Source organism: Saccoglossus kowalevskii, chromosome 2 (assembly GCF_978046115.1).
Source record: "Saccoglossus kowalevskii chromosome 2, keSacKowa6.1, whole genome shotgun sequence".
NCBI lineage: Eukaryota > Metazoa > Hemichordata > Enteropneusta > Harrimaniidae > Saccoglossus > Saccoglossus kowalevskii.
Genome location: NC_140642.1, coordinates 27,923,403 through 28,196,130, shown reverse-complemented (window position 1 = coordinate 28,196,130; position 272,728 = coordinate 27,923,403). Strand labels below are relative to the sequence as shown.

The following is a 272,728-nucleotide window of genomic DNA, read 5'->3' as shown; positions in this document are numbered from 1 at the left end:
CTCAAGTGGTCTGGAAGCAACTAGGGAACCCATTGTTGGATGTAATCGCTTCCCTGCTTTGGCTATTGTACATCTCCGACAAGCTTTACAGTAGGCAGCGACTTCAGTTAGCATACTTGGCCAATAACATCGACTTCTAACTAGCGCAGTAGTTTTCCCGGCACCTTGATGAATGACCCACTTGGTCATGTACGGCATTCAAGACTTTCTCTTTCAACATACTTGGAAGGATCAGTTGCTTAATTTTATTTCCTGCATCATAAACGACACAATACAGGACACCATCTTCTTCATGGATCCGTTTCCAATTGCGAAGTAGTTTGCGCACCGACTTAGTTTCTTTCATCAGTTGACGATTAGTGGGCGAGTGAGTAGAATACCAGTAGTACCAAAGCCTTCCTACAGTTTCGTCAGCCTGTTTTTGAAATAAATGTTGAAATTGCTTGTGGTTCGATTTTACTTGATTTTGCCCGTATCTCATTTAATAACACTTTTGCAGTTGCTTGTTGTGCTTGGATGCAAGTTGGTTTAGGTAACGAAGTAGAGAGTTTTTGAATTGGAAATTTGTGAGTAAGAATGTCTACTGAGTTCTCCTCAAGTCTAGCATACTTTGCCTTGTCACTGTGACTCTCCTTTCTACTCAACGCATCTGCATTTTGGTTACTTTTACCAGACCTATATTTTATAGAAAAGTTAAACTGGGATAAATCGACTGCCCACCTAGTTTCTATGGCTCCTAACTTAGCAGTTGTTAACAAATAACTTAAATGGTTGTTGTCTGTGAAAACAGTAAATTCAGCACCTATTAGAATGTCACAGTATTTCTGAGTAATTCCCCAATACAATGCTAACAATTCTAATTTTATACTAGAGTAATTTTGCATATTTCGCTCATTCGGTTTAAGACCTCTGCTAGCATAACCCAGGACTACTACTTTGTCACCCTGTTTCTGTGATAATACTGCCCCTAACCTTTTATAACTGCTGGCATCAGTCTCCAAAATAAAAGGTGATTTAAAATCTGGATAACCTAACACAGGCAGCGATACAAGAGCTTGTTTTAAACAGAGAAAAGAATCCTCACACGACTGACGTAATGTTTCTACTTTCCTTTTTTCTGACTGGATATGTTGTCAGGTTGTCTGAGTAGGATCTGCAAGGATGCAGCTAGTTTAGCGTAATTCGGTATAAACCTTCTGTAATATCCGGGAAGACCTAGGAAACCACGTAGTTCACGCTCAGTTTGTGGTCTTGGCTAATTCTGTACTGCTTGTACTTTCTCAGATAAAGGAGAAGTGCCATCAGCACTAACGATGTGAGCAAGATAACGAACAGAAGAGCGAAATAGTTGACACTTGCTAGGTTTTAATATCAAGTTGAGTTTTGTCAGGCGTGAAAGAACCATTTCTAATCATTGCAGTGTTTCTTCAAATGTCGACCCAAACACCAGAATATCATCCAAATAAACAAGTAGAGTCTGAAATTTCTGATCACCAAACACCTTATCCATTAATTTCATGAAAGTTGCTGGAGCTCCTGATAAGCCCATAGGCATCTTTACATACTCGTAATGACCACCCGTGCCTGAGAGAAAAGCCGTTTTTTTTATATCTTTCTCCGCGACTGGTAACTGATGAAAACCATGAGCCAGATCAAGGCTGCAAAAGTACCTAGCACCACTCAATACGTCTTACGCTTCATCAATTCTGGGCAGAGGATATGCATCTTTATGGGTTTTAGTAATGCACGATAGTCAACACACAAGCGCAAACTTCCATTTTTTTTTCTTCACAAAATCCACAGGAGAGGCGTAAGGACTGCATGACTCTCTTATTATACCAAGTTCCAAAGACTTGCGTAGGTACTCTCTCATCTCGTCCCACTGATGTGGTGGTACCCTACGGTAAGGTATCTTTACTGGCGCATCATCTACTGTGGAAATTCTATGTTCAACCAAATCACATGACCCAATATCGTTTTCATGCTTACTAAACACATGGCTATATCTCCCTATCACATCATACAAGTCTCGCTGTTCTGAATCATTGTGTTCACCGATATCTATCTTTGATACTATGTCTTTTACTATAGAGGGATTTGTATCACTTTCAGGCACCATTTGCACATGCACAGAATTTTCACTGATTGTATGAAATTCAACTGTAGGCTCTATGGCAGCAGTCTGAACTATGCCAACTGGTGTATGAGGTTGTAAGTAAATATCAACGTCACTGAAGTTAGCAACTTGCATGGGAACTCTGCCTTTATGGTCTACCGACACATATGTCGCTCCGAGTGTGACTCCCGATTGCAACTCAGCGACATTAGCCTGATGTCTCTCTAGTAAAGCATGGTATACTTGCCCTTTGGCAGCAGGATGAACAGAACCTTCAACAACATTAAGTGAGCGAGCTGGTATCAAAATAAATTTTCTACCAGCAACACGTACACACCTAACCTCAGGAATAGTAGCAAATGCTTCTTGATTTATCAATACTGGTCGATACAACTCAACAGCATGCAGGAGTCTAACATCACTAACACTTAAAGACTTTGACAATTTCTCTCTGTAACTATCACCATACTGACAAACAAGTTTTTCCCTAATGTCTCTAAATACATTTGATCCAAGAACACCAGGAATTCTCTTTTTTCTATCTTCAACTGGGGTATTGACAGGATCTTTCACAACCAGAAAACCAAGGCCATTGAACCTCATGTTAAATGCTGTCACTGAAAGCTCAACATAACCAATGTAGGGGATTCCTAATCCCTGTGAAGCAGAAATGCGGATAAACGAAGATACGTCAACAAGGCCTCCATCACGAGCGAAATGCTTGTTGAAAAATCTCTCAGTAATGGTTGAAACTTCAGCCCCAGTGTCAATCAAACACACTATATCTTTATCCCCCAATTTCACAACAGCTTCCGGACAATCTCCTACAATCGTTCTGAATTATTGAGCCTCCATTATTCATGGTCTTGCCTACCACATGGCTCTCTGCAGCAAGCCATTCTAGTTTAAATTTTCAGTCTTCGTCTTCTCAGATGTTTTGTTAGCGTCACCATAATTTCTTTTAGAACAGTCATGTCTGAAGTGTCCCACTGCATCACAATTCCAGCATCGGTTTTTACCATCTTTGGATATCGTGGGTTTTCTTTCTCTAGGCCGAGTCTGCATCATTGATGTCAGTAATTCCAACTGCTTTTGTTGTGCTGCTACCTGCTCACTCTGTTTAGAAATCAATTCATGCAAGTCCTTATTAACTGCTACTTCACATACTGTGGCAGCATGTTTAGGTTTTGGTCGCCTTTCACCTGACCTCATCAGTAGTCTCTAGCATCAAAAAATGACAGCCCAGGCTGATCAGCATTTAGTCGTCTGAACTCTGTTCTTAAGTTGTCATCGATGATTGCCTCAGCTAAGTGGCTTTTTAACTGGACCTCTCTTCCTGCTTTGAGTGATGAATCCAGGCGAATAATACAGTCATACAAACTCACCAACTCCAACGAGCATGATATTAAATCTTCATTTTCCTTTTGACGGTATGCGAAAAAACATTGTTGCAATTGTAGCAACCCATCACCATCACCAAACACTTTGGTTAATACAGTGAATATCTGACTGGCATCAGTACTCACACTTTCACTTCTACCAAGTATCTCACGTCAAGCTTTACCAGACAGATATATATGCTCTTGAGAACTAAGACCTCTTGACGCCATGACTGCTTTCGCATCTTCTATCCAATCTACAATCAAAGGTTCAGAACTATCAAGCTTACCGGTGAATCTGTCAAGTTTTCTATTCTATTATTCTACACATACGACCATACGACCAGGTGGACTGATTGAAGGGGGTTCAGCCTTGGACAACCTCTGCTCTGATATCAATCTCTTTATCTCCTTCTCTGCTTCCCTAGTGTTGGCCAATGCTGTTTCAGTCTCCTCTTCTTTCCTAGCTACTGTTGCTTTTAGAATAGCCATAGCCTGACGCATCTCTTCCACTTCCTGTTCAGTGACAACTGCATTTCCTTCAGTGTCAGACATGTTGGATACCAGTGTGACCTAAAAAGTACACTAAGGTGGCAATATATATCAAAACAGTAGACAGATACAACCTAAAGTAGCATACAAAACTATACAAGGCTACAAATGTATACAACTAGAGCTAAAAAAATGCCTAATACCACCACTAAAAAGATATTAATTATTGCATAAATACTGGAAAAATGTTCAAAGGAAAAGTCTCAGCAATTCAATTCTGACTTCAATCTTTGTCTGCATACAAGAAGACACATCACAACTTCGAGAATTCTGTCCACAGAAATTCATCCAGATCAGCATCCAGGAACAGTCAGGGTTTCAATGGAGAACTTTGATGAGGAAATCCTGCAAACTACACCATGTGTAACGCTGGGATATAAGACACATAGACAACATATAGAGTCCAATCACATATCCGGTTCTTTTTATTTCCTAATTCTGTGTGTATATAACAAAGATATACTACAGAAACCCCGACAACAAAGACAATTTCTGTTCTCAATTCACAATTTCTAGCTTCAAAATATCAGAACATATCAGATCTTAACACCAGATACAAATTCAACATTAATACGGCTGGATGGCAAAGATGACAATCAGATTGCAGCGGATAAAGTTGGTAAAATCTTTTGGTAAACAAATATGGTGGAAAACGAAAGAAGTGCGCATGCGCAGAAACTAATGGTTTATAACACAGAATTGCGCCCTCACATAAGAATAGAAAAGAAACCCTGGTAAAATAAACTTAGAGGCCATAAATCGAAGTTTGTTCAAATATTGTGATATGATTACTCAGTACATTAACCAGGAAGGTTATAAGCAAATTCCGAAAGTTCGTTTTTTCCCCTAGAACCTTCCCTGGATGTGTTCGCGTTGATTTTCAATTTACAATGATGTTTTGGACACTAACTAAAGCCCGAGCTAAGCGTTCGCCAGTTCGCACACTTCGTTAGCCCATGCTAAGGGTTATACCCGGTCTTAAAAACCTATCAGATTTACCTTGTACTTACTGTTACTTAGCCCGGGCTAAGCTTTCATGCATGTTTTCTAAGCACAGACTAGCGTATTTTCCTGCTTATCCCGTTGTATTCAATGATATCACGTACCCGGCACATTTGGTTCACACAAGTTTGCAGTATTGTTTAGGAACAACAACCAGCATGTTTAGGGTAGACATTATAAACATATATTCACAGTCCCGACCTTTTATAAATAGATTGTTTACTAATTGTATTTTTTAGTTTTTTACTGCTATATGTTACTCGACGTACTTTATTATCTTTTAAATTCATCGATATATATATTGGGAAGAAAAAGTAATATTTTTATCGATTTTTTTATGCGGCGACTTAACAACAATACATGTTCTCGTCCCTATACATATACATGTATAGCATCATTTTTAATCAGTTTGTCGGTAATGTCTATATTTAAGTCATACTATTGACTACTGGTAAGATTGAACAAAATACACAGTAAACACGTTCCGAGGTTCAGTTCATTTGAGCAAACCATCGGTATTAGCATGCAACTTAGCTAATCAATATGCACATATTAATTAGAAACTGATTAATGTATGATGATAAACGAGTGACAGAGGCCCAGCTCAAAGCGCAAGCATGCGTATCAAAGTAATTGCTTTTGTTTATAAAGAAGTCAACAATATCATTTTTGTTATCAAAATTATTCGCTAAAAATAGAGAATTTATGACATCATCACAAATTTAAAAAAAATGAAAGAGATCCACCAATAGTACATGCATACCAACTGTCAAAATAATCGACCTGGTAGAAGAAGAAAAGAACTCAAGTGGAAAATGTAATTTTTTCCTGAAAAGTGAAAAAAATATTCACTGAAAATAATGACTTGAAAATATCGTCACAAAATACAGAAAACTGCAAAAATCAAGTTCACCGACAACAGTACAGAAATGAATGACGGATCTAATTTGGTTTACAAAGAACTTGGGTCAGAAAAAAATACGATTTCTAAATTCTTTGCTGCTAGAAAGTGACAGAGTTTTGTATAATTTGTTGCACGCGATTTGCAGGACGTTTCTGTCTCCTCAAAAGTGAATTACGACTTATAATTCACTGCAAATCCTGGATTCTGGATTCACTAATTCTAGCCTCTTGAAAAATAAGTGTACCCCCCCCCCCTGTTTGTCCTTCTGTACAATATCAAATACCGTTGAGGGCAGTGTGCCAAATAGTGACGAACACTGCATACGTTGACAGCAAACAGAATCAAGTCCATGAACTCAATCTACTAGTCAGAGCTGGTAGTCTATGATTTAAAAACATATTAAGCTGTTGATTTCATTGCTGTTCTTTAATTACAAACAAAAACAATTATTGTACGCAAGACAAAAGTAATTAAAGTTTGGATGGCGGGTCAACTCTGCAGGGGCCTGTACACAAAGATAAACAAATTCTGCTACAGTAGTGTAAAAAAATAAGCAATTGTTGAATTTCCTCTAGCCCCACCCTCAGATTTCAAAATGGTCCTATTTATGCAATTTGATATCAATCTCTTACGTGGTTCTTGAGATAACATTTTGATTTTGTTAAAATTGTAAAATTATTAAGCAAATTAAAAAGACCTGTGTACCAAGTGTCATTGACATGCTAACACCAGGGGTAACCAGGACATACCCCCCACAGTATGTTCTCCACACAGAAGTAAACAAAAATAGGACCATCTGATGTTCATTTTGGGATACCTTACAAAAATAGGTGTCTTATAAGAATCTTATAAGATTCATATAATAGTTTGTTGTATGCAAATGAGCAAGATAATAAAATAAGCACCTGATTTCTTTTATAATTCTTATTAAAAATATTTACATTTGTGTAAACATAATGAATTAAATTGTATAGGAAAACAATATTATACTTATTTTCCTGAGAAAATTGGCTTTCTGTGACTCAAGAGTCAACAATATTTTATAATGTCGGTTTGTTGTAAATGCATAACTACAGTTTATTGCTGTGAATATGATACATGTCATAGTTAATGAGGTCACATGACCATATATGGTCATCTGATATGTTAGTTATGCTTCTTATCCGATGCCTTTATTATAGCATGTCCTCATCTGCGAGTGTTTGAGATGTACATGACAATATATGGTATATGGTACTTCCTTTTCCTGATTTATTAGTCATGTACTTTGTCCAATGAATTCATTAATAGCTTGGTATTTGCAAAAATTTTCTAGGTATTAAAATTATGCATAATAATATTAATAAGTCACATGACCATGTGATATTTTAGTTGTATTTTGTATGTTTACAACTGTAAACAAATCAATTCAGTGTATTACGCCAGATCATGCATCAAATATCTTTGAAACCTGATGACAAAAACAAATTAAATTCCAATTAGTATGTACAGACTCATTTGCGATGATTAGTTTTTGTGATATCAGTAGAAAAGCTGAAAATTACAAGGCATGATGATTATTGTCCCCAAAACAAAGCATATCGTATTCAATAATACCAGTATTCATGGGCTGAGCTAATATTATTCAAATTTGATATGAGCACAACAAAGTTTGTTTTGTGATTTAATTCAAAGGGGTCAATTGCCAGTGTTTTCTTAGCAGTTTCTCGGACATGCTTTATTTAGCACTTTTATGTGTTTAGACAGACTAGTGGCCATTTCATCTTGTATGTTTCTCATGAAATCTAGGTACACACATTTTGTTTTGTGAAATGACCAACTAGTTCATGTGTGGATAGTCCTATTTTGTAAGATCTTATTCCTAGGTGTCACTGGATAAGGTGCCATTAGAAATACATGTAACACCATATTTTTAACAAAGTGAATATTCCCAGAACATTTATAATTATATTCTATGTACATCTTTCATTGTTTATGATTAATATAGTAACTGAAAACGGGATGGGAACTATGACTAGGAGTGGAACCAAGTAAGACATACATACGTAGGCACACAAAGACTTGCTTTACGTTTTGCACACATCCAACAATTCAGGAATGAAAGCAGTAATCAATGTATTATGTTTATTTATAAAAATGTCAATCTTTTACAAAAAGATTCAATATTTATAGGAAATGGCCTAAAAGGAATAATTTAAAAAATATATGATATAATCAAGACTATCTCATGGTTAACATACAATCAGCATCATAATTATTTCATTTTTGCTATTAATAACATTATGTATATAAGTAGCTGACAATGTAATCCCCATTGATATTACACCAATAATTCCTTATGTCAAATCATAGAGGCATTTTTAATGCAGATATCTTTAATTACACATCGAATATTAATGAAATAATTTCTATTATGACGATTATTTACAAGATTGTCATCAAAATAAAAGTATACTTAGTATTTCAGTATATTCAGCACAATTCAAATTTATAAATTAATATTAAATATTTGATCATGATTATATACAACAAACTTGATTGACTATAACGAAAAAAAAAAAAAACAGACCCCTTGTTGCAAAAATTCATTACATAAAACAAATAACCCCCAACCAGACTAAAAAACAAAACAAATTACAACTAAAAAAAATAATTATAACTCCTTATTGAAACAATATTTATACTAGTCATGCAAAAAACGTTTATGATATTATGCCAGTACCATTCTACTAGACTCTCTAGACTGGTTGTCATTATGCAAGTACCATTTTACTAGACTATCTAGACTGTTTGACATTATGCCAGTACCATTCTACTAGACTCCCTAGACTGGTTGACATTATGCAAGTACCATTCTACTAGACTCCCTAGACTGGTTGACATTATGCCAGTACCATTCTACTAGACTCCTTAGACTGGTTGACATTATGCCAGTACCATTCTACTAGACTCCCTAGACTGGTTGACATTATGCAAGTACCATTCTACTAGACTCCCTAGACTGGTTGACATTATGCCAGTACCATTCTACTAGACTCCCTAGACTGGTTGACATTATGCAAGTACCATTCTACTAGACTCCCTAGACTGGTTGACATTATGCCAGTACCATTCTACTAGACTCCTTAGACTGGTTGACATTATACTAGTGGCATTCTACTAGACTCCCTAGACTGGTTGACATTATACTAGTGGCATTCTACTAGACTCCCTAGACTGGTTGACATTATACTAGTGGCATTCTACTAGACTCCCTAGACTGGTTGACATTATGCCAGTACCATTCTACTAGACTCCTTAGACTGGTTGACATTATACTAGTGGCATTCTACGAGACTCTCTTGTGTTCATTAGTATTCTGGGTTAGGTAAGTGTTCAATTGACACAGTTTTCACAAACTGGTCACACATGCTGCATCATTTATCTCACTCATAGTGGGCAGGAGAAATGTTCTAATTAGATCCCTAAATAAAATTGTATAATCATGATATAATTGCTAATGATAATTTGAAAGAAAGTCAAAGGTCAACTCTTTGGTATCAAATGGTTCATGAATCACATCGGATGACAATAGCTGTGCCAACACACCTCCTTTGTCATGGTTTCTTTTCAAAAAGCCAGCAATCTCTTCCCACCTTGCCTGTTAAAAATATATGTAAATATAAATATTATTATGCATACTGAATATTCAGTAAATATATCATCATCAATATAAAACAGAATCAAGTCATCGATTGCGAAGGGAATCAGGTACAAGGCATTTTTAAAGAACAGTATTAGATTAAGACCATCTGCAGCGACAAACACACAATATTGGGGAATACAATTAATTGATAATAGGTATAATCTTTAATCATTTTTTCTAATATCCAGATGTACTTCATTAAGTTTAATACTTACATTATCAACAGCTGGGTTGGACCATTGCGGTGTAGGTAGGGTTGGATAATGTAGTAGTGGATAGCAAGTCTCGAGGTACACTTGACAAAATGCTTCCTTCATGTACTCATTGTCTCTCTGTTGAAACACAAGTACTTGGTATAAGCATGCTTTACATTATATCATATGGCACGAAAACAGAACAACATTGTGTGTTTTTATGAAAAATCATTCTGTGGTGTCACTGTCACGCCAATGTAACATCATTACCTTGTCAGCTTTTTTAATATTCTTCATTCTTTCTGCCCATGTACTCTAAAAATCAAAAAGAATCACATGTCATAAAAAAAATAATTGTTTTGATTATATCTCACAGACATTTGGATACTGATGTGTACCTGCTTTGGGAAATTCTATGGTACAAGCTAACCCTCAATGATCCATTATATCGAACTATCTAACACATGTAGACATTTTGGCAAGTATGAGGTTATCACTTGATATCACTTGTTGGTAGAACATGAGCTACCGTAGTACTGGTCAGCAGAAATATTATCCTTCATAGCGATTATGCATTTAGCATGCATCTCTACTTTTAGTGATATTTCACACTCAACATGACTACTGTGAATGATATGCACCATTGTGTTTCCACTTTGGGATACTGTAGTACAAGCTTACCCTTAATGCATCCATTATATCGGAATATCTTATAGCAGTAGGGAATGACGATATCACAGGATGGTGAATAAATTCTGAAAAAAAATCAGAGTTGTCATATTAAACTACCCTGTTACATAACAGTCCAAACGAGAATATCTCACGAGTGACCCTACAATATTAAATACTCCCGGTATATTAAACAAGTACAGAAATTTTGATTTGTTTCAAGTCGCTGACAAAGAACAAACTAAAATTACTTTAGTTTAATGAATCTGATATTGTAAGATCATAAATTTGACATCCTTTTTATCCTTTTATAATTATTCTGAAAGTTAAAAACTCAAACAGTGTCTGTAATTTGTGAGCATGTATTCAGAACATCATAGTGCATTCTGGCTCATTTGGCTAAACTATCAAAATTCATCAACATCGTTTGCCTTTTTGCGGTTATGAATTATTGAAGTAAACTTATTTTTCAGACCATCACTGTATTTACGGCTTGGGGATGCATTGGTAACATAATTATTAATTTTGTAGTCAATTCAAGCCAAGACCTTTTCATAATTCATCAATTCAAGCCAAGACCTTTTCATAATTCATCCATTCAAGCCAAGACCTTTTCATAATTCATCCATTCAAGCCAAGACCTTTTCATAATTCATCAATTCAAGCCAAGACCTTTTCATAAGTCCTCAATTCAAGCCAAGACCTTTTCATAATTTATCAATTCAAGCCAAGACCTTTTCATAATTCATCCATTCATGCCAAGACCTTTTCATAATTCATCAATTCAAGCCAAGACCTTTTCGTAATTCATCAATTCAAGCCAAGACCTTTTCATAATTTATCAATTCAAGCCAAGACCTCTTCATAATTCATCCATTCAAGCCAAGACTTTTTCATAATTTATCAATTCAAGCCAAGACCTTTTCATAAGTCCTCAATTCAAGCCAAGACCTTTTCATAATTCATCCATTCAAGCCAAGACCTTTTCATAATTCATCCATTCAAGCCAAGACCTTTTCATAATTCATCAATTCAAGCCAAGACCTTTTTATAATTCATTCATTCAAGCCAAGACCTTTTCATAATTCATCAATTCAAGCCAAGACCTTTTCATAATTCATCAATTCAAGCCAAGACCTTTTCATAATTCATCAATTCAAGCCAAGACCTTTTCATAATTCATCAATTCAAGCCAAGACCTTTTCATAATTTATCAATTCAAGCCAAGACCTTTTCATAATTCATCCATTCATGCCAAGACCTTTTCATAATTCATCAATTCAAGCCAAGACCTTTTCGTAATTCATCAATTCAAGCCAAGACCTTTTCATAATTTATCAATTCAAGCCAAGACCTTTTCATAATTCATCAATTCAAGCCAAGACCTTTTCATAATTCATCCATTCAAGCCAAGACCTTTTCATAATTCATCAATTCAAGCCAAGACCTTTTCATAATTCATCCATTCAAGCCAAGACCTTTTCATAATTTATCCATTCAAGCCAAGACCTTTTCATAAGTCCTCAATTCAAGCCAAGACCTTTTCATAACTCATCCATTCAAGCCAAGACCTTTTCATAATTCATCCATTCAAGCCAAGACCTTTTCATAATTCATCAATTCAAGCCAAGACCTTTTCATAATTCATTCATTCAAGCCAAGACCTTTTCATAATTCATCAATTCAAGCCAAGACCTTTTCATAATTCATCAATTCAAGCCAAGACCTTTTCATAATTCATCAATTCAAGCCAAGACCTTTTCATAATTCATCAATTCAAGCCAAGACCTTTTCATAATTCATCAATTCAAGCCAGGACATTTTCATAATTCATCAATTCAAGCCAAGACATTTTCATAATTCATCAATTCAAGCCAAGACCTTTTCATAATTCATCAATTCAAGCCAAGACCTTTTCATAATTCATCAATTCAAGCCAAGACATTTTCATAATTCATCAATTCAAGCCAAGACATTTTCATAATTCATCAATTCAAGCCAAGACCTTTTCATAATTCATCAATTCAAGCCAAGACCTTTTCATAATTCATCAATTCAAGCCAAGACCTTTTCATAATTCATCAATTCAAGCCAAGACATTTTCATAATTCATCAATTCAAGCCAAGACCTTTTCATAATTCATCAATTCAAGCCAAGACCTTTTCATAATTTATCAATTCAAGCCAAGACCTTTTCATAATTCATCCATTCATGCCAAGACCTTTTCATAATTCATCAATTCAAGCCAAGACCTTTTCGTAATTCATCAATTCAAGCCAAGACCTTTTCATAATTCATCAATTCAAGCCAAGACCTTTTCATAATTCATCCATTCAAGCCAAGACCTTTTCATAATTCATCCATTCAAGCCAAGACCTTTTCATAATTTATCAATTCAAGCCAAGACCTTTTCATAATTCATCAATTCAAGCCAAGACCTTTTCATAATTCATCCATTCAAGCCAAGACCTTTTCATAATTTATCAATTCAAGCCAAGACCTTTTCATAAGTCATCAATTCAAGCCAAGACCTTTTCATAATTCATCCATTCAAGCCAAGACCTTTTCATAATTCATCCATTCAAGCCAAGACCTTTTCATAATTCATCAATTCAAGCCAAGACCTTTTTATAATTCATCCATTCAAGCCAAAACCTTTTCATAATTCATCAATTCAAGCCAAGACCTTTTCATAATTCATCAATTCAAGCCAAGACCTTTTCATAATTCATCAATTCAAGCCAAGACCTTTTCATAATTCATCAATTCAAGCCAAGACCTTTTCATAATTCATCAATTCAAGCCAAGACCTTTTCATAATTCATCCATTCAAGCCAAGACCTTTTCATAATTTATCAATTCAAGCCAAGACCTTTTCATAATTCATCAATTCAAGCCAAGACATTTTCATAATTCATCCATTCAAGCCAAGACATTTTCATAATTCATCAATTCAAGCCAGGACATTTTCATAATTCATCAATTCAAGCCAAGACATTTTCATAATTCATCAATTCAAGCCAAGACCTTTTCATAATTCATCAATTCAAGCCAAGACCTTTTCATAATTCATCAATTCAAGCCAAGACATTTTCATAATTCATCAATTCAAGCCAAGACATTTTCATAATTCATCAATTCAAGCCAAGACCTTTTCATAATTCATCAATTCAAGCCAAGACCTTTTCATAATTCATCAATTCAAGCCAAGACCTTTTCATAATTCATCCATTCAAGCCAAGACCTTTTCATAATTTATCAATTCAAGCCAAGACCTTTTCATAATTCATCAATTCAAGCCAAGACATTTTCATAATTCATCCATTCAAGCCAAGACATTTTCATAATTCATCAATTCAAGCCAGGACATTTTCATAATTCATCAATTCAAGCCAAGACATTTTCATAATTCATCAATTCAAGCCAAGACCTTTTCATAATTCATCAATTCAAGCCAAGACCTTTTCATAATTCATCAATTCAAGCCAAGACATTTTCATAATTCATCAATTCAAGCCAAGACATTTTCATAATTCATCAATTCAAGCCAAGACCTTTTCATAATTCATCAATTCAAGCCAAGACCTTTTCATAATTCATCAATTCAAGCCAAGACCTTTTCATAATTCATCAATTCAAGCCAAGACATTTTCATAATTCATCAATTCAAGCCAAGACATTTTCATAATTCATCAATTCAAGCCAAGACCTTTTCATAATTCATCAATTCAAGCCAAGACCTTTTCATAATTCATCAATTCAAGCCAAGACCTTTTCATAATTCATCGAAAATCACCACTTGTCATAGGTTAAACAATTTTCTCTGCATAGAGAAGTTGGGTTGGGAGAATTTGAAATGACGCAAATAATGTGGCTGGATATCACAACTAAAACAACCCAGAATATCCAAATTATAATTACTAATAATAATTCATGAAATATTGTGTCAAACGTGTTGAGATATTGGTGTATTTTATAATAATCAGCCATGATGTCAAAAGTTCAACATGCTTACATGGACCAATCAGATTACCAGGAATTTACACAATATGGAAAAATAGAACTTTTAAATTATTACATTGCTTTAATACACTGGTATGAATTGATATATCATTGAAGTACTATGTGATAAAGTAATGTGATTACCTGTAGTTTCCATGTTAATTCTGTCTCTTAGAAGCAGATCTGCACATATTTTACGATAATAAGAAATAAACGGTAGATATGATGCACTAGAAACTAAAGCATCTGGGAGAGTGCTGCAAACAAACAATATATAAAGTTTGAACATGAACAGTCAGAGAATGTCAGAGACATGGCTCCAACACTGCATTCACTAAAACAAAATGGCCACCAGTCAGCCTTTTTGAATACAATTTGACGAAGTGACATCTATGCATGTCCCAGATCAAGACTCGGAATTGCAGAAATAAATGATTTTGACATTAAAACAATTGCAATTCGACCATCTTTAATCAAATGCAGCCCTGAAAACAGAAGTGCATTGAAATCACATATTGTCCAATGTTTTACCAAGTTTGAATGAAACATCCAGTTCCGGAATGGCAGAAATGATTGCCATTCAGCCATTTTGAATCTGATAATACAGGTAGAGATGCACACACACACACACACACACAAAGCATTCAAAAATTAATCTCAATTTTCAGGCTTCATCAGAACCAGGACTAACAATTACCCACCTACAGTACACACTCCTTGACAACAAAGATGGAATAATCTCAATGATAAAATAACAGTGATAAACAAGCTTTACTTACTCCAATAGTTGTTTCTGATCTTTGTTTGGGGCTAATATCCGAACAATAAGTTTAGGTTGTTTATTTGCTGACATCATGGCTCGAATTTTGCTAGTTGACGCTGTTAATATGGACAATAAAGATTTATTTTAATGAGTAATGTATACACATCGATTGTAAACTATTGCCCAGTGTAACATTAACACTGTACATGAATTTACCCACAGAGACAATACAGGGGTCTAAGATAAGCTACTGTATCTAGCGATTCTATTTCCATGAAAGAGACAACTCCACATTCATGCATGGATATGGAAACAGCACTACGGTACAATCAGTTCACTGTAAAAGACTTATTTCCACAAAATTGCTGAATAAGTTTAAGTTTTGTGAGGCTACATTGTCATCAAGTGGAAAACTAACTTTCTTTTAGATTAGCTCAGTAATAATACATGTTTGTTAAGTACCTTTTCTGCTTATTGAAGGATCAACTTCAACATCTTGTTCATATGGTGTACCTCCTTTAACAGTCAATTCATAACTCCTGTAAGTAATATGTTCATCAAAATGTAACATGGCAACTTTAAAATCATTAACATATGTGAAATGATTTCTTTAAAGTCATTAACATGTGGCATAAAACCTTAAAAAGACTTACTTGCTTATAATTGGTCCACCAGTATCTTCATCAAACAGTGGCAAGTGATACCAGCCACAACCAAACTCACCTTTCTCACCAGTTTTCTGAAAGAGACATTTTAATACAATAAATAATAAGAGATAACATCCAGCACAATATGCCAGATTGCCCATAATGCACCAGATTGCCCACAATGCACCGGATTGCCCACAATGCACCGGATTGCCCACAATGCACCGGATTGCCCACAATGCACCGGTTTGCCCACAATGCACCGGATTGCCCACAATGCACCGGATTGCCCACAATGCACCAGATTTCCCACAATGCACTAGATTTCCTTTTGGATTAAAAATGGTTTACAAAATACATGTACTTACTGTTCTAACATATGAGAGACATATTTCGAAGAGAATACCTAGATAGAATAAATAAATGAACAGCATGTTAATTGATGACTTTGTGATTGTACCCAAGAAAGCCAACAATAAACTCTTACTACATAAACTTACTCAATACAATTAGAACACCACTTTCAATCAGAAAACATTTATAGTATTTGCTATATTAGAAATGCATCTTCAATTGAAATCTACCAAGTGCTGCTTATATGCGATTCAATTAAATATGAAAGAGGAAAGAAAGGAAAGAAGCAGAATATAATAGTATGAACTACAGAATTCAGAGACATGTAAGGTATGTGTAAGTGATATTGAAAGGAGCACCCAGTTATAAAAGAAATCTGATTAAAACATCAGATTTGGTACAAAAACAGACATAATGAGGCGCTGTAAGTAGCCAAGGCATATCACCTTGGGATGCATGATAACAATAGTTTTATATACTCGTACCAAGTTTCTGTTCTGTGCTATTTGATCTAACAAAGCATTCACCATCCAACAGACTTGGTAAGATACCATTCACCTAAAATGGAAAACATGAGAGCTGAATTTAATATTGATTTTAATATTTATTTATATTAATCTGCATTTGTTATACAATTCATGTACTATTCCATACATACAGGGAGAACATAATTTGGACCCATTAAATATTGCATTTAACTATCGAATGCATAGTTTCATTCATCATAAACCAGTGAATTTAAACCTAGTGAATATGTCTGCAACATCCAAACTGCTTTAATTAAAGACAGTTAATATGTCTGCAACATCCAAACTGCTTTAATTAAAGACAGCTAATATGTCTCCTTTTCTAGTATTTAGTTCTACAGAAATATCTCAAGATAAAAATGCACATACAAACAGGGTAAACTGAAAAGCTCACATGACAGAATATTAATATTAATAACAGAAACCTCTTACATTATTATTACATTAATTTGATTTTATATTACTGGAAGACTCGCAAATTAGCTAATTATAATGCCAATTAGGTAATTAATATGCAGAGTTCAACCCAAACTTATGAAGTGTAAGGATTATTGCAGAACACCTGAATATCAATTGGCAAATTATTATGCAAATATTTTAATTATGAATTAGTTAGAATATGCATGTATGTAAATGTGTTGAGATGGGCGTAGTGCGAGTGGTTAGTGCTAGTAGCACTAATTCGAAAAAGTACTAGATCTAGTGGTAAAAATGGCACTAGATCTAGTGCAAAAATGGCACTAGATCTAGTGCAAAAAAGGCACTAGATCTAGTGCTAAAATGTGCACAGTGCGAGTGGCATTGTTATCGCATTGTCAACGACGTCGAATAATAGGAGGGGCATCAACAACCACTTCATATGCAAACTACAAACAGTATAAAACATCGGCAATATATCTGTGAGATGTCCATAATAATACTTTCTTTATATAATACCGGATTCTGCTGTAAATTCGCTCATCAGAAAAATCGTCCTGGGGATTTCACGGCTGGTGGGCGCTTATTTGGGGTGCAAAATTTAAAAAAATAATCATCAAATATTTTTGGGGGACTTATTTTCATTGAAATATCCTACTATGTAGACTTTCAACGCCGTTAGTTGGGCCACCCAAGACGAGAGAAACTATTGCAGAATTAACAATAATTAATAATTCTTGCTGAATTAAAAAGTAGACTGCCTGAAATGTCATTACAGTGTCGCCCAGTGTCATTTTTCAAATACATTTGTTTTTATTTTATTGGTAACGAAAGAATATTTTAAACGAAGTTTCATATAAAAACAAACACAACTGCATTGCGTAGTAGCAAACGATCACAGTTGCGTAATCCGATCATGCTGCGTTTGACAATTGTTGATTATTACTCAGTAGTGATTATAATAACGCACAAAAAATAAATTCGTTGAATTGTTATGAAATTCAAATAAAATTCAATTTAGTTTCATCGTAAGCAAATGATTCCGATCGCATACAAACGCCCGATGCTGTAGGGTATCCGCCATGTTTCTCTTGCATGAGTTGAGGTTAAATCGCTAATTAACCAATCAAAATGATGCCAACGTGTTCAAATCACCATAGCTCATTTAAATATGTTAATGTTATTGAACGCAACGCGGAAGAGATTTACCGATGTTGCGTGTTGTAGTACGATCTTTTGGTTTGGATTTTGATAGGGAAATGGCATGATTTTTTTTTTCAAATCTAAAAATAGTTATTTTCAAAAGATGAACTGAGCATTAGAAGAATAATTTAACATTGTTTACAGTGATAACTGCTCTTTGTCCAAACGAAGCTTATCCATTCACACTCCAAACACGCTCTTGAATAAAGCTGTGAAGTGTTTAATAAAATACGCATTTCACAACCGGAAATTCAACAGACGAACTTGTTACTTCACAGATTTTACATGTTTTAATTATTAGCAACTGTAACAAGTACACGATTTCGAGAGTCTACAACAAAAAATCCTAAGGACTCCTAACAAATATCATTGCAGAGAAAGTGTCTAGACATATATTATATGGTCACGTTAAAAAATCGGCGAGGTATATCATATTCCGCTAACTGGTTACTTGTGTAAGCAATCGCAAACTATCATCGACATCAAAGATGAGCTACACAATGTCCATATCAGGATTAACTTGGGTTGAAAAAAAAAGGAAATAAGCCAGGCTTAAATGGTCACTTGAGATGCGTTGTGGACCCTTCCGTTAGTACCTCCATGCTCCGAATATTACTGAATGCTTGAGATTAGCGTAATCCATTGTAAAAAGGGGCTAAGAGCTAACGTGACCAATGTTTGTGAACGAATATTGACAAACGATCACAGGGTAAAGCTAAAACAATAGCGTCGTGGCTTTTTCCCGTTAGTACCGCCGTGGTACAATGTAACAAAAGAATTGCGTGAATCCACTTTTACCATTGGTTGATTATGTCTGCAAAGGTCAATGTCATGACAACCAGACAACGATTCATTTTCTGTCTGGTTCCCAGCGGTACTGAGCAACATGCCCATTCACAGGTCGCCGTACACACAAAATCCGCCGAGCTTTACAGGGACCCGGGACTTAGACTAGCAGTATACACATTTTTTATTTAGTTCATATATGCCATCATAATTTCATTTACGAAGATCTATTTTCATTGAGTGTGGCGCCGACCAGAAATAAAACGGCACGTCAGCGATTTAAAAAAAAAATCAACGCTTTATTCCACCATTTACATACAAGTTACAAGTTTACAAACGCCGAAGTTGAAAACACAAACTTCCACACAATACCATTTCATACAGTGTATCTATTCACAATTTGTAAAAATTGCGAAGTTCGACCTGCAGTTTCACTGACCATGGAGCTAGTTTCCCGGCCGATCGCGTTGTTTCAAAGGTCTATTAGTTACGATTCACGTGGACAATGACATTCATGTACATACTCAGTTTTCCCACTGTAGCACATTTCCAATAAATGAAAGATACAACAACTTTACGTAAATATTAATTTATTTTCAGACAATTACGAGATGTCTCGACGTCGTTGACAACGCGATATCAATGCCACTCGCACTATGTACATTTTAGTACTAGATCTAGTATCGTTTTAGCACTAGATCTAGTGCCATTTTAGTACTAGATCTAGTGCCATTTTAGCACTAGATCTAGTACTTTTTCGGATTAGTGCTACTAGCACTAACCACTCGCACTATGTCCATTTCGACACATTTACATACCTCGAATATGGGTTATTTGCAAGAAACTATCCCAGTATGTTTTAAGTTTCATTGAGATCCGTAGTGCAAATTATGAAATTATTGTGCATAGATTTCAATCATAAACTAATCAGGTATGTGGAGTGCCTACACAGAAAGTTTCATTGTAAAACATTAAGTGTTTCTTGAGAAATCAATGAAAAAAACAAATAAATGACATTTATTTGAATAAAGAACTATCACAGAGCACCTATGTATCAAGTTTTATTGAAATCTGTTCTTTAAATGTCAGAGGAACCACTAAAAAATTGTTAGTTATAATGCAAATTAGGTAATGAATATGCACAGATTTTTACCAAAACTAATAAAGTTTGCGCATTATCCCAGAGCATCTATGTATAAAGTGTCATTGGAATCCTATGATTGGTTCTTACGATATTTATTTATTTAGCCATATTATCTACTCATGCTATCATTTCTGGTTAATAGGTTTGGGCCCAATTACAGACTTGAAAATGAGGGGCCAGCACAACTGTAGCATAACCATGTACTGATAAGGATATGTCAGTTGTTACGCAAATAACGCTACTCTTTGTGCCAAGAATAACTGTGTTTTTTTTGTTCACTGGGAATAGAAACAGAAGACATGGCCGAAAGCTTTACGTTCCCTCCGAATAGATTTCATTCTCTCAAATATGAATGCAGCAAACCTGGCAAGTGTACAGAATGTACTCTTTTTCACACTGCTTAGCTTGCAACCAACCATGGTAGTGAAACAGACATACACGTAAACACACAAACACAGACAGGATGACTCCAATGAATCCTATGGCGTGCTTCCCACATGGGAGTCATACACTGCAGAAATGTTCAGTCAGATCTACATGGTGATGGTACATAAGTGTCAAAATACAATACTGATTTGTGTCCTGCCCAGTTGTCAATACGGCATACAAAACCTACCTTGGGTGAAAATCTCCATTCTCTTCCATCAGCACTTGTTGTGGCTCTAACTGTGTGAATATTACTAAGAATCTGATAAGATAATAAAATGTTATCTCCTCATATCACTTGTTGAGTATGAAGTTATCTTCTGATATCACTTGTTTGTACAAATGGGTTATACAAGAGATGCATTATCCATGAACCACTGGATAATGCAGAACAAGTCACATGATACTACAAGTCACATAATGCATACATTTGTATCGACATAGTGGTATCATTTGTGTCCATCGAATTGGTCTCAGTTTGATGTTACTGATATTGTTCTCGAAAACAGTTTATAGGAGTAAATCTCAGTAATTTCTTATTAAATTACATAGCATTACAACAGAAATAAAAAAATTAACATTGACAACAAAGGCAATTTTCAAGTTCTCTTTTCACTTGCATGTCTTGACAGCATGAAAATGAATTTTTGTTCACTCTCAGTCTGTCTGAAATTGTTAAACTTGATTTTATTCAACATCTGAACGATTGCACTCCTAATTGTAACTTGCTCTATACTTGTGGACTGAAGACTAAATGAACACTCACCTTATCACCATCAAACATACACATTCTGACATGCCTACTCAGTATATCAAGACCTGAAAGTTAAAAAACATTTTTATTTAATGCTCATGAATACTTATTTAGTCAGCATTAACAACTGTATTTAATATGAGAATAATTAATTGAATTACTACAATTATACATGTGCACAGAATTATTCAATAATAGGCTCCAATCAAAATTAAAGTTGTTGAAATTAAACATTTTTGGAAAACCTTAAAATACTTTTTTTTTTATTTAATGTGTGATTTTGAAAAAGACTAAACAAATATTGGTGAATAGTGAAATAGTGAACTGTGAAATAGTGGACAAAATATTTCTGTCCCTTCAATAAACCTTAATAGCGTAATAGAATTGACATTTTCAACCCTAATTGCGTTACTTTGCGTTATTTTAGTGATTTGCCAGGAATCCTAAAAAAATGTATTGCCTGCATGAACAAAGCCTTGAGAACATATTTGAATGCTACAACAGCTATAATTATGTCTGTCGTTATTTCAGTAATTAATTAATCACATTGTTGACATGGGTCAGGAAGACTCCCTAACTCACGGTTCGTAATAGCCGTAGTTTTGCAGTGTTTTGGGTCCGGGAAGGTATTTTGCTTCGTCTGTCAATTATATACACATCGTCGTCATGAAACTATGGCTATGTTCGTAAATAAGCAGCAAAAATAAAAAAAAAACAGTAACTCACCTACTCCAATTTTTGGCATATTACGAACAGCCCATAATGTAACCATTCTCTGTATTCTCACGTACCTTGCTCGTATCTAAAAAATGAACATATATGTACAATATAAACCCAAACAAAATATTCTATAAATACACCCATAAACGCCATGTTTAGTTCAATACACCCATAAACACCATGTTTAGTTCAATAAACCCATAAACCCCCATGTTTAGTTCAATACACCTATAAACCCCCATGTTTAGTTCAATAAACCCATAAACCCCCTTATTTAGTTCAATAAACCCATAAATCCCCATGTTTAGTTCAATAAACCCATAAACCCCCTTATTTAGTTCAATACATCCATAAATCCCCATGTTTAATTCAATACACCCATAAACTCTGATGTTTAGTTAAATACACCATAAACCCCCATGTTTGATTCAATACACCCACAAACCTGAATGTTTAGTTAATACACTCACAAACCTGAATGTTTAGTTAATACACCCATAAACCTGAATGTTTAGTTAATACACCCATAAACCTGAATGTTTAGTTAATACACCCACAAACCTGAATGTTTAATTAATACACCCACAAACCTGAATGTTTAGTTAATACACCCACAAACCTGTATGTTTAGTTAATACACCCACAAACCTGAATGTTTAGTTAATACACTCACAAACCTGAATGTTTAGTTAATACACCCACAAACCTGAATGTTTAGTTAATACAACCACAAACCTGAATGTTTAGTTAATACACCCACAAACCTGAATGTTTAGTTAATACACTCACAAACCTGAATGTTTAGTTAATACACCCACAAACCTGAATGTTTAGTTAATACACCCACAAACCTGAATGTTTAGTTAATACACCCACAAACCTGAATGTTTAGTTAATACACCCACAAACCTGAATGTTTAGTTAATACACCCACAAACCTGAATGTTTAGTTTATACACCCACACCCCTGAATGTTTAGTTAATACACCCACAAACCTGAATGTTTAGTTAATACACCCACAAACCTGAATGTTTAGTTAACACACCCACAAACCTGTATGTTTAGTTAATACACCCACAAACCTGAATGTTTAGTTAATACACTCACAAACCTGAATGTTTAGTTAATACACCCACAAACCTGAATGTTTAGTTAATACACCCACAAACCTGAATGTTTAGTTAATACACCCATAAACCTGAATGTTTAGTTAATACACCCACAAACCTGAATGTTTAGTTAATACACCCACAAACCTGAATGTTTAGTTAATACACCCACAAACCTGAATGTTTAGTTTATACACCCACACCCCTGAATGTTTAGTTAATACACCCACAAACCTGAATGTTTAGTTAATACACCCACAAACCTGAATGTTTAGTTAATACACCCATAAATCCGTATGTTTAGTTAATACACCCACAAACCTGAATGTTTAGTTAATACACCCACAAACCTGAATGTTTAGTTAATACACCCACAAACCTGAATGTTTAGTTAATACACCCACAAACCTGAATGTTTAGTTTATACACCCACACCCCTGAATGTTTAGTTAATACACCCACAAACCTGAATGTTTAGTTAATACACCCACAAACCTGAATGTTTAGTTAATACACCCATAAATCTGTATGTTTAGTTAATACACCCACAAACCTGAATGTTTAGTTAATACACCCACAAACCTAAATGTTTAGTTAATACACCCACAAACATGAATGTTTAGTTCCATACACCCATAAACCACATGTTCAGTTCAATACATCCCACACAAACTATTTAGTTCAATACATCTCACACCATATACAGTTTCAATTCTACACTCGTCCAACTTAACGCCTAGGATACTCACTTAAAAAAATCATGTTTTTTAGGGTGGGACCCCTTAGTCGAGCACCCCACTCAAAAAAACAATTTTTGTTCAAATGTGCCAGATTAGGCAGAATAATAATTTTTTTGTTTGGAAAATAAAAATGTGAAATGAGTTGTGTTTTATGATTTGATCTGAACAATGCCCTCTGACCTGATAGGTCAACTTCGTTATTAACTACTGAATCAGAAAATGCTGTGTTGCACTGATGCCAAGTCAGATGTGTTTGGTATTTTCAAAATATCATACACATATATAATCAAATACACCCCCAAACACCATATATACCGGGTAGTTCAATATATCCTGCACAACATATGAACCAATACATTATAAAGACCAATTGACCATAATCTCACCTGGTTTTTGTTTGGAGCCCAATGTAAATCTGCAAACCACATCTTAGATTTACTCAACTTAGGTAAAAGGTAATGACTAGTACTGTACTTAGCTGATAACAAAATAACATTTTTTGATATAAATAAGATATAAAAGAAGAATATATAGATAGACCTGTGATGTCACATTCTTTCACAGCGTAGTGTTACAGTTATTAACTTGCACTTGTTCACAGATATCAAGTATAGTTTGGGGGAAATAAACTTGAAGGCATAAGGCACTGTTTGGTATTACATGTACTTGTATTGGATATCAATGTTCAGTACAATTCATATGTAGATATCCATGTCTACTGAAGGTCTCCATGCATCATCTGTATTTCAATTTAAAAGCAGTATGACTGAAAGTGCATAGACTGATAAAATGTTGTGATTATAATCTTACAATCAGACAGAGAAAGAGGGTGTATACACTATAAAAAAAACAAATGGCCACCAGTTAGCCATTTTTGTTTGAATCTGAAAAAACAATACGACTTGCAAATGCAACTCAGTATGCATGATCATGCAAAAAATGATTGATTGAAATCACCATCACCTAACCATCTTCAAGTAATGATACTGAAAAGGTTTACACATTTTTGACAAAATGGTTGTCAATTCGACACCAGTCGCTGATGGTATTGCAACAATATCACTTACGTTTATCTTACCTTCTTTGACATATCTTGCAGATGTTGATGGCCTAAACCCAGCAGGTATTGCACCCATAGCACTTAAAACATCAGTTACACTTGTCTATAAATATAAATATCATGTAAAATTTGAGTTTGGCACTTAAACACATGAATTTTGAGGCCAATGTTTTATTAGTTTCAATTGTCGCATGTAATTTGCAGAAACAGTGTAGAGTGACTCTGATTATCAAAATAGGTGGAGACCTTGTCTGTGGAACTTTAAATACTGATGAATAATAATGTAGTATGGAATTGAGTGTTAAAAAAACAATTGACCACAAGCAAGAAACCTCAAAATTACACTGTGGGTATTACCAATTCAAAAAAAACCTGAATGATTGTGTGATTCTATGTAATAAATAGTAACACTGCATCGTCAGAATAACATATTGTACACTCACCTCAGTAGTAACAACAGATTTCAACCCTTTCCATAACATTTTACCACTGAAATATAGAATGCCATAGTGATTACAAAGAGTTTTATTCTATAAAATTTTAAAGACAAAGGAAATAACATTGACTATAAAAATTACGAATAACAGAATTAGATAGAGAATCAAACACAATGAATATTGTTAATTCAAAGCTCAACTGAAAAACTAATGGGACACTACAGACTACATCTATATTTTTAGGTTAAGGTTTCATTACCAAACTAGCTAAGAGGTCTATTGGTTTGGCTAAGGTTGCACCACTGCATACCAATTTATATGTCTGTCATAACTAGCTAAGAGGTCTATTGGTTTGGCTAAGGTTGTACCATTGCATACCAATTCATATGTCTGTCATAACTAGCTAAGAGGTCTATTGGTTTGGCTAAGGTTGTACCATTGCATACCAATTCATATGTCTGTCATAACTAGCTAAGAGGTCTATTGGTTTGGCTAAGGTTGCACCACTACATACCAATTCATATGTCTGTCATAACTAGCTAAGAGGTCTATTGGTTTGGCTAAGGTTGTACCACTGCAGACCAATTCATGTGTCTGTCATAACTAGCTAAGAGGTCTATTGGTTTGGCTAAGGTTGCACCACTACATACCAATTCATATGTCTGTCATAACTAGCTAAGAGGTCTATTGGTTTGGCTAGGGTTGCACCACTACATACCAATTCATATGTCTGTCATAACTAGCTAAAAGATCTATTGGTTTGGCTAAGGTTGCACCACTGCAGACCAATTCATGCGTCTGTCATAACTAGCTAAGAGGTCTATTGGTTTGGCTAGGGTTGCACCACTACATACCAATTCATATGTCTGTCATAACTAGCTAAAAGATCTATTGGTTTGGCTAAGGTTGCACCACTGCAGACCAATTCATGCGTCTGTCATAACTAGCTAAGAGGTCTATTGGTTTGGCTAAGGTTGCACCACTGCAGATCAATTCATATGTCTGTCATAACTAGCTAAAAGATCTATTGGTTTGGCTAAGGTTGCACCACTGCAGACCAATTCATGTGTCTGTCATAACTAGCTAAGAGGTCTATTGGTTTGGCTAAGGTTGCACCACTGCATACCAATTCATATGTCTGTCATAACTAGCTAAAAGGTCTATTGGTTTGGCTAAGGTTGTACCACTGCAGACCAATTCATGTGTCTGTCATAACTAGCTAAGAGGTCTATTGGTTTGGCTAAGGTTGCACCACTGCATACCAATTCATGTGTCTGTCATAACTAGCTAAGAGGTCTATTGGTTTGGCTAAGGTTGCACCACTGCATACCAATTCATGTGTCTGTCATAACTAGCTAAAAGGTCTATTGGTTTGGCTAAGGTTGCACCACTGCATACCAATTCATGTGTCTGTCATAACTAGCTAAGAGGTCTATTGGTTTGGCTAAGGTTGCACCACTGCATACCAATTCATGTGTCTGTCATAACTAGCTAAAAGGTCTATTGGTTTGGCTAAGGTTGTACCACTGCAGACCAATTCATGCGTCTGTCATAACTAGCTAAGAGGTCTATTGGTTTGGCTAAGGTTGTACCACTACATACCAATTCATGCGTCTGTCATAACTAGCTAAGAGGTCTATTGGTTTGGCTAAGGTTGCACCACTGCATACCAATTCATGTGTCTGTCATAACTAGCTAAAAGGTCTATTGGTTTGGCTAAGGTTGTACCACTGCAGACCAATTCATGCGTCTGTCATAACTAGCTAAGAGGTCTATTGGTTTGGCTAAGGTTGCACCACTACATACCAATTCATGTGTCTGTCATAACTAGCTAAGAGGTCTATTGGTTTGGCTAAAGGTTGCACCACTGCAGACCAATTCATGTGTCTGTCATAACTAGCTAAGAGGTCTATTGGTTTGGCTAAGGTTGCACCACTGCATACCAATTCATATGTCTGTCATAACTAGCTAAAAGGTCTATTGGTTTGGCTAAGGTTGTACCACTGCAGACCAATTCATATGTCTGTCATAACTAGCTAAAAGGTATATTGGTTTGGCTAAGGTTGCACCACTGCATACCAATTCATGTGTCTGTCATAACTAGCTAAGAGGTCTATTGGTTTGGCTAAGGTTGTACCACTGCAGACCAATTCATGTGTCTGTCATAACTATCTAAGAGGTATATTAGTTTGGCTAAGGTTGCACCACTGCAGACCAATTCATATGTCTGTCATAACTAGCTAAGAGGTCTATTGGTTTGGCTAAGGTTGTACCACTGCAGACCAATTCATGCGTCTGTCATAACTAGCTAAGAGGTCTATTGGTTTGGCTAAGGTTGTACCACTGCAGACCAATTCATATGTCTGTCATAACTAGCTAAGAGGTCTATTGGTTTGGCTAAGGTTGCACCACTGCAGACCAATTCATGCGTCTGTCATAACTAGCTAAAAGGTCTATTGGTTTGGCTAAGGTTGCACCACTGCAGACCAATTCATATGTCTGTCATAACTAGCTAAGAGGTCTATTGGTTTGGCTAAGGTTGCACCACTGCAGACCAATTCATGCGTCTGTCATAACTAGCTAAGAGGTCTATTGGTTTGGCTAAGGTTGTACCACTGCATACCAATTCATATGTCTGTCATAACTAGCTAAAAGATCTATTGGTTTGGCTAAGGTTGCACCACTGCAAACCAATTCATATGTCTGTCATAACTAGCTAAGAGGTCTATTGGTTTGGCTAAGGTTGTACCACTGCATACAATGTACCAATTCATGCGTCTGTCATAACTAGCTAAAAGATTTATTGGTTTGGCTAAGGTTGCACCACTGCAGACCAATTTATATGTCTGTCATAACTAGCTAAGAGGTCTATTGGTTTGGCTAAGGTTGTACCACTGCAGACCAATTCATGCGTCTGTCATAACTAGCTAAAAGGTCTATTGGTTTGGCTAAGGTTGCACCACTGCATACCAATTCATGCGTCTGTCATAACTAGCTAAAAGATCTATTGGTTTGGCTAAGGTTGCACCACTGCAGACCAATTTATATGTCTGTCATAACTAGCTAAGAGGTATATTAGTTTGGCTAAGGTTGCACCACTGCATACCAATTCATATGTCTGTCATAACTAGCTAAAAGATCTATTGGTTTGGCTAAAGGTTGCACCACTGCATACCAATTCATGCGTCTGTCATAACTAGCTAAGAGGTCTATTGTTTTGGCTAAGGTTGCACCACTGCAGATCAATTCATATGTCTGTCATAACTAGCTAAGAGGTCTATTGGTTTGGCTAAGGTTGCACCACTGCAGACCAATTCATGCGTCTGTCATAACTAGCTAAAAGGTCTATTGGTTTGGCTAAGGTTGCACCACTGCAGACCAATTCATATGTCTGTCATAACTAGCTAAGAGGTCTATTGGTTTGGCTAAGGTTGCACCACTGCAGACCAATTCATGCGTCTGTCATAACTAGCTAAGAGGTCTATTGGTTTGGCTAAGGTTGTACCACTGCATACCAATTCATATGTCTGTCATAACTAGCTAAAAGATCTATTGGTTTGGCTAAGGTTGCACCACTGCAAACCAATTCATATGTCTGTCATAACTAGCTAAGAGGTCTATTGGTTTGGCTAAGGTTGTACCACTGCATACAATGTACCAATTCATGCGTCTGTCATAACTAGCTAAAAGATTTATTGGTTTGGCTAAGGTTGCACCACTGCAGACCAATTTATATGTCTGTCATAACTAGCTAAGAGGTCTATTGGTTTGGCTAAGGTTGTACCACTGCAGACCAATTCATGCGTCTGTCATAACTAGCTAAAAGGTCTATTGGTTTGGCTAAGGTTGCACCACTGCATACCAATTCATGCGTCTGTCATAACTAGCTAAAAGATCTATTGGTTTGGCTAAGGTTGCACCACTGCAGACCAATTTATATGTCTGTCATAACTAGCTAAGAGGTATATTAGTTTGGCTAAGGTTGCACCACTGCATACCAATTCATATGTCTGTCATAACTAGCAAAAAGATCTATTGGTTTGGCTAAAGGTTGCACCACTGCATACCAATTCATGCGTCTGTCATAACTAGCTAAGAGGTCTATTGTTTTGGCTAAGGTTGCACCACTGCAGATCAATTCATATGTCTGTCATAACTAGCTAAGAGGTCTATTGGTTTGGCTAAGGTTGCACCACTGCAGACCAATTCATATGTCTGTCATAACTAGCTAAGAGGTCTATTGGTTTGGCTAAGGTTGCACCACTGCAGACCAATTCATGCGTCTGTCATAACTAGCTAAGAGGTCTATTGGTTTGGCTAAGGTTGTACCACTGCATACCAATTCATATGTCTGTCATAACTAGCTAAAAGATCTATTGGTTTGGCTAAGGTTGCACCACTGCAAACCAATTCATATGTCTGTCATAACTAGCTAAGAGGTCTATTGGTTTGGCTAAGGTTGTACCACTGCATACAATGTACCAATTCATGCGTCTGTCATAACTAGCTAAAAGATTTATTGGTTTGGCTAAGGTTGCACCACTGCAGACCAATTTATATGTCTGTCATAACTAGCTAAGAGGTCTATTGGTTTGGCTAAAGGTTGCACCACTGCTTACCAATTCATGCGTCTGTCATAACTAGCTAAGAGGTCTATTGGTTTGGCTAAGGTTGCACCACTGCAGACCAATTCATATGTCTGTCATAACTAGCTAAGAGGTCTATTGGTTTGGCTAAGGTTGTACCACTGCAGACCAATTCATGCGTCTGTCATAACTAGCTAAGAGGTCTATTGGTTTGGCTAAGGTTGTACCACTGCATACCAATTCATGCGTCTGTCATAACTAGCTAAAAGGTCTATTGGTTTGGCTAAGGTTGCACCACTGCAGACCAATTCATGCGTCTGTCATAACTAGCTAAGAGGTCTATTGGTTTGGCTAAGGTTGCACCACTGCAGATCAATTCATATGTCTGTCATAACTAGCTAAAAGGTCTATTGGTTTGGCTAAGGTTGCACCACTGCAGATCAATTCATATGTCTGTCATAACTAGCTAAAAGGTCTATTGGTTTGGCTAAGGTTGCACCACTGCATACCAATTCATGCGTCTGTCATAACTAGCTAAAAGATCTATTGGTTTGGCTAAGGTTGCACCACTGCAGACCAATTTATATGTCTGTCATAACTAGCTAAGAGGTATATTAGTTTGGCTAAGGTTGCACCACTGCATACCAATTCATATGTCTGTCATAACTAGCTAAAAGATCTATTGGTTTGGCTAAGGTTGCACCACTGCAGACCAATTCATGTGTCTGTCATAACTAGCTAAGAGGTCTATTGTTTTGGCTAAGGTTGCACCACTGCAGATCAATTCATATGTCTGTCATAACTAGCTAAGAGGTCTATTGGTTTGGCTAAGGTTGTACCACTGCATACCAATTCATGCGTCTGTCATAAATAGCTAAGAGGTCTATTGTTTTGGCTAAGGTTGCACCACTGCAGATCAATTCATATGTCTGTCATAACTAGCTAAGAGGTCTATTGGTTTGGCTAAGGTTGTACCACTGCATACCAATTCATGCGTCTGTCATAACTAGCTAAAAGATCTATTGGTTTGGCTAAGGTTGCACCACTGCAGACCAATTTATATGTCTGTCATAACTAGCTAAGAGGTCTATTGGTTTGGCTAAGGTTGTACCACTGCAGACCAATTCATGCGTCTGTCATAACTAGCTAAAAGGTATATTGGTTTGGCTAAGGTTGCACCACTGCAGACCAATTCATATGTCTGTCATAACTAGCTAAGAGGTCTATTGGTTTGGCTAAGGTTGCACCACTGCAGACCAATTCATGCGTCTGTCATAACTAGCTAAGAGGTCTATTGGTTTGGCTAAGGTTGCACCACTGCATACCAATTCATGCGTCTGTCATAACTAGCTAAGAGGTCTATTGGTTTGGCTAAGGTTGTACCACTGCATACCAATTCATGCGTTTGTCATAACTAGCTAAGAGGTCTATTGGTTTGGCTAAGGTTGCACCACTGCATACCAATTCATGCGTCTGTCATAACTAGCTAAGAGGTCTATTGGTTTGGCTAAGGTTGCACCACTGCAGAACAATTTATATGTCTGTCATAACTAGCTAAGAGGTCTATTGGTTTGGCTAAGGTTGCACCACTGCAGACCAATTTATATGTCTGTCATAACTAGCTAAGAGGTCTATTGGTTTGGCTAAGGTTGCACCACTGCAGACCAATTCATATGTCTGTCATAACTAGCTAAAAGGTCTATTGGTTTGGCTAAGGTTGCACCACTGCATACCAATTTATGTGTCTGTCATAACTAGCTAAGAGGTCTATTGGTTTGGCTAAGGTTGTACCACTGCAGACCAATTCATGTGTCTGTCATAACTAGCTAAAAGGTCTATCTAGTGAGGTTTATTCAGGAGAACAGAGAATGTTAAATCCTATTCTACAAACAATTATTGAAATTAATACTTGAAAGTGAAAAAAATATTTGTAGAAAATATAAATCATAGTTATAAGAAGAGACAGTGTGCATGCTGAAAATATATAATAAACTCTTACAGAAAAATATCATTTGAAAACAGTGGTGAGATCCAGTGAAGGGAAAGGTGGTGGTAGTAGTAGTAGTAGTAGTAGTAGACAGGGAAAAAAATAAAAAATACAAATTGTTATTCAAGTTCAAGAACATACAATGTAGTGATAAAGGTGTAAAATACATGCAAAACATGTGAAACTTGGAATCATCCATTTTACTGAAGGGACAACTGTGAGCACACAAATGCTATTTATTTCTCATAAATAAGCATTATTAGCATTTAGAGTTTTGTTATGAACCCAACTAGCAAATCACACTGCCCAAACATTCAGCAAAGCATGAAAGAATGAATGGAAGCAATCACATCCCCACAGAATGAATGGAAGCAATCACATCCCCACAGAATGAATGGAAGCAATCACATCCCCACAGAATGAATGGATGATTCTATAATTCTAATAACTCTGAAGGTTCTGACCTTCTTGGAGATTCTGGACCAGGTGATGGAGGAGCTGATAAAAAAACATGCAGGTTGTTATATGCATTATCACCAAATCTACAAACCTTGGAGTACCCAAACATTCAAAATACTTCCCACAGAAACATGCTAGTTTGGCAAACTTAGAAAAATATCATTTTCCAGAAAAAAAATGGTAAGGTGCATTAAGTGAATGTCTTGACAACTTTGGTCATCCAATTTTTGAGATTATCAGTTTTTAGATTGCCCTAAATTGTTTGCTTTGTTTTGACTTTTTGTAATACCAAAATGCTAACAAGAATGCCAATAGTCAAATGAAGTGCGGTCCATTTGATATCATACATGCATGTAAATGGATTAAAACTCTTCCTCTATCTGCATCTAGGTTGTAACTCACATAACACTGGACTGGATATAATACAGCCTACCCAGTATGAGAAAAGAGTCTAAATTGAGCATAAACTGAAATAGAAAAACTGTGATAAATACAACTTTCAATGTTTATTAGTTGCTGCCAATTACTAATTTGTATCATTTAGATATTGTCTAAATCAGACAAATATGGGTTTACCATGTGCAATAAATGTATTTCTGAAAGATCTGCCCAAATGATGCCATCTAGTGGCCAGCATCACTGGGAACCCAGCGAAATCTCCATTAGTCATTAGCTTGATCCCTTTCTCTGGGTGGAGTGAAACTAACAAGTGACAGACATAAATGCTGCCTGAAGTGGATGGGTGGGCAGCAACTAATAAACAATAGCGGTAGTAATTAACTAGCTATAATAAAATGTTTATTCATTAAACAATGCAAACCAAAGATTTTACCCTTTGTTATTTTACAGTTGACTAAATAGACAGACCATGCATATATGACCTATTGAATTAGCTATGATGGCAGTGAGAGAAGCCTGTTATACACCAACATTATCACTCCCAAGTTACTAATACATAAAGAATGATGAAAACAATACTGTCGTCTTTACCTTCTGGCGACTGTAAATCTGTGTGATCACTGTAATCTTTGCGCAACTGAAACACAAAATTGAAATACCACAATTAAATGAAAGGTCATTTCTGGTAATATAAATATACCGGTATAAATAAACTTTATTGCCATACTAGGCCACCGGCCCATCACAATCTCAAGTTTACATTTCTTGAAAACAATAATAATACATAAATACATAAATTTATTGTAATATAAGAATACTGCCCATCAAGAGATTAATTTTAGTGTCTCTGACCTTAACTTAAAAGCTTGACACAGGAATTTTGACAAATTACAAAGTGTAATGGGTCGAAAATTAGGTGTAATTCATCTTCAATTATTCCGCTATTGCATAATACACATTTCTTTTCAAAATGATCTACATTATGCATACTGTCAAATTCTATTGCTAATTGGTGACTCAAGCAACAAAGCCTTGATAACGATTTCCTATGTTTGTTCACACTTACACTGATAATATATTATGGTATAAAGAAAACCTAGCAGAGTAAACTGACCTTTAGATATGTACTTGGTACCAAACCCTTTTTTCCTTCTTCATCTTCAGCTTGCCACCATCCATCCTCTCTGTGGAATTAACAACCGTGCTATTGTTATAAGTTGCACAAAACCTTGGTGTATATACAGTATTGCTCACAATAATAGGAGACGAATTTTCAATTGCAAACAGAAAAAAGAAAGAAAAAAATCCTACAAAAATAAAATGCAGATGCAACTCACATCAAAATCCAACAAAAAATGAATATTACATGACCTGTATAAAAGTTCCTGAACCATGTAATAATTTTCATAGTGTTGATTATTTTGATAACTGAGCATACTCAATAGATGAACAATACGTTCTATTGTTCTTTTAACATGTTCATGTCAACTAAATTTAGCGGATTTCACTTATCCTAGAAAATAAATTAACCCTACAAATAATTATTAATTCATTTAAATAAGCCACATTGGAGGAAAATTTCAGAAACAATGGATACCAATGTCTCGGAACCATGTAATAATACTTATAATGTAATGAGTATGATGTCATCGCAGGCCGGAAAATTATATATTAATTATATATATCCATAGACACAGTCCCTGAAGCATAGACAAATTTCTAGTAGGTATTATTTGATTTTTAACAAATAAATCTGGGCCAAAATGTTATGAGGTAGGTCCAAGCGCAGGCAGTCGCCACCCACTGTGTAATGAACACTAACGTTGTGAATCTCCTGGTTAGCTTAGATTTTATCATTTATCGGATTTGATGGAGATTTATTAATCCTTTACACAATTCAACAGAAATGTGCTGCACATTTAATCTGAATCTGTTATTTACAAGGCATTGTAATACATCGAGCAAATATTTTAAATTTATCACAGTTCTGTGTACTAACAACACAACAAATGTGGTAGTGCATGTCTGTTCATCTAAAAAACACAAATGCTTTGGGTTGTAAATAATTTAGCTGTCTAAGGTTCAATAAAATAGTTATCATTTCCAATAATACATCATCATGTACGGTACTCCTGCTTATGTCCGATTTAAAGTTATTATTATTTCTGTTGGTGATTCCAATTCTACGTATGATCATACAATTTTCCAAACAATAATGTATTTAAGCTAAATTAGGTGGGGGAGAAAATGACCAACATGTACTACTGTGTGCATTTTGAAAACAAGTATTTATTGATATCTCTAAAAATATATGTGCCTGCTTATACCAGGAAAGACAAAAAAATAGGAAGAAAAAAAGAAAGATTGTATTATGTGTTTGTAGACCTACCTGGTCTGTATAACTGTTAGGACATCTCCAACTTTAAAACTAAGATCATCAGCCTGTTCTCCTACAAAGTCACACACAGCTTCAAACTGTCGCATCTAAAGGATGGAAACAAGAATTATGGTAAAACCGGGCACAAAAGTAAAAAATAATGTCATTTTGATATGTCATGTTACAAAGATGAAGAAAACAAATTAAAAATCAGGGGTCATCATATTAAGTTTTTTTTTTAAACCCATCAATAAAATACAGTGAAAATAGCATGTTTTGTCTTTTTTATGGCTTTTTACCATTGTTTCCTATATATTAAATATTAAAAAAATTACAATATTTTTTGTGGGTTTTTATCAAAGAATTGTGTTTTCATTGTGGTCCATGGAAACCACTGCTAAAATATTTTTTAATGCATATTGTTCTACAGTTTTTTTGAAACAATTAAATATTCTGACAAGAAATATATATGAGCTAAAATATGCGCATATATAACAATTCATGAACATTCTACCTTGTATAAAACTGGTCCAGTGATAGAAATGAGAAAAAGACAATTGAAAAATAAACCAAACTAGAATTTCATTGAAGCTCAAAAACAAGGAAATTATGCAAAGCATTATGTTTGTATAGCTTTATGACATTTCACATTTCAGACTAAAATGTTTAAATAGTACATTATTTAGAACAAGGGTACAAGATAAAAGCAGATAACTATAATATTCAGATAAAGCATTTCATTCATTTTTTGGTACCAAGCACAGAAAATAACTCACTCCTTCATCCAAAATATCAGATTCTGACGACAGTTCATCCAATCGGGTTTCTTCTTCCTCAGACTCATCTTCATCAGACTCGTCTTCTTCCTCTTCCTCATCAGTCTCGTCTGATGCATCACTACAATAAGCAATAAATAAGTGATTTACACATGATTACTGATGTCAATGCATGCTTTCATAACCTATGCCACCTTTAGCTGTGGTTGAATACAGCTGATATCAACTCATGGTTGTGGCTGGGAGATCACAGGTATAACTGATGGTTGAATACAGCTGATATCAACTCATGGTTGTGGCTGGGAGATCACAGGTATAACTGATGGTTGAATACAGCTGATATCAACTCATGGTTGTGACTGGGAGATTACAGGTATAACTGATGGTTGAATACAGCTGATATCAACTCATGGTTGTGGCTGGGAGATCACAGGTATAACTGATGTGGAATACAGTTGATATCAACTCATGGTTGTGGCTGGGAGATCACAAGTATAACTGATGGTTGAATACAGCTGATATCAACTTATGGTTGTGGCTGGGAGATCACAGGTATATCTGAAATCGGTCATCAGTGCAAGACACAAAAACACCACTTACACACACGGAGTATAAAGCATATTAAGGGAGGTGATCATAATCAAACCAGTGGTTTCCGGCCCGGGGAGCTACGCACAATATGCAAATTTATGCAAGAACATTCATGAGCTGACAATTCAGTGCAGCGCCTCCTTTTCAGGAGCGGAACCGTAGTTGAACTTTAAAAGAACATTACTTGTAGTATAAAAAAACAAGAAAAATAAATGAACGCTCGTATGTTTGTACATTTTTAAGGACATCGTAGTATGAAGATTTCTGCTGACCTATTTTCTAGCGTGTTTGTGTGTTTGCTTAATTATCAAGGCGTCTATTTCGCAAAATTGCTGGCCATAAATACTTGCTTTACGCCATAAATACTTGCTTTACGTCACGTCACTTTACCACTGCGTTATAGCTAGCTCTGTTATTTCCCAATAATAATAAAAGATAATTATAGTGGATCACACTGAAATAAAAACATGTGCTTCGCTGACAAAACAAAACTATGCGTCCATGCAAATTCGGGGTCAGAAGACAAAATACGTGTCTGCGATTTTCTCTTAGACTATTAAATTCACGTAATAATCCTGTCTCCATGAATGCATTTGCGTGAATTTCATAAAATTACGGGCCGTAAATATTTGCTGTGTCCTGTTGCATTGTTGACGTAGAGCATCGGAAGACTTTTATTATAATATCTTAAAATCTTATAATATATAAAATCAGTTATTTCCAAATTAAAATGAACTTTAGTGGATCACACTGAAATAAAAACTCGCCCTTTGATGACAAGACAAAACAGAACTATGCAATCCTGCCAAATCTAGGTCAGAATTCAAATACCTGTCAACTACTTTCTCTAGGTCACGTAATAATACTGTTTCCATGACCACATTTGTCGATTTCAAAACATTACCGGATGTACAAGTTTCTTATACATACAAATATGAAAGAACAGACAACTAAATTTGCAGACAACTAGAAACTGTTTGCATAGATATTTCACTGAGAGCAAGTTCAATAATTCTCAACATTTACTGAGATTTCATTCATATTAATCTCACATTTTAATACACACTTCAGCAGACCAAACCGGAATAATATTATGTAGATTAACAGTCTATGTTATTCATAACATCGTAACTACACTTTGATAAAATACTGGATCGGCGGTACACAGTTTCCAAAGTAAAATACCATTGCGTCCGCATTCTACAAATATGACGGCGTAATTCATAGTATCGTGACTATGTTTTCTGGAGATAATTATAGTAACAATGGGATTATATAAGGCCGTAATTCACAAAATTGTAACTACGCAACTTTGATAAAACGATGGATCTGCGGTACACAGTTTCCAAAGTAAAAACTAAACCATTACACCTGCATTCTACAAATATTCACAGCTATGTTTATAGTAACAATAGGATTATATGACGGCGTAATTCATAACATCCTGACTATGTTTTCTGGAGATAACCGTCAAATCATCAAGGTTTAACTGCATGAATATAATTACCAGTAATACGTGTTCGCTGAGTTGGATGCACTAAAACAAATTGGAATTCTAAACACTGGCACTAAAAAAGAACAGGAATTTCGGCTCCTTGAACTTTGAATCAATTTCTACCGGTATTAATTTTTCAAACACAGACGTTTGGCACTTACATTTACTAGTTGAACCTGCTCGTATTCAGACAGAAAAAATGGAATTTCTAGGTGACCTAATTAAAAGCTAATTAGTGAAATCGACGGAGCACCATAGAGCTCCTTGGAACCAGGATGGAAACCAGTGGTTTGATTTTAATCACCTCCATAAAGCTCCTTTGTTTATGAGATACATAAAACTTACCTTTGCTGATCAGTAGGTCTTTTTACTTTACTTTTCACTTTTACAGGAGTCTCACTTTCCTCCTCCTCCTCCTCTTCCTCTTCCTCCTCCTCCTCCTCCTCTTCTTCTTCTTCCTCCTCCTCCTCCTCTTCTTCTTCTTCTTCTTCTTCATCATCCCCATCATCATCGCTTTCTTTCACAACCTTCTTTCTAGTGCTTGGTTTTACTTCCTCTGTGACCGTCTCATCTTCTTCTTCCTCCTCCTCATCATCATAACTCTCTTCATCATCTTCATCATCATCTTTTGTTTCTTTACTTTTACGTTTATCACTTTCTTTCCTGCTCAGATAGAAAAGTAAATGTCAAATATAGAAATACATAATATGTTACTCGTAAATGGAATAGAACTTATGTTTCCTTTGAAGATGTACAATGTATACAAGCAGTGAACATGGTAAAACTTAGTTTCACTAGTTCCAAATGTAGCTAAATTGAAGCACAATTCTAAAAATGAGGGTGGCATACCTTAAACTAATTTGAAAGATGAATTCAAATGGCATGTAGTCTTATTGAACAATTTTATTAGCCTACTTTTGTAAGCAACAGTGTCACTAAAAACCATGACATGGTCCTTATAAAAGAAATGGATAATCAGACTGCTACAAGATGAGAGATCATGATGTGTGTACAAGTATAGAAATGGAATTGAGAGAATGATGTTAGCTAAATGATCCAATGGCATGTTAGTAATTAGATATTGATCAAAGTACACATGTGGGAAAATAGGTGGCATAATTGAACATTATATCATATTAGCCATGGTACAAGCAAGTAAATATGATAAATGAGCCTTCAATAGATAGAAACACCACATTGGTTACACTGCTGATATAGAGAGAAGGTAGGTAGTCAATAAACAATAAATGAAATAGATGATCTTAACAAATAGCTGAAACATAAAAGTATAATACACATTCACAAATAAAGCCATCATCGATGAACTGACACGGCTTGGCATGAGAAACACAACATATAACTAACAATACAGGAAAGAACACAGTTACAAACAATATATAAATTACTGTAATAAAAACGAAGGCGAGATAATGAGAAAGCAATGTAATGTATGGATGGGAAATTATACCACAAAATGAAGTACATAATGGAGAGTGGGTAGCACAGTATACTACAGTGTTTTGTGATGTATAATAACAAGGTAGGACGTATACACGCATGGAATAAGCACATGGCATATGTACATGTAAGATAACGATGTAAATGAATAATTGACGCACCATGGTATGACATATTATTGAAAATAATTAATATGAGGTACGTATACCAGGGTATGATGTATTCAAAGGTGATGATATAAATGAGTGGTATATATACAAAGGCATGATGTATTCAAAGATGATGATATAAATGAGTGGTGTGTATACAAGGGTATGATGTATTCAAAGATGATGATATAAATGAGTGGTATGCATACAAGGGTATGATGTATTCAAAGGTGATGATATAAATGAGTGGTGTGTATACAAGGGTATGATGTATTCAAAGATGATGATATAAATGAGTGGTGTGTATACAAGGGTATGATGTATTCAAAGATGATGATATAAATGAGTGGTATGCATACAAGGGTATGATGTATTCAAAGGTGATGATATAAATGAGTGGTGTGTATACAAGGGTATGATGTATTCAAAGATGATGATATAAATGAGTGGTGTGTATACAAGAGTATGATGTATTCAAAGGTGATGATATAAATGAGTGGTGTGTATACAAGGGTATGATGTATTCAAAGATGATGATATAAATGAGTGGTATGTACACAAGGGCATGATGTATTCAAAGATGATGATATAAATGAGTGGTATGTATACAAGGGTATGATGTATTCAAAGGTGATGATATAAATGAGTGGTATGTATACAAGGGTATGATGTATTCAAAGATGATGATATAAATGAGTGGTATATATACAAAGGCATGATGTATTCAAAGGTGATGATATAAATGAGTGGTATGTATACAAGGGGTATGATGCACTGTAAATGCATTAATTGTTCACTGGTTTTTAATTAATTCAGAATAACAATAGAACTTAGGCAGAGGGTTGATTCTCTGCCAAGTTCATAAACTTAACCTGGTGAAATTGCTGAAACATCAAAACCATGAAATTAAATGCCAGTGAAAATAAATGGTTTTACAGTATTCAAACATAACTATGTACATTAATGGCGTGTTAAACCAAAAAATGATATATTCACAAATAAGGATATAAATCAATGGTATGCATATCATGGTATAATGTATTCAAAGATAACTATGTAAATGAGTGGTATAAACACATACACTACTGTATACACAGATATTTTATCTCCAGAATAATTGAATGATATTGTTATCATGAAGTGTACGTTCATCATTTATGGACATGAGCATGACTATGTTTATTATTATAATACATACATACAATGCAATCTATTTATAGCCAGAGTTTCAAAGTGACAATAACAGAGATACAAATATGTCATTCATTTATCCTGAATTAGGAACACCACCATCACCACAGCAAACAATGCTAAACTTAAATATCAACAGTCGACAGAGATTGACTATTGGTATATAAGTTTAGGCTCCACCATCACCTGCCAGACTTTTGCCTGAACAATGACCAGCGCCCACTTCTGCGTTCTCTTGGTTGATCCTTTGGTTGATGTTTCCCACTCTTTTCAGTTACCACAACATCAGCATTTTCCTCATCACTTTCATCTGTATTATTTATTTCTCTATTATCATCTTCACTGGGTTTGTCATTCTTCACTTTCTTTTTCTTTTTCTCCTCATCTCTAATTTCTTTTTCCCTAATTTTCAATTGTTTTGCTCGCTCTTTTTCTTGTTCCCTTTTTTTTTGCTTTTCTTTTTTTTCCTCCTTTTTTGATTTTTTTTGAGCCTTTTTTTCAGGAGATTTAGACCTTCCAAACATACTAAAAGATTTCTTTTTTTCACTACTTCTTCCCTCCCTTTCCTCTCCTCCCTCAACTGTATCTAATTTGCTTTCAGTGTTTTCATTTTGTTCTTCAAGGTCAGAAAGATCCTCAAGTTGACTGTCATCATCATTATCATCACTGTTCAACCTATTAGCAGTTGTATCATTATTTTTATCAATGTGTTCAACATCATTCTCATCGTTGTCAGCCTTGGAATGATTCCTAAAGAATACATGGAGGATGAAAAAATACTATCACGTGTTATTGTTTGTTGACACTTTCTTTCCTCATGCAGTGAACTCCACACAAGCAACAAGACTGGCAAGAGCTGACCTTCTGTTAGTCTGCAAAAGCATTAGTCACAATTCACCCAAATCAAGAGTGGTTAGTATATAGAAGATGTGTATTCAATACAGATACAAACAAGTATGTATAGAGGACAGAGGAAAGATGCAGGGACAATGCAGGTTATGGCATGCATTCAGTAATGTATATCTACTTAAGGTACACAGTGACAAAGCAGAGTATAGCATGCATTCAATAATGTACACCTACTTAAGGTAATCTTTTTCAACTTTGTCTGGATCCAGTTTTTCAGTGATTTTAAACAGCTGATCCTAAAATGAAGAACAAAACAGTAGTAGACAGATGTTGTTGAGAATGGCTTGAAAAAGTCAACATGGGTTGAACTGATTTTAATTCTAGTTTATTTTATAGCATATGGAAGTGTATAAATTGGAGGAGTACGACTCTACAAACACTGTATATTATATACAAATTGCTGTGTATCTGACATTGTAATTGTTAACATTTGTGGGGTCATAGTTTTTATGACTATTTAAACAAGCAGCCTATTGGCTGAGATAGCTCTGCTGTTAGCAATGCACATTTCAATTAAAAAACTGAAGACATCATTAGAAAATGAACAATATGTATAGTATCAAAGCAATCAGACTTGAAGATATCATCACAAAATGAACAAATCTGAGAGAGGTCCACATGTAGTACCTATATATGTAATAATATCAAAGCAATTGGACTTGCGGTTTTTAACAAGAAGTCGAAAATATAACTTTCTACCAAAAATGACAAAAACATTCACTGAAATTAGAGAATTGGAGATATCATCACGAAATGAACAAATCTGAGAAAGGTCTACATGTAGTATCTATATATGTAATATCAAAGCAATTGAACTTTTGGTTTTTAACAAGAAGTCGAAAATATCACTTTTTACCAAAAATTACAAAAATATTCACCAAAATTAGAGAATTGAAGATATCATCACAAAATGAACAAATCTGAGAGAGGCCCACATGTAGTACTTATATATGTACAGTACTCATTTCACCCAACCTCCCGCCCGCTTCCAGGTTTGGATCGCTTTTTTTTCGCTCGCTTTTTTCAATTCGACCGCGCAATTTCCGCTTTTTTTTCAACCGTGCAAATCCGGAGGTATCCGCTCGTGCAATCGGTCGTTCGCTCGCTCGCCTGACAGCGCAACCGCCCACATTTACAGTTCATTACCTACTGTTTCATGTACAAGTGTATAATTTTTGTTTTTATGATGTTAAAATAAGAATAAATACAATCAGAAATTTATAGAACGACCGTTGAAAAAATACGGTGGATCACACTGCCATATAAAATTGGTAATAATACATACACGCAGTAATAATGTCCACCATAAACAAGATCGAACCAAACATGTGAAATCAAATACGACACAGACACAACTAATATGAAATAAAACCATTCTATTTTTGGTGGAGAGCGAAAAATGTCTTCTGTAGAGTACGGTATTCGTTGAGTAACCGTGTGTAGGGTGACGGTTGTCATGCACGCATGGTTTGGGTTTAACACGCACGGGTCAAGTTGTAGTTATGTTAAAATCCGTGGCACCTACAACAATTGAAGAATATCTGCAGGAATAGTAAGACTGTGAAAAAACAACTGATCGATAGTTATAGAATGACGGTAGTGTACAATTTGTCAAACAAATACAATACTTGCAAATGTAATGTCGGCCAGCGCCCATTTTACTTGTCCAAAGTTGTCGAAGCCGACATCAATGGAGATCGCATTTTTTAACTAGCTGGCTGGCAAGCAGACTAACACGTTACATAAACTTGTTGAATTACAATTATGGTTTTTATTTTTGCGCCCAATGTCTCGTTATAAAATAAAGGATTCAAATTTTGCAGGGTATTCCGTTTTTTGCGAACTCTGGGCGAAATACTTTCACGAGCTGTACGTAGTTCACTTACAGCCAAAACAAAGTCAGCTTGGACATTAAGTTGTGAGACGCGACAAAACAAACGCTGCCAGCGATAGATTACGTGAATAAAAGAACAAAATAAACGCAATCAAAGGCGCCGACCACACGCTTTGGAAATAAATAGAACACGTTGCTAAGAGGAATCGCACCTGCATCTCAACGACGTCTCCGGTTATGAGCGGGGTTTGCCGCGTCTTAGAAAAATTGAAAGTTAAAAAGGAATCAGTGTCGGGGAACCATTCACAATGTTTGCATGAAAAATCCCACGCGAAAGCGTTTTTTTTCCTGTTACAAACACTATGGTACCTGAATCCCGGTAAGGGTCAATTTCCTGCAATCCTTCAAGATTAAATTTGCCTCCGAAAATCTTTCTAATGATGACCTGGAAGATTGTCATGATTGAGTGCCACCATTTCTGTTCTAAGATTTATTCAGTATAATAATACAAATGTTCACCCCAACAAAGGTGGACATACAGTTTTAGCGACCCGAAGAGCTCATTGTCAACCGAGGCGAAGCACTACGATAAAGACTTTTCGTTCCCAATAAATAATAATAAAAAAACAAGCAGCGTCTCGGCTGAGATACATGTAGCTCCGCTGTTAGCGATGCACATTTCAATTAAAGAACAGAAGATATCATTAGAAAATGAACAATATGTATAGTATCAAAGCAATGGGACTTGCTGTTTTCAACAAGAATTCAAAAATATCAGTTTTCACCATAAATGATTGTGGTTTTTAACAAGAAGAAAATATCACTTTTTACGAAAAATGACAAAAATATTCACCAAAATTAGATAATTAAAGATATCATCACAAAATGAAAAAATCTGAGAGAGGTCCACATGTAGTACCTACATATGTAATATCAAAGCAATCGGACTTACAGTTTTTAACAAGAAGTCGAAAATATCACTTTTTACCAAAAATTACAAAAATATTCACCAAAAATAAAGAATCGAAGATATCATCACGAAATGAACAAATCTGAGAGAGTTCCACATGTAGTACCTATATATGTAATATCAAAGCAATTGGACTTGCGGTTTTTAACAAGAAGTCGAAAATATCACTTTTTACCAAAAATGACAATCAAAGAAAGCTTAGAAAGAACTCCCGTGTGCTGAGAGTATTGGAGACACATTAAAAATTAAATCAAAATTACTTGAACTTGAGATGTTGGTGGAAACGCAGAAAACTAATTATGCAAATAAGGTAACTAATGTGAACAGATTTAAGTGTAAAACTAATAAGGTCTGCACAATGTACAAAGTTTCATTGAAATGTGATTAGAACCAACAAAATATTAATTATTATGCTAATTAGAAAATTAATATGAACAGATTTTAACCCAAAATTAATCAGGCTGTCTATTGTCCTAGAGCATTTATGTACCAAGTTTTATTCAAATGTGATGATCAATACTTGAGATATCAGTATTAATTAATTATGTTAATTAGGTGATTAAGAAGCATAAATATTTACCCAAAACTAATATGGTGTATAGTCCTAGGTTCATTGAAATGTGATGGTACTCTTTAAAAGTTTCATTGAAATCCAATGAGTGGTTTTTAGACATCAGTGCAACAGCCATAGAACAGCAAAAAATTAACTAATTATGCAAATTAGGTAATTAATAGGCACAATTATTTATCCCAAAATTAATGAGGTCTCTGCATAGTCCTAGAATAACTATGTCGCAAGTCTCATTGAAATGTGATGATTAGTACTTGAGATATCAGGTGAAAAGCTGAAAATTAATTAATTATGCAAATTAGGTAATTAATATGTACTGATATTACCCTAAAAACTATCAGGTCTGTGCAGTGTCATATGACACATATCTATGTACCAAGTTTTATTGAAATGTTATGATTAGTACTTGAGATATCAGTGGAAAAGCCGAAAATTGATTAATCATTATGTAAATTAGGTAATTAATAATATTAACAGATTTTTACCCAAAACTAATCAAATTTGTGCATTAGTTCGAAGCATCCATGTGCCAAGTTTCATTGAAATCCAATGAGTGGTTCTTCAAAAATCAGTGGAACAGTCATAGAACAGCTTAAAATCAGTTAATTATCATGTAAATTAGGTAATTTATATTCATAGATTTTTACCCAAAACTAATCAAATCTGCGTATTGGTTCAGAGCATCCTAGTGCCAAGTTTCATCAAAATCCAATGAGTGGTTCTTCAAATATCAGTGTAACAGTCATGGAACAGCTTGAAATCAGTTAATTATCATTCAAATTAGGTAATTTATATTCATAGATTTTTACCCAAAACTAATCAAATCTGCGCACTAATTCCAAGCATCCATGTGCCAAGTTTCATCAAAATCTAATGAGTGGTTCTTCAGATATCAGTGGAACAGTCTTGGAACAGCTAAAAATCAGCTAATTATCATGCAAATTAGGTAATTAATATTCATAGATTTTTACCAAAACCTAATCAACTCTGCGCATTATCCCAGAGCATCTATGTACCAAGTTTCACCAAAATTTGATTAGTGGTTCTTGAGATAACGCTGGAACAAAAAAAGTGACATACATACATACATACATACATACATACATACAGACAGACAGACAGACAGACAGACATACAGGATAACTGCAAAGACTCCCTTTTGTGCTTCGCACAAAATTAGAGAATTGAAGATATCATCACAAAATGAACAAATCTGAGAGAGGTCTACATGTAACATGTAGTATCTATATATGTAATATCAAAGCAATCGGACCTACAGTTTTTAACAAGAAGTCGAAAATATCACTTTCTACCAAAAATGACAAAATATTCACTGAAATTAGAGAATTGGAGATATCATCACGAAATGAACAAATCTGAGAAAGGTCTACATGTAGTATCTATATATGTAATATCAAAGCAATCGGACTTGCGGTTTTTAACAAGAAGTTGAAAATATCACTTTTTATCAAAAATTACAAAAATATTCACCAAAAATAAAGAATTGAAGATATCATCACAAAATGAACAAATCTGAGAGAGGTCCACATGTAGTACCTATATATGTAATATCAAAGCAATTGAATTTTTGGTTTTTAACAAAAAGTAGAAAATATCACTTTTTTACCAAAAATTACAAAAATATTCACCAAAATTAGAGAATTGAAGATATCATCACAAAATGAACAAATCTGAGAGAGGTCCACATGTAGTACCTATATATGTAATATCAAAGCAATCAGACTTACAGTTTTTAACAAGAAGTCGAAAATATCACTTTTTACCAAAAATTTCAAAAATATTCACCAACATTAGAGAATTGAAGATATCACCACAAAATGAACAAATCTGAGAAAGGTCTACATGTAGTATCTATATATGTAATATCAAAGCAATTGAACTATTGGTTTTTAACAAGAAGTCGTAAATATCACTTTTTATCAAAAATTACAACAAGCAGCCTCTCGGCTGAGATAGCTCCGCTGTTAGCAATGCACATTTCAATTAAAGAACAGAAGATATCATTAGAAAATGAACAATATGTATAGTATCAAAGCAATGGGACTTGCTGTTTTCAACAAGAATTCAAAAATATCATTTTTCACCATAAATGATTGTAGGTTTTAACAAGTCGAAAATATCACTTTTTACCGAAAATGATAAAAATATTCATCAAAATTAGAGAATTAAAGATATCATTACAAAATGAACAAATCTGAGAGAGGTCCACATGTACTGTAAAATCTGTATTAGAAGCCGCGGCTTCTATTAAAATGGTACAATGCAACAGAGGGGATGCGGCTTCTATTAGAGTATCTACACATATGAGAAATGATGAATTTTTGGTTCTCAATTATTCAAATAGAATGGATGCGACTTCTATTAGGGATGCGGCTTCTAATACAGATTTTACGGTAGTACCTATATATGTGATATCAAAGCAATTGGACTTGCGTTTTTTAACATGAAGTCGAAAGTATCATTTTTTACCAAAAATGACAAAAATGTTCACCAAAATTAGAGAATTGAAGATATCATTACAAAATGAACAAATCTGAGAGAGGTCCACATGTCGTACCTATATATGTAATACCAAAGCAATTGGACTTGTGGTTTTTAACAAGAAGTTGAAAATATCACTTTTTACCAAAAATATTCACCAAAATTAGAGAATTAAAGATATCATTACAAAATGAACAAATCTGAGAGAGGTCCACATGTAGTACCTATATATGTAATATCAAAGCAATTGGACTTGCGCTTTTTAACAAGAAGTCGAAAATATCACTTTTTACCAAAAATGACAAAAATATTCACCCAAATTAAAAAATTGAAGATATCATTACAAAATGAACAAATCTGAGAGAGATCCACATGTAGTACCTATATATGTAATATCAAAGCAATTGGACTTGCGCTTTTTAACAAGAAGTTGAAAATATCACTTTTTACCAAAAATGACAAAAATATTCACCAAAATTAGAGAATTGAAGATATCATCATGAAATGAACAAATCTGAGAGAGGTCTACCCAAGGTACATATACACCAAGTATCAAAACATTCAGGCTTGTAGTTTTCAAGAAGAAGTCGAAAAAGTAAAACATTGACACGGACGCCGACGGACAATCACTCATATGATAAGCTCCGCTCGACAAAGTCGACAGCGGAGCTAATAAAGGCCACTATCCTACAACATTGAGTCTTCTTGGTGGGACTCATTCAATTATGTGATTTTTGTTGTTTCAAATCCAAATCAGTGTTCTTCATCTTTTATTTATAAAGTACTGCTTTCATTTCTTTTGTAACTAGTTCATTCTTTTTGTCTATTGCTGTTAACAGGATGTGTTGAAGAGCTAGGGACTTGTGACCAAAATATTGAAATATGAGTATGATCAATGGCATAAAAATCACATTGATTGTTTTCAAAATCTCAACACCAGGAAAAAAAAATAAACGCACACAAACAAAACTTTTGCTGGTTATGACATGCTTTAGCTTTATCATTCCACAAAAACAATTAACGTAAATTTCAAGTGAACACTGGCAAAATATTAATTTCAATATGGTCATATCAAGAATTTTTGAATGGTTATATTAAGAGATTGGAATACAATCAAGTCATGACAAAAAATAGTGTCTAACACAGCACTAAAATTCCAAATATGGAATGATTACGCGCATAAACGTCCTCTAATAATAAAAACAAACATGGCTGCCATCAGGGTTTGACTCCACAAAAAACGTTCGCTGATTCTGTCCTAAACTTTTTGGATTTCAGCATTCCCACGGCGTATCCTTGGATGGAAAAGATGTATAACAATAAGGTTATTACAAGGATACCTTAAAGTATGCATTCAGACAGTACATCGTGCAACGACCTCTGCTACAGCTGTACTGACTTTTTGCATTCTTTGAGGTATCTCATAATATTGTCAACACTGTCACACCCATATGTTGGACATTGACAGTGAGTTGACGTTAACTTCATGAAAGAAATGGCAATACATGTAGTAATGGTAATTTATGTTTGTGTCATCTCACCTGAAAACGTTCAAGCCTTTTCATCTCTTGTGTTTTCTTCTCTTCAAATTTATCCACTTTCACAGGTTCATTAGCCTAAAACCGAAATAATGAATCAATGAATTATAAAAATTAATGGGAATTAGTGATACAATGATGAATGAATTAATGATGCAATGATAAGCAAGTCATTGTCAATGACATAATTCCTGATTTTCTTATTGGAATGAGATATATGACAAAAATGCACATATATTGGTCTGATATGATATCTGATGAATGTGTTTAGTTTGAACTTGATCAGTTCAGGCATGTTGGAGATGTGGATCTGGAACTGCATTCTTTGATGCAAAATTACCACTAGTCGGCTATTTTGAACGACTGAGATCTGGATCCAGAATGATAAAACTGTGACTGTGGTACATTTTTGGTCTTAAAAAAGTTGTCATTGGGCCATCTTTTGGATATCGAAATAAATGTATGTGCATATATTTGTTATAATAACTGATGTGAGCGTAAGTGAAGTTTGAACTTTATGTGAACTAATAAATAAGTGGTTAATGAATGACATAGTGGTGCAAATAGTGATGCAATGATGAATGAATAAGTGTTACAAAGATTAATTGAATTGTTAGCAAGTGACAACTAAGTGTATGATATTTAAGAGTAACAATGTTACAGAATGTTACACATAATGCATCACCTATGCTAGTCTTGTTGTATAATCAACTTTACCTTGTCTAATTTACCAACTTTTCTATGCTGTTTTTTAACTTTCTTTTCCAAGTCTCTGCATCTGAAAGATAGAAAAAACATTTTGACTATGAGAGCCATTGATGTTAGAAGTGTCTAGCAGTAAATCATGGCTCCACAATTCCGGCTTCATGTTATGTAATTTGAATGATCAGCCCACTGTTTATCATATACACAAATATTCCCAGATGTGTTAACCATAATTAATTAAAAACGCATATTGTCACTTGACAGTTTGAATTAACATTTTTATTTGAAAAAACCTGTGATTGACAGACACTTTCAAGACTTGTATAGCTGTTTGAAACATACTTTCTCGTACCTTAGGCGAGAATATTGTGCTTAAATCTTGCCCTTCTGGTAAACTAATATAAAAATTATATTCTATTAATACTCATGGTTATACATGACAGAAAAAAAAGGTACTCCATGCTTTAGGACTTAAGGAGCCATTAGTGTCAGAATTGTCTGTTTTAAAGGCACAATATCGATGCTTTAAGAAATTATTGTTTTAAAGGCATATCAGAGTAGACCTTTTTTTTTAAGGCACAAAATTGGTGCAATGAGTCATTATTGTTTTTAAGGCACAATGTCAGTGCCATGCAACATTATTCTGGGTTTAAAGGCACAACCATCAGTGCCATGGGACATTATTCTTGTTTTAATGGCACAACATCAGAGTCAAGATATTTCCACTTTTTATTTCAGAGATTACCAACTATGATAATTACTACAAAATATAAGACTGTAGTTTGAAGGATTCAGAGTGACAAACGACTTTAAGTGGAAGCGTTAATTGTTCATTACTGCAGCAGATTCTGTCAGTTTTCACCTAATAGAATTACACCAAAACTTAAATGTAGTTTCAAAGCTGATATGTTTGCAAACAAGGCTACATGTTTGTGTATTTCACAGTGCGTCTGCGACCATAAGAACCAAGAATATAATCTTCACTACATTCCAGTCTACAAGCTTCTGAGGGAATACCCAAAATGCTCATTATATTAGGGTACCCGGTAATTGTTTGTGGAACACACTTGAAAAAAACCCTGAAATAGTTATATCCACTGAATGATATATTTTTGAAAGTATATATACATTACTTTTTATGCAAGCTGTCCATTTTCTTTTGGCTGCCCGTGACTGTGGTATCTTCCAGTACAGACATACATTCTTTCACTAACAGATCAACCTGTTAACACCACAAAGTTACATTAAAAAAGTGCATCAATTTAAAATACAAAAAACAGCAGAGCTTTTATTATCTTTAGAACTTGTGATAGGTTACCAGAACTGAGAATTGAGAATTAATGTTCTGCACCAAACTTAACAATCATACTTTTAATATAAATATTTTTGTTTGAAATTTAATTGAGTCATCAAGAACCCATACAACTGTAGCTGCAGAGCTCAGAAACATGAAATCATTAATAATGATGTTATCTTAGTTCTTATATGTGTTTTGATCTTTATAGACAGGTGGTTTTTATGTGGACATTTGGTTATTTTTTATGGTTGCCAACTCATACATTTGAAATAATATTTATTCACAAAATGAGATGGTACTGTTGCAACAAAAACATATTGATCGAAATCAAATGAATTTGAATTCAGGAAAGTGAAAACGGTTAAATGCTATTACTTTGATCTCTAAGTAAAGATGAATCTGCAGATATATTGCTGAAAGGTTGCGGACATATGACAGGTGGTCTTGTAATGTTTGTAAATACATTACGGTTACCCCTTGGCTAGTCAGTGAATATTATAGCACTGTAATGTTTGTAAATACATTATCCCTTTGGCTAGTCAGTGAATATTATAGCACTCTTGGTTAATAGTCAGTGTAAACTGCATTTAGCACTCAATACATTACCTCTAATGTTGTATTTACAGAAAAATTTTGTGTAGCACCTTATTTATTTTACACTATCAGTGGTAAATTTGTTTCCTCATTTTTGGTGTACTTTGTTGTAATAATACAAATCTATTTTGCCTAGTTGACAACATAATTTTATTTATGTTTCTTTGAATAACGCATGTAGCATCTACCTGTCAAGTTTATCCAACCATATTTACAGACGACTCAGAATAAATAATTTGCCACATACGGTAACCCACAATTTTTTTGCACAATTGAGATTTCATGAATGTCTATTTTCACAAATTGTCTATCATATGAAACACTTATATATGACCACACAGTTTGTTACAACATCTTATTTATAGCTCCATGTTTCAAACATATTCCTCTATATCAAAGATTATGCTGCACAGAAGGCCTTGAATGAGACAAGAGACAGAATTATTTATTCGAAAACATTGTAACAATGCACTAGTACTAGCAATCCAGCCATATCATGTGCCTTCTCTCTCAGTGAGAGCCCAGAACAAAAAAGATGGAACGTGCTATTTTATGTTTGTTGGATTCTATAATCAATCTGGCAAAAACAGAACCTATCACCCCTCTAAAAAACAACAACACGATCATTCATGGAGTGTTCTGGGTGTTGAACACCTCGATACAGAAAAATCACAACCCCACGTTCGCGGTCAGGACATTACAACCAACACAAATACAAATTAAATAAAACATGGACTCGATGGAGAATTTTTACACTGAATCAAACCACCAGCGAACACAAACAAAGTTAAGCCATAGAATATTCTGACACTGAATTAAACCCTATAGTTGTCTTGTGGCATTCATGGAGATAACGTCTCCCGGTTGTTATGAACGCCTCAGCTGGATTGTTGCCAGATCACACAGCGGTTATAACTAAACTTGTCAACAAAAACTAAAAGTTAACTCTACCTCTTTCTTGAGATCGTCGCATTCTCTCTGCGAAGTATTCAATGGTCCTTTATGCTTTGCCATTATGTTTTCTGGAGAAAAATTGGTTAACAAATGTTGTATACAAATATTTCAGATCGTTGGTGCGGCCATTTTATGTATGGTCGTTTGTTGATAATTTCCTCAGTGTGAACCATAAAAAAACGAAGACTGAATAGTTGCCAACATTGATGGCGCTGTAAGACAAAACAGCTCAGTCGCAGCGGACGTCGAGTCGGAGCGCACGATTTAATGAAACTATTGGCTGTGACGTCATTTTTATGGAGTCTGGAAGTTCGAAAGTCTTATTACAAACAGTATTATCCTGCATTTTGTTTTGAGCTAGACTTTTTATTTCCGGGATTTGGGGTTTCATCTATCACATGACAGTGAGATTTGTATTATTTTAGTTTTTTGTCCTTTTATGGTTAAAGGGCGACGGTCGTCGCGCTGCGCATGTGCGACATTTGTGTTGATAAACACTGATTTACCATAATTCAATGCGTTTTTCTAATGAAATCACGAGTACCAGTTTTGCCATGGGCGTCAATTTCACTAATTACCAAGGGCGACTCGTTGTCTACCTCCCAAACACCAAAGTAAAAATCTACCGGTAATTAAAGCTTGGTAACCTTTCAGTTTGTACTAGTTGGTGTGTGCGACAGTCAAAATCGCCATCTTTGTTTTTATGAGACCCATATCTCGCACATGCGTGACAACTGCCGCCCTTTAATCCATCCCAGAAATGTATGTAATGTGTGCATGTCCAAATACAAGTTATTGGCCAAGTTTCACATTTCAGACAGTGCTCATAGTGCTTTTTTTAAGGTATCGCAGTTTTTATCAGTATGTTTATGTAATTTTTTACTGAATATTCTTTGTTTGGAATGCTTGATCTTGGTTATAGACCATCTTCTTCAATCAATTCTTCAACTTGAAATAGTCAAAATCACTTGACTGCTCTTTTACTGTACCGTAATACCAGGTGTACATGTTTGTGTAATGCAAATACATGTAGTAATACCACCTGTAAATCACCATGATCGTATTTCCCAATATTTCAGCTTTCCGAAAACATACACCCCTGGTACACACTAGTATATTGTCATAGTTGCATGCTTAGTAACTTCTGGGTTTTGACCTAATACTAGTAGCTAATTAAATTATCTATTTTTTTCCCATTGATTCCTTAATGTCAAATGAATTTTGGGGCTATAGTTAATTTCTCTTAAATACTTTTAAATCTTCTTCAGGATTTTATATCACATTGTTCTGAAATTGTGTATGTAGCATGTACAAAAAAAATGTAACATGCATGTAGAGAACGTTAAAGCGCAGTAGTCGTCACGCTGCGCATGTGCGAGATATATGGGTCTCATATAAACAAAGATGGCGACTTTGACTGTTGTGCAGATTAATGAGTACGAACTGAGACGTTTCCAAGCTTTAATTAAGCAATTTTCATGTTATATATAATGTATCGAAGGAGTCACCGGCGATAATCAGTGCAAGTCGGGCCCAGGTCAAACCTCATACTTGTGATTTCCATTTGAAATGTCGCACATGCGCAGCGCGACGACTACCGCGCTTTAATCTTAAGTTAGGGTGCTGAAATTTTCCATTTTTGATGTTCATAATTTATAGTCTGTCATTACGCACATACTTACATGTCTAATTCCATGAAAATTTGATGTAAAAGTTGACGTGTATGAATGATATCTATAATGTGTCATTATTTGATGCTAGCCGAGTGCTATGTACATGAGAGATCCATATTGGTGACAGGAGCAACAGTGACACATGACCTACCAATATCAATGCAACTTGTGCTATGGAATATTCATCGATGCACTGACATGTGACCTCATTAATTATGCACATATCTAATTCCCAATGATACCATTGCTTTGTTAAAATGTGAACTGTGTAGGTTAAACACTGAATCTGTTTCATTGTATTTGTACACTGCATTCCATAGCTGAGAAATAATCACAGTACTACACAATCAACTTTAACAGGAATTTATTCTGCAGCTCCACTTAAAAACTCAAAAATTACAAACCCCATTTGATTTTAAAGAGGGAGAGAAACTTAAACTACTGAAATTAATATTATGTGCCTTATGTTTACACATCAGTCTTTAAATCCATCAAAATCTCCTTGAAGATCAGTAAGAATATAATAACCACAACAGTGAGTGAGTGAGTGAGTTACACACTGATGTGTATGTAGCACAACGTCATCATTACATACAATCATGTTATCAGACACAAAGAAACTGGGCCACTTGAACCTGTTTATATTTTTTGACGGGACCCATTTTATTATCAAATAACCAACTGAGATTTAGATATAATTGTATAAAGCATTATAGACAGAAAGCTCTTCTAACAAAATGGTAGATCACTGAGACATGTATGCATGGCATATAATTTCACACGTCTAGGTAAAACTAGAGCAAAATGACCATGTGCTTATGAAATAGTCCCCTTCATCTTCTTACAAGTGACCATGGAATGTCTAATTCACTAGATTGTATAACCAAACTGTGAATATAATACCGGTAATCATAGCAAGATGTTTTCTTAACCAAGTGGCTGCTAGTCGGCCATGTTAGATAAAATTACAAAACAATATGTCTAACAGAATTGGTCAATATACGAAACATATTGTAAAATAACATCTTTCCCCCTCTTCCCAATTCTACATTGGGTCACCAAACTAGATAAGGTACATATGCAAATCATTATGTATTGTCTTCGTACCAACTCTACAAAATCATGATCGAATAAAGATGTCAAATGAACTAACAGACTGACTACTGACCAAAACTACATGATTTTGCAAGTAGGTCATATGATTATTTTCTGTGTAGGAGAAGATGGCAGTGAGTTTGAGGGCTTGAAGTTCATAAAGGCATTGAATGCCTGGATATCTAATGAGTTTCCCCTTTACCATGAAAATGGGCACCCTCAACTCCAAAGTTTAAATCCTGCATCTATGAATAATTTACAAGTATAAACATTGCTTGTTGTATTACAAAGTTAATTTTGCATCAGTTTAATTTGCTTTATTGATATCTTAGAATCTTGTCACTTCATCTCTATATGTAATTGGGGAAGATATTCAAAATGGATGACCATTAGAAAGCTTAGTTTATATTTTGTTCATGACAATAAAGATTGAGTGAAATAACAATAACAAATCTATTGTTATATAATTTATGTGCTGTACTTTGTCAGCATAAACTTTTAGAGTTATTCCCACAGTTAAACACCTGGAAGGAGAAGACAGTTTATTCCACTCCAACAAGCTCAACTTCAAAAACCAGTGTTGAGTTAGGTGGAATTCTGTTCAATGAAATTAAGGGAAATACACTACATGTATTAGAATATGTGTTTGTGATTCAGTGTAGTAAAATTTTGCAGAGTTAGGCAGCAGCTTCTGCTAACATTTTCATGGTTTTACCATTTTCAAGTTGTGATATGTATTTGTATCACACATATTATTGATATTAAATCTTATAGAAAAGTGGATAAAGAAACACCTCAATTGTTGAACATTTACTGCATGGAGAATGTACTATCTACAACCCAGGGGTCTCAACAATTACTGGGCTCTCCATACCCACTGGGGTCTATGAACTATTGAGGCCTTAATGCTCGTATTGGATTCTAATCCCCAGACCCATACAACAGGCACATTTAAACCCATTCAGGACACTATAACCCTGTAGCTCAACACCTTTTGCCTATACACCCACTGGACCCTGATGTGAGCACAGGAGGTTCAGCATCTACAACATAGGGTGTGGGTTGAACCCCTTAGATCCTCTACATCCCCAGGAACTCCTGCAATAGGGGTAGATCACCCTTTCATACTGATTGGTAATAACAACAATAAGATAACAAAATTTGACATGGTAGCTGCTTTTAAAAGGATACTTTCCCTCTAAGCCTTTCTTGCCATAAGCCCATATTGGTTCTATGGTGACTTCAGCTTTCTCACCTACAGCCATGGTTTGGAGAGCTTCATCCCACTACCATGGACAAAAAAAATCAGAGTCAGTGCAGCCAAGTTTGGTTGCAAACCACCTATTATCCAAAAAATGGTTGCAGACATGATCCAACAATTTATGCTGAGCAAATGCAACTGAATATACAACACCAAAATATATCCATTAAATATGGTGTTTACTAGACTCACCCCACGAATAACCTTACCAGCTCCAACCTTGAATGATAATGGCATGGCCGACTTTTTCTTTTTACCTAATGGTAGCAAAAAATACAGTGAAACTTTCTGAGGTACTTAGTTATATATTTTATAACAGGCAAGCATCTCACATAAGGTATACATGTAGGCATTACTATAATCTGGTAATTAAATACTACCATTCATCACCAGATTCAGGTCAATATAACCATTGTATCTAACACCAGAAAAACACAACCATGGTTTCCTAATGTCAATACAAGTAGAACACTGTCAGGGACAACTACACCATTATGACCAGTTAACACAATATCCATCTCTCTTACCTGTAAGTATATTAGTATCAAATACAGTCCCACTTTCTAATTTACCAGTATACCATACTCTTGCTATGTCACCTTTCTTGCAGAAATTCACTTTATCACCTTTCTTCAGTATTCTCTTGGTAAACCTTGGTACTTCCTGTTTTTGAATACAATAATGCGAGTTAATGAAAATGTCAGCTCATTATCGCTCCACATCTGACAATGTGACTAGAATGTCATCACAGCTGACAATGTGACTAGAATGTCATCACAGCTGACAATGTCACTTGAATGTCATTACAGCTGACAATGTCACTTGAATGTCATTACAGCTGACAATGTCACTTGAATGTCATTACAGCTGACAATGTCACCTGAAGATCTCTCCACAGCTGACAATGTCACTTGAATGTCATTACAGCTGACAGTGTCACTTGAATGTCATTACAGCTGACAGTGTCACTTGAATGTCATTACAGCTGACAGTGTCACTTGAATGCCATTACAGCTGACAATGTCACTTGAATGTCATTACAGCTGACAATGTCACTTGAATGTCATTACAGCTGACAATGTCACTTGAATGTCATTACAGCTGACAATGTCACCTGAAGATCTCTCCACAGCTGACAATGTCACTTGAATGTCATTACAGCTAACAATGTCACCTGAAGATCTCTCCACAGCTGACAATGTCACTTGAATGTCATCACAGCTGACAATGTCACCTGAATGTCATTACAGATGATAATGTCACCTGAATGTCATTACAGCTAACAATGTCACCTGAAGATCTCTCCACAGCTGACGTCACTTGAATGTCATCACCGCTGACAATGTCACTTGAATGTCATTACAGCTGACAATGTCACCTGAATGTCATCACAGCTGACAATGTCACCTGAATGTCATCACAGCTGACAATGTCACCTGAATGTCATCACAGCTGACAATGTCACCTGAAGGTCATCACCGCTGACAATGTCACCTGAAGGTCATCACCGCTGACAATGTCACCTGAATGTCATTACAGCTGACAATGTCACCTGAATGTCATCACAGCTGACAATGTCACTTGAATGTCATTGCAGCTGACAATGTCACTTGAATGTCATTACAGCTGACAATGTCACCTGAATGTCATTACAGCTGACAATGTCACCTGAATGTCCCCAAAGATGACAATGTCACCTGAAGATCTCTCCACAGCTAAAAATGACACCTGATCGAAGGTCTCCACAGCTGACATTGGAACCTGAAGATCTCTCCACAGCTAACAATGTCACCTGAGGGTCACGTACAACAGATAATATGTCACCTGAATCTCTCCACAAAAATACACAGAATAAAATAGTTTTATCTTTAAACTTCACCATTAAAACTATTTCAATCACAAAAGATACAGTGTATAATGGCACTACAAGCCTTGATGTTGTGAACGAAATGAAAATGACACTGAAGCAACGCTAAAGTGATCCCTGCTTTTTGTTTATGTGAAACAGGAGCAAAAATGACATCTGTTAAGAAAAACTTGGCATGCACGACAGAGCATCAGAACACAGTGAAAATCATAGTGTTGAATTTATACTTACTTGGGATCCATCTTTGGCAGCGTGTTCTAATTTCAAAGCCGCTGCCTTGTCTGAGATCATTTCGGCAGTAGCAGCAGCATTTGCAGCATTATAAACATCATCAGCTTTGCCTTTGAAAGCTTTAGTTTCAAACATCTGATTATAATAGTTTATCAGGGCATCTTTCTTGCTGGTTTTGGCAACATTCTTACTTTGTCCTTTCAGTTTATGTTCATGTAAAAACTGCAATACATAACACATTCATGTTTAACACATTGAAGGCTTCCACAGACACATCAAAATCAGTGGAAAGACGAGTCAGATCATGTATGAAATGACATAGTCCCTGTTCTACAGTAAACAAGTAGTTGCATTGCATCACAGTTAGATATGGCTCCTGAAATGCATTCATTAATTTAAAACAAACTGGCCTCTAGTTAGCAATTTTGAATCAGATCTGAAAAACTAAATGACGTGCATCAAGGCCCCATAAAGTCCAATGTATGTAACAAGCTTTACCAAAATACTTGGCATCTTGAAAATGTGCATATGTTGCCCAACATGTGTGTCAGAATAGGGATGTCAGAATAGGGACTAACAAAACTGAAATGAGACAGCTATTTTGAGTTAGAACATGAAACAAATGACATGATGTCTAAATGTAGTTGTAAAGTTTGACTGTGATCAATGTATCTCAAAGACATGGCCTTAGAACAGCATTTGCAGTTTGCAATTTTGAAAAAAACATTATGATCCATTATGATTATTATGTTTTAACGATGTTCATGTATGTTCATGTTCATGTATGTACCAAAATGTCTAATAGCTGTATAACTAAGTTCTGGGTTTGAAACCACAGAAATGCATGATTTTGCTGAATTTTTGAATCTCGAATCTGATCAACAAACAAATACTTGTATGAGGTACATATTAAGTTGAACATGATCAGCCACGGCATGTTCGAGATACAGGCCTGAAACCACAGTTTGGCATTTTGAGTGTTATCTGAACATGACGTGATGAAACGCTTAATTTTGATGAATTTTTAACATTAAAATGGCTGCCATTCAGCCATCTTGAATCAGATATGAAACAAACAAATGTGCATATTAAACATGTAGTTGACATTGTGTGAGGTTTGAATGTGATCAGTCAAGACATCTCCGGGAAACTGGTTCCAACGGACTGACGCATGGCCAACAGCGGCACACATGCATGGTCAATCCACCAGTGCTCGTTTTCACACTTCAGGCAATGTGTTAAAATGTTGCACTTCTATTCTGTGTTCAAGTTCCATCATGCATCCACATGTCTGGAAGTGATTCACATGTCTGGAAGTGATCTCCAGTTCTGGTCCAAATTGTCCCTGTCAATAAAATGAACAATTAGTTGTCACTTCTAAGGTCACACCCCTCGACATGAAATTTAGCTGTGATTTTAAACATTTTTCTATTCAAATATAACCACATAAAGATGGCCGAATCTTACCAAAACATTGTTTTAGACACAATTGTATGGGCAAAGTGACCCACCCAACACACGGCTAATAACACATAAAATGTGTTGTGGAAACCAATCCACCATCCCAACTATCAAAAGAGATTTTGCAAAGGGTGGCCCATTTGAGTCCTGGTATAAATAACATCCAAGTAGCTAAATGATTAACTAAATGATTAACAATGAACTGTAGGTGGCAGCAGAGTATTGTTTAAAGAAAAAAACTCCATAGCAACAAATGATGTCAATACAAGAAAGTATGTGTGATGTAGTATACCAGCATCTGCTCATGTTTAATGTTTAATTAACAATGAATTCAGTTCACATGCACTTTCCTCTATAAGACTGAAGAACAAAGCACAGTTCTGTCATTCTGCACCAGTTGAGCTATGCTCAGAATACTTGCTTTTCAATTTTTTTGTTATTGTTGTGTGAAAGTTGATATATCATTCCGACTGATAATCTGTATCTGTATTGAATATAACCACCTGTTCAGAACAATAACTTTTGGAACCAGGGGTGTAAACGTTTATGATTCACACATTCCTCTTGTCCCTGTTTTTGGACTACTAGTATGCCTGATGGTGGCTTACTTCGTTTATGAAATTATGGACACAGGATACACCACATCACTACTGAAAATAACTTTGAAACCAAACAAACAAACGTCAGGGCCATAGGGTTCTATCATATTATTAAAGGCTATGTTAATTATTAACACGTTTAAATGCAGGGAAATTTATCTGCTGCCTGCCTCCCCAAAAGGTCAATTGTGGGCATTTAGCCAATCACAAGCCAGCTTAATGTTGATTTGCCTTAGTAAATGACCAGTCGGTCTGTAGCACTTAATTCCTATTTCTAAGTAGTTGCATCTTTGCCTTGAAGCCAGCAACACATTCAAACTTTGGTAGCAGCCCATTCGTCCACCGAACCCACACTTTGGCAAAGTGAGTGGTGCAATTTTAATTTTGCTGTCTGAAATGTATTGATTGCTATTCTGTTTGTTTTACTTAGCTTTTTTTGCCTTTGAATTTTGTCTTTTATATTTTTGAGCATTTTGCTTTCTTCATGTAGTGTATTTTTGCAATGTATTTCTTTTTATCTTGCCTGTTTCTTACAGAAGACTTTTGTTTCATAGTCATTTCATAGTTTTGTAGTTGTAGTTTGCCAGAACATTTGCATATTATGTAACACTATTTTCATATCAATGGAGGGCCAAGGACTTAGATTTGGTAGTAATAAATACTACCCCCTCCTGGTTCCAAGACATCTGTGTGTTCTGTTGTGTATTTATTGTGGTATAGTTGTTACCTTATGACGCTCTCTAAGTTTGACCTGTTTACATTTAATCAAATTGTTGGTGATGTTTATACTCTCAGCGCAACAAAGACATTCCTTTCATCTTTATAAATTTTACTGCCATTGTAATATTAATAAAGATGAAGGGATCGCCTTTGCTGCGCTGAGAATATATGATGCCACATTTGTGAACCACATTTGTGAACCTATTAATTTATCCAAAAGGTTGCAATAAATATAAATAAAATAAATAAATGGTGCCGTAGAGAATTACCTGGAGCTACTCAAATTATCGCCAGATGATCACATTTTTTTGCACAAATTCCTTCGTTAATCGAAGCATATGGAATCGTATACACAAAGCGTGGACAAACTGAGGTCGACCATAGAACGAACCACATGTGATGATATGTGGGTCATTCACAGTTCAGCAATGTACCAGTAAATTACACAGTGACAGGCGAATATCCTACTGTTGGAATATTTAAATAAACTAACTTGGGAAGATGCATTTTCCTGCAGAAACTGTACAATTTCTTTCTTGCCAACGTCTTCAGATGATATGGCCTCTGCGGTCCACGGGCGGTTGAGTTGATCGTCAGACATTTTGTTCACATACATGCACGCATTTAAGGGGTCACTAGATTAATATGCAAGTACGACTATTCGCTTTGCCTCTTTGTTTAATGGAAACAATTTTGATATTTTTAAATAATTTAGTATTTTTTTTAATACTGGAACAATGAGACGTATTAAGAGAGAAAAAATATTTCAATAACTTTAGTTTATTAACCTAAAAGAATCTTCATTGATTTCTGCTACTTCCGTTTCCGTCATGTGTGTCAAAGGTTTATACTTCCGGGGCAAGCTTCAAAACGGACCCACCCAAACACAGAATTGTTGAGGATTTTCTGCTGCATTGTGTGGTTTTCGAGCGAACAGACTGTTGCAAAGTGAAAACAATATAATTCACTGTGAGTCGACACCATTTTGCCTGCCATCGCCGGTGACAAAACAGGATACATCATCGACAGCGGAGCAACACAACCTGTCTGTTGCAAGGGAGCAACAGCAACACAAACTACGGTTGAATCATAAATCGGTCTGAAGTGCTATCCACAATACTATACACATTGTTATCCGAGTAAAAAGTACGCTCCCCTGATCTAAATAGAATTTGCTGACAATCACATCATGAGTGAAAAAAGCAAGTTAATTTCCCGATGGCGAGGAACGTTCACAAAAGGGACCGATTTTGACTCGTGGGGGCAGCTGGTGGAAGCAGTCGACGAATACCGAATGTAAGCAAGCCATATATTGTCATTGTTATACATTAAATTATTTAAAATGGTTTACATAGTCACATTTAAACTTCACTGTTAGAATATAACGTAACATATTATATTTTGGATATTATTGTTTATAACCACCCTTACATTTTTCGGAGATATTATTTTTAACGTTCTTCAGTGCAATTGTTCCATTCAAGTAGTGTAGAAATTAAATAAAAATATAATCCAATCAGAAGAATTTTCACCTACCATAGACCATTTATTAAATTAATTGTGCATGTCCCTCCTAAGGACACCTATTTGAATTGGGGGCAGTGAGCTCATTGTTATGGTCCATACATGTCCCAGGGTCTTTAAGGTCAACCATTCAATTCACCTTAGCCCTTGAGGAATATGTTTGGTACTTTATTTTTGACTTCTTTAGGAAAACTGCATGTTGATATTTAGTACATAGGCACAACAGGTGGATGTCTCTCAGATTTGATAATTCTGTGATAATAACTCTAATTAAATAATTTATGGTTAAACATTCTAGATAACTGTAAGTCTGATTTTCTTTGATATTTAATGTACACTTTTTTTAGGTGGAGAAGAATATTTTTTGTCATTTTGGGCTTCCGCTTTGTGTATCTCAAAAGATTTTTGTTCACCGTCTTGTTTAAATACGCTATTCTTAATTATGTTAATTATAAATATCTCCTACATCCATGCCTTCAATTCACTGTGCACATAGCACTTGTTTATTATGCTGTGGTACAGATAGCCTGAAAAATGTGCATCACTAACAGCGGAGCTATATCAGTCAACAGGTATAGGTATATCAGTGAATTCTCAACAGATGCCCTCGATGTACAAACTTGCTTCACATTATTCTTCTGTGCAAAATGTTATAGTATACATGTACCATGCATACTGTGCAATGGTTTTTTATTGCTATTATACTGAGATGGTTGAGGGATAAACTTACTTTGACCGGAAAAAGCGACCCAACCAGCAGTGTTTTACTAACAAATTAAAATAGCAAATAACTGCTACATTTGAGCTATCATTATTGCTATTTTGTTTGCATAAATATTAGAAACAGCATATTCTATAAAGTTTGTGACCATGTGATTATAGATTTTCAATTCAAAACATTTTAATTAATGAACTGTGAATGCATTAATTATTCACTTGGTTTTAATTTCGCTATTTTTCCTGATAAGTAAAACCAGTTAAATTAAATCTACATGAACATGTAAAACAACAATAAAACTCATTTCTTTTCTGAAAAATTCGTGAAATTAAACACAGTAAATTTGCTTAAAACATCAAAATAGTGAAATTAAATGTCATTGAAAATAAATAGTTTTACAGAATCTAACTTTTGTTAAAACTAAACGAGCCTATTATTCACTCTCAAACTGAGTATTAATCATACATGTACACTATAAATTAATTCAGAAACTATTTACCTGGTCACATGACCAATAATTTACCTATCAAATTTCATTGCATAACAGATTATTCAAATAAGTCTGCAATAGTTATGACCAATTATAGCTTGTTGGTTTGATTTGAATAAAATGATTTATAAATATAATGTTTAAAATTTGTTGGCCAAGTTTTGTAGGAATCATATGTTACCTTATTGCCATAGCAATTGTAGATTGTTAATCAAAAGGAAGTGTGTCACCATATTCTCTATTTTATTCAGGGTGTCTAGGCAGTTGCACAAAGAAGCAGCATCAAGTACAAGTCCCTTTACAGATGACCAAAAGGTGAGTTTTTCTTTAGATTGTGTTAACCATATTCTGCATTGAAGTTGACTTGACCAGATAAAAGTTGAAGTAGCTGTACATTACAATGCTTATTCTATTTTTTTCATCAACAAAGTTAAACAATCTGTTAATTACATTTAGTTTCACAAAGGCATGGATGTTTTATATATATGTAGAATAATTATAAATGTTTTATGAATTTCAAATGATTGAAAACAACTTGCTCAATCACAAAGCTTTAGCGGGTACATACCGACCATATAGAATATATTTTTTAAATGCATAGCAATAAATTTCCCAAAGATTGAAGGAAACTCACAAAGACTGATGGATAATGAGAGTTACTAAACTAAGGCTAAGCCAAGGAAAACATCTTCTTAAAAAATTTGAATGAAGCTGATGAGGGTTTTCATGGTAAATGTTTTATAAATATTTTATTAATTTTTTTAAAAGTTATTCATGCATTCATGAAACAGAGCATATGTATGGAAACAGGTTTCTCTTATTTAGGAAGGTTATTAATCTGTTTTATTTGTAGTTGTAATAATTTGTGTGCATCATATGAATCTCATACTCGGTTTGTTTTCTAGTTGTATTTTTGGTAGTTTTTCATGTCTGCCTTCTTTTTTTAATAGCTCAGTTATGATTCACATTAAATCTGATTAAAATAAGATCCTAGTTGGCTTAATTTTTTAAATTTTTATTTTAATATGTTTTTATTATTAATTTCAATTATTATTTGTATGATTATATGATTTGCATATTAATTAATTAGCCAATTTTATGCTTTTTTACCTGTATCTCAAGAACCACCCAAAAATTTTTAATGAACCTTGATACGTAGATGATCTGAGATAATCCATATGCCTGGTTAGTTTTTGTTTCAATCTGTGCATATCAATCAACTAATATGCATAAATTAGCCGGTTTTTATTTTTATACACATATATCTCAAAACTATTTTTGATTTCACAATTTGATACATTGGTGCTCTGGGGTAATCCACAGAGGTGATTAGTTCAGGGTTAAAATCCATGCATATTAATAATTTTTTTAATTTGCAAAATTCCCAGGTATCTCAATAATTATTTGTATACAATTATAAACTTCAATATTGTGAAACAGATTGCTTTCACATTGTGTATCTCAAAAATCAGATCTTTATTAGTTTCCAGGTTTTTTGTTCAAAAGACTAAACCGACATTTTTGATTAATTAAAATATTTTCAAATTATCATTAAATTATATTAATTCAATTATTTCTGCTACATATGCCTCAAATACACATGGGAGTTTTTTCTAATCATTTTTAGCTCTGCTGTCGACTTTGTTGAGCGGAGCTTATCATATGAGTGATTGTCCGGCGGCGTCCGTGTCAGTGTTTTACTTTTTCGACTTCTTCTTGAAAACTACAAGCCTGAATGCTTTGATACTATATGTATGTATATGTACCTTGGGTAGACCTCTCTCAGATTTGTTCATTTCATGATCATATCTTCAATTCTCTAATTTTGGTGAATATTTTTGTCATTTTTGGTAAAAAGTGATATTTTCGACTTCTCGTTAAAAACCGCAAGTCCAATTACTTTGATATTTACATATATAGGTACTACATGTGGATCTCTCTCAGATTTGTTCATTTTGTAATGATATCTTTAGTTCTCTAATTTTGGTGAATATTTTTGTCATTTTTGGTAAAAAGTGATATTTTTGACTTCTTGTTAAAAACCACAAGTCTAATTGCTTTGATATTACATATATAGGTACTACATGTGGACCTCTTTCAGATTTGTTCATTTTGTAATGATATCTTTAATTCTCTAATTTTGGTGAATATTTTTGTCATTTTTGGTAAAAAGTGATATTTTCGACCTCTTGTTAAAAACCACAAGTCTAATTGCTTTGATATTACATATATAGGTACTACGGTACATGTGGACCACTCTCAAATTTGTTCATTTTGTAATGATATCGTCAATTCTCTAATTTTGGTGAATATTTTTGTCATTTTTGGTAAAAAGTGATATTTTCGACTTCTTGTTAAAAACGACAAGTCGAATTGCTTTGATATTATTACATATATAGGTACTACATGTGGACCTCTCTCAGATTTGTTCATTTTGTAATGATATCTTTAATTATCTAATTTTGGTGAATATTTTTGTAATTTTTGGTAAAAAGTGATATTTTCGACTTCTTGTTAAAAACCACAAGTCGAATTGCTTTGATATTATTACATATATAGGTACTACATGTGGACCGCTCTCAGATTTGTTCATTTTGTAATGATATCTTTAATTATCTAATTTTGGTGAATATTTTTGTCATTTTTGGTAAAAAGTGATATTTTCTTCTTGTTGAATACCATTGATACTATATGTATTGTTCATTTTCTAATGATATCTTCTGTTGTTTAATTGAAATGTGCATTGCTGGAGCTATCTCAGCCGAGAGGCTGCTTGTTTGTTTATTCCATGCATTAAGCGACTCCTTTGTAATTTCCACATTTTTAGCTAGTAAATAAATCCAGTATGGAGAAAATTGTCACATGTAATTTGTAAGCACAGGTTTTGATTGATGCTTTGGTGCAATAATGTTTTTAAAAAAAATTAATTTTTGTTCATAAAAATTTCAAATATGATGGTACAATTTACTAATGTCAATTCACTAAATTTTAATAAATATTTATAAATGTAAATTCAAAGTGTACTGACTTATGTTTGATGATTGACATTTTACTGCATTTCAATATTCGTCTTAAGGTATCCTGGACGAGTGTTATTAAATTATGATCAATAAAATGGGTTTCAATTGTTATTGAGTTAGATGTTTTATAAATTAACTGCAAACCTCATCCACAAAGTTAATCTCAAAAACGATTGTAACTTTAATAATGATTTGATGTATTTGTTGATTCAGAAAAACTTATCCAAGATTGCTACATGCTTAGAACTGAGAAGTAGAGCATTACAGGTAAGTGTATATGGGTTGGATGGGCATGCAGCATCAGTGCATGTACATGTGGGTTGTGCATCCTGTATGCATAGATTGTTTGGATAATGCAGTATGAACTTATATAGGGTTGTAAGATTCATGAAGTACCGTAGTAGTCAGAGTATATACCCCTGCTCAAGTATAAGCCCCCCCCCCCCCTCTCAAATTTACAGCATTTTAGAACAGATCATTTATCCGAGCGTGTTTATTGTGACTAGCGTGAATGGGTAAGCTCGTTTCGACAATGAGCTGTAATCACTGTAAACAATGTTAAATTATTCTTCTAATGCTCAGCGCCATCCCTCAACACCTGAGGGGCGATGTGCTCAGTTTATTTTTTGAAAACAACTATTTTGTTATTTGAAAAAAAAACATGTACCGGTAGTTTTCCCATCGGAATCCAAGCCAAAAGATCATACTACAACATCGGCAAATCTCTTCTGCGTTGCATTCAATAACATTAACATATTTAGCTATGGTAATTTGAACATGTTGGCATCATCCAGCATTTTGTTTGGTTAATTAGCGTTTTGACCTATTAGGTCAACATGTGCAAGATAAAGAACATGGCGGATACCTGACAGCATCGAGCGTTTATATGCGACCGGAATCATTTGCTTATGATGAAACTAAGTTGAATTTTATTTGCATTTCATAACAATTCAACAAATTAATTTTTTTTTATGATATTATAATCACTACTATTATATTATAGCATTGTCAATACCAGCAAATTTTATGACGTCATTGCCACAGATTATTCGCGATAATGTTTTGCATTATTGAGCATCAAGGCCCCTTACCATGCATAGGGCTAGAATGTTGAGTTCAGAAAACAATAAAGAGACAGGCATTAAATAATAAGGGAAATTATGGGGTGAAAAGGATTAAAATAAAAACTGAAAATGAATAACTCTGAGCTATATGAAAAAATAATTCTTTGTTTTTAGTTTACATGAAAAATGTCATTCTCGCCATAAAGACAAACACAAATTGTCTTCTGGGCAATCCCAACTTTGCACAAAAACACCAATGTCCAATGCATAAATAAACGTAGCTCACCAAAGGCATACACAATGGCCCGTTTTATCGATGTCGACGAATCCCACTTAAATGTGCTCAAAAATGCAAGAAATGAAAAAAAATACTTCACAGCAGACTAAATGGGGAGTACATGTTTTCTTCCTAGAATGGCTTGAAAACAAGGGGCATGCGCCACCAATTTTGAAGACATTCCTGTTGTTGAGCTCGCCGATTTGCTGCAGGAATTTTACACTTCAGCTCGCAAGCAAGATTGGGTGCAGTACAACAAGCCGTTGCTGTCAGGTTTACGAGCTTCAATCAATCGACACACCTCTGGTCCTCTCGATCATCGCAAAATTAACATCATGTAGATTAGGGAGTTCCAAGTTTGTCTATCTTTTGTATATGTGTTATGTTGAAATGGCCGTTGCACACTGTATTGTGCTTGTGTTTGTGAATGGGAATCGTTGCGGGAACCCGTTGATGTTATATAGTGTATACAGATGACAAAGCCCATATATTAAATGTAGACGCGATTCTGTTGAATTTTTTCGGTCGTTTCATACAAATTATCTTTATTTTTAACGTGTGATAATTCACTGGAATTGCCAATGCAACAAAATAATAACAATAATGTACTCTCTGGTGGCTCATAATGAACTCAAGCACACTTTGCACTCCATAATGTCGTGCAAAGTGTGCTTTCGTTCAACAATTGTGAAATGCAGCATGACTGGATTGCGCAACTGTGATCATTTGCTGCTACGCAATACAGTTGTGTTATTTTTTTTTTTTAACTTTGTTTAGAATATACTTTCGTTACCCCAAAACGTACAGACAAATATTCATGTGAAACGCAGGGTCTAATGCTGTTCCACTTAGTAAACAAACCCAAGAGTGATTAGTGACCCCGGGGCGTAATGGCCGATCCTCAAGTTAATTTGGACGATGCTAGTCGACGAAGACACTTTAGTATCGTATACACAACGATTTGTTTATGAATAAATTAGCATAAATTATTGCTCGGGAGAAGTTTTAACTTTTATTCGTTTATAAGCCCCTCCCCCCTAATTTTTTGTCAATTTGCTGTTTTTCCGGAGGGGTTTATACTCGGACAACTACGGTATGTATACATGGGTTGGATGGGTTTTGTATACATATAGTAGATGAATACTCGCTTTGGATACATTATTCATACATGTGTAGATGTTCTATGCGGTATGCATACATGGGTTGGATGGGTTATCCAGCAATCATACATGGGTTGGATGGGTTATCCAGCAATCATACATGGGTTAGATGGGATATACAGCAATCATACATGGGTTGGATGGGTTATGCAGCAATCATACATGGGTTGGATGGGTTATCCAGCAATCATACATGGGTTAGATGGGTTATGCAGCAATCATACATGGGTTGGATGGGTTATGCAGTGATCATACATAGGTTGGATGGGTTATGCAGCAATCATACATGGGTGGGGTGGGTTATGCAGCAATCATTCATGGGTTGGATGGGTTATGCAGCGATCATACATAGGTTGGATGGGTTATGCAGCGATCATACATAGGTTGGATGGGTTATGCAGCAATCATACATGGGTTGGATGGGTTATGCAGCAATCATACATGGGTGGGGTGGGTTGTGCAGCAATTATACATGGGTTGGATGGATTATGCAGCAATCATACATGGTTGGATGGGTTGTGCAGCAATCATACATGGGTTGGATGGGTTGTGCAGCAATCATACATGGGTTGGATGGGTTATGCAGCAATCATACATGGGTTGGATGGATTATGCAGCAATCATACATGAGTTGGATGGGTTGTGCAGCAATCATACATGGGTTGGATGGGTTGTTCATCCTGTATGCATTGGTTGGGTTATGCAAACATGATTAGATTGGTTGAATGGGTTATATGCCTACATTGGATGCTTTTTAAAAAGAAAAACATTATGCATCATTTCTGTAATGAACTGTGACTGAATAATAAATAGTGCTAATAAAAGTTTGGAAAAGTCTACACCTTATGGTCTAGATGATTGTTTTACGCGATGTTTCGAAACTGCATACCATGGTTTTTGTGTTTGTTGGTATATAAAGCCTAAATTAGTGTTAAACCATAGGTCCAGGACCAAAAATATAAGATGGCCAACATTTTGAAGAACCAAAAACAGCATAATTTAATGATTGGTCAAAAATTTCAGAAGCTAATAAATTATTAAAATCTGTTGAATAATTGTGCGGTTGAATTTTTAGTTGGCCACAAGTTTTTACAGGACGGTTTATGAGAACTGGAATACAATCCAATGTAGAAATTAAATTACAATTTATTGCATTTGCAGTCGCCTCATTCAGTTGATGGATTTACTTTGGAACAATTGAAGAGAGTAGAACCAGGTATTGTAATTGTTTATACTTTTGTTACATTCACTAATCAAACTATCAGTGCATCTAGCATCGTTGCTATTCAACTATTACAAACTGCTGCCCAAATCACTATTCAAATTATTACAAACTGCTGCCCAAATCACTATTCAAATTATTACAAACTACTACCCAAACTGCTATTCAAATTATTACAAACTGCTGCCCAAATTGCTATTCAGATTATTACAAACTGCCGCCCAAGTTACTATTCAAATTATTACAAGCTACTGCCCAAATCACTATTCAAATTATTACAAACTGCTGCCCAAATCGCTATTCAAATTATTACAAACTGCTGCCTAAATTGCTATTCAAATTATTACAAACTGCTGCCCTAATCACTATTCAAACTATTACAAACGGCTTAGTCTTTTCCACGAAACGAAATGAAACGAAACGAAACCCAAACCCTAACCCTAACCCTAACCCTAACTCGCATTTTTTTTTCATTGGCCCAATAATATCTGAGAAAATTTCACACTGAAATACGGACGTGACGATGTTTGAGGTCGTTCAAAATCTAAGGTTAGGGTTAGGGTTTCGTTTCGTTTCGTTTTATTTTGTTTCATTTCATTTCGTGGAAAAGACTAAGCCATTACAAACTGCTGCCCAAATAATTATTCAAACTATTACAAACTGCTGCCCCAATCACTATTCAAACTATTACAAACTGCTGCCCAAATCATTATTAAAACTATTACAAACTGCTGCCCAAATCACTATTCAAACTATTACAAAATGCTGCCCAAATCACTATTCAAACTATTACAAACTACTGCCCAAGTTGCTATTCAAATTATTACAAACTGCTGCCCAACCTACCGGTACTATTCAAACTATTGCAAACTGATGCCCCAATCACTATTCAAACTATTGCAAACTGATGCCCCAATCACTATTCAAACTATTACAAACTGCTGCCCAAATCATTATTAAAACTATTACAAACTGCTGCCCAAATCACTATTCAAACTATTACAAATTGCTGCCCAAATCACTATTCAAACTATTACAAACTGTTGCCCAAATCGCTATTCAAACTATTACAAACTGATGCCCTAATCACTATTCAAATTATTACAAACTGCTGCCCTAATCACTAGTCAAACTATTACAAACTGCTGCCCAAATCATTATTCAAACTATTACAAACCATTGCCCTAGTCACTATTCAAATTATTACAAACTGCTGCCCAATCTACCGGTACTATTCAAACTATTGCAAACTGATGCCATAATAACTATTCAAATTATTACAAACTGCTGTCCAAATTGCTATTCAAATTATTACAAACTGCCGCCCAAGTTACTATTCAAATTATTACAAGCTACTGCCCAAATCACTATTCAAATTATTACAAACTGCTGCCCAAATCGCTATTCAAATTATTACAAACTGCTGCCCAAATTGCTATTCAAATTATTACAAACTACTGCCCAAGTTGCTATTCAAATTATTACAAACTGCTGCCCAACCTACCGGTACTATTCAAATTATTACAAACTGCTGCCCAAATCATTATTCAAACTATTACAAACTGCTGCCCAAATCACTATTTCAAACTATTACAAATTGCTGCCCAAATCGCTATTCAAACTATTACAAACTGTTGCCCAAATTACTATTCAAACTATTACAAACTGTTGCCCAAATCACTATTCAAACTATTACAAACTGTTTCCCAAGTCACTACTCAAATTATGGTTTTACAAACTGATGCCCTAATCACTATTCAAATCATTACAAACCATTGCCCTAATCACTATTCAAATTATTACAAACTGCTGCCCAAATCATTATTCAAAATATTACAAACTGCTGCCCAAATCACTACTCAAATTACGGTATTACAAACTGATGCCCTAATAACTATTCAAACCATTACAAACCATTGCCCTAATCACTATTCAAACTATTACAAATATATGTCCAAATTCCAAATGCCCAAATTCAAACTTACTATCAGTTAAAGCTTACGTTGACATACTATGACACAAAATATGTTTTTTTTTCTGCAGTATTCACAACCCTTGCAAGGCAAGGTGCATATGAGTTTCCAGTTTCAGTACCATCAACTCCGCTAAGGTAAACTATCTTATTAGTCCCCGTTCGGACGTAGTCCGAAAACGGGGACTTATGTTTTGCCCTGTGTGCGTCCGTGCGTTCATCTGTGATCACCTGTATCTCGAACATGCATGGACCGATTAAGTTCAAACTTCACTCGTACATCACGCATTATATGGGACATGTGCACATGCATTTTTTTCATGATCCGCTTAACAATAGCTGAATGATGGCCATTTTAAGGCCGAAAATGCATCAAAATCATGTATTTTCACAATTCCGGAACCTGATCTCAGTCATGCATGGATGGATTTTGTTCAAATTTAGAACAATGTGTTGTACATATGCAGGTGCATTTTGGTCATGGTCTGCTTTGAATGTATATGTCACTCAAATATGAACGGAACGGGGACGTGTCATTGACAATGACTTGTTATTATAGTACTAGTTATTAATTGTATTTGAAATTTGAGCTTTTGAAGAAGAAAAATAAACTTGGCAGATATCAGTATTCCTTTAGTAAAATGTAGGAATTTCAAAGACAGTATTGTAATAACAACTTTTGTTACAGGCCACCTCCACTTTTAGAAAGTGGACAAATAAATGATTTAGATGTAGATGATGAAGAGGATGAAGATGATGAGAGATTAGCAATGTCTGCTAGCGGTGGCAGCAGTTGTGAACCTTTTACTACGAGTACCAGTATCAAAACAACTACTATACAAAGCAGTGCTACATCTACTTATAGATGTGAGTATACAACACACTGTGAGTCATAACAGTCCTTACAGTATACACCACAATGAGTCATAACAGTCCTTGCAATATACATCACAATGAGTCATAACAGTCCTTGCAGTATACACCACAATGAGTCATAACAGTCCTTGCAATATACACCACAATGAGTCATAACAGTCCTTGCAGTATACACCACAATGAGTCATAACAGTCCTTGCAGTATACACCACAATGAGTCATAACAGTCCTTGCAATATACATCACAATGAGTCATAACAGTCCTTGCAATATACACCACAATGAGTCATAACAGTCCTTGCAATATACACCACAATGAGTCATAACAGTCCTTGCAATATACATCACAATGAGTCATAACAGTCCTTGCAATATACACCGCAATGAGTCATAACAGTCCTTGCAATATACATCACAATGAGTCATAACAGTCCTTGCAATATACACCACAATGAGTCATAACAGTCCTTGCAATATACACCACAATGAGTCATAACAGTCCTTGCAATATACACCACATTGAGTCATAACAGTCCTTGCAGTATACATCACAATGAGTCATAACAGTCCTTGCAGTATACATCACAATGAGTCATAACAGTCCTTGCAGTATACACCACAATGAGTCATAACAGTCCTTGCAGTATGCACCACAATGAGTCATAACAGTCCTTGCAATATACATCACAATGAGTCATAACAGTCCTTGCAATATACACCACAATGAGTCATAACAGTCCTTGCAGTATACACCACAATGAGTCATAACAGTCCTTGCAATATACACCACAATGAGTCATAACAGTCCTTGCAGTATACACCACAATGAGTCATAACAGTCCTTGCAATATACACCACAATGAGTCATAACAGTCCTTGCAGTATACACCACAATGAGTCATAACAGTCCTTGCAATATACATCACAATGAGTCATAACAGTCCTTGCAATATACACCACAATGAGTCATAACAGTCCTTGCAATATACACCACAATGAGTCATAACAGTCCTTGCAATATACATCACAATGAGTCATAACAGTCCTTGCAATATACACCGCAATGAGTCATAACAGTCCTTGCAATATACATCACAATGAGTCATAACAGTCCTTGCAATATACATCACAATGAGTCATAACAGTCCTTGCAATATACACCACAATGAGTCATAACAGTCCTTGCAATATACACCACATTGAGTCATAACAGTCCTTGCAATATACACCACAATGAGTCATAACAGTCCTTGCAATATACACCACAATGAGTCATAACAGTCCTTGCAATATACACCACAATGAGTCATAACAGTCCTTGCAATATACATAAAACAGTGTTTCTAATTTAGTGTCAATATTTGCTTATTCATATTCTGGGGCCTCATTTAAAAAACTATAACCAGTAACAACATTATCGAAAGTACCATTATGCTCTATACAACCTCACAACTTAAATTAAACCTGGGTCTCATCCAATCACAATTCATGTATACACTGGTAGATAATTTGTAACCAATCATTGTAAAGCTCATGTTTTTATCAATTAAATTTCAGCGGGTAACCTTCTACCAAGAATTCCTCATGAGCCCAAAATGACATTGGTAACATTGAGAGTTGAAAAACTTGGGTTAAAAAGTGCAAGTTCGCATATTGATCCATATATAACAATATCAGTCAAAGGTCAGTAGTATTCACATGTCTGCAGCATCGCCGTATGGCTGCCTTTAGTAGGGAGATTTTATTTTGGGTTGAAAAGTGCAAGTTCGTATATTGATCCATATATAACAATATCAGTCAAAATTCAGTAGTATTCACATGTCTGTAGCATTGTCGTATGGCTGCCTTTAGTAGGGAGATTTTATTTTATGCTAATTGATTTTGCCTGGCACCAGAACATCATTTACCTTGGGAAGGTAATAGACGTGGTAAAATTTACCACATATCACTTTAATTCATGTGGTGACTGTCATGACTTCTCTGGCGCATCTGCTTCTATGTACAGCACTAAAACTTGGGTGGCTCAATGTCTAGCTGTTCAGTATCATTGAGACTGTGGGTTTGATTCCTTTAGTCGGATAACTAACCACAGACAGTGATACATCATTACTTCTTATTTTCATGGCTGATACAACTAACCACGAAATATATTGTACATTTCTTTTCTCATAGACGTAAGTGGTGTTGATTTAACACCTATTCAAGAAACACCAGTAGCTGTAAGAAAAGAAGATTTATATATTCATTTTGATGCAGATATAGAACTACAGAAACCATTAGAAAAACTACCAAAAGGTTAGTACTGTATGTAATGATTATCTGTGCCAATGAATGTAATGATAACTAATAATTTCCTCCATTTGTTTTGTAAGCTTTCCGTAACTTACTAAATTTATAATGTTTGCATTTTCAGGTACAGCAATCTTTTTTGAATTCAAGCATTATAAACCTAAAAAGAAGTTCACAAGCACAAAGTGTTTTGCTTTCATGGAACTTGATGAAATCAAAAGTGGTGGTTGTGTCATTGAATTGTAAGTCTATAACATTTACTTCATGGTCCTCAATCTACATATTGTTTACATTGCAATGGGGCATGGTGGGCTTGCTTTGTGATGTGATTGTTTGTACAGGATGTTAGTGGGTATATTGATGAATTGACACAATAGTGTAAGATTTAAGCTGATTTAGGCTTATCTAGCATATTTGCATTTTGGCTAGACCCAATTGCGTCCACGCAAAGGGAGGGCCAGTCGTTAGCACGGGCTAAGGGGCGCCATCAGTCGGTGACCTTTGGCAAGCCGCTATTTACGAACGAAAAATGGATGACACGCACAAGGTTCTATTTCTGCTGCTGAAATGTTTCGTTATAATTTTGAAGCGACATGCACAGGAACGCGAGAGAAGACGAGCCCAACTTATTTGGATGCACAGAAACAGTATACAACGGCGTAACAGAATACAGAGTTTTATTAATGCATGTCTAGACAGTGAACCAAATTTATTTTGTCTATAATTGGAGCTGCTGTACGCTCTACTACAGCGACCCGATCACTGTGGAAGCGTGTACACTGAGCTCGGTTGCCATTTTGGGAATGAGAAAGTTGGATATATTTGATCACGTGCATAATGTTTACACCCAAAGGTCGCTGCAGAGGGTGCTTAGCCCTGGGCTAAGCGTTTGCTCACACTTCGTTAGCCCGTGCTTAGGGTCTAGACCGCGTCTTAAATTCGGATCAGATTTAACCAGTACTTAGCATTCCTTAGCCCGTGCTAAGCATTCATGCACGTTTGCTTAGCACAGGCTAAGGAATTTGACCTCTTAGCCCGTGCTAAGGAGCTGTGCGTGAACGCAACTAATGTAACGTTGCATGCAGGTCCTTTTTTTCTGTGATCTGATTTAATATGGCTGACTAGCGGCCATTTGTTAGCTTCCATACAGACAAAGTCTGAAAACAGGGACTTATGAATTTTTCTCTGTGCATTCATGCACCCACTTGTGTGTTCTCACCCGTATTTCTTTATACTTACATCATTATTATGTCACACATAAGTTCATCTGTTTGATGATCTGGAGTCATATCTTTTACATGCCCTGACTGTATATACTTCTTGAACTTGATAATTCACAGGGACTATGTAATACAATTATACAGTAACACAATGTAGTACAGAATATATACACAAATATATTTGTATTAAAGTCATTATTGCTGGCTTTCAGTGCAGAGAAATTCATTTCGGAGAATTCATTTTAGTGTGTTGTTTTGGCTGTGAAAATTATGCATGTCAATAATGTTACATAATTAAGCATGATATTCCCATTGAAATGGTAATATATGATTACGTGTGAAGTTATTCCAGCCTTATTAAGTCTAATCTTTTGCCAACAGATATAAGAAACCAACAGACTTCAAAAGAAAGAAACTAAATCTTCTGACTTCAAAGCCCCTTTACCTTCACCTTCTACTCACACTTCATCGAGAATAATTTGATACGGTTCCTGTAACATTGAAGGATGGATCAACCACAACCTCATGAATTCAGGACAACTTGATATGTTACCAGACAGATTGATGCACTGATCATCCACAACTTGGATTCTAGACAATCTGTTATGTTACCAGAAAAATTGATGTATGCATCATCCACAACCTGGATTCTAGACAATCTGATAATTTTCAGAAAGACTATGAATGAATCCACAACCTGGATTCTGCTGGATATTGCAGTGAATACAACATGTCATTGAACTAAGGCATTGTTCATTCTTTTCTGAACCCGAGTTTAGAATAACTACAACTAACCTGCCTGGAAAAATTTATGGGAAATCTCCTGAATTGAGTTAGACACATTTCTGCACTTTTTGAGTAGCTGTGGTGATAAAGCCATTTTAACTGCATTAAAATATATATAACTTCTCTAACACTAATTTTATCTTGATCGAACAATACCATCATAGATGGGTGAACATTTTCTCTTGTAAAAAGCAATACAAACTTCTTCCCTGGGATGTTGTTTAGAAATTCTAGTTACTTACATGTACATGTATTTTTGACATTGTTTGCATCTCTGAAATTCTGAAATTGTTTTTATTACATGCCTCTGAAGGTAGTTATGATTGTAATATCAGATAAAATGCGTAAGTATGTAGTACTGAGTGGTTTATGAACAATTATGTTTATATTATATAAGTAAATAAACAATGTCAAGATCATGATGGTATGTGTGGATCATTTCCATAAATGTTTTTATAGACATGATACAATGGTTTCAGTATTGGTTTTTTCACTCTGGAATGTGTTTGGTAGTTAGTGGGTATGGAGTGCCTGGAAATGAACTGCTATGCATGTCCAAACTATAGATGCTATATGCATGCCATTAAGTGACTAAATCCAGACAGTACAGGATGGAGTATCTGGAAAGCATTTTCTGCCTAAATCAACGATTCTTGATGAATCCATTTTCTGAGCCATAGATTCTGTAGAGTGGTCTGATTTTTCAGTCTTCAGCATCTGTCACTGAAAATAACGTCCTGGCATCAATAAAAATTGTTTTTCAAGCACAACAATTTGTGATGAGAAACTGCTAATGTACAAAACAAATGAAAGAAAGTAATCTGGTCTGTAATGTGTACACACATATTTTGCAAAATTGTATGAAAGGAGGGGGTCCATGTTGTCATTGGCAAGTTGTTTCTTAAGGAAAGGTGCCTTGAGGCTCACCCATGTCATGTATCAATGTTTTAAAAACCCTGGATCATGACAGAATGATTCATTTTTGATGGGTCAACATAAACCTGGATTCTGGACAATCTGATATGTTTAAAGTTAGATTGACATATGCATCAACTACTACCTGCATTTGATGTATTACCTGAAAGAGTTTAGACGATTCAATACAGTCCTAGATAGATTGATGAATGGAACATTTACAACCTGGATTCTAGACAACCCAATACATTCCCAGAAAGATTGATGAATGGAACATACACAACTTGGAGTCTAAACAACCCAATACATTCCCAGAAAGATTGATAAATGAAACGTACACAACCTGGAATTTAGACAACCCAATACATTCCCAGAAAGATTGATAAATGGAACATACACAACTTGGATTCTAGACAACCCAATACATTCCCAAAAAGATTGATGAACGGAACATACACAACCTGGACTCTAGACAACCCAATACATTCCCAGAACGTTTGGTGAATGGAACATAGCGAACCTGGAGTCTAGACAACCCAATACATTCCCAGAAAGATTGGTGAATGGAACATACACAACCTGGAGTCTAGACAACCCAATACATTCCCAGAAAGATTGATGAATGGAACATAAAGAACCTGGAGTATGGACAACCCAATACATTCCCAGAAAGATTGATGAATGGGACATAAAGAACTTGGAGTCTAGACAACCCAATACATTCCGAAAAAGATTGATGAACAGAACATACACAACCTGGAGTCTAGACAACCCAATACATTCCCAGAAAGATTGATAAATGGAACATAAAGAACCTGGAGTCTAGACAACCCAATGCATTCCCAGAAAGATTGATAAATGGAACATAAAGAACCTGGACTCTAGACAACCCAATGCATTCCCAGAAAGATTGATAAATGGAACATGCACAACCTGGACTCTAGACAACCCAGTGCATTCCCAGAAATATCGATGAATGGAACATAAAGAACCTGGAGTCTGGACAACCCAATACATTCCCAGAAAGATTGATGAATGGAACATCCACAACCTGGATTCTAGACAATCCAATCCGTTCCCAGAAAGATTGATGAATGGAACATCCACAATCTGGATTCTAGACAACCCAATCCGTTCCCAGAAAGATTGATGAATGGAACATCCACAACCAGGATTCTGGACAACCCAACACATTTCCAAAAAGATTGATGAATGAAACATCCACAACCTGGATTCTGGACTGTCTGATGAATGACCAGAAAGATTGATCATTTACATGCGGAATTCTAGACAATCTGATGTGCAGTAGGGAAGATGAGTAGGTCATCCACAACCTAAATCATAGATAATCTAATACACTTACAGAATGGCCAATGGATGAGTAACCATACTATTTGTTTGAAAAAAATATGCATGCAACGCAGATTCTACACAATTTGATACATTGTTAGCAAGATTAATAAATGCATCTACCTGAATTCTAGACAATTGTATGCATTGTTAGAAAGATTGGTGGATGCATTTACTACAACCTGGATTCAAGAAAATTTGATATGTTGCCAGAAAGAATGATGGATGCATCTACCTGAAGACCACAAACACATAGATTAAAATTACTTATTAACAGCTTTAGTGGTGTTTAGAATCTGATACAGGTCCAGAAACTTGTTGCAAAAGAGTCTAGCTCATACACACATGTTTTTACCATTCTTCAATGCTTGTAGATAATGCTCTTAACCCAGTGCTGATTTCTAAATGTGCAGAATAGTGTCTTAAATGCATATATCAGGAATATAAATATGTTCCATATCATGTGGTAAGTTCATTTACATTTACCCTGCATTTTTGTTTTGTGTAATGTAAACATAAATTTTTAACTCCTGTGTGCAAAGCACACAATGGGAGTCTTTGCAGTTTAACCCTGTCTGTATGTGTGTTTGTCCGTTCGTTCCACTGATATCTCAAGAACCGTATGTTGTTTTTTTATGAAACTTGGTACATAGATGCTTTGGACTAATGCGCAGATTTGATTAGGTTTTGATTGAAATTTATGCATATTAAAGGGCGCCAGTCATCTCTCCGCGTCCTGTTCGATATGGGACTCATAGCGACGTATACAACGCGTGTAAAATACATTGTTTATTCACATGAAATTCGAACACGTGCTGTGCAACGACCACCGCGCTTTAATCACCTAATTGGCATGATAATTAGCTAATTTTTAGCTGTTCCATGATTGTGCCACTGATATCTAAAGAGCCATTCATTCGATTTTGGTGAAACTTGGTGCATCGATGCTCTGAACTAATGCACAAATTTATTAGCTGTGCTTAAAAATCCATTCATATAATTAACCTAATTTGCATAATGATTATGCGTGAAATATTAATTACCTAATTTGCATAATTAATCAATTTTCAGCTTTTGATATTTCAAGTACTATCACTTCATTATTTTCATTATTAATTTTGGGTAAAAATGTTTGCATATTAATCAACTATTTTGCATAATTAGTTAATTTTCAGCTATGAGACTGATACCGCAAGTACATTTCAATGAATCCTGGTACATGGATGTTCTAGGACAATGCACAGACCTGATTAGTTTTGGGTTAAAATCAGTGCACATTAATTACCTAATTTGCATAATTAGCCAATTTTCAACTACATATACACTCTAACATAATGTCATCTAATTAGTTTTAGGTTTATCTATAATAATCATCTATAATAATTACCTAATTTGCATGATAATTTACTTTTCAGCTTTCCACTAATTTAGTTAGGATTGATCATCACATTGTAATGAAACTGTACATGTGTGCCCTGAAACCATATACAGACCTAAATCTATGCATAATAATTGCTTAATTTGTATAACGATTCATTTGGTTCATTCAGGTAGTCCACAGACGTGATTACTGGTAGTTTAATGTTGATAAACATACATATTGTTTATCTATTATTACCTATTCCTGATATCTTAAAAAATCAGATTTAAATTAAATTCATCACAGAGGAACTCTAATTAATTAATTAAATAATTAATTAGACAAAAAACCTTGGATGAAAAATCTAATGTATTTTCTGTATGTATTATAAATTTTGATAATGTGAATCACATTGTTTTCATGTTGTGCATCGCAAATAGACAAATATTAGTTGCTAAGCTTCTCGTTTGAAATGCAAATCTTAAATTTCCAATACTCTTGGCACACAGGAGTTCTTTCTAGCTTTCTTTGATTGTTTGCTGTTTTACAGTTTACATACATGGAGATATTCCTGACCCAATTTAAAGAGTTATAAAGTACTGTATGTAAAAAAAATACATGTACACATATCCCTATAGTCTTTAAAGCTATCATGTTGGAAAACAGGAAATATAAATCCTGTGTTTCAGATACAAAGCATATCCTATCATCTATGACATTGTCTTTTTTCAATAAAATCAAATGTCTTTAATATGTGAATGATTTGTTTGTACTGTAAGGGCAGCATCCTAGAATCCATTTAGACAGTTATTTTACTTTTGTTTGCTATAATAAGTTTTGTATAACACTTGACATTTGAGTTCTTTGTATTGAAGATGTGTGATTGTGTTTTTCTTATTCTCGTCATACTCAAATCAATTAAGCTATTGGTGACATGATTCTTTCAATCCACACATTATGTACAGTTTCCCAGTATTTTATCCATTCTGGGCCAAAATCATTTATTTAATGTTTAAATCACTTGATTTGTATTTATTTATTGATAGGGGTATAAATAAAATTGCTTTGTTGAGTCCCCTCATCAGTTTTGACAAGTTTACACAACTATTACAAGTTTTAAATGTGTTTTGTAAGGAGTTTTACATAGTCCTCTAAAACCCCAACAATTGTACTAGTATTCTTTTAGGTGGTTACAATAACATTTATCAACCAGACTTGTATAAATCTTGTATGTATCAAGAAATCAATTGGTTTACCTGGTATTTGTTGCATCACTCTACTATTCTGATTTAAGGGCTTTTATCAGATCATCAAGTCTTATGTAGATTATCAATAATATCAGTTACCTATTCATGTGGTGTTTTGTTTAGAAGATCCAACACCATTTTTGCATCTGTTAAAACACATGCTCCATTTCATTTGTCAATTTTCTCCTGCCCTGGAAATGTCGCTGCTTATTGTATCAATAGCTGCTTGTGGTTCTTGATTATGTATGTTTGTGGGTAATAAAAAAGCTCAACAACGGGCAGATTTAACTTATGTTTTATCCAAGATTATTATATTACAAACAGCAGAATATCCATAGTTCACCACAAGAGGGCAGCTAACTAACACATGACAGGATATTTTGTATCAAATGGCCGAAACTACAAGCAGGTATTATCATGTGATTACAACTCAATAGAATATATTGTGATTGATTCATTTAATGTTGCATCGCAGCAAGAGACATGACTTTTCTGATTTTTTGTGATGGTGCGACCATTGATCATGTGCCAACACCATACTAGAAATCACATTTTGTTTTTGACTAAGTGTTGGTATTCACATATTAAAAAGCGGTGGTCCTCGCACCACACATGCATGCACAAGATATGGGACTCGTATGAACAAAGATGGAGACATTGACTGTACAAACTGAGGCGTTACTAAGCTTTAACTATGTAATTCCTTCAAGTCATTTGAAGGTATCGAAAGAGTCACCAGTAGGTGAGGTCAAAACTTATACTCACAAGTTCCGTCAGAAGAACACATGGGATTGTGGGGGAAAAAATCATTGTTTATCGGCACAACAGCGTGGTACTCACAGACTGAACTCTGATGCAATAGGACAGAGAAAATGAACTCATAACATGAACACTAACTGATTTGAATGCCCTGATGCTACCTATCCAGATTATTGTTTAGCTATTCATGAATTCACAAGGTATAATTCCTCTGCTATAGTTTCAAACTCTACATAAATAATTTGGCTACGAATTTGAATAAGTTTGTACGTGGTTATTTATGCCACACTAATTATGAATTAGAGTTTTGTAAAATTGTTGCAAATAGCAGTGCTGTGCTGTACTATTACACAATACTGCAATGGGGGTATGGACCAGATGTGTATGTGTGAAAGCATTATGGTCAATTTGCCTTGCAATTACTCGTATGACAAGTGAAAATGTGCTGATCTGGCATTCTCTACTGGACACAAGAAAAAAACATGACTTAATTTTTTCGATGTTTATTACCGATCATGATAGTAAAATAAAAAAACATGCAGACATAATGAATCAATGGTTAGTAATATTTCAGTATTTGATCTAGAGATTAAATTATTAACTATTATATTAACTAATAAATATCCTTTTAAATTAAAAATATTATGAGATTATACTATTATAAATTTGTATGTTCTGGTGGGAATAATTTAAAGGATAAAAGCACATGGAAATAACTACATTGTGATTTGCGCAGGCAGACAATTCTAAAACATTTCTAAGACATAATTTCATTCCTTTAATTTCTTAAGATCATATTTAAAATTTACTTGTACATGAATTTTTATTATAATTGACAACTGGTTTGTTTCCATGGCAAACAACATTCCTGTGAACTCATTAAATCACATTACAATGAGTGGGAGGGCATGTCAAGTCTTCTGTTCAATACAATCTGTAACTTGTATTCTTTTAAAAGAACTATTGCACATTGCTAACTAACTACACTATTCTAACTTTATAAATATGGGCTACACTGCAATCATAGTCAGCTGAAATACACCAACAGACTAATTGCAATCTAGTCATCACTACCTTAACCTTAACAATATGGGCTACACTGAAATGAATTCTATAAATCATTTGCATGTACAATTCTTGAAATAATATCATTTGATCTTAGATTCTTCAGTCAGCTTATACTTAGGAGTACATGGTTACGTGCATGAACTGAAAAAAACAAAAAACAAGCAATTGTTAATGTCATTGTCCCCATTTAGTTTTTAGTGACTGTGACAATTAATTATAAACAATGAAAGATGTAGATAGATTATAATCAAATGTTGGGAGAGTAATCATCATGTTCATCAATATCTTGCTCAATTTTTTTTATATAAAAATGGCCTCCTGTCAGTCAGAGGTCAACTAGATGATGTACATATGTGTCCCATTGTAATTTGTATTTGTACCAAATTTTTGAACAGTCCAGTCATATGTGAGAAATGAGCCCCCATTAAATTAACTTTTAATGCAAACATACACAAATCATTTGTGTGGTACTCCAGTGAAATTAGATACCGCTAAATCAGAGTTAGACCCGAATCATAATCAGAGTTAAACCCGAATCATAATCAGAGTTAGACCCGAATCATAATCAGAGTTAGACCCGAATCATAATCAGAGCTAGACCTGAATCATAATCAGAGCTAGACCCGAATCATATGGTATATGACTGTAGTTCACTAAAAGGTAATTCCTACATTGCGACAGTCATTATGCATAAGACTTACTTCATCAACAGCCATTCTCGTTTGCCCACCAGATTCATGTTCATTGAAAGCCCCTGAAAAGACAATAAAATATTTTCATTACAGGATGTTAACAGCATTTTCTTGACTGTTAATATGTCACTGAATTTCCTCTACGACAAGCACATCAATTACAGCGGCGCGTGCAACGATTGAATTACAAATTTAGTTTTTGGTACACGTGCACAAGATGTGGTGCGACGTACACCCTTATAAACAGGTGAACCTTGATACTTTTTTATACATGTGGTTGAATTGATCGATTTAGCCAAGGCCTACTTACTGAACATTCCTTTCATTTTCACAGAGCAGTGTATGAAACTGTTGAAATCAATTAGACCACTCTTGTTGCCATAACGAAGAACTAAAGCACCAAACGCTTTGTGGCTCAGTCGGAAACCTGGGTTAAACAAAATAAATTATGAAGTTCATGTCAGAGAATGAAGTGTAGTCAATATGTATGATATTAATGGAACAATACGGTCATGATAGACCATGTGACGATCATGTCCGGCACATTGTGAATGAAATACTCACCCACACTGCGAAGAGCTGCACGTAGTTCATGGGTGTTGAAAGAACCAGAATTATCCCTGTCAAACTCCCTGAATATCAACTAAAAAAATAAACAATATAACCACTATAAACTTAAAGACACAAGGAAATGCATAGAATAATGAAAAAATATTGATTACCACTTTTTACAGTAGGATAAATATATCATACACTCAGCTAGCAGTACTTGAAGACATACCAGTTAAGCATGCTCAGTTTGGAAGTATTACATCACAAGAAAAATGGTACAAAGATGCTTGATAAGATATTTAGTGAACATTTCAGAAAATATATATCTAATTGAGTTGGCTATAAAACATGCCCCATTAAGTGACGACAAACACTCATGATGCCTACCTTCCAAGCTCTTATATTTTTCCATAACTCCTTAAACTCATCAAATCCTAGTTTGCCTGACATATCATCCTACAAAATGAATTAAGGGTTATAACACAAGATATGTACCATACAGTATATTTACATACAAGACACATGTTTATCATTTTCCAGTAAGAGTGACTGTTTATCAAATCAAATGAGGGTCTTGGAATGGGCCGATATTTCATGGATAAAAGGATTCTGTAATATATCGACATCTGATGATACCAAGATTGTATGATAGACTGATATTTTGATGGGTAAAATCCTGGAATGGGCTGTCATCTGTAGGACGAGAGAATCCTGGAATGAGCGGTTATCTGCAGATAAAGAGGACCCTGGAATGGGTGGTCATCTTTAGGCTAACAGGACCCTGGAATGGGCAGTCATCTGTAGGCTAAAAGGACCCTGGAATGGGCGGTCATCTGTAGGCTAAGAGGACCCTGGAATGGATGGTCATCTGATGGGTAAGAGGACCCTGGAATAGGCCGTCATCTGATGGGTAAGAGGACCCTGGAATGGGCTGTCATCTGATGGGTAAGAGGACCCTGGAATGGGCCGTCATCTGTAGGCTAAGTGGACCCTAGAATGGGTGGTCATCTGTAGGCTAAGTGGACCCTAGAATAGGTGGTCATCTGTAGGCTAAGAGGATCCTGGAATGGGCTGTCATCTGATGGGTAAGAGGACCCTGGAATTGGCAGGCATCTGTAGGCTAAGAAGACCCTAGAATGGGCGGTCATCTGTAGGCTAAGAGGACCCTAGAATGGGCGGTCATCTGTAGGCTAAGAGGACCCTAGAATTGGCAGTCATCTGTAGGCTAAGAGGACCCTAGAATTGGCCGTCATCTGTAGGCTAAGAGGACCCTAGAATGGGCGGTCTTCTGTAGGCTAAGGGGATCCTGGAATGGGCGGTCATCTGTAAGCTAAGAGGATCCTGGAATGGGTGGTCATCTGTAGGCTAAGGGGATCCTGGAATGGGCGGTCATCTGTAGGCTAAGAGGACCCTAGATTGGGCAGTCATCAGTAAGCTAAGAGGATCCTGGAATGGGCATTCATCTGTAGGCTAAGAGGATCCTGGAATGGGCATTCATCTGTAGGCTAAGAGGATCCTGGAATGGGCATTCATCTGTAGGCTAAGAGGATCCTGGAATGGGGAGTCATCTGTAGGCTAAGAGGATCCTGCAATGGGCGGTCATCTGTAGGCTATGAGGACCCTGGAATAGGTCGTCATCTGATGAGTAAGAGGGCCCTGGAATGGGCGGTTATCTGATGGGTGAGAGGGCTCTGGAATGGGCGGTCATCTGTAGGCTAAGAAGGCCCTGGAATGGGCAGTCATCTGATGGGTAACATGGTCCAGACAACTGCTGTCAGCTTATGGGCAACAGGGTTCAGACAACTGCTGTCAGCTTATGGGTAACATGGTCGAGACAACTGCTGTCAGCTTATGGGTAACATGGTCCAGATAACTGCTGTCAGCTTATGGGTAACAGGGTCCAGATAACTGCTGTCAGCTTATGGGCAACAGGGTCCAGACAACTGCTGTCAGCTTATGGGTAACATGGTCGAGACAACTGCTGTCAGCTTATGGGTAACATGGTCCAGATAACTGCTGTCAGCTTATGGGTAACATGGTCCAGATAACTGCTATCAGCTTATGGGCAACAGGGTCCAGACAACTGCTGTCAGCTTATGGGTAACAGGGTCCAGACAACTGCTCTCAGCTTATGGGTAACAGGGTCCAGACAACTGCTGTCAGCTTATGGGCAACAGGGTCCAGATAACTGCTGTCAGCTTATGGGTAACAGGGTCCAGATAACTGCTGTCAGCTTATGGGTAACAGGGTCCAGACAACTGCTGTCAGCTTATGGGTAACAGGGTCCAGACAACTGCTGTCAGCTTATGGGCAACAGGGTTCAGACAACTGCTGTCAGCTTATGGGTAACAGGGTCCAGACAACTGCTGTCAGCTTATGGGCAACAGGGTCCAGACAACTGCTGTCAGCTTATGGGTAACAGGGTCCACACAACTGCTGCCAGCTTATGGGTAACAGGGTCCACATATAGGTGCTGTCACCTGATGGGTTAGATGCATTCACATATTAAGAATATGCACTTCTAAGAGAGAGTAAATGTGAATAGACAATCTGATGGTGAGTTAAACTGCATTGGATGTCTTTCAACTTTGTTGATGCATGACTGAAAGATAACTCTAAATAGATAAAACACATTCATGAATTCACACAGATAAATAATCACTTATTTCCCAGACTTTGTCTGAGTAGGGAATAATAAAAGGATACATCAAAGAGAGCCACCATACTCTTACATGATTCAATACTGAATCCTTCAGATTTCAATTCTGTGAAGATAAAATAAATTAAATAAATCTACTATACGTTCATTATGTAATTCAAATGATACTCACACGACATACATTGCTAATTCTACTATCCACACAACATACGTTGCTAATTCTACTATCCACACGACATACATTGCTAATTCTACTATCCACACGACATACATTGCTAATTCTACGATCCACACGACATACATTGCTAATTCTACTATCGATCCACACAACATACATTGCTAATTCTACTATTGATCCACACGACATACATTGCTAATTCTACTATCCACACGACATTGCTAATTCTACTATCCACATGACATACACTGTAATTCTACTATTCACACGACATACATTGCTAATTCTACTATCCACACAAAATACATTGCTAATTCTACTATCCACGCGACATACATTGCTAATTCTACTATCCACGCGACATATATTGCTAAATCTACTATCCACATGACATATATTGCTAAATCTACTATCCACATGACATATATTGCTAATTCTACTATCCACATGACATATATTGCTAATTCTACTATCCACATGACATATATTGCTAATTCTACTATCCACATGACATATATTGCTAATTCTACTATCCACATGACATATATTGCTAATTCTACTATCCACATGACATATATTGCTAATTCTACTATCCACATGACATATATTGCTAATTCTACTATCCACATGACATATATTGCTAATTCTACTATCCACATGACATACATTGCTAATTCTACTATCCACACGACATACATTGCTAATTCTACTATCCACACGACATACATTGTTAATTCTACTATCCACACGAAATACATTGTTAATTCTACTATCCACACGAAATACGTTGCTAATTCTACTATCCACACGACATACATTGCTAATTCTACTATCCACACGACATACATTGCTAATTCTACTATCCACACGACATACATTGCTAATTCTACTATCCACACGACATACATTGCTAATTCTACTATCCACACGACATACATTGCTAATTCTACTGACATAAAATAACATCAATTATATGGTAATGGCAAAAAAAATCAAAATGTTGCATCAATTTGAAAAAAAAAATATTGCCAACATTTGTCAACACACATCAAACCAACAGATTACAAAATGATAACCAATGATACGGATTAAGACATAAGAATACTTTGAAAACCACATCTGAGCTACATTTTTGTAGCTGTGGTGCATCTGTGATAGCACTGTGTGCAACATGGAGTACATTACTGCACTATCAGGTGTGGCGTTTGCGGTAAAAATCTACACAACAATACAGTAGCTGCCAAATTAATATATTCATAACAGAACTATAAATATTGTTTCAAACTACTTGTGTAATGTGCTACACTATCATATACCATGCAATTAGCATAAAATAGCATAAATTACCATACATGTATCATACATCAAAGAGTCTCACCAAAATCTTCCACAGGTATAAGAATGAAGCATGCCATCAAGAGAGATTGAGTGAGATGAGAAAACGTGCATAAGTTCAAATCTTAGAGTTAATCAGGTTAATACCATTATCCTATAGGGGTGGAAGGTGAGGATTCACTAATGGGGAGTGAATTTTACAGCAGAGGATCCAGTACTAGTTGACTTACGATCAATCTGGGGATTGTTACTTTCAAAAACGGGATAAGACGAAACTTAATAAATAAAGATAGCAACACAAGTTATTGTAATCCACACACAATTTGTTGTATTAGTGAATTTGCCAGCAATAATGTTTTTATATAACAGTTTAAAGAGTAAAGGGATGACCATTAAAATCTTACTAAAAAATTATTATTTTTCTTTCTTTTTTTCAGGATGATGTTGTCATACAATTTTAGGTAATTGTGCACGCTTTATTTTATGTTTTAATCCTGAAATTTGTTTACCATTTTCTCTGTGCAGATTAGTTTTTTTCCAAATTCACCCTTAACAAAGTCTTTAATGGTCAACCCCTAAAGTTGTAAAAAAAGAGGCTGCAACCCCAAAGCTGAGCTATGTTTCGGTAGGCATTGTATTTATATGCTTTATTTATGAAAGTAATTATTGTGCTTATAAAAAAAAATATTCTAAGCACTCATTTCAAATATTGTGAAAATCATGAACAAATTGAAATAGTGAACAAAGAGGGCTATAGTTCCACAGCTGTATACAATAACATCAATTTTGTACCAGACCTATAATGATTTCAACGTGGTCAGCTGCCAGATTACCTTTGAAAATCAGTGTTCTCCATAGCAAAATAACATTTTATATAAAATATACATAACACAAAAATATTACCTATGTATATTGTGTTTATTGTTATACTATGCTTTATCGTTTATCTAAAATTGTAAATTAGAAAGCCCCTGAAAATGTTCTTAAAATACAAGAAATGTATTTTTTATGCTTTCATCTGGATGACAAAATATAATAATTCATAACATCTTGGTATCCATACAAGACATATCTTAAGGAAACTGGTGAAAGGAATCTATTAAACCGTAAACAGCCTTCTGAATGACGAGCCCAGGATAACCCAATAGAGAAATCAGAAAAGTATATGCACACTCAGAAAAGTAGCAGCCAAAGAAATTGTTCTATTGATGCTAAAGTATAAATGTAATAAAAAGGTAATGTTCGATTGTAAATGCTTGAGTATGAACAGTGTTTCTATAAATTATGACGGGAAGGTTAGTTATATATTTCTATTCATACCTCGTTTCAATGCAGCATTTAGGATATCCTGAAGTTCCCAGGCATCTACTTCCATATCCTAAAATATGAATTTCAATTGGCATGTTAACATGGAAAAGTCATTCATAACAATACCACCCTTGGCCACCCATTTGTATTCATAATCACATTGTAAACTGCTATTGGGGAATTTCAAATATTTAGTAAACAACAGACATTGCATCTTTGTTGTACAGCCTTTAACAAGGTGTGAGATCTTGAGTTGGTGAGGAGAAAGGGTTTATTCAATGGTGTTTATGAGCAAATTGTTAGCCAATATAAAAGTCATTCATAGCAATACTTACATCGCCAGTTAGTCTAAAGAAAAATTCCTTGAATTTCTTTTCTTGGGCCTCTTCAGCTGGAGTCATAGGACGATCCGGCTGTCATAGAAAAGACAATAAATGATTAACACAAGTACTGCACAATGCTACAAGGTTAGTCTCAATTCAAGACAAGACTTTTGAGTAGAAATTACTGACATACAGTAATACGGTAATTTTTCTTCAGAACTCAAATTTATAATAAATAACATACATGTAATTGACAAACACTAGCTTTCTGTGCAGAAAAGTAAAAATTTTAGTCTTTTTTTTTTTCTACCCAGAAATAATGTCATAGATGTAACAATAGTAACCTTCAGGATGCATTGTAAAACATGCATAAAATCACAATACAGCTCATTTGCATAATGATTCATCAAATGTGGAAATGTGATGTGAAAAAAAATCTAGCATGAGTCCATGTCATGTGAATGTCTGACCTATAATTGTGTTAGTGTAGAACAGCAAATAAAGCAAAATTGTTGAGAAAAAACTGATAAAACCATTAGTATACATGCATCTGAAATATAAAGATATTTTTTTAATTACTCTCTACCCCCTAAAGTGGTAACAAAACTTTATAACAAATATATAACATCCCTTTGTGGTAATAAACCACCCTCGGAAATAACAACAAGTTGCCTCTCGGCTGAGATAGCTCTGCTGTTAGCATTGCACATTTCAATTAAAGAATTGCAGATGTCATCACAAAATGCACAAATCTGAGAGAGGTCCAGCTGAGGTACCTATATGTATAATATCATAGCAATCAAACTTGCAATTTGCAACAGGAAGTCAAAAATGTCACTTTTTACCAAAAATATTCGTCAAAATTAAAAAATTTAAGATATCATGAAATGAATAAATTTGAGGAAGGTCTACCTGAGTACCTACTGGTATATGTAACATAAAAGCAATCGGACTTCCGGTTTTTAACAAGAAGTCAAAAATATCACTTTTTACCAAAAATTACAAAAATATTCAACAAAAGTAGAAAATTGAAGTTACCATCAAGAAATGAACAAAACTGAGAGAGATCCACCTGGGGTACATATATACTTGTAGTTTTCAAAAAGAAGTCAACAAAATAAAAAGTTGACGCTAACGATGACAGATAATCACTCATATGATAAGCTTCACTCGACAAAGTCAACAGCGGAGAAAAAATTTGATGTGGACAGTTATAATAACAGAATTGTGATATCCACTATCTCAGACATAAGAACATGCAGAATGAGATGAGTGTACAAAGCTCCTGCATAGATTTATAACACATAAATATGTACATAAATTATAATAGTTGACATTTTCTTCATCCAGCTTTCCAACAATGTCACATGACTAACTCACTGTACAGTGTGAAATTGTTGTCTAGATAAACTAAGAAAATGTTAACCAATAGTATTAATCATAAGTAGGCCAGGTTTAAAAAAAACACTCATTTCAAAACCATTTTTAAAAGTGTTACCATAACAACATGTCAATTACGTTAAATCAAACAAACAGAGTTGCATCAACAGATGTTTGTTTGGTTTACCTTGCCTCCAAGAGGCATAGAAAACATATCATCTTCTTGATCTGGTTTGGAATCAGCAGCAGAAGGTACAGGCAACTAGTGGGATGGAAAGTGAAAATGAAACCAGCAGTGGTTTGGAGTGAGCAATGGCAATGAAACAGAGCAGTGATTTAAAGTCAGCAGCAATAGTGGTATAGAAAATAAGAGAAAATAAAGCAAGCATTTGATTTGAACCGGCAGTGAAAATGAAACGAAGTAGTGAACTTGAGTCAATAGTGAAAATGAAACAAAATCGTGGACTCGAGTCAACAGTGAAAATGAAACGAAGTAGTGAACTCGAGTCAACAGTGAAAATAAAACTAAGTAGTGGACTTGGGTCAACAGTGAAAATGAAACAAAGTTGTGGACTCGAGTCAATAGTGAAAATAAAACTAAGTAGTGAACTCGAGTCAACAGTGAAAATGAAACGAAGTAGTGAACTTGAGTCAACAGTGAAAATAAAACTAAGTAGTGGACTCGAGTCAATAGTGAAAATAAAACTAAGTAGTGGACTCGAGTCAACAGTGAAAATAAAACTAAGTAGTGGACTCGAGTCAATAGTGAAAATAAAACTAAGTAGTGGACTCGAGTCAACAGTGAAAATAAAACTAAGTAGTGGACTCGAGTCAACAGTGAAAATAAAACTAAGTAGTGGACTCGAGTCAACAGTGAAAATAAAACTAAGTAGTGGACTTGAGTCAACAGTGAAAATAAAACTAAGTAGTGGACTCGAGTCAATAGTGAAAATAAAACTAAGTAGTGGACTCGAGTCAATAGTGAAAATAAAACTAAGTAGTGGACTCGAGTCAACAGTGAAAATAAAACTAAGTAGTGGACTCGAGTCAACAGTGAAAATAAAACTAAGTAGTGGACTTGGGTCAACAGTGAAAATGAAACAAGTAGTGGATTGTAGGAAATGATATTCTCATAGTATTAGTAACATACATGTGGCTTACGAGGATTTAGCACAGCTATACGGTCACATTTTCTCTGTAAGTAAATAGTTCATCAAGGCATGGTTATTATGTTATTTTTACAGTTGCTATGCACCTAGGTGACAAAGTGATTATGAACAGTTTTAGTTGATACAAAAATGGTATGTAGTACTGTGGCTTTAGTTGGTTGACATGAAAATGGTTTTATGTGCTGTGGGGTAGTTGGATGATAAAAACATGGTTATCTATGGTAAAAATCGGTTGACACAAAAATGGTGCTGGATGCGGTTGATACAAAAATGATTATAGATTGGTAATTTGTTGATACAACCACATTGCTATCTATGGTAGATGCTGGTGGATAGAAAGATGGTTATGTTATACTGTGGTGGAAGTTGGTCAATACAAAAATGGTTATATAATGTGGTAGTTGGATGATAAAAACATGGTTATCCATGGTAAACACTGGTTGATACAAAAATTGTGCTGGATGCTGTTGATACAATGGACTGCGATATATTGTTGATACAACCATTGCTATCTATAGTAGGTTGCTGGTGGATAGAAAGGTGGTTGTGTAGTTGCAGTGGTACTGTAAAATACTTTATTTTAGTTGCAATTAATTTTTTAGACATTTTGTAAAAGCAAAATACAGAAAATAAGATATTTTTGCTGAACATTATTTGTACTACTGAAATCGAATCCTTCCAAAAATAGCAAAAAATAAGGAAATTTACAGTAGTTGGTTGATAGATACAAAAAACTGTGTCTGGATTACTTTTAGAAATTCAAGCACGTTTGAGTTTTTCCCACTTTTGAATTTTTATTTGTACTTGTAGGTTAGTGAGAAGGTTATAATAATATCAGTACTCAAGACTTTTAACTGATCACATATTTTTAAAAAGTCACTTCTGGCCATATAATGGCCATTACCAGTATTTTTATTTTAATTGCCAAAATATTGGCCTATATTTTCGAAAAGGTGATTGTAATGACGACTATTGATGCACTGGTCAGAATAATTGCAATTTATTTTTTTGTTGGTTGATATATTTTTTTCATGTCACTAATACGATAGCTCAGCAAAAAGTCTGTTACTCCTTATTATACATGTGTGTGAGAATTTTTTTTAATGTTATAAATGAATTTTTGCGCATGTCCTTTGACTTTCAGTAAAACACTGATGTTGGTGATGGTGCTTATGAACTAAACACAGCCTGTAAAGTTTTCACATGCCAACTGCAATCAGTACATTAAGATATGAATTTGTTACATTTTACCATTTCAGAACTTCAAATTGTATTATCTGATATATTTAGTTTGCAGCCCTGGAAGTATAATAGTTTGTGCTATCTACCAACTGCAACAATTATGATATTCACAAAATATCCAGGTCAGGAGCTGCAGCAAATACCTGAACATTTTTGTTCATTTAGTTATAATTAAAGATTAAAGGGTAAATGCATGTTGTTTTTTTTCACTTTAGATTATATCAGTAAATAAGATCAGAGGTGCATTACTTGGGGTTTGCAATGCGCATAGTACTGTATGGTGATATCATGCCAAGATCCCATTCAAGTCTCATCTCATAGATAGCGAGACCTTCTGACATGACATTGGCGATTTGTAATAAAACATGTATTACCACATTCATAGTGAACAAATGTAATACATCATATCCTGAGCAGCTATTTTGATCCACCTGGACATCCCAGTATCCTAGTTACCTCGGGCATGTGCATTCGCATGTTTCTGAGCTGGAACGCTTATGCGAGAGCGAGATTGTAACGGTATCATGTCATCGTAGTTGCAAACCCCAAGTAATGTACCTCTGATAAGATATATTTGTTGGTCAATGCCAGGTGGAAAAAAATATATTATAACTATTAAAATTTAAAGGGCAGCAGACTCCTGGGTACAATAATTATAGAAACAGAATTATGCATGGACCAAGTTGAACATTCCTATACCACTAAGTATATGTAATTGTAATTCATTTGTGAGATCTCATGTAACATGTATCAATTTAGACAGAAAAGAACTATTATGAGTGTCCATCAAACAACTCATCAGACTTACTTCTCATCAAATTTAAAAATAAATTAAGTAGGCCACACTAGAGCCATCAATTTCACATGCATTTTGGTGGAAAGGTTGACTCCCTAAGATGCTGAAAACTCAATCACAGCTGAATCTACATAAATGCATGACAAGGTGTCAGGGCCACCTCACACTTCAAAAATACAACTATCATACAAATCATGATTTTTAGACAATGAACACTTTTTAATATATACTTTTAGTATATTTTAATAAATGTTACCCATTGTGGTTACTCGGTAAAACAACCTTGGGCTATAACTGGGAATGCATTCTAAAAATAGAGGCGTGGGCTTACACGGGAAGGGGTTTATGACTGGGGAAGTACTGTATATATATTAGCACTTACTTTTACTGGTCTGTTCAAAGAAGAGCATACTTATTTTTATTTATTTATTTACTCGTTCATTTGTTCATTCATTTATTAATTTTTTTATTTATTTATTTCTATAACTTGTTAGCATAATGGAATTTCAGAAGTTACCCAGACACTGATAAAAGTGGTTACTTAAATTAAGCAGATGTTGATTCCATAATGGTTATTTCTTTATATCAAATATCTTATCAAACTGTCAAACTGGATACAATGAGTTGTATCAGATACATATGTATAGCTACCGTAAATTGTCAGTGATTGAAATGTAACAATAAACAATATCCATGCTTATGATACATGTAAGAGATGTTAGATGAATATTTGGTAATAAATGAGGTGCTCTGTGGGAATATAAAGAATCTTGTAGTATAAATTTGACTTTCGCCATGCGTTGACAACAGGTCAACTGATAACAATGCAGATAGCATTTCTCTAAATATGAAGTGTTAAAACAAAAATAATAATGTGCTAAAAAAGTAAAAATAAATGCCTGTACAAATATAAATCTAACAGAATTTACAAACTCAATACAATGAGATGGCAAATATAGAATAAAATATAATTCACTGTAAAAGACCTGATAAATGTTCATTGTATGGGTTAGTCAGAGTCAGTGACCTAATCAACAATTGGGGTCAATACAAATAGGTTTAAAAATAGAGCTCTCGGGATATATCCGAAATATCTGCTTGATAAAGAGTAAATTCTACCTTACCTCTGGTTTCACATCAATTTGTCCAGTCTCTTCGTCACATTGTCTGTAATAAAAACAAACAAACAGATTACTAAAAGTGACTCACACCCCCCCCCCCCTCAAATTATAGTTTTCAAAACCTCAATTGTTGGAAACAAATAGGGTTAACTCTGCACACCACAGAATCCTAGATAATCGACTAAAAATATAGTAAAGCAGTTACTGGTTAACCATTTCTGTGCCAATTCAATCAGGTGACTTGAATGAGGAACTACAAAATGTATTTACACTGGTTAGGGTCACCAACTGTCACCTAGGACAATATAGCATAGCATTAGCAATGGTATTGCATAGTGAATACCGGCGTTGTCCGAGTATAAACCCCTGCTCAAGTATAAGCCCCCCTCCAAATTTACAGCATTTTTACAACAAGTTAATTTGGATGATGCTAGTCGATGAAGATTCTCTAGTATCGATGATTTAATTATGATTAAATTAGCATAAATTATTGCTCAGGAGAAGTTTTAACTTTTACCTGTTTATAAGCCCCCCCCCCCCCCCATTTTTCCTCATTTTGCTGTTTTCCCGGAGGGGTTTATACTCTGACAACTACGATAACAACACTGGACAATGATTTATACATTTAGCACATGTACAAACACACTACATGAGAAAGCTGTTAAAATATTGATTCATTCAACACTATGTCGGCTAAATTTATTTTGTTTGGTAATTCTATGAATGCTTTTAGAAGGCAATGTGTTAAATAAAATAAATTATATAATATTTAAGTTAAAGGGCCATTATGTTGTTTTTTTTCAATTTTATTCATATTAGTCATACTTTTTAAATGTGAGGAACACCAAAATGACATTTGTGGTATCTAATGAAAACACAGTTAGGGGTAGATGCAAGGCTACTTACTCTGCAGAGCTTGCTTTGACAGAAAACACTCTCACAAGAAAGTCACCTTCTTCATTTGGATCAAATGTTGATGGTACAATAGCATAATGTCCAACTGGTAACTTGAAGCGCCCACTGACCTCCCGTGAATTAACAAATGTGTTTGATCTTGCAGTAGAAGCATGGTAGAGAAAGTAGTCTTTTTCTAGCATGCTAACATTTGGGTCATCAAGCTGTAATGACCAAAGAAGATCTGTGTGTTAATTATCAAATGATGACTTGTACAGACAACTGGGTTAATGATCAAATGGTGATTGGAAAAGACACCTGGGTTAATGATCAAATGATGACTGGTACAGACATCTGGGTTAATGATCAAATGATGACTGGTACAGACATCTGGGTTAATGATCAAATGATGACTTGTACAGACAACTGGGTTAATGATCAAATGATGACTTGTGCAGACACCTGGGTTATTAATAATCAAATGATGACTGGTACAGACACCTGGGTTAATGATCAAATGATGACTGGTACAGACATCTGGGTTAATGATCAAATGATGACTTGTACAGACATCTGGGTTAATGATCAAATGATGACTTGTACAGACATCTGGGTTAATGATCAAATGATGACTTGTGCAGACACCTGGGTTATTAATAATCAAATGATGACTGGTACAGACACCTGGGTTAATGATCAAATGATGACTGGTACAGACATCTGGGTTAATGATCAAATGATGACTTGTACAGACAACTGGGTTAATGATCAAATGATGACTGGTACAGACATCTGGGTTAATGATCAAATGATGACTTGTGCAGACACCTGGGTTATTAATAATCAAATGATGACTTGTACAGACATCTGGGTTAATGATCAAATGATGACTGGTACAGACATCTAGGTTAATGATCAAATGATGACTTGTGCAGACACCTGGGTTATTAATAATCAAATGATGACTTGTACAGACATCTGGGTTAATGATCAAATGATGACTGGTACAGACATCTGGGTTAATGATCAAATGATGACTTGTACAGACATCTGGGTTAATGATCAAATGATGACTTGTACAGACATCTGGGTTAATGATCAAATGATAACTTGTACAGACATCTGGGTTAATGATATTATGATGACTTGTACAGACAACTGGGTTAATGATCAAATGATGACTTGTGCAGACACCTGGGTTATTAATAATCAAATGATGACTTGTACAGACATCTGGGTTAATGATCAAATGATGACTTGTGCAGACACCTGGGTTATTAATAATCAAATGATGACTTGTACAGACATCTGGGTTAATGATCAAATGATGACTGGTACAGACATCTGGGTTAATGATCAAATGATGACTTGTACAGACAACTGGGTTAATGATCAAATGATGATTGGTACAGACATCTGGGTTAATGATCAAATGATGACTGGTACAGACATCTGGGTTAATGATCAAATGATGACTTGTGCAGACACCTGGGTTATTAATAATCAAATGATGACTTGTACAGATATCTGGGTTAATGATCAAATGATGACTGGTACAGACATCTGGGTTAATGATCAAATGATGACTTGTACAGACAACTGGGTTAATGATCAAATGATGACTTGTATAGACATCTGGGTAAATGATCAAATGATGACTGGTACGTTGTCTCTCTGAGTGAAATGTTACTCACTTTATAAATAGCAAAGCCGATGGTCAGCATCTCTTTTCCCAGTTTTCTCTGTCTTCGTCTGTCTTTCTGCATCACTGCAATAATGCAACTACATCCTTCATCATCATCATCTGGATCATCATCATCTTCTTCTGTTAACGCCATCTTTATTTGAGGATTAATCCAGAATGTTTCTAGAAAAAAGTAAGAAAGTGACAGATAACCATGTAATAAAAGATGCGCAAATGAATATGTTGTAAATGTTCAAACTGTACCAAGTGTATAAAAAGACAAGATACATGTACAATGCATAGAGTATGGTATTTTTGTGTCGCATACAATCATGTTGGGCAAAAACTATCAGAGACAAGAAGTTGTTAATGAAAACCTCACTATATTAAATCACTGTAACCACTATACCTAGCCTTCATTTTCATTACAGGCATGGTAAAAGTGATTGCAATGTTAGTTTATAAGTTCAGTACGATTCACTGAAACTAAAAGTTGACAAGAAAGCAAATTTGAAGCACACGTTTTAGTACAAAAATCTCCAGGTCTGTTTATGTACATGTAAGTTGTAAACTCTAAACTGTTTGCTCATTCACTTGACTATGTGTTAACATTGAGAGTCATAACAATACTCAGGCCATAAATTAATCATTTCAGATAATGAAGTCATCCCTGTCTCTGCATGTGACTGTGAGAGCTAATTCCCTTAATCGTAATATTGTATGTTAGCAAGACAGGGCTGACTGTACTCGGATATAAACTGCTACATTATAAAGAGCTGGTTCACTGATGAGAACATGCTAACACTGAATTATCACAGTAGTCACATCTATTTATCATTTCAAGCATCATATCATGACCACAATATCATCTACTGTTACAGTAGACAATAATACAATCACCAGGGATTTTTTTTAAACAAGGGAACAGGGGTGCAGCGCCACCATGCCATGGCCATGTGCCCCCTTACCCTGGGGAGCAGATCCTCTGGCAACCATAAAGTTCCGATTGACCATGTGGCTAGTCTTCAACTGTGATCTGTCTGATAGTAATTTTGGCCCCAAGGAAGCCATAGAATGCTCCATTTTTGAATTATCAAAAACTCCACACCCTGGTAGGGAGAACCCTATCTTCCCCACTTTGTGGCGTTGCTGAATTGCAGTGCTCCCTCACTGTACATTTATTGTTTCAGTTGAGCCAATCACAACAAAATTGTCGTTGCAAATTTAAAGATAATAAAAACATAAATTTTATTATACCTGGAAAATTACGACATCCACCAGCAGTGGCATTCCTCTGCCAACGTGCATCATTCATCGATACATTCCACTGTTTAGCAGATCCCTCCGTCAATTCATCTGGAGTTAAATTACAGATCTCAACACGTTCATATTCCTTTACAAAATCAAAGTAACTCATCCTACAGAACCAAAAGCAAACAATTCTAAGTAAGATTTCAGAGAAAGAAATTTATATTTTGTGAAAAAATAAATAAATAAATGCATCCTCTCACCAGAATTCTCCATCATCACTGAATGTGAGTCCAAGTCTGTTTCTTTCATCTTGAGGTATGTACTTCCATTCATCTGACCTGAAAAAAATTACTCATTTTAGCCATCCTGGTTTGCCTATATTATATCAATTACTAACTCATTTATTTATCAACAGAAAGTAATACTAGTAATACTACTTGAGAGTTTACGAACATACCCGTCACTCCAAGCTCCATTCCATTCAACTTGTCCCCAGGGATTACGAATACGAATCAATGGAATATCAGCTTTACCATTTCTTGTACTCACATTTACCTGCAATTATACCAGTGATATAAATACACTATTGTGATTGGACGAGAACTTTTTTTTTATCGTTAAACTACAGCTAAGGGTGTGCAAGAGGAAAGATATGCAAATATTGAGCATACAAAAATTGATCTTACATATTGCATTTGATGGTGACACATTCGCTTGCAGTACTCTGTGAAACTGCTCTTTTTGATAATCCGAATGCACAAGATAAAATGTTAGTACATGTATGTATAATTGACACATCAAGTAATGTTCATATACATAGTAAAGAATGGGCACACCATTCAAATTATGGTTCTCATGATGCACTTATATGCAATCCATGGTAACATTACTTTGTAACTCCTGTAATACTGTACACATGGTAACATTACCTTTTTAACTCCTGTAATACTGTACACATGGTAACATTACCTTCTTAACTCCTGTAATACTGTACACATGGTAACATTACCTTCTTAACCCCTGTAATACTGTACACATGGTAACATTACCTTCTTAACCCCTGTAATACTGTGCACATGATAACATTACCTTCTTAACTCCTGTAATACTGTACACATGGTAACATTACCTTCTTAACTCCTGTAATACTGTACACATGGTAACATTACCTTCTTAACCCCTGTAATACTGTACACATGGTAACATTACCTTCTTAACTCCTGTGATACTGTACAAATGGTAACATTACCTTCTTAACTCCTGTAATACTGTACACATGGTAACATTACCTTCTTAACTCCTGTAATACTGTATGCATGGTAATATTACCTTCTTAACTCCTGTAATACTGTACACATGGTAACATTACCTTCTTAACCCCTGTAATACTGTGCACATGATAACATTACCTTCTTAACTCCTGTAATACTGTACACATGGTAACATTACCTTCTTAACTCCTGTAATACTGTACACATGGTAACATTACTTTGTAACCCCTGTAATACTGTACACATGGTAACATTACCTTCTTAACCCCTATAATACTGTGCACATGATAACATTACCTTCTTAACTCCTGTAATACTGTACACATGGTAACATTACCTTCTTAACTCCTGTAATACTGTACACATGGTAACATTACCTTCTTAACTCCTGTAATACTGTACACATGGTAACATTACCTTCTTAACTCCTGTAATACTGTACACATGGTAACATTACCTTTGTAACTCCTGTAATACTGTACACATGGTAACATTACCTTCTTAACCCCTGTAATACTGTACACATGATAACATTACCTTCTTAACTCCTGTGATACTGTACAAATGGTAACATTACCTTCTTAACTCCTGTAACTGTACACATGGTAACATTACCTTCTTAACCCCTGTAATACTGTGCACATGATAACATTACCTTCTTAACTTCTGTAATACTGTACACATGGTAACATTACCTTCTTAACTCCTGTAATACTGTACACATGGTAACATTACTTTGTAACCCCTGTAATACTGTACACATGGTAACATTACCTTCTTAACCCCTATAATACTGTGCACATGATAACATTACCTTCTTAACTCCTGTAATACTGTACACATGGTAACATTACCTTCTTAACTCCTGTGTAATACTGTACACATGGTAACATTACCTTTGTAACTCCTGTAATACTGTACACATGGTAACATTACCTTCTTAACTCCTGTAATACTGTACACATGGTAACATTACCTTCTTAATCCCTGTAATACCGTACACATGGTAACATTACCTTCTTAACCCCTGTAATACTGTACACATGGTAACATTACCTTCTTAACTCCTGTAATACTGTACACATGGTAACATTACCTTCTTAACTCCTGTAATACTGTACACATGGTAACATTACCTTCTTAACTCCTGTAATACTGTACACATGGTAACATTACCTTCTTAATCCCTGTAATACCGTACACATGGTAACATTACCTTCTTAACCTCTGTAATACTGTACACATGGTAACATTACCTTCTTAACTCCTGTAATACTGTACACATGGTAACATTACCTTCTTAACTCCTGTAATACTGTATGCATGGTAACATTACCTTCTTAACTCCTGTAATACTGTACACATGGAAACATTACCTTCTTAACCCCTGTAATACTGTACACATGGTAACATTACCTTCTTAACTCCTGTAATACTGTACACATGGTAACATTACCTTCTTAACTCCTGTAATACTGTATGCATGTCCCATAATTAAACCATTGTCTTGTTTTGCCTCCAGTTGATGAGGATTGGCATTGATAGAACATCCCATCAACGAGGACCTCTCAAATGCAGTTTTCATGATGTAGAAGAGATTCTTTGGCTCTTTGCCTCTTAGATCAAAAACTTCTGCCACACCTCCAGTGAAGTCTTCCATGGCCTCAATTGTAGTACCACCTTTCAATGCTTCATACGAACCGTGCATTCTATGAAAGAAACATTTCAAACCGCACACTGAGTATTGAGTATCCCACATAAACAAAATCACTTTGCTTTGGAAGACCCCTACATTTCAATCTTTCATCATGATTGGTCAAAATGTGTTCAATCATCACAACTGATTGTGCTTAATTTGCCATTTCAAATTTATAGAACTTTCATGTTGATTTTACATGTATATTCAAAACATTTACAGCTTTGTGAAAACAAATGTAATTCCTTTATCAATAAATATATAAACTTGCCCTCATTCATAGATTCTGGCTATAGTTTGTGAAAAATACATTGGAATGTGTAATAGATGTTTATTACATAAACTAAATTAATCTCAAAGTCCCTATATAAATGTCACCAAACAATACAATAATATATCTAAGCCAAATTTGGTTGGCACAAATTGGTCAAAAGTGAGAACTGTAAATGCAGTGTTCAAGAAAGATATTTTTTATTAATTGTATAACTTACTTGGCATAGGCCTTTTCAATTAAGGCACTCCAAAATTCATTTTTTTCAGTAGAATGTAGAAAAACCAGTCTACCATGATAACACGGAAGTCTGTCATCGACACAGACAGTTGTCCATACTCCATATCTCCAGAACTGGAAACGTACAATTCCAGCATCAAATGACTGATCTTGTGGAATAACTCTATACAGAAGCTTAGAGTCCATAGACAAAGACGCAATGGCTGCTAAGAACCAACAGTCACCTAGTAGAAATCAGACAATATTTGACACAAAATTTAAAATAATTTGTTCAGGAAAAGCAGCACAATGAGATTGCTTGCCATGCAACCTGAACCATGATCAGCTTTATCATACACATTTTCAAACCTGAGAAGTTTTGAACTAATTGATTACACTTACAAGATGGTGTACAATATGGTCTGAGCACAACTTTACATTTAGCTGGCCTAAAGCTGTAGAATATTTCATTTTCTCTTGGAAATAATTTTCATTATTTTTGCTGAAGGGATGATTCAGTAAATACAAGCCATGCATGGCACAGTCCCCGTTAGTTATCGAATTTAAGATATATAGTTTTGTTTGTAGTAATATAGCTGGAATATAAACATGTCAGGAATATGATTATGATGATTGTTTAACATTAAAATGATTGACATTTGTATCTGATCGTCAAACTAGTATTGAGAGATATTGCTCTTGAATAGCATTAATTAAAACAAAATCAGCCATTTTGAATACATGTATAATGAATATATAAAATTTGAACATAATCAGTCAAAGCATGTCAGAGATATGGCACTACAGCTGCATTCATGAATACAAAATGGCCACGAGTCGGCCATTTTAAATCTGATCTGAAAAATAAAATGACGTGCATCAGGAACCCATAATGTCTAATGTATGTACCAAGTTTGAACGAGATCCATCCATAAATGCCAGAAATGCTTAATATTTGATGTTTTTCAGCACAAAAATGACCACCATTCGGCCATTTTGATTAGGATCGTCAAACCAATATATCCGTCTATCTATGACATGATGTATAAAGAATATTTAAAATTTGAACATAATCAGTAAAAACAAGTCAGAGATGTGGGTCTAGAAGCTGCCAGTCGGCCATTTTGAATCTTACATGTATCCGAAAAAACAATATGATGTGCATCAAGGTCCTATAATGTCTAACCTATATACCAATTTTGAACAAAATCAAGCATTTTTCGGCTGTTTACAGATGGATTTTGCACAAAAATGGACGCCGTTCAGCCATCTTGAATCAGATCTTGAAACGAATTGACATGCATATGTATAATATCATGTATGATGTATGTGTGCAGTTTGACTGATTGGTTCAGGTATTTCTAAGATACAGGTCCGGATGGACGCACGGAGGTCAAAACATAAGTCCGAACGGGGACTAAAAGTCCAGCGAATATACCTTTTTTTCTATATTTTTCATTCACCTCATCAAAAATCAGTGAAACTAAATTCCATACAAAAGTCTTTTCAGCAAACAAAAATTAATTACAGCTAAAATAAAAGTATTTTACAGTAGCTTGTTTAAAAACTGCAACATATCTAAAATGTACAAAGGAATCTGCCTAAATATTAGAAACGTTGGTAATAATATCAGTCGATTATTCATGACAATGATACTCTGTTTAAAAAATTTTATGAAAATACAAGTCTTGCAGATTGCCAGCGTGGACTGTACTGCATACAGTGTATCTCTCCATCAAAATCTACGTCTTCAGCAGGCTTATGATTTTACACATGGTCACAAATTTTTTGAATTGATTTTATCAGTTTTCCAAATTTGTCAACCTACAGATGATTCCACAGCACTGGTTGGCCATTAAGGTTCGAAACTGATGTATGAAGCATTTTTTTGTCCTCAGGTAAAAGCTGTAGCAAGCCACACACCCACACATATCAAAGGTGGTGTCATCAATCATGGGCCTCATGGTGAGTAATGGTTAACTATAAGTGATGGCAAGACGGTAAGCCTTAGTCTGGCTAAAGTACGGAGTACGAGTAGCATGTATATGTCGGTGTGGTGAATGTAAAAAAATTCTTGTGAACAACCCTAGGAACATTTCAGTCATCAATTTTTTGAATACAAGAAAAACGATTAATGAAATATTCATTTTAAAGGCCGGCTTACACTAGGCAATTCTTTAGAGGCAACATGCTGAGCACTTGCGTAACAATTCAGAGACAGAGACAAAATAACAAATACATGAGGCACCTAACTCTGGTGGCAAAGATTAGACTGATGAAACACCGTCATAATGATTACTCAAACGATGTTGCCTGACCCATCTTGTTGACACAATTGTATCAGATACACAATGCTACTTACGAGGCAATGCACGTGTTACTTGACACATTACTTTGGGAATTGCCTCAAGTATGACTATTTCATGATCTGGTGTTTTTCATGTGATCAGTTGCATGCATATCTTGTTCACACTATGGCGAGATTTAAAATATTTTGAGCATTCCAGATTTGAATAGAAAGCTCTATAAAAGGTGCATCCTTTTGAACTTTCACTTTGCAGATTAGAATGCTGCCTTTATTTAAATATGTATTTCATTAGAATGCATACTATACCTAGTTCACCCTGTGCGATGTCAAATCGACTTGCCCCGCCAACAAACAACTGTGGATTGTCACATATTTCCTGTAACCAAAAAAAAAAAAATTGTAAAAAATAATTTAAATGTTTTTGATATTTTAAAGTCATATAAAACTTGCTAAGATAAGGCTTAATATAAAGCTAACATTCATTAAGCAAGATTTATTCAGTTAAAGTAAGACCATGGCACATGTGTTTGTTTTTAATAATTTTAAACCTAGTTTATTAGGTGTTCTACTCACAATAGAATTTTGAAATTTTCACTCAAGAACAAAGAGGTTTTTTGCTATGCAAGTTAAAAAAGTGAAATTCCACCTCTAAACTGCCATTTACATGTACTATAATGACATTGACATAATATGTACTTTATTTACTTTATTACGAACACGTTTCTATGATTTCAATTGTTGTATTGAATCATTAAAGTATGACTTATGACAATATATACATCTCTGTAAATTACATAATCCAGGCAAGCACATGCATTACTAACAGAGGAAATTGGGGAAATACAGGCATTACTATGGTGACCTATTGGCCAATGTTGAGTTGGTGAAATGTGATGATTGAAGTAAGCAACATCCCATTCTGTTGGGCGCAATGAACTATACATAGGCCAACTGTGAACTTCAATTGTTTACATTTTTGCCAATAAGCATGCACATATCTGACAACAAATGTAATTTACTGATCAGTACTAGTCATTGCTATGACAACATTGTTTAAACAAGCAGCCTGTAGGCTGAGATAGCTCCGCTGTTAGCAATGCATATTGCAATTAAAGAACAGAAGATATCATTAGAAAATGAACATTATGTATAGTATCAAAGCAATCAGACTTGCTGTTTTCAACAAGAATTCAAAAATATCACTTTTTAGCAAAAATTACAAAAATATTCACCAAAATTAGAGAATTACGGATATCATCACAAAATGAACAACTCTGAGAGAGGTCCACATGTAGTACCTATATTCATCAAATTTAAGGAATTGAAGATATCATCATGAAATGAACAAATCTAAATGAAGTCTACATGAGGTACATATACACCAAGTATCAAAGAATTCAGGCTTGTAGTTTTCAAGAAATCAAAATCGACAGACACTAGATGACGACAGTCACTCAGTCACTCGACAAAAACAGCAGAGCTAAAAATAAACAAATCTTGACAGAGGTTCACTCAAGCTATCTAAAAGTTATCCCAAAATGAACTCTAGATGGCGCCTCACCTAAGGGAAACCTGAACATAGCAAAGGTCCAAAGCCAATAAAAAAAAAAAAAAAGCAGCCTATCGGCTGAGATAGCTCCGCTGTTAGCAATGCACATTTCAATTAAAGAACTGAAGACATGATTAGAAAATGAACAATATGAATAGTATCAAAGCAATCAGACTTGAAGAATTGAAGATATCATCACAAAATGAACAAATCTGAGAGAGGTCCACATGTAGTACCTATATATGTAATATCAAAACAATCGTTCTTACAGTTTTCAACAAGAAGTCGAAAATATCACTTTTTACCAAAAATGACAAAAATATTCACCAAAATTAGAGAACTGAAGATATCATCACAAAATGAACAAATCTGAGAAAGGTCTACATGTAGTATCTATATATGTAATATCAAAGCAATTGAACTATTGGTTTTTAACAAGAAGTCGAAAATATCACTTTTTACCAAAAATTACAAAAATATTCACCAAAATTAGAGAATTGAAGATATCATCACAAAATGAACAAATCTGAGAGAGGTTCACATGTAGTACATATATAGGTAATATCAAAGCAATTGGACTTGCGGTTTTTAACAAGAAGTCGAAAATATCACTTTTTACCAAAAAATTACAAAAATATTCACCAAAATAAATTAATTAGAGAATTGAAGATATCATCACAAAACGAACAAATCTGAGAGAGGTCCACATGTAGTACCTATATATGTAATATCAAAACAATCGTTCTTACAGTTTTCAACAAGAAGTCGAAAATATCACTTTTTACCAAAAATGACAAAAATATTCACCAAAATTAGAGAACTGAAGATATCATCACAAAATGAACAAATCTGAGAAAGGTCTACATGTAGTATCTATATATGTAATATCAAAGCAATTGAACTATTGGTTTTTAACAAGAAGTCGAAAATATCACTTTTTACCAAAAATTACAAAAATATTCACCAAAATTAGAGAATTGAAGATATCATCACAAAATGAACAAATCTGAGAGAGGTTCACATGTAGTACATATATAGGTAATATCAAAGCAATTGGACTTGCGGTTTTTAACAAGAAGTCGAAAATATCACTTTTTACCAAAAATGACAAAAATATTCACCAAAATTAGAGAATTGAAGATATCAACATGAAATGAACAAACCTAAGAGAGGTCTACCCAAGGTACATATACACCAAGTATCAAAGCATTCAGGCTTGTAGTTTTCAAGAAGAAGTCGAAAAAGTAAAACATTGACACGGACGACGACGACGGACGACGACGACGGACAATCACTCATATGATAAGCTCCGCTCGACAAAGTCGACAACGGAGCTAAAAATTCAGTAATATGTTTACATGCAATGTCAACACTCAATTAAATGAAACTGACATAGACATGCCTGAGAGGTAGTCAATGGCATGATGCAAATTAAGTTTTTTTCACTATGGGATGATAATTAGAGGTCAATATGTAGTTGGAAAGAGCAGTAAGTGATGGGGATGGCCACGATAAAGTGAAAGGAACCACTACGAAGAGGAATAGACAACTATGTTTATAGAAAGGTCATTACGAGGTGGGAGGGGCTACTCTGAGGTGGAGGGACCACTATATTTGGTAACTGATGAAAAGTACATGTATATTGGGGAAGAAAAATATAAATAGCTTGATGGCTTCAGATACAAGTAATCAATCAGTAGTGACAGTATTGTGCACCCAGGAGTCAATCAGTAGTGACAGTATTGTGGACCCAGGAGGGAGAAACTGCAAGTGTTATTAATGTATTAATTATTAGTGTTAATTTAGCTACAGGTGTGGAATGAATTTCACTAAAATAAAGAAAATGCTGTACTAATAAAGCAACTAGTATGTATTTTGACCCAACAAACTTCTGTCATTTATGTAGTGAAATACGTTACTACGGTAATAGAGTGAATACAGTATTTTGATTATCGATTATTTGTATACAGATATGGTGCAATTATCAACATTTTAATTTCTAAATTTAATTTTAATTTTTTTTTGCAAGAATTGAAACTACATGTATGTATTTGTGTCCACAAACTATTCAGGATATACTGACCTCGTATAACATTACTACTATTGGTGTTACATAATAATAAATGACACAGAAACTAATTCTCACGCTGGGATAGATTCAAACTAAATAAGATAGGAATGATACAACATGGCATCACATATTGTGGACTGTATGACAAGGAGTCACACTGACATGTGATAACATAACTCAAAGTGAATCATTTCGCTGGTATTTCTGGCTATATGCAGGCACCATAAAAACATGATATATTGACCTCATACTGTAGATCACAGCAAGACTCTCGCAAGCCTAATAATAAAATTTATCAAATGCCGTAATGCATTTGTGAAATGTTCAAGGTATTTCAAGTCAGGGCCATAAGACTGTTATAAGTTGCTGTGCCATCTTTTCCATTGTAGATAAATTGACAACGTGACTGACAAGTTGAATGATGTCATGAAATTGCTAACAAATTGTAAGTCATGCTGAGCACAGTCAATAGAAAGTCAACAGCACAGAGCACAAATCAGCATCTTCGAGGCAGGGTACAATATTTACTCGCGACTCAAGAGTTTTTCATAGCGCAAAAATGTTGTACATCACTAGAATAGACTGACTGACATGCACTGTGTTTGAGGTAAAAATGGACAATGAGTGGAATGTGAAGATAGTTTTGAAGAACTAAATGCAGATCAGTATTACTTTGATAACAAATATTAAAATTTTCAAAATTACAAAACTGAAAATTAAGTTCTGCAAAGTCAAAATGATTAGATATTTTATATACTAATTATGACCTAAAGGGTAGGGGATACAAATATCTAAATTGTGTACATTCTGTGGAAGTGAGAGTGAGACATTTGAACATTTTCATGTGATGCAACAAAATTATTCTGGTTAAAGTTCTTCCAGTGTTTCAGAGATGAATTAGTAATGAGGGAAGTGCCAACTCTTGGTGAAATATTATTTGGGGAAGTGACTTAGTCTAGGTTGCAAAACCACTTACTGCTTCTGGCTATTAAAACACACATTTATCTTAGGAGAATGAGAAACCTAAAACCCCACTTCCCAACTTATATAAAGTATAACTATCATCTTGAATACAACAATGCTGTGAATAAAGACAAAATTGAAACACACAGTAATAAGTGGATTAAAATCCACCAAATTGTTATGTCTTGAATGCACTTGTATATTAGTCTGTATATGTACGCAGTGTACTCTGCTTACTGTATGTATTACGAATGATTACCAATAAAAACTTATAAATATAAAAAAACAAGCAGCCTATCGGCTGAGATAGCTCCGCTGTTAGCAATGCACATTTCAATTAAAGAACTGAAGACATCATTAGAAAATGAACAATATGAATAGTATCAAAGCAATCGGACTTACAGTTTTTAACAAAAAGTCGAAAATATCACTTTTTACCAAAAATTACAAAAATATTCACCAAAATAAATTAATTAGAGAATTGAAGATATCATCACAAAACGAACAAATCTGAGAGAGGTCCACATGTAGTACCTATATATGTAATATCAAAGCAATCGGACTTACAGTTTTCAACAAGAAGTCGAAAATATCAGTTTTTACCAAAAATGACAAAAATATTCACCAAAATTAGAGAATTGAAGATATCATCACAAAATGAACAAATCTGAGAGAGGTCCACATGCAGTACCTATATATGTAGTATCAAAGCAATTGGACTTGCGGTTTTTAACAAGAAGTCGAAAATATCAGTTTTTACCAAAAATGACAAAAATATTCACCAAAATTAGAGAATTAAAGATATCATTACAAAATGAACAAATCTGAGAGAGGTCCACATGTAGTACCTATATATGTAATATCAAAGCATTTGCACTTGCGGTTTTTAACAAGAAGTCGAAAATATCAGTTTTTACCAAAAATGACAAAAATATTCACCAAAATTAGAGAATTAAAGATATCATTACAAAATGAACAAATCTGAGAGAGGTCCACATGTAGTACCTATAGATGTAATATCAAAGCAATTGGACTTGCGGTTTTTAACAAGAAGTCGAAAATATCAGTTTTTACCAAAAATGACAAAAATATTCACCAAAATTAGAGAATTAAAGATATCAACATGAAATGAACAAACCTAAGAGAGGTCTACCCAAGGTACATATACACCAAGTATCAAAGCATTTAGGCTTGTAGTTTTCAAGAAGAAGTCGAAAAAGTAAAACATTGACATGGACGACGACGACGACGGACAATCACTCATATGATAAGCTCCGCTCGACAAAGTCGACAGCGGAGCTAAAAAATGTACAATGAGCTTGACAAATTTGTAGTTGTGAAAACAACAAGGCAAGACAGTCAAATATCTAAAAACTGGGGATTTTGACCTCTCCAAGCTGATGAAATCTGCCTATATGCAAATTTTACTACGTGGCAGTGGCATGCATTAATACTATCAAGCCTTATAGCCCTCAGATGAAATGCTTTCAGTTTGCAAACACATTTAGAGCACTTGATTTATTCATTTTAATTAAAAAAAAAAAAGAATATTTGGCCAGAGGGACAGTTTAGATTCTAGGTCAGTCTTATGCATAAAAATTATGGAAGCTGACGCTGACAAGCAATCGACAATAACAGAAGTTTATAAATAAATAAACGCTGCTCGGACTAATAAATAATGATATATAGAAGATAATATTTGGTAATCATAGTCATCATAGTCCTAAATAACTATTAAAAATAGCTAGACGTTTCGAGCAATGGCTCTTTATCGATAGCATAGAAGAAAGTGTAATAACTTACAGGTAAAACATAACGTAACGTAAGAACGCGCATGAACTGTAAGTAGAATCACAAAAAATTCCACAATAGAACAAATAACGCGCCTTAGGTAGTGAGCTCAACAAATGAGTTGAACTGTTTGTTAATACCATGGGGTTCTTTAGTTCCAAGGCGGAATATAGTTTCCTCCTCGACACGCCTGAGCTGATTTTCGTTGCCATTGACAACACATACACCAGAAATAGACATATCTGTAATATTATGTCCACTAGAATTAAAATGAAGTGAAACCGGATAATAATGATTTTTCTGTCTAGTTTGCCGTAGATGCTCAGCAAACCGATCACCCGGTCGACGAACTGTAGAACCAATGTAAAGTTTCCCGCATTTAATACATGAAATGCAATATACAACATTTATAGTGATACAACTGAACAGATATTTGACCTCAACATCTCCCTTGGGACCAAATATACGATTAGAGTCTGTAATAAAAGGACAAGTATTACACCTAGGACGATTACACAGGACAGAACCATATTTCTCAGGGTCCCCCCTTTCTCCCGTATGCACCAATAACCTCCTTAAATTAGTGTCACGGCGCCAGGCAGTACTAGGCATTAGTGGAAACGTAGAACTTGTCTCCTCGCTGGTCTGTAAAATGTGAAAATGTTTGTACATAATGTTTTTAATCCTGACATTTAAAGGATGGTACGTAAGTGCCAAAATTACACGATCCTGATTGTCACGGGAAACCGTAGATCCAATACAATCCGTTCTTGACATTGACACAACCTTGGCCAATGCTTTCCCAGTGACATTACGAGGATAACCCAGTTTTGTGAAAAAATTACATAAATTCCTCGCCTGGTTACGGAAATCAGTATCATCGCTGCAAATACGACGTACCCGGAGTAACTGTGAGTAAGGTATGGAGTCCTTCATTCTAGTAGGATGTGATGATTTATACTGTAAATAACAATGTGAATCAGTAGGTTTTGTGTAAATTGATGTAGAAATGCGATCACCATCTACCTTAGTAGAAATATCGAGAAATGGTAGTGTTATTTCTGATATCTCATGTGTGTATTGTATGGCAGGATTAAAGTTGTTAACAAAGTCAATGAACTGTAATAACTCATCCCGACTGCTTGACATGGCACCAAAGCCATCATCAATGTACCTGACATAAAATTCAGGTTTAGTGCCTTGAAAGGATGAAAAAATTAACTCCTCTTGATATGACATGAATAAACATGCATAGCTCGGACCAAAACAACTGCCCATAGCCACACCTCGTTTCTGTATATAATGTTTACCATTAAAAGAAAAACAATTCCCGTTCAAAACTAATTCCGCTAAGCGCACCAACACAAACGTAGCAGGATCCTTAACTGCCCTTTTATTCAGAAAATGCTGTAAAGCCAACAGTCCATCAGTGTGCGGGATAGATGTATAAAGTGATTTTACATCCATAGAAAACAAAAATCTGGGTTTATCCGGTGTGAAACGAAATAACTCTAGTTTCCTAAGTGCATCATTAGTATCCTGAACATACGTAGGCTGTGACGCAACAATTGGTCTCAACATTAAACTATATTCCGCCTTGTTGAGCTCACTACCTAAGGCGCGTTATTTGTTCTATTGTGGAATTTTTTGTGATTCTAACTTATAGTTCATGCGCGTTCTTACGTTCCTATGTTCTACCTGTACGTTATTACACTTTCTTCTATGCTATCGATAAAGAGCCATTGCTCGAAACGTCTAGCTATTTTTAATAGTTATTTAGGACTACGATTACCAAATATTATCTTCTATATGACAATAACAGAATGTGTGCACTGACGCTAAGTATATTAAAAATTACGCCAATGCCCATGTTTAGATATTGTATTACAATATAGTACATTATGCTATTGTGACCAAAAATAAAAGCATATTAATACGAACACAATTCAACAAATTTGAAGAACAAAATGACAAAATGGCAGCAGAATAAACGGTACAGTAAATCAATATGCATAATTATGTACATCTTTATGTTTAGTTGGAATGAAATCAATCAGTCATTCCTCTGACAAACCAAATGCAGTAGTTCATTCTATAACTCATTTAAAATGACAAAACAACCAATAATATATTGCCTAATATACTGTGATCTCACAATATAAAGAATTATATATTTAAGCTATACAATACAAATTATGAATTTTAAAATTTTGACAGATACAATTTTGATTACCAAGACATTTTGTACTTTATTATCAGACGTGTCTGCATAATAATTTTTGAACTGTCACTCTGTAACCTTATCACTACCTTATTAATTATAGACACGTACCATGGGAATAACGTACATGTGTTTTATGACTTGATTTACAACTACCGCACACTGTACAAGCCATTCTAATAATAATATATATTGCTGTGGATGCGAAAGGCTACTACAATACTTTGAACAATTTCTATAAATGTCCTTTTCATGGCAATGAGGAGACATGACAAAGTCCCTGTTGGTTCAATAGTTAACACAGCTAAAATGAGACTTGAAAAACATGAAAGAAAAAAAAATTAATATGCATGACCCGAGTGTATAATCAAATGTAGTTAAGAATACAATCTAGTCAAGGCATATGTCAGTCATTCGGACAATATAACTAATCTGCAAAACATTATGGTCCCATTATCGGAATGGCAGAAACGCTTGATTATGATGAATTGTCAGCATAAATATGGCCGCTATTCGGCCATCTTGAATCTGATCATCAAACAAATATATGAACATAATGATGTATTTACATTATTGGTCAAGGGATGTCAGAAAAAATGGCTCCTGAACAAGGTTGACTCGTGTGGCTCACCTAGCAATGAAATTCAATGCTACTAGGGGTTTATATTAACAGAATGTAATTTCCAAGCATGGTGGCTTACTATGATTGATACCTGACAATATGTTACATTACAAGACCTAAAGGCACACATGCACTTACCAACAACAGTCAAGCATATAAACACATCTCCACATCATATCAATGTTCAATGTGTCTGATTGCATAATTAACAGTGCAATTAAAAATTCATCGAAGAACCATGGACATTTAAATGCATAGTGCATGTGACAGTAAATGTTTCACATTACACAATCTGAAATTCACAGGATGTATTCGGATGACCTGCATAAGATATTTTAACTATGGATATTCACTTGCAGTGTAACTTAGTCGTATTCGTAATCTTGTTTTTTTTTGTGGCATGAAACATCAGAAATGTAAAGACAGGATTGATGCACCTTGTATGCTTTCTTTTGTAATCATAATAGTTTTGGAAAACTAAATATTTAAAAGTGATAACAAGTTTAGGGTTTTTACAGTACCCTCCTAATTTTATAGCATTATATCAGTAACAGCATCAGAAGCCAAAGCCACACAAATACCTACAAAGGGATTATAATAGTCATGCATCATAGGAGAATTGCAGCTGACAGCTATAAAACCACAACTTATGGCATTGTCAAATTTTCCAACATAAATTGTATCTGTAAGTAATTTCACCCATACAATTAGCGCGACAGCTGTGAAATTCTTGTTTCTGCTAAAGTCATTTTGTCCGTGATTATCTATAGAAAGAAAAAGTCAAATGACATTACCATAATTTCAAATCCAGGATTATAATTCTTATGTAACTTTTGAAACAAATGTTCAAGCATCAGTAATGTGTCATACATGTAGGTTATACCAATGCAAAGTTTGAATAAAATTGGAAAAGCAAGCCACAGAAATGGGTACGCACAGATTTTTACCCAAAACTGATCATGTCCGCACATTGTCCTTATAGCATCTATGTACAAAGTTTCATTGAAATTTTATAATAAGTAAAAAAATACTCATCATGCAAATTAGGTAATCAATATGCATTAGTGGAACAAACACATGCACACAATATAACTGAAAAAACTCCTATTATGTTCTTCACAAACAAGTAAAAAATGGCATTGTATAGACACATAGAACACAAGACCTGTCTCAGAATATATCGTTAATTTTTAAAATAGGCTCCTGTATTCATGATATGCTGCTTGCTAACCAGTGAAGCCATAATTGGATGTTACATGCCTTGTTGTGATGTTGCATGCCTTGTTGTGATGTTGCATGCCAATAATGGGATGTTGCATGCCAATAATAGGATGTTGCATGCCTTGTTGTGATGCTGCATACCAAAATGGGATGTTGCATGCCAAAATAGGATGTTGCATGCCAAAATAGGATGTTGCATGCCATAATTGGATTTTGCATGCCTTGTTGTAATGTTGCATGCCTTGTTGTGATGTTGCATGCCATAATGGATGCAGCATGCAAAAACGCGACTGAGACCCACAGTCATTAGTGATCTGTACACACTATATTGATATGCTAATTAAATGTACACCTGGTTATGCCAGTACAGTATGCATTGTTATAAAAGAAATGTAATTCAATAAAATGTTGTCAGTATTCTATAAGCCTTGGTCATGTTTGTGTCTTGTCATTGTACGGGTCCACCCCAGAATACCACAATTAGAAGATATAGTTTTCTAATATACATATATGGTAATTGGCGTACATAACCTATCAAACCTGACAAAATAACTATTAGAGTCACGCTCAGGATCAGCAACCAATCACCATTATAGAAAAGCTCGAAATACATTGTAAAGTGAACAATTTGAACACGCAACATAAAATTCAAATAATTAAATGGTAGATATATAGAGCAGGTCTCTATATCCTATTCAAGTTCAAATCAAGTTCATGACCTATGTGGTATTCAATGCCTGTAGACAGACACATTACTTGAGACTCTTGATTTTAATACAAGTATGTAGGTCAAGTTATATTGTACCCCCCCCCCTAACTACTATGGAAATTGACATGCCTGAGCTAAGACATGTAATAGACAGACTAACAGTGCTGTTCTTTTCATCTACATGTAATGCATGTAATGTTAAGCTTGAACACACACAAATGATCGAAATAATGACCATAATGACCTTGAATGTTTACACTGAAGTTCTACACTACACAATACATACAAGAGGCACACTTTCTTTGCACTGTAAATGTATTTCATGTTTGGGTGAAATATCCACAGAAATGAAAAATGCCACTCAAATGGACACTTTGAAACGTTCCACAATGTTTTTGTTTTTTCAAAATATTTTTGTGCCAGACGACGATTCTGGACATTGAGTGTCACTGTTGTCTCTCCTGACTTTTTCTTTTTTGTCCACAGAAGTCATATTCATGTTCGGGACTACATGACAGGGCTGTGTGGCCATCTCTCTGTCAAATGGCAATTTTAATGTGCTATCCTGACGTCAACCAGGCTCGGTCGCACCTGCGGACCTTTATCAAGGTCCCCCCAAAGTCGCATTCGTTAGTGAATGAATCTCGGCCAGTGGAATTGGCCTTCCCATTGAGTCTCTGGCACACTCACCCAGGGTAGGGGTCGACCCTTTGATATTCAGCCTAAGGTAGGATTTGAACTTGGGTCTACCGATCATAAATCTGAAGCGACAACCACTATGCTACCAGTGACCGGTTTTTAAATGTTTAACAAAAGTAGAATTCATGATAAATTACTACTTTGCTTTAGCTAATTATATATTCATATCCGTTGAGCATGAACAGTGACAGCATTCAAAGAAGCGTAACTCAAACAAACCATGGACCATCTTCATCTAAGCTTCAAACAATGAAAAGAATGACAGAACAAGCAAAGTATACAGAATCCAGACAGTGCCTCCGCCATGTGCTATGGTGTTTCCAAGGCTATGGCCTTGTCATAAATACTCAGTACTACAGTCATCACATAGCATGTGTTATGAAAAATGTATTTTATATGCATTGCTTATGTCACTATTGGTCTCATATTGAGCACAACCCAGCATGATGACTATAGCCCTTTAACAAGTCAAATCATAGACCTGGTTTCTAGCCTGTGACCCAATTTCTGCACTGGTACAGTTACATGTACATGTACACTGCTCTCAATGGTACTCGTTATTATATACAGAAACACAGACTAGAGACACTGGGTAGCAATAGTAATTACGGTAACAGAATTTTGTGTCTTCATTGTGTGCCACCAGCCAATCAATCATAGTCAATTTAGTTATCATTTATAGGGAGTTTTGTATTGCTAAATCACACAGTCATGTTGACGAATGCTGTTTCCCAATTGCATAAGGATCGAGACAAACATCAAATGAATGAACAGACAGAAAAGGATTTTATAAAGAGAAGTAGGATTAATTCCTGTTTCTTTTCTGTTTCTTTTCAATTGAACTTTAATAGTTGGAGACTGTAAAAGTAGAGTAGTATGAAAATAAATCAATCTAAATTTGTTAATGTTGTCTTTACTAAAAATTACATAAATATTAAAAATATTGTCATGAAACAAACACATCTGAGAGAGGTCCACCCAAGGTACATACCGGTATATACAAAGTATCAAAGCAATTGAACTTGCAGTTTTCGAGCAGTCAAAAATGTAAAAATTTTACACTGACACAAAATGACTGACAATCACTGCTATGATCAACTCGACCTGATTTCGTCAACAGCAGAGTTAAAAAAAAATGTCTATAATCACAGCTCTATTAAGTCGTGTTCAGGCTACACTAAGATTTAAGCTAATCTCATATGATTGCACAATTGCGTTCCCGGAGGCCTAAGGAACGCCCAAACCTGTTAAGAATATGGAAATATTTTTAACTATGATTACTCAGTACAGTAACTAGGAAGGAATACATGTTAGTTCAATGGTTATAAAACAATGCTAATTCAGAAAGTGCAGATTACAGAATAACAAAAAGTCATCATCTTCAGTCAATTTTTCCCCCCAAGAATAATGTCTTTGGATGTGCTCACATTGAGTGTCATGTTGGAAATGGCATACCGAAATGAATAGTTATGAATATAGTAGTAAATCTTTCAAATAGACATTGAATACAATGGTGTTTTAGTTGCTTAGCGCAAGCTAAGCGCTCGCATACATGCTTCATTAGCCTATATACAGTGTTAGGGATCTGAAAAATGGATCAGAATTAACCTGTTCTTAGTATTTCATAGCCCATTCATGGGCTAATGTTTTTTCCTTTTAGCCCTGTTTTAAGGAGCAGTGCGTGAACACAACAATTGCTGCTTTAATAAGAGAATTGTGAAGAACAAACACACATTTCTCTATGCCTGTGGCCAAGTTATCAATGTAAACAAGTGTCAACATAAAAGGTCAAGTACCCTATGCAACTAGAAAATACAAGTGCTTTAAGGCTTGTCATTATTACCACTGAACAAACAGGAAAGAGTTCTTGAGACCCCTTTACGTCTCATCCATTACCTGAACCCTAACTCTCAATAATTACAAGTAACCTGTAGAATACTGTGTGGGTAATATTTTTTATATTGATTTTTGTTGCATTTGCAGCAAATAGTTACCAAACAATGAGAAATCTATAGGATTGAATATACCCCACAGCTGGCTTCACATACATTGTTCATAGTTCATATGGTGCTTACACCAGGATTTAATTACAGCACCTAGGCGGTATGTGGTTACAGCTTAATGTTCGAGTAATCGCAAGAAATTGACATGACAATAGAAATTCATTAAAGACTGCCACTCCCATGCAATTAACAGCGAGTGAAATTCCTGGGATTGAAACATATATTTTGAAGTCACTGGTGTAGGCAACGAATAACTGCAAGTTGACATAAAGACGAGGTAGTTTATTTAATCAGTGGTCAACTAGAGGCTGAAATTATAATTAATTTGTTTATTTCAATTTCTCCTGACGTCAAATAGAATACACTGGTGAAACACGGTAGTAACTGTGGGTGAAAGGATGTTTTGGGGTGTAGTTTACATTGTATATAGAGTGGTAGGGTCGGGTGTAATGTGTTCATTTCCAACTATTATGAAGTCACGTAGAATTTCACTTAATTTATTTTTTCTGACATGTTTTCAAGCATTACATGTGAATCCAATTTTCACTGCGCTGTGTCTCAATAGAGTATGAGGGAAATGGCATATTCACTGGAATTTATTTCAGGGGAAAAATGTTTTCAGTGATAATGAAGTATTATGACAGATACCCTCCCCGTGGCTTTCATTGCGTATGGAAGTTATTTTCACGAGTGATGCGGTGTATCCTGCTGCCGTACTTTCACGAGCGAAGCCACGGGGAGGGTGTGGGGTTCTGTTATTATACACATGTCCCATATTTGATTATTTCATATTAAAAAAAGAACGTGCAACAAACCGGGATAGAAATTTAGATCGGGGAACCCAATTGCCCATTAATATGCTCCAAGACAGTGCTGCGACCTAGCAACGCTTGTCAGTGTAGAACGCGTGTCGCTGTACGTGTGAAAATAAAATAATCAGACGTCTAATTTAAGTCATTGTCCGAATAAATAACTCGTGGATGTTTAAGCGCGGTGGTCGTAGCGCAGCGCGTGTTCGAATTTCATGTAAATAAACAATGTATTTTACACGCGTTGTATACGTCGCTATGAGTCCCATATTGAACAGGACGCGACACGACGACTGTCGCCCTTTAGTTGGGACCACGACAGAACCAGAACTTAAACTGGGCGACTACGATACACGGTTGATGTTGAAGTTAAAAGTTCCTCCACAGATCTGTGCATTGGCAAACATGCCGTGCAACTGCAGTACTCCACTGACGGAATGACTTTCGTTGAAATCGGTCGTCGCTGACTCGTGAGCTGCACACTACAACCTCGTTTGTGATGTTGCTTGCTTGTCGTGGATGGACTGAGTCTTGGTTACCGGTTAAATTTTGCTAATTTGGCGTTGGTAATCTTTATTTGGAACCGAGTAACGCCGCAACGTCGCCAACAGAAACCTCATGGTATATCGATGTTGATGGTTGCGGCTCCATATTAATCGGAGATTTCACTGCGGGTCCAGACAGCGGGTGGATCTTCCGAGAGCCCTTCAAGATTTATAAAACTCAGATTCCAGGTGGTCAACAAACATTAAGTTCTCCCAATCCTAGTATTCTATGTGATGTACATCTAACATGCCAAAAATGCTGGTGAACGATTTGAACCTGACAAAAATACTTGAAATAGATACCAGGAAGGGGAGGGGGGTAAAAGAAAAGTTATATAACATTTTATTATTCAATAATTTATTAAAATACATAAGTTTGTCCAACTCCCTGTGATACAACACCTAAGACATAGCTCATTGTACTCGGCTTGAGTGTGGGCAAAAAGTTACTATTTGAATTTTTGATATCTGTTTTCATTAATGAGAAAGTTGACCCCGAAGTTAGAGTAACTGTTCAGCAAGAATGGCTTTTTAACTCTTCTGTGATTTTTTTTGGCTTGGCTGATTTTGTCACGGTTCATACTTGACAGGCAGGTCGTACCATCACTAATTGGAAAAACAATCCTGACCCACCGCTACCATGGCAACAGCCAAAGTCTTGTAATAGCAGTGCCCAAATGATCATGCCTTTTATTGTGGCTACGTTGCGCACTGGTAAGAGATCACCGGCGCCGACATTGTTACCACTGTCAACGGAATCCCAACGCAGCTTTGAACTTTGAATAAAATGTAAATGCTGCCTCCAATCTAGAAAATACTATCGCAAAACGGTTGGAAATAATACATTTAACGGCTGAATACGTCCTAACAATAAAATAAAGTGACTTCTAATGACTGCCATGTTATTTTGCGAACCTCGTATAAGGTGCCCGGTTTTAGTTATAAACAGACGTTAGCTTCACGTTCATGTCCCTTCCATGATAACAGCCGAAAACATATTGCTTGTTTTTTACCGGTTTTCATTGGCAACCGAAGTATTTTTATTTTGTAAACAAATTTTCGTCTGCTATTTTTATTCAGTTCAAATCGTTCAGCAACATTTTTGGCATATTAGGTGTACATCACATGGAATACTACGATTGAGAGAACTTGATGTATGTTGACTGATTTTTATCATAGTACGAAGTACCAGGAAGTTACTCAGTTCCAAATAAAGATTACCAACGTCAAATGAGCAACATTTGACTGGTAATCAAGATTCATGTAATCCATGGCTAACAAGCAACATCACAAGCGAAGTTGTAGCATGCGGTACTAGTAAGTCATTCCGTCAGTGGAGTACCGCAGTACTGTAAAATGACTAATTTTCACTGGGTTTAAATTTCACTGATTTACCATTTCAGGCATATTCAGTGGGTTTTAAATTCACGGTTTCGTCATTTAGATAATGTGTTCTATGCTAAATTTTACATATTCACTGTGTTTTAATTTAGCGCATTTTTCCAGTCAGCGAAATAAGCTAAATTAAAACACAGTGAATAATTACCCCCTTTACAGTAACACGGCATGTTTGCCATCAGCATTGTATTCAAACGAATCACGTGGTGTGCCGATCTCGTTCAAACCCGGGATTCGATCAATAGGGGAGTCCCAATTAGAAAAACACATTGCAAATCATGCAAGTTCAACATTTTCAAACCAATATACTAAAACAGAAATGCTCAGAGATGCAAATGAAGGATAGATATTACTTTTCACTATACACATCTCTGTTGATACTATCCCTCACATTTTCTACTCCCAATTACTCCTGCGTAAAATGGACTAGCCTCTTCATGTTGACATTCAGACTAAAATCACGTGACAGGCTGTTAAAATTGGCTGTTGTATACTCTTTCGCCGGTCTGGAAAAGGTGTTTAATTAACTCACATTCAAGCAACAATGCAGATTTCCCAGTGGGAGTGAGACTATTCGACTCTGCCACTAAAAAAATAGGGGTGTTTTTAGCAAAAAACGAATAACCCTGGAATACACACAATATACTGAATTTCGGAACAAATCGTGCATTACTTACAGCAGCAGAATACCACAGAAATATCAGACGAAACATGAAAACACTATATATTGTATTTCAGCTTGAACCCTCTATATTGCAATTCAAAGAATTAACCCCATATGTGCATCCATTTCCCACCTTGGTATCACCCACCCCTGAAAACAAACTCTTAATACCACGTTGAAGCGTTTGGTAAAAAGTGACCCAAAGTGAGGGGGGGCACTGAAGAGGTTTAGTTAATATTAGAGTTACATTGTATGGGTGAGGGGGCCCTAAGGAACTCTTAACTTACAAAGATGGGCAGCTACATTAGATACCATTGCCAATATTAGAACATATTTGCCATATATTTTGGGGGTACGTTCACACACAAGTCAACAATATTGAATAATAAGCAAGCTATCAGAGATGTTATATCCCCTGGCATCATTATTACAAGAACTGATTTCATCTTTACATCTGCAAAAGTGTTTCAGATGCAATAGGTCACATGAAAATACACAGTAATTAAACATGATGATCAGATCTAGAGTGTTCAATGTCTTCAATAAAGCTCTGGTTGAATGTCTCTATCTGCAATAGTTATCCACATATGATAATCATGGAATATTAGGGATGGTACTCAGGATGCTGAAGAGCTACCTTGTCACAGGCAGAGCTCTTGACATTTCACAAATTACCTTTTAATGAGGTCACTCTGAAAAGAACATTTGTCCTGTCAGAATAAAAACAGGTTCAACTAGTAAATTTATAGAAAGTTTAACTACCAGACATTCTGTGTTAAAAAAAAAAAAGCATTAAAAATAATTGATCAACGTTTAGGGAGCGGATCAAGTCCTGTCAGAGACTTGCCAGTGCGTTCAAGTCTTACAAACTTCTGTGACTATAATTATATTCATGCTGTTTTACCTCAATAATTTGAAAAACGTACTTTTCTATGGTTTAACATTGTTAGATTAAAATATGGAAATTTACATCCCAAACTATGCATTGCAAATGCAGAAAAATTATGTAGTCACGTTGTTATGAATTATTAATTATTTTATTTTATAAGTGTATATAATGTGAATGCAGCCATGGAAAAAGTATTACCGTATTACGTGACTCTGAAAAAGTCACTGACACCGACTAGAATTTCTGACCTAGATTTAACAGAGACAAGTTCTTTAATATTGGCAAATAAGTGTTTTTATTCAAATTGGAGCAAGATATTATAATGCAAATCAGCGATTTACATACTTTTTGCATAAAATGGGTTTTCAGTTAGTCTTGTCTGCTGGCAAAAACAAGACTGTACATAACTTTCAGCTCATGAATATTCGGGTTTAAATTAGCAAAGAATACCAGGACAGAAACTGCTGGTTTGATTTTGATCACCTTAATTAGGACAAATGACCATATATGGTCATTAAATATAATCAATGATAATTATGCGAGGAAAACAAAAATTTGAATAATCCAAAGTGACTGGTAAGTTACCTTTAGTGGAAGTATTAATAAATTATCAGTGCTACCACAGTTTGTCTACTTTCTCCTAATAGTAGTTGCATTGCCTGTATTATAAATAAAACTAACAAGCAGCCTGTCGGCTGAGATAGCTCCGCTGTTAGCAATGCACATGGCAATTAAAGAACAGAAGATATCATTAGAAAATGAACAAATCTGAGAGAGGTCCACATGTAGTACCTATATGTATAATATATCAAAGCAATTGGACTTGCGGTTTTCAACAAGAAGTCGAAAATATCACTTTTTACCAAAAATTACAAAAATATTCACCGAAATTAGAGAATTAAAGATATCATTAGAAAATGAACAAATCTGAGAGAGGTCCACATGTAGTACCTATATGTATAATATATCAAAGCAATTGGACTTGCGGTTTTCAACAAGAAGTCGAAAATATCACTTTTTACCAAAAATTACAAAAATATTCATCAAAATTAGAGAATTAAAGATATCATTATGAAATGAACAAATCTGAGAGAGGTCCACATGTAGTACCTATATATGTAATATCAAAGCAATTGGACTTGCGGTTTTCAACAAGAAGTCGAAAATATCACTTTTTACCAAAAATTACAAAAATATTCACCGAAATTAGAGAATTAAAGATATCATTAGAAAATGAACAAATCTGAGAGAGGTCCACATGTAGTACCTATATGTATAATATATCAAAGCAATTGGACTTGCGGTTTTCAACAAGAAGTCGAAAATATCACTTTTTACCAAAAATTACAAAAATATTCATCAAAATTAGAGAATTAAAGATATCATTATGAAATGAACAAATCTGAGAGAGGTCCACATGTAGTACCTATATATGTAATATCAAAGCAATTGGACTTGCGGTTTTCAACAAGAAGTCGAAAATATCACTTTTTACCAAAAATTACAAAAATATTCATCAAAATTAGAGAATTAAAGATATCATTATGAAATGAACAAATCTGAGAGAGGTCCACATGTAGTACCTATATATGTAATATCAAAGCAATTGGACTTGCGGTTTTCAACAAGAAGTCGAAAATATCACTTTTTACCAAAAATTACAAAAATATTCACCGAAATTAGAGAATTAAAGATATCATTACAAAATGAACAAATCTGAGAGAGGTCCACATGTAGTACCTATATATGTAATATCAAAGCAATTGGACTTGCGGTTTTCAACAAGAAGTCGAAAATATCACTTTTTACCAAAAATTACAAAAATATTCACCGAAATTAGAGAATTGAAGATATCATTACAAAATGAACAAATCTGAGAGAGGTCCACATGTAGTACCTATATATGTAATATCAAAGCAATTGGACTTGCGGTTTTCAACAAGAAGTCGAAAATATCACTTTTTACCAAAAATGACAAAAATATTCACCAAAATTAGAAAATTAAAGATATCATTACAAAATGAACAAATCTGAGAGAGGTCCACATGTAGTACCTATATATGTAATATCAAAGCAATTGCACTTGCGGTTTTCAACAAGAAGTCGAAAATATCACTTTTTACTAAAAATGACAAAAATATTCACCAAAATTAGAGAATTGAAGATATCATCATGAAATGAACAAATCTGAGAGAGGTCTACCCAAGGTACATATACACCAAGTATCAAAGCATTCAGGCTTGTAGTTTTCAAGAAGAAGTCGAAAAAGTAAAACATTGACACGGACGACGACGACAGACGACAACGGACAATCACTCATATGATTAGCTCCGCTCGACAAAGTCGACAGCGGAGCTAAAAATGAGCTTAGAGAAATTACAGAAGTATTTCCATGGTCAGTATAAAAAAAATAATTGATTTTTGGTATATATTTATTTATATTCAAGAAAATAGGTATGTATATTTTACATTGTGAATTAGGGAAAACATAAGAAGCTATCAAACACAGGGAGAGATTACCTAAAATGTTCACTATATAGAGCCAAATTGTTTAAATTCTCGATGCAGTCCCTGATAAGTCATGTCGGTTTTTCTCAGTAAATACATTCAATGAGACTATAATTGTTATTTATCTACTGACATCATTACAAAGTCAATCATCATAATAATTTAAACAGAAGATTAGCTGGTTGGGACAGAGCATTATTCTAACAGTATATAGAAGTTTAAAGCACGAAAACTCATAATCACTAAATTTCTAAGTTGTCATACACCAGGTATCTGATTCATGAACGTGACTTGATTTTCCTTGACCTTTTCACATCTGACATAAATAACTGAGAAATTCCTCCGCAGTAAAAGTTGTTTTACATATCCCAACAAACCAGATGATCTTTTCCATTGGATAATTGGTACCTCATTCAATACATGTACCTATATGTGTGTAATTAATAATTAATGTAACACTAACATTGTTTGAGTAATTAGTAATAAGTAGTGAGTTGAAATGTAATTTATTATTTTTATTGTAATGCTGACATATTATGCATGTAATTAGTAATTAAAGCAATGCCATATTGTGTTTAATTAGCAATTACTGGTACTGCAAGGATAACAATCTAATCAGTAATTACTGGAACACGATACTGCACATCTGATTACTAACTGCTGTAATGTTACCATTGTATAATTAGTAATTACTGTAAGCTAACATTTGTATGTAATTAAATATTACTATAACACTTTAATATTGTGTGTGTAATTACTGTAGTAATTGGCATGAAACACACATTCTGGATGAGGGAGTGCCCTTATTTTACAAACTTTTAACAACTTTGTTCCAAGTGATGAGAGAATTTCCCTCTCTTTTATCAAAACTTGGATGAAACACTGTGCCCAGAACACATCCATATGGATTCCATTGTAGTTTGTATATACAACTTATGTGACGGTGCTGTGTGTATGATATAGTGTTGGTTGATGCATAAACCCTGGAGAGAAGGATCGAAAATTGTGGCAAAGATGAAAAGAAATCCAATACTATAACATAGATCCTTGGTTTGAATACACATAGCCGTAAAAATATACTACTGTAATAATCTGTTCAACATCCGGTATACAGAAAATGTAACTCACTGTGACGTCCTGTTGCTTATTTTGTTTCTACTTAGAATGATGATTTAATATGAATAGTAAATACTGAAGACAATTTAGTGAGCAAAGATTGTTTTACAAATATTACAAGTAGAATCTGTTTAAATTATCCAATGAAAAACAATGAATTCATTAAATAATGTTGACAACTACATGTTTTTAAACCTCAACAATATGGAAGTGAATGATTTTGTTTGGAGAATATACCTTACTGTAGGTAGCTGTGAACACACCTCCACCACAAATATCTGATTGGTTATTGGCAATCATGTGATTATTAATATTAAAACACCTGTGATTGGCTATCAATGGTAGAAATTATGGGATAGGAATATTATGGGACAGACATAATACTTGATCATGATCAAACACTGATAAATACAAGACTCTCACATGGACATGCACAATCAAGGGTGAACAAGCATTTTTATACAATCTAAGGAACCCCTAGTTGACAATCTTTTTTTGTCATAAATCTTAGGACCTATGACAGGACTCCAAAAAAAAATTTATTTCAACAGGAACAGACTTTATACTAGGTGATATACACATGTACTGTACTTTTATTCACAAAACAAATTACAGTGAAAATTGCAAAATGATATACAGTGAAGATTTCTTTGTTGATGTCTTGCCACAAAATGTTGTCCTCACTTATGCCATAAAAATCACGAAAATTTAGATAAACAGTTTACAGTAAATATACCCAGTACACATCAGGACATACAATAATATAATGTAAGCTGTCCATGCACAAACAGAATCAAGTATCAGAATTGACAAAAATGGTCGATTCTGATGAATTTTCAACGTTAAATATGCCATTTTTAATTAAGCAAACATATTTTTAATACCATTTATCTCTGCTATTCATCCTAGGGTTTGTAGGTCCCTGACTTGGTTCCAAGGCTAGTTAATAACAACAAATTGACCATTTCGTACAAAATGCAGCCTCTACATTAGGATTTGGCATGTGTATAAAGACTACCAGTCATATGTGCCCACCATTAGAGCAATATTTTAGCAACTTTGCCAATGTATAAAGACCAAATTAATAATTAACATTTTTATGAAAAAGCCAAATTTTGAAAAATGTGTTTTTGTTGAAACAGAACCATCAAATTATTTTTTTGACAATTATGTCAATTGTCTGAGTTGATGAACCTTAAAAAAAATATTCTGACCAATTTTAACTAAGTCTTTGGGTAGTTCCTAACACAAGTTATACTGTATACTGTAAAATATTTAGCTAATTTAGCTAAATTGTTATTTCACTCATTCAAGATTTAATAGCCAATTTAAAAGAAAGTATATTCTCAATATTCTCATATTGAGATTGTTGATGCTTTAGCTAAATCAAAATTTTGGCAAAATCATGCATCCAGTCAAATAGGATAAAATGGCATGTATCTATTTGTCAAGTGTTTTACAGTATGTAAACATAAGACTCCATAATGTAGTGAAACTATTGAATACATTTTACTACTTAAACATGCAGGACAACATACAATAATGGTGTTGTCAAAAGCCATCCCCCTTAGAAAAATAATGAATAGAGAGCCCAAAGAAGGGACGTGACACGATTATTAAATTGAGATATTCTTGGAATGTTATAATTAAACTAACTGTCTATATCAAACAGTTATTTCAATTTCCAATAATATTAACAACAGTGATCTTTTGATAAATAATTAGAAGCATTAAAATTCTCTTATACACTATTCTAGAAATGCAAAACCTGAAATACCTTTTTCTAAACGCTAATCTAAATTTTTACTACCTTATACTAAAATATGTTTGGATATTTAGAGTACTAACAAATTCCTACTTCCGGTCCAGTTCGACTTAAAAAACACAACGAATATTCACTTGTGAGATATAATTTTTGGTATGTGTTGGTTTTTGGATATTTCATCTTCGTCGTCCTGTACCGTACTTCATTTAGTAATTCGAACTTCCCAGTTCAATAACAATCGTAAAACGCTAACATAAAATAAATGTGTTTGATGGTAAGGCATAGAGGTTGCTTCATGGTCATTTGTTGTTTTTGCATTTTGTACATGTAGAAAGTCTTGGCTTCATACCGTGCAATATAAATTACTTTAAAAAGTGCAAAAAGGCATTTTTGTTTGTCTGAACATAAAAACGAAAAGCATAATTTGGCCACGAAACGTGATGTCAGTATCTCCATATAATTTACTATTAATAACAATACATAACAGTAATCGTTAAGTTTAAGTTATTGCCACTTTATTGTTTGGTTCTCTTGTCACAATGTGACAAACGGGGTAACCACATATTTAAGTCTACTCAAGTATTTAACAATTCTGCCAGCCTCGTGTACTTTTAAATTGACTGGACCAGATAGGGGTTAACGTAGATGTTCATTTCGTGAGAAACATAGCACGAAATTTTCAACTTAAACACTAATAGTAATTTATATTTAAAACTCCCTTCCCAACTAAAGAACCAAAACACAAATAATGCCATTTTAATTAAACCACAAACAATCACACATACCTAAAGTGTTTTGATATATATGTATTTAATATATTCTCTGTAGTAAAGCTCCAAAAATTCAATTGTATGCAGCCAACACAGTCTATCTTGGTAAATATAAAAAAGCAAAAACAACATAATTGCACCTATACCTTAAAAGTATGGTAACATTTTATTTGTCTGAAATCTAAGCAATTCGTCGAGCACGAAGTACCAGCTCGAAAAAAGCTAACTACACAGCAAGAGAAAGATACTATATTTAGAATCGAGGGGTTTCTAAAGTACTACATTTTGTAGCATAAGAGATACATTTGTATGTCAGACTGCAGTCAATTTACAACAACTGCAAGATAATGGACTGTAGTATTTTCCTAAATACAAAGCATGAATACTTGTAGTTGACATTTGTGTGACCTGTCATATTTCATGTCACACACAGGTCATGTTTGGACATGTCAATGCATTTCATGTAGTCATGTGAAAATACAATTGACAAGCGTTTCAATTGAAGGTTTCCATGATGTATTGGAGTGCCTATTGACCTTTTCACTAACAGACTTTCTTGCCCAAATCTGTCTGAAATTTTTTTCTTATATTTGCCAATTTAAGTAAATTTTCAGTTTTTACTTAAAAATTTTGCATTTTTGTTCCAATCTTTTGAAGGAAAGTGCAAACTAAACAGGACTATTCTGTGAATTCATGATGAAAAGAGGGAACTGGTGGTGAAAAGGTTGCCCCCCCCCCCTTTTTTTTTTTTACTATATAATGGACCACAGACCTGAGGGGAATATGAAATGTGATCATAGTGTGATCAGAATCAGTGTACGGCAACACACCTTATGATCAAAAGATCAAAAGCATATCATTTTTCAATAATTTACAACTATGAATAGCATAGTACTGATTGTATGCCAAGACTGGAATATTATTAATCCAGAGTGAAAACAAAGTTGACTTCCAGTGCTTCAACATATCCCGTTTTCTTCTTCTTCAAAAAAAAAAAACACCATTTACAACACGATTAGAACACAGTTACATTGCCCATATGTTTATAAATAGACTATTCACATTTCCCTTGGCTTCACAGAAAAATCTCAATAGAAACTCAACAGGCATCTGAGGGGATTAGTAAAAATGGCTGACCAGATATAAGTATGCAAATCACATTTTATCTGGTGGTCAGAAAATTAAAATACGCGAAGTACTTAATTTTCCTTTCACATACAACCATCAATATCAGTAAGAACATAAATTCGATGTTAGTTTAATAGTTGGACAAGTTTTAAGCATAATAGTCATCTAAAAGAAGACATTTTTTAAACAGCCATGGGAGTCACCCAAGCGACTGTCAATCACAAGTTTATTCAAATCTAGTGTTTATCCAAACTGCTAGTGACAATAACATCATGGCAAACAATGGTGTATGCAAGATATTAGCATACTCTGCTAACAAGGGTCTCCCATTACATTTCCCATGATGCACTGATATGAGTTTCATTCCAAGGTTCCCCTAACCAATATATACACAATCAAATGTTGAGATTGTGGATGAGTAAAAAGAAATAACAGCAGGACATGAATTTAAATGAGCCTCTTAAAATATACTGAGTTTTGTAACCATAAACACTCAATGAGTTTAAAGGCTGTGTTTATCCTTGAAGTCAGTTACATTGTAGGTATGTTGTCCAAAGAATTAGACACTCCAGTACTTTCAACAGAGAGTTGAAAAGTCAGGAAAGGATACCGAATTATAATATACCCTTTTTTAACTAAAACAGCATCCTTTTAACACATTTTATTTTTTTAGCTCATTGTTTATAAAGCAAGAATGAAACTTTTATTTTAAGGTATTTCATTAAAAATCATTTAAAATTGTTCTGTGATGATTCAGATACAAATGTACATGCAAGTCATTCATATTTAACGTTTTTATAAAGAAAGGATTTTCCACAAATCATATGCAAAATATGCCAAAAAGTGCCTAATATTTAACTTTTCCCATAGGAATCCATGTAAACACAATATTTCATGGATAACTAATACTAATATTCAAAACTCCACACATGATTTTTTTACGAAAAGTCACCAGACAAAATTGTGAGATATGTCATAGAAACCAATTGTAAACTACTCTAAACATGCATTTTTAATCAATTTTAAGATCGTTTTGTGAAAAACTTAGTGACCGTATTATTTTATTTTATAATTTTGAACAATACAGTAACCCAATCCCACTTGCCTTAGTTCAAGAATTTTTGAGTATTTTTTTTAATGGTAGAAAACTCTATTAACACAAAACACTGAGACAATGCATGTCTCATACTGTAATTAAACTTTACAAAATTGTACTCACAAATGATTTTTGTGGTATCCTATTAAATAACACAGTTGTGCATAAAGTCACAACATCCCTTGCATTTTCATGTCATCCCTTTTTGTTTGGTTTAAAACAAAGGAATTTATATTACGTGTGACCACGCCCTGAGATACATTATAATTGTACCACAGCATAAATACCATTAACCTCACCTTTAATGAAATCATTAATATTTTCAGTTTTCATTAATAATCAACTCAGTGGCTTTGACAAGGCTGTATGGGTGTCCGGGATGGGTGTGACAATGCTACATCACAACTCAACTGCACCCAACTGTAATGAGCAACTAAATTTTAATGGGACACACCATGTACGTTGGTGAACCATGTCTGACATTCATATATTTGTTTTTATTTAGAAAGATTTACGATTGATTTAGTTTACTCACAAAGAATGTAGGTATAACATTCACCAATACATGAACAATGTGCCAGTGTATACTATAGAGTTCCAGCTGCTATTTGAAGATGACATGCTGGGCAAAATCTCAAATTACGAAGGACATGGTCCGTGGTGTTTAATCATGGTTACTGTGGTTTAATCCTCACACAAGGATACACTCCATGATGTCACACATACCTTAGGGGTGAACAACTTGATAATCACGACAGAATAATTTTTAGCTAAAAGAATTTGTACTGGGTAATTATTTACAACAACACATGATACTGGTGATAGGAATCAGTACCAGTGACATGTGTTGTGACGTGGGTGTAAAATCAAAAGAGGTCAAGCAATTTTAGCGAACGAATCTAATTGTAACATTCCAAATGCATTACTGTAGACGATGAAATGCAGGCTTTATATAAAAATAGCATTTTCTGTAAAATGTGAAATCACAAGTTATACTCACACTAGGTCGCTTCCATTCAAATGGTTTAGGTGGTCTCTGGCTGTAAAACAGGGATGCATCATTGGCTGGGAATTCGGGATCTTCCCACAGTTCACCCTTGGCTAAACACTGTTTCCTTATCTTCTCGTAGTCTTGGGTGCATTTGTACACTCCTCTTTTAGGTGCCATGATGAGGTGGAATGATACACAACGAGTATCTGTTGAACAGAGAGCGTCGGTCAACGGAAAATTAACATAGGATGGGCGGGGTGTGGCAATTAAATTACGACGGGTTATGAAAAAAAAACAATGCTGGGAATGCACAAAACGACGCCTTGAACATCAACTTGGCGTCCCCATCCTGGGGTTTTGAATCATAGATCGTCAGTGTTTGACGCGAATACAAATAATACACACGCTTACCAAAGGTGTTAAACCTGTATATCAAAAAGCTTGCAGAGCAGGATGGACCGTAATGTCTCTGTTATCAATGATGATGACCACTGAAAAGGGCCAGGAGGGGGGCAAGCAGGAAGTAGGGTAAACTCGGCATGTTAAACCGAAAACGAGGTTTATCAAGTTTAATGACCTTTGGGCAATTCTATTTATCAAAGAGGGGTGATCATACAATTATTGAAAGGTATTTTCAGTGTCTATAAACACTGCAGTTCAGTTCAAATACGTTTTTAAATTCACCAAAATACAAATAGTCTAATTTATTTGGATTATGAACAACTGAAAAAAAGTATTATATTATTCGTCACAAATTTCATTCGACAACTACTAGTATGTGGGTGCAGTCTGTGTCTCTATAGAGCAGAACCACTCCTTTGGGTTCATTATAAATGTATCGTATACATCTGTACAATAATCTCAATAATAATTTTAACGATTTTTGTTTTCTGTCATTTAGTTTTGTGATAATTTTCTTTTTAATTTTCCACGATTTTTGTGTGTGCATTATGTTCCTAATTCTGCCAACGTCCCCCACAGTTCACCCCTTATGTATCAATTTTAGTTCATCCCGGGCGTACGTGTTTGACTAAAACTAAAGCTACTTTATGTACATAACACGGAGCTTTTACCATAGCCGACGACATGATAACATTGTAAATCAGTGTATATTTCAACTTTGAATATCTTTTATTATAAAATTATATAACATGACCACGAGCCAAAGAGATGTTATTTGTTAGAATTACACAAGGATTGTTGACCCAAGACTTATCTAATTTAGAATGAATAATAATAAATATTTTGAATAAATAAATTATCAGCCACTTGAGTTGTCTTTCGTTACCCCTCCCCCATTGTAGTTTTCGACTAAATGCCGAGGAGTACTATTGCAGTCTGTGGGCGCGATGTCTTTATTCATTCTGTGTGAGCATTCTTGTCTCATACCATGGAACTATAAACTCCGAACAAGACTTTCGATAATCCAACAGACGTCGTGTCTGACCATGGAACTATAGTGTTTTTATAATTTCATGGTCTGACGAACAGCAGAAAATTTATTGAAAAAAATTGCAAGCTAGACACGGCGAGAAAAAAATACATGCAAAATGTTGCATGGTAAAAATGTTGACGCATTCAAGAAACAAAAAAGTTGCACTGGTCACAAATGGTCAGCCATGCCGTGATTTTAAATGGTTGACCCATGAAGTGGGTCACTAAACCGTGAACTGAAAATACTTGGTATGTTTCCAATATAAAAGTGAGTTCTTTCACTGACATTGGCGTACATGTATGTAATGGACCTTCACAAAGTGGCTGACGTCAGCAAAAAGTAGTCACGTGCACGATTCACACATACGGCAACGAGCCTACAACTTAGTATAGTATATTTTATTTGACACTAAATAATATATTTTGTTACATTATCTGTGGTCAAAAGACATTAAATATAATAAAACAAAAGTACACACACGAGACAAAAGAAAACTTATGATGATGCGTACCACATTCCCCTCCCTCTTCTGTCTGAACATGGGTATGTTATTTTACCCTGTCTGTCCGAAAAGGCGGATTCTTTTTTCATTATTGCTGTCGAAAAAGGGGTCCATATTTTCCAAAGACTGTCTCTAGAGCTTCAGTAATCCAACAATCAGGAGAATGAAGCCGATTTTTTTCTTTCTGTAACTTCATTTCGATCGTCAAAGTCCATCCCCGGGAGTTCACCTGCCTTTCCTTTCGTACCATTTATACTTAGTGTCTGGAAAGGGGTGTCAAATATCCACATTTTGTCTGAAAAGGGGTAGGCAATTCTAGTTTATTTTTATTTAGTTTATTAAGGGGTGGGGGTTTAAAACAACCAGCTACACACCCCTGTCAGTATTTTTTGCAACTACCCCCCCCCCGAATCTGATCTGATCGTTCAACCATATAACCAATGTAAACAGAATTATACACTAGTATAACATTCATAAAAGAAAGTGATATTGTATAATCACCGCCATACCATATTTTATTACGTGCTATTTCTTTCCAGCGACAATATAAATAACTAACTTTATATTATTAGAATAGTAGAACGAATTATTGGTTATTTTCACTAAATTCGTGCTCCGAGCTAGCTTTAGGTTCGCGATTCTGTGGTTCTATTTTTAATCCGGGTATTACGTGAATGCGTGACGAATTCCGATGTAGTCGTTGGCATTTGAACGATGTGAAATGTATTCACTTTTGCTATATCGTTGAATGGTGCCTGGATTGGCACTCGTGACAACTTCTTATATGGACACTACCATTCTGTACGAGGGGTGTTAGTCTTTGTTTTATTTATATATTAATTTACTATACACTGTAGACCCTATGTAAGAACGTTAGTACCTTCCAGGGTAAGAACAAACTAAAATATAGTAGTAGTTGTTTATTGTGTATACATCGTATGTGACGAAATAAGAAAAGAAAATATTATTAAAAACATTGGAAAACACAAGTATTATTTATTTATGGATCGAACGGAACGTGTCACTACCAATGTGATTACAATCTGGTGCATTGTGCTGCGCGGATTTTTTTTTTATTTCATATATTTAATTTTTTACTATATTTGTTTTTAATTTGGGTTATTTTCCTTACATACTTTTTATATTTATTATTATAACTCGGAGAATAATCACTATGTGTAACCAAGGATAAAAGTTAAATTACATGATTGTGGAGGAGTAGAAAGAGTTGGAAAGTATAGTTTGATTTTTTTATTAAATTTTAACATAAGATATTCCATGTCACTGTGTAACAATCGTTCGATATAAAAGAGACAGGTTAGTGCGGGTGTTAGTGTAATCTCTTCATATGCAACACTTATGGGTGGGTAACGGTTTCAACTAAATCCGATTTCAGTTTTTAACTAGCGGCGACGCATAAAAAGATAAAATATTAGTACACCACTTTGTACAAAATCCTCACAAGACTGTTTGTCCTATCCGTTTATCTGTTCCTGCAAACCACCAAAAACCTCAATATGCACATTGGTCCCACGCCCTTTCGTTGTTCCATGGACTTGTTAGTACGTCCATGGTTGGTCTGATGGTCCTCTATTACGGACAGTAGGAAACAATAGGAAGTTACTATGATACCAGGTTCACACCGCACGTTACACGCTTAAAAATAGGTTGTATGCACGAAGTTCGAACACGGACTTGACGACGACCATAGTGCAACCGAGGCCAACTGTAAGTTAACCCAATTTAGTACAGTTTCCGTAAAAACTAGAAGTATGGCTCCCATTCCTAATATTATTCTAATAATGCAATGTCATGGAGGGCACTACAAATATGTCGGCTCACAAGCAAAATTCAACTCACGTACTGAAGAATTTGACAAACGATAACTAAAGTACGCAATATATGTTACGTAATCCGAGACTCTTTGAAAAATGTATTTGTTTCTCGATTCCCATGTGAATAACTCAAACTTAACATAGTCACACAAGCCATTTACATCACCCCTAGCTGAAAGACTGTATAATCGTTCATACTTAATAAAGGCAAATTTATTTTGCTGTTAACTTAAACAGGCTAACTGGTTTTCGAAATTAAACAATACCTCAACCCATAAAATACATGCAAGATCGTACAGACCGAAATTATTATGTTAAATAGCAGAATTCGCTGCCACGATAGTGACGAAACGCATGTTTCAGGGGGCTTATCGAAACCACCGTGCCTGGACCATACAAAAAGAGCCGATTGTAGTACAGCGCCGCCACACGCCAAACCACAGACATAGTCGATAAATGTACGAATGCAACTGCGGTGGAAAGTCAGCAAAAGATACTAGTATGTTCAGGAAATTTAATAATATATAGTTATTATCATGAACGATAATATTTCTTTTCATTAAATTAATTAATAACAATATCACACCCTAAATTCGAATAACGACCACACTGCAACATGAACACACTACCACGGTACTGTTAGTACATTCAGGACCACACAAAAGCGAGCCTTGTACTGTTTACTTCATCCTGGGTTTGAAATATGACTCGCACGCACATAGCCATCCATCTATCCGAGACTATAGGGTGTTGATTAGTATTTGGACATTATTATTCAGTCGATTTTTTTGACAATGTTATGTGAACAGAACACACTATAACAGGGATGATAGAGTTAGAACTATACGTGGCCATTTTTTTCAAATTGTTAAGCTCAAATTCTGGAAAAAAATTGTGCAGGGCCGAATGCAAAACACAAAACTGAAATAAGGCCATTGTTGTTATTATTAAGGAAAAATTGTAGTAATTGAAAAAAGCAATGATCATACATATTTTGTGAAAATACAATTAAACAATTAAGGTATAACTTTTAGATTTTATCCAGTTCATTACCAAACATTCTGATATCAGAAACGATGCAGTTCAAAAAGAAATGGCCACTGAACACATACAAGTTGTTACACCTTTTCGTTGGTCTAATAGCTAGCTTTTGTGTTATCGGTTTCATCAGGCTATGACTGTTTACCGGCACGACTTCTTGTAGATGGAGCTGATATCATTTGTAAACCACTTTGTTTCATTTTTAATTTATCATTTTTACAGGGACATTTTCCAAATGCATTAAAAATGGCAAAGGTAACGCCCATCTACAAAAAAGGCCCAAACAATATCCCCGGAAACTATAGGCCAATCTCAGTGTTACCCCTTATTAGCAAGGTTCTAGAAAAAATAGTTAACAAACAACTACTGCATTATTTGGAGAAAGAGAAAATTCTTTACAAGCATCAATACGGGTTTTGTAATAAATTCAGCACTAAGCTTTCCCTAATCAATTTAATAAACACACTACTCCTTCAAATTGACGAGGGCAAGCCAACTATTGGAATATTTATCGATTTCACAAAAGCTTTTGATACTATTAATCATACAATTTTGCTGGAAAAAATGGGTCATTATGGTATACGCGGGCTTCCAAATAAGTGGCTTAAAAGTTATCTAGAAGATAGATCACAATTCATTTTTTCAAATGGTGTTTCATCTGGGCAACTTCTTATATCATGTGGTGTACAACAAAGTTCAGTACTTGGCCCGACCTTATTTCTTTTATACATTAATGATTTCCCAAACTCTACAAATTGTTCTAACTTTAGACTCTTTGCTGACGACTTTTTTTCATTCTTTTTCACCAGGGTCAGATATTGATTTGTGTATTATTAACAAACATTTAAACAGTGTTGTACACTGGTGTGATGCAAATAAGTTGACTATCAATTGTTCAAAAACAAAATATATGATCATCAGTGATAGGCGTATGTGTGTGACAGTAAGAGGTGCCCTGTCCATAAAAAAACAACGTAGTATATGAGACTGAATCAGCAACTTTCGTAGGGGTGGAAATTGATAAATATCTGACCTGGGATAATCACATTTCAAAGATCAATAAAACTATTAGGAAAAAGACGGGTATTCTTTTAAAATTAAGACATTATGTCCCACGGCATATTCTCCTTTTGTTATACAAAACGTTGATTCAGCCTCATATCACCTGTGGTTTAGAAGTTTGGAGAAATACATACCCGTCAAATCTTAAAGTTATACATACAGCACAAAAAATGATAGCCAGAATTATAACGTTTTCCGACTTTACTGCGCATGCTCCACCAAGGCCAAGGTTTGTTCATGTCAAAACAATTTAATTGTAAATTTTGTCCTCAAATGGGCTTTCAGTTAATTATACGAAAGTTTAAACTCACATAACTGAAGAATCGAACAATGAATCTTGCCAATTTTTGATGAAAGAGTACACTGGAGAGCAACGGTCCCAACTTATTTATATATTAAACTTTCCTAAAAATATGGAAATTATATATTCAATACGTGTTGTCTTTTCTCGCCATGTGACTCAAAAGCCAGTTGGCGAATACTACAAAAAGAACCCCTAAATCAAGCCAACATTAGGGAGTCCATTTTCCCGCGATTGAATCATGATGCGGTAACACATTGAAAACGTTTTCAAAGGTGCACGCCCTCAACGGTAGAAAGAATTACTAGTATAAAGTAGCTCGTGGATTACCGGTAAAAAGCTTGTCTTTTTCTGAACGGGTCATGGGACGCATTTCTGTCGGGGGGGGGGGGGCGAGGGGAGTTGTCGATACATACTATTCGAGCCAATAGGATGCTGCAATTACTAGTGCCTGGATAAAAACATTACTAGAGCTTATCACAAGTACAAGTAAATACAGATAGCAGATGAAGGACGACTTCTTTACTGTCACTGATACATAAAAATGATTGACAATTTATTTACAGGGAACTTTTACTTTTTATTCACTGTTACGAATATCTAACAAGGTTATAAGGGAAAGTCTCTGTTAGTTATCAAATTTAAGATATATATAGTTTTGTTTATAGTTGAAACATAAACATGTCAGAGATCCAGAAGCTGATGCTTGATTAAGAATTTTTAACATCAAAATGATTGACATTCAGTCAACTTGTATCAGATCATCAAACAAGTACTTGTCCAGATATATTTTATTCCATATTTTGAATCCGATCTGAAAAACAAAATGACGTGCATCCAATGTATGAGCAAAATCCATCTGTAAACAGGCAAGAGCCAAGATCCGGTTGTGAAATGCCCAGAATGATTGATTTCAGTGCAAAAATGCCGCCATTCAGCCATCTTGAATCAGATCGTAAAACAAATTGATGTGCAGATGTATAATATTATGTATGTGTGAAGTTTGAATGTAATTGGTCCAGGCATGTCTAAGACATAGTCCGAACGCACACATGCACAACAGTCAATCCACAAGTCCCTGTTTTTGGACTGTTTCGAAGAGGGACTACCCGGGTAATTAGTACTATGATATTGATATTTGTAAATTGACTAAAAGTGGACAGGTTCTTGATTTTATAAGGTAATATGCGTATATACTGGATCTCTCATAGGAGGTGTTCCCTGTACGCTGATTGGAGACATTATGATCATCGTTGTTCTAGGTTCATTATGTACCGGGGGTACTAGTCAGAATGGATGTTTAACCATATTTTACAATAAATACGAAGGTAACATTTCACGTTGGTCCCATTTATTGCTTCCTTTATTTTCAAATGCCTCACAATGTCAATATACTTTGCATGGTTTGTGCAGGAATAACCACAATCACTGACCTTGTATAAAAACACAGACACATGGATCAATTCATGACATGATACAAAAGCTTGAGGTTAAGATTAAATTTTCATTGTTAGAATAAAGAAGTAAAAGCAAAATTGTGAATATTAAATAATGCTACAGTGCTATTGTTCTGAATGTATTCATAAATTTGGTATCACTTCAATTTTACTAAATGATAAAGTAGACTGCAATAAAGAGAATATGGATAATATTCATTATTTCCCAATAAACCCTTCATAACCCATGTACTACACTAAAATAACTAAACTATGAAAAAATTAAACAATGAAGTCAAATTCGAAATTACAATTTGCTTGGGTTTCAAAAACAAGACTCTCTCATTGCCCCATCATAACAATATGTACAGAAGTACCAGTCATACGAATAATTATTTGCAGCAAGATAACGAAATAGAAACTCAGTAAAGCCATACCCTCATACATTGAATGCAATTATTTATGGTATTAAAAGGGTTTATATCATATTAATCTTTTTATTTCTTAGTACAAACAAAATGTTATTGAAATGAAGACATGTAAAATAAAATCACAGCTGCAATACGGTGACAATGAACAACATCCTATAACAAGCTGGGTGCTTAGCTTAGAGTAATAGTCCATTGTTTTGCCATGTTAACACCAGGCTTTCTGACTATAGCCGTTTGTGTAGTGTAATCAAGACTTACACTTAAATCTTCCATCACACCTAGAAATGAAAAAAAAAGAATTGTGAGATATCAAGGTTTGTAGACATCTATCATACTAACACTATGTATTGTGATATCAAGGTTTGTAGGCATCTATCATACTAACACTGTGTATGGTGATATCAAGGTTTGTAGGCATCTATCATACTAACACTATGTATGGTGATATCAAGGTTTGTAGGCATCTATCATACTAACACTATGTATGGTGATATCAAGGTTTGTAGGCATCTATCATACTAACACTATGTATGGTGATATCAAGGTTTGTAGGCATCTATCATACTAACACTATGTATGGTGATATCAAGGTTTGTATGCATCTATCATACTAACACTATGTATGGTGATATCAAGGTTTGTAGGCATCTATCATACTAACACTATGTATGGTGATATCAAGGTTTGTAGGCATCTATCATACTAACACTGTGTATGGTGATATCAAGGTTTGTAGGCATCTATCATACTAACACTGTGTATGGTGATATCAAGGTTTGTAGGCATCTATCATACTAACACTGTGTATGGTGATATCAAGGTTTGTAGGCATCTATCATACTAACACTATGTATGGTGATATCAAGGTTTGTAAGCATCTATCATACTAACACTGTGTATGGTGATATCAAGGTTTGGAGGCATCTGTCATACTAACACTATGTATGGTGATATCAAGGTTTGTAGGCATCTATCATACTAACACTGTGTATGGTGATATCAAGGTTTGTAGGCATCTGTCATACTAACACTGTGTATGGTGATATCAAGGTTTGTAGGCATCTATCATACTAACACTGTGTATGGTGATATCAAGGTTTGTAGGCATCTATCATACTAACACTGTGTATGGTGATATCAAGGTTTGTAGGCATCTATCATACTAACACTGTGTATGGTGATATCAAGGTTTGTAGGCATCTATCATACTAACACTGTGTATGGTGATATCAAGGTTTGTAGGCATCTATCATACTAACACTATGTATGGTGATATCAAGGTTTGTAGGCATCTATCATACTAACACTATGTATGGTGATATCAAGGTTTGTAGGCATCTATCATACTAACACTATGTATGGTGATATCAAGGTTTGTAGGCATCTATCATACTAACACTATGTATGGTGATATCAAGGTTTGTATGCATCTATCATACTAACACTATGTATGGTGATATCAAGGTTTGTAGGCATCTATCATACTAACACTATGTATGGTGATATCAAGGTTTGTAGGCATCTATCATACTAACACTGTGTATGGTGATATCAAGGTTTGTAGGCATCTATCATACTAACACTGTGTATGGTGATATCAAGGTTTGTAGGCATCTGTCATACTAACACTATGTATGGTGATATCAAGGTTTGTAGGCATCTATCATACTAACACTGTGTATGGTGATATCAAGGTTTGTAGGCATCTGTCATACTAACACTATGTATGGTGATATCAAGGTTTGTAGGCATCTATCATACTAACACTATGTATGGTGATATCAAGGTTTGTAGGCATCTATCATACTAACACTATGTATGGTGATATCAAGGTTTGTAGGCATCTATCATACTAACACTATGTATGGTGATATCAAGGTTTGTAGGCATCTATCATACTAACACTATGTATGGTGATATCAAGGTTTGTAGGCATCTATCATACTAACACTATGTATGGTGATATCAAGGTTTGTAGGCATCTATCATACTAACACGATGTATGGTGATATCAAGGTTTGTAGGCATCTATCATACTAACACGATGTATGGTGATATCAAGGTTTGTAGGCATCTATCATACTAACACTATGTATGGTGATATCAAGGTTTGTAGGCATCTATCATACTAACACTGTGTATGGTGATATCAAGGTTTGTAGGCATCTATCATACTAACACTGTGTATGGTGATATCAAGGTTTGTAGGCATCTGTCATACTAACACTATGTATGGTGATATCAAGGTTTGTAGGCATCTATCATACTAACACTATGTATGGTGATATCAAGGTTTGTAGGCATCTATCATACTAACACTATGTATGGTGATATCAAGGTTTGTAGGCATCTATCATACTAACACTATGTATGGTGATATCAAGGTTTGTAGGCATCTATCATACTAACACTATGTATGGTGATATCAAGGTTTGTAGGCATCTATCATACTAACACGATGTATGGTGATATCAAGGTTTGTAGGCATCTATCATACTAACACGATGTATGGTGATATCAAGGTTTGTAGGCATCTATCATACTAACACTATGTATGGTGATATCAAGGTTTGTAGGCATCTATCATACTAACACTATGTATGGTGATATCAAGGTTTGTAGGCATCTATCATACTAACACTATGTATGGTGATATCAAGGTTTGTATGCATCTATCATACTAACACTATGTATGGTGATATCAAGGTTTGTAGGCATCTATCATACTAACACTATGTATGGTGATATCAAGGTTTGTAGGCATCTATCATACTAACACTGTGTATGGTGATATCAAGGTTTGTAGGCATCTATCATACTAACACTGTGTATGGTGATATCAAGGTTTGTAGGCATCTGTCATACTAACACTATGTATGGTGATATCAAGGTTTGTAGGCATCTATCATACTAACACTGTGTATGGTGATATCAAGGTTTGTAGGCATCTGTCATACTAACACTATGTATGGTGATATCAAGGTTTGTAGGCATCTATCATACTAACACTATGTATGGTGATATCAAGGTTTGTAGGCATCTATCATACTAACACTATGTATGGTGATATCAAGGTTTGTAGGCATCTATCATACTAACACTATGTATGGTGATATCAAGGTTTGTAGGCATCTATCATACTAACACTATGTATGGTGATATCAAGGTTTGTAGGCATCTATCATACTAACACTATGTATGGTGATATCAATGTTTGTAGGCATCTATCATACTAACACTGTATGGTGATATCAATGTTTGTAGGCATCTATCATACTAACACGATGTATGGTGATATCAAGGTTTGTAGGCATCTATCATACTAACACTATGTATGGTGATATCAAGGTTTGTAGACATCTATCATACTAACACTATGTATGGTGATATCAAGGTTTGTAAACATCTATCATACTAACACTATGTATGGTGATATCAAGGTTTGTAGGCATCTATCATACTAACAATATGTATGGTGATATCAAGGTTTGTAGGCATCTATCATACTAACACTGTGTATGGTGATATCAAGGTTTGTAGGCATCTATCATACTAACACTACGTATGGTGATATCAAGGTTTGTGTATGCATCTATCATACTAACACTACGTATGGTGATATCAAGGTTTGTAGGCATCTATCATACTAACACTACGTATGGTGATATCAAGGTTTGTATGCATCTATCATACTAACACTATGTATGGTGATATCAAGGTTTGTATGCATCTATCATACTAACACTATGTATGGTGATATCAAGGTTTGTAAGCATCTATCATACTAACACTGTGTATGGTGATATCAAGGTTTGTAGGCATCTATCATACTAACACTATGTATGGTGATATCAAGGTTTGTAGGCATCTATCATACTAACACTATGTATGGTGATATCAAGGTTTGTAGGCATCTATCATACTAACACTATGTATGGTGATATCAAGGTTTGTAAGCATCTATCATACTAACACTATGTATGGTGATATCAAGGTTTGTAAGCATCTATCATACTAACACTACGTATGGTGATATCAAGGTTTGTAGGCATCTATCATACTAACACTATGTATGGTGATATCAAGGTTTGTAGGCATCTATCATACTAACACTGTGTATGGTGATATCAAGGTTTGTAGGCATCTATCATACTAACACTATGTATGGTGATATCAAGGTTTGTAGGCATCTATCATACTAACACTATGTATGGTGATATCAAGGTTTGTAGGCATCTATCATACTAACACTATGTATGGTGATATCAAGGTTTGTATGCATCTATCATACTAACACTATGTATGGTGATATCAAGGTTTGTATGCATCTATCATACTAACACTATGTATGGTGATATCAAGGTTTGTATGCATCTATCATACTAACACTATGTATGGTGATATCAAGGTTTGTAGGCATCTATCATACTAACACTATGTATGGTGATATCAAGGTTTGTATGCATCTATCATACTAACACTATGTATGGTGATATCAAGGTTTGTAAGCATATATCATACTAACACTATGTATGGTGATATCAAGGTTTGTAGGCATCTATCATACTAACACTATGTATGGTGATATCAAGGTTTGTATGCATCTATCATACTAACACTATGTATGGTGATATCAAGGTTTGTAAGCATCTATCATACTAACACTATGTATGGTGATATCAAGGTTTGTAGGCATCTATCATACTAACACTGTGTATGGCGATATCAAGGTTTGTAGCCATCTATCATACTAACACTATGTATGGTGATATCAAGGTTTGTAGGCATCTATCATACTAACACTATGTATGGTGATATCAAGGTTTGTAGGCATCTATCATACTAACACTATGTATGGTGATATCAAGGTTTGTAGGCATCTATCATACTAACACTGTATGGTGATATCAAGGTTTGTAGGCATCTATCATACTAACACTGTGTATGGTGATATCAAGGTTTGTAGCCATCTATCATACTAACACTATGTATGGTGATACCAAGGTTTGTAGGCATCTATCATACTAACACTATGTATGGTGATATCAAGGTTTGTAGGCATCTATCATGCTAACACTACGTATGGTGATATCAAGGTTTGTAGCCATCTATCATACTAACACTATGTAAGGTGATATCAAGGTTTGTAGGCATCTATCATACTAACACTATGTATGGTGATATCAAGGTTTGTATGCATCTATCATACTAACACTATGTATGGTGATATCAAGGTTTGTAGGCATCTATCATACTAACACTGTGTATGGTGATATCAAGGTTTGTAAGCATCTATCATACTAACACTATGTATGGTGATATCAAGGTTTGTAGGCATCTATCATACTAACACTATGTATGGTGATATCAAGGTTTGTAGGCATCTATCATACTAACACTATGTATGGTGATATCAAGGTTTGTATGCATCTATCATACTAACACTATGTATGGTGATATCAAGGTTTGTATGCATCTATCATACTAACACTATGTATGGTGATATCAAAGTTTGTAGGCATCTATCATACTAACACTATGTATGGTGATATCAAGGTTTGTATGCAACTATCATACTAACACTGTGTATGGTGATATCAATGTTTGTAGGCATCTATCATACTAACACTGTATGGTGATATAAAGGTTTGTAGGCATCTATCATACTAACACTACGTATGGTGATATCAAGGTTTGTAGCCATCTATCATACTAACACTGTATGGTGATATCAAGGTTTGTAGGCATCTATCATACTAACACTACGTATGGTGATATCAAGGTTTGTATGCATCTATCATACTAACACTATGTATGGTGATATCAAGGTTTGTAGGCATCTATCATACTAACACTGTGTATGGTGATATCAAGGTTTGTAGGCATCTATCATACTAACACTATGTATGGTGATATCAAAGTTTGTATGCATCTATCATACTAACACTGTGTATGGTGATATCAATGTTTGTAGGCATCTATCATACTAACACTGTATGGTGATATCAAGGTTTGTAGGCATCTATCATACTAACACTACGTATGGTGATATCAAGGTTTGTAGCCATCTATCATACTAACACTGTATGGTGATATCAAGGTTTGTAGGCATCTATCATACTAACACTACGTATGGTGATATCAAGGTTTGTAGGCATCTATCATACTAACACTGTGTATGGTGATATCAAGGTTTGTAGGCATCTATCATACTAACACTGTGTATGGTGATATCAAGGTTTGTAGGCATCTATCATACTAACACTGTGTATGGTGATATCAAGGTTTGTAGGCATCTATCATACTAACACTGTGTATGGTGATATCAAGGTTTGTAGGCATCTATCATACTAACACTATGTATGGTGATATCAAGGTTTGTAGGCATCTATCATACTAACACTATGTATGGTGATATCAAGGTTTGTAGGCATCTATCATACTAACACTATGTATGGTGATATCAAGGTTTGTAGGCATCTATCATACTAACACTATGTATGGTGATATCAAGGTTTGTAGGCATCTATCATACTAACACTATGTATGGTGATATCAAGGTTTGTATGCATCTATCATACTAACACTATGTATGGTGATATCAAGGTTTGTAGGCATCTATCATACTAACACTATGTATGGTGATATCAAGGTTTGTAGGCATCTATCATACTAACACTGTGTATGGTGATATCAAGGTTTGTAGGCATCTATCATACTAACACTGTATGGTGATATCAAGGTTTGTAGGCATCTGTCATACTAACACTATGTATGGTGATATCAAGGTTTGTAGGCATCTATCATACTAACACTGTGTATGGTGATATCAAGGTTTGTAGGCATCTGTCATACTAACACTATGTATGGTGATATCAAGGTTTGTAGGCATCTATCATACTAACACTATGTATGGTGATATCAAGGTTTGTAGGCATCTATCATACTAACACTATGTATGGTGATATCAAGGTTTGTAGGCATCTATCATACTAACACTATGTATGGTGATATCAAGGTTTGTAGGCATCTATCATACTAACACTATGTATGGTGATATCAAGGTTTGTAGGCATCTATCATACTAACACTATGTATGGTGATATCAAGGTTTGTAGGCATCTATCATACTAACACGATGTATGGTGATATCAAGGTTTGTAGGCATCTATCATACTAACACGATGTATGGTGATATCAAGGTTTGTAGGCATCTATCATACTAACACTATGTATGGTGATATCAAGGTTTGTAGGCATCTATCATACTAACACTGTATGGTGATATCAATGTTTGTAGGCATCTATCATACTAACACTGTATGGTGATATCAATGTTTGTAGGCATCTATCATACTAACACGATGTATGGTGATATCAAGGTTTGTAGGCATCTATCATACTAACACTATGTATGGTGATATCAAGGTTTGTAGACATCTATCATACTAACACTATGTATGGTGATATCAAGGTTTGTAAACATCTATCATACTAACACTATGTATGGTGATATCAAGGTTTGTAGGCATCTATCATACTAACAATATGTATGGTGATATCAAGGTTTGTAGGCATCTATCGTACTAACACTGTGTATGGTGATATCAAGGTTTGTAGGCATCTATCATACTAACACTACGTATGGTGATATCAAGGTTTGTGTATGCATCTATCATACTAACACTACGTATGGTGATATCAAGGTTTGTAGGCATCTATCATACTAACACTACGTATGGTGATATCAAGGTTTGTATGCATCTATCATACTAACACTATGTATGGTGATATCAAGGTTTGTATGCATCTATCATACTAACACTATGTATGGTGATATCAAGGTTTGTAAGCATCTATCATACTAACACTGTGTATGGTGATATCAAGGTTTGTAGGCATCTATCATACTAACACTATGTATGGTGATATCAAGGTTTGTAGGCATCTATCATACTAACACTATGTATGGTGATATCAAGGTTTGTAGGCATCTATCATACTAACACTATGTATGGTGATATCAAGGTTTGTAAGCATCTATCATACTAACACTATGTATGGTGATATCAAGGTTTGTAAGCATCTATCATACTAACACTACGTATGGTGATATCAAGGTTTGTAGGCATCTATCATACTAACACTATGTATGGTGATATCAAGGTTTGTAGGCATCTATCATACTAACACTGTGTATGGTGATATCAAGGTTTGTAGGCATCTATCATACTAACACTATGTATGGTGATATCAAGGTTTGTAGGCATCTATCATACTAACACTATGTATGGTGATATCAAGGTTTGTAGGCATCTATCATACTAACACTATGTATGGTGATATCAAGGTTTGTATGCATCTATCATACTAACACTATGTATGGTGATATCAAGGTTTGTATGCATCTATCATACTAACACTATGTATGGTGATATCAAGGTTTGTATGCATCTATCATACTAACACTATGTATGGTGATATCAAGGTTTGTAGGCATCTATCATACTAACACTATGTATGGTGATATCAAGGTTTGTAGGCATCTATCATACTAACACTATGTATGGTGATATCAAGGTTTGTATGCATCTATCATACTAACACTATGTATGGTGATATCAAGGTTTGTAAGCATATATCATACTAACACTATGTATGGTGATATCAAGGTTTGTAGGCATCTATCATACTAACACTATGTATGGTGATATCAAGGTTTGTATGCATCTATCATACTAACACTATGTATGGTGATATCAAGGTTTGTAAGCATCTATCATACTAACACTATGTATGGTGATATCAAGGTTTGTAGGCATCTATCATACTAACACTGTGTATGGCGATATCAAGGTTTGTAGCCATCTATCATACTAACACTATGTATGGTGATATCAAGGTTTGTAGGCATCTATCATACTAACACTATGTATGGTGATATCAAGGTTTGTAGGCATCTATCATACTAACACTATGTATGGTGATATCAAGGTTTGTAGGCATCTATCATACTAACACTGTATGGTGATATCAAGGTTTGTAGGCATCTATCATACTAACACTGTGTATGGTGATATCAAGGTTTGTAGCCATCTATCATACTAACACTATGTATGGTGATATCAAGGTTTGTAGGCATCTATCATACTAACACTATGTATGGTGATATCAAGGTTTGTAGGCATCTATCATACTAACACTACGTATGGTGATATCAAGGTTTGTAGCCATCTATCATACTAACACTATGTAAGGTGATATCAAGGTTTGTAGGCATCTATCATACTAACACTATGTATGGTGATATCAAGGTTTGTATGCATCTATCATACTAACACTATGTATGGTGATATCAAGGTTTGTAGGCATCTATCATACTAACACTGTGTATGGTGATATCAAGGTTTGTAAGCATCTATCATACTAACACTATGTATGGTGATATCAAGGTTTGTAGGCATCTATCATACTAACACTATGTATGGTGATATCAAGGTTTGTAGGCATCTATCATACTAACACTATGTATGGTGATATCAAGGTTTGTATGCATCTATCATACTAACACTATGTATGGTGATATCAAGGTTTGTATGCATCTATCATACTAACACTATGTATGGTGATATCAAAGTTTGTAGGCATCTATCATACTAACACTATGTATGGTGATATCAAGGTTTGTATGCAACTATCATACTAACACTGTGTATGGTGATATCAATGTTTGTAGGCATCTATCATACTAACACTGTATGGTGATATAAAGGTTTGTAGGCATCTATCATACTAACACTACGTATGGTGATATCAAGGTTTGTAGCCATCTATCATACTAACACTGTATGGTGATATCAAGGTTTGTAGGCATCTATCATACTAACACTACGTATGGTGATATCAAGGTTTGTATGCATCTATCATACTAACACTATGTATGGTGATATCAAGGTTTGTAGGCATCTATCATACTAACACTGTGTATGGTGATATCAAGGTTTGTAGGCATCTATCATACTAACACTATGTATGGTGATATCAAAGTTTGTATGCATCTATCATACTAACACTGTGTATGGTGATATCAATGTTTGTAGGCATCTATCATACTAACACTGTATGGTGATATCAAGGTTTGTAGGCATCTATCATACTAACACTACGTATGGTGATATCAAGGTTTGTAGCCATCTATCATACTAACACTGTATGGTGATATCAAGGTTTGTAGGCATCTATCATACTAACACTACGTATGGTGATATCAAGGTTTGTAGGCATCTATCATACTAACACTATGTATGGTGATATCAAGGTTTGTATGCATCTATCATACTAACACTATGTATGGTGATATCAAGGTTTGTAGGCATCTATCATACTAACACTGTGTATGGTGATATCAAGGTTTGTATGCATCTATCATACTAACACTATGTATGGTGATATCAAGGTTTGTAGGCATCTATCATACTAACACTATGTATGGTGATATCAAGGTTTGTAGGCATCTATCATACTAACACTGTGTATGGTGATATCAAGGTTTGTAGGCATCTGTCATACTAACACTATGTATGGTGATATCAAGGTTTGTAAGCATCTATCATACTAACACTATGTATGGTGATATCAAGGTTTGTAGGCATCTATCATACTAACATTGTATGGTAATAGGTCTGAGCTGCAGTCATTACAATGACATGTATAAATGTACTCACCGTCACAGTGGATCTGAGCTGTAGATGGCTGCTGCTGTAATCCCATAATAACTACTCTTTCTAACCACGACTTGGTCGTAAATTCATTACTAACAGGCCTGCAGAATAAATATTGTCATATGATGACTAAAGTACATACACTACTTCAATTAGTTTAACACAGGACAGTAAACACAGATGCAAAATAGGTTGACAGCAATAACTGAATGATTGAACCCCAACTAACAACCCCCCCCCCCCCCCGTTTTGTCTGTCGAAAATTGACAATATTGACAATATACCACTTTCTTGCGTCTTCAAGGCATGACCGAGAAATAGTACACTCAATTAAAAGCAACATAGCTGCCAGAAAACAAACTGACTTTTACCAGTAACCCATCCAGTGTGAAGTTTGTAGCAAATTTCAAATAAATCAGTGTTTTTTTTAAATTAATTTGCATATGTATAATATTATGTTTTGTTTTTCTTCAACAAATGCATGCATGGAACTCAAAACATAACTATGTTCTACACTATGTCTGATGGCTACTAATGAAATTCAAGTAATTGACATTAAAACTGATACTCACTGAGCAATTAATTTATTCTCGGAAAACTGTAGCTCAATAAAGAGATATTTTCCTGCTTTGTAATCAAATGTATGACCATCATCAATATATAATTCACCATGAGCTGTACCCTATATAACAATAGAATTTGGAATAAACATATCATCTGTACTATCACAGGTAAGAGATATTAGAAAGAATATACAGGTAATGAAGGATCTCCAACTGACTGTGATATTGAATTTATTGTGTGTAGTAATTTTTGCCATGAAATACATCAGAATCGGAATCAAGGATTCATAGGGTGTTATATTTTCATTTGCATATTGAAATGCTGTTCCCTTGAGTATAGTTTATCTTCATTTCTCAGTCACCGCTAAACAATACAACAATTGGAGATCAATATACATTTATGGTTTTTATAAACACTTTGGAGGCAGATCTATCGACAATTTTAAAAGAATTCAGCAACTGATAACATTAAGGAAGCTAATCCTATGCGTTACTAAGTTGAGGTTTGAAGAATTAGAAAAAATCAAGAAATGACGTAACAATTTCAAATTTTGAGTGCATCATCCTATTAGATCAATAGCCTATTAGATAACGGGAGTGAGACATCAACAATATTCTATTGGCTGTATCACATAAAACATGCATGATATATGGGTTAAAATGACATACAGGCATGATACATGGGTTAAAATGACATACAGGCATGATACATGGGTTAAAATGACATATAGGCATGATACATGGGTTAAAATGACATATAGGCATGATACGTGGGTTAAAATGACATATAGGCATGATACATGGGTTAAAATGACATATAGGCATGATACATGGGTTAAAATGACATATAGGCATGATACATGGGTTAAAATGACATATAGGCATGATACATGGGTTAAAATGACATACAGGCATGATACATGGGTTAAAATGACATACAGGCATGATACATGGGTTAAAATGACATACAGGCATGATACATGGGTTAAAATGACATACAGGCATGATACATGGGTTAAAATGACATATAGGCATGATACATGGGTTAAAATGACATATAGGCATGATACATGGGTTAAAATGACATATAGGCATGATACATGGGTTAAAATGACATATAGGCATGATACATGGGTTAAAATGACATACAGGCATGATACATGGGTTAAAATGACATACAGGCATGATACATGGGTTAAAATGACATATAGGCATGATACATGGGTTAAAATGACATACAGGCATGATACATGGGTTAAAATGACATATAGGCATGATACATGGGTTAAAATGACATACAGGCATGATACATGGGTTAAAATGACATACAGGCATGATACATGGGTTAAAATGACATACAGGCATGATACATGGGTTAAAATGACATACAGGCATGATACATGGGTTAAAATGACATATAGGCATGATACATGGGTTAAAATGACATACAGGCATGATACATGGGTTAAAATGACATACAGGCATGATACATGGGTTAAAATGACATACAGGCATGATGCATGGGTTAAAATGACATACAGGCATGATACATGGGATAAAATGACATACAGGCATGATACATGGGTTAAAATGACATACAGGCATGATACATGGGTTAAAATGACATACAGGCATGATACATGGGTTAAAATGACATACAGGCATGATACATGGGATAAAATGACATACAGGCATGATACATGGGTTAAAATGACATACAGGCATGATACATGGGTTAAAATGACATACAGGCATGATACATGGGATAAAATGACATACAGGCATGATACATGGGTTAAAATGACATACAGGCATGATACATGGGTTAAAATGACATACAGGCATGATACATGGGTTAAAATGACATACAGGCATGATACATGGGTTAAAATGACATACAGGCATGATACATGGGTTAAAATGACATATAGGCATGATACATGGGTTAAAATGACATATAGGCATGATACATGGGTTAAAATGACATATAGGCATGATACATGGGTTAAAATGACATACAGGCATGATACATGGGTTAAAATGACATACAGGCATGATACATGGGTTAAAATGACATACAGGCATGATGCATGGGTTAAAATGACATACAGGCATGATACATGGGATAAAATGACATACAGGCATGATACATGGGTTAAAATGACATACAGGCATGATACATGGGATAAAATGACATACAGGCATGATACATGGGTTAAAATGACATACAGGCATGATACATGGGATAAAATGACATACAGGCATGATACATGGGTTAAAATGACATACAGGCATGATACATGGGTTAAAATGACATACAGGCATGATACATGGGTTAAAATGACATACAGGCATGATACATGGGTTAAAATGACATACAGGCATGATACATGGGTTAAAATGACATACAGGCATGATACATGGGTTAAAATGACATACATACATCTTTGTTTACAGCAACAACTAGAGTGTATGGATCATCTTGCATCAATGTTGAACTGCGACGAACTCTCTCTTTACGAGGAATAATACTACCACCACGCTGAAATACTGGAATCTAAATAAACATAATTTTACATATTGATGGTACATTATAATACAAATGTCATTGTGGATTCTTCAGTTGATTGTCTGTCTGTGTGTCTGTGTGTGTGTGACGACTCACAATATAGAAACTATCATACACATATAGGAATACTACCGTATAAATAAATCCTTTTCCAGGATCTATGGGGTCCTTACTGGTCATTGTTTGTGTTTTTTTTCAATGTAGTACTATAAAATCTACTTTTGAGGCCACGACCAAAACTTACCTTATTGAGAGGTGCACTTATACTGATTAAACCTTTGCCAGTATAAACTTTATGGTTGTCAACATCATACCATACCTGGTAATGAAAAACAATACACTTTAGAACCATACAGAGACAACTGTACCTCCTTTACTTTATTGACAGACAGACATACAGACAGGCAGGTAGGTAGGTGGGTAGGTCAACTTACAGACTTACACCCCCTTCCTTGATGACCACTTTGTGCTGGCCTTTCCTACTTACAAAATACAATTTACTAGAAAAATGGAAAATCTGTCTGAATTGCATCTTTGTACTTGATTCAGTGAAAAGAACTATTTAATTCAAATCTGAGGTGGCTAGATACTCTGGTCGCTTTGAAGATATGATTCTCAGTTTATGGCTGCTGGAGGACATGTCACTAATTACATACGGGTATGAACAATTGTCTATACAAATTTCATTCTCAATCAGAACCTTGGTTACAGGCAGCTTCCATGTACAGCATTAGCCTGTTTCAGTAAGGCATGCTCTAATCAGTTGACAAATTCCATCAGATAAAAATGGAACATGATTGGTTAATTAGATGTAGCAGCCATAAACCATTGACATCAGAGGCAATCAGAACCTCTACCTACATCACATGTAAATCAGATTGAAGAATGTGTATAGAGTTTAACATTTAGTTAACTGATGTAAAAAAAAAAAAAAAAGTACAGATTAGATTACCTGTCCCTGTCCTGGGAAATAAACATTTACTGAATATGTGGCTGCATCAGTAACTGGATGAACCAACAAACTACTCCCTGAAACAAACAATATAAAGAACATTTGACTCATTGTCTATCTATCAATAATAGTTAAAGCTGGGAGACAATTTTCAATTTTTGCAAAAAGTAAAAAAAAAAATACAAAATTAGCAAATTACTAAAACACTGGATAAATGATTAGTAGAAAATAACCAAAGAGACCTACAAATTTGGCTAAAAGTTTAGTAGAAGATAATCGAAGGGACATATAAATTTGGCTAAAAGATTAGCAGAAGAATTTCCCAGGTCACTTACATGTACAAGTTGACAGATGAGAGAAGCATTCAGATTGGAGCAAAATAGATTATAAATATGTATGGGCAAATATGGGCCTGTATTTTAATGTAGGTATTCTCACCAATTAAATATTCATCTTCAATAGAAAAAGTGTCAACATCATCAGGAAAATCAATCCATAGAGGTCTGAAAAAAGGCAAAAATATTAGATCCAATTATTCATGGTCGGATAAATCAAATATTCAATGAAGATGCCAAATTATGTGAATTGTGACAAATGTACATTTCTTAGAATCACAAACAACCTGTCGCACAATGTGATGTGGGAATTACACAGTACATTACACAATGTCTCAGGACCTGTGAAAATTCATACATTTTGAAAACGCTTTTGTAATTTACATGTGGCAGTTAATCATCGATTGGTTGCACTGTGTTTAATGCCATTAACTTTCATGGTAGTAGTCTGTGTGTCAGTGGTGCAATTTACCTCATAACTGGTTTACCATCCAAAGATGACTTGTAAAACTCTGTATACCAGAACGATAACAGTGAATATCGGGCCCTGATAACATCACGAATTATCTTTACATTCTCTTCTGGATGTAACCATGGTTCCCGTCTCCTGGTGTCTAAATGAGCATGGGCTCTGAAAAATGGTTGGTAGGCACCAGCCTATAAGAAATTAAACATTATTCAGAGTTGTCAATTCAGGTGGTAAGAAGGACAATATGTAATGGGAATTTTGGTTCATAATACTAAATTAAGACCTATATTCGAATCAAAGAAAGATTAGAAAGAACTATCGTGTGCTGGAGGGTATTGAGGGCAATGACTACAGGCCTAAAATAGATACAAGAAACAATTATGAGTTAATATTAGAAATAGCGATTTCATAATCTACATAATCAAAGTTGATTAAAACTTAAAAACAAAAGTACACATGATTGAAAATTAGGTAATAATATTTTGCAAAAAAGATATTGATATGCACTTAATAGTTCAACACCAAATGTCTATAGATATATAATTTTTTTTGAAATCCATATAATGATAATTTATGCAAATTAGGCAATAATATGCATATACTCAATTTCAAAATCAATCAGGTCTGTGGAGTATTGCAGAGTATCTATGCAGCAACTGTCATTAAAATCTATTGCGATATTTCTTGAGATGTCAATGGAAAAGCATACAATTGGTAAATTTTTAAATAAATATTTAATATGTAAACATTTTAATCAATAACTATTAAGGTCTGTAGATAATTTCAGCGCCAAGAAGAATAATTTTTATAATTAGTAACCCATTTTGAATTTTAGTGACTAAATCCATAAGCTTGCAGTGTATAGTAGTTTTATACTAGTACTGACCTGATACCATCTGGTCAACAGTTCTAACTCAGGATTTTTGAAGAAGCCACCAACATCAGCTGTTCAGAATGAAAATAAATATAAATTACTGTAGAATGGCTTACTTGTTTCAGATTTACTAACCAACACCAAGTACATATTTGTTACAGATCAAAAGATTTCAAATTAGGAAAATTTTCTCAGATGCTTACCACCAATAAATGTGACACCAGTTATGCTTATGGATAGTAACATAGGTATTGAAATCTTTAGATGCCCCCATTCAGCTGAATTATCACCAGTCCACACAGCACCTAATCAATAAAATTGGAGAAACATCAATAGACAGTAACAAAACATTGAAATATTTAGAAACTCTTTACTATTTAGCAAATATTTAAAAAGCTTTTCTATAATGTTATTAATTTCTGGAGTCTCAAACGCATAAAAATGCTGAACATTCACTTGTTTCTAAAGTTTTGATATTTAATGCTTGTCATCTAACTCACCAGATCTCTGAGATCCTGCGAAGAATGCTCTGGATAACACAAATGGCCTTTCATTTCCACCGCTTCTTCTGATCTGGCCTTCAGCAGTTGCCATGGGCTGCAAAAAAATAATCGAATGTTTGAGTTGAAATATTCACTCACTGCGAGATCTTGGGTATTGTAAGACAGGCATGAACTGAATGTTCAATAATTAGATTTTCAACCTCCATTCCTTTTTTTTCATAGCTCAATGCACCGATCTTTCTGAGGGGAATATGACATTGAGATACTGAGCCCTAATATCAACCAAATAGACCAAAACACTTGTTGAATCTTGCACAATGCCCTGACGCTACTACATCGCTATGACCTTTGCTAGTCCCGTTGTTACGTTTGATTACATGCATAACACACGATCTTGCAGTGATAAGAAAATGGTCTATTAACCTGGTACATTTCATAAGTATTATATAGGTTTCTATGTTTCCATCCACCATAATGTATTACATCTTTATGCATGGTAACTTCAGCAGATTTAACTTACCTCGTACATTCCATAAATATTATGTACATCTCTATGTTCCCATCCACCATAATGTATTGCATCTTTATGCATGGTAACTTCAGCAGATTTAACTTACCTGGTACATTCCATAAATATTATGTACATCTCTATGTTCCCACCCACCATAATGTATTACATCTTTATGCATAGTAACTTCAGCAGATTTAACTTACCTGGTACATTCCATAAATATTATGTACATCTCTATGTTCCCATCCACCATAATGTATTGCATCTTTATGCATAGTAACTTCAGCAGATTTAACTTACCTGGTACATTCCATAAATATTATGAACATCTCCATGTTCCCATCCACCATAATGTATTGCATCTTTATGCATAGTAACTTCAGCAGATTTAATTTACCTGGTACATTCCATAAATATTATGTACATCTCTATGTTCCCACCCACCATAATGTATTGCATCTTTATGCATGGTAACTTCAGCAGATTTAACTTACCTGGTACATTCCATAAATATTATGTACATCTCTATGTTCCCACCCACCATAATGTATTGCATCTTTATGCATGGTAACTTCAGCAGATTTAACTTACCTGGTACATTCCATAAATATTATGTACATCTCTATGTTCCCACCCACCATAATGTATTGCATCTTTATGCATGGTAACTTCAGCAGATTTAACTTACCTGGTACATTCCATAAATATTATGAACATCTCCATGTTCCCATCCACCATAATGTATTGCATCTTTATGCATAGTAACTTCAGCAGATTTAACTTACCTGGTACATTCCATAAATATTATGTACATCTCTATGTTCCCATCCACCATAATGTATTGCATCTTTATGCATGGTAACTTCAGCAGATTTAACTTACCTGGTACATTCCGTAAATATTATGTACATCTCTATGTTCCCATCCACCATAATGTATTACATCTTTATGCATGGTAACTTCAGCAGATTTAACTTACCTGGTACATTCCATAAATATTATGTACATCTCTATGTTCCCATCCACCATAATGTATTACATCTTTATGCATGGTAACTTCAGCAGATTTAACTTACCTGGTACATTCCATAAATATTATGTACATCTCTATGTTCCCATCCACCATAATGTATTACATCTTTATGCATGGTAACTTCAGCAGATTTAACTTACCTGGTACATTCCATAAATATTATGTACATCTCTATGTTCCCATCCACCATAATGTATTACATCTTTATGCATGGTAACTTCAGCAGATTTAACTTACCTGATACATTCCATAAATATTATGTACATCTCTATGTTCCCACCCACCATAATGTATTGCATCTTTATGCATGGTAACTTCAGCAGATTTAACTTACCTGGTACATTCCATAAATATTATGTATATCTCTATGTTTCCATCCACCATAATGTATTACATCTTTATGCATGGTAACTTCAGCAGATTTAACTTACCTGGTACATTCCATAAATATTATGTACATCTCTATGTTCCCATCCACCATAATGTATTGCATCTTTATGCATAGTAACTTCAGCAGATTTAACTTACCTGGTACATTCCATAAATATTATGTACATCTCTATGTTCCCACCCACCATAATGTATTACATCTTTATGCATGGTAACTTCAGCAGATTTAACTTACCTGGTACATTCCATAAATATTATGTACATCTCTATGTTCCCATCCACCATAATGTATTGCATCTTTATGCATGGAAACTTCAGCAGATTTAACTTACCTGGTACATTCCATAAATATTATGTACATCTCTATGTTCCCATCCACCATAATGTATTACATCTTTATGCATGGTAACTTCAGCAGATTTAACTTACCTGATACATTCCATAAATATTATGTACATCTCTATGTTCCCACCCACCATAATGTATTGCATCTTTATGCATGGTAACTTCAGCAGATTTAACTTACCTGGTACATTCCATAAATATTATGTATATCTCTATGTTTCCATCCACCATAATGTATTGCATCTTTATGCATGGTAACTTCAGCAGATTTAACTTACCTGGTACATTCCATAAATATTATGTACATCTCTATGTTCCCATCCACCATAATGTATTGCATCTTTATGCATGGTAACTTCAGCAGATTTAACTTACCTGGTACATTCCATAAATATTATGTACATCTCCATGTTCCCATCCACCATAATGTATTGCATCTTTATGCATGGTAACTTCAGCAGATTTAACTTACCTGGTACATTCCATAAATATTATGTACATCTCTATGTTCCCATCCACCATAATGTATTGCATCTTTATGCATGGTAACTTCAGCAGATTTAACTTACCTGGTACATTCCATAAATATTACGTACATCTCTATGTTCCCATCCACCATAATGTATTACATCTTTATGCATGGTAACTTCAGCAGATTTAACTTACCTGATACATTCCATAAATATTATGTACATCTCTATGTTCCCATCCACCATAATGTATTACATCTTTATGCATGGTAACTTCAGCAGATTTAACTTACCTGGTACATTCCATAAATATTATGTACATCTCTATGTTCCCATCCACCATAATGTATTACATCTTTATGCATAGTAACTTCAGCAGATTTAACTTACCTGATACATTCCATAAATATTATGTACATCTCTATGTTCCCATCCACCATAATGTATTACATCTTTATGCATAGTAACTTCAGCAGATTTAACTTACCTGATACATTCCATAAATATTATGTACATCTCTATGTTCCCATCCACCATAATGTATTACATCTTTATGCATGGTAACTTCAGCAGATTTAACTTACCTGATACATTCCATAAATATTATGTACATCTCTATGTTCCCATCCACCATAATGTATTGCATCTTTATGCATAGTAACTTCAGGTCCATTAAATACAGAAGGTTCATTCATATCATTCCATGTAAATAAAGATAATGTTGAACCCTCATAAGATGACAAGTCCATTTTATCAGCCCACCAATCACGTATCACTAGATCAGTAAAATCCAACCAGAATGATGTACCTAATGACAATCAATAAAGATAGATAGAAACCATCATGACATTGGTAGCACATTACTCTAATGGTATTAATGCCGGAGTTGAAGAGCATTGACTGCGTATTACTTTCATCATGGTCTAAGTGCCTGATAAGCTTATAATATTATTTGAGACTAAGTATGCAAATAATCTTGATTTGTAGTACTTACCTGGCCAACACCATCCTTCATAGTCATTACCATCTTTATTTTTCACAAAGTATCCTAAATTCTTAGCTTCTTTGTAAATATGATAACTATCATGCATTTTGATATGCGGATCAATGATTGTAACCATCTTTAAAATAAATAAAAATAAAATAATCAAACCATGCATTAGTTATCAATTCTAAGAAATATAGTTTTGTTTTGTTGTAAAAGAGTTGGAACATAAACATGTCAGTGATATGGATTTTGTAGCTAATGCTTGATTATGATGACTTTTTAACATTAAAATTATTGACATTCATTCATCTTGTAGCTAACGACTACTTGTCCATATTGAGAGATATTGCTCTGGAACAAAACAAAATGGCCACCGATAGACCATTTTGTATATCTATAACATGATGTATATTGCCATTTTAAATCCCATAATGTCTAATGTATGTACCAATGACTGAGATCCAGTTCCGGAATGCCAGAAATGCTTGATTTTGATGATTTTTTTTAGCACAAAAAAGGCATATGTATAATATTATGTATGATGTATGTGTAAAGTTTGAATGTAATCGGTCCAGGCATGTCTAAAATATAGGTACGCACATACGCACGCACAGAGGTCAACTCCCGGTTTTCGAATGAGGACTAAAAATGGTGATATATACAATGTGATGGCTAATATATACAATTCGTGGCCTACCTAGTGCAGCCAATACAATTCGTGGCCTACCTAGTGCAGCTGATACAATTCTCGACCTACCTAGTGTAGCCGATACAATTCTTGGCCTACATAGTGTAGCCGATACAATTCTCGGCCTACCTAGGGTAGCCAGTACAATTTACAGCATACCTAGGGTAGCCAATACAAATCTGAGCCTACCTAGGGTAGCCAATACAAATCTGAGCCTACCTAGGGTAGCCAATACAAATCTGAGCCTACCTAGGGTAGCCGATACAATACTAAGCCTAAAACTTACTTACCTTTCTACTCTTAGCAGCTAAGTTATTCTGCATGTCAATTGGGGTGGGAAATTTAGTACTGTCCCATGTGAAGTATCTGAAAATCAAATTTATCACTGTCAATGAAAGTCATGCAGTGTGAACAGAAAATATGGAGATTATTCTGTATCAGCAACAGCTTCCAAAGAATTGCTAGTCCGTACATTATGGGCAGTATGTGGTGTGATGGTATAGAATGAATACAGGACATTATGGAGGCAGTGATAAACATGTGCTGATCATTTGTGACTTGGAATAGTCATTACCTTTTTCCATCTGTGTGTTCTATATCTAACCATAGTACATCATACGGAATATCATAAACATCAAAATTAGTGTCTACACTGTAAATATAAAAGCATGAGAGTAAATCATGTGATTAATAAATTATACAAATTAATATATGTATATGTAGATTTTAGGTCAAAATAATTCAGTACTGAATACTATACTCGTACAAAATCATGTGCAGTTTGTCAAATATACTAGAGAAAGATTTATGCAAGCTTTGAATAAGGCTGATTGATTACATCATACAATAACAGCAGAGATTACTAATTACTGAAAGTTGGTTGCTACATGCAATAATACGTTCTGCAGCTATTCATAAAAATGGCAGCACAAACATATAGTCTGCATGCTGTGCTAGAAAGTGCATGCTGTGCTACAACAGCATGGAGACTTTGTAGCATACATGTAGCATGCAGACTTTGTAGCACAGCATGCAGACCTTGTAGCACAGCATGCAGACTTTGTAGCACAGCATGCAGACTTTGTAGCACAGCATGCAGACTTTGTATCACAGCATGCAAACTTTGAAGCACAGAATGCAGACTTTGAAGCACAGAATGCAGACTTTGTAGCACAGCATCCAGACTTTGTAGCATAGCATCCAGACTTTGTAGCATAGCATCCAGACTTTCTAGCATAGCATCCAGACTTTCTAGCATAGCATCCAGACTTTCTAGCATAGCATCCAGACTTTCTAGCATAGCATGAATAGTCAAAAGTTATTAAGGTGTGTATATGGTGCTTTCAATCAAACAAATTTTTCTCTATGACAATGAAAGCGACTGGTGGTAAAAAAAGGTTAACTGAACTTTTCGTTGCAGGTTCTGGTTAAAACGCTGCTCTTGTATATTTTGCTATTAATCTTGGACAATAACCTACATAAACAATGAACTTGAACATAAATGTTGCTTGACTTACGATTTGACATCCTCTTCATCATTATAGTTCCATCTGCATTGGTGATATGCTATGGAAAACATCTGAAACATTTACATTGATAAAACACATGTAAATAATACCTAGCTCAGGTCAAAGGTCAAAGGTCAAACCTGCATATACCGGTAGTGCATATAGGACATATAATACTTAAGTTTGTTATTTCCTTAACTAATATATTCAACTCACTTGTGGTAGCTGAGTTGTTGGTTATTCCGTTAAAGAGAGGGTGTCATCACCTGCACATGTGGCAAAAGGTCATAGAATGTTGTTGTTTACAAACAAGCATCTACCCATGAGCCTTTGCATTTTAAGCATGCGTTGTTATCATTGCTTGGGACTCAGTTCACATGTGCAGGTGATGAACCCTCCCCTTTATCTAATATATTTAACTCACCGGTGGTAGCTGTGTTGTTCCAGTCAGACTTGCATATTGTTTGAATAAATCATCATTAGTAGGTCCAAGAAGAACAAAGACATCAATAATGCCGCTCTCTGACATCCAATGTGTGTCGGTCTGTGGAACATCGCCCTCACCCTTCACATAATCCATCAGTTTACCAATGACAGTCTGCAAACAACAAATTTAACATTGGTCACTGTATATGATTTGGGGGCTGTCACAAAACCAGTGACTCCGGTCAGTCAAAATGACTATTTTGAACTGTAGGCAGAGTCAGACACCGATAGATTGCGGGTTTGAGGGCAGCATGCTTTCGAAATAAAGACTGAAACAGTTCTACATGAGACCTGGAAACTTCCAAGGACTGCTGATTGTAGAGAAATCTGTCCACAAAAATGCAGAGACCGACTTACCACCTATGCGCAAGGATCCTTGTGGTCGTTCAGGCTGGGTCAGCAACCAGAATCTGACCCGCTACGACGGGACCCAACCTAAAAGAGGTCCTCCTCAATGGATTGGGTGTCTTTTAGGTAGGAGTTGATAAGACGTTCACGTTCCCCAGAAGCCTGCCCTCAGAAAATGTTGGAGGGGGGCATCTGACGCTAGCGCTAGTGAGTTAGCAATCGCACAGACCTCATGCGCTTGTACTTGGTGTCTCTACAAGCTCTGTGTCGAGAAAGTTAAAGTATTATATACCTCTGATACAGTGGCAGTAATCCACCTGCCGATGGAAGCCGGGGAGACCGGCCTATCCAGCCTGCCTGGGCCGTAAACAAAGACATGTGCTTGGCACCCCATCTTGAATCCCCAGTACGGTTTTGGTAGCAACTCAGTGCTCAAACCGGGTAGAGAAGCAATTCCTCCTGACCCTCAGGGGGATGGCAATCGGGTGAGGATCATGTCCTGGGATTTGGTTCTTGGCGAGAAACCCGATTCGTGTCTTTAGCACAACTTGATTGTCCCTAAAGGCGGTACATTGTCCGAGAAGGACAATGCCCCCAGTTCTGACCGACGCCTACCTGAGGCGAGAACCAGTAGGAAGACTATTTTTCACGTAAAAAATGAGTAGTGTTGATCGGAGAGGCTCAAAGGGCAGTCTGCTTAGAGCGGACAACGCAACCGACAAATCCCAATTGGGCGGTTCCCTTGTACAGGGTCTCAGCCTCTGATATGGAAAGCAGTAAATAGTCTCCTAATAATAGGAAATAAAAGTCTTGTTCCCAAAGCGTTCTCAATGGTGGGGGACAAGGCCGACCTGTAGCCAACAATTGATGCGAAGGACAAGCCCACTTTGTCAAACAGGTGGAGGAAGGAGTCTGCTACCTGGCCAATAGAGGGATGGTATGGATCAATCTACCTTCCGCTACACCAATCAGTGTATGCTTACCACCTAGAATTGTAGGCAGTGTTGGTGGAATCCCTGTTGGCAGCCACCTCAGATAAACCTTTCATCTGTGCGAATCTACTGAGAGCCTCTATGCGTGTAAGTGATACACGTTGGTTGGCTCGTTGGTAGCGTGCTGTCCGGTTGGGACGGCAGGTCCAGTAAGTCTGGAAGCACTGCTGGTGTTTCGACTAACATTTCTAACAGAAGTGGAAACTAGGCTTTGGTTGGCCAATTTGGTGCGACCAATGACAATATGCAGGTGAGCAACAAGCTTGAAATAGCTATACCAAGCCTACCTCTGTGTCAAACTCCATGCCCAGGAACACCAACTGTTGCGTTGGGTAGGGATGGGACTTGGCTGATTTACTAAAGAGCCCAACTGGTGAAGTAAATCTTGTGTTAGCCTTACTTGCTCGGCTAATAACCCCTTGTTAGAGTTATGTAATAACCAGTCGTCTAGGTACGGATTGATGTGTACCGACGTTTGGTGGAGCAGCAGCACCACCTGTTCCATCCATTTAGAAGGCTGTGCATAACCCGAAAGGGGACACTCGAGATTCGACTACTTGGCCCAGCTGGGTGATTCGAAGAAGATGGCAACTCGCCGGGTGCATCGGTATGTGCAGGTAGGCCCCGCTTAAGTCTAGTCTGAGGCTAGCAAGTTGAAACGGTGGATGGAGAGAAGAACGCTGAATGGAGTCTCCATGCCGACCGATCAAGGAGCATGTACTGATTCAGTCTGCCTCGGTCCAGAACTGGATGCCCGCCACCTGTAGATTTGGTACTATGAACACATTTGAGTATAAGCCTGGACTTAACGCCGGCTGATCTACCTTGTGTATGGTGCCTTTTTTCAGCAACTGTCTACTTCCTGTCTGATTGCTTCCGCCTTGCGGGAGTCCCCTGGCAGTAAACTGATGGGGAAGATGGAGATTTCAGCGGTATCCTGTAACCATATGTCACCACCTGGAAAATCCAGGGATCAGTCACCCGCTGCCTCCAAACCGGACTATACCAGTGCAATCTGTGTGCGACAGGGATATGTGGCCATGGGTTGGCAGTTGCAAGGTGTGGGTGCTCTCTTCTCCCATGAGGTGAGTTTCTCCAAGGCCTGCGGTAGTCACGAAGTTGTGACCTGGCCACTCACCGAACACATGCCTGCTCCCCCGGTCGCAGAGGTAAGCATCAAGCGTCAGAGCCACCACCTGGTCACTTCTTTCTTGGGGGCGCGCCGCTACTCTTCCCTTCCGTGGAAGGGTATGAGCGCTTGCATAAGATTTACGGATGGAAGACTCCGAGGAGCCGCCCGAGGTACCGGTTGTATCCAACGCTAGCGAACTGTCTCCTTTCACCTTAAATATGCGAGCGAGAGCGTGTTTAACTGTGCGTTTTATGACAGGGTCGGTTCCCTCTGGGGACGCCCGTGGGTTGTTAAGAAGGAGTCAAAACCCACAGTGGAGCCCGGACTCAAGTGTAAATTCCTGGCTGGCTGAAAGTAGGGGGAATCGCAACGTGTGCCCTGACCCGAAAGCCCTGTCCTGAAATCAAAGGCTTGGCTGCCAGCATCCCTGCTGGCATTCAGTGCCCGAGGTCTCAGAGGAGACCCGGTGCAACTTGCCTGAGCCTCGGCCTCACCCAAATCAGCGGAAGAGTCGCAGCTGGGAACGGGGGGTCCCCGGAAGAGACATGTTTTGAATGCGAGCGATGCTTTTGTGTTTCTTCCTGCTTGCCGACTGAGGGACCGCAGTGGAGACAGCTCGCTTCGACTGCATCTGATCTACCCGAGCTGCCAGGGACGCAATTTGCCCTCATCTCGGAGGCAAACTCGGCACCGTGCGAGGACAAATCCACAAAGATACATGCAACGGGCCCCATAGAAGGAAAGACCTCCAGGGGCACAGCTGTAGCCGGTAAAATCAGGTAAACCATCACCTGAAAACACAGACTGTGAGGATACCCTCAAATCAGCGGGGGAGACCGAGAAATATCTGTACATCCACCATCGGGCCTCCTACTCGACACTCATGTGACACACATACAAAGTAGAGCCCGTTTATTTTTGTGATTTCTTCCTTTATTCTGCCCATGACATTCATTATTCATTTCTATCACAAAAATGATGATCAGCCATCTTAAATCAGATTCTAAAACAGATGCATGTGCAAATGTGTTACATGATGTATGTGTGAAGAAACATTATCAGTCATGTCATGTTAGCAATATGGCTTAAAAAACGGCATTCAGTAAAAACAACTTCACCAAACAAATCTGGAAAAAAAATGATGTACATCAAGTATACCAAGTTTGAATGTCCATGAACGGCCGAGATCCAGCTTCAGAATGACAGGCATACATGATTTAAGTAAATGTTAGCACTAAAAATGACCACAATTTAGGCATATAATGTGCTTAAGTATGATAGGATGTCAGCTTTGAATGTGATCAATCAATTAGTTGGCCATTTTCAATCCAATATAAATATATATAAAAATGATTGACAGAGATCCGGTTCTGGAATGGCAGAAACAATCGGTTTTGATGAATTTTTAGCACTAAAATGGCTGCCATCTTGAATAGGATCATAAAAAATTGTATATATACTTAATATGATATGTGATGTCTGTGTAAAGTTTGAATGTTATCTGTCAAACCATGTCTGAGATACAGGCACAGATGGGTGCACGGAAGTAAAATTATAAGTCCCTCAGAAATTACTTTGAACAAAATCAGTCAACGCATTTCTGAGAAATAATTATGTACACATGAAAATATAACCAACATGACCACCAATTCGCCATTTTGTGTCAAACCACAAAAAAATTAACATGCATCAGTTAGTGATCATGTGTAAATGCTCATACTATGTTGAAAAAAAATCAGCCAAGGCATATCTGAGAAACAGTTGATATGCTAAAATTTGTTATATTGTTATTTAATTTTTATGAAAAAAAAAACAATTGTAAAAAAAAAAAAATGGTCACCAATCTTTTTGAACCAGATAAGTCAGACACAGGTCACTCGAAAAAGAACAAAAGAGTCTCCCATTATATGACTTGCCTTCGTGCCAAATTTGAACAAAAACAGTTCAGGCATATCCAAGAAATTATGTTGGACAGACATACAAGGACTAAGAAGCATAAAATATTCAATATAATAATGAAAAGCATTCTTGTGCAGTGACTTTAAAAAGAAATGAAAGACTTACATGTGACTTCTATGTAAAATAAAAAATATATATATTATTAATAAAAAAATATATATTTATAATCGCATTTGTTTACAATTATTACCGGGTATAAAAAAAAAGATAAATTGCATTAAAAGAGAATGACCAAACAAACTTTAATATGCAAAGCTGAATGAAAAGTTGCAAATTTGAGAAGCCATTACCCACAATACATTTTTATTGAAACTTTGGTTTTCAATAGTGACAAATACAACAATTCTTTAGAGTATCGGTATGCATCATTGATGACCACACCCATCTATGAGTACCAATAATCATGCCAATGTGCTCAATTACCATAGCTATTAGAAGTACCTTAAACACAAGTCTAACTTCTGCATCTCATTTACATGCCAACCATTCCTACTTTTCTCAGAAGAGAACCAAAATCAAAATCAGAAAGTTGCATTAATTATGCACACACTCACATACAGCGTTGATGTCGATGCCCGATTGATATTTTTGTTTACATCACCATTTTGAGTATGACACTGGTAAAGAATGATGATTTTAAAAATTCAAATCCCAAACCATGGCGGCATTTAACTGAAAACCTTGAAATATACAAACACCTACCTACCACAACCCTAACCCTAATTTCTCCCCAGAAAGTGTATAATAATAAACTATTGCCCTCCTGACTTGCACAATTAAAAATGTTGTTCCTATGACAGGACTATTACACACCCTTTATACTACACCAATTCCGCACATTACATTACATATTATTATACATCTGTCACCATAACGCCATAAGTTACAGCATGCCATAATTTTGCGGGAAATGTGAATTTCAAATATGGAATGATTACGCACATAAGCGTCCTCTAATAATAAAAACAAACATGGCTGCCATCAGGGTATGACCAGATTCCACACAAAGAAGTTCACTGATTCTGTTTTAAACTTTTTGGATTTCGGCATTCTCATGATGTATCCTTGGAAGGAAAAGATGTATAATAATAAGGTTATTACGAGAATACCTCAAAGTATGCACTCAGACAGGAACCAGCGCATCGACCTCCGCTGCGCATCGATCGATACTACCACTGTACTGTCTTTGTGCATACTTTAAGGTATCCTTGTAATAACCTCATATTCATGCATAAACTAACTACATGGCATAAGAAGGTTACCTTTCCAGCAGTGTTGGAGCTGATATCTATCCATGTCTCAGCAGAGTTTAACCAAAATAAACCAAGTGATCTTTTGGTACTGAAAAAAAAATATGATTTCGTATTTTAAAGACGTATAATGGAAAAGGAATTTCATATATAAGTTATTATTTGTGCACTATCGTATATGGTATGGATCCATATGAAGATGTTGGAATGTGAAGGTAAGTCATATGGATCCATATAAAGATGTTGGAATGTGAAGGTAAGTCACATATAAACAAAGTACTTACTTATGTGCTATCATATATGGTATAGATCCATATAAAGCCATTGGGTTGTGCAGCTCATATTCAAATACATCTAAATTATATAAACGATAGGGATCAGTATCTCTGTAAAACAAATGGAAAAACATTAATCCTCGGGATTGTGCAATAGAATCAAGGAATCTTTTCGTTAGCATTATTGATTTGCACAAACTATCTCAGTGCACATAAACCTGTGTTGATTGAAAAAGAGAACAGACATCACAATGCAATGTCAAAATCTGTATACCAAGTCCAAAACAGTGACTGCAATCGTGTAACATTGACATGCAGTAGCAGACAAGTGTACTCACGTAGTTGTCTTGAGTGCGAAAGTGTCAGCATGTTCTGGAATTCCGTAAACATGATCAAATCCAACAAAGGAGAAGTCCAGGCTGATAGACTCCGGACCTGTGTATGAATCAATTCATTATTACCAAATGATGATAAAATTATATTAATAAACTGATTAAAGCAATTGATTGCTAGTTGCAATTATCTTTTTACCATTTGGTTTGGAATCGTGATGAGTTTTGAATTTCTCCTCCCATAAATCAGATTCTTCTCGAGGTATTGGCGGTTTATTTTTTAATTGTTTATCTTCTTCCTCTTTTTTCTTCAATAGTTCTTCCTCATTATCATCATTATCAACATTTTCCTCTTCATCATGTTCTTCATCCTCCTCATTTTTTTCTTCTACCTGAGTTTCGTCCCTGTAAGGATAAACCAAAATACAAGTTTTGCAAATAAAATGTTAGAAAGTTATGATACATGTGATTTAGGGTTTGATTAAGGTTGATAGTTTGGGCTGTCATCATCTTCATTACGATAAAATTAACAATGTACCCTGTAATTTAATTGAGATGGAGTGTGACAGTTAACTGCTATTGACCTCATGGAAATTTTAAGGATTACTTAAGGTAAGGTGGCACATGAATGTTTTAAATTAGTGGTATCTGACTACTGAACACTGGCATCATATAAGTTGTTGTATCGGATTTATTTCATCCCACCAAAATAATTTAACTCCTACCCTGAATGAGTGAGAAACACCCTGAATGGGAATGCTAAGTCCTCTGGCAAAGATTTATTTACTAACATGTGCAATTTTAGAGGGAACCTTGGTTTAGGTCCACAGGTGATTGTGTTCGTCCAAGCCTGGTTGCTGCTGGTATAAGGAGGGCAACTTGACACAGTATATTATTTTCAATCCTGGCTGCTCGACCAAAAGATTGAACATATTAATACAATTATACTTTGCTAGAATAAGTGTAATTGAGTTAGGGTTTGTACGATTCTAAAGAGTGGAACAGCCTCAACATATAGTGCTGGATTCCACTCACCTGGCAGGTAAAAATGTTTGAACTATGGAAGAGACAGCAGATTGCAACATGTTACCAGCTCGTGTCAACAATCTGAGAGAAGTAAAAATGTGATTTGAGGTTGTAAAAAGGCATAAAAACAAAACCCGATATCAGAGATAAATTGAAACATACAATTTTTTGCAATCACAATATTAAAAGCAAAAATGTAATAAAGACGTCTACATGTATGTATTATATTTATGTAATCTAGGATATCAGCCTGTCATTGTTTTAAGATAGAGAAATGGTTATTTTCATTTTGCATTACGCAAATGTATTTATTAATTTTACAAATGTGCTATAATCTTCAGCTTAGAATGTATAGTAAATAGTTTCCAAGAAGCCAATTTTACTAGTTACTAGTAAAAACCAACAACTCAGACAATACTCTCAATGTTGATATTTGCAACCATGCAGACATTAAATATTTACATCTCATTATGCTCTTCACAAGACCACACCACTCTCATCTCGGAAAACCACCATTTTAGAATTTTTAGCGGCAAATTTTACTGAATTTTAGCTCACCAACTCCCTAAATTAATATGGTTATAGACATGTATTTACAGACCCCTCTGCAAATGTTATACTATAATAAGTATTCAGGTAATAAAAAAATATTTCTCAATATAAAAAAAAAATCTGTTGCGGCGTTGATTGCCGTCAGCATTTTGTAGCAGCTCATATTTTTATGAACCTGTGGTCTTAGACAAAAAACAATGGGGTGTGGTGAGTTAAATGGACAAATTGAGACTAATACTGTATTTTGAAATTTGGTACATTTCTGTTCAAATCAGAAGATGAGAAAATAATTATGCAAATAATAATCCTATCTTTTTAATAGATTTTATGTTAAATTATTCAACACATGCTGTTAACATAAGCGCACACCCGTACAATACAAGAAATATGGTATGGCATTTTGTGCTGTGAAGAAGTCAGTGTATATACCATGTACAAACAATGAGATTGGATATGTCAGTATAACTATTCAGTGTATATACCATATACCAACAATGAGATGGGATATATCAGTATAACTATTCAGTGCATATACCATGTACCAACAATGAGATGGGATATGTCAGTACAACTATTCAGTGCATATACCATGTACCAACAATGAGATGGAATATATCAGTATAACTATTCAGTGTATATACCATGTACAAACAATGAGATGGGATATGTCAGTATAACTATTCAGTGCATATACCATATACCAACAATGAGATGGGATATGTCAGTATAACTATTCAGTGTATATACCATATACAAACAATGAGATGGGATATGTCAGTATAACTATTCAGTGTATATACCATGTACCAACAATGAGATTGGATATGTCAGTATAACTATTCAGTGCATATACCATGTACCAACAATGAGATGGGATATGTCAGTATAACTATTCAGTGTATATACCATGTACCAACAATGAGATGGGATATGTCAGTACAACTATTCAGTGTATATACCATGTACAAACAATGAGATGGGATATGTCAGTATAACATTCAGTGCATATACCATGTACCAACAATGAGATGGGATATGTCAGTATAACTATTCAGTGTATATACCATGTACCAACAATGAGATTGGATATGTCAGTATAACTATTCAGTGCATATACCATGTACCAACAATGAGATGGGATATGTCAGTATAACTATTCAGTGTATATACCATGTACCAACAATGAGATGGGATATCAATTAACAAATTGCCTGCTGTAGTTTCTTTTATACAATATATATCAGCAATCCATGAAAGCTTTCAGCAGTTGATAAACCAGATAGATTACAGTTACATGATTACTACTTGATAGTAATGTGTCAGATACTCACTTCGGTGTTTTTTCCTGAAGATGCTCAAACGATAATAATCCTCTGGAATTGACACTTAACACTAATTCCTGATTCTCCATGAAATCTACTCTAAATGGATTAGCTGTCAATACCAATGTAGATTTACCACTATCACCCAGAGATATTTCGATGGAGTTATAATCCTGTTTCTCTATCTTCAATCTGTGTATTTAAAGTGAATAGATTCAAATATTGTTGGTTGTCGTGGCAATTCCAAGTCGAGTGGTGATTAAGAAGCATAACAGAATATTGTTTATCAAAATAAATTCAAAGTGTATAATAAATAAGATATGCTTACTTTGTCAAGTGTGGTTCATCCACCAATACATCAGGTACTTCATATCTTGGATTTATTGGATCAGCTTCATTTATTTTCAACCTTGCTATATTGTTTTCTATTGATATTAGTTCTAAAAGTAATTCTTTGTTGTCTATAGTGTTCAATAGTTTAAGACTAATAGATGAGCTGTCTATTTGCAAGGTATTTAGTTGTGCAATATACATGGTGTCACCTGTCTGTAACTTTCTGTTTCGCCTGAAATAAACAATTGAAAAGATTAACAATAACTAATAAGTTTCACACAGATACAAGATTTAGGCAGAGGGTTCGAGGCAGAGAAAAAGCTGAGTGAATATCCAGTCATAATGGCATCGCCATATGGCCTCGGTCATGTGGTTCGTGACGTAAGGGAAATGAATCTTGGGGTCATGGGGCTTCCCCTGACCTAGATTCTATCTCTCCATCATTGGCAGAACCACTGATTAATGCCTACAGTTCAAAATAGTCATTTTGACTGACCGGAGTCTATGGTGGGTAACTGAACGTAGTGAATTTGCATGTGTTCTGTGCATCAAATCACTAACTAAGAGAGCATTTCATTTTTTGTTTTGCTCTTAATAATTTTGTATGCTATTACATGTACACAAGCTTGAACACATATGCCATTGTGCAAATATTTTCTGACTATCCAAGCGACATGTAGCCATACATTTTGTACACCCTTTTAAAAGAGATAACTGGTAAACCTTCATTACTTACCTACAAAAACTACTTTGCTGACATGTCTTAAAATTATTTTTGTCCACTGTTTGGACTGTATACCATAGTACCATAAATAAAAGTAGAAATCTCATTATATATCTGCAATAAATAATAATAATCATATTTCCACAAAACTGAATTACATATTGGACATTCCACTGTTAAAAATAATACCTTGTACTAAGGATTTATAAGAAAAGGATATGCAACTCATGTGATGTGCCAAACATTCCCTGTTATAGCAAGCGCAGTGAAAGCAGCTGAAGGCTGCTTGTCATAGAGCTTGTTACAAAACAGAAGAAAATATGGAAGAAATCTATAGGAGATGTAATTTTGTTCGAGACAGTCATTCATGATAAAATATCTTCAGAATTTTATGACAATGGCTTGAAAACGGTTCAAATCATGTATTTGACCAAAGTCATACACTTGCAGCAACGTCTTGAATCCCGCTCAACTCGCATGTGGACTGCTGGATATTATTATAGCAAGTGCAGGAGGAGCAGCCTTTGTGATAAAACATCTTCAGAAATGTTGTTAAATGATTAGACAATATTTTTTGGGGAAAAGAAGTGAAAATAGTTTAACATTGAATGGTATCATTTTGGGCAGCAGCGACACACACGTCGTGTGTGCCACCATCTTGAACCCCACAGTTGAAATAATAACTTCATGCCTACAGATTATGCTCTTCAACGTTTTATGGTTACGTCAGTTTTATAGTAAATAACTTATCGACTGCACTAAGTCGTCAGGCATTAACTGCTATGATTTTTTTATTATAAATGAGGGTCATACCACTATCACCTTCCCCTAATCAACGCATTTTTTTTTCCAATTTAGAGTAGTCTAAGAGGTCACCTGGCCCCGGTCAAGCATTATTTGTGCCCTGGCAATAATCCAAACAGTTCAGACCATGAACACTTTAGTTCGATAGTCGGAGATAACATGGGATTCCATGCATGGGTCGGGCAACGTTTTTAACAAAGGATTTTCTGTTCGGAATAGTCAAGCTTCTTTCATTGTGCGATGTGTGCTAACGTTGCTTAAATTAACCAAGTGGCCAATAAGACTCGTCTCTTTTCATTGAAACAAGGAATGTCATCTGTATGTGTACTACAAGAGAAAAAAACTGAAATAATAAAATACACGTCAACCTGTTATTCGTGGGCGCCGCCATCTTGAATTAAACCCTGGATGTGAAGTTAGCTCCCGTATCGGATTCGTGTTCGGATGCGCAATAAAATGAATTGAGGTTTTGAATATTCTTGATTACGGAGGGAAATGCGGTGTCAAACAATCGTACAATTTGAATATCATGTAAAATATGTTTTATGTTTTGTGTTCATCAGTTCTCATAATTTGTTATACTTTTATTGCTATTGTGCTGATAGAAATACTGTATTTCTAAATAAGCAATAAATTATTATTATTATTTTAGGATGAAAGTATAATAGTTCTTACCTGGGTGTTGGTACGTGGGTGAGGTGCCGCCGGTGGGGCACTAAATAAGGTAACATTTTGGTCACAACGTTGAAAACACAATTTAGAGGTTAATTTACAGAAACGTTGTATTTCTAAAGCTGGAACGAAATAATCATGATCATAAATATGCACAACGTTTCAGTACGAGCACCGGACCCAGAACTTAAAACGAATTTGAATCTGAAACCGGGATTCTAACCGGCCAAATCTTTTTAAAAAAATGTTGATGGCGCCCCCATGGCTTCAAGAAGTTACATGTATTTCGAAGTTTCTGTAATGGTCATCAATGATATATTTGTGTTAATAGTCAAGCATTACCCTAAATAGGATACAGGATTAGACATGTTTTGTGGTCATTTTCCTTTTATTACACAATTTACATCAGTTTCAGCTTCAGTTTAGTTTATTGAGTGCACATACAATTTACCAGGAGAAGTTAACTTGAAAATGGTCACATACTAGTCGCAATAATCCAAAAACAGAATGTACGATATAAAATATATCTACGATTTCATGTGTTACTGTCTTGTATCAGTATTTATTTATTTATTTTTTTATAAAGGGCAATGTTTATGTTAATATTTTCGTTACTCATTAGAAAAATAAATTTGTCATTTGCGGAAATGGTCGTTAAAACGGTAAAAATTGGCGTGCATATATTTTCTTTTATCATTGTAAATAGGCATAGCATGATGAAGTGATGTGATGTTTTTTTTGAGGGGGTGTTTGTGTGTGTGTGTTTGGTCTTGAGTGCCGTTCTGATTCGATCTTTATGTAAATCATTATTGAAATACTAGTACTAGTTTTCCAGTTTAAAAAGCTGTTTGAATTTCTGTAAGTTTATTTTCATTAATCTCGTTTAATTTATCGTTTAAATGGTCAATGAATTGTTGTTTTAATTTGTAATTTTCTTTGCTCAGTGATTGTGAGTATTTTGTTTGTATTTATATATCATCTGTGTTTCTTTGATGTTGTCCAATTATGTCTTTATAACACCGAACCGAACTATTTATTCTTTTACTGCGTGTTGCTTCTTCCTTTACTAATTCGTTAGACGAGTTCATCTCCCTATTGTATTTTATTTGTTGTTTCTGTGTGAAAACGTGGATGTTCCCCCTAAATCTCTATATATGCCCGTTGTGTGGGTGTTACTTCTTACTTCCAGAACGAATCTGCAAAAATGTAAACGAATATCTTCGACCGTAGAATTGTACGCACTTTCTTATTCCCCAAACCTCACTGCCGTAAACAATTATTGCGCTACTTGTGTATGCTTAGATTTGATAAACAACGTGACCCAGTATCTTATACTTATACTTTATTAAACACATAAAATTCCCCAGGAGGAATTAAAATGGTTACATTTACACTAAACAAAACTAGACTAATAATATAAAACATTAAGACTAAAGTAATGATTAAATAATAATAATAATAATAATAATAATAATAATAATAATAATAATAATAATAATAATAATAATAATAATAATAATAATAATAATAATAATAATAATAATAATAATAATAATAATAATCGAAATAAAAAGAAATAAAAAACATGAATAGTAATATATTCCACGAACAGCAATAATAAAGGTAGAAGAAACCATTGTTAAAGACTAATAATATAAAACATTAAGACTAAAGTAATGATTAAATAATAATAATAATAATAATAATAATAATAATAATCGAAATAAAAAGAAATAAAAAACATGAATAGTAATATATTCCACGAACAGCAATAATAAAGGTAGAAGAAACCATTGTTAAAAAGTAATAACAATAATAATGCGTTAATGCATTAAGGGTTAAAAATCTTGGAGGTGTTGCTGTCTTAAGTCGAGGTCAGTTTTAATGAATTGTCCGAGTGTGATATGAAATGAGGTAAAATTATAACTCATTGTCAGTTAAAATTGTTCATTAATTGTAAAATTATCAAAATTATTAATTTGTTTCTTACATTTCTCAAATATTAATTTTCTTTGGTCATTGTAAAATGGACAAGTCATGATGAAAGGAGCTACATGTATACTAATCAAATATAGTATTATATTATTATGTATTGCACATGGACTTTGGATTTCGTATAAGACGATTTTTTGGGGTTTAGGGAATTTCATAAATACTGGTCGAAACTAAAACTGAACGAAAGAAAGAGAGGACGGAACATACAAACTTGGTTTCAATCTGAGTGACATCAATAATGACAACTGGTTACAGGCCTGGACATAATAATAATCATCATCTGGTCAGGAAAATCGCTAAATTGACAACATAGAAACAACATCATACATTGAAACAACCTGCTTCACAAACTAAAATTGGCTAATTTATAACAAAAGAATGTTTGCTTTGGGGGATATTGTTGTTGTTTACAACAAAACCAACAAAATATATCTATACTCAGACTAGTATTAAATACAATGTAATGTATTACTAGTCTGAGATCTATAATTGCTTCAGTGCCTGGAAGATCATTTCAAATAAATAAATAAATAAATAAATAAATAAATAAATAAATAAATAAATAAATAAATAAATAAATAAATTATTATTATTACAATTAATAATTAAACTTGAACAGTTTCGGTCAGGTTTCGGTGATACCTCTATGCCGCCCCTTTAATAGCTCACCTTAGAAGTAATGGAAATACCCGGATGTACCAGAGGAAAGTAAAAGCAACACCCAAACACATTCTCGGTTTCATTGATTGTCAGTTGCGAAGGGAGTGTGTATATATTTTTTTTTATACACACTCTGGTGTGTATTTATTTAAACAAATGTAGCTGAGTAGATACAATAAGCGAACTGATCTTTGGTCACAACTTGGAAGAGAAGGCATGTCGCTCTGCGGAGGTTCTAACTCAGTGGAAATATCAAGTGAGTTGTTATCGGGTGTTGACGGAAGCTATGCTCGGTGCTGTGCTCTTTGCGCTTGCCGAGCGTAGCTTGTTTATTTTATCGCTCTCGGTGACACATGCGGTCACTTCTTGGGTGACTGTGGTTTGGTGGGTGTTGTTAGGTCCGGTGGCGGCGTCCCATATGTGACGGTGACAGAGTTTGTAAGACGCTGGGTAAGACGTATGCTGGATGATATAACGCGTGATGATTTCGTAGTTTGTATTCTGCGAATAACACTTCCGGATGGGATCGCATGTAATCATAACTGGCTTGCTAGAAGTAACCGAGTTGGAAAGATATCTACTCCTAGAAACTAGCTAAAAATTTACGACGTATTGAATGCGAATAAAATAAAATAAATAAAATCTGAATATGATAGTCTTACAAAGCCGACAAACTAGGAATACATCTTCACAAAATGGGAAAGAAAATTATAATAATAAATAAACTACGTAATTAACTACGACAAGACTATGAAATAGATAGCATGGAAATGACAATAAACGTGCAAATTATGAAAATAGTTTATGTGGCTGTACATAACTCAGAATATTGTCTAATATGTCTTTGACACTGGAAGAGGCAGGTATAACATAAATGCTGAAAACATAATATGACCAGTCAAACAGAAAATTGAAAACATTTTCTTGAAAAGACACATCTCAAAACCCCAACCCTCCAGCACCCTAATTTAATTGTTATATTCCCCTCTAGATAATTATCGATGTCCTCAAAATGGGACATATACAATTAATTTAGAGGGTTGGAGGGTAGAGATATAGGTTAGGATTAGGAGTGGGGGTACAAAAAATTCACGTCTTTCCATTTTCTTCTCAATTGCAACTTGTAGGAAGATTTGGTAAACATGAGTATAAAACATTTATCAATTGCTTCCTGGCAAATGAAATGAAGTATGTCTAGCAAAACCAAATAATCATTAATAATCTTATAAAACATACTTTTTATTAACAGTTATTTTCAAGCTAACCATATTTTAAAGAAACCTGTTCAATTTGAATTCTGAAGGGTACCTCTGGGTACAGTGATCTTAAGGGGGCATATCAAGGGGTTGGGGTTTGATTTTGTTTACAACTACATATTTTTAGGCTAATTCATGATAATTTATAGAATCAATTTATAACAAATCAAGAGATGGATGTAAAGTCTTGATAAACTAATATTTACACAACTTGAAAATTAAGTGAGAAAATTGACAAAAAAGATAAGACTGTAATGAATTTTCTGGAGACTCTGTACCTTTAATAATGAATGAATAAATCACTTTTCATTTCTTGTAGACATGTCTGGTGACCTCAAGAAAGGCTACCTTAGACGATATGGTAAGTAATTACTAAATCTGTGTGTTTTGACTTTTGTCTGGACCAATTACATTCAAACTTGCATGCATCTTGGGATACATATGCATATCCATTGGTTTTGCCATTCAAAGTGGCCAAATGGCAGCCATTTTTGTGCTAAAAATTCATTCAAATTTAGTACACATATTGAGCATTTTTTTCCTCATCAGAGACCCACACTACTATTTACAAAAATACAAACCATTCTAGCAGCATTCTTGATACTATTATACTATCACATGGAAAAACATGAAGTGTCAATCTGACCTGATCAGCAAAATGAATAAATGCAAAACACAATTATAGTGAATAGTGAGGGATGGACCATTAGAGACTCTGGGAGAGGCGTTGGCAGCTAAATTGTGCAAAATATTTGTTTTTCTTTATTTAGTTTTGTGCTAATTTTTTAATTTTTAATTATTCCACGATGATTTTTTGTATGTTGAATATTTCGTTTTCTGTTATTGATTTTTATTCAGGATTTTTTTCTATGCAAATTATTTTTTCCAATTCTGCCCCCAGAGTTTCTAATGGTCAAAAATAACAATTTTATAGTATAGTAAAATTTCATTGACTTAACTGCCAAGTGTCACATTTTCTATTTGATATTTATTCTTGTTTCATAGGAGGTTTTTTATTTAAAAGTTGGAAGAAAAGATACTTTGTTTTATATCAAGATGGTCATCTTGCATGGTACGAAGGACCAGGTGGATCTAGAGAAGGCCTAGTCAATATCAAACGTGAAGTATCCATGTTACGAATTGGACAACAGTGTTCACACGATGCACCTAAATTACCAAGTGTACATGATAATATTGGTAATATGATTGCTCTATCTACTACTGGTAAAAAGACGCACTATGTGCTGTCTGCAGACCAGAATGAGTTAATGTAAGTTAATTAGTATGACATAAATTTGAATTTGGAATTATAAGTTGATTTGATGGAAATGACATGATTTGAAGATGATTTGATGCAAATGACATGTGATTTGAGAAGTTGGTTTGATGGAAATGACATGATTTGAAGAGAGTTGATGCAAATGACACATGATTTGAAAATGGTTTGATGCAAATGACATGTGATTTGAGAAGTTAGTTTGATGGAAATGAAATGTCATGTGTTAGGATGAACTTAATTTGAGCTAGTTCATTTTGTGTATTTATCATGTTATGCTACGTTAAGGATTGATGTGCTTTCTGATTGGCTGAGACAGTAATGCATATTTAATGACTTGTACCACAATGCCTTGTGTTTGTTCTTCTCATATTGTCTGTCAATAAAAGACGTATAGATCACTCTGATTCTAGCCTGGTTATTTACTAGATGGACCATCGCAACCCAACATTATGAATTGAAGACAATTTTTAGCTCTGCTGTCGACTTTGTCGAGCGGAGCTTATCATTCGAGTGATTGTCCGTCGTCGTCCGTGTCAATGTTTTACTTTTTCGACTTCTTCTTGAAAATATATAAGTACTACATGTGGACCTCTCTCAGATTTGTTCATTTTGTAATGATATCTTTAATTCTCTAATTTTAGTGAATATTTTTGTCATTTTTGGTAAAAAAGTGACATTTTCAACTTCTTGTTAAAAACCGCAAGTTCAATTGCTTTGATATTATATATATATAGGTACTACATGTGGACCTCTCTCAGATTTGTTCAATTTGTAATGATATCTTTAATTCTCTAAATTTGGTGAATATTTTTGGTAAAAAGTATTTTGGTATTTTCGACTTTTTGTTAAAAATCAATTGCTTTGATATTACATATACAGGTACTACGTGTGGACCTCTTTCAGATTTGTTAATTTCGTGGTGATATTTTCAATTATCTAATTTTGATGATTATTTTTGTCATTGTAATGTTGGTGAAAAGTGATATTTTTGACTCCTTGTTGAAAACAGCAAGTCCCATTGCTTCGATACTGTACATATTGTTCATTTTCTAATGATATCTTCTGTTCTTTAATTGAAATGTGCATTACTAACAGCGGAGCTATCTCAGCCGACCAGCTGCTTGTTATGTGTACATTGTGATTTGATTAGTTTAACATGCATGGTACATGTATACGTGATTAAAAAAGTTAACAATAATTCTATATATTTCTTCATTACAGTGCATGGTTACAAGCGCTACATCAAGCTAGAGGGCTTCCTCCTCCAAATCAGCAAAATGCGGCAATGCCACAAGTTAACCAGTCAGGGGCACCACCACCAGGGTTCCAACCTAATGTCACACAAGGTAAAGATTACAAGGGACTGACACCTGTCTCATGCTGGTTCATGTAACTATCCCACAAAAGTAGGGACATAATAGTCGTATCTGTAACCTCTTGTCTTATCTCATGATTTAAGTATAACTGTAAAAATTCATATTTACCAGCTTATTATGGCTATTATTATTATTTGTCCCTGTTCAAACGAAGTTACAAACTGCATATAAATACAACTTTAGTGGTTTACAGTTAGCATACAAATTTACTAATTATTGTGTAGCCTGTGGAAAGGGTCAGACCAGATATTGATGATGAGTTGTGTGAATCTCTTATTTGCCTATGATCATATTTCTAATTACCGGTATCTTAACAGCCTTCTGATGTTGTATTTTTTTCCATTCATAAAGGCCTTCAGCAGGTGATGTATGCAGTCAGTTATGATTTCAATTATAATTTCAGATTATCCTCCACCATATCCTGGACTACCTTCTCAACAAGGATTTCAACAAGGTGGAAGACCTTACCCTGTACAAAGAGGAGGTGGCGCTAGAGGACCAGCACAACAGACTGTTGTTGTGCAGAATGATAGAGGTGGTGGTGGGGATGGCTTTGCTACGGGTATGATGTTAGGTGCAACAATGGGATATGGTTGGGGCTATGGTCCCGGTTTAGGATGGGGTTGGGGGCATCATCATCATTATCATGATCATCACCATGACCACCACCACCATGATGGAGGTGACCATGGAGGTGGTGATCAAGGTGGTGGTGACTATGGAGGAGGAGGTGACTATGGAGGAGGAGGTGACTATGGGGGAGGTGGTGACTATGGGGGAGGTGACTATGGTGGAGCAGATTATGGTGGAGGGGATTATGGTGGTGACTTTGGGGGTGACGACTTTGGAGGGGGAGATTTTGGAGGAGACGATTTTGGAGGTGGCGATTTTGGTGGAGATTTTGGAGGTGATTTTTGAGCACCTTACGACCCAAGTCTACTTAATTGAAGCATCAACATAACACATGGTCCCATAGGCCTAGAAAAACAAATTTATTGTCAACGGTAACTGGTTTAACAATATCAATGCGTTTACACTTTTTTAATTTTTTTAATTGGTATTATTTTTATTTTTCATGAAAATAAAATTTTATCTAAAATTTTGACAAAAAACATATTTTTAATTGACATGGCGGATTTACCAGTAACATGAATATTTGGGTGGGGGGTCGCATAATATGAGGTTATTACAAGGGTACTGTAAAGTATGCACATAGACAGTAAAGAGGGGGTATCGACCGGCGCTCAAGTGAGGTCAATGTGTTCGCATACTGTTTTGAGTGCATACTTATCCTCGTAATATCCATATTATTATACATCTTTGGGATTGCCAAAATTCAAAATGTTTCGAACAGATTTAGTGAATATTATTGTATTGGGTCTGGTCAAACCCTGGGGGTTGCAATGTTTGTTTTTATTATTAGAGGACTCTCACACATGTAATTGTTCCATACTTGGAATTTCCTAATATGGTAGAATGCAAATACCCAGTGCAATACCGCAAAATTACTACATGCTGTAACTTATGGCGTTATGTGTCAGATGTATAATAATACTGAGTAACTGTGCAGGGAAAGATCCTACACCAAACATAACTCCAAAAAGCTGTGCTAGTCTCATGGGGCCATTTACATATCTCTGCAGGCTAATGCTAAAATGGCAATAGCTGTGATTTGGAACAATATAGTGTTTGATTACAAATCTTTGACCAAATCTTACCAAAATATTATTTGAGACACTTGCATGTGCAAAGTGATCAACCCGAGGCTAATTTCACATAAAACGTGATGTGAAAACTAAGGGTTGTCATCATTCCTTTAAACGAGTCACCTGATGGGGACCATAAAAAATTGACAGACAATGCACACTATAAATTCATCAGTGAGCGGCTGTCACAGATGGCCTAGCCTCTCAAGATGTCAACGTATTTGACATTTTGCCATGGCCCCCTAGTTAGTTGTCATCTTGTACAGTAATTCCTGAAGTTTACTTGACACAATTGGATTTCAATAGATGGCGCCATCCGGAGAACTGGATAAAACCAATGGTCATTACAAATTGAGAGAGTGTTTTATTAAAAATAAAATAACAAAAGATTGATAGTTACAGATATTGAAATAGTGAAATAGCTATTCTCAAGGACACCGCTGCTTGGTGTCAATGAGAATTGAGAGAATAATGGTTCTTGAAATGATAGAGCTACATGTATTACATCTGTTGGTTTCATTTCCCCCATAATGCTTATTCAGATAGATGGAGAGGGGCAAGACATTGTGACAGAGTTAGTCAGTATGTTTTAATGAAGACTAGTATCGTTGACTTTGTGACCCTAGCAGTGTACCGGATTGTGATGTATTCATCAACCTTCAAGAATACCTAATTAATTATGTACATATTAATTAAAATCACATTTTAATGTTTCAAGCTGAGTGCTCATCCCATCATGTTGTGCATGATTAGTATGCTTAATTATTTGCCATTTGTTGATACCAAATTGGAGCAAGTCTGTTTTTAATTTGCCTTTATAAGAAGTAAAAAAAAAAAAAAAAGAGTACATTTATACCATGTGATCAATACATGTACTGTGACATTTGTAAATATATTCATCTACAAAATCAATCACTTGTTATCTATCAGTATGTCTGGCTCATGAAAATATGTTAAAACATAGTTAGAAAGATCTTAATATGAGCAAGGCTTCTATAGTTGCACTATGTTTTACTTTTCTGTACTTGCAATGTATAATTGTAATTATAAAATATTATATTTATTTTTGTTCACTCTGTAACCATTTACATATTTGCAAGTATGAGAGTAATTATTTAAATATCATACAGTTTTACCCCAAATTTATAATGTCTGTATAGTTGCATATTTTGACTTAATTATTTCACCTGTACACCATAAAATGAAAGGTTATTTCTTATCTTGGTTCTCCACATCATAATTCATCATTCATTTTATTGTATATGCTTCTGAACCAAAATATAACAATTATCTGTTAATAAAAAATTGTGAGAAATATTATTACTCATTTTATTACCATATTTATAGTTCTATACACTACCTGCATCAAATATTTGAGAAAAGTATGTTATAGTACTAACTAAGATGACCAGAGGATATTTATGTACCCTATTTGGCAATTGATGAATAGTAAATACCATTTTATTTCGAAATATAGCCTGATGAAAAATCACATATCACAACTATAAGCAAAAATTATTCAATAGTCTTTGAGAGGTTTTAATGCAGGTTACCTGCTTTTCAGAATTTCCATTTATATATGTGTATCTATTTACTCATGTGCTATAGACTTCAAGCCCAATACACATACAACAAAAATACAACAAAATAATGAAAAGACAGAGAATGCTAATCTGTTGATGACTATTTCTTTTCAGCATGTGCAAGGAAAGAATTTAGCAAGGTTTCGAAGAACTGTATATAGTATTTTGAGACTACTTTAAAATATAAAATTTATAGACGGAATGGTTTTGTATAGTATGGCAAAATGTATTTAATTATTGAATCTATGTAAAATAGAAAAACCATCCACAAATTTCTTTGTACATTTTGAAGTCTACCATTTCATTGTATAAGCTTATTTCCATATCGTGTGTGTGTGTGTGTGTGTGTGTGTGTTACATGGGACCAACTACTGCCTGTCGTTTCAAATCATCCACCATATACTTTTTTTAGTGTGCACAAAATGTAGGTCAGACTTGCTTTAGGTTACCCATGGATGTGGTTTATATGTACTTAACAGATTACATCCTCTTATTTAAAATTCAAATGTATTGTACAATTACAAAAATTCATGTACTTGTTATAATTATTGATATAAAAAAATATTTATAATGTATCATTTTGTGCTTTTCTGTCTGGTCATGAATTTTCTATAGTCTGCTGTTGGTTTGTCTTGTATGACTGAACCATACATAAAATTGAATCTACTGGCGTTTGAACCAAACAAACCTGCTGTACACAAATGTGATAATTTTGAAATATTAACTTGATGTTCTTTTGAGCATCTTCATTCTATGATTTTTTGTGTCAGATCATGAATATTCATAAATTGATCTTTATGCCAATCTAGCTCGCTTATACAGTTCACTTGCCTAATTTCAATATGCAAATTGTACGAGAATGATGACCACAAATCTTGAAAAGTCAATCACTAGGATGTCAATGTACATGTGAAGTTTTGACTAAAATAAAAAATCTTGTTTGACAGAAATAACTGCAAAATATGGGGACCGTTACACTGATGATTTGTCTGTCACATTTTCCCAGAAGTTCATGGACAAATTTTTTCCAAGTACATATTTGATGTGCTCCAGATTTTTTTTATGACCAGGTTAAAATTAGCCCAGAGTCTGGCCGTTGGTTTCTATTCTAACCAACGCCCAGTGAAACTCGCCTGAAAATTCAAATTCCATTATTCAAATTAGCAGAATGTGGTCGTGGCAGCAGTCGCTGTCGCTCAGCAACAAAATAAGACAGGGCGATCCATCAAATATTGACAGGGGCCTGTGGTTGGCTATTATTTTTAACCGCACTCACTCATTATTATTCATAAGTCTGAGTGTAACAACTAGGGGAAAACGAGAATTTCGCGCATGATATCGTGAGAGACTCCTCCCTACTTCCTTTTCTGTCTCTTTCGAAATTGAAACCAGGATCACGTGAGGATGCTTTGACATAATGTTGTTTGTGTCAGTTGTCCAATTACTGGTTCTCTGGGCTAGGTTCAAATTGGCTGACGAGTGGCCATGTTTTATTTAAAAAATAGCCTAAAAAGGTGTAGAGCCAAGGAGGCGCATTTAAATTAAAACTTGGTATGCATGCTGGATCACAAAAATTCATAATATGGGTAGTTTACAAACTGAGGGTCATATAAAACATACTTAGCTGCACTGTCATCATTCATTTTTGACTTCTTGAAAATGATCAGTGCAATTGCTTTGATATGATATGTTATATTTTGGTAACTTGAGGGGAACCTCTATCAGATATGTTCATTGCATGACCATATCATTAACTCTCTATTTTAAGTGAGTACGGTATGTTTTTGACTTCCTGAAAACTACCAGCCTGATTATACATAAATTTGTTTCACGATCTGATTCAAGATGGCCGAATGGGGGCCATTTTGTGTTAAAAAATCATCAAAATCAAGCATTTCTCTTCTGTTTACAGATGGATTTTGTTCAAACATTTTGTTTTTCAGATAAGATTCGAAATGGCTGACTGGCAGCCTTTTTGACTCCTGTGTGCGAAGCACAAAAGGGAGTCTTTGCAGTTACCCTGTCGTATGTCTGTATGTATGTATGTCACTTTTTTTGTTCCACCGTTATCTCAAGGACCACTAATCAAATTTTGATGAAACTTGGTACATAGATGCTCTGGGACAATGCGCAGAGTTGATTAGGTTTTGGTAAAAATCTATGAATATTAATTACCTAATTTGCATGATAATTAGCTGATTTTTAGCTGTCCCAATACTGTTCCACTGATATCTGAAGAACCACTCATTGGATTTTGATGAAATTTGGCACATGGATGCTCTGAACTAGTGCGCAGATTTGATTATTTTTGGGTAAAAATCTATGAATATTAATTACCTAATTTGCATGATAATTAGCTGATTTTAAGCTATTCTATGACTTTTCCACTGATTTTTGAAGAACCACTCATTGGATTTCAATGAAACTTGGCACATGGATGCTCTGAACTAATGCACAGATTAGATTAGTTTTTGGTAAAAATCTGTTAATATTATTAAATACCTAATTTACATAATGATTAATCAATTTTCAGCTTTTCCACTGATATCTCAAGTACTAATCATAACATTTCAATAAAACTTGGTACATAGGTGTCCTATGACACTGCACAGACCTGATGGTTTTTAGGGTAATATCAGTACATATTAATTACCTAATTTGCATAATTAATTAACTTTAGCTTTTGATATTTCGAGTAGTAATGATAACGTTTCAATGAAACTTGGTACATAGTTACTTGAGGACTGTGCAGAGACCTAATTAGTTTTTTGGTAAATATTTGTGCATATTAATCACCTTATTAGCATAATTAGTTAATTTTCAGCTTTTCACCTGATATCTCAAGTACTAATCATCACATTTCAATGAGACTTGCCACATAGATATTCTAGGACTATGCAGAGACCTGATTAATTTTGAGATAAAAAATTGTGCCTATTAATTACCTAATTTGCATAATTAGTTAATTTTTTGCTGTTCTATGGCTGTTGCACTGATGTCTAAAAACCACTCATTGGATTTCAATGAAACTTTTAAATAGTACCCATCACCTTTCAATGAACCTAAGACTCTGCACCATATTAGTTTTTGGTAAATATTTATGCTTCTTAATCACCTAATTAACATAATTAATTAATACTAATATCTCAAGTATTGATCATCACATTTGAATAAAACTTGGTACATAAATGCTCTAGGACAATAGACAGCCTGATTAATTTTGGGTTAAAATCTGTTCATATTAATTCTCTAATTAGCATAATAATTAATATTTTTTTGGTTCTAATCACATTCCAATGAAACTTGGTACATTGTGCAGACCTTATTAGTTTTACAACTAAATCTGTTCATATTTGTTACCTTATTTGCATAATTAGTTTTCAGCTATTCCATCAATATCTCAAGTATAAGTAATTTTGAATTAATTTTTAATGTGTCTCCAAAACTCTCAGCACACGGGAGTTTTTTCTAAGCTTTCTTTGATTGTTTTAATGAATGTGGTTCCGGTACCATATCTCTGACTTGCTTTGACTGATTATGTTCAAATTTTAAATATTCATTATACATCATGTCATAGATATACAGATATATTGGTTTGACAATCCTATTAAAAATGGCTGAATGGTGGCCATTTTTGTGCTAAAAAGTCATAAAATATCAAGCATTTATGGATTGATTTTGTTCAAACTTGGTACATACGTTGGACATTACCGGTTCCTATTATAATTGCACATTTTATTTTTCAGATCGGATTCAGAATGGCTGACTTGCGGTCATTTTGTTTTAATGAAAGGGCTTCTAGAGCCATATCTCTGACATGCTTTGACTGATTATGTTCAAATTTTATATATTCATTATACATTATGTTATAGATATATACATGTATTCAAAATGGCTGATTTTGAATGCTGTTCCAGAGCAATATCTCTCAATGTGGACAAGTACTCGTTTGACGATCAGATAACGTCAATCATTTTAATGTTATACAATCATCATAATCATATTCTTGAAATGGTTATATTCCAGCTATATTACTATAAACAAAACTATATATCTTAAATTCGATAACTAACGGGGACTGTATGTAGGTATGCTGTGGGGCTTTAGCATGTCAGTATGCAAAAAATATTACGTGTAGAGTATATGAAAACATGACCCGATATTTCATATTTTTCAGTCGGTCGCTGAGGACAACAATTTTTCTTTTGCCCTTATACTGCAGTCTTCTAACACATTAGCAGCCATCTTTGTTGGGATTTGATATCCCCGGCAAAACGATTTTAAAATTCATCATGCATGTCAGCCTGAGCATATAATACGTTTATATTATATTAACTTACAAAGCTATATATGTGACACCTTTATTATGTTAAGCATGTAATATGTGCACGGGAAAAATACCATGTGTAACTTCACTCATGTGAAGTGTGCTAGGAGTATACCATACATTGTGTGTGTTGAGAAATTACCAGTTTAAATGCTTACATAATGGGTTCAATGTTATTAAGGATACAAATTTGCTAAGGGTAAGTACTGTACTGAGTAATTACATGTCTCTGATTCAATCAACATGTACGTGTGTGAAAAACAAAAAAACAAACAATAATGTTAATATTTGCAGTGAACACAGTCGTACTGTTAACAATGTTTACAAATTGAAAGATTACTTGGTATATGTGATTATATAAAAGCTGGTGAAATACTACCCGTAATAACAAATAGTCTTCCAGATCAATGGTATATATTTACAACCACAAAGAAACAGAATATACAAGTCATTTTAAATCCATGTTTATACAATACACACATGTTACAAAAATGCATATTAGCTTTTTTTTGCATACAGGAAATGTATCATTAAGTTTGTAAGCTGAGTGAACACTATGGGTTAGTGGCTGTGTTCACTGCATCACAAGCAACTGTTCCATTGGATACAAATAATAATACTGTAACATGACTAATTTTCACTGGGTTTAAATTTCACTGATTTAGCATTTCAGGGACATTCAGTGGGTTTTAAATTCACGCTTTTATCATTTTTATAATGTGTTCTATGCTAAATTTTACATATTCACTGGGTTTTAATTAAGCACATTTGCCAGTCAGCGAAAATAAGCAAAATTAAAACCCAGTGAATAATTAACCCTTTTACAGTACCACATACATGTAGTGAATTTCTAGTTGCCATCTACATATGTCATGATGTTTGAAATTCCTTGAAATTGATAACACTACAATAATGAACTATAGTTGATCAAATATATACCGATAATCTATAATGAACTATTGTTGATCAATTATATATCGGTAATCTATAATGAACTATTGTTGATCAAATAAACACAGATTTCAACCAAGAACTAATCAATTATAGGATTATTGCAAAGTACATACCGGTAGTTTGTAAGCAAAATTTGGTTTGAAGCAATTGATGTGTCAAGTAAAAGGTACTCGCAAGATATACCACGGTGTCAGAGCAGACTTTGATCATAAACAATATGCACTTCCTAGGCTAGCTGTGTTTAGTGCGCAACAGGAATGTACGATGGGATACTAAATAAATTAATCGATAAACAAAACAATATGCCAGCTATTGATCAGTATATAACCCGGGAACGCCAAATTTTCAGATTCGATTTTTGGCCAAGTTACTCAAAGTGCCTTCAACTGAGTTCTGCAGACAAGTTTAGTAAAAGTTGACATCTACATTTTATTTATCAGTTACATGTTCAGAGTGCAATCACACACACACAGGCTATAACTTCACTGCATGGTTTCCTCTGTATACAGTGATGCACTCATTGACACACACTTTATAACATTAAGAACAACAACAAGGTTGTTATAATTATTTTATAAATATTGTTATGAATCAAAATGAATGATAGAATTCAAATTGACCAATCCATAATTAATATTAATGAGATGTGGAAAATGTTGAGCCATCAATAAACATATCTTCTCCCTTCTGCGCACAAATCTTGTCTATGTTAATTCCTCCTATCTTGACAATAGAATAACCTGCTTTATACTTGTGTTCAAGGTAGATAAAAAGATGAGAGCACCAGATCCAGATGAAATAAACTTTACTTTACATAGATGACAAAAGATACATTTCATTTTACTCAATATACTTTCTTATTTCAAACAACTAAAGAATGAGGGATTTATCAGTCTATCAATTCAAAATAAAGTTACAATTTCGGAGAATCTTTTTAAAAAATACAATATAAGTAGTATTTGTTATTTTAAGACATGCAAGCTCTATTATACTTTTTGAACTTAAAAAGCCATGTCATATTAAGATGCTAATAAAGGAATTTTCTATTCTATGGTCTTCTATTCTATTTATTCTATTCTATTTTATTCTATTCTACACAAGATGATATGCATATACAATAAAGTGTTCAGCTGTATGAACCATTGGAGTAAAAATTTTACTTAATTATTTACTAGTACAATGTTTCTGTAAATATAAAGATGTAAAACATGCTATGGGGGATGTTGTGATAAAGCTGTAGAGGACAGGAAACATAGAGTCATTAAGTAGAGGACGGAATTGACACTTCTCCACTTTGATAAAACCTAGTCGTTACACAACTAAAAAGACTGCTGGTACATCAAGGTGACATTACCTGTGATCACAACTGGTATTACATGCTGTTGTAGTAACAGTAAAAACAGTACCATAATGTGAACCGATCTGTATGAGCTAACATATATACCCACCCAGTATTGGCAGCTCACAGGAACTGAACGAGAGCCAGTCAATCACAAATGAGAAGGCTCACGTATATATAGATACACATGTCTACCATGCATCATCTGTATGTCAATTTGAATGCAGTATGACTGGAAGTGCATAGACCTTGTCAGCATGAGTGATTGAACTCTCAATAAGCACCAATCAGCTCAGAGTAGTTTGTGATCAGTTGGAGACTGTAAATAAACTTGAAGTGGAATGTGGCACGTTTCTGAAATTTTTTTAAAGTTAATTCAAATAGAGCATCAAGCAGCTAAACCCAGATAAATATCCGAAGCTATGCAAGGCAAATAGTTTGATAGTCAGCAATCAGTCCTCATGGATGGGGATTCCCAAATCTTGTCGGAGTTGATCCATTAGTCGAAGCATACGACGCTGAAATATAGAAATAAAACAAAATATAACAAACAGTTTGGAATATTGTATTATGGTCAAATCATCTGTAATTTACTAAATGCTATATGTTTGTAGTGAAATCCACTGCAACTTACTAAAAGCTGTTTTTGTAGTAGAATCAACTTACCTCATCCAGTTGTCCTCTTTTTCTCTCTACATGTTTATCAAATATTTGTTTGAGTACTCGATTGGAATATATCCCTCTGTTTAACACATCATTTGTCACATCTGATACAAACTCTAAATATTTCAATTCTTCCTCTCTAAAAATACAAACACATGTGACTGATGGAATGCAGGTACATAGTAAGGTTCAGTGAAGTCACTCACACTGGGTTCTGATATATGATGTCACTGATATTAGGTTCTGATAAGTCAAGTCACTGATACTGGGTTTCACATGGGTTCATGAAGTCGCTGCCAGTGGTTTCTCATAAGTGCAAACATTGACATTGGGTATGATGGGTATATGAAGTCAGTGACACTAAGTTCCAATGGGAGAATCTCATGGACATTGTTTGGATTCTCCATATGGAATCACCGACTATGGTTTCATATTTCTCCATTTGTCAATAGTATACATGTACTTACTCTTCCTTCACTCGTGCTGAGTTGAGCCTTCTAGGAAATTGCAAGCTGCTGTAAGAAAACAAAGAACATATTTTCAATGGACTGATGTAGATAACATCCTTGAAACATACATCAAAACTACAGACATAACACCATGTGAAACATCCATGAATCTGCATACATAGATTTACGTGAAACATTCATTAATCTGCATACATAGATTTATGTGAAACATCCATTAATCTGCATACATAGATTTATGTGAAACATCCATTAATCTGCATACATAGATTTATGTGAAACATCCATTAATCTGCATACATTGATTTATGTGAAACATCCATTAATCTGCATACATTGATTTATGTGAAACATCCATTAATCTGCATACATGGATTTATGTGAAACATCCATTAATCTGCATACATAGATTTATGTGAAACATCCATTAATCTGCATACATAGATTTATGTGAAACATCCATTAATCTGCATACATGGATTTATGTGAAACATCCATTAATCTGCATACATGGATTTATGTGAAACATCCATTAATCTGCATACATGGATTTATGTGAAACATTCATTAATCTGCATACATAAATTTATGTGAAACATCCATTAATCTGCATACATGGATTTATGTGAAACATCCATTAATCTGCATACATGGATTTATGTGAAACATCCATTAATCTGCATACATAGATTTATGTGAAACATCCATTAATCTGCATACAGATTTATGTGGAACATCCATTAATATGCATACATAGATTTATGTGAAACATCCGTTAATCTGCATACATAAATCTATGTGAAACATTCATCAATCTGCATACATAAATCTATGTGAAACATACATCAAATCTACATAAACAAATTTCATGTGAAACACATCAATCAGCATGATCACAATTTAGACATTTTGATTGTACCTAAAATAAAAAATATACATAAATACCTATAAAATGGTCTAGATGCACTTTGTTCTAAAGTCAAATCATCTTTAATTGGAGTTGTATTGTTCACATATTCATCATTATCTTCTAATCGCATTTTCTCAACCATTCTTGCTTGTTCTTCAACCCACTTTGCATGATCTGCATCTCTTTGTATTTTCAATGTTGGCACCAAACATAGCCTTGTCTTCTCTATATCACCGTATCGGATAGTTTTATTTAACGTCTGACTTGTATTCTGAGTTCTAATGAAATAAAGTAACCATATTAAAGTCAATGGAACACCAGTATTGCATGTACTATATTAAATGTGTAACAAGAAAAGGGGTTAATGAGTATAGCTGAACAATATATGGGTTATTGTTCTGATACATGTACATTGTGTACTACTGTATTAGCTTATTATAAGCACATAGCCAACAGAAGTGCAGGTAAACCAATAGTTGCATTGACTGTATACTGGGTTATTGAAATACGACTCTCTTTCATTTATGTAAGCACATGCTGTATCACATAGATATGATATTGGCAGCCAACATCTTTGTGCTCAGTATTTTTTGAGGGGTATTGTAGTCTTTAGTGATAAATTCTGGCCAAGTAGAAGGATATGAAAATAAGATGTATTGTTACCTTTCCATCTCCCCATTGTAATCAGCATAAGTATTCCGTGTAGATAACAAATCTTTTCCTTTGGAATCACTTTTTTCACTTTTCCTTTTGGGTGGGTTATAATTTTTGGATTGGGCTATCTTCGATTGTGCTTCTCTCTTCAGAGTTCTTGGGGTGTATGGTTTTTCTGGTTCAGTAAATCTATCGGCTTGAGTGTCCAGCAAATCTTTCTGATCCCACTTCTTTGTTTTTATTCCAGTTTTGGTATGTTGTTGCCACTCTGGAGGGATGTTTGATTTCATTGGTCTAGGGGTTCTATATGTACTTGGTGAATGCCTGGTGTCTTCAACAATATCATTCACCATATTGAAATTATCATATGACAGATTCTGAACAAATAACAACAAAAGTTTTTGACTGTGAAACTGACATATTGTTGTGGAACTGCAGCCAGGCTATACAAAGCTGCTGCTAAGCTGTATAGATATAGACATGTAATAAAGCTGTATAGATATAGACCTGCAGCAAAACTCTGTAGTAAAGCTATATAGATATATACCTGTAGTAAAGCTATATAGATATAGACCTGTCATAAAGCTATTTAGATATATACCTGTAGAAAAGCTATATAGATATAGACTTGTAGTAAAGCTATATAGATATAGACCTGTAGTAATATATATAGATATAGACATGTAGTAAAGCTGTATAGATATAGACCTGTAGTAAAGCTATATAGATATAGACCTGTAGTAAAGCTATATAGATATAGACTTGTAGTAAAGCTATATAGATATAGACCTGTAGTAAAGCTATATAGATATAGACCTGTAGTAAAGCTCTATAGATATAGACCTGTAGCAAAGCTATATAGATATAGACATGTAGTAAAGCTATATAGATATAGACCTGTAGTAAAGCTATATAGATATAGACATGTAGCAAAGCTATATATAGACCTGTAGTAAAGCTATATAAATATAGACATGTAGAAAAGCTATATAGATATAGACATGTAGCAAAGCTATATAGATATAGACCTGTAGTAAAGCTATATAGATATAGACCTGTAGTAAAGCTATATAGATATAGACCTGTAGTAAAGCTATATAGATATAGACATGTAGTAAAGCTGTATAGATATAGACCTGTAGTAAAGCTATATAGATATAGACCTGTAGTAAAGCTATATAGATATAGACCTGTAGTAAAGCTATATAGATATAGACATGTAGTAAAGCTGTATAGATATAGATCTGTAGTAAAGCTATATAGATATAGACCTGTAGTAAAGCTATATAGATATAGACCTGTAGTAAAGCTATATAGATATAGACCTGTAGTAAAGCTATATAGATATAGACATGTAGCAAAGCTGTATAGATATAGACCTGTAGTAAAGCTATATAGATATAGACCTGTAGTAAAGCTATATAGATATAGACCTGTAGCAAAGCTATATAAATATAGACATGTAGAAAAGCTATATAAATATAGACATGTAGAAAAGCTGTATAGATATAGACCTGTAGTAAAGCTATATAAATATAGACATGTAGAAAAGCTGTATAGATATAGACCTGTAGAAAAGCTGTATAGATATAGACCTGTAGAAAAGCTATATAGATATAGACATGTAGTAAAGCTATATAGATATAGACCTGTAGTAAAGCTATATAGATATAGACCTGTAGCAAAGATATATAGATATATACCTGTAGTAAAGCTATATAGATATAGACATGTAGTAAAGCTATATAGATATAGACCTGTAGCAAAGATATATAGATATATACCTGTAGTAAAGCTATATAGATATAGACATGTAGTAAAGCTATATAGATATAGACCTGTAGAAAAGCTATATAGATATAGACCTGTAGCAAAGCTATATAGATATAGACCTGTAGTAAAGCTATATAGATATAGACCTGTAGCAAAGCTATATAGATATAGACATGTAGTAAAGCTATATAGATATAGACCTGTAGAAAAGCTATATAGATATAGACCTGTAGCAAAGCTATATAGATATAGACCTGTAGTAAAGCTATATAGATATAGACCTGTAGCAAAGCTATATAGATATAGACCTGTAGCAACGCTGTAAAGATATAGACCTGTAGCAAAGCTGTGAAGATATAGACCTGTAGTAAAGCTATATAGATATAGACCTGTAGTAAAGCTATATAGATATAGACCTGTAGTAAAGCTATATAGATATAGACATGTAGAAAAGCTATATAGATATAGACCTGTAGTAAAGCTATATAGATATAGACATGTAGAAAAGCTGTATAGATATAGACCTGTAGTAAAGCTATATAGATATAGACCTGTAGTAAAGCTATATAGATATAACCATGTAGTAAAGCTATATAGATATAGACCTGTAGTAAAGCTATATAGATATAGACCTGTAGTAAAGCTGTATAGATATAGACCTGTAGTAAAGCTATATAGATATAGACCTGTAGAAAAGCTGTATAGATATAGACCTGTAGTAAAGCTGTATAGATATAGACCTGTAGTAAAGCTGTATAGATATAGACCTGTAGTAAAGCTATATAGATATAGACCTGTAGTAAAGCTATATAGATATAGACCTGTAGTAAAGCTATATAGATATAGACCTGTAAAAAAGCTGTATAGATAAAGACTTGTAGTAAAGCTATATAAATATAGACATGTAGAAAAGCTATATAAATATAGACATGTAGAAAAGCTGTATAGATAAAGACTTGTAGTAAAGCTATATAAATATAGACATGTAGAAAAGCTATATAAATATAGACATGTAGAAAAGCTGTATAGATATAGACCTGTAGTAAAGCTATATAAATATAGACATGTAGAAAAGCTGTATAGATATAGACCTGTAGAAAAGCTGTATAGATATAGACCTGTAGAAAAGCTATATAGATATAGACATGTAGTAAAGCTATATAGATATAGACCTGTAGTAAAGCTATGTAGATATAGACCTGTAGCAAAGCTATATAGATATAGACATGTAGTAAAGCTATATAGATATAGACCTGTAGTAAAGCTATATAGATATAGACCTGTAGAAAAGCTATATAGATATAGACCTGTAGCAAAGCTATATAGATATAGACCTGTAGTAAAGCTATATAGATATAGACCTGTAGCAAAGCTATATAGATATAGACCTGTAGCAACGCTGTAAAGATATAGACCTGTAGCAAAGCTGTGAAGATATAGACCTGTAGTAAAGCTCTATAGATAAAGACCTGTAGCAAAGCTATATAGATATAGACATGTAGAAAAGCTGTATAGATATAGACCTGTAGTAAAGCTATATAGATATAGACCTGTAGTAAAGCTATATAGATATAACCATGTAGTAAAGCTATATAGATATAGACCTGTAGTAAAGCTATATAGATATAGACCTGTAGTAAAGCTGTATAGATATAGACCTGTAGTAAAGCTATATAGATATAGACCTGTAGAAAAGCTGTATAGATATAGACCTGTAGTAAAGCTGTATAGATATAGACCTGCTGTATAGATATAGACCTGTAGTAAAGCTGTATAGATATAGACCTGTAGTAAAGCTATATAGATATAGACCTGTAGAAAAGTTGTATAGATATAGACCTATAGTACATCTGTATAGATATAGACCTGTAGTAAAGCTGTATAGATATAGACCTGTAGTAAAGCTATATAGATATAGACATGTAGTAAAGCTATATAGATATAGACCTGTAGTAAAGCTATATAGATATAGACCTGTAGTAAAGCTGTATAGATATAGACCTGTAGTAAAGCTGTATAGATATAGACCTGTAGTAAAGCTATATAGATATAGACCTGTAGAAAAGCTATATAGATATAGACCTATAGTAAATCTGTATAGATATAGACCTGTAGTAAAGCTGTATAGATATAGACCTGTAGTAAAGCTATATAGATATAGACCTGTAGAAAAGTTGTATAGATATAGACCTGTAGAAAAGCTGTATACATGTAGATATAGACCTGGAGTAAAGCTGTATAGATATAGACATGCAGCAAAGTTATATACATTGTAGACATACCCCTGTAGCAAAGGTATATAGAGATGTAGACCTGCAGCTGGCCATATAGAGTGGTAGACCTACAGCTAGCCTATTTGGAGATCTGCATCTAAGCTATATCAAAAACTGGACCTACATATAGAGTTGTAGACTTGCAGCTTCGATAAAGTAATACCTAACAATAAATAGATACAGTTAATATTACTCTATAAAATATATACTTACTATATCATAATTTTCATATCTGTCAGTTTTGGGTCTTGTATAGTCACGGTAACTTGCACTAGAACTAGCCCTGGAACTTATTCTAGATTCTCTTCCAAGATCTCTTCTTTTCTGATCTCTTACTGTATGTAAAAACAAAATAAAATAATTTTGGATTAAAGTGCCTGTGAAATGGCTGCTATTTTCACGCCTAAAATTATCCATTGATACATAAATATTATTATTTTTTATGTTTCTAAGCATAAATAATTTTTTTTAAGTGAAAAAATATGTTTTAACTCAGTCTACGGAAACTTTATTTTTGTTTATTTTAAAACGAGGCTCCTCATTAGCTTCTCATTTGCATACAGAAATTCCCCATGTGACGTCAGAAGGGGAAGTCGCTGGGCAGCTTGCATTGCCGATACGTGTAAATAAGGCAAATTTCTTGTGCTGTTTTCTCGTCTTTGACTAAACTACCACTTATGAACTTGTTCTTCGAGGAAGAATGGACCATAATGAACACATAGTATCAAGTTTGTTGCATGGAGTTGAGTCAGATGCGAAATATGTCCGGTCTGGTGTAGCTAGTCACCGTGATCGCCACCGAAGCACGTTTGTACACTGTCGCTGGACTCTGGCATTGGACAAAATCAAATTTGACGGCTGAATCGTCTTGTTATTTAGCAGGTTACTAGAAACTATTGATTTATAAAATAGAGAAATAATTTAAAAAAAACGACAAAACACAGTTACTAAATAAATGACTGCCGCGTTGTAATGGGTGAACGCGTCTGGTCATGAGGGGTACAAGTGCATGAATGGCGGCGTTTAATTGGATAACAAAAATAATTGAGAGCGACTCACATACAGACAAATTCAGAGTGGATTTAGCGTGATTTTCATGATTATGACATCATATTAAAAAAATACATTGACAGCTCAAGCCCGGATTCTTATTCCGTAAATTATTACGCCGATCAAGCTGCAAGTAAAGGCAACAAAGGTGTGAATTCGACATTCAACACCAATAACCGAACAATTCAGACACTTTTAGCCTGCGAAAATGAAAACAGCGTGAGGGCTGCGTAATTTCCTGTTTGTCTGACGCTTCGTTTTCGTGTCATTATCAAAATTACTGCTACCTTTTTACATAACACGGGTGGTCTCTATAGAGCGATAATCAGGATCGCAAAAAAAAATCAAATTATTTGAAACACATACTCGACGTCTCTCCCCCTTCTGAAATCCATCTCAGTGATCATGGGCTGGTCCGGGATCTATTTTTTCGAAAACGTTTTGTATTGTCGGCGTTTCTCGTTAAAACCTAGTTGTTTTGTCATGGACAAGGACAGTTTTTCAAAAAAAAAGAATCTGAGGTGCAGAAGTTGACACTGCATATGACACTGTTAGGAAGAAGTCCACCCCAACCTTTTCTCATTATTTTCACGGCTTTCGTCCACCGATTTCGCACCTTCAGATCGATTGGAAACGTGTAAATACTTACACTATGACTATACGCATTACTGCAACCGCCCACAACACAACGTTTAACCATCATAAAAGTTTGTTGTGAAAACAACTTCTAAAAATTCGCTCTCTCAAAAATTAAAATAAAATAGACAAAAGAAACGCCGATTAAAAAATGTATATCGTTTAAAAGTACAGTTGTACGTTGAATGACACAGTGATATAAAAGTACAGCCCAGGGGTATGGCTTCCTCTCATATTTTTGCATTTGGTGGCGCCCTTTCAGCGAGAGTCGGAAATCTGGAAACAATAGACCGTTTCAGAATAGGTGGGCGTGGCTACAGCACGGGAAATATCTCAAATTTACTTGGATACGAGTAATCATTTTCAGCAAAAAAAATCAATAATTGCCCATTTCAGTGGGGCACAGATCTAAAATGGGAAGCGTGTGGGTGGGCATTGCACAGGCACTTTAAACACAATATCAATATACATCTACACTGCACACAACCATATTATCCTACCTCCAGTCTATACCATAGTGTCAACGTCAATGCAAAAGTTTTCTCAACTAGAAAACAGAGCCAAACAATGTTTCGCTATAAATTTTTTATGGTTTCTGTGTTTTCTCAAGCCCAAACAATGTACTGTTCTGAATTCTCATAATGTCTGTGTTTTCTCAACAAGAAGTAGGCAGAGCCAAACAATGTGCTGACAGGAACTCTCATGGTGTCTGTGTTTTATAAATGAGAAACAGGGCCATATGAACTCCAATGCTGTGGTGGCAATTGGACTTCTATTTTTTTGAAAATAAAGGTTTAATTTCTATGCATCATTCAGGTCTCTTAAAATGCTACCTGTGTGTTTTTTTTTTAATTTATATATTTAAAAAAAATGGTATCTCTGTAAATAAAATATATCTCTGATGGTGCTAAAGTCTGACATTTTATTTTAAAACTACAATGTAACATGGTGCATGACACAGTCACTGATCCATTTTTTTTGTATTTGAAATTGACATGTATACAGCAGAATGTGCAATATGTTAAATAATGTGTAGATTATTCAGATTTAGACAAAATCAACATGACATACAACCCATGATACAACAATATTACATTGTACCATGATACTTGGTAGCAGAACAATATTTCTATAAATAGAATGGGAATAAATCCTATAAAATGCCTATTTTACAGCTAGTTATTTGTAGAAATACATACATGAAAATTAATAAGCATATTAATAAGTCTATTCATTTAAATAAATCATTTTCAGGTATTTTTGAAAGAATCATCAGCTGAGGCCAAAGATTATGAATGTTGAAATGGATGACAAGGTAGTTGTGCACACAGACAAAATGGAACGAAAAAAACTTAAATATAATGCATTTGACATATCTAAAGAGAGAACACAAATAAGCCAAACCATATCTGCTATATTAGAAGGACTTCCTCAATAAAAAATCACAATAACAACAGCTAACAACTGTTTTTATATGACCATAGATGCGTCTTTCTCACACACAGAATAAATAAAATACTCATGGAGAAAATATCAACAATCAATGTTTCACAGCCACTGTAGTCAATGTACATCAAAATCCACTGGAAGTGAATTTATACTTCCTTGCCCAGTTACATATGAGAAGTTTCTTACCATGAGGTTATACGAGAAACATCTCAAAATACACATGAACAGTTATAGTGATCTTATCAACTGAAGCCAGTAGAGGTCAATGCGATCCTGAAATGCTTAAGTGCATCAATATTTTCATAATCTTTTTATTATTATTATTTCTTTGCTTATAGTAATATTTCAATGAGAGGTAACTCAAATTGTCAACAAAAAATCCTTCATACATTTGCATTCAGTGACAAGTATCTATTTGTGTCACATATTATGGTAATTTGCTGTTCGATATAAACAAAGCTTGAATGTGATGTCCAAGAACCTGAATGTTTGTGATTTTAATCTCGGAATGAGTACAGAACAGTAAATTCTACTGTTGATGTATATTAATGGTGCTACTGGTGGTTTCATTTAATGCGAATATTTTCATGAAATTTTTTTGCTTCATTGCAATTATATTAATCCATATATGGCAGTGAGCTAAATACAAAGTTCAACTCAAAAAGGATATGGTGTACAAAATCCATTTTTTGCTGGTGTGGGACATTAAAACAAGCAGCCTATCGGCTGAGATAGCTCCGCTGTTAGCAATGCACATTTCAATTAAAGAACTGAAGACATCATTAGAAAATGAACAATATGAATAGTATCAAAGCAATCGGACTTACAGTTTTTAACAAGAAGTCGAAAATATCACTTTTTACCAAAAATTACAAAAATATTCACCAAAATAAATTAATTAGAGAATTGAAGACATCATCACAAAACGAACAAATCTGAGAGAGGTCCACATGTAGTACCTATATATGTAATATCAAAGCAATCGGACTTACAGTTTTCAACAAGAAGTCGAAAATATCACTTTTTACCAAAAATGACAAAAATATTCACCAAAATTAGAGAATTAAAGATATCATTACAAAATGAACAAATCTGAGAGAGGTCCACATGTAGTACCTATATATGTAATATCAAAGCAATTGCACTTGCGGTTTTTAACAAGAAGTCGAAAATATCAGTTTTTACCAAAAATGACAAAAATATTCACCAAAATTAGAGAATTGAAGATATCATCACAAAATGAACAAATCTGAGAGAGGTCCACATGTAGTACCTATATATGTAATATCAAAGCAATTGCACTTGCGGTTTTTAACAAGAAGTCGAAAATATCAGTTTTTACCAAAAATGACAGAAATATTCACCAAAATTAGAGAATTAAAGATATCAACATGAAATGAACAAACCTAAGAGAGGACTACCCAAGGTACATATACACCAAGTATCAAAGCATTTAGGCTTGTAGTTTTCAAGAAGAAGTCGAAAAAGTAAAACATTGACACGGACGACGGACGACGACGACGGACAATCACTCATATGATAAGCTCCGCTCGACAAAGTCGACAGCGGAGCTAAAAAACAGCCATCAATTTGATACTATGTTACAGTGTATAAACAGCAACATGAGTGGCTGAGTATTTATATCACTTTTCATCATAATGTAAATTTCAGAGCAAAGGGAATAATTACAGACAAGTTTAGAGTTTCATGAGAATGGGTTCCATGGATCAAATGAACATCACTAAACATCAACTGAGTAGAGTAGAGAAAATGAAACCTGACTAAAAATAAATTACAACCAATAACTGAAATTATCCATTTCCAACAGCAATACTAGGTTGCTGTATTTTCTTGTCTACCAGCATCATGAATAACTGGGGGAGGAGGATTATACACTATCCCTATGGTGTAGAATCACGACAGCTGTATGGTAGCCATCATTCAGGTATGTATACAATATTGTATATAAAATCTGATGCAGATAAATCATGTTTGGGAGAAAAAAATTGGAAAAAAACTAGGGTTCCTCATAACTGAAAATTTACCTTACCTTTAGTACTGATGGCCATTGACTTTGGTGGTTTCGTATCCACAGCAGCTACAACAAAAAATACTGTGATTTATCATCCGGTACTTGTCTTGACACACTATGTATGTACAATAAGTGTGTTTCTGTAACATGTTTCATAAGGCAGGGAAAGTCAGTTACTGGTACTGTATATCATATATGGCATTTACATGTTATAAGTAGTGACTAAACTAAAACATGTACCGGTACTCAAGATGGATGTATTACCGTATGTACAGCAAATATATGATGCTTCCAGCAATCAACAATGACATATAATTGGTTTAATTTTCACCAGTATAGTGGTTAGCATATGGGATTGGACGAAACATATAGTAAAAAGGATCACATAATTCAGTAGATAGTGTAGATAACTAACCTTTAGCACTGCTTACTCGCCTATAGTGAGCTGATAAATGATCTTGTATTAAATGTTGGTTACTAAGTCTAGTTGTGGTAGGTGCCAAAGCTGTCAAATTAAGAATAGTGTTATAATTGAGATGAGATACCAGCTGACACCAACTGACTATTCAACTGGAAACATTGCAAAACAACCTGTAATGGAATTATAACTGGGACCAAAGCAATTCAAGGTCTATTCTCACAATTGCTGTGCTAGCATTTCAAAATAATGGCATCTTTTTGACAAAATGTGATTACATGTATTAATCCCAATTAAGACATTTTCAAATAGACAGTGGCAAATTTTCATTTTTAATTTTTTTTCAGAAATAATGGTTGATTTTAAAAGGTTTTTGTTGTTGCCATTTTTCATTTTTTTTAATCCACTTTAATAGCCAAAATTTCCTCTGCGATACCTATTAAAGTCTCACATGGTCAGATGTTAGGATGAACCCCATATACACATGTACCGGTAAACAGTACCTACACATGGGTTTTTGTTTGTATATTATGCAATGCAAGTTTGCAACAGACCAGAATTACCGGTAATTCATTTAAGCATGTGACATTTGGAAATGATGTGTATTCAATACATGAACCCATGACGTGCATCTCAAAATCACATGTCATTCAATGTATAGACCCATGACGTGCATCTCAAAATCACATGTCATTCAATGTATGAATCCATGACGTGCATCTCAAAATCACATGTCATTCAATTCATGAACCCATGACGTGCATCTCAAAATCACATGTCATTCAATGTATAGACCCATGACGTGCATCTCAAAATCACATGTCATTCAATGTATGAATCCATGACGTGCATCTCAAAATCACATGTCATTCAATTCATGAACCCATGACGTGCATCTCAAAATCACATGTCATTCAATTCATGAACCCATGACGTGCATCTCAAAATCAGATGTCATTCAATGTATGGACCCATAATGTGCATCTCAAAATCACATGTCATTCAATGCATGATCTCATGACGTGCATCTAAAAATCACATGTCATTCAATGCATGGTTCCATGACGTGCATTTCAAAATCACATGTCATTCAATGTATGGACCCATGACGTTCATCTCAAAATCACATGTCATTCAATGCATGGTTCCATGATGTGCATCTCAAAATCACATGTCATTCAATGCATGATCTCATGACGTGCATCTAAAAATCACATGTCATTCAATGTATGGACCCATGATGTGCATCTCAAAATCACATGTCATTCAATGCATGGACCCATAACGTGCATCTCAAAATCACATGTCATTCAATGCATGGACCCATGACGTGCATCTCAAAATCACATGTCATTCAATGCATGGACCCATGACGTACATCTAAAAATCACATGTCATTCAATGCATGGACCCATGATGTGCATCTCAAAATCACATGTCATTCAATGCATGGACCCATGATGTGCATCTCAAAATCACATGTCATTCAATGCATGGACCCATGCTGTGCATCTCAAAATCACATGTCATTCAATGCATGGACCCATGACGTGCATCTCAAAATCACATGTCATTCAATGCATGGACCCATGATGTGCATCTCAAAATCACATGTCATTCAATGCATGGACCCATGATGTGCATCTCAAAATCACATGTCATTCAATGCATGGACCCATGACGTGCATCTCAAAATCACATGTCATTCAATTCATGGACCCATGATGTGCATCTCAAAATCACATGTCATTCAATGCATGGACCCATGATGTGCATCTCAAAATCACATGTCATTCAATGCATAGACCCATGACGTGCATCTCAAAATCACATGTCATTCAATGCATGGACCCATGATGTGCATCTCAAAATCACATGTCATTCAATGCATGTACCCATGATGTGCATCTCAAAATCACATGTCATTCAATGCATGGACCCATGACGTGCATCTCAAGATTCCATGGCATTTAATGTATGTACCCATGATGGAATAGCAGAAATGCTTAGTTTAGGTATATTTTAAGAATAATCACAAGTCTGCTATTTTTTATCAGATTGTGAAACAAATTCACATGTATGACTTATTATGTGAAAATGTGATTGGTCCCCGATGTCTGATATATAAATTTATATTTATGTTTTGTTCAAAGTGATTAATAGTAGCTCTATTTGAGATGTGGAAACCTTTATCTGTAGGAAAAATACAGTTGACAAGACAGTCACTATCAAGTGTTGTCACTATTTGTCACACACAAAAAGTTGTTTGCATTCAAAAGGAAAAGCAATTCACCATTTTACACTATATGATTGGTCTAATAGCCTTTTAATAAGAAAAATAGCAGGCTTATCATATTTTGAGCACTATTTACTGTTTTTACTACATGTAAGAGTGGAAAGATTTATTATACTTACCACTACTCTTGAGGGCCACATGACCTTTAACTGGACCTTTAAGGCCATCATAGACAGTGGATGGTGCACCTGTTGATGAAAATATATATATAAATATTCTTACATATGATTGTATGCAATATGATTGGTTGAAAAAAAATTGAGCAATCAGAGTGATTGCCCATTTGAGGTCACCATGGGCTGCCTGGTATTTTTGAGTAAAATGCACCATCATAACACCACTAGCCTACTACATGCTAGTACTGTTACGGTACAGTTGGTATTTTTTCTGTCAGTATTCCCACAGTATACTGACCTACTTCTAACCAAACAAGTTAAGAAAATAAAACTGGAAGCTCATTAGTAATTATATCAATACGTGTGTGACTTTGGAATGTTTTCATTTCAAACTAGAACTGTATTATTGAGGTGCGCATAAAAAACATCAGTTGACATCACACACATCTGATACAATATACTGTATTTGTTAATAGTAATTTTGAAAAATCGATCGTTTTTGGCATCGACATATTTTTGCTTGGAAATGCAAGGGCGATAAGACTCGATATTCAAAGACGCAGGTTGTTTGGATTGAACTGCTTCTTTTGTTTCGAGTTTGTTGTAAGTCTAGAAACATAACAATGTTGTTTTTTAGTGAATACAGAATATGTTTTGTTTCAATACAGCATTTTGATATGCCAATCGGGCAATTTTAACAAACTCTTACTGGAGCGTTCCCTGTATAAATAGTCCTTTACTCTCCAAAAATTGACAATGGTACTAGCCCAGAATGGACTTCCTGTTCAGCGCGTCTTTGATTGTAGCAATGTTTACACCACTGTACGGAAATTTGCAAACTCGCGAATTTGACAATATTCACTCGAGCGTTCTAGGATAGTGGGAATAGAAGAATATAGATAGAAATACATCACACATGAAGATTGATGACTCAATTGCTGGCCGGAATGGATGTATTTAGTGTTCATTTCTATGTAATATGTCTACACTTGTGATTCTCAATTTTGATGTGTAAAATCATATCGCTGATGTGGATGGCAACGGCTGACAGATTGTTTTGATTCTGTGGCTCTGTTGGCATGGGCAACTGGTTTTTAGGTTTCGTTTTTATTAATATTGTGACGTTTACTTGGCCGTATTTTGTATATACCAGTCAGACACTGACAACAAGTGAGAAAACGGGCCGGGACATAGTCAACATGGGATTCTGAAGGCCTTGGAGAAAGCATCATCGTACAACATTAATGAATGAAATTTACATTACAATCTCATGCTTCCGAACAATCCGACATTTATGCTGGAGAACAAATTATAAAAGTACTGTCTACGATATACTGCAAAGTGAAAATAATATACCTATTTAACCGTTGTTGATTTTCGTACAAAATTCCAAGAACACAAAACAAACAACTGACAACAATCGACAAAACAAAAACAAACAAACAAAAAACTGCCGTGTACACTACACAGTCACTGTAGTCACACCAGTAAGAAAAAGATACTGTGGAACTCATGGCAAATGTAAATACAGAATAAATGTTAAACAATATTTAAAAAAAAAATTGCAGTTCGCAGCCTCTATGGACAAGTTCACAACCTCTAATATTGCAAAACCGTCAGTTTTGAACTGAACTTTAAATCTCATTAGGATTTCCACATGAAGTTACACAGATTGAAAAAAATGCAATATTAAAACAAGTAAAAATAATGCCAATTTGTCAAGACTATATACTAAATTTTCTTATTTTGGGGGTATTTTTGTGACTGTACATGTATGCATTACAGCTGTTCTGAGAATTATTCGGACAATCAGTTAGCAATATATCTTGGAACTTTGCAAAACACTTGGGTCTTTTCCAATCTAGACTTGATGGCGCCGTTGTATTGGCACGTCCACAATTGGAATCCTTCCATTATCTTGCAAGATGCGGGTAAAACGCTGTTTTCAAAACAACACGCGTTGGTTACCATATATTAACAGGTTATATGTTGTATATGCATTCAAAGTGTTATTTTAAATTGTTATAACCATCTGAGTCCACCTGACATAGCGCAATTTACAAAACAACTCCCGAGTGTTGAGTAACCCCATGTATTAATGAACTCATCGTTGGCCGGAAGGCTCAAAGTAAAGGTTTTAGCGGAACGTGCTGCAGTTTCGTGACAGTTTTGAGCCGAACTAAAAGTTGTGTTTACATTACTGGTACATTATGTATCAAATTCAGATTCTATACCGAGGTGGGAGAGTACGTCAGGGATACACAGACTGAAAACTTGATTATAACGGTTTGATGGACTTTGTCAAATCAAAAGTGCCTTCCATGATCGAATCACTTTTTCAACTGCAGTTTGAAAATGATGGAGCATAACGACCGTTATTATGTCTAGTCCATTTTTGTAACAGGTACAACTGACTAAAATGAGCGAGGGGTTGACATTTTTCGACAGATTTAAGCAACAACCAACTTGTGATAATACTTGCAATTCATCAAGCCGACAACCCGGGTTTACCCCTATGAAATAGTAATTCCAAACATCACGCATGTCACTCAAGTGGCGCCGACAAGTCTAGATTGGGCAAAGACCAAAGTGTTTTGCAAATTTGCAAGTCATTTTGCTAACTGACTGTCCGAATAATTCTCAGAATATCTGTAAAATTATCAAAACTTCAAATGTAATCATAGTACAAATGTTAAGTAAACAAAATTATCAAGTGATTTTGGATTTGTTGGGAAAGTAGCCAAAATGGTGTGACATTGTCTAATTGGTGGTGGGAATTGCCAAGCTAGGTTATAAAATAGTGAAAAAATTTTTTTGTAAATATCACTGACCACGAAAGAAGCCCATCGTGAAGTGTCTTGTTTTTTTAAATAACATATATTTCATTCACCAGACAAAATGAAAAAGGTTACAAAAAAATTTAATTTAAAGTTAGCCGGTAAGATTGTGCCAAAAGAGAAAAGTATTGAAGTACATGTAGCAGTGATTCCACGGAGCTTTGGGTCAGAATACTGAAAATCATTTATTTCCACTAGCATATAATATTCACTATTTTAATATTTTGAGCATAGTCACTGAATTTAAAATCTAGTGAATAATTAACAGTAGAGTAATAGGCATTATCATTACCTTCCATGGCGCGGAACCATGGCTAAATAACGTAAATTACATGTACCAGTGAGCTGTCTCATTACATTTACAGCTTCCTGCATGAACAATCTGTATCAGTGATCACATGCCACTGCACCAGCAGACTAGAAGAATCCTGTTTAATAATGACGCCATACGAGAATACACTACGTTGTAATATTACACCACTACTCTACACAATATCATGGATTGTCTTGGAAAATATTGTGAACATTGATAACAGCAATCTCATGTCAGAAAACGATCGCGTATCCCGTTGCCATAGTGAAATAGCGTACAATAAACAACACATACTTTCAAGAGCATACGTAGTGTGATATCCACATTTGTGTTATAAACTTCAATTACTCACCTCTACTTGTGCCCTGCATGTCGATTCCCCCCACCATCTGTCCGAAATTTCGCTTAAATTCTCTATTTATAAATCTACAGTGTTAGTGTCCGCCATCTTGAATTTTTGTTGCACAGCGTATTTTCGAATTTGTAACCTAATTTGTCATTGGATGAAAGTTTCCAAAACTGTTAGACTTATAAACCAAATCTAACATGCATCTTAAGATATACACCTCGGTTTATAATATTTCGTCAAATTAAAATGGGTCACGGCGTACAATACATTTATTTACAGGATATGCTGTAAAAAGAAGCAAAAACAGTAGTGTTATATTTAAACTCCCCCACAAAGCTTAACAGCCAATCAAATGACTCGTTTTATAAGACAAAGTCAATCTTAAGCCTCGCTCTGGTTGATAGTTCATTAACCCCCTTTTACCGTGTGACTTGTGAGGAGTTTCGTGATCTCGCGCCATATTGTCTCCTGCCACGGGCGTGGCACGAGACACTCCGTTAAAATTAACAGGGCTATAAATGTGAATATTAGTATATTTAATGGTGTACATGTTAATATTAGGCCAAGAGAATAAACATACGTGGGTCCTATATCCGACCTATCCTATTTTTACTGCCTGATCCTCAACGTTTGTATCAGGCTTTCAATGAGTTTTTACAGAAATTCAAAACTTTCCAAAACTTGGTAATATAAACAACTTCAAACTTGATTTATAACACTCATATTTGCAAAACAATATGCAAGAAAAAGAATAAAAAACAATTATTACCCCCCCCCCCAAATCCCTACTCTACTCTATTTTGAATACCATGTGATGTGCACCACAGCATTTTTTTAAATTTTGCCTTTTTGTAGATTTAATGGTGACGTGTATACTATAATAATACCGGTAATACTAATAACTTTAACGCATCTTTTGAAATGATTTTATCATTTAATAACAATAAAGATTATAGTTGTGATGATGAAAACAATAAAGAAATTACAGTTGGTTATGGATTAAAAAAAATGTTGCATATCAGACGTCATTTTCATTTTTTGATTGAAATGAATATTTTATATATATCTACGTATCTTTTTTTATTATGATGTCTCTGGAGACCACCCTGTCCTTCTTGTGGAAATGTAATGTCTTAAAATTTGTTGGCATACTAATTTATATTGAGAGCATATCATAAAAAAGTGCAATTCGTCTTCTATTTCATTCTGTGTACATTTTTTACAAATTCTAGTTTTATTTGGCGTCACAATGTAAAGGCGAGTGTTAGTAGAATTAAGTTGTGGCTGAAATACGTGCAGTGACAATAAATATATATATAAAAGCAGAATACTGTAAAAAACTTTATTCTAGCCGGAATTAATTTTCACTGAAAAGACTTATTGTGTGGAATATTTTCACTGATTTTTGACGAGTTGAAAGTAAAACAGGAAAAAAGGTATATTCGGTACATTTTATTTTCACTGATTCATTCCAGGCAAAAATAAAGTATTTTACAGTATTAATTAAGAGGGACTGCAGTCACTTAGTACATTGTATTTTTTATCTCAAAAAGTAAACTCAAAGGCTTAGATACTGAGATTTAATGGTGTAATGTGTATACATTTGAATGTATGTTGTGATTGGAATGTTGTAATTATAGGCTCTGTATGCCAAGTATTTTAAACATAATCTCACTATAATAACAAATGTTATCACTAACTTAGCCCTGCAAATTTGTGTTTTCATATTTTGTGACTATGATAACTGTACATCATTGCATGTGTTATCCACATTGAAGAATAGAATTAATGGTTGAATAATTATACAATAGAGCATACATTATGCACATTAAAGGGTGGAAATAATGGTTTATGTTTATACTAAAAAAAATGATCTGATGATTATTGCATTGTAATGTAATTAACAATAAATGAATTGTGATGTCTACATAATTAACATCTGTGATCAAGTCTGTTTTTTAATCAAAATATTATTAGAAAAATGCATCTGATTAATATCAATGTAGTGAGCGTAGCATTGTAGCGTAATTGAACGCTTCACCCCTTTTATAGGAATGGAACAGTCAACCGCACTTAAAACTAAAATTTGAATATGAAAAAGATGTGAAAAGCAATGCACAAAAGTACTCTGAGTACTGATTTGAATTCTTTTATTTTACAGAGTGTAAAGCTGGTCATTTCAACTGTGTGCTGACCTTGTCAACTTTTACATACTTGCCTGTCTCTTGCCAGAATTATGGGTTGTATATAGAACACAACCACGAGTTTGTTTGTATTCTGTGACACTCGAAGGCAGTAACAATATTTCTGAATCGCTCTCAAAACTGGTAAGTGTGTTAATTTGTATGACCAGTGTACAAACTTTCAAGGCTGTTAGCTGCAAATAAAGTGCTGCTTATTCATGTTCATATAAAGGTGATTTTTGTATACTTGTGTATTAACTGCATAGGAAAGCGAGTATGTTTGAATGGGGGATTCTGTGTCTGTGAAATGTATATGTTTTTTGATAATGGATTATACTATAATGGTGGGTATCATAGTAATAAAAATGATATTGTATGCAATTTTCTTGAGTACGTACGTTGTACACAGGCTGAATATTAATGTGAGTAAGCAAAAAATGCTAAAATTGGCTTATTTTCAAAATTTTAAGTTTTGTGTTGACGACATGTTTTCAGTGTTCTCATCAAATATTTTAGCCCAAAAATTATTTTTTGGTTGACCAATATTTTTATGTATGTAGGTAGTATTTCTTGTTTTATTTTTCATCGCTACGATTTATTACCATTATAAACCGATATCGTTTTTTGTATGACTCTTGTAATTTTATCCATCACTTAAAAATAAAATAGAATGGGTTACTGACAAATGTTTGGAAATTATATTTGAGTGGGATATGGTTACTTTCTCAATAATACTTCAATATACATGTACTGGTAGGTTGTTATGGAGATGGTACTTATTTGAACAAGGCACTCATTTTTGTATCAATTTTTAAATTAATCTAGGACTTCTAAATTCAAGAAAAGCGGAATACAGATTTGCATTCTACACCAATGTTGTATTTGTATACATAGTGCCAGTCAGTTTAACATTGAATACCTTGTGGGTAATTTAATTTATATCGATCACAGAATTTGCTCACACTTGTGCAGTCAGACAACTAAAGTGAATGGAAATGTGACATGTGTTCTTGTAAAAGTAATAAACACAGATAATCCACAAGATCTATTCTAATTTATTTCCTATATTTTACAACTAAAAATCTCATAAATGTTTTTTTTTTCCAGGTTTGTGAATTCCAATGACTTCACTTGGATACTTTCATTCTACTAATAATTAGACTGGATTGGGCAATTTCAGTCTCTTGTAATGATGTCAATAAAAGGAACGATTTAATGACACCACTTTGCAGCAGATGAAGAACTGAATGCAACACTGAACTGGTTTCTATGGAAACAGCAACTCAATTATTTGCACCTGTGATTAATTTCCGTCTTCGTCTTTTCTTACTGGTTCATCTTAGAAAGAATAATTGAAAAGATTCAACATGAGGTCGTCAGTGTCAGCATTTCTTGTTATGTTGGGTCTTCTTATTTACTTAACAATTGGTGCATTCATATTCATGGCACTTGAGCAACCCCATGAAACTCATATTCGATTAAATACAAAAGATTTTCTACTCAACTTCTTAGATAATAATACATGTGTTACGGAATCGGAATTGCGAACTGTGATTGACGAGTTAATTCTTGCTTATGACCAAGGTGTCACACCACTGAAAAATGTCACATCTCCCAGCAATTGGGATTTCCCAAATGCGTTCTTCTTTGTTACTACAGTCGTTACTACTATTGGTGAGTATAGTTTGACATTTCACCTAATGCTCAATATTTTACTGTTTAGCATTTCTTTGTGTTATTTCCTACCACACTTGGGGGGGGGGGATTTTCAAATTGTGGATGAGGAAATTGTTTACCTGATTCTATCAGATTGATCCAGACTAAATAAATTCATAAATATTCTAAGTTAACTTTGATATGGATTAATGTTGAAATTATACCAATGTTGGTTTTCTCAATATATGTTACCACCCCTGCTTGTGTAAACAATGATGCATGTCAGATATATTCACACTGGGACATAATCCATTAACAATTAATTAATCGAAATATCATCCAACCATAGAAAAGGAAATTATAATAATCCATAATTGACACTAATCTGAATGTTGTAAATTATCACCACTATGGCTTATCACAACAATAAATAAATTTCTACCTTTCATATCTACCTGTCAGTTTAGCCAGTGTCCTATCTACCTGTCATTTTAGCCAGCTTCCTATCTACCTGTCAGTTTAGCCAGCTTCCTATCTACATGTCATTTTAGCCAGCTTCCTATCTACCTGTCATTTTAGCCAGCTTCCTATTTACCTGTCATTTTAGCCAGCTTCCTATCTACATGTCATTTTAGCCAGCTTTCTATCTCCCTGCCAGTTTAGCCAGCTTTCTATCTCCCTGCCAGTTTAGCCAGCTTCCTATCTACCTGTCATTTTAGCCAGCTTCCTATCTACATGTCATTTTAGCCAGCTTCCTATCTACATGTCATTTTAGCCAGCTTCCTATCTACATGTCATTTTAGCCAGCTTCCTATCTCCCTGCCAGTTTAGCCAGCTTCCTATCTACATGTCATTTTAGCCAGCTTCCTATCTACCTGTCATTTTAGCCAGTTTCCTACCTAGCTGTCATTTTAGCCAGCTTTCTATCTCCCTGCCAGTTTAGCCAGCTTCCTATCTACCTGTCATTTTAGCCAGCTTCCTATCTACATGTCATTTTAGCCAGCTTCCTATCTACCTGTCATTTTAGCCAGCTTTCTATCTCCCTGCCAGTTTAGCCAGCTTCCTATCTACCTGTCATTTTAGCCAGTTTCCTATCTACCTGTCATTTTAGCCAGCTTCCTATCTACATGCCATTTTAGCCAGCTTTCTATCTCCCTGCCAGTTTAGCCAGCTTCCTATCTACATGTCATTTTAGCCAGCTTCCTATCTACCTGTCATTTTAGCCAGCTTTCTATCTCCCTGCAAGTTTAGCCAGCTTCCTATTTACCTGTCATTTTAGCCAGCTTCCTATCTATCTGTCATTTTAGCCAGCTTCCTATCTACTTGTCATTTTAGCCAGCTTTCTATCTCCCTGACAGTTTAGCCAGCTTCCTATCTACCTGTCATTTTAGCCAGCTTCCTATCTACCTGTCATTTTAGCCAGCTTTCTATCTCCCTGCCAGTTTAGCCAGCTTCCTATCTACCTGTCATTTTAGCCAGCTTCCTATCTACATGTAATTTTAGCCAGCTTTCTATCTCCCTGCCAGTTTAGCCAGCTTCCTATCTACGTGTCATTTTAGCCAGCTTCCTATCTACATGTCATTTTAGCCAGCTTTCTATCTCCCTGCCAGTTTAGCCAGCTTCCTATCTACATGTCATTTTAGCCAGCTTCCTATCTACATGTCATTTTAGCCAGCTTTCTATCTCCCTGCCAGTTTAGCCAGCTTCCTATCTACATGCCATTTTAGCCAGCTTCCTATCTACCTGTCATTTTAGCCAGTTTCCTACCTAGCTGTCATTTTAGCCAGCTTTCTATCTCCCTGCCAGTTTAGCCAGCTTCCTATCTACCTGTCATTTTAGCCAGCTTCCTATCTACATGTCATTTTAGCCAGCTTCCTATCTACCTGTCATTTTAGCCAGCTTTCTATCTCCCTGCCAGTTTAGCCAGCTTCCTATCTACATGTCATTTTAGCCAGCTTCCTATCTACCTGTCATGTTAGCCAGCTTCCTGTCTACCTGTCAGTTTAGCCAGCTTCCTATCTACCTGCCAGTTTAGCCAGCTTCCTATCTACCTGTCATTTTAGCCAGCTTCCTATCTACCTGTCATTTTAGCCAGCTTCCTATCTCCCTGCCAGTTTAGCCAGCTTCCTATCTACCTGTCATTTTAGCCAGCTTCCTATCTACCTGTCATTTTATCCAGCTTCCTATCTACCTGTAATTTTATCCAGCTTCCTATCTACCTGTCATTTTAGCCAGCTTCCTATCTACCTGTCATTTTAGCCAGCTTCCTATCTACCTGTCATTTTAGCCAGCTTCCTATCTACCTGTAATTTTATCCAGCTTCCTATCTACCTGTCATTTTAGCCAGCTTCCTATCTACCTGACATTTTAGCCAGCTTCCTATCTACATGTCATTTTAGCCAGCTTCCTATTTACCTGTCATTTTAGCCAGCTTTCTATCTCCCTGCCAGTTTAGCCAGCTTCCTATCTACATGTCATTTTAGCCAACTTCCTATCTACCTGTCATGTTAGCCAGCTTCCTATCTACCTGTCATTTTAGCCAGCTTTCTATCTCCCTGCAAGTTTAGCCAGCTTCCTATCTACCTGTCATTTTAGCCAGCTTCCTATCTATCTGTCATTTTAGCCAGCTTCCTATCTACTTGTCATTTTAGCCAGCTTTCTATCTCCCTGCCAGTTTAGCCAGCTTCCTATCTACCTGTCATTTTAGCCAGCTTCCTATCTACCTGTCATTTTAGCCAGCTTCCTATCTACCTGTCATTTTAGCCAGCTTCCTATCTACCTGTCATTTTAGCCAGCTTCTTATCTACCTGTCAGTTTAGCCAGCTTCCCTTCCACCTGTCAGTTTAGCCAGCTTCCTATCTATCTGTCATTTTAGCCAGCTTCCTATCTACTTGTCATTTTAGCCAGCTTTCTATCTCCCTGACAGTTTAGCCAGCTTCCTATCTACCTGTCATTTTAGCCAGCTTCCTATCTACCTGTCATTTTAGCCAGCTTTCTATCTCCCTGCCAGTTTAGCCAGCTTCCTATCTACCTGTCATTTTAGCCAGCTTCCTATCTACATGTCATTTTAGCCAGCTTTCTGTCTCCCTGCCAGTTTAGCCAGCTTCCTATCTACATGTCATTTTAGCCAGCTTCCTATCTACATGTCATTTTAGCCAGCTTTCTATCTCCCTGCCAGTTTAGCCAGCTTCCTATCTACATGTCATTTTAGCCAGCTTCCTATCTACATGTCATTTTAGCCAGCTTTCTATCTCCCTGCCAGTTTAGCCAGCTTCCTATCTACATGTCATTTTAGCCAGCTTCCTATCTACCTGTCATTTTAGCCAGTTTCCTACCTAGCTGTCATTTTAGCCAGCTTTCTATCTCCCTGCCAGTTTAGCCAGCTTCCTATCTACCTGTCATTTTAGCCAGCTTCCTATCTACCTGTCATTTTAGCCAGCTTTCTATCTCCCTGCCAGTTTAGCCAGCTTCCTATCTACATGTCATTTTATCCAGCTTCCTATCTACCTGTCATTTTAGCCAGCTTCCTATCTACCTGTCATTTTAGCCAGCTTCCTATCTACCTGTCATTTTAGCCAGCTTCCTATCTACCTGTAATTTTATCCAGCTTCCTATCTACCTGTCATTTTAGCCAGCTTCCTATCTACCTGACATTTTAGCCAGCTTCCTATCTACATGTCATTTTAGCCAGCTTCCTATTTACCTGTCATTTTAGCCAGCTTTCTATCTCCCTGCCAGTTTAGCCAGCTTCCTATCTACATGTCATTTTAGCCAACTTCCTATCTACCTGTCATGTTAGCCAGCTTCCTATCTACCTGTCATTTTAGCCAGCTTTCTATCTCCCTGCAAGTTTAGCCAGCTTCCTATCTACCTGTCATTTTAGCCAGCTTCCTATCTATCTGTCATTTTAGCCAGCTTCCTATCTACTTGTCATTTTAGCCAGCTTTCTATCTCCCTGCCAGTTTAGCCAGCTTCCTATCTACCTGTCATTTTAGCCAGCTTCCTATCTACCTGTCATTTTAGCCAGCTTCCTATCTACCTGTCATTTTAGCCAGCTTCCTATCTACCTGTCATTTTAGCCAGCTTCTTATCTACCTGTCAGTTTAGCCAGCTTCCCTTCCACCTGTCAGTTTAGCCAGCTTCCTATCTATCTGTCATTTTAGCCAGCTTCCTATCTACTTGTCATTTTAGCCAGCTTTCTATCTCCCTGACAGTTTAGCCAGCTTCCTATCTACCTGTCATTTTAGCCAGCTTCCTATCTACCTGTCATTTTAGCCAGCTTTCTATCTCCCTGCCAGTTTAGCCAGCTTCCTATCTACCTGTCATTTTAGCCAGCTTCCTATCTACATGTCATTTTAGCCAGCTTTCTATCTCCCTGCCAGTTTAGCCAGCTTCCTATCTACATGTCATTTTAGCCAGCTTCCTATCTACATGTCATTTTAGCCAGCTTTCTATCTCCCTGCCAGTTTAGCCAGCTTCCTATCTACATGTCATTTTAGCCAGCTTCCTATCTACATGTCATTTTAGCCAGCTTTCTATCTCCCTGCCAGTTTAGCCAGCTTCCTATCTACATGTCATTTTAGCCAGCTTCCTATCTACCTGTCATTTTAGCCAGTTTCCTACCTAGCTGTCATTTTAGCCAGCTTTCTATCTCCCTGCCAGTTTAGCCAGCTTCCTATCTACCTGTCATTTTAGCCAGCTTCCTATCTACCTGTCATTTTAGCCAGCTTTCTATCTCCCTGCCAGTTTAGCCAGCTTCCTATCTACATGTCATTTTAGCCAGCTTCCTATCTACCTGTCATGTTAGCCAGCTTCCTGTCTACCTGTCATTTTAGCCAGCTTCCTATCTCCCTGCCAGTTTAGCCAGCTTCCTATCTACCTGTCATTTTAGCCAGCTTCCTATCTACCTGTCATTTTAGCCAGCTTCCTATCTACTTGTCATTTTAGCCAGCTTTCTATCTCCCTGCCAGTTTAGCCAGCTTCCTATCTACCTGTCATTTTAGCCAGCTTCCTATCTACCTGTCATTTTATCCAGCTTCCTATCTACCTGTAATTTTATCCAGCTTCCTATCTACCTGTCATTTTAGCCAGCTTCCTATCTACCTGTCATTTTAGCCAGCTTCCTATCTACCTGTCATTTTAGCCAGCGTCCTATCTACCTGACATTTTAGCCAGCTTCCTATCTACATGTCATTTTAGCCAGCTTCCTATCTACATGTCATTTTAGCCAGCTTTCTATCTCCCTGCAAGTTTAGCCAGCTTCCTATCTACCTGTCATGTTAGCCAGCTTCCTATCTACATGTCATTTTAGCCAGCTTTCTATCTCCCTGCAAGTTTAGCCAGCTTCCTATCTACCTGTCATTTTAGCCAGCTTCCTATCTACTTGTCATTTTAGCCAGCTTTCTATCTCCCTGCCAGTTTAGCCAGCTTCCTATCTACCTGTCATTTTAGCCAGCTTCCTATCTACCTGTCATTTTAGCCAGCTTCCTATCTACCTGTCATTTTAGCCAGCTTCTTATCTACCTGTCAGTTTAGCCAGCTTCCCTTCCACCTGTCAGTTTAGCCAGCTTCCTATCTACCTGTCAGTTTAGCCAGCTTCCTATCTCCCTGCCAGTTTAGCCAGCTTCCTATCTACCTGTCATTTTAGCCAGCTTCCTATCTACCTGTCATTTTATCCAGCTTCCTATCTACCTGTAATTTTATCCAGCTTCCTATCTACCTGTCATTTTAGCCAGCTTCCCTTCCACCTGTCAGTTTAGCCAGCTTCCTATCTACCTGTAATTTTAGCCAGCTTCCTATCTACCTGTCATTTTAGCCAGCTTCCTATCTACCTGTCAGTTTAGCCAGCTTCCTATCTACATGTCATTTTAGCCAGCTTCCTATCTACCTGTAATTTTATCCAGCTTCCTATCTACCTGTAATTTTATCCAGCTTCCTATCTACCTGTCATTTTAGCCAGCTTCCCTTCCACCTGCCAGTTTAGCCAGCTTCCTATCTACCTGTAATTTTAGCCAGCTTCCTATCTACCTGTCATTTTAGCCAGCTTCCTATCTACCTGTCAGTTTAGCCAGCTTCCTATCTACCTGTCAGTTTAGCCAGCTTCCTATCTACCTGTCATTTTAGCCAGCTTCCTATCTACCTGTCAGTTTAGCCAGCTTCCTATCTACCTGTCATTTTAGCCAGCTTCCTATCTACCTGTCAGTTTAGCCAGCTTCCTATCTACCTGTCAGTTTAGCCAGCTTCCTATCTACCTGTCATTTTAGCCAGCTTCCTATCTACCTGTCATTTTAGCCAGCTTCCTATCTACCTGTCATTTTAGCCAGCGTCCTATCTACCTGACATTTTAGCCAGCTTCCTATCTACATGTCATTTTAGCCAGCTTCCTATCTACATGTCATTTTAGCCAGCTTTCTATCTCCCTGCAAGTTTAGCCAGCTTCCTATCTACCTGTCATGTTAGCCAGCTTCCTATCTACATGTCATTTTAGCCAGCTTTCTATCTCCCTGCAAGTTTAGCCAGCTTCCTATCTACCTGTCATTTTAGCCAGCTTCCTATCTACTTGTCATTTTAGCCAGCTTTCTATCTCCCTGCCAGTTTAGCCAGCTTCCTATCTACCTGTCATTTTAGCCAGCTTCCTATCTACCTGTCATTTTAGCCAGCTTCCTATCTACCTGTCATTTTAGCCAGCTTCTTATCTACCTGTCAGTTTAGCCAGCTTCCCTTCCACCTGTCAGTTTAGCCAGCTTCCTATCTACCTGTCAGTTTAGCCAGCTTCCTATCTCCCTGCCAGTTTAGCCAGCTTCCTATCTACCTGTCATTTTAGCCAGCTTCCTATCTACCTGTCATTTTATCCAGCTTCCTATCTACCTGTAATTTTATCCAGCTTCCTATCTACCTGTCATTTTAGCCAGCTTCCCTTCCACCTGTCAGTTTAGCCAGCTTCCTATCTACCTGTCAGTTTAGCCAGCTTCCTATCTACATGTCATTTTAGCCAGCTTCCTATCTACCTGTAATTTTATCCAGCTTCCTATCTACCTGTAATTTTATCCAGCTTCCTATCTACCTGTCATTTTAGCCAGCTTCCTATCTACCTGTCAGTTTAGCCAGCTTCCTATCTACATGTCATTTTAGCCAGCTTCCTATCTACCTGTAATTTTAGCCAGCTTCCCTTCCACCTGTCAGTTTAGCCAGCTTCCTATCTACCTGTCATTTTAGCCAGCTTCCTATCTACATGTCATTTTAGCCAGCTTCCTATCTACCTGTAATTTTAGCCAGCTTCCCTTCCACCTGTCAGTTTAGCCAGCTTCCTATCTACATGTCATTTTAGCCAGCTTCCTATCTACCTGTCATTTTAGCCAGCTTCCTATCTACATGTCATTTTAGCCAGCTTCCTATCTACCTGTAATTTTATCCAGCTTCCTATCTACCTGTCATTTTAGCCAGCTTCCCTTCCACCTGCCAGTTTAGCCAGCTTCCTATCTACCTGTAATTTTAGCCAGCTTCCTATCTACCTGTAATTTTAGCCAGCTTCCTATCTCCCTGCCAGTTTAGCCAGCTTCCTATCTACCTGTCATTTTAGCCAGCTTCCTATCTACCTGTCAGTTTAGCCAGCTTCCTATCTACCTGTCAGTTTAGCCAGCATCCATGAACAGTATTATTTGATCTAATTTGTAGCAACACTGGAGATACCTGGTGTAAATGATTTGTCAATTTATTTATATTTATTTTTCCATTGTCACAGTTTTCTTTGTTTGACTTTGTCTGAAATAAAGAATGATAATAATTTTAGCCAGACACATGTACCTGTATTCTTGTCATTTTAAACAAGCAACGATTTAGTAGGTACAAACGATTGTAAGCAATATATCACTGTTTCAGGCATCATAACAGTATTACTGATTTCAACAGGGAGAAAACCAGTTAAAAATTGATCCATGTTAGATGTCCATTCTCTGAAATTTACTAAGCTTGCTATTATAACAATCTTTACATAGGACCAGAATTAAATCTTGGATATAGATGAGTACGGTAGTGCATATGTCATACCAATGTTTGTCTAAGGGATTACCTAATAGCCAATGTCACTAACTGAATTTTTTACTGTCGTATTTGCTTCCTTAAAAGTACTTCTTGAACCAGAAGCACCTATATAAACCAGAATTGCCTTTATTGGATACTTGATCATTAACATACCTATTACTATTACTTATTTTGCCCGTAGAAACACCTCAACAATGTGCATAATTGTGTACGCTACTATTAAATAACTAATGAAAATACCATTTGTTAATTGAAACTTTCAGTCACACCAATGACCTGTAACACTGTAGGCCACATCTCATTTTTTTTTTCATTTTTGTGCTTTTATTTTCCAAACTGTGATCAAATTACTACTAACAATCCATTAGACAGTTTAAACAGACTGTACCAGTAATTAGAAAATGAATTCATAGATTTAAAAAAAATGGAAACCTTTTTTTTTTGGTACATTGTCATGAAAAAATGCTCACAAAAATCTACACTCCAAAACCCAATCCAAAAACCTGGTGAAGCATAAAATGACCTTTAGATTTCTTTGACCTATGAAATTGGCATCGCATAATCCCTTAGACAAACATTGGTACAGCATATGTTTTACTATAATTGCATACATCTGAGCTGTCCCATGATGTATGAATTGTTATAGAAGCATATATATAAATCTATTCTATTCTATTCTATATTTAGTAACTTTTAGATAATATCAATTTTTATCTCATGTTTCCCCTGTTTGCTACCTTATCAAAAAATATTCATTGCATAATATGCAGTATTTGACATGCAGGGGAAATTTAATTTTATGAACATAATAATAAATCATAAAAATGAAATTATTGAAATGGACAGAAGTAATATTTCTCATAATGAATTTGAAATGCAGCAAATATAGCAAATATGTAAAATTTTGTATATATATTCTATACTTAAAGAATATTTTTACTGTGTAATGTAGCCATGTATCATATGTCTCAGTGTGTTGGATCAGCTGTTATGTTAGCAAGTGCTAAAAGTAGTCATGCATAGCCATCTATTTGAATGTGTGCTTTGACTGTTAGCCTCAATCAAATACCACTCAATTTCAATATTTCAAGTACGGGGCATGTAATATATTTTTTTTTTATTTTTTATTTGTACATGTATGACCATTTGTATCTTTGGAAGATGTTTTTTTGCTATTATTATTAGAAACCAACTATTTGATTTTGATGTGGGTGCATTCTCTAAGCATTAACTTTGCTTTTTTGTAAGCAGACAGTCTCTGCTTTTTGTAAACAGACAGTCTCTGCTTTTTGTAAGCAGACAGTCTATGCCATTAGTGAAATTGAATATTCAAACATTCTTTACTTCTTTGCTTGTGCATACAGTGAATAAGCATGTATGCGTTTGGACATCTTCATTGCTAGTCAAAAACACTAGCAGTGTTATTACAACCTCAGTGAATCATTGAAGAATATTTCCAAACCATTACATCACATTCACGTATTTCTCATCTCAAGCGTTCAGTAGAAATTTCTTGTATGTATGACATCTTCATGTGTTTTAGTGGCTCAATTTTTTTGTGTTTGGCAAAGTTTTTATGGCTATTTTTACACTTACATAAATCTTCTGTATTCAAATTACTCAATTTTTTTGAAAATAAATTGAGTGGGCAATTTTAATGCTAGCAATATAATAATAGGAACAGACCATTTCATATTGGGGGGGTGTTCTTGATATTAACAATAGGAACAAACCATTTGATATTGGGTGGGATATTCCTGCAATTAACAATAGGAACAAACCATTTGATATTTGGGCACTGCAATTCTTTCTATTAAAATTAGGAACCATATCTTAGATATTGGGATTGGGTTTTCTTGCTACATGCTACTGTAAAAAATATTTTCACTTGGAATTAATTTTCGCTATTTTCACTGAGGAAATGATTCAGTGAAAATAAAATCCAGCAAATATACGTTTTTCCCTTATTTTACATTCAACAACTTAAATAAATTCCATACAAAGCACCTAAAATGTCGTTTCAGCAAAAATTAATTTCAGCTAAAATAAAGTATTTTACAGTATTTATGAGGGACCACTGCTAGGTCATATACAATAACTTAAAAAATACCAAGCTTGCATTAAATCACTCTCAACAAAGTCTTGATTTTCATTTGCATGTATAAGGTAATTTGGAACTGCGTGGCTGATTTTTCCTTCCTGCAAGTAGTTCCAAGAAAACTTTCTATATCTTGGAGTTCAAGCTTATTATTTAATCACTTTACTGAAGATGAATAGATAGATGTGATATACCAGTATAGGCAGCTGTATACTTGATACTACAAACCCTGATGATGGGATCAGCTTCTGAGAAAACTGTTTGACACTACTTGGAGTGATTAATTGGGAATAACATGTTTTCATGACCTTATATTCAAAATAATCTTACCTTCTTGTATTTTTTTTATTTATTTGTTGTAAATCTTTTGAATCAGGAACTGACTATTTAAATAAATAGAAGCTAGCTAGTTAGTTAGTCTAGTAACTTGTGTCTGAACTCCAGAAAGAATTGTTTGATGGATTTGTAAAAGCTTACCGGTAATATACAAATGTCATTATTATAGCGTTGTCTATTGAAAATATTTTTAAGGTTGTTTTCTCCACAGTTTTTTATTTCCAATCCATTTTTTTTTTATATAATCTGACACCAATTATTAGCTATTCCATTCTGACAATCTAACTCAACATTTCCTGTCACATTTTAATAGTTACCGTAAAATGATGATTCACTATAATTGGTGTATGTATTCACATTCCGTCACTATGTGTCATGCCTGGAATTTTAAACAGACCATTAGGCTGCATTTTTGGTATTTGCAGACATATCTTAACATCTAATAAATACAAAGTTCTTGACACAGAAGATAAATGTCAGACAATTATTTTCTAATTAACATTAAAAAACATCTGAATACACAGTGAGGTAAATGTTTCACATCATTGAACTCTGTCTGTGAAACAAAATACGTATAAATATCAAAAAAAATTTTAAAAATTTTATGAATGTTTTAAATACATTTTAAAAATTTATTAATTTTTCATGTTCAATTAAGAAATATATTTCCAGTTGCATGTATTCATGTTTATCTATGCAGCATCACTTAGTATAATATTTCCCATTAATTGTCAGCTGAATTTACTGAATAGCCAGTAAGTTATTAATTCTATAAAACTTCTATGATATGACATTGTAATTGTGAGTGATTAGTATACGTACTAACACTAAAAGTTTGCTATAGATGATGCTATCATATTGTACACAGATATCTGTAACATGCAATAATGATATATTTTGTTTTTTTGCAGGTTATGGTAACTTATCACCGAATACATTTTGGGGACAAATTTTCCTTCTTTTTTACGCTACAGTTGGGATCCCAATTACTTTTATTGCACTAGCATCTGTGACACGTTTTCTGAAAGTGAGTTATCGACTTTATCAACGACGCTCAGAGTGCTACTTCTCTTGCATAAAGCATGATGGTGTACGCAAGTTCATTCAGTTTGCAATATTTGCTTCTGTTGTGTATGCCGTATTAATTGTAGGACCATCTGCAGTATTTGCATATCTGGAGGACTGGAGCATGCACATAGCACATTATTATACTTTTGTAACACTTTCTACAATTGGGTTTGGAGATTACGTCGCTAGCTACAGTGAAAAAATACATGGATACTGGAGAATTGTATATAAAATTGTTTTAGCAATTTATTTTGTAATTGGAATATCACTGATTAATATAGTGTTTGGCTTTGCTCAAAGCATACAGGAAAGGGAGGGGAAAAAGTTGGCAAAAAGGGCCAAGGTACATCAGGAGAATTTAATGAAATTACACGACAGAAACAGCAATGTAGGGTTATCCATTTTCCAATCAAAACGTAATTCATCAGTAAATACTGGTGAAGATGAAAAACGTGTGGTTTCTACGTATCTGTAAAGATTTAACTATTATATCTTAGCACATCATCTGCCATTATATACCGTATATATCGGCTATCCGTAAAAGGTTTCAGCAGGTTATGTTTTAATATGCAAATAAGAAAAGGCAATATTATATACTGTAAAATACTTTATTTTAGCTGGAGTTAATTTTCGCCAAAAAGACATTTTGGGTGTTTTGTAGTTTTACTTCATTGCAATCGGTTTCACAGAATACTGTAAATGCATTAATTATTTAGGTTTTAATTTAACTTTTCTTGCTGATAAGTAAAATAAGTTGAATTAAATCCATATGAACATGTAAAATAACAATAGAGACTTGTTTTCATGGCAAATTTGTAAATATGCTCAAAATAGTAGAATTAAATGGTTTTACAGTTTATGCATACAATTTTATTACTTAGACATCACATTTTATTATTAATTGGACGCTAAAATATTTTAGTTTGATGGTGGATTTAGTTATTTAGTGGTAGAAATCCATTCAGAAACAATCTGTTCATAGGCAATGTACATTACAAAATAATACATAGTGCAGGGACATTTATACGATTGTTATTTTTACAAACAGACACATGTATATAGATAGTTATAAATAGTTATAGTTATATATATTTATATAAAAACAACTTTAATTATGTGTAATTTAGACTTTCTCATGATTTACCGGTGTGTGAAACCATCATTGTTTTATGGTATTGTAACTAAATAACCGCACCACCTGACGTCAAAACAATGTAAAATAAATACACTTGTACTATAATTATTTTGTATCTCAATATTCTGCATCATTGTGATTTTATTCACACTATGCATTGTCAATTTCATGGTAAACCATAGATCTCAGAAAACATTGAGTATACTTTGTTGTACAGTGTGTGACAGTGTGAATATTCAAGGTCTATCTTGGCACTGTGAGTATTGGCTTCAGACTTAATTCATACTGTAAAAGGATTAATTATTCACTGGGTTTTAATTTTGCTTATTTCGCTGGACTGGAAAATGCGCTTAATTAAAACCCAGTGAATATGTAAAATTTAGCATAGAACACATTATCTAAATGATAAAACCGTAAATTTAAAACCCACTTAATATGCCTAAATTGGTAAATCAGTGAAATTTAAACCCAGTGAAAATTAGTCATTTTACAGTAGTTACAATGTTTAACAAAACAAAAAATGTCATCTTTTCTGAGGTGGTCCTGGGGTATAAGCCAACCCCTTATTTTCCCTGTTTTTACATGTTGAGGCCCCTGGGCTAATGATTTTGGGAAAATGATACTCAGCAATTCAATATGTAAATTTAGGTCAATGTTTGAAACAAAGAATTTGTTTGGAGTATATGCTCATTTATGTAGTAATATCTCTTGGATAATGTAACTGTACATCTATGCCATGTTTATTTTCACAATTTAGTTTAATTTGTAATTAAACAAAAAGTACTATGTTGAAAGATGGATGTTGAATTTGTTTTTTGTATTCAGGTGAATTCCAATAAATTTGTGTAATCGATAATTTCATTAGTCACATTAACAAGCAGCCAGTCGGCTGAGATAGCTCCGCTGTCAATTAATTAATTTCAATTAAAGAACAGAAGATATCATCACAAAATGAACAAATCTGAGAAAGGTCCACATGTAGTAACTATATATGTAATATCAGAGCAATTTTGGTTTTTAACAAGAAATCGAAAATATCACTTTTTACCAAAAATTACAAAAATATTCACCAAAATTAGGGAATTTAAGATATCATCACAAAATAAACAAATCTCAGAAAGGTCCACATGTAGTATCTATATATGTAATATCAAAGCAATTGGATTTGTGGTTATTAACAAGAAGTCAAAAATATCACTATTTACCAAAAATGCCAAAAATATTTACCAAAATTAGAGAATTGAGGATATCATCACAAAATGAACAAATCTGAGAAAGGTCCACATGTAGTATCTATATATGTAATATCAAAGCAATTGGACTTGCGGTTTTTAACAAGAAGTCGAAAATATCACTTTTTACCAAAAATATTCACTAAAATTAGAGAATTGAAGATATCACGAAATGAACAAATCTTAGAAAGGTCCACATGTAGCAACTATATATGCAATATCAAAGCAATTGGACTTGCGGTTTTTAACAAGAAGTCAAAAATATAACTTTTTACCAAAAACTACAAAAATATTCACCAAAATTAGAGAATTAAAGATATCAACATGAAATGAACAATCCTAAGAGAGGTCTACCCAAGGTACATATACACCAAGTATCAAAGCATTCAGGCTTGTAGTTTTCAAGAAGAAGTCGAAAAAGTAAAACACTGACACGGACGACGGACAATCACTCATATGATAAGCTCCGCTCGACAAAGTCGACAGCGGAGCTAAAAAGGTTACTGTACTCCTATGAATGCAACTGTGCCCTCATTAGCAATTATTAGTGTGTCAACAATACTATTGTTTTGTGCCAAAGACATAATATCAGAAACTCAATATATTAACTAGAATTGTAATTATAAAATCTTTATAAACCCAGTTGAAGTATATGACAAATGAGGGAAGGTAGAGCTTGATACCTTATCAGAATAGGTGAAGGCTGATTCATAAATGTGTTAACAGGCAACCATTAAAGACTCTGGTGCACTCAATTACCTGTCTGATCTCTACAATAGATATGTTGTTGTCCCCATGAGTAATTTAAGGTTTGTTTGTAAATCATATCACTGAGTGCCTAAAGAAATTTCAATAAATTTATTATACTTACAAACGAGTAACATTTAGCAAAAACGAAAACGAATTTCATGAATTATACCAATATTTTGTATTAAAATACCCAAACTCCATAAAACAAAGCTAGATCTATCGCTGGATTATATAAATGTTCAACCAAGGATTTGTCTAAAATATTAACATCTTTTTTGCCTACCATCAAAGAGGAGCTCAAAATATACTGTGGTGTCATCTTTACCATGAATGGTATAAATTTAAATGTGGATATTGAAACAATCCAAAGAACTTTCTGAAAATGATTATAAAGCAGGATCCCTTTCAAATGTGACTTCAATTAACACTTTTTCCATCTTATATACTACTATAATATAACATGATAAATTAAAGTTACATAATAAAAAACATTATCCATCAAGCATTTTTAATACAATCAAAATCACTTGTGTGAAACGACTTCTAGTGGTGTTTTTTATTATTATTATTTAATGTATACTGAACTGCGACTTACGGACAAACATAAAACGTTAAACAAAATTAAAAAAAACCATGTCACCCGTAACTTGGCTTTAAACTACACCTTAAACGGCGCCGTGTTTATAAACAATGTCTACACATTCTAAACATGTTTTGATAACACGCTATATATACTGTCATGTCGCTGGAAGTCGTTTCACGCAGCTCAATTGTGCGATTGATTTTAATTGTAAAAAGGTTCTAGTCGCTACAAAATAGCTGGCTGATTTTTTTGTTTATTTATTCGTATGAAGCTGAATTTCTCCAGAAATTATTTAAAAACATAAGTATAACTGAAGCCAAATTAACATTAAACCGAGCCAGTACATTTCTGAAATGAACATACATGTATAACCGATAGTTTTCGCGTGACTGTGTCATATATCATATATAACATCATTCTGTGCATGTTCTCTGTGTAGTACACTTGTGCACGACAGATGTATTTACTGAGGACATAAACAGACCAATACCGGAAGGAGAAATTTTAGCAAGTTTAAATGAGTTAAAATTTTATAAATTTTCTGCAGTTGTAGCTATTCTACAACTTCATATTTAATTCAGGTAGGCGTAATTATCCCGCTTTTTAAAGTAGACCGTGGCGACGTTAAAAACTATTATAGGGGAATATCGCTTCTGAACGATTTTTACCAGTACCTTCAACGCAAGGTTTACAAAATGACAGACAGCTTGCAGCCAAAAAAAAACAATAACAAATCTTTAGATCTTCACAATGAAAGTCCAACAATATAAACATACAATTAGAAAATGTTTACTTGAAAACAGGAGAAGTTTACAGTTGATGTCAGCACCAGGTAATGTATGGAAAATATATGAGTTCCCCAAACGCCATTGTATCTATGGTTCAATTTGCATTCCATAATCCAGTATGATAGAAAACACATTCTGTCCTATAATATCAAATTATTTCAATTGTCACATAAGTGAGAGGCAGTGTTGTATTGACTAGGAAACATTAGTATTATTTGGTGGAATAATTAATTCTTTGGTAGAATAATTCTTAGCTGAATCGATAGTAAGCTTACATATGTTAATAGATATGTTTGGTTATTTTGTCGAAAGTGGAGCATAGCAGTTATTCTTGAAGACCAAGGTTGTAGTTTTTAGAATAGGACCTGTTCGGAAAAATGGTTTATAGTTATTATAAATATTTAAGTTTTGGTGTATCTTCTTTTTATTTACTTAATCACTTAACAACCATTGGTAATGATGATAATGCATACAAAAAAGCGAAAAAAAAAACAACTGTTCGTCTCCAATCATATTTGTGTGTTACAGAGAAAACATACCCTTTCATTTACTGGCAACGGAATATGGCGCCCTGATCTGTGAATGGTTACTTAGACGAAACTTACTAATTAATTCCAGGAGTTTAATATCTTTAATGTCAAGTAATCTCCTAAACTAATAGTTTTGTTTAAATAACGGTAGGTTCTTTGTTTGCTTCTTCCGTTACCCCTTCTTCTTTTGCCATCATGTATTTAATTTTTCCATTGTACTGAAAATGCATATTTTTAGTTTTACATCAGTATTTATTAATTTCGCTGATATTAGTGGGTCCTGAGAATCTATTAGTTCGTAGTAATTTGCATCTGATTCATGGAAAATGGATTTCATTTTTTATGTATCATTTGCTCTTTATATTTCTGTTAACCAAGAATGCCTCAAATATAAGTGTGTTATTGGAGATAGATATTTTGTTCATATATTTAAATGCCTGTTTTTGTGGGAAGTAATTAATTGGATATTTACCCAATTCACTGTAATTAGCCATTTTAGGTGCTGTTTTTGAGATATTCATCGGAAAGTGACAGAATGTGAGGTGTTCATCTTCGATAGAATCATTGAAACTCTTAGTCAAAAGCTGTCAAATTGTTTGATTCACCAATTTTACCGATTTTGCTTTTCGGATTGGGGCTATCAATACTTCGAAGCAATAGAAAAGGTACTACGTAAGTGGTGCCGAAAATTGCTGGGTCTACCTCCGAACGCCACAAATGATGCAGTTTTTGGAGAATGTGGCCGTGTTTCTAGTATAAAGCGTTGTGTTAACTTTTGGCCAAACCCATGCTTTTTAGCTCAGACGAGTCGGACACGGATAACTGGACATCATCTGTTAACAATCTGTTATGTAAGTATGTTAATTTCGAAATTTATGTTTCGTGTTCAAGATGTCTGCCACCAATAGCGGTGGGCGAACGTACGTAATAACCCAAAACTATGGACATATATACGTTTTAAAAGCTCATTATAGACTGACAAATATTTATTTTTTAACTGTAATTTAAAATTTATCAAAATGAATGCATGTTTCTGTTGTGGTTGTCTGCCTCTGGGTACTGAAGTGGGCAGACACGAAGGTATTGAAAGCGACGCAAGATTTTGTAAAATTTGTAATTTAGTGGTCGTAGAAGATGAATGTTATTTCCTTCTTGTGTGTCCTGCCTATCAATTGCTGAGGGCGCAATTCATACCACATCAATTCAGTACAACCGAATGATTATAAATTTCAATCTCTATTACGCTCCACAAACACGCATATGTTGTCTACTTTTAGTTTTAAGGCACTACATATATAGTTTTAGTATAATTTATTTTTTGTAAATATTTATCTCGGATATATATTTTTAGTATCAGAGTTTGTTTGTGTGGGTGGACCAGGTCAATTAAAATATATACTTACTACCTGCCTCGTACCTGTAGTATATATAGCTAGACCAAAAATTGTCAAATTGTTAGTGACAGAGAGACGCAGTTTGTTGAATCAGAGACACGCGTAATGCCCGTAGAAATCGCACTCTGATGGTAAGATCAGAGACTCCTGTAATGCCCGTAGAGGTCGCATTCTGATGGTAAGATCATCGACTCGAGTAATGCCCGTAGAGGTCGCATTCTGATTCGAAAAATTACAACAAATTTGTCAAAATCAACAGACAAAATACGAAGTGTTGCATATGTGAAATATTCTCTATTCGGAACATGTATTGGACTCTAGTCTTGTTGGTTAATTTTGGAATGAAAGCCTGATAAATTTGGCAGCATAATCTAATTAAGAACCCCCCCCCCCCCCCCCCACCCATTTCATGTAGTGTTTTATGTCAACGAGAAAGGAAGCTGTAACGGGCCGGGTAACAGGTACACATTTGGCGGGTGCTTAGTGCGCGCGAAGTTGGGGAAGGGTATATTGTAAATAGCTGGAGTATTACTTTGTTTTGTATTATCATATAATACAAAAAAATGGGTTTGCTTGCTACCTGTACTAAGGGCCATGTGATAGAAAGGAGAAATGCTTGTTCTCTGTTTCAGAGGGCGTTTTGAAGGTATACTGAACTTGTATTTTGTTGCGGTATCAAATTTTAATACGAAAACAAGTATAATGATAATAAAAAAAATTCTCGTTACCGTGCGTACAATTTTTCAATTTTCTAAGAAAAACATTTTGTTTTGGCCTAGGGTAATATTATAACGATTTTGCCTTCGTGGTGTATTTTTAGGTTTATTTAGCCTTATTTTGTAGAGGCAGCTAATTTCCTGAATTTAAAAAAGTCATTTATGTATTTATCTTTTTTTAATGTGGTTTTGTCGTCTTTATTATTTTAGTGTTCTTTGTTTTCCTGGCCAAATGCTGTTGTGATAAACTGCTGAAAGGGTGTTTTCATAGAATGTCATGTAAGTTGGTTAAAATGTAGATTTTCTGAAGGGAAGCAAGGCAGCCTCAGTAGTGTTTTCAAAAATCAACAACACAGGTTTAATCTGTGTGCCTATAAGTTTCAAAGATTAACTCAAGACAAAGCAATGTTAGGATGTGTTATCAGTAGCTATCTGATACACAATGAGTGTTTCCAAACATTTGAGTGGTTTGTCTCCGCCCCTGTTTATTTCACAGATTAGTCATTTGCATATGAATGTGTCAGACACAAGATCACACAGCCACTGAAAAAATTCATTGATTGTGGTGTTTTCATCTGCCAATTTTATCCAATTATAGCTATCCCATTCCTTTTTTGGGGGGGGGGTTTCCAATAGCCTTACACATTTGGATGCCCCTACACATGTTAAAGCAGACCTTGAAGGGAAAACAAATCGTTTGTGCCGATAAACAAGCTTGAAAATCTTTGCTGTGACTTCATGCATGTTTTCTAGGAGTTTATGTTTTTCAAAATACAAGGTCTTAACCAAAAATAACGTATACTTATTGTCGTCGGATTAACACAAAATTTTCACAGCTTTAAGGTGACAATGAGAGGAACTTGAATGTGTCCAGACAAACTATTTCATGGATTATTTACCAACGTGTTGTGGTTTGATTTGGCAGCAATGCGACAAAAACAGAAATTAAAATTCAGAACACTACTTTTCAAAACGCGCTGCTTGAATAAAACTGACCAGACAGTAAATTTACCAGACTATTGAACAACTGGGATTAGTGGGAAAAGTGAAAACAAAAATTCATAAATGCGTAATTATTTTTTTTTTACAAAAAAAGTAATTTTTCATTTTTGATTAAGTAACGCACCGTAGAATGCAGATAAGGGCATGGCAAACACACCTTTGAAAAGCTTGAAATCTGGCGATTCCAAAAATATATACTTTCCTGGGTCTATTTTTAGTCATTTGGTCATAATTATAAGATGAAAACAAGTATGCAAATAATAGTGCCAAATTACCCCCCCCCCCTCGTGCTCTGTGGCGTTCCATTTCTTTATCTATCAATTTATGTTTGTATTGTGTGTGCCTAACTGTGTTATTTATGACCTAGTATACATTACACTATGTGTAAGTGGTTACCTGATATGTGCGCCATTTTTTGGCGACCCCCCCCCCCCGAAATACGTTTGCTAGTTATTTTCAGTCTTGATACACCAGATAGTGAATTTTCAGTATTTGTTTGAAACTATGTTTTATCCCTGCTGTAATATTTCTGGGAGGAGTCATTAACTAACCCCTGACCTCGTCGTATTTCGTCACTAAGGGGCGCGGACTGAATGCTATTACACGATATCATTTCAATACAAACAAGCGACGTATTCATATCTGATCGTTGGAATTCAACAAGGACCAGCAAGTCACATATTCGCGTGAAAAAAGGAACAGAATACCCACCGAACTGGTATGTACATACTACATGTAATTTGTTTTCACTTTCAATTTAATTGAACATAACGAGATTGAAGACTCGATCTCGAGTCAGTGATCATCACTGGCCCAGTCAACTTACACGTGAGAACACTTGCATGTAATTTAAGAAACTATGACATTTCAGTATAAGCAAGGTTGTTAGGAGATTAGCAACCGTGGTTTTCCTTCCCTGGTGCCGATGGCTACACACCGTGTTTAATTATATTACTTTCCCTTTTATCCGGTTTGTTTATTGCCCGGGACCACCGTGACGAAGTATCGGTGTCGTGTCGGTCGGTTACCCGGGTCACGTATTGTCGATTGTGATACGATCCATAGAGCTATTTGAAAGCGTAGTTCTGCTATCACTTTTAAGGACTAATCAGGCACAGTGTCATGAATTTATTCCGGTTTGTTTATTGCCCGGGACTACCGTGACGAAGTCTGGGTGTCGTGTCGCGGGTGTCGGTTACACGGGGCACGTATCGTCGACTGTGGTACGATCCAGAGAACAATACGAAGTGTAGTCCCGCTATCACTTTTAGGGACTAATCAGGCACAGTCTCCCGATCCCTTTGAGAGACTGTGGTCATGAACTCAGGTTCTAGGAATCGGACCATTATAAACTCCGGGGTGCCGCGCGGGCAATGGCAGAAAAAAAGCGCAAAATATTTGTTTCTTCACTTAGTATTGTGCTTTTTTTTTTTAAATTTTGCTGTATTTTTTACTACTGTGTGAAATATTTTGTCCCTAATTTAGGAATACAGAATTAATCACGTAAGGTTTTTTTCTATGATTATTTTCCTGGCCAATTTTGTTTCTAATTACACAAAATTATTGGTAAATTGATCGAAAAGCAAAATGGCTGTCAAGTCATGTTATGTGATTGAAGAACCATAAATATCACTTTGTGGAAACTTTTAATTATTCAAAGACAGTATCATGTGTATGATGAGTTTAATTATTAAACAAGTTTCAATGTTTGAGGATGTCTGCTACAGTTTGACTCACCGCTAGTTCGGATGTAGAGTGGATAATGAACAAAAATTCATTAATAAAAACACATGCATGCAACAAGTCAAATGACGATAGGATTGAATAAAGATTATTATTACTTGTATTATTACTGTTGTCACTGACCACTTTTACAGGCTGTTACCAATCACAAATGTATTAACTGTGAATTTAATTAAATTTCATTCCAATCCTAAATACGCTTTCTCTTTTTTTTTTACGCTGAAAACACTTTATCACGTATTAACCAAAATAAGTGTATTTTCTGAATGAATAAAAAGATTCTCGGTCAATCTGCAGGTTACGTGTTAACATGCGAGCTCATTAGTTTGGTGAAACTGCTGTTTAATCTCTGCAATATTTATTATTTTTGATTTACATTTTTTTTCATATGCATAGGGTATACCTGCACTTTTAATAATACTAATAATATCCTTATTATATCCTTAGAAATAACATTTTCTATCAGTTAATAGCAATATGTATATAAAATAAATGTAATAGTAAAAGTCAGTATTATACAATATACAAATTTTGAATGAAATCACAACTTTTCATGAAATAGAATAATTTCTGTAGCGATGGTTTCTTTTGGCAATATAATATCAGAAAGAGCTTTTTTTCTGTGTGTTTGGTATTTTGGACATAACAAAGGAGTGTATTTCATCTTCTTTTATGACATGCAATGAACAATGTCTATAAATCCTATTTTTTAATGGTGTTTTTGGTTGGGTGTGTCTTCCCTTTTCTATCGTAAATTGTGATTACCAGTCTGAATCTTTGATTTGTATTTAACACATTCTAGTAGTCTTCAAAATTGGAATTATTAAAGTTTTGTTTTCTTATTTGTCATATTTTCTCTCCAGTAGGAAATATCACTGTTGTTTAATAACGTTTTTTGATTTTCTTGATATGTTGTTGTGACAGTAGATAGGTTATAGGGTCGTGTGCGTCTTTTAAAATGTTTTTCACACAGGTTTCCTATTGTGCTTTTAACACTGTCTGGTCATTTAAGGTTGCGAGAGGGTTAAAGGGAGTAATAGTTTCATTGTGATTAGGACTTTCGCTCATTATTAGGCATGCAGATATGGGAGAATATGATTGTGTATTTTCCGTATTAATATTTGCGCAAGAGATTAAGTTATGGAACCTCCTAAAAATAGGTTTTGTACGTGGCCATTGGCCATTTCTTGTTGTTCGTTCATTCTATGAGTTCAATTTAAGATAACGATCTTTGAAACTGGGTCTCGGAATTTGTATGTGCTTCATTGTTACGGAGATATTGTTCGACAAACTTTAGGGACTGAATTTCATGAATGTATCTATGATCTTATGGCCAGAACGCAAAATCAAGGACTCATAGGAACGTCTATGAGATGTCATTTTATAGCCCATTTCACAATGAATAGATGCTGTAATTCATGCATCGATAGCATGAAAGAAAGTGTTGAAAGATGACATTTTCAATGGTTGTCATAGTCAAAAATTAGTTTCCAAAAAAAACGCCATAAAATGTTTCTGTGTATTTGGCTGTGGATAATTTAAACAGGTAATTAATTTCGAGATGTATTCAATTTCGATCACACTAAATTATACATACATAAGTATCTGATCTACAAGGACTCTTATAAGGCCACACTGATTTAATGTTATGGATGACATCCTCTGAAGACCCCAAAACTAATGCAAGAGGGCGAAAAAAAAAAAAAATCCTGCCAAAAAAAAAATGCTGCTAAAACCACAGGACTACGGAGCTGTTATTACGAATTGAACCACAGTGTATCAAAAAAAAAACAAGTCTTTATTTGTAGGAGGCATATCGTATTATATTGCAGTCACAGGTATCATCACCTTTGAATTTGAAATGGCAAGAGGATAAGGTAGATGTTAGTTTTGCCAAAGGCATACACATCAACTCAATAATATAGAAAAACTTACTGTGTTGTATTGAAAAAAAAAATTAATTAAAAGTGAACCATAAGTTTGTCAACAGCAACCTGGAAATTAACTTCTTTGACATTCAAACTACAGCTTTTAAAGTGACACTTCAGATAGACTAAGTGTAGACACAAATGCTCTAGAACTACTTCAACTATGTAACAAATTATAAGAGGCTCGATATTGAAAAAAAAACACCAACAAAGAGTCAACAAAAATTTGGATGCAGACAATTATGTACATGTATCTTGATGAAAATTTGTCATATGATCAAAATATTACTGGCTGTGTGTGCAAGCAAATTATCCGAATCAGAAAATATAGCTGTGTAAACGTCACATCTCCCTGGCCAACGTCAATTGCATACCAGTCGACAACAATCCCTCCGTTTTACCTCTGAACTTTTATACTCACGTATTTTGGTGGTGTGGTCGCCATGCTGGATCATTTATGACAAAATTGGCATGTTTTGAGACAATCTCTTTCCTATAGGTCTTTGCACTTTACGTAACGCGCATCTAACTGTGCGGAGTTTGGTTTTGAGGTAGTCCAAAACGAGTTTTACGACAAGTCGGCGCTTTGCGACAATAGGAGTCGGCAAGTTTCAGACAGAAAACCGATCTGTGGAGACTCGTCGTCGGAGATTTTTTGTTTTTGTTTTTTGAGAACAGGCGAAAACTAATGTGCGCGCGGATGTCATCCATAAAATTAAGTCGGTGTGGCCTAATGTGAACAGTAGGTGGACTCCAAGAATGTGACAAAACTCATTACTCAACTAATTTATTCAAGTTTTTTTCTTATGTTAAACAGCTCAAACAGTACAATTGGTTCTCTAAACATGGGTAGGGCCATTGTGTCATTCACTTATGGTATGATTCATGCTTTACTTTTTGCCTGTGGAAAGTGTACCATTATTTGATTTTTTATAACCAAGTTAGCGCTAAATGTTTTGCCTCTTGATAAACAAATTGAACATAAACAGAGATTCACTTGTGATTGTTGTTTTGTTAGGTAGTATGTAGAGAAAGTCTACTAATGTATGCTACACTGTATATCACAGTCCCTCAATAATGAAGGGATGTTGTTATATGAATTATGTTTATTCATACATGTGTACGATGCCACTGTCACAATTTCTTTTTGACTCTCGTGTGCGAGGCACACAATGGTTTCGGGTAGAAATCCCATGCATATTAATTACCTAAATTTCATAAGGATTAGTCAATTTTCGGCATTTTTCACTGATATCTCAAGTACTAATCACATTACAATGAAACTTGGTATATAGATGTCATAGGACAATGCACAGACCTGATAATTATTGGATTAATATTAATTACATAATTTGTGTAATTAGTAAATTTTCAGCTTTTCTGCTGATGTTTTAAGTACTAATCTTAACATTTCAACTTGGTACATAGATGCTCCATGACTATTCACAGACCTGATTAGTTTTGGGTTAAAATCTATGCACATTAATAACCTAATTTGCATATTGGTTAGCACATTTTTGGCATTTTGTTTCTCAAGTACCGTTCAACAGATTTTGATGAAACAACGTACATAGATGCCTAGGGATAATGTGCAAATCTGATTAGTTTGGCGTTGAAATCAATGTGATATAATTGCTGTTGTTGATAGGGACAGGCAACTTGTGTTATAATTTTGTCTGTCAAGATATATGACCAAAATATTAAGTCATCAAATATGGTCATTATTCCATTAAATATTTATAACTGTTAAACCATAGCTACTTGGAACCCCCCAGATCATTGCTTGCAGTTATATGTTTAAATATTGTATTTGCTCTAACATAAGCGTGGGTGCTAACTTCGTGCCTCCAATATCTTCAGCACACAGGAGTTCTTTCTAAGCTATCTTTGATTTGATTTCTTTGATTTGACTTGATTCATTGCGTATTGAGTGACAACCTCGATATGACATTATACGTCAACTGTTTGTTATACAAATACTGCCAGTGAGGTCTCTGGCCCACAACACTGTCTACAGTCTGTGGTGAATGAAAAAACACTAATATGTATACAGTATGTGATTTTTCGATCTGTTCTGTATGACAACACACTGTGGAGATTCACATTTGGATCTGAAGGTTAGATCTAATTTGCATAAAGTGAATTTAATCCACCATACCACAGTCTATCAACAGATTAACCTGATCAGATTTATTTATAATCACATAAAGTCTGATCGCGTAAAGCTAATTGTATAGTGAGATAATTCTAATACAGTTTTTAATAATCAGGTTAATCAATCATGTAAACTGGTCACAGTGCTCGGTTCTCGTACAGTCAAACATTATAGTCCATATTGACAAGTACTATTATGTAAATATTTTATTCATGCCTCATCATTTAGAATTTTGTTGACATTTGAACAATAGAAAATTTAACAAAATGTAACATGATGTTGTGACTCGTTCAATCATCATCTGTGGAACTGATTGATATAAAATATTGATTTTAATTTGTATAGTAATACAAATGTATTAGGACATAAGACAATCCTTACAGTGATTTAGTATGTTTGATTTATGATGGTATTATTACAGGATGTGTTGAACAAATAGATTCAAATTTCATGTGTAACCAGTTTTAGGGTTTGTACAGTGAATTATGTATGTATCTTGCATGAATAAATCCTAAATTTAATACTGATTCAGAAACATAAAATTCAATGATGGCCACACATAAATAGTTTGTAGTTTTAGTCATTTTCGTAATTTTATCTGATGTGGGACTTTTTGAAAAGTATGATTATGATAAAATAAAATAAATATTTTGAGGTAAACAACCAAATTGTCAAGTAGATTTTGTTGTTGCTACTATCAATAATTTATTTTATTATGACATATATAGATGACCTTACAGGTCAATCTAAAACAAACTTTTAACATCGTCATAATATGTTGCATATTTGCAGTGCCACACATGGTATAAGGTGAGTGAATTCTAGAATCAGTAACAAATTCCCATAAATGCAGATATTTCTCTTTCAGTTCTTACATCCTACACATTTTAGTCAAAAATAGAGAGTGTGTAATATAATTTTCTATATATATTAGTTGATTTATGGCAAAAAATGTGAATTTGATATGCTTGTGAAAAAATCTACGCTGTACAGCTGTTAAAAATCCACTGTCGACAAAGTCGAGGAAAGCTGTTCATATTACTGATTGTCAGTTAGAATGAACTTCACATTTTAGACTTAATTCTTCTTAAACACAATCTGATGTATGGACTCATGCTAACTACAAATTATACCTTGGGTGGTTCTATCAGATTTGTTCATTTTTTTGATGATGCCTTAAACTCTCTAATTTAATAATTATTTTTATCATTCTTGGGTTAAAAAAATGCTATTTTGGACTTTTGCCCAATTGCATCAATATTTTTTTTTACCTTGGTCGGTCCTCTATCAAATTTGATAGAAAATAATTTCCTGAAAATAACTAATTTTAGTGAATGTTTTTGTCATTCTTGGTAAAAACAATATTTCTGATGTTCATTTGAAAACCACCAGTACAATTGTTTTGATATTTTATATGTAGTGATTTTGAATGGACCACTGTCAGATTGATTTACTTTGTCCCTTTGTCATACTAATTCATTTAATGTGAATTTTTGTCATTTTTAAGTGAATATTCTTGAAAATGGCTAGACTGATTGATTTGATTATTGCTTTCTCATTATGCTTCTCAAAAAATGGGGCTTTGTCAGCTGCTAGGGGTTTGTTTTTAACTGTTCATGGCTTAAGATGCTGAAAAATTTAAGACAATTTTTTTTATATCTTTTTATTTGTTTTTTGATTCATTTAACTACTGAGCTATCAAATGAAACAGACTGGGTAATTTACTATTATGCATTGGGTTATGTAAACAGTATGAAGAGACAGATGAAAAATTAACTTAATTAGCATACATATAATTGACTGTATAATGCACAGTTCATATTGCATATGAACACCTAGTTTTTGTGGTTAATAAGATGTCCATATTACATATGAACACCTAGTTTTTGTGGATAATAAGATGTCCATATTACATATGAACACCTAGTTTTTGTGGTTAATAAGATGTCCATATTACATATGAACACCTAGTTTTTGTGGTTAATAAGATTTCCATATTACATATGAACACCTAGTTTTTGTGGTTAATAAGATGTCCATATTACATATGAACACCTAGTTTTTGTGGTTAATAAGATTTCCATATTACATATGAACACCTAGTTTTTGTGGTTAATAAGATGTCCATATTACATATGAACACCTAGTTTTTGTGGATAATAAAATGTCCATATTACATATGAACACCTAGTTTTTGTGGTTAATAAGATGTCCATATTACATATGAACACCTAGTTTTTGTGGATAATAAAATGTCCATATTACATATGAACACCTAGTTTTTGTGGTTAATAAGATGTCCATATTACATATGAACACCTAGTTTTTGTGGATAATAAAATGTCCATATTACATATGAACACCTAGTTTTTGTGGTTAATAAGATGTCCATATTACATATAAACACCTAGTTTTTGTGGATAATAAGATGTCCATATTACATATGAACACCTAGTTTGTGTGGTTAATAAGATGTCCATATTACATATGAACACCTAGTTTTTGTGGATAATAAAATGTCCATATTACATATGAATACCTAGTTTTTGTGGTTAATAAGATGTCCATATTACATATGAACACCTAGTTTTTGTGGTTAATAAGATGTCCATATTACATATGAACACCTAGTTTTTGTGGACAATAAAATGTCCATATTACATATGAACACCTAGTTTTTGTGGATAATTAGATGTCCATATTACATATGAACACCTAGTTTTGTGGATAATAAAATGTCAATATTACATATGAATACCTGTTTTTGTGGATAATAAAATGTCCATATTACATATGAACACCTAGTTTTTGTGGATAATTAGATGTCCATATTACATATTAACACCTAGTTTTTGTGGATAATAAAATGTCCATATTACATATGAACACCTAGTTTTTGTGGATAATTAGATGTCAATATTCAGAACATTCAGTATCTAAGTAACATATGAACACCTAATTTTGTGGATAATAAAATGTCCATATTACATATGAACACCTAATTTTGTGGATAATAAAATGTCCATATTACATATGAACACCTAGTTTTTGTGGATAATTAGATGTCAATATTCAGAACATTCAGTATCTAAGTAACATATGAATACCTATTTTTGTGGATAATAAAATGTCCATATTACATATGAACTCCTAGTTTTTGTGGATAATTAGATGTCAATATTACATATGAATACCTATTTTTGTGGATAATAAAATGTCCATATTACATATGAACACCTAGTTTTTGTAGATAAGATTTCCATATTACATATGAACACCTAATTTTGTGGATAATAAAATGTCCATATTACATATGAACATCTAGTTTTTGTGGATAATTAGATGTCAATATTCAGAACATTCAGTATCTAAGTAACATATGAATACCTATTTTTGTGGATAATAAAATGTCCATATTACATATGAACACCTAGTTTTTGTGGATAATAAAATGTCCATATTACATATGAACACCTAGTTTTTGTGGATAATTAGATTTCCATATTACATATGAACACCTAGTTTTTGTGGTTAATAAGATGTCCATATTACATATGAACACCTAGTTTTTGTGGTTAATAAGATTTCCATATTACATATGAACACCTAGTTTTTGTGGTTAATAAGATGTCCATATTACATATGAACACCTAGTTTTTGTGGATAATAAAATGTCCATATTACATATGAACACCTAGTTTTTGTGGTTAATAAGATGTCCATATTACATATGAACACCTAGTTTTTGTGGATAATAAAATGTCCATATTACATATGAACACCTAGTTTTTGTGGTTAATAAGATGTCCATATTACATATGAACACCTAGTTTTTGTGGATAATAAAATGTCCATATTACATATGAACACCTAGTTTTTGTGGTTAATAAGATGTCCATATTACATATAAACACCTAGTTTTTGTGGATAATAAGATGTCCATATTACATATGAACACCTAGTTTGTGTGGTTAATAAGATGTCCATATTACATATGAACACCTAGTTTTTGTGGATAATAAAATGTCCATATTACATATGAATACCTAGTTTTTGTGGTTAATAAGATGTCCATATTACATATGAACACCTAGTTTTTGTGGTTAATAAGATGTCCATATTACATATGAACACCTAGTTTTTGTGGACAATAAAATGTCCATATTACATATGAACACCTAGTTTTTGTGGATAATTAGATGTCCATATTACATATGAACACCTAGTTTTGTGGATAATAAAATGTCAATATTACATATGAATACCTGTTTTTGTGGATAATAAAATGTCCATATTACATATGAACACCTAGTTTTTGTGGATAATTAGATGTCCATATTACATATTAACACCTAGTTTTTGTGGATAATAAAATGTCCATATTACATATGAACACCTAGTTTTTGTGGATAATTAGATGTCAATATTCAGAACATTCAGTATCTAAGTAACATATGAACACCTAATTTTGTGGATAATAAAATGTCCATATTACATATGAACACCTAATTTTGTGGATAATAAAATGTCCATATTACATATGAACACCTAGTTTTTGTGGATAATTAGATGTCAATATTCAGAACATTCAGTATCTAAGTAACATATGAATACCTATTTTTGTGGATAATAAAATGTCCATATTACATATGAACTCCTAGTTTTTGTGGATAATTAGATGTCAATATTACATATGAATACCTATTTTTGTGGATAATAAAATGTCCATATTACATATGAACACCTAGTTTTTGTAGATAAGATTTCCATATTACATATGAACACCTAATTTTGTGGATAATAAAATGTCCATATTACATATGAACATCTAGTTTTTGTGGATAATTAGATGTCAATATTCAGAACATTCAGTATCTAAGTAACATATGAATACCTATTTTTGTGGATAATAAAATGTCCATATTACATATGAACACCTAGTTTTTGTGGATAATAAAATGTCCATATTACATATGAACACCTAGTTTTTGTGGATAATTAGATGTCAATATTCAGAACATTCAGTATCTAAGTAACATATGAATACCTATTTTTGTGGATAATAAAATGTCCATATTACATATGAACACCTAGTTTTTGTGGATAATTAGATGTCAATATTACATATGAACACCTAATTTTGTGGATAACAAAATGTCCATATTACATATGAACACCTAATTTTGTGGATAATAAAATGTCCATATTACATATGAACACCTAATTTTTGTGGATAATAAAATGTCCATATTACATATGAACACCTAGTTTTTGTGGTTAATAAGATGTCCATATTACATATGAACACCTAGTTTTTGTGGATAATAAAATGTCCATATTACATATGAACACCTAGTTTTTGTGGTTAATAAGATGTCCATATTACATATGAACAACTAGTTTGTGTGGTTAATAAGATTTCCATATTACATGTGAACACCTAGTTTTTGTGGTTAATAAGATGTCGATATTACATATGAACACCTAGTTTTTGTGGATAATAAATGTCCATATTACATATGAACACCTAGTTTTTGTGGTTAATAAGATGTCCATATTACATATGAACACCTAGTTTTTGTGGTTAATAAGATGTCCATATTACATATGAACACCTAGTTTTTGTGGATAATAAAATGTCCATATTACATATGAACACCTAGTTTTTGTGGATAATTAGATGTCCATATTACATATGAACACCTAGTTTTTGTGGATAATAAAATGTCAATATTACATATGAATACCTGTTTTTGTGGATAATAAAATGTCCATATTACATATGAACACCTAGTTTTTGTGGATAATTAGATGTCAATATTCAGAACATTCAGTATCTAAGTAACATATGAACACCTAATTTTGTGGATAATAAAATGTCCATATTACATATGAACACCTAATTTTGTGGATAATAAAATGTCCATATTACATATGAACACCTAGTTTTTGTGGATAATTAGATGTCAATATTCAGAACATTCAGTATCTAAGTAACATATGAATACCTATTTTTGTGGATAATAAAATGTCCATATTACATATGAACACCTAATTTTGTGGATAATAAAATGTTCATATTACATATGAACACCTAATTTTTGTGGATAATAAAATGTCCATATTACATATGAACACCTAATTTTGTGGATAATAAAATGTCCACATTACATATGAACACCTAGTTTTTGTGGATAATAAAATGTTCATATTACATATGAACACCTAATTTTGTGGATAATAAAATGTCCATATTACATATGAACACCTAGTTTTTGTGGATAATAAAATGTCCATATTACATATGAACACCTAATTTTTGTGGATAATAAGATGTTTATATCACCCATGAACACATAATTTCTGTGATGATGAGTCATTCTTATCACGAACACCTAGTTTTTGTGGATATCGAGCAGATCATATCACAGCTGAACACCTAGTTTCCGTGCATGATGATAAGACGACATTGTACAGTGTGTTTTATATTCACTTATGTATGAACTAAATGTTTTTGTGATTAACCTTATATCTTATCAGTACATGGTTATCTGAGTTACACATATCATCTTATAAATCCTCGCTATATCACATATCGTATAGATATGTAATTTATCCACTACACATTGCTATTCATTATTAGCATGAAGTGCAAGAACCTATCTTAGATTCAGTATCATTTGCATGACCTTAATTCTTTGTATAAATTTGTTAAACTAATTAGCTTATTGAAAATAATTCATTATAAAAAATTACTTGAGCAGGGCATAATCTCTGTTGAGTGTGTTGTAATAATTTATTAATGACTTTGAATTTGACAGTCTGTTTATATGATTTGTTGCACCATATAACCTCTTTAATTGTATACATATTATATTATGTTACTTAGATACTGAATGTTCATTTCCTGGCTTCAATTGAGCACCAATAATTCATACTATGAATATTTGTTTTGACAATCTCTTGTATTGCGTTTTGATCTGTTCAGTGAATCATATTGGGTTTGTGCAGTGATTCAATTCAACTTACAAGCAGATTTGAATATGTAGAGAAATATCGTACACGGATTAGATGGTTTTGTCTGCTTTACACTCTGGGTGCACACCATTTGTATTTGATTTATGCTTTATAGCAGGACTGGCAAAGATTAAACTTATACTCAGTACTCAGTGTCAGGGCTACTCCATCATACTTTATAGTATTTGTTTTTTTTACATATCACACACTTACTTTATAGTTACCATAGTAATGACAAGTTGATAGCCGTTATTAATGGTGAAATTGAAACGTACCATACTCCTACATACAATTTTTCATGTTTATAAATTATGCAAACTGCAGACGAGGTATTCTCTACAGAAATTGAGTTTCCTTAGACAGCCTCTTTATTGGTCATTGTAGAGTAAGTTTATGGGGCTGTTATTAGTGCAATAACATAAAAAAAAACATCTTGTGAGACTCATTATAAAGACTGCATTCCTGGTCCATGATTACATCTTTGCAAATTTAATTGTATTTTCTATTCCGGTGTGACTTTAGGTCATCAAAATTATTCAGTGTAAATTTCAACAAATTTCCTAGGTTAACACATTTGACTGACAAAATAACGATTATTATAATTATCTTATATGTGTGGAGTTGTTGTCATGGATACATAATGATCATCTCAATATTCATTTGCCCAATTATCATTCTTTATAATGAAATGTGACAAGTATAATTCAAGGCTGTTATATTTTACAATATCTCGTTAGTCACAATCAGATTATCAATATTGATGAAATTCAATTGTGCCAATTATACTGCTACATAAATATAATGTGACAAGTATAATTTAAGACTGTTATATGTCATTATTTACAGTTGACTTAATGTTCGTGCCTATAGGCTGAAAGCTATTACAAATTACTACTCACTGTAATCCACAATTGATATTTTTATTTTCAGTGTTATCATTATGTTTAAATATAGTCAGGTCATGACCACATTGACTCTCATTGTATTTGGTCTTGAAACAAATCACATTTTTTTTTGTATTTATAGACTTTTATTGGAGTCTTCACTGAAATTAACTTCATACATACCTGGGGTGTTCATTATAAATTGCATTTAAGCTGCATATTGTGTAGTGGACTGTGAAAAAAACAAAAAAATTCAAAAAACTTACCCATTTCTTATTATGAGAAGTCAACCTATTTTGCCGGACAAACAGATCACATACTAATCAGGTTAATTTTTTGTCCCCTCTTTTTAAAAGCTTACAATCCTCTATTGATATTGGTTTCTCCCCACTATATAGTTGTTAGTTTTTACTTGACTGCATTTATATTGATTGGTGTCCTGTGCAAGTTCAATGCTTTCTGACAGGTATATTTAATTTCTCTTTTAATTGTTGTAATACATTATTACATGCTGTGATCTTTCATTTAACTTTTTGAATATTGATATTTGTGATAACACTATGCCCACTGAATGCCTGCTGAACCCCTAATACAATTACTATCATCTCTTACATGAGTGGACCATGCAATCACTCTTTACATACATATTACATCATAAACATATATTTCCCATCATAATTGATTCAACCAGATCTCAGATATGCCTGGATTGAATTCAAACTTGCCTCATACATGAATCAAGCATTCATATGAACTTAAACTTAAACTAATATGATGAAAGAAAATCATTCAACGTCAAAAGAAAAACACAGTGCATTATCTGTATCTTTATTTTCTAACATACGATAATATTTATTAGATAAGGGACGACATCAAAAGATCGATGTCGGATAAAAAACTTAATTCCTTTAGTTTTTTTCCAAACCCCCCTACCCCCCACTGAAACTTAATTGATAAATATTGGTCATGGCGTCAGACTACATTCACCATTAAATACAAATTGATAATCGCACAGTAGCATTGCATAGCAGTTGGTTGTCGGGTGGGTGTAAACAGATTTTACAAATGCACCTCATTTGACACACAAATTTACACTCGAACCAAACCATTTTTCTGTTTATTTTCCCCTTTTCGGTTATTTCTGTCCATGATTGGATAGAAAAAAAAAGAACTACAAATACTCCAAGATTTTTTTGACTTCATTAAAAAATAAAATCGTTTTTGTAGAATGGAAACTTTTTGAGGTCAAACCCCCCCCCCCCACCCCCAAACTAAAGGAAATAAGTTTTTTATCCGACATCGATCTTTTGACGTCGTCCCTAACTTATACCTGAATCAAAAGACTGCAGTTATGACATATAACTCTATTCATGTACTTTCATGTCATTTTACATTTTTCAGTTGAGCCTCTTAGTTGTTAAAGAAAAACAGAATGACCTTTGACCTCCACAACATTAACATTGTGATTGAAACCAAGCTCAGCTCTGACACAGTAGTACACTGAATTGTTTGACTCTAACCACAAATAAAGGTGTGGAGAGTTGTGAAATTTATGCATAGAAAATTCAAAGATATGTCTCTTAACTATTTGTTTACGTCTTAGTAGCCTTCACACCCTAGTTACTAGTGTTCTTTTAATAATAGGTACTGTCAGTATCAGCTCTCCAGGTACATGACCTCAAATAACCTGTAAGGTAGGGTTGGAAAGATTAGGGTTAATGACTTTATTTTTATTTTGAAAATATTTTTTTTTTTTTTACCTACAGAATCAAACTTTAGATTGAAGTATTTGCATAGTACTCATTATTGTACCAGAGTTCCCGGTGTATACCTATAAAGTCACTCAACATAATCCTTTCGTAGACAGTCTGTTGTAGCGAAAAAATTGAGGGTACAGACAATTGTTAATCTGACATTAAGAGAAAAAACAACCGTCCTTCATGGCAAGCAAAAATATAGGAGACAAATTTAACTATAGGGGCCAAAAAAAACTAAAATAGCCACTCGTCTCAACATATAATCACAGAACAAGTAATCTCCAAAATTAGTTGTAATAATAGTAATCTTAGTTTTCTATACTTATGTGTTTAATAAAGGTCCAAAGGTCAGGAAAATTTGGGTCAGGTGAAATAGGCTGACCTAGTACAGGCAGACACTTTCTCCCCTAGAGAATTTTGCAGAATATTTCATTTACATTTCAATTACTGAATTCACGGTACAACGTCAAGATAAGTCATTATACAGAAAATGGTTGAATAAAATACTCTGTTGATGGACTAATTCTGATTATGAATAAATTGGTATCGATAGAAGGCTTATTAAACCATCTATTCATTCTTTGACATTGTGATGAGAAATTTTGTACATCAGAAACATATCTGTCTTACTTTAGAATCTTGCATTTGTGGCTTACATATTCACTGTTTTATTTTTGAAGCTCGTCTTTGTGGCTCACACATTCACTGTTTTATTCTTGAAACTGTTTTGCATAAACCACTTTTCATCAATTTGCAGCTCTGTGGGGAATGCTTATGTCATTGTAAACTTAATTTATATGCTAGGTTACCATGGCAATAGTAAGGGGATCATTTATTGTTAAACAAATGTAGGCTAAGCGACTCACTTCTGTCAGGATAAAAATAATAGCATAAAAATGCTTCATTCCAACTGTTCAAAAAATTGACATTTATAATTTAGTTACATTCAAAATGAAGTGAATGAAAATACTTGTCACATGTTTTCACAAAGTAAAAATGAATTGAGAACATTTTGATATGCTCTACGTGTAGATCTTCTGTTTTTAATGACTTAATGGAAGTTGCATTGCATATGCATTACATCACCTTTTAAATGAGCTTGAACTCAAAAAACAGGATATGCTCATATTATTGCTTATGCATGAGTAGATAACTAGACTACATTGCTTTGTCTTATTTATTGAAAGCCATAGCAACCTAACATATTAACCCAGCACTGATGGTTTTACTGTATTTGCTCTTCTACTCCAAAAATCACATTTGTTGGATACTGAATCATTGAAATATCAGTTATCTTGTCACTAAAATACCTTTAATTTGCGTAAACTCATACACTGCTAATACGAGTGAATACAGTATATGCTTGATTCTAGGGAGTTAAGTCTAATTCCGTCATATTAAAAATATTGCTGTAACCTTTCTTATCACAAGAGATAAATGTCCTCACGTACTAGTATGTCACATAGTATTGTGACAAATCTATTAGTGTATAATATTTGTATTATGTTTCAAAATTAAATGGTGTACAGTATTTGAATTAAATTTCACCGCAACAAATATTCACCATTACCAGGAGTAAAACAAATGTGTTGACCTGTGAAAACAGCACTGTAAAATTGATGTTTAGTATTACATTTACTAATCTACAAGTATTGAATCATGCTAACAAATTGTTTAAACAGAATTTTTGCATTTATACAATATAAATGATGAAGGTATTCCAAAAGTTGTTATTATTAAGATACAACAGTACATGTACATATATTATAATATTAGGGTATACATTGTGTAATAGATAAAATATGTCCCAACACATTCCATTTTATCATTTCTCATTTTAATATTGCAGTCAAATCATGTATAAATATTTAACCATATTACTCCAACATAACTAATGACCATATGTGCCATATACACATGTAACCCTATGACCAATAGAAAAGAAACTTCATATAACTATGTTACAATATTTGGGTTATTTCTACTTGGTGTGTTTTACATTTATAAGTTTCCCAGTGAAATTCCCTACAAATTATTTATCATTGGAAAGTTAATTTAGAGTAAGAGTAAATTTTCTAATCAATAATTACAATCTCATTTGCATATACAAATGTAGTTATATATGACATGTTTTTTTCAGACATGATAGAGACTTTATTTTATATTAACCGACATATCTCACAATTTACTACAAACACTTTACAACAGTGTGCCGTGGTACAAAGCACACAACTACACATAAACCTGGCTTACTATGGCACTATGAACAAATAATTTTGGTTTCCAGCAATTAATCCCATGAAAAAATACACTTTCAGCATTTGCAACCTCATCTCAAGTCACATGGCTAATCAAATGAAAGCTAACAGGACAATCCTTACAACTATATTACATTCAAACCAGAGTAATTGTATTGCAGCATACAACAAATATATGTCATATTGTTTGGGACTGCTTTCCTGACAGTAGCGTACATAGCAATAAAAGTTTGCCCCAAACTATACAGTAGCTTGTGACAATAAAATATTGCTCCAGAATTTCCTGTTTCTCAATTATGGAAGATTATGCCATATTTGTTTTATAAGTAGCATATATATGCACTTACATATATTACACAGTTACTGTTATTGGCAAATTATATATTTTAATGATTAAGCACACAAAAATTAAAATTTTGGTTTTATTTTCACTTCTATTGAATATGCGCTTCATTAATCAAGCAAATATGATACTCATTAGAATATCCAATTAATTATTTCGACATTAAAACTGAAATGAAATGTATTGATGGCTTTCCATTGTGTGATTGTCACATCTGCTGCAAGTAACCATAGTATATTTTTAATTACATTTTTTCAGAGTGAACATATTACGACAAGAACTGAATGGAAGGTCCTTTCCATACTAAATGTTGAAGACTTATGATTATACCTGCTATCAATATTAGATTATTATCTTCATAGTGACTTAACAATTATCTGCAGGAAAACTGTGATCCAGACTAGAGACTTAACTCAACCATTATCTGAAGTAAACCTGTGATCCAGATTAGTGACTTAACCATTATCTGCAGTAAACTGTGATCCAGACTAGAGACTTAACTCAACCATTATCTGAAGTAAACTTGTGATCCAAATTAGTGACTTAACCATTATCTGCAGTAAACTGTGATCCAGACTGGAGACTTAACTCAACCATTATCTGAAGTAAACTTGTGATCCAGATTAGTGACTTAACCATTATCTGCAGTAAACTGTGATCCAGACTAGAGACTTAACTCGAACATAATCTGAAGTGAACCTGTGCTCCAGATTAGTGACTCAACCATTATCTGAAGTAAACTTGTGATCCAGATTAATGACTTAACCATTATCTGCAGTGAAACTGCGATCCAGATTAGTGACTTAACCATTATCTGCAGTAAACTGTAATCCAGATTAGTGATTCAATAGCCAATCTGCAACCATGCATTGTATTACTATGGTAATATTATGTGTTGTATTCATTGTGTATTTAGTAATTGGAGCTGTAATATTCATGCTGCTTGAATCAGACAATGAGGATGATACTCGTAGCTCAATTCGTCACTTAAAGATTGACTGGCTTGACAATTACACATGTGTGGACAATGAGGCGCTAGAGAAGCTTATCATGACTGCAGTGTATGCCTATAAGAGTGGTGTCTCTCCATTTAACAATTCTACAAATCCTTCCAATTGGGATTTCAGCAGTTCTTTCTTCTTTGCTGGTACAGTCGTCACAACTATAGGTAAGAATATTTATATATAACAAAATGTTAAGACATTGAAGATTTTAATTTTAACTATATATGGGATTAATTTACCGTAAAGTAAAGCTGCATAATCTTCCACCACATGATGCTGATTTCTTATGCAAATCCATTCCTCTTTAGCAACGGCTATAACCCAGCCTCCTTCAATACTAACAGGACTTCTCCTTGCCCCCCTCAATACTAACATGACTTTTCCTTGGCCCTTCCTCAATACTAACATTCTTCTCGCATTGTAGTCTACGCTATGCTATGAATTCATCTCATTGCATACCCCATTTCTATCTCATGCTTGTCAGGTTATGGAAAACATGTACCAACCACGTATTGGGGTAGGAACGCTGTTATTCCATATGCTTTGATAGGAATTCCATTTACTGGATGGATACTTAGTAAAATCGGAGAACATTGGCAAGGATCATTTCGTAAACAGTGTAAAGTTATAAGCGGATTACTTCCTTCCAAAACTCCACGGATGTTGAGACGATGTGTACAAACATTGACAGTTGGCTTTGCTACGTGGATCGTTTTTGTTGTTATACCAGCTGTAATATACACGTATATGGAAAACTGGGATTTCTACATTGCACATTACTATAGTTTCATCACCTTGACAACCATAGGTTTTGGGGATTATGTAGCCACTCAAGATCCATCTTTGTCTGATTATAGATGGGTTTATGATATTGGGGTTGCTTTGTGGTATCTGTTTGGTCTGTCTTACCTGGCCGTTGTCATCACTGCTATACACAATGAACAAAAAGAGAAATGGAAACAAGTCAAACTAGTTTCCATGAAATTAACAAAAAAAGTACATCACCCTAACAATACCCAAGTAATACCACTGAAAAGATCGCTGTCATTAGAAACTGGACTCTCTTTAAATTCTCTCAAGTATCCATTACAACTGCATGATCTCAAACCATCACATCCGCCATTAGTCACCAGTTTCATCAAAAAGAAATCAATTGACAAATACAAAGAGCAATCATATCCTTCTTTTTGTTAGTATTACAAATCTGAGCATTTTTCAATCTTATACATTTTTTCAGTATTTTGAATCTGAACATGTGTGCCTTTGGACCATTGTCACTCTGTTGCATCATGGGAAATTTTTGACAGTAAAAACATTTGCATTAAGGTAGAAGCCTAGTCATAATTTTTGACAAAATTGGTCATAAATCGCATGACAATGTTAATTAGTTTATTATGTACAATCATGAAGCTAATGTCCTAAGGTACAATGAAATAGCATTATTTTGTGTTTCACATTATGCTTTTTGAGAAACGTGTCCTAATATTTCTTGAAAATTGCTATTTTTAGAACAATTCCATAGAACACAATGTTAAAGAAAAACTGCATTTTTTGACACTTTTTAAAACCCAGATTTTTTAAATAATTTAGAACAACAAAAAGTACTCCATTATTAACAGTATATGATTTTTTCAGCCTATGTCACCAGGCTGGATTTTGAGATATTGCATAATATCTCTGCCATAGAAACCTGTGGTAAAAGCGTTATAATAGTGTCAAAATGGCGATTTTCCACTAAAATAAAACCATCAATTCCCGTAAAATATATATATCACATATATTTCTTTTTACTTGCCAAATATGTCATAATCAGTTAATCCTGGAAGTTTGAAAGTCACATGGTCACTTCCAAAATCACATGATCGGCTCCAAAGTCACATGATCACCTCCAAAGTCACATGATCACCTCCAAAGTCACATGATCAACTCCAAAGTCATATGATCACCCCAAATTCACATGATCACCTCCAAAGTTAGTATTTGAGATATTGAGAAATGTTATCACATATCATTTAAAGATTGGTTGGTCAATTAAACTGCAGTATTTTTTATCTGCAGTGAATAATTTTAAAATGTGAATGGCAACATGAATAATATTTTCCTCTACCCCCCAACTACTACATTTACACTGATACTGTATTTGTTCTATTAGAAGTGCATCTGGCCAATAGTACATTCAACAAAAATTAATACTAAGTTATTAAGAAATGACTTACTTTGACAAAATACAATCCCCTGTCATTTGGCATGCTAAATAGAGCAAATATGGTAATATATTATAATATGCAAATACAATTTTGTTGTTACATGCACTTGTTTTGTTGGTTTATGCGCCCTCCCTTATATTGGAGATGCATTTTTAAATATACAGTAGTATACATGTATATGAATAAAAATACAAGCTAATAACTTGTAATGATGTTTGTATAAACCATAATTCATTTATTCATCATTGTTTGATGGATTTATATATCTAACTTTGTTACAATGTTTTTTACTATACAATTATAATTATTTATTAATGTTTTGTACTTGTTTCATATTATGAAGGGATATAGAAAATTGTTGTCTCACAGTTAGTGACACTATCAGGTATACGAGTCATTTCAAGTGTCATATGTGTATGACACAATCCCATACTGCCAGAGTACAAATTTTACAGCATTCTCATGGCAACCTTATCTTTATAAATTTTTTACTTCTTTTGAATGATTAAAATTACAGGTTTTTATAAAACTCTAAATTAAATGTTTTCAGTAGTACATGTATTAAATGTCAAATATTAATTATTATTATTATACATCTGTCACCGTAACACCATAAGTTACAGCTCGCTGTAATTTTGCGGTTTTGCACTGGGTATATCCTACCATGTTAAGAGGCGCAAATTCCTAATATGGAACGATTACATGCGTAAATGTCTAATAAAAAACAAACATGGCTGCCCCCAGGTTTGATTGGACTTACACAAAGAAGTTCACTAAATTTGTTCTAAACGTTTTGGAGTTCGGCATTCCCATGATATATTCCTGGGAGGAAAAGATGCATAATAACATGGTCATTACAAGGATACTGCAAAATATGCACTCAGACAGTACACCATCACATTGACCTCCGCTGCACGTCGGCCGATACTCCCGCTGTACTGTCTTGGTGCATACTTTGCAGTATTCTATTAATAACCTAATATTATTACATTTAATTTGTGTCTGAATGTCAATATGATCGTACAAATTAAACCTATACAACTAGAATAATTTTTCAAAATTCAAAATTAAATAGATCAAATGACTTGAAAGTGTAACTTTTGTACTTGAAATATACTGTAAATAATAGTGACCAAGTTGTGAAACTCATAGAATAAGGTTTGGTCTTGCATGACGTATTCTGAAACAGGGCCTCTGTGCATTTCATCTGTGTCTGTCTTTTTGTCCATTTTTTCTGTCTGTCTGTCTGTCTAACATAATTTCTTGCCACATTCACCACAGCAATTATTGCTTGTATTTTGTTTATCTTTGACTTCGGCCAGTTTTGTTCAAACAAAACACCATTTTTATATATTATAAATCATTTCTCAGGTACATGTATGCTTGGTATTACCATTACTCATGATAGGTTACCAATGCATGTCATTTTTTTCATGGTTTAATTCAAAGTGAACGACTGGTGGCCATTTTGTTTTATTTTTCCGATGTGTCCTACTTATTTCTCAGATACATTTTTACAGACTTTGTTTTAAATTTTGCAAAACATGACAGTTAGCATTTATTTTCTTCAATTGTTTTTGGATTTAGATGAAATTTAACCACATGAAGTTTCGTCTACAAAAACTAAAAGTCACCAAATTTCTTGCTGTCATCAGTTGTTTCTATGTCATACCTGGGTCGATTTTATTCAAACGTGATACAAATATAATGGATTATTGATAGCCATTACTTCAGCATTACTCAAAAAATGACTGATATATGAATGACATGACATATGAATGATGATAGTACATACTTAGTTTTTCTTCACTTGATTAAATTCAAACTTGTCACTTAGATGCACATGCACATTATTTGTTTCTGCAATTCAATAAAACATGTTCAATGACATTTTTTGATATTATGGTTGTATTTCTGTGACTTCAATGTGAATTGCCACTTAATGGTCTTAGATGTATTTAAGATTTGTTTCATTTGAAATAAAGTAGCATTTATCAACTTCCATTTCATTATCTCATATTCCAACCTCAATAATCTATCAACAGAAAAGGTGAGAGAAGTTTTCATATTCTCTGCACTTCTGTCATTGTATCTTCTTCATATTTTCTGCACATTATTGTTTCCCCTTTATGATATTTGTACAGCTCCTCACTGCACCCCTACCATATTTGCTGCACATGCTTTTACTGCATCCCTTCATATTATCTGCACATCTCTCTACTGCATCCCTCCATATTATCTGCACATCTCTTTACTGCATCCCTCCATATTATCTGCACATCTCTCTACTGCATCTCTCCATATTATCTGCACATCTCTTTACTGCATCCCTACATATTATCTTCACATCTCTCTACTGCATCCCTCCATATTATCCACACATCTCTCTACTGTATCCCTCCATATTATCTGCACATCTATTTACTGCATCCCCTCCATATTATCTGCATACCTCTCAACTGCATCCCTCCATATTATCTGCATACCTCTCAACTGCATCCCTCCATATTATCTGCATACCTCTCTACTGCATCCCTCCATATTATCTGCACATTTCTCTACTGCATCCCTCCATATTATCTGCACATCTCTTTACTGCATCCCTCCATATTATCTGCACATCTCTCTACTGCATCCCTCCATATTATCTGCACATCTCTACTGCATCCCTCCATATTATCTGCACATCTCTTTACTGCATCCCTACATATTATCTGCACATCTCTCTACTGCATCCCTCGATATTATCCACACATCTCTCTACTGCATCCCTCCATATTATCTGCACATCTCTTTACTGCATCCCTCCATATTATCTGCATACCTCTCAACTGCATCCCTCCATATTATCTGTACATCTCTCTACTGCATCCCTTCATATTATCTGCATACCTCTCAACTGCATCCCTCCATATTATCTGCACATCTCTTTACTGCATCCCTCCATATTATCTGCACATCTCTTTACTGCATCCCCTCCATATTATCTGCACATCTCTCTACTGCATCCCCTCCATATTATCTGCACATCTCTCTACTGCATCCCTCCATATTATCTGCACATCTCTCTACTGCATCCCCTCCATATTATCTGCACATCTCTCTACTGCATCCCTTCATATTATCTGCACATCTCTCTACTGCATCCCTTCATATTATCTGCCTACTGCACCCTCTCCTTATTATCTGTACATGTGTTACTGCATCCCCTCCATAATAGTCATATACCTGTCACTGCATCCTATCCATGTTGTCTGTAAATTGCCCATGATTAAAACACATTTTTGTTAAATGTTATTATTTATTTATTTTTGAATTTTATTTTGACATATTTTGTTTCGTTTTTAGGTTATGGTAATATTTCACCTGAGACTAGAAGTGGTCAGTCGTTTTGTATTGTCTTTGCTTCAATTGGTATCCCATTGTGCCTTGTGATACTGGCTGAGATTGGAGTGAAATTGGGCAAACCAGCAAGAAAATTGGAGGACAGAGTCAAGAAGTTCAACTGGGCGAGAGAACATCCAAAGATAGCTCGTCATCTTTATTTGATATTTTTAATTTCTATTGGATTGATATGTTTTGTGACTATACCTAGTATTATTATTTCAGCAGTGGAAGACTGGGACATGCATACATCTTGGTATTATTGTTTTATTACATTGTTCACTATTGGATTTGGTGACTATGTTATAGGTAAGACAATTATAACATGCATCAATTGATAGCCCATCAAAAGGATGTTGTCATTGTCTGTCCAGGGAATGTTGTCATTGTCTGTCCTGGGAATGTTGTCATTGTCTGTCCAGGTAATGTTGTCATTGTCTGTCCAGGGAATGTTGTCATTGTCTGTCCCTGGAATGTTGTCATTGTCTGTCCTGGGAATGTTGTCATTGTCTGTCCAGGGAATGTTGTCGTTGTCTGTCCAGGGAATGTTGTCATTGTCTGTCCAGGGAATGTTGTCATTGTCTGTCCAGGGAATGTTGTCATTGTCTGTCCTGGGAATGTTTTCATTGTGTGTCCAGGGAATGTTGTCATTGTGTGTCCAGGGAATGTTGTCATTGTCTGTCCAGGGAATGTTGTCATTGTCTGTCCAGGGAATGTTGTCATTGTGTGTCCAGGGAATGTTGTCATTGTCTGTCCAGGTAATGTTGTCATTGTCTGTTCAGGTAATGTTATCATTGTCTGTCCAGGGAATGTTGTCATTGTCTGTCCAGGGAATGTTGTCATTGTCTGTCCAGGGAATGTTGTCATTGTCTGTCCAGGGAATGTTGTCATTGTGTGTCCAGGGAATGTTGTCATTGTGTGTCCAGGGAATGTTGTCATTGTCTGTCCAGGGAATGTTGTCATTGTCTGTCCAGGGAATGTTGTCATTGTCTGTCCAGGTAATGTTGTCATTGTCTGCCCAGGGAATGTTGTCATTGTCTGTCCAGGTAATGTTGTCGTTGTCTGTCCAGGTAATGTTGTCATTGTGTGTCCAGGGAATGTTGCCATTGTCTGTCCAGGGAATGTTGTCATTGTCTGTCCTGGGAATGTTGTCATTGTCTGTCCAGGGAATGTTGTCATTGTCTGTCCAGGGAATGTTGTCATTGTCTGTCCAGGTAATGTTGTCATTGTCTGTCCAGGGAATGTTGTCATTGTCTGTCCAGGGAATGTTGTTATTGTCTGTCCAGGTAATGTTGTCATTGTCTGTCCAGGGAATGTTGTCATTGTCTGTCCAGGTAATGTTGTCATTGTCTGTCCTGGGAATGTTGTCATTGTCTGTCCAGGTAATGTTGTCATTGTCTGTCCAGGGAATGTTGTCATTGTCTATCCAGGTAATGTTGTCATTGTCTGTCCTGGGAATGTTGTCATTGTCTGTCCAGGGAATGTTGTCATTGTCTGTCCAGGGAATGTTGTCATTGTCTGTCCAGGGAATGTTGTCATTGTCTGTCCAGGGAATGTCGTCATTGTCTGTTCAGGTAATGTCGTCATTGTCTGTCCTGGGAATGTTGTCATTGTCTGTCCAGGTAATGTTGTCATTGTCTGTCCAGGGAATGTTGTCATTGTCTGTTCAGGTAATGTTGTCATTGTCTGTCCTGGGAATGTTGTCATTGTCTGTCCAGGGAATGTTGTCATTGTCTGTCCAGGGAATGTTGTCATTGTCTGTCCCTGGAATGTTGTCATTGTCTGTCCTGGGAATGTTGTCATTGTCTGTCCAGGGAATGTTGTCGTTGTCTGTCCAGGGAATGTTGTCATTGTCTGTCCAGGGAATGTTGTCATTGTCTGTCCATGGAATGTTGTCATTGTCTGTCCTGGGAATGTTGTCATTGTGTGTCCAGGGAATGTTGTCATTGTGTGTCCAGGGAATGTTGTCATTGTCTGTCCAGGGAATGTTGTCATTGTCTGTCCAGGGAATGTTGTCATTGTGTGTCCAGGTAATGTTGTCATTGTCTGTCCAGGGAATGTTGTCATTGTCTGTCCTGGGAATGTTGTCATTGTCTATCCAGGGAATGTTGTCATTGTCTGTCCTGGTAATGTTATCATTGTCTGCCCAGGGAATGTTGTCATTGTCTGTCCAGGGAATGTTGTCATTGTCTGTCCAGGTAATGTTGTCATTGTCTGTCCAGGGAATGTTGTCATTGTCTGTCCTGGGAATGTTGTCATTGTCTATCCAGGGAATGTTGTCATGGTCTGTCCAGGTAATGTTATCATTGTCTGCCCAGGGAATGTTGTCATTGTCTGTCCAGGGAATGTTGTCATTGTCTGTCCAGGGAATGTTGTCATTGTCTGTCCAGGGAATGTTGTCATTGTCTGTCCAGGGAATGTTGTCATTGTGTGTCCAGGGAATGTTGTCATTGTGTGTCCAGGGAATGTTGTCATTGTCTGTCCAGGGAATGTTGTCATTGTCTGTTCAGGTAATGTTGTCATTGTCTGCCCAGGGAAGGTTGTCATTGTCTGCCCATGGAATGTTGTCATTGTCTGTCCAGGGAATGTCGTCATTGTCTGTTCAGGGAATGTTGACATTGTCTGCCCAGGGAATGTTGTCATTGTCTGTCCAGAGAATGTTGTCATTGTCTGTCCTGGGAATGTTGTCATTGTCTGTCCCTGGAATGTTGTCATTGTCTGTCCAGGGAATGTTGTCGTTGTCTGTCCAGGGAATGTTGTCGTTGTCTGTCCAGGGAATGTTGTCATTGTCTGTCCAGGGAATGTTGTCATTGTCTGTCCTGGGAATGTTGTCATTGTCTGTCCTGGGAATGTTGTCATTGTCTGTCCAGGGAATGTTGTCATTGTCTGTCCAGGGAATGTTGTCATTGTCTGTCCAGGGAATGTTGTCATTGTGTGTCCAGGGAATGTTGTCATTGTGTGTCCAGGGAATGTTGTCATGGTCTGTCCAGGTAATGTTATCATTGTCTGTCCAGGGAATGTTGTCATTGTCTGTCCAGGGAATGTTGTCATTGTCTGTCCAGGGAATGTTGTCATTGTCTGTCCAGGGAATGTTGTCATTGTCTGTCCAGGGAATGTTGTCATTGTGTGTCCAGGGAATGTTGTCATTGTGTGTCCAGGGAATGTTGTCATTGTCTGTCCAGGGAATGTTGTCATTGTCTGTTCAGGGAATGTTGTCATTGTCTGCCCAGGGAATGTTGTCATTGTCTGTCCAGGTAATGTTGTCATTGTCTGTTCAGGGAATGTTGTCATTGTCTGCCCAGGGAATGTTGCCATTGTCTGCCAAGGTAATGTTGTCATTGTCTGTCCAGGTAATGTTGTCATTGTCTGTCCAGGGAATGTTGTCATTGTCTGTCCTGGAAATGTTGTCATTGTCTGTCCAGGTAATATTGTCATTGTCTGTCCTGGAAATGTTGTCATTGTCTGTCCAGGTAATATTGTCATTGTCTGTCCAGGGAATGTTGTCATTGTCTGTCCTGGGAATGTTGTCATTGTCTATCCAGGTAATGCTGTCATTGTCTGTCCTGGGAATGTTGTCATTGTCTATCCAGGGAATGTTGTCATTGTCTGTCCAGGGAATGTTGTCATTGTCTGTCCTGGAAATGTTGTCATTGTCTGTTCAGGTAATGTTGTCATTGTCTGTCCAGGGAATGTTGTCATTGTCTGTCCTGGGAATGTTGTCATTGTCTATCCAGGGAATGTTGTCATTGTCTGTCCTGGGAATGTTGTCATTGTCTGTCCAGGGAATGTTGTCATTGTCTGCCCAGGGAATGTTGTCATTGTCTGTCCAGGTAATGTTGTCATTGTCTGTCCAGGGAATGTTGTCATTGTCTGTTCAGGTAATGTTGTCATTGTCTGTCCTGGGAATGTTGTCATTGTCTGTCCAGGGAATGTTGTCATTGTCTGTCCAGGGAATGTTGTCATTGTCTGTCCCTGGAATGTTGTCATTGTCTGTCCTGGGAATGTTGTCATTGTCTGTCCAGGGAATGTTGTCGTTGTCTGTCCAGGGAATGTTGTCATTGTCTGTACAGGGAATGTTGTCATTGTCTGTCCTGGGAATGTTGTCATTGTGTGTCCAGGGAATGTTGTCATTGTGTGTCCAGGGAATGTTGTCATTGTCTGTCCAGGGAATGTTGTCATTGTCTGTCCAGGGAATGTTGTCATTGTGTGTCCAGGGAATGTTGTCATTGTCTGTCCAGGTAAAGTTGTCATTGTCTGTCCAGGTAATGTTGTCATTGTCTGTCCAGGGAATGTTGTCATTGTCTGTCCAGGGAATGTTGTCATTGTCTGTTCAGGTAATGTTGTCATTGTCTGTTCAGGGAATGTTGTCATTGTCTGCCCAGGGAATGTTGTCATTGTCTGTCCAGGTAATGTTGTCATTGTCTGTTCAGGGAATGTTAGCATTGTCTGCCCAGGGAATGTTGCCATTGTCTGCCAAGGGAATGTTGTCATTGTCTGTCCAGGTAATGTTGTCATTGTCTGTCCTGGGAATGTTGTCATTGTCTTTTCAGGGAATGTTGTCATTGTCTGCCCAGGGAATGTTGCCATTGTCTGCCCAGGGAATGTTGTAATTGTCTGCCCAGGGAATGTTGCCATTGTCTGCCCAGGGAATGTTGTCATTGTCTGCCCAGGGAATGTTGCCATTGTCTGCCCAGGGAATGTTGCCATTGTCTGCCCAGGGAAGGTTGTCATTGTCTGCCCAGGGAATGTTGCCATTGGCTGCCCAGGGAATGTTGTCATTGTCTGTTCAGGTAATGTTGTCATTGTCTGCCCAGGGAAGGTTGTCATTGTCTGCCCATGGAATGTTGTCATTGTCTGTCCAGGGAATGTCGTCATTGTCTGCTCAGGGAATGTTGACATTGTCTGCCCAGGGAATGTTGTCATTGTCTGTCCAGAGAATGTTGTCATTGTCTGTCCTGGGAATGTTGTCATTGTCTGTCCCTGGAATGTTGTCATTGTCTGTCCAGGGAATGTTGTCGTTGTCTGTCCAGGGAATGTTGTCGTTGTCTGTCCAGGGAATGTTGTCATTGTCTGTCCAGGGAATGTTGTCATTGTATGTCCTGGGAATGTTGTCATTGTCTGTCCTGGGAATGTTGTCATTGTCTGTCCAGGGAATGTTGTCATTGTCTGTCCAGGGAATGTTGTCATTGTCTGTCCAGGGAATGTTGTCATTGTGTGTCCAGGGAATGTTGTCATTGTGTGTCCAGGGAATGTTGTCATGGTCTGTCCAGGTAATGTTATCATTGTCTGTCCAGGGAATGTTGTCATTGTCTGTCCAGGGAATGTTGTCATTGTCTGTCCAGGGAATGTTGTCATTGTCTGTCCAGGGAATGTTGTCATTGTCTGTCCAGGGAATGTTGTCATTGTGTGTCCAGGGAATGTTGTCATTGTGTGTGCAGGGAATGTTGTCATTGTCTGTCCAGGGAATGTTGTCATTGTCTGTTCAGGTAATGTTGTCATTGTCTGCCCAGGGAAGGTTGTCATTGTCTGCCCATGGAATGTTGTCATTGTCTGTCCAGGGAATGTCGTCATTGTCTGTTCAGGGAATGTTGACATTGTCTGCCCAGGGAATGTTGTCATTGTCTGTCCAGAGAATGTTGTCATTGCCTGTCCTGGGAATGTTGTCATTGTCTGTCCCTGGAATGTTGTCATTGTCTGTCCAGGGAATGTTGTCGTTGTCTGTCCAGGGAATGTTGTCGTTGTCTGTCCAGGGAATGTTGTCATTGTCTGTCCAGGGAATGTTGTCATTGTCTGTCCTGGGAATGTTGTCATTGTCTGTCCTGGGAATGTTGTCATTGTCTGTCCAGGGAATGTTGTCATTGTCTGTCCAGGGAATGTTGTCATTGTCTGTCCAGGGAATGTTGTCATTGTGTGTCCAGGGAATGTTGTCATTGTGTGTCCAGGGAATGTTGTCATGGTCTGTCCAGGTAATGTTATCATTGTCTGTCCAGGGAATGTTGTCATTGTCTGTCCAGGGAATGTTGTCATTGTCTGTCCAGGGAATGTTGTCATTGTCTGTCCAGGGAATGTTGTCATTGTCTGTCCAGGGAATGTTGTCATTGTGTGTCCAGGGAATGTTGTCATTGTGTGTCCAGGGAATGTTGTCATTGTCTGTCCAGGGAATGTTGTCATTGTCTGTTCAGGGAATGTTGTCATTGTCTGCCCAGGGAATGTTGTCATTGTCTGTCCAGGTAATGTTGTCATTGTCTGTTCAGGGAATGTTGTCATTGTCTGCCCAGGGAATGTTGCCATTGTCTGCCAAGGTAATGTTGTCATTGTCTGTCCAGGTAATGTTGTCATTGTCTGTCCAGGGAATGTTGTCATTGTCTGTCCTGGAAATGTTGTCATTGTCTGTCCAGGTAATGTTGTCATTGTCTGTCCAGGGAATGTTGTCATTGTCTGTCCTGGGAATGTTGTCATTGTCTATCCAGGTAATGCTGTCATTGTCTGTCCTGGGAATGTTGTCATTGTCTATCCAGGGAATGTTGTCATTGTCTGTCCAGGGAATGTTGTCATTGTCTGTCCTGGAAATGTTGTCATTGTCTGTCCAGGTAATGTTGTCATTGTCTGTCCAGGGAATGTTGTCATTGTCTGTCCTGGGAATGTTGTCATTGTCTATCCAGGGAATGTTGTCATTGTCTGTCCTGGGAATGTTGTCATTGTCTGTCCAGGGAATGTTGTCATTGTCTGCCCAGGGAATGTTGTCATTGTCTGTCCAGGGAATGTTGCCATTGTCTGTCCTGGGAATGTTGTCATTGTCTGTCCAGGGAATGTTGTCATTGTCTGTTCAGGGAATGTTGTCATTGTCTGTCCAGGGAATGTTGTCATTGTCTGTTCAGGTAATGTTGTCATTGTCTGTTCAGGGAATGTTGTAATTGTCTGCCCAGGGAATGTTGTCATTGTCTGTCCAGGTAATGTTGTCATTGTCTGTTCAGGGAATGTTGTCATTGTCTGCCCAGGGAATGTTGCCATTGTCTGCCCAGGTAATGTTGTCATTGTCTGTCCAGGTAATGTTGTCGTTGTCATTGTCTGTTCAGGGAATGTTGTCATTGTCTGCCCAGGGAATGTTGCCATTGTCTGCCCAAGGAATGTTGTCATTGTCTGCCCAGGTAATGTTGTCATTGTCTGCCCAGGGAATGTTGCCATTGTCTGCCCAGGGAATGTTGTCATTGTCTGTTCAGGGAATGTTGTCATTGTCTGCCCAGGGAATGTTGTCAGTGTCTGCCCAGGGAATGTTGTCATTGTCTGTCCAAGTAATGTTGTGATTTTCTGTTCAGGAAATCTTGTCATTGTCTGCCCAGGGAATGTTGCCATTGTCTGCCCAGGTAATGTTGTCATTGTCTGTTCAGGGAATGTTGTCATTGTCTGCCCAGGGAATGTTGCCATTGTCTGCCCAGGGAATGTTGTCATTGTCTGCCCAGGTAATGTTGTCATTGTCTGCCCAGGGAATGTTGTCATTGTCTGTCCAGGGAATGTTGTCATTGTCTGTCCCTGGAATGTTGTCATTGTCTGTCCCTGGAATGTTGTAATTGTCTGTCCAGGGAATGTTGCCATTGTCTGCTCAGGGAACATTGTCATTGTCTGTTCAGGGAAGGTTGTCATTGGATGACCTTAAGAGCTTGCCATTGTTCGTCTCGGGAATGTTGCCATTACTTGACCAGGGGATGATGTGATTGTCTGACCAGGGAATGTTGCCATTATCTCACCAGGGACTGTTATATTGTCCATTTAGGGAATATGTTGCCATTGTCTGACCAGAAGATGTCGTGATTATTTGAACAGGGTATGTTACCACTGTTTCAACCGGGAATGTAACCATTGTCTAACAATAGTATTTTATTGTTGTCTAACCAGGGAATGTTGCCATTTTGAACTAAGGGATGTTGACATTCTTTTACAAGGGAGTGTTTTGACTATTTTGTCAGGTGTTAATTGCCATTCTAAGGAATGTTGTCATTTCCCAACTAGAGGATGTTGCCTTTGTATTACAAGTTACTGTTGATATATTGTCCAATAAAGCAATGTTTCTATTGTCTGATGTGGGTTTAATTGCCATAGTCTAGGGTGGTTAATTATATATTGGTAATGATGGCTAGTTCTGTACTAACTAATCTGAGTTTGAAACTGCATTGAATTTATTAATTCTTTTTTCAGGTACAAATGAAGAAAAAAGGTATTCTGTTGTGTACAGAATATGTGTAATCATATGGATTATGATTGGACTTGCATTTTTGGCTCTGATTGTCAACTTGGTAGCAGAGACTATCAGTTCTCAAGCTAAGCTCCTAGACACACGGGTGGAGAAGAAGCCACCGGTTGAAAATGGGACCAATGATGAAACAGAAACACACAATGGACAGATGAATGATGTGATTATTGAGTCAAGCGAGTCAGTAAGAATGAGTAGTTGTAGTACACATACTAGCAGTACTGCAGGACTACCGCTCATGCAAGAAGACAGTGTAAATGGTAGCCCCCTGAAAAGTCATGATGCCATCCCACCTCCAGAGTAAATGACAAAACTCATTTGTTCCCTGTCAAACTAAATATGTAACTAATGTTAGTGTTTATATAATATTTTTGTATATGAGTTTACATAAAATAAATATTACAAATAATTTCATTTACTTTTGATAGAGTAAAGTAGCACACAAAGAACTAATACATGAAGGAAAAAGTGAAAAGAAAAGCTCAATGAATTTATACTTGGTTTATAAAGTATTAAAAGCAACTAGTTTTCTAGTAAAATTTCCAGCAAATTGTGTTTCCACACTCTTGTTCCAATGCTAAAGGGCAGAAGTAAATGAGTTAAGCCCATGATAAGTACTTTTGTTGGCATGTAGCACAATTAATATCTGTTGATATTTGATTCAATACATGTAGCATGTATATTAGCTGTTGATATTTAAGTTGACACATGTAGTATGGATATTATCTGTAGATATATAAGTTGACACATGTAGTATGGATATTATCTGTTGATATTTGAGTTGACACATGTAGCATGTATATTAGCTGTTGATATCTAAGTTGACACATGTAGTATGGATATTATCTGTTAATATTTAAGTTGACACATGTAGTATGGATATTATCTGTTGATATTTAAGTTGACACATGTAGTATGGATATTATCTGTTGATATTTAAGTTGACACATATAATATGGGTATTATCTGTTGATATTTAAGTTGACACATATAATATGGATATCATCTGTTGATATTTAAGTTGACACATGTAGCATGTATATTAGCTGTTGATATTTAAGTTGACACATGTAGTATGGATATTATCTGTTGATATTCATGTTGATACATGTAGTATGGATATTATCTGTTAATATTTAAGTTGACACATATAATATGGATATTATCTGTTAATATTTAAGTTGACACATATAATATGGATATTATCTGTTAATATTTAAGTTGACACATGTAATATGGATATTATCTGTTAATATTTAAGTTGACACATGTAATATGGATATTATCTGTTAATATTTAAGTTGACACATATAATATGGATATTATCTGTTGATATTTAAGTTGACACATGTAGTATGGATATTATCTGTTTATATTTGTGTTGATACATGTAATATGGATATTATCTGTTAATATTTAAGTTGACACATGTAGTATGGATATTATCTGTTGATATTTAAGTTGACACATGTAGCATGGATATTATCTGTTAATATTTAAGTTAACACATGTAGTATGGATATTATCTGTTGATATTTAAGTTGACACATGTAGTATGGATATTATCTGTTGATATTTAAGTTGACACATGTAGTATGGATATTATCTGTTGATATTTAAGTTGACACATGTAATATGGATATTATCTGTTAATATTTAAGTTGACACATGTAGTATGGATATTATCTGTTGATATTCAAGTTGATACATGTAGTATGGATATTATCTGTTGATATTTAAGTTGACACATGTAGTATGGATATTATCTGTTTATATTTGTGTTGATACATGTAGTATGGATATTATCTGTTGATATTTAAGTTGACACATGTAGTATGGATATTATCTGTTGATATATAAGTTGACACATGTAGTATGGATATTATCTGTTGATATTTAAGTTGACACATGTAGTATGGATATTATCTGTTTATACTTGTGTTGATACATGTAGTATGGATATTATCTGTTGATATTTAAGTTGACACATGTAGTATGGATATTATCTGTTGATATTTGAGTTGATACATGTAGTATGGATATTATCTGTTGGTATTTGAGTTGATACATGTAGTATGGATATTATCTCATATGTTTTCTATTTTAAAAGATGGAAAATGAAATGTAATTCAAAATAGTGAGATATTTGTGCTTACAAATTGTAATAAAATATTCATAATGTGCCTGACAATTGCAATTGCAATCTGTTTCATATTTACTGCACCTCATGTTACACCACTGCTAGCTGACATGATCTAATGTATTTGGACAGCTTTGAACAAAGAGACTGACCTTAACAAGCACTCCTGACATGTTGATGGTGGCTCACACCAATTATGTAATGTAAAACATGTTAAAAAAGCGACATGAAATTTTAGCGAATTGTGGTGAAACGACGTAATAGCGAAATGTTGATTTAGCGAATGTCTCTCGTCATTGTTGATTTCCTGTTTTCACAATACTTGGCTGTCATGTGCCAAAACAAATGCGCAGTTATCCCCTCCATAAAACAAAGAAAAACTGTCAAGTGTGGAATTTATTTTTTTTGGATTACTGTATACAAATCCCCAAGCCTTGGCTATTTTGAATTTATAATATGGAAGGGTCCAGAAAAAATAGCTAGACAAACAATGATTGGTAGAACTGAAAAAGGGGGAATTTCAATGCCAGATGTTAACGCCATTTATACAGCTCAGCGTATTAATTGGTTAAGGAGGATGTGTGATAAAAATATAGGTCATCCTTGGAAAAACAATTTTCAACAAGCAGCTTGAAAAAGTTGGAGGCATTCACTTTCTTTTGAGATGTAATTTCAACCTGAAAAAATTTAATATAAGGGTGTCGAGAAGCCTTGAATCAATGCTAAATGAATGGACTAAAATTAAAACAAAAATGTCAATTGAACAAGAACCAAATGAATTACAGCAGATAATATGGAATAATGAAAAATCCTATTTGCAGGAAAATCAATATTTTTCAAAGAATTTGTAGAAAGGGAAATAATATATGTGGGACAACTTTTTAAAACTCCTGTAAAATTAAGGACATGGAAGGACTTATTACAGAATGGAATCCCACAGAATTCAATGTTACGATGGTTTGGCATTATCAATGCCATTCCACATGAATGGAAAACTAATGTAAACAGAAAGAAACTACAAAATTTTGAAATAACTGAAGAAATTATACAGGTGCAAATAGGTAATATTAATGTTCATTTAAATGATTGTAACACTAGAAATATTACGAAAAATCTTGTAGAATTTTATTGTATACCACCAAGATCTGAACTGTATTTCACCTTGACATTGAATGTACAAATAGATTGCTGGTTAGCATTATATTCACTACCATTTATAAAAACAATTGACACA

The 272,728-nt window shown here is 34.9% G+C and overlaps 9 protein-coding genes across 12 annotated transcripts; 4 read left to right on the top strand and 5 right to left on the bottom strand.

The window, feature by feature from the left end:
* Positions 1–8,063: 8,063 nt before the first annotated feature.
* Positions 8,064–53,094, bottom strand: LOC100375699 (nephrocystin-1-like). Of its 3 annotated transcripts, XM_006824829.3 has the most exons (28): positions 52,932–53,094; positions 51,223–51,311; positions 50,102–50,162; positions 49,388–49,462; positions 42,144–42,205; positions 41,247–41,810; positions 38,608–38,925; positions 36,177–36,297; positions 35,413–35,507; positions 34,138–34,207; positions 33,615–33,660; positions 32,630–32,663; positions 25,599–25,644; positions 25,174–25,258; positions 24,482–24,573; positions 22,252–22,327; positions 21,538–21,590; positions 20,962–21,033; positions 16,754–16,826; positions 16,283–16,320; positions 15,921–16,006; positions 15,730–15,806; positions 15,284–15,383; positions 14,649–14,761; positions 10,514–10,587; positions 10,103–10,147; positions 9,854–9,970; positions 8,064–9,593 (listed from the first exon to the last, which is right to left on the bottom strand). In XM_006824829.3, exons 1-28 carry the CDS (start codon positions 52,992–52,994, stop codon positions 9,450–9,452), a joined length of 2,889 nt encoding a protein of 962 aa, XP_006824892.1. In that variant the 5' UTR covers positions 52,995–53,094; the 3' UTR covers positions 8,064–9,449. The 3 variants fall into 3 exon arrangements, with proteins under 3 accessions (XP_006824892.1, XP_085350126.1, XP_085350132.1); XM_085494000.1 differs by lacking the exon at positions 32,630–32,663 and having other exon boundaries at positions 25,599–25,624; XM_085494006.1 differs by lacking the exon at positions 41,247–41,810.
* Positions 53,095–55,977: 2,883 nt separating this feature from the next.
* On the bottom strand, positions 55,978–62,461 carry LOC100375005 (peptidyl-prolyl cis-trans isomerase FKBP3-like). The gene is made up of 6 exons (XM_002741360.3): positions 62,335–62,461; positions 59,062–59,283; positions 57,491–57,626; positions 57,156–57,220; positions 56,894–56,988; positions 55,978–56,299 (listed from the first exon to the last, which is right to left on the bottom strand). Exons 1-6 carry the CDS (start codon positions 62,455–62,457, stop codon positions 56,245–56,247), a joined length of 696 nt encoding a protein of 231 aa, XP_002741406.3. The 5' UTR covers positions 62,458–62,461; the 3' UTR covers positions 55,978–56,244.
* Positions 62,462–62,698: 237 nt separating this feature from the next.
* On the top strand, positions 62,699–78,881 carry LOC102803565 (axin interactor, dorsalization-associated protein-like). The gene is made up of 10 exons (XM_085507146.1): positions 62,699–63,137; positions 64,825–64,888; positions 67,807–67,860; positions 71,256–71,310; positions 73,360–73,426; positions 73,977–74,155; positions 75,722–75,847; positions 76,337–76,459; positions 76,578–76,695; positions 78,055–78,881. The coding sequence occupies exons 1-10, from the start codon at positions 63,031–63,033 to the stop codon at positions 78,149–78,151; spliced, it is 990 nt and encodes a 329-aa protein (XP_085363272.1). The 5' UTR covers positions 62,699–63,030; the 3' UTR covers positions 78,152–78,881.
* Positions 78,882–84,844: 5,963 nt separating this feature from the next.
* Positions 84,845–135,575, bottom strand: LOC102804728 (calpain-B-like). Of its 2 annotated transcripts, XM_085493983.1 has the most exons (20): positions 135,447–135,575; positions 135,045–135,241; positions 107,814–107,883; positions 105,201–105,444; positions 104,470–104,722; positions 102,200–102,297; positions 102,003–102,080; positions 101,749–101,909; positions 100,502–100,674; positions 98,820–99,031; positions 97,917–97,959; positions 93,773–93,847; positions 92,218–92,295; positions 91,895–91,952; positions 89,109–89,167; positions 86,790–86,858; positions 86,415–86,493; positions 86,161–86,277; positions 85,860–85,912; positions 84,845–85,299 (listed from the first exon to the last, which is right to left on the bottom strand). In XM_085493983.1, the coding sequence occupies exons 2-20, from the start codon at positions 135,210–135,212 to the stop codon at positions 85,273–85,275; spliced, it is 2,115 nt and encodes a 704-aa protein (XP_085350109.1). In that variant the 5' UTR covers positions 135,213–135,241; positions 135,447–135,575; the 3' UTR covers positions 84,845–85,272. The 2 variants fall into 2 exon arrangements, with proteins under 2 accessions (XP_085350109.1, XP_085350117.1); XM_085493991.1 differs by lacking the exon at positions 93,773–93,847.
* A 6,981-nt stretch (positions 135,576–142,556) lies between these two features.
* On the bottom strand, positions 142,557–177,985 carry LOC100373184 (neutral alpha-glucosidase AB-like). The gene is made up of 25 exons (XM_085493976.1): positions 177,901–177,985; positions 176,741–176,842; positions 176,000–176,236; positions 175,681–175,863; positions 172,971–173,176; positions 172,778–172,874; positions 172,449–172,550; positions 172,177–172,255; positions 166,422–166,595; positions 166,007–166,068; positions 165,064–165,141; positions 164,780–164,855; positions 163,808–163,934; positions 163,398–163,621; positions 160,062–160,158; positions 159,765–159,866; positions 159,574–159,632; positions 158,691–158,875; positions 158,322–158,386; positions 157,884–157,960; positions 157,176–157,250; positions 156,806–156,919; positions 154,372–154,481; positions 153,803–153,900; positions 142,557–143,356 (listed from the first exon to the last, which is right to left on the bottom strand). Exons 1-25 carry the CDS (start codon positions 177,921–177,923, stop codon positions 143,250–143,252), a joined length of 2,859 nt encoding a protein of 952 aa, XP_085350102.1. The 5' UTR covers positions 177,924–177,985; the 3' UTR covers positions 142,557–143,249.
* Positions 177,986–180,924: 2,939 nt separating this feature from the next.
* Positions 180,925–188,634, top strand: LOC102804980 (uncharacterized). The gene is made up of 5 exons (XM_078013137.2): positions 180,925–181,115; positions 182,435–182,476; positions 183,121–183,385; positions 184,616–184,740; positions 185,174–188,634. Exons 1-5 carry the CDS (start codon positions 181,076–181,078, stop codon positions 185,686–185,688), a joined length of 987 nt encoding a protein of 328 aa, XP_077869263.2. The 5' UTR covers positions 180,925–181,075; the 3' UTR covers positions 185,689–188,634.
* A 6,365-nt stretch (positions 188,635–194,999) lies between these two features.
* Positions 195,000–213,050, bottom strand: LOC100373037 (spermatogenesis-associated protein 7-like). Its single transcript, XM_085493957.1, has 10 exons — positions 212,919–213,050; positions 209,420–209,488; positions 207,002–207,091; positions 206,605–206,652; positions 201,633–201,754; positions 197,383–197,750; positions 196,755–196,997; positions 195,810–195,857; positions 195,346–195,481; positions 195,000–195,197 (listed from the first exon to the last, which is right to left on the bottom strand). Exons 1-10 carry the CDS (start codon positions 212,953–212,955, stop codon positions 195,132–195,134), a joined length of 1,227 nt encoding a protein of 408 aa, XP_085350083.1. The 5' UTR covers positions 212,956–213,050; the 3' UTR covers positions 195,000–195,131.
* Positions 213,051–215,089: 2,039 nt separating this feature from the next.
* LOC102804752 (potassium channel, subfamily K, member 16-like) lies at positions 215,090–230,229 on the top strand. Its single transcript, XM_006822196.3, has 3 exons — positions 215,090–215,242; positions 216,206–216,772; positions 228,140–230,229. Exons 2-3 carry the CDS (start codon positions 216,466–216,468, stop codon positions 228,769–228,771), a joined length of 939 nt encoding a protein of 312 aa, XP_006822259.1. The 5' UTR covers positions 215,090–215,242; positions 216,206–216,465; the 3' UTR covers positions 228,772–230,229.
* A 6,753-nt stretch (positions 230,230–236,982) lies between these two features.
* Positions 236,983–271,545, top strand: LOC100372888 (potassium channel, subfamily K, member 16-like). The gene is made up of 4 exons (XM_085493943.1): positions 236,983–237,144; positions 254,770–255,679; positions 261,071–261,415; positions 269,300–271,545. The coding sequence occupies exons 2-4, from the start codon at positions 255,376–255,378 to the stop codon at positions 269,656–269,658; spliced, it is 1,008 nt and encodes a 335-aa protein (XP_085350069.1). The 5' UTR covers positions 236,983–237,144; positions 254,770–255,375; the 3' UTR covers positions 269,659–271,545.
* Positions 271,546–272,728: the final 1,183 nt, after the last annotated feature.

What these genes read in the sequence shown, in the direction of transcription:
- LOC100373037 (XM_085493957.1), bottom strand. Translation starts at nt 212,955, where the DNA reads ATGGTGGGGGGAATCGACATGCAGGGCACAAGTAGAG. An exon ending in GCGAGTAAGCAGTGCTAAAG is followed by an intron (nt 206,653 to 207,001) that starts GTTAGTTATCTA and finishes TTTTTGTTGTAG; the next exon opens with CTGCTGTGGATACGAAACCA. An exon ending in AAAGAGGACAACTGGATGAG is followed by an intron (nt 195,198 to 195,345) that starts GTAAGTTGATTC and finishes TCTATATTTCAG; the next exon opens with CGTCGTATGCTTCGACTAAT.
- LOC100373184 (XM_085493976.1), bottom strand. Translation starts at nt 177,923, where the DNA reads ATGGCGGCGCCCACGAATAACAG. An exon ending in GATGAAGAGGATGTCAAATC is followed by an intron (nt 165,142 to 166,006) that starts GTAAGTCAAGCA and finishes TTATATTTACAG; the next exon opens with TGTAGACACTAATTTTGATG. An exon ending in ATATTTATGGAATGTATCAG is followed by an intron (nt 160,159 to 163,397) that starts GTAAGTTAAATC and finishes ATTTTTTTGCAG; the next exon opens with CCCATGGCAACTGCTGAAGG.
- LOC102803565 (XM_085507146.1), top strand. Translation starts at nt 63,031, where the DNA reads ATGAGTGAAAAAAGCAAGTTAATTTCCCGATGGCGAGGAACGTTCACA. An exon ending in ATTAGAAAAACTACCAAAAG is followed by an intron (nt 76,460 to 76,577) that starts GTTAGTACTGTA and finishes TTGCATTTTCAG; the next exon opens with GTACAGCAATCTTTTTTGAA. An exon ending in GGTGGTTGTGTCATTGAATT is followed by an intron (nt 76,696 to 78,054) that starts GTAAGTCTATAA and finishes TTTTGCCAACAG; the next exon opens with ATATAAGAAACCAACAGACT.
- LOC100375005 (XM_002741360.3), bottom strand. Translation starts at nt 62,457, where the DNA reads ATGTATGTGAACAAAATGTCTGACGATCAACTCAACCGCCCGTGGACC. An exon ending in CTGCCAAAGATGGATCCCAA is followed by an intron (nt 57,627 to 59,061) that starts GTAAGTATAAAT and finishes ATTCAAAAACAG; the next exon opens with GAAGTACCAAGGTTTACCAA. An exon ending in CTGGTAAGGTTATTCGTGGG is followed by an intron (nt 56,989 to 57,155) that starts GTGAGTCTAGTA and finishes TGTCCATGGTAG; the next exon opens with TGGGATGAAGCTCTCCAAAC.
- LOC100372888 (XM_085493943.1), top strand. Translation starts at nt 255,376, where the DNA reads ATGCATTGTATTACTATGGTAATATTATGTGTTGTATTCATTGTGTAT. An exon ending in TACAGTCGTCACAACTATAG is followed by an intron (nt 255,680 to 261,070) that starts GTAAGAATATTT and finishes TTTCGTTTTTAG; the next exon opens with GTTATGGTAATATTTCACCT. An exon ending in ATTTGGTGACTATGTTATAG is followed by an intron (nt 261,416 to 269,299) that starts GTAAGACAATTA and finishes TTCTTTTTTCAG; the next exon opens with GTACAAATGAAGAAAAAAGG.
- LOC102804980 (XM_078013137.2), top strand. Translation starts at nt 181,076, where the DNA reads ATGTCGCTCTGCGGAGGTTCTAACTCAGTGGAAATATCAA. An exon ending in AGGCTACCTTAGACGATATG is followed by an intron (nt 182,477 to 183,120) that starts GTAAGTAATTAC and finishes CTTGTTTCATAG; the next exon opens with GAGGTTTTTTATTTAAAAGT. An exon ending in GCAGACCAGAATGAGTTAAT is followed by an intron (nt 183,386 to 184,615) that starts GTAAGTTAATTA and finishes TCTTCATTACAG; the next exon opens with TGCATGGTTACAAGCGCTAC.
- LOC102804728 (XM_085493983.1), bottom strand. Translation starts at nt 135,212, where the DNA reads ATGGCACCTAAAAGAGGAGTGTACAAATGCACCCAAGACTACGAGAAG. An exon ending in TCGGCTTTGCTATTTATAAA is followed by an intron (nt 99,032 to 100,501) that starts GTGAGTAACATT and finishes TGGTCATTACAG; the next exon opens with CTTGATGACCCAAATGTTAG. An exon ending in AAATTGATGTGAAACCAGAG is followed by an intron (nt 93,848 to 97,916) that starts GTAAGGTAGAAT and finishes CCATCCCACTAG; the next exon opens with TTGCCTGTACCTTCTGCTGC.
- LOC100375699 (XM_006824829.3), bottom strand. Translation starts at nt 52,994, where the DNA reads ATGGCAAAGCATAAAGGACCATTGAATACTTCGCAGAGAGAATGCGAC. An exon ending in TAGCACAGAACAGAAACTTG is followed by an intron (nt 16,321 to 16,753) that starts GTACGAGTATAT and finishes TATTCTATCTAG; the next exon opens with GTATTCTCTTCGAAATATGT. An exon ending in GGTGGACCAATTATAAGCAA is followed by an intron (nt 15,807 to 15,920) that starts GTAAGTCTTTTT and finishes TATTACTTACAG; the next exon opens with GAGTTATGAATTGACTGTTA.
- LOC102804752 (XM_006822196.3), top strand. Translation starts at nt 216,466, where the DNA reads ATGAGGTCGTCAGTGTCAGCATTTCTTGTTATGTTGGGTCTTCTTATT. An exon ending in TACAGTCGTTACTACTATTG is followed by an intron (nt 216,773 to 228,139) that starts GTGAGTATAGTT and finishes GTTTTTTTGCAG; the next exon opens with GTTATGGTAACTTATCACCG.